At 36.8% G+C, this 235,000-nt stretch overlaps 5 protein-coding genes across 12 annotated transcripts in view; 2 read left to right on the top strand and 3 right to left on the bottom strand.

Moving 5' to 3' along the window:
* Positions 1-17,648: 17,648 nt before the first annotated feature.
* On the top strand, positions 17,649-18,539 carry foxb1b (forkhead box B1b). Its single transcript, XM_067401102.1, has one exon. The coding sequence runs from the start codon at positions 17,649-17,651 to the stop codon at positions 18,537-18,539; it is 891 nt and encodes a 296-aa protein (XP_067257203.1).
* A 56,295-nt stretch (positions 18,540-74,834) lies between these two features.
* On the bottom strand, positions 74,835-81,533 carry anxa2b (annexin A2b). Its single transcript, XM_067400826.1, has 13 exons — positions 81,436-81,533; positions 80,217-80,271; positions 79,962-80,055; positions 79,138-79,232; positions 78,866-78,979; positions 77,905-77,995; positions 77,753-77,832; positions 77,522-77,581; positions 77,260-77,353; positions 77,080-77,175; positions 76,737-76,795; positions 76,508-76,630; positions 74,835-75,089 (listed from the first exon to the last, which is right to left on the bottom strand). The coding sequence occupies exons 2-13, from the start codon at positions 80,265-80,267 to the stop codon at positions 75,030-75,032; spliced, it is 1,017 nt and encodes a 338-aa protein (XP_067256927.1). The 5' UTR covers positions 80,268-80,271; positions 81,436-81,533; the 3' UTR covers positions 74,835-75,029.
* Positions 81,534-85,163: 3,630 nt separating this feature from the next.
* Positions 85,164-149,034, bottom strand: rorab (RAR-related orphan receptor A, paralog b). 3 transcript variants are annotated; one of them, XM_067399557.1, is made up of 11 exons: positions 148,753-149,034; positions 109,384-109,413; positions 97,654-97,739; positions 96,574-96,715; positions 95,078-95,494; positions 93,289-93,410; positions 92,388-92,520; positions 92,161-92,268; positions 91,957-92,067; positions 89,875-89,987; positions 85,164-88,041 (listed from the first exon to the last, which is right to left on the bottom strand). In XM_067399557.1, exons 1-11 carry the CDS (start codon positions 148,910-148,912, stop codon positions 87,877-87,879), a joined length of 1,587 nt encoding a protein of 528 aa, XP_067255658.1. In that variant the 5' UTR covers positions 148,913-149,034; the 3' UTR covers positions 85,164-87,876. The 3 variants fall into 3 exon arrangements, with proteins under 3 accessions (XP_067255658.1, XP_067255659.1, XP_067255660.1); XM_067399558.1 differs by having other exon boundaries at positions 85,164-87,569; XM_067399559.1 differs by lacking the exons at positions 109,384-109,413; positions 148,753-149,034 and adding an exon at positions 102,018-102,177.
* Positions 149,035-149,903: 869 nt separating this feature from the next.
* On the bottom strand, positions 149,904-218,363 carry vps13c (vacuolar protein sorting 13 homolog C). Of its 5 annotated transcripts, XM_067399551.1 has the most exons (84): positions 218,149-218,363; positions 215,165-215,208; positions 214,765-214,807; positions 213,093-213,188; positions 212,377-212,409; positions 211,287-211,388; positions 208,618-208,727; positions 208,412-208,471; positions 208,227-208,286; positions 208,043-208,123; positions 203,323-203,380; positions 202,421-202,548; positions 201,636-201,742; positions 201,382-201,553; positions 201,186-201,248; positions 200,964-201,099; positions 200,773-200,867; positions 200,398-200,540; positions 200,066-200,258; positions 198,523-198,637; positions 198,284-198,420; positions 198,073-198,205; positions 197,869-197,986; positions 197,662-197,797; positions 195,265-195,349; positions 194,964-195,058; positions 194,583-194,736; positions 194,400-194,479; positions 194,226-194,285; positions 192,452-192,602; positions 192,014-192,130; positions 191,764-191,867; positions 191,511-191,678; positions 191,185-191,217; positions 189,135-189,439; positions 188,641-188,788; positions 188,424-188,526; positions 188,218-188,345; positions 187,955-188,111; positions 186,399-186,478; positions 185,756-185,815; positions 185,524-185,677; positions 185,321-185,440; positions 184,844-184,947; positions 184,574-184,741; positions 184,194-184,498; positions 183,842-183,989; positions 183,033-183,183; positions 182,812-182,939; positions 182,533-182,693; positions 181,643-181,899; positions 180,862-181,085; positions 180,645-180,737; positions 179,456-179,911; positions 179,189-179,344; positions 178,446-178,704; positions 176,526-176,686; positions 176,258-176,379; positions 175,271-175,568; positions 174,313-174,702; positions 174,003-174,107; positions 164,341-164,502; positions 164,126-164,251; positions 163,902-164,035; positions 162,597-162,723; positions 162,280-162,515; positions 161,991-162,135; positions 161,739-161,879; positions 161,564-161,645; positions 161,388-161,457; positions 159,949-160,060; positions 159,650-159,763; positions 158,672-158,805; positions 158,494-158,575; positions 158,259-158,372; positions 157,887-157,962; positions 157,621-157,784; positions 157,436-157,481; positions 157,110-157,233; positions 154,235-154,349; positions 152,465-152,556; positions 152,255-152,378; positions 152,039-152,122; positions 149,904-151,682 (listed from the first exon to the last, which is right to left on the bottom strand). In XM_067399551.1, the coding sequence occupies exons 1-84, from the start codon at positions 218,246-218,248 to the stop codon at positions 151,584-151,586; spliced, it is 11,154 nt and encodes a 3,717-aa protein (XP_067255652.1). In that variant the 5' UTR covers positions 218,249-218,363; the 3' UTR covers positions 149,904-151,583. The 5 variants fall into 5 exon arrangements, with proteins under 5 accessions (XP_067255652.1, XP_067255654.1, XP_067255653.1 ...); XM_067399553.1 differs by lacking the exon at positions 191,185-191,217; XM_067399552.1 differs by lacking the exon at positions 212,377-212,409.
* Positions 218,364-223,359: 4,996 nt separating this feature from the next.
* tln2a (talin 2a) overlaps positions 223,360-235,000 on the top strand; it is a 69,674-nt gene continuing 58,033 nt past the window's right edge. For both annotated transcript variants that reach the window (XM_067399550.1, XM_067399549.1), the window contains exon 1: positions 223,360-223,450. The gene's annotated coding sequence lies outside the window, so the exon portion shown is untranslated. The remainder of the gene's footprint in view (positions 223,451-235,000) is intronic.

The raw sequence follows: 235,000 nt of genomic DNA, 5'->3' as shown, positions 1-235,000 counted from the left end.
GTATTGTTTATAAAGTTATATAGTTTCTGGGACGTAAACAAAGACCAACATGGTTCTATTTCATACTTCTCCAACAAACACCTACAAACACCAACAAACTTCTATGTAATCACTCCAGCGAACTTCTCTTGGTGTTTTATCAGTGTACAGCATTGTTTCATTATGGCTTTTATGTTGTGTTTACCCACATGCATCATGCTATAAATAACAATACTTTTATAAAAATGCTCAGTCATGTGTTCAGCTACAGTAAAGCTTTAATCAGGATAACACCGTATATCGAAAGCTAACATAAACAGCTGTACCATTTACAAGTGACAGCATATCTAAACACTTTGACACATATACAAACAAAAATACTTACCATTCAGAAATGCCCTTTAAAAACCGTGCTTGCAGAGGTTCTGCTTGACCCTCTTCATTACTGCTATCTGGGTCTGATTCGGGCTCAGATTGATACGGCAATATTGACGCCATTATTTACATTTCTACTGAAGCCTAGTGACGTTTGCCCATAATGGTAAGGGGCATGGCGTTTCCGGACAACGTGAATTGTGACAACGTATTCTGGACAGCGAATCACAATACACTGGGCCAGCTAAGAACTTAACAGAGCGTTTTTAAGGAGAAGGGAAACAGCGGTGTAGAATTAAGGTAAAATATATGAAAAATACGGCATTTAAAAAAAACCCAAAAAACTAAGCATTAAGACATGTTAAACTACACCCCATAAACACAATCAATGAACCACCCCTTTAATATTTTTTGTGGAAACAGTGGCACAGATCTTTTAGGATTTTTATGAATAGAAAGTTCAAAAGAACAGAATTTATTTGAAATGGAAATCTTTTTCTAAAAACATTTTACTTTTGATCAAATGATCAAAAGTCCTTGCTGAAAAAAGTAATTTCTTTTTAAAAAAATGTACTGACCCCAAACTTTTATAAAGTAACGTATACATTTTATACAATATATAATAATACATTTTATCATTACGGACATTGAATTCAGTGTTATTCAGGACTAGCTGCACATATCTTGATAAATTATTTTCAGCAATGATTTTATTTTGCAGCAGTACATATATCATATATATTTCCCAGACAAGGCTTAAGCCTAGTCCCAGACTAAAATGCATGTTAGATATCTTAAAATATGTCAGTTTCATTGTTTTTTTGTCTCAAGATGCGCACCAGCAAAGTTTTTTTCTAAGGCACGTTTATAAAAGCTACTTAAATGTCCTAATTGAACTAAGGCCTAATCCTGGCTTAATCTAAACCCAGTCTGTGAAACCAAGCCATAGATAACTAAACCTGAGAGATCATTTCTGCATATGAAAAATAACTCCCGATAGTCAATCCGTACTGTTCTTTATGCAAATTGCAGGTCATGAAATGTACTAGAAATCCTGGTTGCGTTGAGCTCAAACTGATCAACCGGTTAGTGTTTATATGCATGGTACAATAGATGTGAAGACCCTGTCATCAAAGAAGAAGGCCACCACCCACCAATAAAGCAGCTGTCAACTCATACAGGAAATGAAATACTATCTACGCATGTTCATTTACGCTTACACACCCTTAATCTGGAGGGAGGAGCAAAAATAATAATTTCCTGTGGGAATACTGCCTCCCAAATTAATTACTGCGATTCAGCATTTTTAAATGGACCACTTAATAAAGTGGCAGTATAATTAAATTTCCAGCCCTGTGACCTTGAGAGCACTTCCTAGATAATTAATGACACACACAGATAATCAATGCAGATAATCCATGTATGCGGCAACTACACATACCCATATATACACCACACAATGTAACACTGGCCTGTATATAAAAAATAAATATGACATGTAAACAAACTAACACAAACAAAAGTCACATCAGAACACAAGTACTCACATTCAAGGTCATGAAAGTGCACTGACTGATAAACAGTATCCTTATGATTGATTTGACTAAACATACAACATAATCAAACAGGCCTGCTACAACATATATGAAAAAAAAAGAAAAAGAAAAAAAAAATTCCAGAGGCCATTTCCAGATTAAATTGATGAACAATCCAAAACCAATTTAAACCCAGAACCAAGAGAAACATTATTTATATATAAAAAAGTTAAAGTTCTGAAGCCATGACAGTAAAAAAAAAAAAAAACTCCACTACTTGTGCATTTTATCCCTTTAACATCACATTCGTTTTTTTAATTCCCATATATGCTGTCCAAAAATATGTGAACAAAGTTACTGATATCCATTTAATTTAGAGTGTGCAGTGAGCAGATCTTATTTTCATAAAGCATTCTGATTATCTCTTGATTCATGACTTGTTCAACCTCTGCTGAACAGAGAACACATTCCATTAGTGTCATCTAGATTATCATTCATCCTAACCCTGCAGAAACTACATTAATGTTTTAATTCACACTGATTATGAGATTAAGCAGAGCATAGACAAATGAAATCCAATATTTTTACAGAACTACACATCGTATGAAGTTGGAGGTACAGTTAAATCATGAGAAGTGGTGTTATTTTACTCATGAGAGATTTCAAATTAAGATTCAGCCTTGCACTTTCTCTACTTTAAAACATGAAATGAATTTAAACGCTGTACAAATTTGACATGTTTGACATCTTAATGACTTTTGGTACTACAGAACTGGCCTTTCTACCATTGTAAAGAAATAACTTGAAAGAGAGCAACCTAAACCTTGTATGTGTGTGCGTATAAGTGCTGCTACCTGATTTATGGTGGGCACAATGGCAAACAATCCATTTACTACACATTTATCTGCTTAATCTTTAAGCTTAACCAGAATGCCAATATTGTATTGACAAAATGTCAACACATTCACACCAACAACACCGAATCTAACACAGTCTCATTCATCTCTCCTCAAACACACAGACAAGATTACACACACACACACACACACACTTGCATGTGCAAGCAGAGTATGAGAATACAGAAGACTGCAGCGCTCTGCCGTTACAAAACACAGATGCCTGGAGGAAACAAGGCTGAGGAAAAATGAGTGCTGTCAGGAGTGACTCATGATAAACCTTATCTGTACACTATAGAAGAGTTATCGATCTCATATGAAGATTCAAGTCATAACCTACCTACTCTACCATACACAAGCACACAATGAACATAGAAAACTCATACAACTTAAATGTCAGCAAACACACACACACACACACACACACACACACACACACACACACACACACACACACACACACACACACACACACACACACCAGTCCAGGGCTTTTATTTATTTATTTTTTAATGGCAGGGACTCCCAAATCTGAGGATCCACTTACTAATTCATAAAAGCTATTTACATAGCTATAGCTAAATATAAGCTCTATATATTCATGTATACAGATAAATTTATACTGTGGGAGACAAACAGCACCTGTCATATTAGACAACATGTTGTTCCTAAAATTAAATGATCTGCTTTTATGTGTCACAGTGATAAATCCATTTTTTTTAAATCAAAATATTGCTTTATTGTTGAATTATTATTTTTATGATTTCTTCGTTTGAAATGAATGTATTTTTCTTACTCAATATTAGAATATAAGATAAACATTTCCAGTTAAAATTAATTTGTATATTATCATATATTTGCATTACAAACATATACAAATGTTGTAATATTTTCAAAACATTTCAAACATTTTTACTTACTTTACAGTAAGAAAAAAGCAAATATGCATAAAGTTTTGTGAAAAACTTAATTAAATATGTAATGTTTTATGTAAATAAGATTGTGCTTTTGAAAGAAATTTATTCAATTTTAACAACTCTTTTGCTATTTTCATATATTTTAAAATCTAATTCATTTCTGTGATGGTCAAGCTGAATTTTCAGCATCATTGTTTCAGTTTTCAGTGTCACATGACCCTTCAGAAATCATTCTAATATGCCAATTTGCTGCTCAAGAAACATTACTTTTCATTCGCAATGTTGAAAACATTTGTGCTGCTTTTATATTTTTGTGGATACATTTTTTTCTGAATTCTTTAAAAGATTAAAAGAATAGCATTTATTAGTAATAGAAATCTTTTGTGCCACTATAAATGTATTTCTGTCACTTTTATCAATTTAATGCATTATTGCTAAATAAAAGTTAATTTTGTTGCAATGTTGACATGCATTCTCTGTAAAGCTGCTTTAAAATGATATGTATCGTGAAAAGTGCTATACAAATAAATTTGAATCGAACTGCATTGTTCTGTTAAAATGTAAAAAAAATGTTTTACTTTTTTCCCCTCTCATATGTTACCACATTGTGGCGCCCTGAGGGTCCCCAGATGCCAGTCTGAACACCCCTGCACTATAAGTTACAAATGCCTGGATGCCTTTAGGTGTATCAGGTAGGAAAGTGGCCCAGATAAGCCCCTCTGATTCAGTGTTGACCCTGATTCATCATCTGACTGATTGGACTCTTCATGAGTGGACATAAGGGTTCAGATATTCTCCTGAAGGCCTGATGACTCCTCTATCTAGACTGAGCCCTCTGAGACCTTTAGGCCAGAGAATCACACACACCACAAAACTACTGTCTGACTACCTCCACTCGACTCTGACAGTAGCGGAGGTGATAAATGGGCACGATTATTAAAAGAAGGTTACTTTTAAACACTGTTCCCTGGCAATGAGAGAGAATAGCAGCAGCTAAATCACTGTCAGGGGAACTAATGATAAGATATCATAAGACACGCAAGACACAAGACAAGATGGAGTGGAGCTTCTCCCTCCTTTAATCAGCTTCAGTCTCCACCTCTCGCCACTCTCACGTCTTTATCAAGCACACAAACACACTTATTCCTGTTCACAGTGGCGTATCCATCACCTTGGCTCTGTGCCTCTCTCTCTATGGCTCGACTAGACTGGTTCTGTCGCTCAAGCGATTTCATGCAGACAGCATGATTATGATAAAGAATGTCTGTTATGTGCTTATTCCTGCTTTTAGCACATACAATGCGGTTACAGTTATTTCTGATGAATGTGAAGTTCTAGGACGTATTTTTCTATGCTTAAAGTTGTTCTGCTCTGCAAATAAGTGAGATATACAGGGTTAAATAAAAGAGTTATCATGATATTTTCTTTCAAATCACTTATATGTCATGATATTTTCGTTCAAATTCTAACCCTATAAAAGATCCAGGTTTGCATAATAAACAGGAAGGATATAGAGGTCATGTCAAAGCCTTAGCAAGGGGACAGATATGTTTCTCTGAGGCATGCAGGGTTAATCGCACTCTGAGTAAGGGCCTCTAGATTAATCTAATTAATAAAAGTCATGGTCTGTCCCTGCATATCTAATACTTTAAGCTAATGATGTCATAAATCCACCCTGCTAATATGGCAGGTGAAGAGAGGGTGGTGGTAAGAGTATGTGTGTGTGTGTTGTGATGATGGAGAGACAGCACAATGTATTTACGTGTGTACATAAGAAAGCCTGGGTCATCAGCGGAGGGATAAGAATACACAACATCTTGTATTATCCACTCATGGATACTTGATAACATTAGGTGGTATTGGATCATTTCATTTAGATCAAAATATTTATAATATGTCCTTTCTGGCAGTTTACTTCTACAATTTTATTTTATGACAGTGTCCTGACAAAAAAAAAAAAAAAAAAAAAAAGGAAAAAAAAGATTCCATCTTGAGGGGGATGAGTAATAATAATAATTATTGATGTTACATTTTATTTATTAATGAATACATATATAAATGATTCCTTTATATTCATTTATTTATTAAGGAATAAATACATTATAACCTCTAACTTAAGTCATTAAAAATCAAACATGATTTGTATAATTGTGAGATTTGAACAAAGAAAAAAAAAATCTTATTCAGTATGCCCATGATTACAAAAAGGAACAAATACTCATTTCGTCATATGCAAGCATTGAGATTTATATTATCATACTGAGCATGACATTTACAGTGTAAACAATTATTTTCATGATTTGTTAACACAACATTTTTTCTTGTGTCAAATCAACTTAGATAATAAATGTAGTTCAGATAACATAATATTGTGAGCTTCTGTTGATTAAACCAATCTCCTTCATTGTATTAACTCAAATTTTTTATTTCAATTAACTCAAAATTTTAAGGCAACCAGATAACTTAGTTTAACTTAAACCAGCAATTCTTTTTTTACAGTGTACTATTGAACTAAGCCAAAAACTGCATAAGCTTCCGACTCTGACAATGACACAAATGCACATCAAGATAAATGGTCTAGCTGAGACAGCCCCATAATTAGAGTGGTCCATTTTACAAGTGTTCTAATAAATCTGAAATCTGCTCTGATAAATTTGAATAAATTAACTGGGCATTACCACACCACCACATTTGATTTGCATAGTGCATGCATTTACTGAAATGAATATGCAAGTGTAAGTGAAAGGGTTGCTACTCTGAATCCTCTTAATTAGAATAGCTCCTCCCAGTATGTTTTCTGAAAGAGACATCTCATTAGCATATTATTGAGCGAGCTGTAGCCTTCTGATTAAGGCTCTTTGATCAGAGAGATACAGCTTTAACTCTTCTGACATCACAGAATATGGGTACCACCCATAATGTTGCTCATCATTTAATTCACAATGCAATTAGAGTTGTGATGACTCCTGAGGAAAAATTATGTTGCTAATTATTTATTAAATATTCATTATGCCCTCTGAGTGGAAGGGAGGGTGACAATTAATAAACTTAGAGAGTCTGCTGCATTACTTTACTGCATTCACACTATGTGTCTGTATGTGTCTGTATAATTTTGTAATTCCATTAGGCTATATAAATTACACAAAAAACTGTTTTTCAGTTAAAGGTCCCGTTTTTCGTGTTTTTTTGAAGCTTTGATTGTGTTTATAGTGTGCAATATAACATGTGTTCATGTTTCGCGTGTAAAAAAACACAGTATTTTTCACATAATTTACTTATCTGTATACCGCTGTTTCCACTGTCATAAAAACGGGCTGATGACTTCCTTGTTCTATGAAGTCCCTCCTTCAGAAATACGTAACGAGTTCTGATTGTGCCAGCGGTTCCTGTGTTGTGATTCGACAGCAGCTTAGCGCTCCTTGCCCGGAAAGGTCACGCCTCTTACCATAACGTGGAGATGCACGCGCTCAGTGTTACTGTAAACATGTCTTTAATTTTACCATATCAATCAGACCCGGTGATTGGACTGCGGGATGAAAATAACAGCGTTTCGACGACATGTTGACATACACACTCTACAAACGTAACTCTTGATGACTTAGCTTTAAAATTTTACAGATTTTATTTATACTCTAACAACAACATTACACACTAACTAAAGTTTGAAACATGGGATCACGAAGAACGGGACCTTTAAAGGATTAGTTCACATTCAAATGAAAATTAGCCCAAGCTTTACTCACCCTCAAGCCATCCTAGGTGTATATGGCGTTCTTCTTTCTGATGAACACAGTCGGAGGTATATTAATAAATATCCTGACGCATCCAAGCTTTATAATGGCAGTGAGCAGGATCAACAAGTCTGAGCTGTAGAAAGTGTCTCCATCCACATCCATCCATCATAAAAGTACTCCACACATCTCCGGGGGGTTAATAAAGGTCTTCTGAAGTGAAGCGATGCATTTGTGTAAAAAAAAAAAAATCTATATTTAACAAGATATGAAGTAAAATATCTATCTTCTGCCAGACTGCTTTCCGTATTCACATTACGAAAAAAATGGAACTTGTGTTGCGTCATTTTCGTAAGTTGAATAGGGAAGGCACAGGACATAGCGTAGGCTTTTTGAACTGCTAGAGTTTTACACTTGTTAAATATGGATATTTTTTTACACAAACACAACGCTTCGCTTCAGAAAGCCTTTATTGACCCCCCGGAGCCATGTGCAATATGTTTATGATGGATGGAGGCACTTTATTCAGCTCATACTCGTTTGGTAACGCGTACTGCCATTATAAAGCTTGGATGCATCAGGATATTTATTAATATTTCTCCGATTGTGTTCATCAGAAAGAAGAAAGTCATATACACCTAGGATGGCTTGAGGATGAGTACTTGGGGTAATTTTCATTTGAGAGTGAACTAATCCTTTAATGTCAAATGGTTAACAAGTTTGAAAGTATAGCCTACTTTAAACCTAAGAAGATGAATTACAGAAAATTTAAAGTAGGCTACTAAAATTTATGAATATGGACGACAACCTCACGGTTGTTTCAGTTACTGAAATAAAGTTTTGGGAACTCAATAGAGACCAATATCAATACTATTCAACATATTGAATGAAACAATCACACCATTTCATCATAACATTCCAAAATATTCTCAAAGAAAATAATCTTGCCGAATGATTGTTGCTTGGGCACTTTCCAATTGAAAAAATACAATACATTGCTATCTGGATAATTTAGATCGGTCGTGGGCCCTGTGTCTCATCTGGTTGACCGTTTATGGCATTGCTCAAAAAGTTGCCCTGTGTATCATCACATTTACTCTTTATTGATAAACACAGAGCTGCGCTGTTGTCTTGCAGCCATTGTCTGGTAAACAACCTGCTAGTGTTTCGGAAAGCTATGTGCTCATGTCTTCCCCCCTTCTGTCTGCAGAATCCGGACTGGAGACCTGCCAAACTGCTGTGTGTGTATGTGTGCGTGTGTGTGTTTTTTTTTTTTTTTTTTTTTTTTTTTTTTTGAGTTCTTTTAAGAACTTGATGGCTTTATCCAGTTTGTTATTAAATTTGTTATGAATTTTAAACTTTATATCCACACACAAAATAGCCATTTTTAGTTGTCAAGCATATTGTTTTAGAATTGTATTACCATCAAATCGCATGGATAGTGACATTGCTGTCTTATGTTGATAAGCATCTTAAACCTCTCTGGTGCAATCTAGTCCATATTTGAGGGCTTTTGCCATAGTGGTTTTTGATCAGGTTTATCGAATTAAAGTCAATTGGTGGGTGGAGCTGATGGTTGGTGTGAGAGGCAACAGACCTGAGCAGACGGGGCTCAGGTGGCTATCCGGTTGTTAAGTCTGACGTCACGAGGCAGCACTTCCGGGTCCAAACGCTCTATCTCATACCACAAGAAAACAACAAATGGTGCTAATATACACACGAAATACTACAAAAACATATATAATTATAACCTTTATCTCCATACCAATATTCCAGATGGCCAGACAATGATTCATCTTTTATAAATCGTTAAAATATTAATAACTTTGACGCTGTGAGCACGGAGACTGTTGTGTAGACTGTAAGTATTTAAAATGTTTAACTTTTTAAAATGATTGATGTTTAATTTGAATAAATATCACTCATAAACGGCCGGCGATGGCATTTGCCAGTGAAACGAGTTGAGGCTTGGACCCGGAAATGGCGTTCCTTACGTCACGACTTAACAAGCGGATAAAGGAGCCTGCTTGATGATTTGACTCTCTTCTCCTGGTCTTCCAACTGATTCTGTTCTGTTTGTTTCTTTGTGTTTTACACCCATACACTCCACTCACACATACACTGCATACATTCTGATCTGACAGACAACTACAATTGTATATTTTGCTTAATTTACTTATTAAAATATCTAGTATTATTTTCAGACCTGTGTGGTTTCCCTCTTTTGTCACGTACTGTTGAGCCAGGTTGTGACGAGTTAAAAATCTGTGAGAGCAGCATACGGCAAATGTTAATTTCCTTTGTCATGATATGACAAGGTAACTTGATTTAGAAGTGGACTGTGGCATCTCCCACTCGCTATTTTTTCTTTGCAGGTGTGTTTATGGATGTATTGCACATGGTCAACTGCGAATAGAGTAGTGCACAATGAAGTAAAATTTTCCTGTCAGTGTTTCATTATTATATCTGATATTTTTGTGTGAATATTACTGATATGTTAAAGTGTACCTTGCATTTTACTGTGATGTACAACTTTGGTAAAATATATATATATATTTTTTTTCTTTCTGGAAAGTCTGTATAACCACAGGCCGGTGCAGACTTGTTCTCCATCTATCCAATGTGTCCTGGTCGACTACTTCTGTAGGGAATTTTTGTTTTAGAGTGATGGAAATAGTATTCACTTTCTCCAGACAACCTCAGTAAAAGTAGTACGACCAGACTGTGAAAACACTATATGACAAGCAAAAGTCCTGCATTGAAAACCTTACTAAAGTGAAAGTAGTAGTGACATTCACCTAAACTATGAACCGTAAAAAGTCAAAATGCAGTATAACAATCCATCAGTGTTTCATAACCATGATGTTCCTGTGTTAATGTTAAGCTGAATTAATGTGCATGTTGGATTTCAATGCTGCATTTTATATGCTTCCATCTATAGAGAGATGGTTACATATCGATCTATACAGTGTGTAGGTAGTTGCCAGTGTGTAATGAGCATCCGTGGCACAACAATGGGCAGCAACACAGTGACAGCTGAGGGAAAAGACCGTTTTGCCTGAAACTACTAACTGTAGTTTCTAGATTTCTGTAGATTTGTAAAACCTTTATTCTGTTAGTGAAAATACTATAGAGGGGAATATATATCCGATAAACCTGATCTAAAACCACTATGGCAAAAGCCCTCAAATATGGACTAGATTGCACCAGAGAGGTTTAAGATGCTGAATCAACATAAGACAGCAATGTCACTATCCATGCGATTTGATGGTAATACAATTAAAAACAATATGCTTGACGACTAAAAATAGCTATTTTGTGTGTGGATATAAAGTTTAAAATTCATAACAAATTTAATAACAAACTGGATAAAGCCATCAAGTTCTTAAAAGAACTCCAGCACAGAGAAACAAACAAAAAAACAAACAAACACACACACACACGCACACACACACACACAGCAGTTTGGCAGGTCTGAAAACTTTGGACCACCTCCAGTCCGGATTCTGCAGACAGAAGGGGGGAAGACATGAGCACATAGCTTTCCGAAACACTAGCAGGTTGTTTACCAGACAATGGCTGCAAGACAACAGCGCAGCTCTGTGTTGATCAATAAAGAGTAAATGTGATGATACACAGGGCAACTTTTTGAGCAATGTTTCTGGGCAATGTTGCCATAAACGGTCAACCAGATGAGACACAGGGCCCACGACCGATCTAAATTATCCAGATAGCAATGTATTGTATTTTTTCAATGGGAAAGTGCCCAAGCAACAATCACTCGGCAAGATTGCCCAGCAACAATGCTTAAAAAGTTGCCCCATGTACCATCAGCTTCACATACAGTCAACCAGCTGAATTGTCAGGCACTGATAATAACTTAAATGACAGCATGACTATGAGGGTTTGTTCTAGTTAACGTTAATGCTATGTTCAGTGTGTCATTAACTTACATATTTGCCATAAATGCTATGGGGACAGCGGTCGTTTATTTTGTTGCTGTTGGCACAAAATGTGCAAGAACTGCTTACGTTAACTACGTTATAGCCAGCGATAGCTAAAGCTAAGTGAAGTTCCTAAACGTAATTTAGGGAGGAGCGAGCCCATCTAATCTTCCAATCAAGCAGCAGCTTACCTCTCTTCAGTGTCAGCTGTTTCAGCATCCCTCCACCTCCCCAAACTCCACCTTCATTTCAGGTACCTTGCCCTATGTAATCACATCCTATATTTATTCACTGGGGGGTGTATCAGAGCTCGAGTTGAAGATGCTTCATCGAGCCCCTCCTCAGTGGACAGCAAGCCAAATTAGCTAAACTAATACCTAAAGATTATATGGGCAAACGAACTTGTTAAATGATATTATTAGGCTAAGTTATGGGGTTAACTGGCTAACGCCAGGCTGTTGGTGAGCCGGTTTCTGGGCAGTTTTAACGACAGTGCATAACGTTAAAGGTGCCCTAGAATTAAAAATTGAATTTATCTTGGCATAGTTGAATAACAAGAGTTCAGTACATGGAAATGACATACAGTGAGTATCAAACACCATTGTTTCCTCCTTCTTATATAAATCTCATTTGTTTAAAAGACCTCAGACGAACAGGCGAAACTGTTACGTAACACTTATTTGTGGATTTTTAATCTTTTAGATCATGCTTTATATTTGTGGATCACAAAGAGTTTGTTTGAGGACTTTGTATCTATTTGTAGATCTTGTTTTACATTTGCGGATCATGAGGACTTTGTTTGCGGATTTTTTTAATCTATTTGTACATTGTGTTGTAAGTTGTAATATCTATTTGTGACTTTAGTCTTCAATGGTTTTGGCATCAATTTACCCCCATACGGATCCGCGTTTGTAGAGCATATGACTCCTTGTGCTTTTGGATCGTTCTCTCGGAGCTTTGATGTCATGCGCGATCGCTATGCGAGAAGCCGATGCATTTAGAACAAACTTGGTGTATTTGGCGCTGCAGCGCTAGCTTGCTGTGAAATATGAAACGTATACAGCATAAGGCCTGGCTCTGTGCTGGCTCTCTAACCCGTGGAAAGGCAAACCGGTTCTTAGAAGGCTCGTCAGTTGAACCAACTCCGAACTGGCACCCGGTTCGTGCTGGTGAGGTACAGCGAGGTACATTTTATTCATATATTTTCAGGTTTTCATTTTAAATTTAGTTTAAATTTTGGTAATGTCATGTGCTTTTGTAATTTATAATTTTTTGTTATTTAATTTTTTTTTATTTCAGTTTTAGTAGGCTAATTTGAGTATTTAGTTAATTGTGACGTCTTTTTTAAAAAAAAAAATTCATCTAATCTTTATATTTTATTAATAAATTAATAAAAACAAATTTGAATGTAGTTGTAGTTTGAGTTAACAAAAACAAAGGCATCTCCAACCCAATTTTTAACCTAATAACAGAATGAAATATCATCATAATGGCAAAACTCAGGACAAGACTTGCAATGAAATACCTTTGCATGGTCACACCTTACCATTGCGTTTGAGAGGGTTCACACAATGGCACAACACTTTCTCTGGTCTCATTACCATCTGAAAGATGTTTCTGCAGCAGGACCAGAGATGCACAGCCATCTTAAGAGGAGGAAGAACTGCATCCTTGCATGAAACATGCTCATCATCAACCATCGCACTTCAGAGCCACTCACACAGACTTCTATCAGACAGCCTGCGGAGAGCATAATGTATGCGCATAGACACATTCATACATAAACACACACCTCTAAGCAGACACACTTGAGCATTAATAAACAGGAGGGCAGAAATAAACATCACAAGGAGTGTGTTCTGTGACTCTTGAGAACAAAATAAGAGGCTGAGAGGTCAATAATCCACTTTACAATCTAATTACAATAACTCAGAGCTGTATTCGAAGGACTGGCCACTCAATGCTTTCAGATTAAAGACAAAACAATTCACTGACAGTGTTAGCAAATCTGAAATATAACTATTTGATCAAAAATCCCAGATTTTATTTTTGGTGTGAGCTGATTGAGGAAGTACTTTGACAAAATAGAAATAAAACACAGAGAAAAGTAATAAACATTAATGGCTTATCATTTTTATCAAGGAGGGGCTTTTTCAAATACACGACCATTAAACATTTAATGTCTGTATGTTTTTGTTTTTATAGAAATGAATATTTTATTAAATAAATTCATCAAAAAGGAGTAGTAAAGACTTTTACATAATTTCTATTTCAAACAAAATCAGCTTTGCCATCACAGGAATAAATTACATTTTAAAATATAATACATTTTTTTTTTATATTTAATTTAAAGAAAGATTTTAAAGATTTCTTTTAAGAGTGCCCTAGAATCAAAAATTTTATTTACCTCGGCATAGTTTAAAGAGTTCAGTACATGGAAATGACATACAGTGAGTCTCAAACTCCATTGTTTCCTCCTTCTTATATAAATCTCATTTGTTTAAAAGACCTCCGAAGAACAGGCGAATCTCAACATGACTGTTACGTAACAGTCAGGATCATTAATATGTACACCCCAATATTTGCATATGCCAGCTCATGTTCAAGGCATTAGACAAGGGTAGGCAGTATTAACGTCTGGATCTGTGCACAGCTGAATCATCAGACTAGGTAAGCAAGCAAGAACAATAGCGAAAAATGGCAGATGGAGCAATAATAACTGACATGATTCATGATATCATGATATTTTTAGTGATATTTATAAACTTTCTAAATGTTTCGTAAGCATGTTGCTAATGTGCTGTTAAATGTGGTTAAAGTTACCTTCGTTTATCACTGTATTCACGGGGACAAGAGCCATTGTTATTTTTCATTTTTTAAACACTTGCAGTCTGTATATTTCATAAACACAACTTAATTCTTTATAAATCTCTCCAACAGTGTGTAATGTTAGTTTTAGCCACGGAGCACCATCAAACTCATTCATAAATACCATGCTTACACGATTAGACATGCTGCATGATGAACACTTTGTAAAGATCCATTTTGAGGGTTATATTAGCTGTGTGAACTTTGTTTATGCTGTTTAAGGCAGTCACGAGATCGGGGGCGGGGAGCACGAGAATTTAAAGGGGCCGCAGCCTGAATCGGTGCATATTTAATGATGCCCCAAAATAGGCAGTTAAAAAAATTAATTAAAAAAATCAATGGGGTACTTTGAGATGAAACTTCACAGACACATTCAGGGGACACCTTAGACTTATATTACATCTTTTGAAAACACATTCTACGGCACCTTTAAGAACATTAAAAAATCTTACCGGCCGCAAATTTTTGAAATGTAGTGTACTTTTGCATAACTAATTATTACAGGATCTTTTGCCTATACAACACTAAACTGTCAACGCTTTATCAGGACTGTTATCATTCTTATACTACATATTGTTGTCCTATGCTTTAGGTGAGGCCTGGTTGCTGTAATGCTGACAGCTGCAGGCAGCAGATCCTTGGTTATCATCATGAACTCTAGGTGACTTGTCAAAGCTACCCAATCAAATTCTATGATATATAAAACTGTATTAGTAAGTTCATTTACTCTTGCATTATTATTTTAAACACTTTTTAACAGAACTTTCAGATTTAGGAATAAAAATGTATAGTAAAAGACAAGTAAATGCACTAAAGAACCCAATAAAAAAAAATTCAATACGGAACACAAAAAGCCAGGCTCTGGGCTGGCTGAGGATGAGACAACATGGTGTTGAGGGCTATTTACAGGCCAGTATCATCTATCAGACACAGATGTGTCACATGTTCTCCATTAGACTAAATATCATTCATCACAGAATACAGCATCAACCTGCTTCCAGTCTTACCCTGTGCTAGTGGTCAAGGGTTAACTGCAGCACCTACACACACACACACACACACACACACACACACACACACACACACACACACACACATATAGCCATACAGGCACTCCATCAGGATCAGTTAGGTCGGAGAATGTTGGCACATTTAGGATTGCGTCCTTCCTCTGTATATGCCTGTCCAAATGGAATGATGACAATAAAAGACAATAGCGATAATACAGATGGAATATTCACTTATCATACAATAACAGAAAGACAGCTAGAGAAAACTACAATATGTTGCTGACAAGCCTATATTAAAGCTACAGTATTTTTAATTAATGATGTTTTTAATGCTAATGTTAAAATTTATTAGAGCATATTTTAAGTTTATTGTTTCCTTTGTATAAAAATTATATAGGCTAAATGCATAAAACTATTTAATTATTGTTTTTACTTTGACTGTGCATTAATATGTCTTTTCATATTTTATGAGGTCTTCAGAAACCCCTAGTATGCCAATAGTTAAAAAAAGAACTCTGGTTTGGTCTGTGATCTGGAAGTTCATCCTCCAGTCAAATGCCTTTGACGTCCCCCTTCCTCAGACCAATTATGACAGTCCTCATGTTTACAGGATTGAGTAATAATCATTCTTCCTGCTGTAATTCCAGCACTTCTCCACAACTAGAGTCTATATCCCACATTCTTATTTATTTTCATGGTGATGCGGTTAATTATTTTAAAGTGGACAATAATACTGAAATGAACAACTCTCCATATGCATGGGCCTTGGCAATCAAACCATTTTTACATGGCATATAATGCTTATCTAAAATATAGGCTGTTCTTCGTTTTAGCTGATGATCTTAAATTGATCTCTTTGTCGTTAATACATTAATAGACCAACAATAAAAACACATTTTCATCTTTTAAACGCCATTAAATAAATTATTGTATTAATTGCAAAAAAATAATGAACGATAAAATAGTTAGATCCTCACGCTCTAAATGATAAAAAATAACTACCTCAAACCTTCACTCTGAGAATGTCAATCGTTGAGACATTAATGGATTTAATTCAAACTAATTTTGGTAAACGTCTTAAAATGTATTCTTATATAGGTATATTCCAGCATGTATCGCCATTTCGCTTATATGCACATAAATTCCCTTCTTCAGCAGTATGAATAGGAAGCTGCCTGCGTGTGGTCCTGATTGATTGTCAAGCTTTACAGGCTAGCCTAGTAAAAGAATGACTTAAACGAAGTTGTTTAGAAAGACACGCGGTTAATATAATTATATCTACAAAACATTACACTCTAAAATTTCGCTAATTAAAACTGAAATCTTAGGTTTAATTGCTGGCTTAAAGTTGAAGTAAAAACCAAGCGGTGCCAAAGTAACGAAGACGCACGTTTTAGTACACTGAATCTGATGAAGAAAATTGAGTTGAAAAGGAATGAAAATAACAAATTTAAAACACAAACATAGCCTAATTATGGAAACATTTTTGTCAGCGTAGGATAAAGTAATTGCAATTTTTAAATGTATTAATTTTTTATAGATTAATAAATAAGTTAACGAGGAACCCCATTATGGTGCCTTTAAACAAACAAACAAACAAACAAAAATATTCACGTAGCCTAATAAGAACAAAATATGAAAAGATCCGCTTCAGATGAAATTTCGGAAAACAATGTCGATAAGATTTTAATTAGGCTATAGTTAATGGTGGTGGTGCCAAAAAGTCACTAAGTCACTAACCAGCCTGAGCTTAAACGAAAAGCTAAGATTTTAAACTACTGAGAAGACATTAGGCTTCTCTTATGAGTTTTTTCCCCATGTAAATGACTGCCAGTATGCCTATATTTGCTGTTTGTTTACAAAGTTCACGTGCAAAATAGCCAGGTGCAATCATTTCACATCCAGTCGCCTCTTGCCGAGCTCTGCCCTCAGGCGGAGATGAATTTTATTGGTTCAGCGGGTCGCGTGAAAGGTGTAAATGAAAACTGTTTAGAAGACAGTGCGCGCGCCCCTCCTTTGAGGAAGATTGTCATGTGACAACACAGAGAACACTGAAGAGACAGAAATAGGAGGACAGACGCGCACACACACAGAGAACTCCGAGTGAGGCCATGAGAGACTTTGAGATTTTGATTTTATGCTGAAGTTTAGCTAGCAATTTACTAATGGACAGCATTTCACAAACTCCTAAAACAAACGAATAAAACGCACTGCATAATTTACTCAAAAGTTTTTACAAGAATGGATATTAAGTGAGTGTCACCTGAGGCACCTGTATAAGATGTCTGACTTTTCACTTCGGATCACTGTGAGATTTTCAACAAACTCGGAGTGTTTTGAAGCTCTTCATCACTGACTCTGTGAACTTAAGGTAGGCTGATTCAGTTAGGAAAATGCCTCGTCCTGGAAGAAACACGTACAGCGACCAGAAGCCGCCGTATTCGTATATTTCGCTAACCGCTATGGCCATTCAGAGTTGCCCGGAGAAGATGCTCCCGCTCAGCGAAATCTACAAGTTCATCATGGACAGGTTTCCTTATTATCGAGAAAACACGCAGCGCTGGCAGAACTCCCTGCGCCACAACCTTTCCTTCAACGACTGCTTTATTAAGATCCCGCGGAGACCGGACCAGCCGGGGAAAGGCAGCTTCTGGGCTCTCCATCCCAACTGCGGTGATATGTTTGAAAACGGGAGCTTCTTGAGGCGCCGCAAGAGATTCAAAGTGATGATAACCTCCGAACACCTGCAAAAACCCTCAGACGCGGCGCATTACCTCCAGCAACAAGCAAAACTCAGAATGACCGCTTTAGGGACACATCTACCTCAGATGACCAGCTACAATTTAAGTGTGTCACAACCTTCTACTTTCAAACATCCTTTTGCCATTGAAAATATAATTGCCAGAGATTACAAAATGCCAGGAAGTCTTGCTTTCTCTACCATGCAGTCCATGTCTACGGGTTATCAAATACACAATCAGTTGACCACGGCTTGGCCTCACATGTATAGCAGTAATGTGATAGACGCCGAGTATACTGCCTATGGAGTACCACTCAAATCCCTGAGTCATGGCGCGCAAAGTTTGCCGGCGATCCCTGTGCCAATCAAACCCACCCCAGCTCCGGTTCCGTCCATCTCGACGCTGCCGGCGCGCCTTCCAGCGTTCCTCTCCGGCTCTCCACAGTCCCTGAGCCCGACATCTCCCAGCCAGAGCAGCCCTGCCACACCGAGCCCGACTTCACTGCTCCATTCGGTCGCCGTGCACTGTCAAGAGGTCACTTAAAACTTTAAGTGGGACTTGAAACTTTTCTTACACATCCACCCGACAAAAAGGCAAGACAAGAAAACACACAAAAATTATAGAAGTTGACTTGTTTAAATTTTCTCGAAAAACAGTGTTAAGTTTGATTATAGCTCAATTTTCCTATGACATATGTCATTAGGCTACCTCATATTAGTTCAAGTTCTTATTGAAAAATGCACAATGGACAATTAAAGTGTTAGAAGAAAGCATAAAGAGTTTAGGACAGTATATGATTAAAGTTTATGCATTAAAATATACGATCATTCTCTATGTAGATAATTTTAATTGTAACTTAATTTTGGTCTGTTTGCCCATTAAGACTCATCGACATCAAGTAAAGAAACTGAAAAGTGATTGAGGATTGCATGTATAAGCACAGATGCTGCAGCTTTTCCGTGTGGCAGTGTTGGAAAAAAAAAAAAAGAGGAATTACTCCTACAATGCACTTTGGTGTGACGTTACAAATATCGCAAGAGATATTGTTCCGTGAACAATGCTCATAATTTATCAGCTTCGTTGAAAATATAGTGAAAGCTGTTGTATATAAGTTTTCTGTATAATGTTGACATGCTCTCATGTAGCTACTAGCATGCTGCTTTTCACGTATTTACCTGAAATAAATTATAAACTGTGTCATCAAACCTCATTAAAAAAGCCTGTGACTGTCGTTTTAATTTGTGTAAAGGAGTCGCCTAATGTTGTTAAAATTACAGATTAAGAGATTTGAACACTTCTTCGAACACTTTCATGAAATTAAAAGGAACTGTTCATGGGAACACTTGTTGTGCCCAGTTGGTCGGTTAAAGATGAAAGGCAGAACTTTACACAACTTTAGTCAGATCGGCGGGACATTTATGAAATTAAAGAAAGTAGGCCAATATTAATTAACGGGTCTGAATAGCTGCTTTTGCATATTTCCTCATTCGGTGACTTCGTCGCAAGGCCCTTGAATTCTATTTAGAAATGAAAATATGCACTTTATGGTTTGCTAAACTGTAGTGGGACATGTCAATAGTTGGTTGATGTAATGAAATGGTGACTTCAGACACACTACAAAAAACGCGCTAGACCAGTTGGCTACAACTAATTGCATGTTAATTCTTAGAAAATGTTTAATCGTTATTTCTTTGCAGCTTCCACTTGGTTTGGGATTTTTGTAATTAGATACTTTTTATAATTAGATTCTTTATATTTTAAAGTGTGGCTAAGTCTGAGCCCACATAAATTCAATTTATCTATGAACTAACATGTCAAGAGACTTGCATTCTTTTTTAAACTTTTACTAAACTTAAATACATTTTATGAATCAAAATAAAAAGCAGCTATTTTATATACATTTATATTATTATATTTAAAATATGCTGCAGTTTAATAAACCATTAACTTAAGCTGTCATACTGTATGTAAAAACAAAACACAAAATCAAAAACATTTGTGTATATGGAATGTAAACAGCAAATTTATAACCTATGCAAACTCTATGATCTGATGATTGTTAAACATTTTTCTTTTAAGCATTAAACTTTTCTCATTTAAATGAAGTTAAACAAACTTAAATATTTGAAAGCTTGAATTCAGTACTGAATGATCTGACTTATGAGAACAATTTAGTAGAATGATCTGTCAAGTCTCTTTGATCAGAAACATCAGACAGCAGGTACAGGTATATTGTAATTTCATGCATTGACACAGATGAAGGTTAGTCTAGGTTGTTTGTTCAATTTAGCATTTGCATGCATTTAATTAAAATAATGCATTATGGAGAAACATAGGTAATTAGCATGTGTAATTTATCCATTTCTGAATGCATGTGCCCAGTGACCTGAATAATGAACCAGCCTTATCCCAGGACACATGAGATGGAATGGACAGGAACCTGTTATTTATAATCACACAGTAGAAAAACTAATGTCATCAGGCTTGAAATCAACTCACAGAACTTATTTGGTGAGATATTTTGCCCGCAGTAGCTAAATAGCCTTATTTATTTCTTGCTGTGACATTATTAATTTGGGGCGTGCATATTTATGAGCAAAATACCTGAACATGCTCAGGCAGGGGATGGCAAGGATATTTATATGGTCGTAAATCAACAAGCTGTGGAGCCTGGAGACTGAAAATCACACACACACACACACACACACACACACACACACATACTTGTTTTTGTGAAATGTGGGGACATTCCATAGGCGTAATGGTTTTTATACTGTACAAACCGTATTTTCTATCCCCCTACACTACCCCTATCCCTAAACCTAACCCTCACAGGAAACTGTGCACACTTTTACTTTGTCACAAAAACTCATTCTGTATGATTTATAAGCCTTTTGAAAAGTGGGGACATGCTGAATGTCCTCATATTTCACCTCTTTTTGTAATACCTATGTCATACCCATGTCATTATACACATTTGTGTCCTGATATTTCACAAAAACAAGTACACACACACACACACACACACACACACACACACACACACACACACACACACACACACACACACACACTTTCCATAGATGTAATGGTTTTTATACTGTAACTGTATATTCTATCCCTAAACCTACCCATCACAGAAAACTTTCAAATGGCCAAAAATTTCAAATTTTACTATCATTGTGGGGACATTTGGTCCTCTCAGTGTACACTCTAAAAAATGCTGGGTTAAAAACAACCCAAGTTGGGTTGAAAATGGACAAACCCAGCAGTTGGGTTAAATGTTTGCCCAACATGCTGGGTAGTTTTACTTAACTCAACTATTGTTTAAAAATTACAGTATTGCTTACTTAAAATGAACCCAAAATATCTTGAAAAGTAACATTTACATCTCTCCAATAACTGATTTTAATCTTTATTCTCTTTGTAAAACATCTGAACCAAGGGTTTTTTAACCTCTGAAACTAATGATTGCAAAGTGAGTAATTGAGGTAATATCAATAAATTTACCTTGTTTATCCAATATAAATAGATTCCAAGAATCTTTTAAAAATATGAATATTTTTGAAAATATGAAAATTAATAAGTATAAAAAAGTACAGCATTTCAGTGAGAAAAAAAAAGGTTTTGAAATAAAAGTTTGATCATGTGTATCACCAAAAAATGAGATAAGACAACAATGCAGACAAGATGAGGCGTCATTGTTTGGACAGGAAAAAGTGCCTGATTTCTCTCCTGTCAAGGATTCTCTTACAGGATTCACAGTGGAAGGATATTTGAGCTAACCCGTAATAATCAGCATGGCTGTAGCTGAGAGCAGCAGCAGGTGCAAGGGAGACCCTCTGCTCGACCCAGCCAAACGCCTGTGTGTGCATGAAATCACTGTGTCAACATTTAATTCATGCTTCTAAGCAGAGACTGTGAGACAAATTACACCACTGGGTGGGACTGCAAATATTAGCTCAAGCAACAAATGTCATCCACTGACCATTGGGCTTCTGACTTAAAGTTAAATACTTCAAGTAAATATTGTCAAAATGATCTTAAAATATAATACAGATGTCTTATAAAGTTTCTTTCCTTAAATCACATTGACTGCCTTCCTTATTTCCCCTTGAACAAGATGACTGATCACAAAACGATTTAAAAGAAAGTGCTGTGAGTAAACATTCTCAAGTTTTTGGAGTAGAGCAAGAGCGACAAGGACTGTTTGGTCAGCCATAAAACATCACCCAGCAAACACTGGCCAGGACTATTGTGTCCCGTCAATGCACTTCAGGCCTTTCAACATGTTGCCAGGCAACTGAGTCCGTTGACACAGCGATGCTGGTCTGAGTGATCAATCCCCTGCGTGTCTGTGTGTTTGGTGTTGTGAGTGGGCAAATGCAGTTGCTTTGTCTCACTAAGAGACCTCCAGTGAGAAGAATAGCACGCTTTTGTGTGTCTAAGTTTTTTAGTTTACAATGCACAATGTAAAAGTGGCTGATGACCAATGCCAAAAACACTAAAAAAGTACAATAGTTTAGAGTTTCTGTCTCATTCAGAGGAACAATCAGCACTGGGCAAATGAACAATAACCTGAAACTAGATCTTCTTAGCCATCATTTTTAACATTAAATCAATTGTACTTTTTGTATCGTTCAAAAATTTGTGATCATTACGATTTTTTTTTTTTTTTTTTTTAGAAATTAATACTTTTTATTCAGTAAGGATGCGTTAAATTGAATAAATGTGACGGTAAAGACTTTAACATTGTTGCAAAGAAAATTTCTAATTCAAATAAATCTTTTCTATTTTCCTTCTTTCTATTCATCAAAGAATCCTGAAAAAAGATCATGGTTTCTACAAAAGTATTAAGCAGCACAACTGTTTTCAATATCGATAATAAAAAATGTTTAGAATGATTTCTGAAGGATCATGTGACACCAAAGACTAAAGTAATGATGCTGAAAGTTCAGCTTTGCCATCACAGGAATAAATTACATTATAAAATATATAAAAAGTGATAAATATGACAATATTGTGTTTATTGTAATATTATTCTTTTCAAAAGTATTTTAAAAAAATTTACTTACTCCAAACTTTCCTCGTTTTGTTGTAGGGCTTGAAATAAGAAGAAGCCCTGAAGGAGTTCAGTCTGACTCTGAACACTCAATATTACAAAGTCAGGTTCTGATCTGATAAGGTGGCGCCAGTGACCCTCTACCTTCATAACAGCAGATGACTGACAGTTCCCTAAAGATGACAAGGCCTTCCAGGTGCTGCTCTTGTGTAATACTGAGAACACATATGCTGAAAAGAACACACTTACAGGGCTCCAGAGGCGCCAGTATTAATTGTTGAAGACAATTAGGGAAATATTGTCCCAATTGGTCAAAAGTAAAATGGTATGAAACAATATAATATAAAGTACCAAAGTATCTGGTTTTCCCTTGAAACTCTTGCATTAGGAGAGTAAAGGAGGGTATAATGGCCCATCATCAACTATTGGCAAGTAGATAAACAGGTAGCTAAATATTTGACATGATAACTAACATTTAGGACGTCATTTTTTCTTAACAACCAATTGACACAAATAGCCATTTTCACAATAAATATGTGATGATTAACACCCCACCTTAACTGTGGTCCTTATCTGAAGCTCCAGGTCATCTGCAAGTCTCAGGTGTTGTGATGTTTTAAATGTGAGAGTGTAATGACAGGCTAAGCTTTGCCGTTTCCCCTGCAGCTGCTGACTGACAAGATGATTTAGGCCGAGCAGGAATCTTCCTTGTTTCTCATAAACTAACACCTCTATGACACTTCAAAGGGTCAGTCGCACCTGAGGTGACAGAGGGCAGCGTGTTTCTGCGCACAGAGCGAGATGGACTGATAAAGGGTTATTGCTTATTGTTATGGGGTCAGGTGCTGCTTCCAGCTTTGACTCACATTTTTAAGGGGAACTCAACCATATCTATCACAAATTATGTTTTTTTTTTTAAGTATTGAAATCCTCTTTGGTCACTGCAATCTTTAACCTATATCAGCTTCTAAACCTAAATGTAGACTCAAATGATTAAAATGCATCCTTGCAAGTAACAAACTACAGAGTTAAATGAACCAACCAAGGCAGCAAATTACTTACAGCTTTGAAACATTTCCTGCAATATCTTCTCCCAATGTTGCATGAACAGGAAGGAAGAGTACGTTTTCTGCTGGCTCATAACAATGGCCTGAGATTCTTTGATCTGTGTTAAGTCCTTCCCTATGTCAGGAACTAATAACTGACCTTTTGTAATTGGGATTAACTCCTCTGTGCTTTGTTCATGTTAACTTTGTTCTATTGTCAGTGTATTTACAAAGTCAATGAGAAGATAATTAGTAATGAGTAGTGTACTTTGAACTACCATGAAATCACTTGCCTTTCAAACCCTTTGTTTCTTTGGAACAACTCCAAGCAGAACTATATCTTCCATTTTTAACTGAGCTGTGCCGAATGTTGGTTTAAAATGATGCTTACGCTGTCTTATATAAACGTTGTGATGACTCTTAAAGGGATAGTTCACCCAAAAATCTAAATTCTGTCTTTAATTTCTCACACTGATGCCGTTACAAACCCATAAGACTTCATTTATCTTCAGAAAACAAGCAAACTTATTTTTAATGAAATCGATGAGATTTCTGTCCTTCCATTGAAAGTCTATTTACCCAAAACTTCATAAAGAGATTGTAAAAGAAATCCACATGAATCTAGGGCTTTAACCCAAATATTCTGAATAGATTAATTTAGGCTTTTATTCAAATACATACATTGATCAGTGAACATACGAGCACTCAAATTTGGTGAACGGAAACTCAAGCATGCTTTCAAATGAGCGACAGAAATCTTTATTTGTCTTTATTATCTCTTTATTTGTGTTTCGATCATGAACAAGCGTGTTATGGGTTTGGAATGACATAAGAATGAGCAGTGTTGGGGAAAGTTACTTTTAAAAGTCATGCATTACAATATTGCATTACTCCCTTAAAAAGTAACTAATTGCGTTACTTAGTTACTTTTTATGAAAAGTAATGCGTTACATTACTTTTGCGTTACTTTTTCACACTTGGACTGCTTATTTGTTTTTTAATAACAACAAAAAAAGTTCTATTTTTGGCAAATGTAAAGGCCCTTTCACACCAAAAATGAAATGAATAAGCCCCAGGCTGAAGGAAATGCATACTTACGCCTGTACAGTAGAGGGTGCAGCTCAAACAAACCATTCAGCTGTGCTGCTATTATGGATTAAAGAAGAATATGATACAGGATACTCTTATTTCTAAATCAGGCTGAAGGATGGATGAATCGGATCGTTGAAGGTCAGCAAAGATATAAAGTGAGATTAAATACATAAAGTATATTTGTGTAATTTAATATATCTAATTATTACAGGTTTGCGTAAATTCTGAGATTGAACTTCACTGTTTTTATTTGGTTTGAGTAAACTCAAAACCTTCAAGTGAGATGAGCAAATGCATGCTAACATTTAGTATTTAGAACTACAATAACCATCATGTTTACACAGCGCACAACCTCTGTACTTTATTTCTCTCAACATGGGGACAGAAGAGCTGTCAGTCAATAAATGTGACAAAGTAACTTGCATTACTTATTTGAAAAAGTAACTTAGATATTTTGTTGTAAATTGAAAAAGTAATGCATTACTTTACTAGTTAATTGAAAAAAGTAATCTGATTATGTAACTCAAGTTACATGTAATGCATTACCCCCAACACTGAGAATGAGTAACTGATGACAGAATTTTAATTTTGGAGGGAACTATCCCTTTTGTTGTAGTCTGATTTTACATCACACATGAGATGGTACATGAACACAGAACCTGTAGAGTATTATGATAGCGACGGACACCTGGATGGGCAGTGACTGGTGTCTCTATTTTCCACAGGTGCGCGGCCTCAAGAAAGAGGGTGGGCTGATTATGGTGGAAGCAGTTAGTAGTCTGTGAGAGTAAATTACTCAGGCCTCCATAAAAGCACTCTTTCTAAATAAGGGTCAGTTTGATTGCTCTCTTTTACCCTTCAGCCAATTATCACACAATGGATGGAGGAAACTGACCTGGTCTTCATTTCACTTCTCCCATCTAGAGCAAAGAAGGATACAGGACTGTAATACAACTGTAAATGTGAAATAGTCAACTTAATTTTAAAACCAGAATGTGCTTATTTCATTTAGCAGACATTATATGCTAAAGCATATCAGCAGCATATGCAAAAGTAATATAAAAATACATTACAGAGTGCCAGAAGTTTTCAGTAATATATTAAATGTGCAGATTTATTTCAATTTTATTTTAAGGTTTATTTATTGTTAGCATTTGGAATATTGCATTAAACATTTGGAGTCTGTAGAACTGATTATTTATTTAAATGCAAACAGCAGGCTTAATTTTTCCTAGAAAGTCTGAGAGGTACAGATGGACACACACAAAGGACAACTGTACCTCGATGTGAGCTGTACTATTTAGGTCAAAGCAAATCAAACAGAACAAGCTGAAGCTGAATAGAATGATTTATTCAAGCAGTGGCAGCTGATTGCCGTGACAACAGATTGCCTCCTGGTAAAGTTCCATTACAACAAACAAAGCTCTCAGGAACTCATAAACTGCGTCTGATTCATGACACAGTGTTTGAATAAAGTTCTGACTGTTTAATTATAGGATCATTATTAAAGTTTACATTTCTGATCATCAGGGGGAAGTTTGGCCATTGATCAATTCTCAGTTTAAAAGTAAAAAGTTTATAAATAAATCATTAGAATTAGAATGTCATAGAATATAGAATGTCATAAATTTCAGTGAAATATGTTGGAACTGTTTTCCCAATTCATTATCTATTTTAGGAAGAAAAATATATTTGTACAGAATATTTGCTTCAAGGAGTTACCATGATAACTATAGATTAAACATTTAAAAACTGTTGCATTAGATAAATAAATCACATGACATGCAAAAAGTGAAAGAGCTTTTCTCAGAGACATTTTTCCAATTAATTTGAACCAAATGATCTCAAAAGTAATTTTGGGTGGAAGCTGACAGAGAATAATAACAGAATAAATACAAGTGAATTTGCTTTAAAAGAGCGCTTGTGCTATTTCTATTTCTTTAAAAAAAACACCACTTGATATTTAATCTGCAAAGCATTGGTGGTTTAGGTATCTAAGTGTGACTGTACATTTAAAATCATACAATATGGGCTCCCAAAAAACCTTTTTGTCTAGTAAAAATTAAATAATGATTACCCCATTATATTGGAGGGAAGTATGTTGAATATTTCTGTATACTGTACTGTGGTCATCATCCTGAAACGATTGATTTTATAATTCTGGGTCACGGTGTCCACTCCTGACTCATTAAACACCCAGAAAGACCCCAACTCAGGACAACAAGAGACAGTTACAAGGGTAAGATAAGACTGGAGTAAAGCCTCTTACTGAAAAAGAGAAAGACTCCCACCCTAGAGCTCCACAGGACTGAAGAGGGGGCGGTGTCAACATCACATTGTTTATTGGAGTGGTAATTCAGAGCTTGGTGGTCTAATGCGCTTGTGAAGCACTTTTAATTTTCCCAAGTTTGCGTTTGAAAGGAACAACGGGTAGCTTTCATTCACAGGTACAGCTTTGAAGTATACAAGAGGTTCTGACATAGCCAGTCCCTCACTAAAAGTCTGACCACTAAATAGAAGAAATAGAGAACAAACCTCCCAGCTTTCCTTGGACTTGCCACTAAGTAGAAAATCTTTATAACTATCTGTTTCCAGCTGTATGTTGGAGTATAATAGTGGATAAAGCAGTACATTTGTCTTTGAAATTCATGATGTGTACATTTTGAATATGATAAAGTGCTTATTATTCCTTCATTACACAAGCATATTGTGTGTCTGTGAATATATTTATATTACATACTGTTTATGTGTGCGCTTTATACAAATGATCTTCTCTGGGCTCAGATTAGCACTTTTTGAGCTTGTATTCACTGAAAACTATGGTTTTCCTCTCCCTCTAGTGGTCATAATCACTGCTCTTTCAAACTTGGTCCAATGCAAAATTGACATGGTTAACTGGTCAGTGGTTTACAGATAACATGTTATACCAAAATAGGGTAACATAACAGAGAAAGTTAACTACTTATTGACAACAGAGTCACGCGACTGCTGATTCATATTTTATAAACCACTGATAAATATAAAATATTTAAATATAAAATATTCAAATACATTCTGTCATATCTGATTTTCTTAGTATCATCATTATTCAATCTTATGTTTTGATCCAGTTGATATGCAAGTAATTCTAATTAAAAAAAGGTCATTAGGATATAAATAAATTAAATAAATTAAAAATTAAATAAGACCTACTGTATTTTCTTAAATGAGCATAGCCTCAAAATCTAAAAGTATTTTATTCCTCTATTTTTGTAGTAAAGAAAACCACTTTGTACTTGCGAGAAACCATGCCTCCAATTGAGGAGAAAATAAATGGGGTGTGTTCTTTACATGCCATAATTCTTTAAAGTTAAACAACCATAAAGGCTAAGAACTCTGACCTTCACCATCTAACTAAGCAAGAAAAGCCAATGATGTGTGCAAGGCCCCACTCTCTCGTCATATACTGATTATGATAAAATATGTCTCAGCCTCACGAAAAATAATCGTATGTCATCCATGACAACACGGGGCCAGATTTCAGCGAGACCCAAATTTCTAAAGTGTTTTACTGTCTGCTGTAAAGCTCAAACTGAACCGGTCTGGGACTGTATTCATCGGACATTATTAGACCCTCCATTCTACAACATTTCAACACATTCTTTTATTTTCTAAAAATACATATTCACATACTTTTAGTTTATAGTCTGGAGTCTTGAATACTTTTACCTTACCACACTCTAAAAAATGCTGGGTTAAAAACAACCCAAGATGGGTTACATATGGACAAACCCAGCAGGTTGGGTTAAAGGGCACCTATTATGCCCTCTTTCACAAGATGTAATATAAGTCTCTGGTCTGGTCAAGTTTCAGCTTAAAATACCCCAAAAATGTGCTCCTATTTGGGGGTGAGCAAAAACATGCATTTTACTATATTAATATATTGCTGGCTAAAAAAATAAATCCAAATTTGGTTGAAAAAAATGGCTGGGTGAAAACAACAGCATTTTTTAGAGTGCACTTTTTCTTTGCCAGGTGAACTGATTGCAATAAGTCAAATGAATAATTCTATGATTTAACTTAATTCCGAATTATTATTTAATATCACAATATCAACTACATTAGGTTACATTATCTACAGTGTGGATTAAGCTAAATTACATGAATTAAAAAGAAACCGAACAGAACAACTCATGTTTAATTTCACTAATGAACTCATTTTTTAAGATAGAAAAAAGCTCAAAATCACCAATATGTTTTTGCAAGATTAAATCTAATTTATATATTAACATTTGAACATTCATCCAGCATTTCTATTTTAGCGGTTGCTTGGTTAACAAATAACCGACAGACGGACGAAGCCGATAGGTCTGTGGAGCCTCTCCGACTGCCTTTGTAGAGGAGCCATGATGCAGAGGGTGCCATGCCTGCCGAGGGCTCCCTGAGGCCATGCCTCCCTCTCCATCACTACCATATGTTTGCATACTTACACAAACATATGAGCTTTGCACCCTGTTTGGCTCCGCTAGCATGTATCATTACCCGTTTGGCAGGACAAAATATTAAGCGCATGGTGGCCTAATTTAACTGCTTGGTGGATTATGTTTAAATTTTAAGATGTTGCTTTAAAAACAAAACCAAGATTGCTTTTTACTGAGCTAACACCGGAGGTGATGGATGTTTTATTTGTCGATATGGCTTCCACAAAAGTGAAATAAGAAAAAAATCTTTTGTAATGAGAAGTCAAATTGCAATGAGCCATGCTCAAACAATAAACCTGGCTGTGAAGTGCCTGATGTTTTATTCACTCTTATTGCAGGAAACAAGAGGATCTTCTTTCATTATCAAGGGTCATTTACAATACCATAACGCATTTTGACGCTAGGGAAACCGTCCCATGATAAATTCTTTGCCGTGCCCTTCACAGTTGTCATAGCAGGACCATAAACAGCATTTATAATAATCTAGCAGGGCGGCGCACCCAGCTCGCTGATTAGCATGCAGAAGACGATGGGATGGGAGAAGTGACAGAGGCCACAGAGCTCATTGATATATCCTCATTGTTCTTCATCAGGAACACCATGAGTAGTGCAGAAAAGAAAACACACATCAGACATGAGCACTTTTGGTGGATTTCAGAGTCTTTTTGGAATTCTTCCTGTTGTTTTGTAGTGAAAAAGATAGGTTGTAACTCAATCTGAATCAAATAATTATGAAATTATACAGAAAAAACAAAACAGGACTCATGAAATTCTGTATATGACTGCTTGAAAGAATAGTTATGAACAGTTATGCTGTTAAACTGGGAATGTTTGAGGTAAAGAATGTTTGAGGTAAAATGTTTGAAGGAATGTTTAAGGTAACTTCATCATTCAGCATATAGGGTCATACCGCTCTCAAAGCGAGTTCACCCAAAAATGAATATTGTCATAATTTACCTCATGACTTTTGCTTTTCTGTGGCACACACACACACGCACGCACGCACACACACACACACACACACACACACACACACACACACACACACACACACACACACACACACACACACACACACACACACACACACACACACACACACACACACACACACACACACACACAATATATATATATTGTGAAGAACAAACATTGGACCACAATGACTTTCATCGTATTTACAAAAAACTGTATTTTTCAAAATATATTTTTCTGTGTTCCACAAAAAAGAAAAAATTATGCAGGTTTGATCAGGGTGAGAAAATGTGGAATTTTTTTTAATTTTTGGATGAACTATCATTTTAACTAAGGTTAATCATAAAAGCTTATATGATATAAGATTATGCTTATATTACAGTTTCAGCTAAAAAAAAACATACATAAAACTCATAATTATATATCAAATAATTTAAATATAATTACATCTATACAACTGAATCAATGTCTTTTCCACACTTTCTTTTGGCTTCTTAAATTTTGGCTGCTTAATTTTGATCACCCACAAAGTATTAATAAACATGCTTCACCACATTATGCAATAACATAGTTTTACATTATAATGGACTTCAAGCTCTCTCTGTTCAGACGATAATGCTGACTTGCAGAAAAGATCTGTTTCTTGCTTTAAGCATCTTAAATTAATTATTTAATTCCTTTCACGGACAGTACAATGTTCACCTAAGCATTTCCTGAGATGTTATTCTGTTTGTTGTGGCAAGACTGTTTCGTAAAGAAAACAAAGGACGAAAAAGTAATTAAGTTCAGTAATAAAATCTCAAGCATCATAACACGCAACATTAAATGCCCATCCAACTCCATCAATTACTCCAAGAGCGTGCACACACACACACACACACACACACACACACACACACACACACACACACACACACACACACACACACACACACACACACACACACACACACACACACACACTCTCTCTTTATCCAGCTCAGATCAGTGCATGCTTCTGTATGGATGACAGTTCATCTCACTCGCAGATTCAGCACTCTGAATACACAATAACATTCAATAAAATTCAGTAAGCACACAAACCTTGAATTGTCATACTGGTTTTAAACATGTATAAATATGCTGAAAGCATCAAGATATGTCTGAATCCAAAGTTTGCATAATATTCTGTCTACTGAAATGGCTCCATCTGGCCGATTTTTGAAGGAAATATGTATCCCTTGCTGCCTATGATATCCCATATTTTTGGGGTGTGGATGAGCAAAAGAATAAAAAATGTCATATGAGGTAATTGAAAGCAATAAATTGTTTCAGTACAACTTATTTTCCCAACTTATTCAATTTCACTGAAGTTATTAAATATCACTTGATTATCTAGTATCAAAAGCTCACTAGAATTTGTTTTCAGGCATGACATTATGCTTTCCTTAAAAGTCAAGGCAGTTAAGCCTTTGGTTTCAGATGCTGCCTAGAAATATACAACATCTATGATAGCTAACACTTTATGCTCCAACCTGAAATTACATGTCTACACAGAACAAAAGTTTGGGGTCAGAAACATTTTTAATACTTTCATTCAGCAAGGATGCATTATTTACAAATTAATCACATTTTCAAATAAGTGCTGTTTTTTTTTTTTGTTTTTTTTTTTTACTTTTTAGTCATCAAAGAATGTTGAAAAAACAGTTTCCACAAAAATTTGACCATCACAACTGTTTTCGACTTTGATAATAATGAGTTTCTTGAGCACCAAATCAGCATATTAGAATGATTTCTGAAGGATCATTGAAGACTGGAGTAATGATGCTAAAAAAATTCAGCTTTACCATCACAGCAATTTTAAAATAAGTTTTAGTAACACTTTACAATAATGTTTATTGGTTAAACATTAGTTAATGTATTAACTAACATGAACTAACCATGAGCAATACATTTGGTACTGTATTTATTATTAACATTATTTAAAGAAAATACAGTTGTGCATTGTTTGTTCATATTTACATTAACTAATGTTAACAAGATTTTAATAATGTATTAGTAAATGTTGAAATTAACATTAACAAAGATTAATAAATGCTGTATAAGTGCAGTTCATTGTTAATTCGTGTTAACTAATGAACCTTATATTTACAATATATATTTACATTATTTTCCTCAAACAACTATTGTTTAATACTACTTTATACTTCACCTGAAACAGCACCATTAAAATCTGCAGATCACTGATCGACTATAGAATCAGCCTCTAGGAGGTCGGCTGACACACGAGAAGGACACTGTGCATGGCCTCTGCATAAGTTTACTTTGTTTTAGTTTTGGAAGGAAGCAGGATTGTTCACTGTGGCAGGGCATTTATCTTATATTCATCAAAGGCCGCCCACATAACAAACAGCCGTACTTGTTTGATTTTATAAATAATTGAAGTCCACGGGGAGTCACATTGTTTTAGGCCTAAATCTGTTGTTTACTGATAGTGTGTATGTAACAGCACCGATGCAGTGAGTGTGTTTGGATAGAGAGAGTGAATAAGAGAGAGAAAAAAGGGAAACTCACCCAGGGCGGAAGCGCTTGGCGCGGAAATGAAAGCGTCTCTGTTTGCAGGCTGAGAGAGAGAGAGCGCTGCACTCTCTTCGTGGCCACGGGGCAAGCACAAGTCCCCAACGAGCACTCAACACAACGTCTCCTCGTGACAGAGAGGCATCAAACAACCCATCTGAAATCAGAGAGTAAATCTAAATGAAACCAGAATGTTTTTCTAAACATTCTGTATTTATATTGCATACACTGTTTTATAAATCACGGTAAGAGGGTGAAACATGATCTTAATTATTAGTAAGCAAGTAGCAAACTAATAATTAACTAATAATTTGATCACTTTTGATACATAACCACCTTTTATCATGACAGCTGTGTGAGTGACAGAGGCCCGAGGAGTTTCCTTCGTTTGACATTCTCTCATTTTCATTCTGTCATCGTGTACACCTCAGTCAAAATAAGAAATTGAGATATGACAATAAGTTGTTTCTGTATTCTTTTTGATCCATCATGTGCAAGCCTTCATAAAGCTGTAGGGCAGAAAAGGGGGAAATCATATATGGTCCAATCAGAGCTCTGTGACTGAACGTTCTTGGCAAGAACAACCTGTGCAGAAATTTCAGACTGCAAATCAATTATTAGCACTGAGGTTTTGACACGCTCAAGAGGAATCAACAACTAGCATTAAGAAAAGTACAAAGCTGATATAAACAACACCAAATGAACTCAAGGGACCCCTGTCTATAAATTATACATGCAATCTAGCAAAGGGCCGGTGTCACCAGAATAGGGGTCCATGACAGAATCACAGCATCTATATGTAAAACAGCAGAGGCCAACTCAATGTGCCGGCTGCATTGCTTTAAAGTGCACATAATGAGATGCACCTTCCCCCCAGTCTATCTGTTTTAAGCAATATATAATAGTCTTAATATAAATATAAATGCATTCTGCCTTTTATTGTTTGCTTATTAGAAAACACTATAACATCTTCATTTTCTTTTTTCCATTAAGAATGACATTTTCACTGACCCCACTATCTTTTTGTTGTTGTTGTTCACAAAAAAAAAAAATTCTTTACAAAACAAAAATTTGTAACAAGCTGGAAATTCTTTAAATAAACCTAATTCAATGCCATAAATCTGGAAACCGACGAACATTTAAGCTTGCAAGGCATTAAAAGGCATTAACGTTAGGTAATAAAAATACAGTTGTTCATTGTTTGTTCGTGTTAGTTCACAGTGCATTAACTAATGTTAACAAGATTTTTAATAATGTATTAATAAAAGTTGAAATTAACATTAAAGGGTTCGTTCACCCACAAATGAAAATAATGTCATTAATTACGCACCCTTATGTCGTTCCTCACTCGCAAGACCTTCGTTCATCTTCGGAACACAAATTAAGATATTTTTGATAAAATCCGATGGCTCAGTGAGGCCTGCATTGACAGCAAGTTCATTTACACTTTCAGTGCCCAGAAAAGTACTAAAAACATATTTAAAACAGTTCATGTGAGTTCAGTGGTTCAACTTTAATATTATAAAGCAACAAGAATAATTTTTGTGCACCAAAAAACAAAACAAAATAAGGACTATAATAATAATGACAAAAATATCTAGTGATGGCCGATTTCAAAACACTGCTTCATGAAGCTTCTGAGCTTTATGAATCTTTTGTTTCGAATCAGTGGTTCGGATCGCATGTCAAACTGCCAAACTGCTGAAATCACGTGAGTTTGGTGCTCCGAATCACTGATTCGAAACAAAAAGAAGCAGTGTTTTGAAATCGGCCATCACTAGATATTGTTGAAAAGGCATTATTTTCTTTTTAAAATGAACTTGCTGGCTATAGAGGCCTCACTGAGCCATCCGATTTCTTCAAAAATATCTTAATTTATGTTCCATAGATTAACGAAGGTCTTATGGGTGTGGAACGACATGAGGGTGAGTAATTAATGACAGAATTTTCCTTTTTGGGTGAACTAACCCTTTAACAAAATTAATAAATGCTGTAGAAGTGCAGTTCATCATTAGTTCATGTTTACTAATGTAGTTAACTAATCAACCTTTTAGTAAATTGTTACCAAAAAATACATGCACAAGAGAGAAGAAAGCTGCCTTTTGAGTCTTCAAATCTAGAGTCAACTTTCATAAAAATATAGGTACATTACGTTCAAAAGCTTGGAGATTTTTTTATGTATTTGAAAGTCTATTATGCTTATCAAAGCTGCATTTATTTGATCGAAAATACAGTAAAAATTGTAATATTGTGAAATATTATTACAAATTAAAATAACTGTTTTCTATTTGAATATATTTAAACATATTAATATTAATATAATGTAAAAATGTAATTTATTCCTGTGATGGCAAAGCGAAATTTTCAGCATCATGACTCCAGTCTTCAGTCACATGACCCTTCAGAAACGATGATTTGGTGTTTAAGAAACATTATTATCAATGTTGAAAGCATTTGATTAATATTTTTGTGAAAACTGTTTCTTTTTTTTTTTTACAGGATTCTTTGATGAATATAACACCTTTACTGTAACTTTTTCATCAAGTTAATGCATCCATGGCAAATAAAAGTATTAATTACTTACACAAAAATCTTACTGACCTCAAACTTTTGAACGGTGGTATAGATCTAAATGAATTTTTTTTGCAGTTGTGTGGTTATAGTGACTGTTTCCCTAAGGCAGAGAGGGATACCATTCACTGGCTGTCTTCAGCCTAATTACTCAGTGAAATAATTGAAATTAAAATAGCCACTGCATCCAGCATCGCAAGGATGGGATCGTTCACCTCCGATAGCACCCGCACATCAATAATCAGATTATCAGTGGGCCATGGATAAACAGAAATAGCTGGCCTTAGCATATTTAAGAGCTACTTTAGTCGGCTGCTATTAACTCATCTCCCTGGTTATTTATGTCCTCTGCTTCTTAATAAGACTCTTGGCAATATTATTCTAATTATATAAGTCCAATCAGCAGTATTGCATGTCTGGCCTCATTTACATTTGCCAGCGCTTTGTCTTTCACACTGTGATACTAATTCAATGAGACGTCTAATATTTACGTTATATGTGGCCTGCAGAGTTTGGCCTCCTCTACCCTTCCAGTCCATTAGAATCGCTGTGTATATGCGAGTGTGTTGTGCCTATATGATTGGGTTTGTCTCTGAGCGCATGACTGATTGATCAGGGTTGCTCTATGGCACAATTGAGTTTGCTTTGTAATACAAATATGTGTTTAGTTCTTTGAGGGTGTGCTGGCGGGCTTTTCTAGACGCTGGCCCATAGCAATAGCCTGTAGCTGGTGTAAACAAGTTTCATTTCATGAAAAATTCTCTTATCTTGCCTGTGAACATCTACATAAATGATCAGATGAATAAGTTTTGAGATTTATGTAGTGATTAGGTGAAACTAAGCAAATTACTAAGAAAAACTAAGATAATATATAGATGTATGAGCATATCAATTTAATTTTATAATGAAGTTTCTGATTTTTGGAGCGTTCAGAAAAAAGAGGGAGAAATGAGAGGAGAGAGGGAAACCAGAGGAGAGGAGCAATGACAACATCAACCACATTGATCACTCTTTCCTCCTTGCTTGTGAGGAATGACATTAATCTGCAAGATTAAAAACTGTCAGATCTGATGATGTACTACCATCCACCTTCAGAAAACACACAGCAGTGCACACACTCTATTATTCATGCTCTTTCAGACTGTGTTCATAGCAAAATAGTTGACCTGGAGGTCTCAATTACAATAACCGAGGGTCAGAATGTCGACACGGTGTGTGGCAGTGGACTGTAGGTCTACACAATAAGTTAAACAATGCATTATCGAGATACCAAATACCTTATGTTCAAATGACAAATATATACATCACTTTTTTTTCTGCCATTCCTATCAGCATTCTTAATTCCTCTGGTTGGAACTTGAGATTATTATGATTATGAGCTTTTAATGACATTATATATTATATAATCTATGTGTGAATTTAAATATTGAAATATTTGCTTTTAAAAAAACATAAACAGTCCAGGACATACCAGGCAGCTTCCTTTGTACTTTAAATTGCTTTAAGTTTAATATTATCTACAGTTTATTCCTATAGGAGCTGTCATAACGATTCTGTGAATGTTTAAGTTTATTATGGCTTTGTTATGAAATTAAATTTGTACTAAAATGACACAAAAACTTCCAGTTTGCCTGCTACCTGGAGGACGTAACGCAGCTTGGAAGATCTGTTCCGCACTTATAGTTGGAAGAGGCAGTTCAGCAGTTTAAGTTAATCTACTGCCTTCTAGTGGCAGTAGCCTATACGTGCAGCCAATAAAGTTTTTACAGCAGTTTATATTTACATGTACAGCAGACTTATCACCTTTTGGATTGAATGATGAAGCATTATTCAATGTGACGCTAGAGTGTTATACCTAATTTTCTTTCTTTTTAGTAATGTTATACTTTGGGCTTTATCCCTTTGTGGTATGAATGTTTTATTATTATTCAATGTGTTAAATAAAATATTTTTTTCCTTGGTATACATTTTCGAAGTGGTCCATTTGTTTGATGATTATGAGGTTGTAGTGATGCAGTTATTGGTCAGTTGATTTTATATATTTTTGTGCGTTGTATAGTTTTTCTAGATATGCATGATGAAGGTCATGGGACCGTAATGTAGCGACTAATAAAGATTTTTTTATACTTTTGCAAGCATTGAGAGTGTGCGGGACTTTCTTTTGAGTTATATTTCTGTCAGCTGGCCACCAGATTACTGCCTTGTTGACTCAACCAACATTTTGGTAATTGAGGACACTCTACTGTTTAATTTATTTACGTACATGTTTACAGATTGGGTGGGAGCCAGGAATTCACAATTATTTAGGCAGCACTTTCAGTCCACCTTTTGAACCTGTTGAACTCTTGTGTGTGACATAGAAAGGCATGACACATGGAACCCCCTCTTGCAGCAGTGACATTCAATCTGAAAAAAAAAAAAAGGATAATAATAACCTTATCAAGTTGCTCAGTAATCAGTTAGTCTCCCTCTCTCCGTTTTTAACGTTTGATGAAGTGTTTACTAAAGAGATATTTATTCTCGGATATTGTTACAATATAGCCAGACGGAGACAGCAGGTAAAAGTTAAGGTGGTTTATTAAACACAAACAGAGTGGATTCAGCAGACAGGTGAGTAAATGGCAATGGAAGTTCAGTGGAATGAATGAACGGATTGTAATACTGTCCTTTGTATTTGCAGGTAGATCGCTGGAGAACACAGAAGATGATGCTGGCGGAAGACACTCACACACAGACTTGGAGCACATGAGGGAACACGGAGACACTGGAGACAGGTAGGTATCGACTGGAGTCCTTAAGGTAAGCATTGAGGTAAGTATCCTGTAATGCGAACGAGAGCGGACAATGTGACTGTGTGTGTGAGTGTCTTAAGTAGTGATGGTGATGAGCGTGATGATGAGATGCAGGTGACGGTGGAAGGTGGGGAAGGTGCTCGCTGTGATTGGTGGGTGCTGGAGCCTGGCGTGTCTGTTACAGATATAGATACAGTCAGAAATACCGACAGAGACGCCAGCTTTTTAATTTTGTTTTAGGCTAAGCAAAAATGGCCATTTATATTAAAAGTGCCCTAGAACTTTTTTTAAAAAGATGTAATATAAGTCTAAGGTGTCCCCTGAATGTGTCTGTGAAGTTTCAGCTCAAAATACCCCATAGATTTTTTTTAATTCATTTTTTTTAACTGCCTATTTTGGGGCATCATTATAAATGAGCCGATTCAGGGCTACTGGCCCTTTAATTCTCGTGCTCTCCGCCCACGGAGCTCGCGCTTGCCTTGAACAGTGCATAAACAAAGTTTACACAGCTAATATAACCCTCAAATGGATCTTTACAAAGTGTTCGTCATGCATGCGGCATGTATGCGTCTGATTATGTGAGTATTGTACTGTTATATTGTTTACATTTGATTCTGAATGAATTTGAGGCTGTGCTCTGTGGCTAACGGCTAATGCTACACTGTTGGAGAGATTTATAAAGAATTAAGTTGTGTTTATGCATTATACAGACTGCAAGTGTTTAATAATGAAAATAGCGATGGCTCTTGTCTCTGTGAATACAGTAAGAAACGATGGTAACTTTAACCACATTTAACAGTACATTAACAACATGCTAACGGAACATTTGAAAAGACAATTTACAAATATCCCTAAAAATATCATGATATCATGGATCTTGTCAGTTATTATTGCTCCATCTGCCATTTTTTGCTATTGTTCTTGCTTGCTTACCTAGTCTGTTGATTCACCTGTGCAGATCCAGACGTTACTGGCTGCAGTTGTGTAATATGCCTTTCATAATGTTGGGAACATGGGCTGGCATATGCAAATATTGGGGGCGTACACCCCGACTGTTACGTAACAGTCTGTGTTATGTTGAGATTCGCCTGTTCTTCGGAGGTCTTTTAAACAAATGAGATTTATATAAGAAGAAGGAAACAATGGAGTTTGAGACTCACTGTATGTCATTTCCATGTACTGAACTCTTGTTATTTGACTATGCCAAGATAAATTCAATTTTTCATTCGAGGGCACCTTTAAGAAATAAGTTAGATGGGTCTCTTGATTGTGATGCAAGCATTTTGTTTGTCAGAATGATGAAAGCCAGATTGAAGGTTGATTTTGACTTTTATATGTCCATAAATAATGTTGAGGAATTCATTTTCATCTGGTGTTATAAAAGATGTGTAGTGTTCTATTGTCGACAATATGTTGTGCTTTTGAGATGTTTTGAGCTAAATCTTTATGAAATCACTCAGAACTTTTTGTAATGGTTTTTAATTTAAATTTTATTTTGTAGAGAAATCTTGTTTGTATTGTTTGTATTTTCAAATTCTCTTTCTCTTTTCATTTCAATTCAATTCAATTCAGTTCAATTCAAATGAGCTTTATTGGCATGACAAATTTGACATTGTATTGCCAAAGTATTTATATGAGCAGGAAATAAGCAATAATCCTAAACATACCGCCAACAAAGTCCCTTTCAAAGAAAGTCTGTTCACTTGGCGGCCATATTTGCAATGCCCTCGGGCATCTATTTCAGGCATCCAAGACCAAGTACTATTTATCTGAGAGGGGGAATCCAGAAATTTCCTAAAATTCTGGCCAAACTCACAATTAAATAACATATTTCAAATCAGCAACAAAATCTAACAAGAACTGTCCCATAAATGTTGTTCCCTGTTTGTCAGTCACGTTAAATGTTATGTTGAAAGACTGACAAATGGGGTCTCACTTAGGAGCCCCAGTCACCTCTGAGTTTTAGAAAAATGCCAAATGGAGTTGGCTAGTGGAATTTGCATGGCAAGCAACTCCCCATATGGGTATATAAGATGGCGGCACACATCCACTCATTAAAGATAGTACCTATGTAATGACATAAAAAAATGCAGGTGATTCTTTGTTGGTGACAATGGATGTTGAATCCTTTTACACCAATATTGATCATGCAGAAGGACTTGAAGCTGTTGAACATTTTTTGAGTGATAGATCTCCAGAAAGTGTACCACCTACAACTTTTATTTAGCAGTTGATGGAGTGGACCCTTAAAAACAATGTATTTCTATTTCAAGATAACTTGTACAAACAGATGAAAGGTAAGGCAATGGGTGCTTGTTTCACTCCCAATTATGCCATTTTTAGGACTGTGGGAAGAAAGAAGAAACATTTATTCTATTCATAATTCCTTTTTGGATAAATATGGGGAGTAGATATATTGATGGTGTCCTGATGATTTGGTTTGGATCAGAATCAGAATTGGTTTCACTAGTATATTAATGGTATAAATCAACACTTGAAATTGAGCCTTGAATATTCAGTGTCTAAAAACAATTTTCTTGATCTAGAAATAACTAAGGAGGCTAATGGTGAGCTACATACTCATACCAAAAGTCATTACCTATTTTCTGCATCTCTGCCGTTTCTATTTGTAAGTTTCTCTGACAACGTACATGACGAGTTGCTTCTTCTTCGGCTTTTGTCTTGATATTCAACATGACTGTGGACACTGCCTCCTAGTGGTCTGCATGCACATTGATGCGGACAATGACGCAGAAGTATAAATGAAAACGGACGCAAAGCCTACGGCGCAGAGGCTCCGGCGTAGGTCCGACGCAGAAGTATAAATCAGCCTTTACAAATAGAAACGGCAGAGAAGTGGCAATTAGGTAATGACTTTTGTTGCAGTTTGACTGTATGTGTTCCCTGAAACAGAGTGTTTTTTTCCTTCACATGTAAGTTAAAAGTGCTCGCTCTATTGCAATTGCTCCACGCCAGTTTTCTGACCCGTGTGAGTGGTTCTATCAGACCAATCAGAGCGCTTCCGGTCCACATAGAATTGATGCGTTGTTACATTTTTGAAGAAGTGCACTTCAGGCTTCGTAGGCTACGTGTGCTATGCCGTTGTGCACTCGATGCAGAAGTATAAATCAGCCTTTACCATTGGAGAAAGCGTAACGGCTAACTTAATCTTGTGTTGCACATTACATCATGTAATGGCAGTGACATCAGTCGCAACATTCCCTAATCTGCCTTCTCTTAAAGGTGCTCTAAGCGATGTCACGCGTTTTTAGGCCAAACATTTTTTTTAGGGTCTAGCTAGCCTCTGTTTTGTTTGACAACACTTCGAATGTCAACAGGAAGTTACTCCGCCCAGGATCGCTTAGAGCACCTTTAAAAAAATACATTTTTATCAAGCTAAAATCTACATATAGTTCCCAACGAAAGTATTGTTTAGTGTAAAACATGGTGAAGCTTGGCAAAAAGGTTGTTGATTAATTAAATGATTAGCTATTTCCCCACAAAAGCTTAGTGAAGCCTCTCATCCATTGACATCCATTCAAAAAAGAGTCTCTGGTCTCCTTCCCTGCATACCACCAGGAGCGGGGCGTTAGCGTTAGCCGCTACGCTTTTTTGACTAAAGGTTGCAGGCTTGCCTTCCAGTGGCTTTGTTTGAACCATGATACTATCATGTTTCTTTGGAAGTATGAATAAGCGTAAAGTGAAAGTAGTTGCGTGTGCGTGTATCTGCGTGTATGAAAACAAACACAAAAATAACAGATTTGAATGAGAACTCTCATGTTACCAAGCATGACCCTAACCAAAAAATGAGGATAAAACAGTTCCACATCAGATAAGTTATTGAAATTTATGTTTTCAAACGTGTCTCTATGCATTGAACAAGTGCAATCAAATGTGACGTGTTCAGTGAGGAGTACAGCCACAGGACTGCTCTGTTTGGTTGCTATATTATCTAAATACTTAATTTATAGTTTGTGAAGATCATTTACATTATTAGTTCTTTTGAACTAATATTTCTCTCTCATTTTGTGTTTTTTTTAATGAAAAAACCTTTTTATTTTCGTTGCACAAGACAATTTTCATAATTGTTTTCATTACTTGCAACACTATTTGTTTTTATTCATGTTCAAATGAAAATATATTTCTCTAATAAGTCACTTTTTCTTTATTGTTCTGTTGTATATTTTTTTCTCCCTGGTCTTTTTTGGACGTTATCAATAAATAAAGTACACCTGTTTATCCCTAAATAGTAATATTTTAGTTTTATCTAGAGTAATATTGTAACAAATTGCTATAACTTGCTTAGATATTGTTACATTTAGACAAAATTTCATCTGAAAGTTTAAAACATTCAAATATAACTTTTAAAAAGAAGTTTACAGTGAAAAACACCAGATTTTTTTTGCTGGCGTTTTTTTGAAATTTGGAAATTTGATCCAATCTCAGACAAAATAAATGTAAAATTGCGACTTTAAAGGTGCTAAAGAGGATCTTTTCGTCGACTGAGAAACCAAAGACTGTTACTGAGTTTTTGAAATGAGCGCATGCGTAAGAATTTCGAGTGAATGCCTCCCAAAACTCGTGCACAAGTATTGAAACACGAGTGTTTACCACCGGCATTCTCTGTGTCGTGTTAGTGGATTCATTATGTCGGACTCACCGCAGGTAACTCATAATCTGCAGTTGTTGCTCCTGTCTCCTGACAAAAACATTGCATGCGGCGCCTGTGGAGTGTGGAAAGTTACTGGAGCGCGCAGCCGCGCTCGTCTCTCACAAGGAACGTCATGGCAGTGATTGACAAGCCAGAGGGCCAATCGTTTATGCGATGATCGTGTAAATGATTGGCTGATGTTTTTAAGGCTCTACCTCGTGCACAGATGATGTATATTAATATTATTACTTTCAGTGCACCTAATAAATAGTCTTTTATCAGTTAGTAAAGACAGTTTCAAGTAATATTGCAAAAATGTATAAAACAAAACATCCTCTTTAGCACCTTTAAATGATCTAAACTGAAACTTCAAGTTGTCCTGTTTAAAATGATATATGACACTTGATACTGACTGCTAGAATGGGTTAGAAAACCAGAGAAAAGTGAGCGAGTCAGGAGCCCCAAAAATGCTATAGGTCTTTAAGGGTTAAAAGTCAGTAACTTTTACATTTGAAGGTGATTGTGGCCTAGTGAGTTTAAAAGAAAACTAAAAGACTGTAATTTTTTTTGTATTATTTGCTTTTATTTAGTGATTATTTAAATTAAAGTAACACTTTATAATAAAATATACACAGAAAATAAATCCTGTTTAATTTTTGTACCTACCTTCAGTGTATTATTTATTTTCTTTAGGGTTGAAAGCTGTCAGGGAGTAGGGGCGTCTTAACCACTTTATTAGATCAGGGAAGGGAGGAGTATTTTAGACTGTGTCTAACATATACATTTACTTCAGGAAGCCATCACGTGACATTATTCTAACTGAAGCCTACCCTTGTCGGCCTGTAGAGTGCATCTCAATAAAGTAGGACACAACATATACAGGTGCTGGTCATATAATTAGAATATCAACAAAAAGTAAATTGTAAATTATTTTATTGTAAATTATTTTTAAAAATGAAACTTTCATATATTCTAGATTCCCTACATGTAAAGTAAGTTTTTTTTTAAATTTTTTTTATTTTGATGATTAGAGCATACAGCTCATAAAAGTCCAAAATCCAGTATCTCAAAATATAAGAATATTTCCAAAGATCAATCAAAAAATGGATTTTCAAAACAGAAAAGTTCAAGTTCTTTAAAGTATGTTCATTTGTACACTCAATACTTGGTCGGCACCACATATTACAGCAAATTACTTGCTCCTAGCACAAATTACAGCATCAGTGAAGTGTGGCATGGAAGTGATCAGCCTGTGGCACTGCTGAGGCACTATTGAGCCTTCAGATCATCTGTATATTGTTGGATCAACTGTTTCTCATCTTTCTCTTGAAAATATCCCATAGATTCAGGGGTCAGGCATGTTGGCTGGCCAATAAAACACAGTAATATCATGGTCAGCAAACCACTTGGAAGTGGTTTTTGCACTGTGGGCACGTGCTAAAGTCCTGCTGGAAAAGGAAATCAGCATCTTCATAAAGCTTGTCAGCAGATGGAAGCATAAATTGCTCCAAAATCTCCTGGAAGATAGCTGGATTGACTTTGCACTTGATAAAACACAATGGACCAACACCAGCAGATGTCACGGCCCCCCAAATCATTACTGACTTCAGAAACTTCCCACAAGACTTCAAGCAGCCTCTCCAGTCTTCCTTCAGACTCTGGGACCATGATTTCAACATGAAATGCAAAATTTACTTTTATCTGAAAAGAGGACTTTCGACCACTGTTCACTGTCCAGTTCTTTTTCTCCTTAGCCCAGGTAAGATGCTTCTGACATTGTTTCTGTTTCAGAAGTGGCTTGCTAGTCCTTTTCCTGAAGATGTCTGAGTGTGGTGACTCTTGATGCGCTGACTCCGGCTTCATTTGACTCATTGTGAAGCTCTCCCAAGTGATGGAATCGGCTTTACTTGACAGTATTCTCAAGCTTGTGGTCATCCCTGTTGCTTGTGCACCTTTGCCTACCCAATTTCTTCCTTCTAGTCAACTTTGCATTTAATATGTTTTGATACATCACTCTGTAAACAGCCACCCCATTCAGTAATGACCTTCTGTGACTTACTCTCTTTGTGGAGGGTGTCAATGATTGTCTCCTGGACCATTGCCAAGTCAGCAGTCTTCCCCATTAGTGTGGTTTCAAAGAACAAGAGATACCCGGAATTTATACTACAGGGATGGTCCTTTAATGAAACTCAAATGTAAATATTCTAATATTTTGAGATACTGGATTTTGGACTTTCATGAGCTGTACGCTCTAATCAACAAATTAAAAAAAAAAAAAACATTTGAAATGTTTTATTTTACATGTAGGGAATCTAGAATATATGAAAGTTTCATTTTTAAAAATAATTTACAATAAAAAAATGAACTTTTTCACGATATTCTAATTATATGACCAGCACCTGTATACATTAGACTAAAAGACTAAAAGCACTGAAAAGGGGATTAAGATTGTATTGTATATTTGATTGTTAATTTCTGTGGCATATTTTGATTTAAGTGTTTGTATTTCTGTTCCTGTTTAGAGGCAACACACACACACTCATATATACCCCTACTCCTATTCATATGATGTGCTCCCTGCTCATCTTTATTCTGTCTGCTCCAATGGAACAATATAAGTGGTCATATGGAACTGTACTGTACTTTGTTCTCGCTGACATCCCTGCTGGACTCAAGCCAGCTATCCCTTAAAGCCTAAACTCCTTTACAGACACAATGACTTTACAAATCAGCAATTGGATCTTTTTTTTATAATGGAGGACAGGCTTCACTATGCGAGGACTTTTGTGAGGAAATAGCTTATCATTTAATGAAAATGAGCCCATAGGGTAATCTTCAACATGTTTGCTCTTAAACATTAGTTTTCGATTTTTCTGTTTTTAGAGTTTACACTGGGAGAAAAAAAAAATGCTGTTTTGCTGTTTTTCACAATTGCTAAGACTATGGAAGTAAATTAATACCAATTTTTTTTTTAAATAAAAAGCTTGTTGAATTGCACTAATTGAAAAAAAAAAAGCATTACATTAGCTGTGCTTGCATTTAGATGCATTGTATTTTTAAGGCTTGCATTTTTATGGGCTGAAATTCAACAAGGTCAAGAATATTTCAATTAAATATATTTCACACACATTTTCTTTCAATTCAAATTATTGAATTTTTAATTAATTTGAATAATTTGAAACTGCAGGAAAAGCAGTAGAGTGCTGATGCATGATCTCCATCTGCTGTTAGTCGACTTCACCAGCAGGTGCCACTAGCGGCTGTTTATGAAGACGAGCAATGGCTAGTAAGTCATCATTCAGAAAAACGGATTTACAGAAATGGAGCAAGCATACGTGAATGTGTGATAATTATCAGGGCCTGTATAAATGCAGAAAAGCTGATAAAGACACAAAAGCTGTATTTACTGTATGTACTGCAAGTATTGTATTGTAATGAATATTGTACAGTATTGAATGTATTGAATTTCTGCAGCACTTGCATATTGTAAAAATACAGTAGCAAGAGCTTGAAATGTCAAAGAGAAAACAAAATTAAAAGTACACTTAAAAGTATAGATTAGAAGACTAGTTAAACTGAAGTAAATTTTGACTCTGATGTCTGAACAGTATTGACAACCCATTGTTTTTATTTGAACATTATGCATTTGTATCCACTTTTGAACAGCTGAAAAAGAAACCCATGAACATTGAGCATAGAACATGAACAAGCAAAATCTCAATAAATGGCTAATCTGATTTTTTTCCCCTGTTACAATCATTAAAAACATATGTACTCTTAGATTACAGAACAATATAAAGGATATATATTTGTGTATGTAACATTCAGGTGTTAATCATTGTGGAATATCTTGGAAAAAAGGAAAAGAAGCTGTTGACATTAGATTGATCGGAGTGTCAGCGATAAAACAGAAGAACAGCTGCTTCAAGCATCTCTTTGGAAACACTCCATCCTACATTAGTACCGTAGCCTTCCCAGTCGAAACCCGCAAAGTCCCCACACTGTCTAGGAAACCCCTCTGGAAAGTGTCCACCTCCACCAATACAGAACTGCAACAATTAGAGTACATTACTAACAACAAAATATATCTATACACTTCTTCAAATGATTGGTGCAGGTCATTTATTTTCACTGCAGATGGTTTACTGGTTATATACACTGTAGCATGAATTATTGCCTGTGGTGATTAACAGCATGTCACAATTGCTGTCCATGGACAGTGATTTTAATAATCCAGAATTTTATTTTAACTTACATGTTCAGTGTGACAGCCGGCTGGTTTGACACCCGAACAAAGAGCCGAGGCTGCCCTTTCAGCATTGAAGACTCTGAATGTGATGAATCCAGGTGTAAATATTGCTGGGAAAAATGCACAGAATATATTATTGATGATGATATGTCCATGCACAAAGTGACATGGCTTTCATTCATTAAAGTGATTGGATCTCAACAATGATGATGATGCCTTGTCAATTGTACACCATCAGTTAATAATACAGATTTTCATTTTGATGTAGGTACTTTCTTTAAAAATATTTGAAAAACATTGACTCAAGAGGTATTGCTGGGCTGTTGTTGTAAATAAGAATTTGTTCTTATGTGACTTTCCTGATTAAATCTAATGCGTTTAATGAAAAAACAAACAAACATACCTCTTGAATTGGGACCATACAGAGTTTTGGTGAAATCCGCATTTCCGGTATCATACACTATTGGAACAGCAGGTCCATTATCAGTGAGGCATGCGCCTAATCCAAACCTCACAGGGAATTTCTGTGAAAATGAAAATAAAATTCAGTGTTTTTGTAATTTCACAAACTTGTAGTATTTTTTGTGAATGTTTCAAACCCAAAATTGGCATTGAAATTGATCTGACCTTGAATAAATTGAAAAGGTTTCCTCCGTAGAGAGTTAAGAAGTGATTCTCAGTGTGGTATCGCAGGAGGGAGTTAGGGTTCCAGTATTCCAAATCCATATTATTAGGAACATGCCACACAGACACATCTTTAGCAGGAATGTCAAAGTATCCAGGATTCTGTGACAGAAAGGAAACAGACCGTCAGTTTCAGATCCTACATAAAATTATTTTGATTGTTACTCTACTGTGTTAGTGTCCTGTTGCTTCTATTTAACTAGGGCTGTAAAAACATAGATGCATAAAATACATAAATACCTTATAATCATCACTTGTAGAGGCCTCTGCAGTTCCAAATGTGACTGTGTTTGCCCATGTCCCTTCACCATCAGGCCGGTTTGGTTCACTGCCCTGCTGACTAGACCAGCGATCACCAACAGTACACTTTCCAAAGATGTTATTTTCATGAACACTGGCAACCAGCGTCCAGCCTCCACCCGCAGTGGTCATATCACAGAACGTCTGGTAAAGGACCCCTCTTGATGAGTTCAGATAGTATAGGCCATCTGTTTGAACAGAAGCATTCCAGAGTCACTTAAATGCAGTTGTTGCTTAAGATAAAATATTAACATAAAATGAGCATACCATCATAAACATGATACTTTTCATGAAGCTCTTTGCAGCTTCGAGCAACATATTTAATTCTGCCCTGAAGTATTGCATCCTCAAGATTGGTGTTGGTATCAACAGTTTTCGTATGTGGTGCTTCTTGTTGATCAACTACAATGTGAGACATAAAGATTTAGTGGGATATTGTAGTGCTTCAATATATTGTGATAAAAAAAAAAAAAAAAAGATTTTCAACATTTTAGGATAAATTCATTTCAATAAAAAAAAAAAAAAAAACACTTATTACTTACGAATTATTATACTTGCAGTCTTGCAGAGCCATAAATTCAGTGAGAGACTGAAAAGGATCCCTAAAAACTTTGTTGTAAGCAACATAGTCTGCAAACAAAATGAGAAAGGTTCTTCACAATTACACTTAACACTGCAAAGCTGAAATTATGTTATTGGTTTCTGTGAAACACTGCTTACTAAAAACTTTAGGCTACTTATTTTAAAATTTCATTTATATGGTACAAGAATTCTTACGTTTTTTTTTTTCTTGTCTTGTGTTTCTGTCCTCTATGTTGGCGAGCACTGTAGAGGCTTTTGGCTTCTGGCCGAGTCAGAGAACAAAGCTCAGGCATACTTTCTCAGCATACTTATACTTGGGATTGGAATGTGGAAACAGTATGCAATTGACTCTGGCATGAGGAAAAGGGAAATGTTTTGGCTTGGGCTCTGGTTCAGGTAGCCCATACTTTACTTTTGTTATCATTTAGGTGTTTCCCGGGGGCATGCATTTTGTACATTTTAAAGTTAAACTCATCAGTCTGGTGCACTTTGAGATTAAGTTTTAAGATTAATGAGATGAATCCCATTAAATTAGATTAAATTAAGAGCCCTGTAGACGTATTGCATGGTGGCAACTGACCAGCAAATTTAAGGACTGCTTATGTGCGGTCACATGTCAGATATTGTTGGAACAATGTTGAGTGTTAAAAACATGATGCACCGTTTAGGAGGTAGTAGTTTTATTATTCAATGATTGCGTGGCCATGTGTATTTAACACATGTTTTATTGATGATGTTATTTTGTTTGTTTTTTAGTATTTTGGCTGGATGGTAGCCTGAGTGTCATAAACCAAAATAACAGATGGTAGAGGTATTATTCTTATTTTTCTTTAAAAAAAAAAGTATAATAAAGGGTTTAAAAAAGGAAACTTTAAATGTTTTAATGATTTTAATGTTTATGTTAAATGTTTTTTTTTTTATGTTTTGGGTATGTGATTTTTCCTGTGTATTGTAAATATTTCTTTTCAGTAGTGGATTATGTTTTCCCTTACAGGGATGCACAATTATTGTTGAGAATGTGGTTTTTTTTTTTTTTTTTGGTTGGATGTTGGAGCAGAGTTGGCCAAGGGAGAACTGAGGCCACACCAAAGACAAAAAGGGACTAAGTAGATCATAGTCATTTCATGGTGCTGACTTATTTGTTCTATTTGCATTACCCACAGTTTATATTACTGTTTTTTTGTTGTATATTTCTTTTTGACCTGATGGTGGCTGTGGGGTGGCCTTCACTGGTGGATAGCAGTTGTGTGGTGGTTTGGTCACTTTATTTTTCTTTCCTTCTAGGTCTGCAGTGTGATTTGACGTGAGCTTGATTGCAGTGAGAGCACGTTTGTCTGTATGCCACTTCTGTCTTCACAACCTAGGTAACCTATAATTATATTATTTTCTTTTGAATAAAAATGTTTGTTTACTAAAGCTTCACTATCGCCTTGTGCCTGATTATTTTCCCCTTTTTGGTCATAATGTCACAATTGTGACAGAAGATGCTGTTATGTTGTACTGAGCTGATGCTCGTTCAAGTTATGCTGAATAAAGCTACTGAAGAGATGAATAAGCACTGAGCAACATTTAATTTTGTTTCCATAACCGAGTGATGATGGCGAACTGCACACTCAAAGTTCAACAGGTTATGGAACGGAAACAAGTGACATATTAAGCTTTATTCAACAGCTAACCATTATACAAAATGGCAAGTAGAGTGGCAGGAGTCCTGCCACTGCAGTTTATTTTCGACGGATCCAAAGACAAATATGATCTTTGGGAAACAAGACTCCTAAGCCATTTACATACCACAGATGCTGACGCAGAACAGCTACCTGAAGACAGACGGAAGAATGATGATTGCTATGCTGAACTAGTAAGACTGATAGATGATAAAAGCCTATCACTGATAAGACATGTGTCAGGTGCCATGGTGGATAAACGCTCATGATGAAGAGGAATGCAGAAATGAAGACTTTAATGATAATCCAGGAAACAGGAGAAACACCATAACACAAACGTATACTACAGACATAAAATAAAGACGAGAACCGACAGAAACTGAGGGAGAACACAGGGAATATATATACAGGGAAAACAGAGAGGCAAACAAGGCTAATTAATAAGACACAGCTGGGACTAATGAACTCAAATCAGGTAAAGGAACAAACTAGTGACAGGAAAACTAATAACAAAGAACATGCGACACAGAACATAAACACAGAACCCTGACATTACTTCTCCCTCCCGGAAGGCATGACCTCGCACCTCAAAAGAGTCCAACCGTGGAGGAGGGGTGGGCACCCTGGCTCATCGGCAAGGGTGCCTCCAGGGTGGCCCCAGCCATGCAGGTGTCCAGGGCGGCGCCAGTAACTTAGGGGCCCAGGGTGGTGCCGGTAACTCAGGTGTCCAGGGCGGCGCCAGTTAATCAGGTGTCCAGGGCGGCGCCAGTAACTCAGGTGTCCAGGGCGGCGCCAGTAACTCAGGTGTCCAGGGCGGCACCGGTAACTCAGGTGTCCAGGGCGGCGCCAGTTAATCAGGTGTCCAGGGTGGTGCTGGTAACTCAGGGGGCCATGGCAGGTCAGGAGGTTCAGGGCACCATGGCGGGTCAGGTAGTTCAGGGCGCCATGGTGTTGCGGCCTCCATGGCTCGGCCACTATGGCCACAGGTATATGGCGCCCCCCCAGAAAATTCTTGGGAGGAGCTATGGGTCTGTTTGGTTTTTTGCATGTACCAATTGATTGCAAAATTTATATAGAACAGCCAGAAGGTTATGAGCAAAAATCTGAAACAGATGCAAAGCTAGTATGCAAGTTAGAAAAATCTATTTATGGTCTGAAACAAAACTGGAATGCTGTGTTATATGTATGTTTGACTGGGAATGGTTTCACACAAAACCCAGCTGATAACTGTGTGTATACAAAAAGAAAAACAAGATGAGAAAGTAATCCTGATATTATGGGTTGATGACCTAGCAGCTAACAGTGAAAGTGTTCTGGAAAGTGCATAGAGAATGCTCACTGAGAGATTCAAAATGAAAGACATGGGAAGGTTGAAACAATTCCTGGGCATAGATTTTGGACAAGAAGAGGGTCTAGTCAAAGGCCCAATCCCATTTCTACCCCTTACCCCTTTCCCCTACCCCTTCGTTTTGTGCATTCACGTGAAGGGCTAGGGGTGTGTTGATTCTCTTTTGGCTGGAGTAAGGGGAAGGGCCAGATAGTCCTTCAAACGAAGATTTTTCTAGACTACACTTCAAACAAAGGGGTATAAGAAATTTCCCTGCATACACAGACTACTGTGCTGCTTGAATGTGTGTAGTGATCATGGTAGTGATATTTCCACTCAGGATCGATCACTTATCTGTGAACTGGCTGCCAGTTTCTCTGTAAACGTGCGATTTGAATGATGTGAACACAAATGAGTAATACAGTTAAAAGAAATATCCTGTCATCCTTCATAGCGCAGTCGCTATTTACATCTTGTATCGTATGTAAACTCTTGCATTACCAAGGCAACAACTGACTCGTTTATATTACTTTGCAAAGAGCAGCACCACAGTAGAAAATGAAACCATATCCGTACGGGCCGGCTCGGCACGGAATGGAACGGTTAAACAAACAGCTTGGCCTGGCTTCACCAGTCTTGGGAAACTCAAAGGCTCATATGTTTTCAAACTGAAACTGAGCGCCATCCAAAATACAGCCCAAAACATCATTGAGAGTGAATCTGTTAAACGTGCTCACGCCTGATTTCGGTTGATATGCGCACTTCATTGCTGTTCATACTGGTTAAATGTTACAGGACACTAATAAAAGAAACTAGGGATGATGATGTATGCAATGGTGTAGTAGTGGTGTCCCATTTCTTTGGGAATATTTGAATATTTTCACCCCTAGACCTTGTCATTCTGTTTCAAGGGGCAAGGGGAAGGGCGAAGGGGTAGGTGAAGGGATATAAAATAGAATTGGAATTGGGCCAAAATGTCACAGGAGAGATATGTGAGTGTTTCAATGTGTTTACAATCATGTACGTGTGTTGGATGTGATTGTGTTTGCTCTCTCTCTCGTCATGAGACAGGTACTCCAATCAGCTGACTGAGTCAAAATGACTCAAAATTACGTAATTTTAGCATGCCAAAGTCAACTTTAATCATATAAAATGTAATTTCCCAACAAAAAAAAATTATGGCCAGTGAAAATGCTGAGTGGCTAGTAACTTTGGAAAACCACTAGCCACGGTGGCTGGTGAGCAAAAAAGTTAATGTCAAGCCCTGGTCTTATGTTATAGTATTTTGTTCTTTTTGATTTTAGGGAATGCAGGGGGAGGGTGCCATTTTTGTTTGTACTTCTCTCTTTTTCTCCTGGTTATGGCTAGGTAGGGAGAGGGAAGTTGTATGTATTTTATTTGTGGATTATCTTTGCATAGATAATTAATAAATACTCTTGGGTTAGTTAGTTAGTTAGTTAGTTAGTTAGGTTTTGTTTATTATTTTGGCCAAGCCCTCCCCTTAAGTCTTTGTTCCCTACTTATTTGTTTATACTTTGAGAATACTATTTTTGTTTATAAATCTTTATCTTTTAAATTAAAAAGACCTTAATTTGAATTGGTGTTTGTGTTGACTCTGGTTCTCTCTCCAAGGTTTTCTTTAGTTATTTTTATTTATTTTCTTATTTTGTTACTGGCTCCCCAGCCCTAGGAAAAAAACATAACTGACGCCACGTTCGTTCCGTAAGTTGCACAGGGAAGCGACATACAGCACAAGCTTTTTGAAGAATACGTAAAGCGGAAGCACATGCAAGGTGATCATTTGTGTTTATAAAGCATATACAGTTTTATTTTTTTTTAGAAAATGACAGATTGTTTCACTAGATAAGACCCTTATTCCTCGTCTGGTATTGTTTAAAGCCCTTTGAAGCTGCACTGAAACTGTAATTTCGACCTTCAACCATTTGGAGAGACCACTGAAGTCCACTGTAACGTGAATAATCCTGGAATGTTTTCATCTAAAACCTTAATTTCTTTTCGACGGAAGAAAGAAAGACATGAACATCTTGGATGACATGGGGAGTAAATTATCAGGATTTTTTTTTTGAAAGTGAACTAATCCTTTAAAGTACGCCAGAGCGCGTACACACCTCACGCACCGGATGCCGTGTGCAAGGCAATTAGACATAGTAGTGTATTAGAGGTAAAAAAATAATATAAATACTGTTTGGTTTCTCACACAAACTGATCGTTTCTTGTCTTAGGACATCAATGTGTCATCACAAGCCGCAGGGTTTAATTTGGATTTGTCTGTGCATGTTTTTTGGACTCTTATAGATTGTGTTGCCATTGACATGCATTATACGACTGACAGATTGCAACGGTTGGAGTTCAAAATCATCATTTGTGATCTACTGAAGAAACAAAGTCACCTACATCTTGGATGCCCTGGGGGTAGGCAAATTTTCATTTCTGGGTGAACTATCCCTTTAACCCTAAAACACAACTCAATGCATAATTCAAAATACAGGTAAAAAACTAACAGAGAAAATTCCTTCATATTTATACAATAGTATAACAAGTGCCCTATTTTTACAAACTTTTTTTTACAGTAAAGATTTATTTCCAAAAGCACAAATGTAAAATAACATTTACTGTTAGAAAATATTAAAATTAAACAGAGTTTTATTTATGTTCTCATATTTAATTTTTAGAATATGTTTTTGAAAAAAACAAAACTTTGTTATGATTAGCACACCAAAACATTCAATGAGGAATGTGGACTGGATTTATCCAGAGTCAAATCTAGTCCAGTCCAACCCAGTGTAAGACTAAGCGGAATGCGGAAAACCAGGCTATATCTGATCCAAAATCAAAATAATTTCCTTTTCGGTGTCAAGTAGCCTTCATTTTCCTTGTTCCGCTTAAGCTCGTCCCCTACCAGAAGCCAAAAGCCTTGACAGTGCTTGCAAACTCAGAGGAAAGAAGAAAAAGGCAAGAAACAAACTTAAGAACTCTTGTACCATACAAATGAAATTTGAAAATATAATTAGCCTAATGCTTTTAGTAGGCAGTCTATCACAGAAACATGGAACCAAAAACATTTCACAGCTACAACACAGCTTTCAGTGTTGAGTGTAATTGTAAAGAACTTTCTCCTTTTGTTTGCAGACGGTTTCTTACAAAATATATTTAGGGATCCTTTTCAGTCTCTTTCTGAACTTACAGCTCTGTGAGGCTACAAGTGTAATAATTTGTAAGTAATAAATGTATATATATATTTTTTTGTATTGAAATGAATTTATTTTAAAACACTGATTATATTTTCCTTATCACAATATATTCCACTAAGACTTTGTCTCACATTGTAGTTGATCAACAAGAAGCACCACATACGAAAACTGTTGATACCAACACCAATCTTGAGGATGCAATACTTCAGGGCAGAATTAAATATGTTGCTCGAAGCTGCAAAGAGCTTCATGAAAAGTATCATGTTTATGATGGTATGCTCATTTTATGTTAATATTTTATCTTAAGCAACAACTGCATTTAAGTGACTCTGGAATGCTTCTGTTCAAACAGATGGCCTATACTATCTGAACTCATCAAGAGGGGTCCTTTACCAGACGTTCTGTGATATGACCACTGCGGGTGGAGGCTGGACGCTGGTTGCCAGTGTTCATGAAAATAACATCTTTGGAAAGTGTACTGTTGGTGATCGCTGGTCTAGTCAGCAGGGCAGTGAACCAAACATTTGGAACATCATTTCACCAAAAGCCAAAGTATGGCAGACCCCGATGACATCATCCAACCTTACTCCCTCCACATGACAGTAGCACTTTCTTCACACAACTTTTTTCAGCACTCTTTTCAACCCAGTGTTCGAAGACTCACTATATCATTTAATAATGATGATAAACAGAAACATGTTATATTGCATGCAAACGTTCTCTCACATTAGGACATCGTATCATGCAAAGATAATTTTTTTACAGAAAATATATAAGGCTAGGAACTATACTCTCATTCAGGCGTAATAATCAAGAAACTTTGCTGCCATTCCATGGCTGCAGCAGTGCAATGATATTACGCAGCGCCCGTGAGCCCCTGCTTGCACAGGGAACGTGCCTTGCAACCATGGAGACGTATGTGAGAGACGCTGCGTAATATCATTGCACTGCTGCAGCCATGATACGGCAGCAAAGTTCATTGATTATTACGCTGGAATGAGAGTATAGTTCCTAGCCATATCAGCCTAGAAAATCGCAACTTTTCATTTTCCGTCGGTCTTAGTACACGATTTAACTACAGAAGAGTCAAGTTTTAAATAGGAAAAATATCAAAACTCTTTGATCATTTTTAAGCGCGATGCTAACGGTCTAATCAGATTCAATGAACTATGCTAAGCTATGCTAAAAGTGGTACCGCCAGAACCGGAGATCGGCTGAATGGATTCGAAAACGGTAAAACTCAACTGTTTAACTCTAGGGGAGTTGGAAAATGAGCCTATTTTCAAAAAAAGTGGAGTGTTCCTTTAAATATATTCTAGATTAGACATAAAGTAAAATATTTCCAGACTTTTTTTTGTTTTCATTTTGATGATTACAGCTTGCTGCTCATCAAAATAAAAAAAATCAGTATCTCAAATTTATTAGAATATTTAATTTCAAGTTCTATTAAATTACCATTCTCAGGGTATAAATGGGTTTAGGTCAGTAATCCCAACAGCAGTCATGGGGAAGTCTGCAACTTGACAGAAGATGATCATCAAGACCCTCTACAATGAGGGTAAGCCACAGAGGGTCATTGCTGAAAGAGCTGGCTGTTCGCAGAGTGCTGTGCCAAAACGTATTCATGGAAAGTTGACTGGAAGGAAAAAGTATGGTAGGAAAAGGTGTACAAGTGAAAGGAATGGCCGCAGGCTTGAGAAGATTGTCAGGTGAAGCCGATTTAAGAACTTAGGAGAGCTTCAAAAGGAGTGGAATGAAGCTGGAGTCAGTGCATCAAGAGCCACCGCACACAGACGACTTCAGGAAATGGGCTACAACTGTCAAATTCCATGTACCAAGCCACTTCTGAACCAAAAACAACGTCAGAAGCAACTTACCTGGGCTAAGGAGAAAAAGAACGGGACTGTTGCTCAGTGGTCCAAAGTCCTCTTTTCAGATGAAAGTACATTTTGATTTTCATTTGGAAATCAAGGTCCCAGAGTCTAAGAGAGTTGGTCCACTGTGTTTTCTGAAGTCCACAGTCAATGCAGCCATCTACCAGGAAATTTTAGAGCACTTCATGCTTCCTTCTGCTGACAAGCTTTATGGAGATGCTGATTTAATTTTGCAGCAGGATTTGGCACCTGCCCACACTGCCAAAGGTACCAAAAGCTGGTTCAATGACCATGGTGGTACTGTGCTTGATTGGCCAGCAAACTCGTCTGAACTGAATTCTCTATGGGGTATTGTCAAGAGGAAGATGAGAGCAGACCCAACAATGCAGATGACCAGAAGGCAATGATGATCAAAGCAACCTGGGCTTCAATTATACCTGAGCAGTGCCACAGGCTGATTGCCTCCACGCAGGGTTCGAATTACAAAGTGGCTTTCGGGGGAGCCCTATTTTCCGATCCTCCCTGACTGACTTTAATGCTTTTGGTGCATGTTAGGGCATTTAAAACAATAGGTTTACAGTAAACCTATTGTTTACTTAGTAAACCGTTTACTTTAAAACGCAAGCGTCAGTCAGTGTTGTCAGTGTTAGGGCAAACAGCTCTGTCCACGGTTCTGAATCAACCGCGCTTAGGCCTACATCATGCAAATCATGATAAAAAAAAACAGAATAACTCACATAACAATCATAAAAAAAAAATACATCAATATTAAATAGGATTAGGGCCAATCCTCACAAACGCACAGATCAAGTAAGTAATTCCATGATTCTTACCTTAAATCAGAAGTGACCACAGAGGCCTGGGGTCTTCTGTCTTTGCTTTCCGTCCTGTAACCCAGGATGTTGAGGGTCGGTGACCGGCTTTAATCCAAGATGATACAAAAGGCAGAGGGTCAAATTGCAACTTTTAGCGGCAGCGGCGGTATCACCGGCAAGCTAGTTGTAGCTGGTGCGCTGTAATCTAGTGATGGCCGATTTCGAAACACATGCTTCATGAAGCTCCGAAGCTTCATGAATCATTTGTTTCGAATCAGTGATTCGGAGCGTGTATCAAATTGCCAAAGTCACGTGATTTTAGTAAACGAGGCTTCATTACGTCCTCACTGTTTCGAAACATTTCAAAACAGTTCAAAATTTCAGGGGTTCACCGGTAGAGGGCGATGATAAAGTTAACATATGAATCATGCAGATTCACTGAGAAGCATTGAACAAGTGTCTATGGGTTTTACCTGATCTCTGATCAGTTTTATAAATTTGTAGATGTTTTAATTAGACATTAGAATAATTAAAATGAATAATGGTAGTTATTAATCCCTTATTGGCCTGTTTAGCTTGAGCCATGGAACAGAGAAACAAGCCTTGAAAAATGATAAAAGAACAGATATACAGTCACTCTATATGTAGCCTAATCTTATTAGAGAATTAGTTAATTGCATTTAATAGATTTTACTTTCAATAAAACATTTGCAATATATTTGTAAAAGGTGTTTTTACTGAATGTTTAGTTTGAGTTTTGTTGCATTTACACTCTTTTGACCACTAGGGGTCACCGTGGAGTCAAGTGTCAGATTGTTTCGAAGCCTCGAATCATCACGGCACATTTGATTCAACTGCTTCAGTGTTTCACGAAGCCTCGCTCTGCCCATCACTACTGTAATCACTCCTCTTCGTTTGTTTTGTAAATCCAAATTGACTGAGGTTTGGCTGCTTTCTTTTTGACATTCTTATCAGTATCCACAGAGTGTTCCAAAAAATGAATAAAGTATGTTTTGAACTTGAAGCTAACATTCAAATACCAACTCACTGAGAAGTTCAAGTAGTGACGTAAACGTAGTAATTTCAGTGCAGCGCCGCCACGCATGGATGGTCACAGCAGGAGACACAGCGGAAAATAGTTTTCGGAAATAGTAATGTAATGAGCGAATAAACACACAACATTGACACATTTTTAATATCATCATTTATTTCAGGAACCTTAATGTACAGAAAATCAAAATCTATATGCGACACAAAAAATGGACAGTGTTTTAGAGCTCCCCCTAAATGTCTCAAAGTAGGCTATCAGGGGAGCCCAGGTCCTTTTCAGGGGTAATTCGAACCCTGCCTCCATGCCACGCCGCATTGATGCAGTAATTCATGCAAAAGGAGGCCCAACTAAGTATTGAGTGAATAGAAATGAACATACTTTTCTGTTTAAAATATCCTTTTTTTATTTGATCTTCTAAAGTATTCTAATTTTTTGAGATTGTGGGTTTTTGTTAAATGTGAGCCAAAACAATCGCAATTAAAAGAACCAAAGACTTAAAGTACTTCAGTCTGTGTGCATTTAATTTATTTAATACACGAGTTCCACAATTTGAGTTGAATTACTGAAATAAATGAACTTTTCCACAACATTCTAATTTATTGAGATGCACCTGTATGTTTCACATATGCAAGAATAACAAGTTGTACAACGATGGAGGGCTCTGGATCCCGCTCTAGTGCAACCCCTGGTGGATGCAAGTAAAAACAACCTCATAAAATCTGTTTATCTCTAGAGAAAATCCATGATAGACAATTTAATGTTAGGGTAGGCAATTTCAGAAAGGCTAGCAATAACAAACTAGCTTTAAAAGAATAGGATTCCCTCCCTTCAGAGTGCTCTTCCCATGATGAATGCACACAACAGAGTCTGCACAGAGTCATGAGATGACAGATGGCATTAAATTAGGCTCGATTGAGATGCACCTCATGTGACATCAAATGTGCTCCCCATAACATCTCACCATCCTTAGGTTGCCAGGTATTCATTCAAAGGATAAAACGTAAAAGGATCCATTTTCATTTTCTTTGTCTACTGATAAACTTTTTGGAGGCTGAGGTACATCATAAAAGTAGCCCGCAACTGCATTTTCAAAATAGCCCAATTGGGAAAACCGCGACCCTGGGAACACTCACCCTGAATGGCAGTTAAGTGACACAACTGACGCTGGTAGGTGGTGTGACAGTAACAACATGGCAGATGTAGAACCAGAGATGGACTTATTATTGGGATATAAGAGGGTCCATGGCTCTACCATTGGAGAAAGAGTAACAGCTAATTTGGATTACATGTGCCTTGATTTCAAAGTCTCGACACGTTGAATTTCGGTCAAAGTTGTGCAACAGTCAATCAATGTTTGCGGATACCATAGATATAAATGAATCACACTTGCCACACAATTGTCCTTGACTTCTCTAAAACCCATTCTCTGGACCAGATTCTCAATGGTCAAAACCCATTTGTCAAATAAATCACTCTTTCTGCAAAACTGCAAAAACAAGTTTCAGGTAGATAGACCTGAGTGCTTTTAAGGGCTTCACACAACTTTTCCCAGCTCTTCAAAGCTTCAAAAATTACCCAAATTGAATGTTATTATTAATGTGATGACCAAAACATTATTTGTTCATCCTTCATAGGTTGTCCCATTCTTAAATTATATTTCACGATGTTGGAAAGCAAACACTTATTTAAAAATAAAAAAGACAATAAATTGCCACTATAGTAGATGGCTGCAGATGAGTACTTATTTGCTCCTTATTAGCCATTTCCACTCCCTAATATATATATTTTTAATATTTATTAATTTATATTTAGACATTATGAATGATAACAATAATAAAAGTAAATTTTATCTGCATCTCAACTCAAGCTCAGTGCTTTAATGTTATCCCCCACAGCGCTGCCAAGTCCGGGGCTGGTGTCAACTTAGAATTTGATGGCACCATTGCTATTTATTGGACTTAACCAATAAGCAAGGTAAGCAGCCGCCTTAGGGCCACAGGGAATTAGGGGGCCCCCGACGAATACCAAGAAGCCTATATAAATCATCTAATATATATTTTCTATTTTAAGTCGTAAAGTGAGCAGGATATATTAAAATGTAGCGTGTGGATTGGGTAGGCATGTATTCATGATACTAAGCGGGGCAGCTGGTCTCAGAGCCCTCCCCAGCTCTACAGCGCCACACAAACTTCTACGGTAAATCTGTGGTGAACAATGGAACTGCAGCTCCTTCTCAGAGCCATTTTGGCAGATTTCTGGCTGCCCCACTTATTTCCACGTGACGTCCTCACGTAAACCTCGCTCCAGACCTAGACGATATCAGTCCGTGTCTGTAACTAGATGGCATGTCTGTTTTATGTTTTTCTGAGAATAGACATGACTGTTTTCTTCACAGGAATTTTACATAACTTGTAATATTCTAAAACAACATTCTGACGCAATAAATACTATATTAAGTCAATGGACTATATGCACGGTTACTTCCTGGTTGATCGTTAAGCCAGCTCGGGCATTTCCGGTGAACTGTTAGCTGTTCATTCTGTAGTCGTTGTACATCAAAGGTTGACTTTTTAATGTTGTATTCATATTTTAATGCAGTTATCACATTTACCTAATTTGCCAATAAACCAGTTGTATTGATTGCAATAAAGACGAAGCTATTCAGACCGTTTATAAACGCTGTGTCTGTAATTAGAGACACACACATTTTTTCCTCAGCACTTCAAATGTTATTTTTAATGTGGTGACCACAAACATTACTTGTTCATCCTTCTGAGATTGTCCCCATTGTAAAACCGATCGTTTAAAGATGTAGTAAATTCATCATTTGATAGAAAACACTTATTTAAAAATTAAAAAAGACAATATTACCACTTTAACCAGCAGGTGGCGGCAAAGTAGCATGTATTTGCGCATTTGTGATCCATTTCCTCTAATCGTTTTTCGACTAAATATTAAACAATAAATAACTAGGTTTACAAATACATTTTGTCAATGTGAAGTATGAAATACTTGCAAAATCTTAAGAAAAACAATAACTTTTATAGTGAATTAATTAAACAGAAAATTAGTACTGCACTTTTACCTTGTAATCACAGCAGCTCAATGCAGCGCAAGATCTTATAAAAACACTAATTTTATTCAATGAATCTAACATATATAATATAATATTTAATTTTTGAAGCTTTTTTTTTTTCACATAGAAGTGTGAAAACTTATACTCGAATTGAATTTAGCCGAGGAGGAACACTGAGGTACGTCTTTATTTATTTTTTATGCGTGTTACGTTTGAATAACTAAATTAATGCTATGCCTGTCTATTTAAGTGACTATAATCTGATAATAAACTAAGTATTACATTACTGAAGCTCAACACACCAGCAGATGACATCTCACCGGAAGTTTTCGAGCTGGCTAATATTAATGCGGAAGTTCTAAAGAACGCTCCGTGCATATAGGCTGCGTTCCAGTTCAGTTTTTAAATGCCCTTCCCTCGCTAACTTCACTCGTGCTGCGTTCCAATTCGCCAACTTATACTACGCCCTAAAAGTATGTACTCTTTCTGTGAACAAAAAGTACTTACTTTTGAGTGTGTAGTAAAAGAGTAGACAAGCTTTGGTGTAAAGTTTGGAATCGGTTGGTTCAGGAATGTGCTACCAGGATGGTGTGTCCATTAAAACACAGTGGATCTAGTACTCAGTCCATGATCTTTATTTGACATTTGGAGGCATAGGAATTGAGCCATGGCAACATAAGTTTCTGACAGAGTTGTATGGTGTCTAAAAACCAAAACAATAAAGAACAAACAAGTCTTAGATACAATTAACAATATGACTCAAACAAATCATATAATCCAATTAACACAGCAAAACAGTTTAACAATCAAATGAGCACTAATGCATATGAATTAAATCACATAAAACTCAAACATACATAGCTTCAAGAAATAACATTAAATACCAAAAGAAATAAACTTACATAATCAGAAACGCATCAACTCTACTAGAGGCTCTCTTTGAGGAGAAGGACAAGGAATGTCAGGTTCAGCTGCATGCCTCACACACACCAAACAACATCAGCTAAATAATGATTCTGTGCACCTGAGGAGACTTAGCTCCACCCCTGGCTGACATTGTCATGTGACCACCTGGGAATTCTCAACAGCCGCCCCCAAATATGGCAACATATTTGCATTTAAAGAATTCTGTACAATTATTTTGAGTCATCTGAAAACTTACTAAGTTCCACCAAACGGCTGACAGGGCGTACATAGGTTTTCCCATCAATAATAACTTCCACAACCCTTATCCTGCCATCAGAACTTGGCAAGATCTTTGTAACAGTTCCTATAGGCCAGAGTCCCCGTGGAAGCTGAGGATCCACTACCATAACTACAGCATCACTTGAAATTGAATTCCCATCCTGTTTCCACTTCTGGCGACCTTGAAGAGAAGGAAGATAATCTTTAATGAAGCTTGACCAAAATCTGTCAGCCAGTACTTGGCTATGTCTCCACTTCCTACGTGAAAGAATTTCTGAGTCAGCATACATTACTTGAGGAAGGGAAGCATCTTGCCGCCCCATCAACAGTATATTTGGAGTTATAGGATCCGGGTCTGTGATATTAGAAGACACATATCCAAGGGGTTTAGAATTTAACATCTCTTCCACTTCAACAAGTACTGTATATAGAACTTCCTCTGAAAGCATCTATGAACCCAGTGTCACCCGTAAGGCTGTCTTAATGGATCTGACCTCTCTCTCCCAGCAGCCTCCAAAATGTGGAGAATATGGAGGATTAAAGTTAAATCGAATCTGATATTGAGAAAGCAAATCCTGAAGAGCAGGACTAAGTTGATCAAAGGCTTCTCTGAGCTCTCTCTCTCCTCCCCGGAAATTAGTTCCTTGATCCGATATGAGCTCATAGGGACGACCTCTACGAGCTATGAAACGTCGGAGGGCTAGTAGGAAACGGTCTGTATCCAACCCAGATAGAAGCTCGAGATGAACACATCGTGTTGTCTGACATTTGAAAAGAAGACCCCACCGTTTCTCCTGTCTACGACCCACAATGATACTGAAAGGGCCAAAACAGTCCATGCCTGTTGACCAAAAGGGGGGCTTATAAAAGGCGGAGTCTTGAGGGAGGAAGGTCTGCCATCCTAGGGACTGAAGGAGAACCTTTCCATCTCCGACATTCACAACATAATCGTTGAACTGACTTTACCGCTTGCCGTCCACGTAAAATCCAATATTTTCTTCGAAGTTGAGCGAAAATTCTTTGTGGTCCTGGATGACACAAAGTTGAGTCAAAATATGCAATCAGAAGCTTAGTAATTGGATTCTTAGGATCCAAAACTATTGGATGGAGAGCTTCTGACTCCAAGTCCTTACTCTGACGGAGGCGTCCTCCTACTCTTATAAGACCTGTCACAGGATCATACTCGGGTGCCAATTCAACAAGCCTACTCCGTGCAGAAACATCCTGACCTAATTGGAGTAACTTAAACTCCTCAGGAAAATCTTCTTCTTGTGCATGACGTAGTAGTAACAGCTCTGCTTGATTCTGACTGAGTCGGTTCTCTGGTGTAGAATCAGGAGAAAAGTTCTCGATGGTATATGAAACAAGCTGTGACCAAGTGTTGAATTGGGAAGGATTTAATTTGGAAAGACTTGATGAAACTTGTGTCTGGCCACAAAACAAAGGTTTCCGCAATTCCAGTGCCACATCATCAGAAACAATACTTGGATATTTAGGCCATTGATGGGAAGGTAAAGTGAGGAAAGGAGGTCCTCGAAACCAGCGACTAGTAGGGGATAACTCAGCCAACCTCTTTCCCCTAGTAATGTCATCTGCCGGATTGTTTCCAGTGTCCACATATCTCCATTGTTCTGCTGTAGTGTGGTCTAAGATCTCAGTGACACGATTAGCAACAAACACCTTATACCGGCAAGATTCAGAGCGAATCCATGTCAAAACTGTAGTTGAATCAGACCAAAGTGTAACTTTATGAAGGGGCACAGAGAGTTCCTTTACTAGGAGATTTGCTAGCTGAGATCCAGAAAGAGCAGCACATAGCTCCAGACGTGGGATGGATATGGTCTTCTTTGGGGCGACCCTAGATCGAGCCAAAACGAATGAGGTGATAACTTCATTCTCATTTGAAAGACGAAGATAGGCTACCGCTCCATAAGCCTGCTCCGATGCATCACAGAATATGTGCAATTCCCTCATCTCGTCATTTGATCCTGCTGATCCATACCACCATGGAACTTGAAATTTACTCAAGCAGGATAGCTCATTCTCCCAAGCTACCCAGCTCACCTTAATGCCTTCAGGAATATCTGGATCATCCCATCCTCTTCCGGGTTTGATCCACAACTGCTGGAGCATAATCTTAGCACGGGTAGTAAAAGGAATAATAAACCCTAAGGGATCATATTGCCGGGCAAGGATGCGATACAGAACTCGCAAAGTAAGGGTCTGATATCCCACTGGACGATGCTTATACCCCAAAGTATCTTGCATACAATGCCAACTCAGTCCAAGTGTACCCTCACATGGATCATTGCAATCATGGCTCAGCCATAAGTCGGTCTGCAGGGAACGAGCTTCCTCCGGTAAATGGTCAATCACAGAGGTATAATTACTGATCCACTGCCTAATCTCAAAGCCTCCTTCACTCAAAACAGAACATAATTTCATGATCATTTCCTTTGCTTCACCCATAGTAGGAAAGCTTTGCAAGCAGTTATCCACATAGAATGAGGTAAGGACTGAATCTTGAACTTCTGGATAGGTCATGGATAAACCTTGTACATGTCTTTGAAGGGTATAAATAGCACAACAGGGACTTGACGTAGTACCAAATGGTAGAACTTGCCACTCATACACATCAGGTGGAGCATCTCTGGTCATATTTCTCCACAAAAAAACGTAATAAAGGCCTATCCGAAGGCAGTAATCGAACTTGATGGAACATGGCTCGAATATCACCACTAATTGCAATTTGATGTTCTCTGAAACGAAGAAGAACTCCAAGAAGAGACGGGCCCAAGATAGGGCCAGGCAACAGAGAGGAATTCAGACTTTTGCCATTATACTGGTAGGAACAATCGAAGACTAAACGATGTTTCCCATTATGTTCAACTAAATGATGGGGTACATACCAGGATTCATCAGTGAGAACAATTTCTTCTGGAGTCAATTTCTTCACATAGCCAGAGTTCACAAGTTTTTGAATTTCCTGATCATATATTGCTGCACGCACTGGATTCTTTGCAAGTTGCCGTTCTGTGCGACGCAGTGATGGCATTACTGATTGCTGGGGAGCATTCAATTTCGGTGCATGTTTGGCTCGAAGTAAGGGAGTAGCATATCTTACAACACCATTGATCTCTAGAAATTCTGTTCTCTGCTCCAGGCATTCGAGAGCCTCTTTGTCTTGCTTTGATTGTAAAGCAGCCTTTGATGTCTGGGAATAAGGTAGTACATCAACCTGCCACAATCTTTCCACATCCCCTTGTAACTGATCTCTAGTTGAAGCAGCTAAAAAATAGCACTGAGAGGTAGAAGTAATTTCTGGTATCAAAGAAGTAGGACCTTGCAATACCCATCCTAAGGGAGTATGTAGTGCAGCTGGACTTCCGGGAGGACCAAACACTACTGGTTCAGTAGAGCATAGCAGGTGGGGATGGTCTGCTCCTACTAACAACAGAGGCTTAACCTGATTAAATTCTTCAAGCGGAATACCTCTGAGATGTTGATAACATTGTTGAAGAGTGCGGACAGGGTAAGTCTGTTCAGGTAAATCCAACATCTTGGATGTGAATGCTGCTCTGATCCGATATTTCTTTTGCTTAATGGAAGCTGGAGAGATCGAAAATGTAACATTACTACCTTCAATCTTCTCCGAACCCTGTCGAATTGTTCTCAACCTCAGGGACTCAGCCGCCCCATTCAAACCCAGCATATCCGCTGCAGGAGAAAGGAGCATAGTTCTTTCTGAACCATCATCAAGAGTGGCATAGGTCTCCACAGTCCTTCCTTGATAACTCAGAATAACTTTTGCCACCTTCAAAAGGACAGAGTTAAGACCACTTGGTCTACTCAAATAGAATATACCAGAGTCAGGTTTCCGAACATTGATTTCGTGCAGGATTCCTAGATGGCGCCCTTCACAAGAAGGACAATACTTCTTCAAATCACACTTCGATGAATGATGTGTCCGACCACATCTCCAACAACGACGATTATCCAGGATCCATTTTCTCTTAGCATCTACATCAAACTGTTGGAATTCCGGACACTGACTCAGGTGATGAGCTTGATTTCCACAGAAGGCACAGAATGGTTTGGTTTCTACTCGTGGTTTGCGATATGAACTATTAGATGGAAACCTTCCTTGTTGGTTACAGCTCTCATCTTGATTTACAACCTGCATAAAAGCAGCTGTAGAAAAAGAAGACTTCATAGGTTTCCCTTCTCTCACTCATCTTGGGTGCCCCTTTTGACTGATCAAATACTTGAACTACTAAACTTTGACATTCTGCTTCCTCTTCAAGCCATTTAGCAAAATCCACAAGATTATAAGGCACATCTGGATTGACAGTTCGAGCATGTCTAGCAAAACTGGAAACATGATGTGCTGGAAGTTTACTTAAAAGCTGGTGAACATGAGAAGCACATGCCAGTTCCTTTGCCCCTTCATCCTGACCCCATGACTGAAGCATGCCTACAAATGCCTGGACTCGTAATGCAAACTGACTGAATCCATTGGAATCCCCGGAACGAATAGATGGAAGGCTCTGAATGGAAGCAATCTCCCGCAACACCAAGTGATGAGGCTGACCATATTTCCTTTGGAGGGCTTTTAGTGCTGTAGTATAAGGCTGGGGATCATGAGCATAGGCCAAAGCTAAGTGCCGAGCAGCATCTAGCTTTAAATGATCCAAAAGTATATGATATTTATACTGCTCAGTTTCCTCTGGAGACAGCAGATTCTTCAGTGCCATATTTAGCATTGCAAATTCTTGAGGATCATTACTTTTAAAGCATGGAAATGAAGGTCTCTCAACTGGACCCAACCTTAAAGTCCCAGATGGTAGAGAGGGCTGAACATAATCTGCTGCTGCTACTGGTTGACTCATAGTTGAAGCTCTAGTAGGGATCACTGATGGACGGCCAAATGATGTCTGAGGTACAGACACAGGAACATTACTAATAGCGGTCACATCTGAGGGTCTAGTAAAAGGCCCTACTGGTCTCATCGAAACTGGAGGTATCGAAGGAACTTGACTAGTTGAGGATGTTACTGCCATTGGAAAGAGAGAGCTTGGATGAACAAATGGACCATAAGGTGGATATAATGCAGGAGTAGAAAAGGGCGCTGGATAATTTGGAAACATCCATGGGAAGAAGGCATTACCCGGCATCTGACTGGAAACAGGCCCAACACTTTGTTACATGCTGATCATTGGATGGATAGATTGGATATAATGGGTGTTGTACTGATGATGAAAACCAAGGAGGAACATTGCCAAACTGAGTTGGATTCATACTCATTACAGGAGGATTTTCTGAAGACTGAGACTGCAAATGAATATGCTGTGTAGCAACAGGTTCAGTTGACATTTGTGTATCAGGAAGCTGTAGAGAACATGGTTCTAATGACCCTCTCCCTTCTTGTGGCAATGGTGTAGGCAGCATAGATCGTGGTGGAGGAGGGAGAGTACTTTGTCTGCTGAGTTTAGGAGGAGATGTAGATGGATCAGTATCTCGTTTTGCCTCATGTTGTCTTAGGCATTCACCCAATTCAAGGACAAGAGAAGCTCTGGTTTTGCCATCCTCTTGATTAGGTTTAACAACAGGAGATGATTGATTAGAACTCTGGTCAGAACTGATTGAAAAAGAAGAACTTCTACTTCTTATATGCATTGTTCTCATTGTCTGACTCAGTTCTGACAACATTCCTTTTATTTGCTGTACATCTGCAGCAAGACTTCTCACCTCAGCTTGAGTCTCAGATATGGCAGCACCCTGTGATAATTCCAGAGGCACAGAATGCTCAGAAGTGATTTCTCCTTGTGTACAAACTGGGATACTGGGCTGAGTCAATAAATAATCCTGATGCCATCTAGGAGGTTTTGATACACGTTTAGGTCTCCTAGAATCATCATCCTTCTCCATCCTAGCAGCCTCTCCGGCTCGAAGGACCATGTAAAGTTTGGAATCGGTTGGTTCAGGAATGTGCTACCAGGATGGTGTGTCCATTAAAACACAGTGGATCTAGTACTCAGTCCATGATCTTTATTTGACATTTGGAGGCATAGGAATTGAGCCATGGCAACATAAGTTTCTGACAGAGTTGTATGGTGTCTAAAAACCAAAACAATAAAGAACAAACAAGTCTTAGATACAATTAACAATATGACTCAAACAAATCATATAATCCAATTAACACAGCAAAACAGTTTAACAATCAAATGAGCACTAATGCATATGAATTAAATCACATAAAACTCAAACATACATAGCTTCAAGAAATAACATTAAATACCAAAAGAAATAAACTTACATAATCAGAAACGCATCAACTCTACTAGAGGCTCTCTTTGAGGAGAAGGACAAGGAATGTCAGGTTCAGCTGCATGCCTCACACACACCAAACAACATCAGCTAAATAATGATTCTGTGCACCTGAGGAGACTTAGCTCCACCCCTGGCTGACATTGTCATGTGACCACCTGGGAATTCTCAACATTTGGGACATACTAACACGTCATACAATCGCGTCTTTTCTCTCTGTCGCATCCAGTCACCGTAAACTGGCCTGTCAATCATCTTACATCCTCCACATTTCATTTAGTTAATTTCCTACCGTATCAGAGTGAAATGCAGCACGTTGATCTGCAGTCGCGAGTCTTTCATGTGGAGAACTGTCCTCATATTAATGTATAATGATGCATTTAAAAGTTAATGGCCATTCGGATCTTCATAAAAGTCCACATTGGTATTTGCAGATGAAAAATAACACGGGTAACATTAAATATATATTTTCTATCAGGTTAAACTGATTATTAGTCACTCAAATCTCTCAGCGTCGATTGCATATATCCGCCATGTTTTGTAGTTTTTTAACACTTTTTACTCGTGTTTGTAGTTCTGAACTGAATCCTCGTCCAATGCGCAATGGGTTGTGGGCAATATTAGCCTCTATAGTGTGCACGGATCCACACTTCGAAAATCTACCGGAAATAGTAGACCATCCGGGGACTTTTGGCATACTCTTTTCAACATACTATGCTTTGGGACACACTTATTTTAATCTCACATACTATTTAGGATGGATAGTATGGACATTGGAACGCAGGGTTGGTCTTGTTGACTCGGATGTACGTCATTGCTTACGTTGCACGAGTGCCCACTTCTGGCGGAACCTTGCAATGGGCTGAACTGGAACGTCCTAAGCCCTTCATCACTTGGAATTCGCAATGGAGCTGATTTATTATTTATTTTGTCCCCTTAAAAATTGTTTAATACAGCATTCTATATGTATATATGTGTGTTTTAAATGTTTTAAAAAATAATTAAAATATCATAGAGTTGTTTGTGGTGGAGTAAATTAAACGTGATATGCGGTGATGTCATAATCGTGTTGCATTGTGGGTTATGAAGCTGCCTGAAGTGTACATATGAAGTAGACTCGCTCCCTCGGTCAAAATCGAGGGAGCGAGGGTCTGTCCATAAACTTCCCTCGTCCACTTCACGAAGTGGAACGCACTTCAAAATGGCGGCAGGGTTTCCCCGTAGGGGAAGTGTTTAGGGAAGTTTGCGAGTGTGTGCACGGGCGGACTGGCCATCTGGCATACCGGGCACTTTCCCGGTGGGCCGGCGTGCTTTTAGGGGCCGACGGTCGCCGACCGCAAAACAAAAAAAACAAAAATGAAAGTGAAAGTGGTAGGCCTAGATCGGCAGCCCAATACTTTTTCAATAAGTAGTAAAGCAATACAAACGCAAACGGGCGTTTTAGAAACATTTTGAGTCACCCCTCCCTTGCCTCACAGTGGTTTGGTCCACCGCGCACGTCACTCGCTTGTGTGTAGATTATGTAAAGTCCGGCGGCGCCGGAGTTCCAGTAAGTCGGCTGTCAAGGCTATTTTATTCAAAAACATCGGATGAAGTGATTATTTTCTCTTTAATGCTGACGGTGCTGAGTAATTGGTCATTACTAAAAACTTAAAAAATTCAAATACACACATAAAATAATGTCAAAATGCCTGTCTTGGCGAGTATTCATGTAAACACAGTCAGTTGTTTTAAACACACGTGTAACAATATAATGGATCAGCAGCCTAATATACCTGCTGCCAAATTATATATCAAATTATATCTACATGGCAGTTTTTCCCCATGGTATCTATGTCCAAATTGTGGCCATTGAAAATACTGAGTGGCTAGTAAGGAAAACCACTAGCCACAGTGGCTGGCGAGCACTGATGGCAATGCAATTAATCATACCATGCAACAACAACAACAAAAGATGATAATTGATGATTTTTTTCCCCAATTTTAGCGATTATAATGTTACCTAGCTTGTTTACCATAGCTTGTTGGATATGTCACCCACACCAACAACAATTAACATTGTGATAATAATATGTAAACTGTAATAAGGCTAATAGATTTACTGTTGTGTGTTGGGTTATGCTCAGTGTGTATTCATCGTATTTTGGTGTCTTGGTTGTAAACAACTTAAAAAAAAAAATTTATATATATACATATATATATAATATATATATAATGAAATTATATAATTGGTAATATATAACTATATAGTCATGAAATTATATATATATATATATATATATACCCAGCTAACACACGACGTAACAGTTACGTAATGTATTCGTACTTTTTGGTAATGTCATGACTTACTAACTGACAACGTAACTACGACGTCGCATGCCAGTAATTTCATTACCTTCAGATTACCATCTCACAACGTCGTCAGTACGTTCTCCTAACGTTATAAGATTACCAAGAACGTTCCAGATACGTCCTCTATTCGTGATATATTGGTAATTCCATGACTTACTGGCAACGTAGCAGCAACGTCATGTGCTCGTAATTTCATTACCATCATTTACACATTCTTTATATGTTATTATTACCAGAATTTGCAATATAAAACGTGTAATTAAATGTCAGACACAAGACTGAAATGTCCCCTTAAGAAAAAAAAAGGTTTCTTTTCACCAAATCAGAGTATGGATGACTGTTTTTTATATATAGTGACGTGACATACAGCGCGCGCCTCCACAAATGTAGTGCGCGCGTGCCCACAGTATGTTGATAAGAGTGTAAAGTTAATTTTTCTGAGAGAAGAATTTATTTTTCCGAGGTGACAACGAATAAATGGCTTTTATAAAAATGTATAAAGTTAACTTTGGAAAGACGCAAAACCTTTTTTTATTGTTATGTTTACGTTAGTGCAGGTGGCCGTTAGAGTTGCCATGGCAACCGGGAAAACATTCAAGCTGCTGGAGAGGATAGCGTCGACGTTTCTCCGTGTTTCTCGTCAGTTTTATAGCAATAAAGTTCAACAACTGCGTCAGATTGGTTAAGTAACATTACCCACAGTCTACTTTAAGTACTTTTGTTAATATTTTTACCTTTGTGATTTCCTTGATCGTCTGAAATATATGTTATGCAAAATGTTACATTAGCATAGCATATGTTTTTAATGATACTGAGAGCAAAACGTCTTGAATGCTTTTATTTTATGTTTCGCTGTAGGCTATATGTTTTTATTTATAGTTTGAGTGTATTTCATTATTTTTATTTGGAGTTTTATTCATGTTCTGTGTGTTTTTCAAAATAAATTAATTGAATTAATTTCGAGTCTGCATTCCTCGTTCACAGCTGTTGGAATAGCCTTTACATTAGTTTGGGCAAATGAGGACATAAATTAGGTTAAACTACTGCATGTCCGCCCATAGAAAAATAAATAAAAATAAGAATTACCAACTGATGACCAACACACAACTATTGATACACAACGTTGCCACGACGTCGCAGTTACTAACTGGCAACGTCACAAAGTTACGTTGTGGCGACGTATAGGCACCTTTCACTTTTCCGGTTGCCACGACGTAACTAGTTACGTCGCCAAGACGAAAGTTTGGTCACCAAATTACGTTGCAGTTACGTAACAGTCACGTATTTTGGTTAGCTGGGTATATATATATATATATATATATATATATATATATATATATATATATATATATATATAATAAAAAGCGGAAGGACAGGTGGTATTTGTGATCTTATGTGGTGGTGGGCCGGTCTGGGCCAAAATGCCAGGGCCGATTTTTGGTCCCAGTCCATGTGTGTCTAAAACTGGACTGGAACGCAGCCTAAGTCCATTCTGAAGATGGCATTCTAGGCGTTTGTCGTGAGTACTAGTCTGTCAATCATCAGTAGAGCGCCCCCCTTAGGCTAAATAATGCAAGGACATTAGAATTCTGCCCAAAGGTGAGTCTGTGTTCAGCGATTAGGATATAAAGTTTACAAAATGTTTATCATAGACTAGCGCTAAGACCCAGAATCTGCCCTACCTAAATTTACGGCCAGGAGCTGTCACTGGTCTACAGTGTGAAAAATGATAGTGCTGTGAATGTCACATTTTGAAAAAAATAAATAAATATATATATAAATATAAACATTATATATATATATATATATATATATATATATATATATATATATAGATATATATATAATATTAATATACATGGATCACGTGTTCCTATGTTCCAAACCGGAAGACAGAAATCGCTCTGAAAAATGCAAAAATAACTAATTTCAAATTATAAATAAAATAAATGAGTACCTTTAGTGTTTTCAATGATGTGCAGCCTATACATATCTGTTCACAGCTCAAAAAATGTGTTCTGGGGTTTCATGACCCTTTAACAACCTCTTGAATGATGTCCTGGAAGATGTGAACTTTGTTTACATGAAAAAGAAAGGGGTTTTTCTCTAGCAAGGTGAAAAATCTGTTACATTTTAATCTGGAAATTGTGTACTCGGACTACCATTGGCCTTAGGCGTGCCGAAGCAGGCGGCTTCGCAAGGGTATGAACTCTCCGACAAGGGTGAGCAAGGGTGAGTTCTCCGACGCTATAATTCCGATCGTTTCGCGGAAGAAATTAATTTTATGACCTGCCCCCTCAACCCCCTCTGGAATTCCGATGACTCGCAAATTCTGACTGTGGCTTCGGCCTTTGAGATCATTTAACTTTGTCATTAGGGCCTTGTTATCTTTCGACAATCGCATGCAGATACTCTCCAGAATCTGCACTCTCTTATCCACATCTTGCAATGAGGTTTCCACCACTTGTGTTTGAGAGGTGAATGATTCAAAAGTAGTCTTTAGAACATCAGTTGAAGTCCATGTCTTCTCTCTGAATTTCTCTAAATTGTCATTTACAGATGACAGTGAAGGACTGTCACCATGTTGCATAGTGGGCGCAGAGTGTTCAAGGTCTGTCTCTACCAATTTGCGCATGTTAGTGCGCTAATTGGCTTGCCTTGATGTGCTAGAGAGCATTGTAGACTTATATTTACAACAAATATATGCGCATTAAGCAGATTGTGCAGTAATTTCTGAATTAACTGCAGGAGCAGGTGAGGAACGCATCTATTCACTATCCCTGCTCCACAGATTTGTTGTCGTGTGTTGAAATTAAAAATATAATAAAACAGTGTGTCTGTGTCTGTCCTCTGAATGTGACCCACAATCTCTGATTACCCTCCGTAGCCATGAGGAAATATTTCACATTCAAAACCATGTGTACATACAAGTGTTTTTATTAATATCAACAACAATTAAAAAAAAAAAATCTTTATTTTGTATTAATTTGTCTGAATGAGTTTAACCAACAGTAAACATCATTCGTACTGGCACAAGAAAACACAAAGCATGCTTATAATAATACTGCATTTTAGCTAATTGTTTGGAAAGGGTTTCACTGCTAGACACCTGCAGCAGAAGATTGTAGATTTAGTCATCTCCTCCACAGAGATTCAGTAGAGCTCTCTGGTAGTCACCCTTAGTGTGCTCCTGAGGAGAAAAAGACAATAAAAAGAGTTAATTAAAATGCTTCTTGAATGAAGGCAAACTAAGAGCAGAAAGAAAAGAAGAGGGAAATTATATAAAAAACTAGAATGTACATTCCAGTTGTTAGGGTGTTCTGGGTGGTTGAAGTTTTTCTGGGTCATTACTTGTGGGTTTTTAGGGTGTTGGGTGGTTGCTACGGTATCCTGGGTGGTTTCTAAGATGTTACTAGGCGGTTGCTATAATGTTGCTAGGTGGTTTGTAGTTGCCACAGATGGTTACTATGGAGTTTTTATAGAGTTCTTAGTATGTTTTAGATTGATTTAGCATTTAGCTATTCACTGCTAGCATGTTGGAAGTGCTGTTTACTAGCATGAGTTAAAAGAGCCAACCCCCATCTCTCTACAATGTTCTGATGCAGAGATACAAGTCTTGCTAAACAGTTGCTAGGGTACTCTGTTTGGTTGCTAGGGAATGGCTTGGCAGCTGCCAGTGATGATACTCCAAGGGCTGCTTGCCAGTATGAATGATATAAACCAACCCCTATGCCTCTGACATTCAGATTAGAAGGTATCCCTCTTTGGGTTTGGGTTGCTAGGGTGCTCTTAATGGTTGCTAGGGTGTGGCTATGAAGTGTTGAAGGTGTTTCATGATTGGCTGTTTTCTGCCCCGTGTCAAACAAGCCCACCCTCATGTTTCTATGACACTTCTATGCAAAGATTTCTTTTTGAATGGAAGTCTATGGAACTTGCTGCTAGGGTGCTCTAAATGGTTGTTAGGGCGTGGCTTGATAGTTTAATTAAGATTCTGAGAGAATGATTGGTTGCCTGAGTGAAATGAGCCCACCCCCTTGTCTCTAAGACATTGTGATTCAGAGTTATGTTTAATTCAAAATCCCTATGCAAGTAGGAAAAACATGTATGTGCAATAGGCATTCCCTTCACCATTATATGTCAATAGGGCAACTTTGGGTAGCTCTTGCCCCCCAGGGGTACAACTTATAGCCCATAGCGAGGTATGTTCTTGCAGACCCTGCCAGCATCTTCAAATGTGGTAATGTTTCTACGAAATCCTTGTTCAGAGCTACAGTATGACCCGTCAAAGTTTATCCCAATGTAAAGTCTATGGGACTTTTTCGCCCCCTTTTGTGCCCATTGGGCAAAGATCGTACATCCGATCGCTAAGAAAAGTCATAGCACACCTCTCCTCAATAATCCGCACGATTTCACACCTCATGCATGGATCTATGACAAATGGTGCGGGACAAGTAGCGCACCAAATTTTGTCCAGAAGAAGAATAAGTATGCAAGAGAACAATAGTGCCAAAGGTAAGCACCAGTAATAAGTTTAAATTGTAGAACAATATGTTGGCTTTCTCAAGTCAACATAATGAATAAGAAAGATAGAGGCAATTGAATACTTACTAAAATTGTCTGTTGCAGAGATTTTCCAAAATTCCTCTTAAACTCTGTGCGGACCTTCATTAGATCAACTTCACAGCGGGAGACGATGATGCGGGTTACTACCTTCTCTTTCACACTTTTACTCTGCAAACATCAAAATCGATAGAAGAATCTGACCCACATAACTTAAATTCAGCTAATGTCAACTCATTACATGTCAAGTGACATTTAGTCAAAATTAGATACTCACCTTCATGGCGTCATTGAGTCTGCTGGCAAAATACAGATGTTTGTTCTCCAAGCACTCAACTGCAGAAAGACAGATCAATCGTAAGAAAAGGTTACAGGTTCTCAGACTCTTCAGTTCTCCTCTGGCTTCATGCCACTAATGCATTTCCAAAGGGCTTTGCACAAAATCTTCCTCTCTAAACAGCTTGCGATTATATTAATTAAGACATGATAAAGGGATTCTCAAGGTAGGAGTAAGAGTGTGAAAGAGTAATTGAGCCTTCATAAAATCTGCCAAGCACATCTCTTAAGTGTGCTGACAGTTGGACGACAGCTTGTATGTAGAACAGACAGCTGATAGATACCTAGTGTGAGGAAGGATTTTTCCAGATCTCCCTTCACCTCCTTTCGAATGCTCTCCTTAATGTCATATGGGCTGTATCTCTTGTACCTGTCAAACACTGAGAAAAAGAGGCCTTGATTAGGTTGTTGCACAAAGGATTATATTGACAGTTGACTTTAAAGCATCTCTGTTCATGTGTCACCTTTCTGCAGGTGTGGGACACTCCTCTCACAGAAGATTGAAATCCAGGTGGTCACATCAGTTCCTTTTCGCTTCACTCCAGCATCATAAAGAGCCTAAATATCACCATAATGGACACACGATTACAAACTTTTTGGTTATTCCAGCGGTCATCTGAATGCACAATGGTTTATCATAATATTATTTTAAACATGTTGAATAAATATTCTGCGACTATGACTATGAATCAGTTGAATTTCTTTGGTTAAAAGGGCTCTACTCACTCTTGCATCATTGTCAATCTTCTCATAGTCCACCACGTTACTCGGCTCATCTCTCTTGGTCTGTGGACATGAATGAACACAGGTATGAACACAGCAATACAAAATCTGCAAATTGGCTATATTGGCTGTAAAGGAATTACCTGTTGAATATTGTGAAATAAAGCTGAATTTGATCATAATTACCTCAAATAACTGTTATAGTATGAGAAATTATTGGTTAATCTATGTTACCTGTACAAGGGCCAGGAGCAGCTTAGCGAAATCACCAGATGTGTCTCCAGAAACATCTTTCTCCAAATCCTTCTTAAACACTGCAGGAGAAAAAGGGACATGAATACCATTGTAGGCTATGTGTGCTGTTTATGCTTTTTAAGGGAACTCACTTTCTTTGTAAACCTTCTTGATTTCCATCAGCTCTTCTTTATTGCGAGAGCACATTATCTCAATAAGAGTCTCCTCATCAGTGCCCAGACCCTGCAAAACACATGGGACTGTCACATGAATGCAACTCTAAAGAAGTTTTTTGTATTGTGTGGTTTTATAAAAGGCACTGCTCCGTCGTGCCTAACAACGCCCTTTAGCTGTTATAAATTCACTGTAATCCACGGCTTCTTGGGGTCTATTGCTTTTATAAAACGGTTACCACACAATACAAATATTAAAGCCAAAAAATATGTATCAATGCAACATTCATGAAGTAAAATCATTAAAAAGCTTTCTTCCGCTGGAAAAAATTGTCCCTGACCGTGAACAGCAACAGAACTTACATTTATTACGCCATTAGATGGCGGCAAAGATTGTCTTTGTGAGCAAGTCAGTGTCAGCAGGGCATGGGAAAACCCATTAAATGTTAAAAGGACAAGATCGCAGCAGACATTCAAATGGATTTTTTTATTATAAACATATGACTGACCTGAAGGAAAATGTTAAATTTGAATGCAGGTAATACACTCGGTCACTCGATATCTCTCTCACAATACTTCAGTAAACAAAATCAATAGAGAACAAACATGTTTACGTTGCTAAGAGTGGATCCTAAGACAGATCCAGCAACATACACACTGCAGCGATAATTATGTGTCTATTGTAATTTTACAACAGCTTTGAACGCAAACTATCTGTGTTATAAAATATTTTCAATTCAAATAAATGCTGTCTTTTGAACTTTCTATTTCTCAAAAAAAATTCTTGAGCACCAAATTAGCATATTAGAATGATTTAAGAAAGAATCATGTGACACTGAAAGAACATTTTAAATATGGACCAGGAGCTGAATTTTAAAACAGGGGAGAGCAGTTAGCAAACAAGAGTTTTCATAAATAATTACAGATCAATGCAACATACTTTCATTGATGATTTCAGTTCAGATGCATCATACTGTGCTATGCTCTTCATCAACCCCAGAATCAGATGCTCCAGAGAGCCTGAGAGCGCCCCCTTCAGGGCACTTACCAAATCCTACAACACAAACAGCGTCAGGAACTTTGACAGACAATATATGTAGTATATATACATGGTACATATCAATATATTAAAAATATGGTTCTCATTAAGGTTAGATGATCCAGTTTAAACAGAAAATATAATTTTTTTTATTAAATAATTATGGTGTGTACCTTCTTTGCCCGTTTTTCATACTCAAATGCAATTTCGCTCCTTTGTGCGCAACTGCGTTTTGTCAGAATGTCAATGATCGTCTGCTCATCAACACCTGCATTGATAAATGAAGGTGGGAATAAGAGGAGAAGATAGTGATTGAGAAAGAAAGCCAGAGTGCATTAAGATAAGGCCTTGAAGGACTAATTGCACCTTTTATTTCCTAGTATAAAATCATTAAACAGTCATTAGCTAATGTAACAATGACCCTACTAGCATAGGCCTAGAAAAATAGTGCACAATCCCACACACTTAGCTGGTATGCATGACTCGAATGTTATTCAGCATAAAATTTGTTAAATAGCACTGCGAAAAAAAACTGTTATGTTCTTTCTGTAATATGTAATATGTCTAACCAGGCAATGCAACACAAACCCATTTTTCTTTTTATTTCTACTGAAATTATACATATATTTCCAGATACTACCCAAACAGAAATCCATTACAAGACATTTACTCATATTTGCCCTTTAGCATTAGTTATTCTCAAGTACTATTTCAACAGAGAAGGGCTCTCCAGCCATTGTACCTAAATGAGAGTCTTAAAGGACCACACATCCTGTTTACCGTAGCCTGAAGAGAAGGCCAAAGATAATTTTGTTTGCTATAGCAAATATAAAAACAATGAAACAAATCTTTCATTGAAACAATTATGAAATGCCATTGGAGACTCCTTTTTGTGTTCCACAGGAAATACTGTGGTAAAAAATAGGCTAGTAGGCTACAGGTACCTATATGCAAATGTTTGGGGAAAATGTGAAGTATTTATCCCACTATTCCTTACCTTTGGTTTTGATGGCTGTTTCTAATTTGACTGCATCGCCCTCTGGATTAAAATCATAAGCTGCCACCACCGTAGGGCATTTAGGTTCTCTTTCCTGAAAAAAAAAAAAAATACATAAAGAAATATATAGAAAAACATAATATTCACAAAAAAAAATCAAAAATACATTTAGGCCAAAACAAATGATGAATCTTAATAGCCACTAACAACAATTTGTGATAATATTGCATTTTATGTTACAATTGGCATACTTACCCCTCCATAACTCAATGTAAGTTTCGTCAAAATTTCAGACACTAAAGCCATTTTCCTGCGGAGGACACAGAACACACAATCATCCAAGGTGAACAATGAGTAGATGAAATAAGAGATACAATCCGTGTTTTAAGCCACTGTAAAATACAAACACACCCAGAGTTTCAAAGGTCTAAGTGATGGTTGTCATAGATACAGTGATTAGTGGGCAGAGTAGATAAAGGCTTCAGTGGCATCACAGGCAATACGTCAATAAGCCATTTTACTGCCCTTAAGGTGTCAGTTAAAATGTTGTTTGTTATTAATAAAGACTAAATAGCAGCTTTTTGTGTGTTAGTGTTCTTAGAACCTGCAGTGCTAACAGGAAATCATTTTCCTTCTTAAGTATTATGAGGTGAGTTGTGAAGGAGACAAGAACGTTTACTGGAACTTTGTTCAGGCGCACCCAAACACACACCCAGGACACATTCCACAGACCAGTGAACCTCTGACCATCACACACACACACACACACACACACACACACACACACACACACACACACACACACACACACACACACACACACACACACACACACACACACACACACACACACACACACACACACACACACACACACACATGTTTGTTTTTGTGAATTGTGGGGACTTTCCATAGACTTCAATGCATTTTACACTGAACAAACTGTACATTCTATCCCCCTACCCTGCCCCTACCCCTAAACCTAACCCTCACAGGAAACTGTGCAAACTTTTACTTTTTCACAAAAACTCATTCTATATGATTTATAAACCCATTTACATTGTGGGGACCGCTGGCTGGTCCCCACGATGTAGGTGAACTCAGGTTTATATTACATCATGGGGACATTTGGTCCCCACAATGTAATATAAACAAAAGCACAAACACACACACACACACACACACACACACACACACACACACACACACACACACACACACACACACACACACACACACACACACACACACACACACACACACACACACACACACACACACACACACACACACACACACACACACACACACACACAGCAAGACCACTACAGCTCTTTCTGCAGATTGTACTGAACTAGAAAACAATTCTGAACTAGATAATATTCACAATAGTGCAGTCGTCCTGTCAAGAGATTTGGTTTATGTTTCTCAGTCTAATCAGTGGAGAACCACAATAGAGGACTTAGAGTCTTACCTTAGATGATGTGGAGTGCAAATGTGTAGCTCTGGAGTTCCAGTTGTATCTCTCTCTATGGGATTACCTTTTAAATGCACCCAGCCATTGACTCATCTCCTCCTATCAACCCACACCCACTCAAGATGCAGACCCAAACGTTGCTTATTAGTTATTCATTTACTGGGCTACACATTCTTTACAAAAATGTACCATGATATTCACACTTTGTGCCAAAATGTCATAGTTACTACGGTTAAGGTTACTACTGTATTTCCCCATCTCTGGTTGCAGGCCTGTGCATAAATTTCAGTAATTCATCATGTATGCATGTACAGTATGTCTTTATATATATATGGAAAAACTGTCAGTTTGGATGAAAATTACATCATGTTGAATGATAAGAAACAGCTGTGAAGTAACCCACCCACATGTGTTCTGGACAGAAAGGGCATGAATTAAGACCGACTTGTATGTAGTGCGTAAAATAAAGCACTATAGCAACTAATCCCAGTTAAACATTTTAAATTAACATTCTGCAAACATATTCACTCAGTAACTTACAATGAAAATAACAGAAATGACAATGCACTGTGCAGCTCATACAATCAATGAGAATGAAAACCATCAATGATTAATACAATCCTTGAGAATAAAAAAGTAAATATTTGTCTTGCTGTCAAAAATGTAGGGGATAAACCACCCAGTCTTTCCCTGATGTAATTATTTACAGATTACAGATTAATTGTAAAGAGTGAGTTAAACAGCCATTTATACATGTTTAGTAAGATCATCATGTTTATTTGGATATATGTTGCATTAAACCACTTCACACACGGTGTATGTGTAGTAATGGGATAATGAGGGTGGTTTCGGGATTCAAAGGAAGTATGTTTGCTGAAGGTGGAGAAGTATTCCCCAGTCAACAGAGTTTTTGCCAATGCCTGACTGTACTCTCAGTCAGAGCAGCAGTGATAACAGTGGGATGGGTTTTATAGTGGTTGAAGCAGGACGTCTAAACACACCTACAATCTAAAACTAAATGAGAGTGACTCTCAGTAACTCAGAATTAATGTACAGTAGTAAAAGTCCATCTTGCTTAGGGTTCATGTGTTTAGCAATCATTGTTTTAGACTTGCATCCATGGCAACATTTGTAACAAGCACTGAGTAATGAACAACCATAATGAGGTGATTCATCCCATACTCATAAATAAGGGTCAGTCAGTCTGCTCAGTGATAGCAAGTACCATCATTATCCCAATATTTGCATTTTAACCAATTTATTGTTACAACACAGATCGGAAGCACACTATTTCGTTTGACTTAAATTAAATACAACTTAATTAGAAGTGAAATAATTTTTCTGTGCATATGTAAGGCCTGTTTCTATAATAAAATTGGTAGTGACTATACACTCATAAACTGCCTGGCCAAAAAAAAGTCACTGTTTGGATTTTAATTGGCAAATACTTAAGAGTCTATCGATGGGTCATCATTACAGTGATTATTATTTTTCTAGAATGTTATATGTTTGGCCACTGTTCTTTTAACCCTAAAACATGGAGTGTGTATCTTTTCATTTCTTAAACAACCATGTATTAAGATTCCAGGATGACAATGTCAAGATTCATCAGGCTCAAATCGTGAAAGAATGGTTCAGAGAGCCTGAAGAATCATTTTCACACATGAACTGGCACTGACCATAACCTCAGTGTAAATTTTTGGGATGTGACTTTACAGAGTGCTCACCTCTTGCATTGTCAATACAAGTTCTTGGGCCTCATTTATAAAACGTGCGTACGCACAAATTTGATCTTAGAGTGTGCATACGCTAAAATCCGCGGCCAAGTTCATATTTATAAAATCGGTCTTTGACGTGGAAAAGTGTCAAAATTAAGTGTTTTTCCTTAAAACAAGCAAAATAATCTGCCAATTGTTTTCAAATCGAAAACAAGAATGCTTACCCCATTGGCAGATTATTTTGCTTGTTTTAAGGAAAAACACTTAATTTTGACATTTTTTTCTGAAAACAAGACAATATTTTTTATTTATCTAGAAAATGCTTCTTGGTTTAAGAATTTTTTGATATTTGGACTGGAAAAAAGGCAAATAATCTAAGTAAAAAAAAACAATTACTTGCATTTTTTGCAGTGTTAAAGTTAAATTATGTAGCATGTAGCACAAACCTCTACTACCACTAACAGGACCCTGATTTCGGCCTCACTAAAATTCTTTTTCTTGCCGCTCGCCATTCTCAGGTAAAGAATTGGTGTAAACTCGTTTTTCGGAATCACACGTACACACATTTGAGAAATGATCTTAGATCAAATGTAGGACAGTTTCTACGCAACATTTTATAAATGAGGCCCCTTGACCAAAAAATTATGCACCTCTCGATGGAAATAAATGATGTTATTTGAGGTGCATCAATTTTTGGTCAGGATCTTGTATTGACAATGCAAGAGGTGAGCACTCTGTAAAGTCTCCTCCAGCACATCCCAAAGATTTTCAATGAATTTAAAGTCTGGACTCAGAGGTGCCAATTTTTACCCTGGTAAATCTTTTCTTCCTACATGGTTGTTTAAGAAATGAAAAGCTACACACTCTTTAAGGGTTAAAATGACCGTTGCCAAACCTAAAACATGCTAGAAACATAATAATCACACTAATAATGATCCGTTCATAGATTAAGTATTTGCCTATTAAAATCCATACAACAACTTTTTTTTGGCCGGGCAGTGTATATCTTTAAAGTTTACATATGACCTTATATTTTAACTAATAATACTGTAAAATTAATCCAATACTAATATCAGTATGTAGATAAAAATTCTAGCTTGATGAACTTCCCAAGAAATCAAGCATAGCGTTAGTTCTGGTAGGTCACGTCAGTCAAGCTTGCATCGGCTGAACTTCACTTGATCCACGTACACCTACAGGAATATGTCTATCACAGCATCCCTATATAAGGTCCATTCGATATTATCACCTGGCCTTCTCATATTCCTCTTCGAATCAGACTGTTATCTTGATTTATAATGTTACATTAAATTATTGTCATTAAGAACATTAATGTTATCTGCAATACATTTATGTTGGTTCTGTTATGTTTATCCTAAGGGGGTTATCGCTGCACTCCTGCTCTTATCCATGCTAGGCTGAATGGATGGGCGGGGAGTTCCTGCCCAGAACAGAACCACAACACCAATCCAAAACGTATGCTAATTGTCAATTACCTTTGACGATAGTGGTCCTAACAGAAAGACTATTCCTATATCTAATCAGTGAGCCTTTAGCTGCCTTTGGTGGAAAACACAGGCAATTACAAAGCTGAGTTTAAGGGTTTTGTTATTGTATCATTTGCTAAGTCACTGACAATATTGGTCTGAGAAGTTAAATATTCAGAGAAACAAATTAAACTTTCCATAAATGATGCCCCAGGTTCATACATTCTCTGTAGAAGTGGTTCACAACTTCCAAGGTTCTTCTTATGTACATGCTCATTTTGCTTCTTCTTGGTCCTGTTGCTTTTTTGTTTATTTATTTTCCTGTTTTATATATATTTTAGGACATCTGACAAATGAGAAATCACACCCACCCAATGAACATTTCTACCCTGCCTACAAACATGAAAACTGCTTATTTTAAGTCATCAAATTTACTGAAGCTGCCTAGAATGAATAAACCAAGTGGCCAAGAAAAGAGCAAGAGAAAAATGACAACAGTAGTTTTCATCACAAGCTGTGGGATTTTTTTTATTGTCATCAGCACGTTCAACACACTATTTGTCAATGTGTGACATGCGTCTTTAATAAAAGTAATTTAGGGGGTTAAACCTCTAAATACAAAAATCACAACATTAGATGAAAACTGTATTTCAAAGAAAACAATACTTTTGCATTTTTGTACAGGTGTATATACAAAACAAAGGCAAAATACCTCGAAACGAACAAAGAGGAAGAAATAGACGTTTTCTACAGATGTACTTGAGAGTTAGTTGAAGAGTGCTTGTGGATTAAATCAAAAGCAGACCATTGGTTAATCTGTTAAAATTAAGAATGAAAAAATGTACAGAGGAAAAATCCAAGACTTCTAAACACAAAAGGAAGTTTTTCTTCAGTACAAACTGTGATCCACTCAAATGATAGCATTACTCACAAATTAGCATATTATGGTGTGTATATCATACAAAACATTTGGTCATTTGTCAGTGAAAATATGACAACCTTAAAAGGGACTGTGTTACTGTGATACTTAACATATACATAGATAGATTAAGTACTCATGCCCCAAAACCAAAGCAAGAGAGAAATACAATACTGCCTTAGTGATGGACATTTAAAGGATAATTGGCAAATTAAAGAAAGAACATTCCAGGCCTCTGGACTAGCACACAGAAAACACCACACGTTACACGTCATAATAATAAACAGCTAGAATTCATACCAAACCTGGATAAGGTCGGAAATCAAAAAGCGTTTAATTGATGAGTGTAAGAAATTAATTCGCTAACCATTTAAGTGCCATAATACTTCTTTAACAGCCAACCAAAAAGTTAGATAGAACCAGCACACAAACAGCGGGATTGAGGACTGCTAAAAAAAAGATATTCACAGAGAATACACAGGCCAAATCAGGTCTCTTTAAAAAATAGGAAAGGGGGTAAAGACACTGGGACATGGGAGAGGCCAAACCAAGCAAATTTCAAACCAAACAAAAACACATGACAAAGTTCTGCATTTAAAGCATTTGCATGCAATTTTCATTTTCAAAACATGATTATGCCATTATTATTGCTTTCTGCTCAGTATTGTTTTGGATAATTCTTCATTTACACACCTGACCCTGATGCTCGAAGAGGACAATTTCACAATATTTCACTGTGCTTTTTTACACATTATTTTTCAAAAGACTGTCTCCTTGCAGTTTCTGACACGTTCACTCTCCTCCTCAACTATAAAACAATAGTTTCCCTGAGCAGTCCCAAAATACCCTTTAATGAGGTCAGATATTGGATGGATTGTCTTTCACGGAACAGATACGAACAAGAACACTACAGGTAAAGCAGTGCCAGCCCTTACAAAAAACATTAAACAGAGATGTTAGATCGGAACATCTTTACTAAGGTTATTGCTTGTCCTTATATGTAGGCTGCGTGCTAAATGCATTCAATTTGGTGTTGTGAAGGGGCACAAAAGTGTTGACACAAAGTTATTTGAAAAAAAAACAAAAAAAAAAAACAAGCCTGTGTACACAGCTGCAAATTAAAGAAAGAAACAAAGTGACTATTTTTATTCTTTCCTCTTCCCTGATGAGCATTACTAGGTGCAAAAAATGTCTAGACATTTCTCAAAAAGGGTCAGTTAGGAACAACGCCAACCACTTCCATCCCCACAACATTTAATAAAAACTGCTAGATCCCCTGGAATGTCAACACATGCCCCTCATCTGTCAATCATCTCTCTACTCAGCTCACTTTGACAAAAATCTAATTACAGAGTCAATATGGCACAACAGGGCATCACACCACCGTCTAGACAATGCGAGCTGGCTTTAAAAGACAGAGATTTGACAAAACACAAACAAGTATTTAAGATCTCACAGATCTAAAATAACAGCATGTTCCTTCAGATTTTTTCACAAATTGAATTGAAATCGTTTATTGCTGGGAAAAACACAAAGTGCTACCTTTCGTTAGGTTCTATACATCATACATTGCATGATTTAACTAACCATATAACAAGTATATACGCACGTGTTTGCACTCACTGCCTCAGAATATGCCATTTGATCGTGAAAATTTCACTACGATAGTGATTATTTAGGTCTCATAGTTTGAGTCCCATGTCATGCCTTGTCCACCATCTTCTCCTGCGGCTGGGGCAGTGGTTTTGCCAAATGATGTCCCTGCTGAATGTCTGTATAGTGGAAGAGGTCAGTAAAGGGCAGTGCTGTGATGTTAGCACCAACATGGGCTGTTCATTGTGCCATCGGAGTAGAAAGAGAGGGATTTCAGCTCCAGACGTTCATTTCCTGTCTCCGTCTACCCCAGCCAGACACCTCCTTACTCTCTATGGCCAGTAGAGGGCGCTGCTGGGGTAGTTAAATGCAGTGGGTGTGTCCACTGAGATCCCATACAGTCGGAACAGGAGGCTGAAAGATAAAGCTGTGGCACTGAGGAACGCTCTGATGCACATTACAAGATGTCAGCTTTTTTTTTTTTTTTTTTTTTTACCCTCGCATTTATAATTTCCTCTTCTTCAGACTGTCAGCCTTCTGGTGCATGGCCAATGGGGCAAGTTTAAAGTGTAGCTGGCCTCTGAGAAGTGCTTTGTGAGAATGCAGTGTACATGAACTGAGGCTGAAGTGAGCTTAGAGTTCTTGTCAGCATGTTAGTATTATCTCTCTCTCTCTCTGTCTCTCTTTCTCTGAATCTGTGCAGTATTAGGATAAGTCTTTATCAGGCCTCCTGAGGCAGAACCTGCTCAAATTCTGAGCCAAACAGCTCCTTATAGAGTGGAGGGAAGCGTGTTTGGACCGTTTCTGGGTAAAGAGCTCTGAATGCGCTCAGTTTCTCCATGTGGCGACGGCATAACATCCGAACGGTGGACACTTTACAGACAAGCTGAAGGAAGGAGATCAAAAATACAAGCAGATTTAGAACTGGTTATTATTGACCAGATAAGACTGTTCTTATGAGAAATTTGACTTGGGTATAGAACTTAGGCAGTCAAATACATCCATACAAATAAATATGAATACAAATAAACATGCACACACATGCATGTTTAGATATGTCTGCATGTACAAACACACACACGCATACAGTGGGTACGGAAAGTATTCAGACCCCCTTACATTTTTCACTCTTTGTTATATTGCAGCCATTTGCTAAAATCATTTAAGTTCATTTTTTCCCTCATTAATGTACACACAGCACCCCATATTGACAGAAAAACACAGAATTGTTGACATTTTTGCAGATTTATTAAACAAGAAAAACTGAAATATCACATGGTCCTAAGTATTCAGACCCTTTGCTGTGACACTCATATATTTAACTCAGGTGCTGTCCATTTCTTCTGATCATCCTTGAGATGGTTCTACACCTTCACATCCAGCTGTGTTTGATTATATTGATTGGACTTGATTAGGAAAGCCACACACCTGTCTATATAAGACCTTACAGCTCACAGTGCATGTCAGAGCAAATGAGAATCATGAGGACAAAGGAACTGCCTGAAGAGCTCAGAGACAGAATTGTGGCAAGGCACAGATCTGGCCAAGGTTACAAAAAAAATTAAGGTTCCTAAGAACACAGTGTCCTTAAATGGAAGACGTTTGGGATGACCAGAACCCTTCCTAGAGCTGGCCGTCCAGCCAAACTGAGCTATCGGGGGAGAAGAGCCTTGGTGAGAGAGGTAAAGAAGAACCCAAAGATCACTGTGGCTGAGCTCCAGAGATGCAGTCGAGAGATGGGAGAAAGCTGTAGAAAGTCAACCATCACTTTAGCCCTCCACCAGTCAGGGCTTTTTGGCAGAGTGACGGAAGCCTCTCCTCAGTGCAAGATACATGAAAGCCTGCATGGAGTTTGCTAAAAAACACCTGAAGGACTCCAAGATGGTGAGAAATAAGATTCTCTGGTCTGATGAGACCAAGATAGAACTTTTTGGCCTTAATTCTAAGCGGTATGTGTGGAGAAAACCAGGTACTGCTCATCACCTGTCCAATACAGTCCCAACAGTGAAGCATGGTGGTGGCAGCATCATGCTGTGGGGGTGTTTTTCAGCTGCAGGGACAGGACGACTGGTTGCAATCGAGGGAAAGATGAATGCGGCCAAGTACAGGGATATCCTGGACGAAAACTTTCTCCAGAGTGCTCAGGACCTCAGACTGGGCCGAAGGTTTACCTTCCAACAAGACAATGACCCTAAGCACACAGCTAAAATAACGAAGGAGTGGCTTCACAACAACAGCATCTCTGGAGAGACCTAAAAATGGCTGTCCACCAACGTTTACCATCCAACCTGACAGAATTGGAGAGGATCTGCAAGGAGGAATGGCAAATCCCGGTGTGAAAAACTTGTTGCATCTTTCCCAAAAAGACTCATGAGTGTATTAGATCAAAAGGGTGCTTCTACTAAATACTGAGCAAAGGGTCTGAATACTTAGGACCATGTGATATTTCAGTTTTTCTTTTTAAATAAATCTGCAAAAATGTCAACAATTCTGTGTTTTTCTGTCAATATTGGGTGCTGTGTGTACATTACTGAGGAAAAAAATTAACTTAAATGATTTTAGCAAATGGCTGCAATATAACAAAGAGTGAAAAATGTAAGGGGGTCTGAATACTTTCTGTACCCACTGTACATACAGTTTGAGGGGATTATAGTGACCGGAGGAGTAAAAATAGTATTGTAGTTATTATAAATTTAACCGCATTCATGCGTGTATGTACCTTTGTGAGAATTCCCTCATCCCTCTGGTTCTTCTGTATGAGGTTTTGCAAGGCGATCTTGATCTTCTGCTGGAGTTTCTCTACTCTGGTCTTCTCCTGCAGCCAGGAGCGATCTACACACATAAAAAGAGTGTGATTCAGCAAGGTTGGGCAAAATTCTGATGAGTTGGAATTAGAATTGAATTGGTCACACCCCACAGAAAGTTGAATTGCAATGACAGGAAGTAGAATGGACTAAATTAAAGAAATTCAACACAAGTAATGTGTTATGGGAAATTAAGTGTTTTTCCACCCTGGTCCACAAATGTAAATTTATTTAATATGATAAATATACGCTACCTTTCAAATGTTTGTGGTTGGTAAGATTTCTTAATTGTTTTTGAAAAAAGTCTCTCTTGCTTTTTTGCATTTACTTGATCAAAAATAGAGTAAAACTAGTAATATTTTGAAATACTAGTACACTTTTAAAGAACTCTTTAATTTTAATACATTTTAAAATGTCATTTATTCCTGCGATCACAAAGCTGGATTTTCAGCAGCCATTAAGCCAGTCTTCAGTGTTACATGATCCTTCAGAAATCATTCTAATATACTAAAATTCCTTACCATTGTCAATGTTGAAAACGGCTTAATATTTTTGTGGACACTGATTAGTCTATTTCAGGATTCTTTGATGAATAGAATGTTCAAAAGAACTTTTTTCATTAGAAAACCCTCCATTTTCAAAGTCTGAATGAAGTCTATTGTACTTCAATAGGCTTTATGCCAAACATCACATGAACAAACAAGAAAAAAAGTCTCATTGCATCCTCTAGTCAGAGAAAGTGTTAAAGGCAGTATGAACTATGGACATTCAAGGTAATCAGCTAACCAAGCTAGCCATTTTTATTGTTGCCGTTTTGTTCGATTTAAATATGTAAATGTTAGCGAGATAAAAAAAAGAATACATTTTTAGATATCAATCTGCAAATGCGATGGATATCGGTTATGCATATCTTTGCTTGCGCCTTTCAAGGCATCTTGAGTAAAATGGCTCTATATAATTAAAGATGCACACACCAAAGGCCCGAACTGGAAGTGATGCAACCTGTCTTTAGAATATGAAAGTTTGTTGTGCATAACCCCCATTCATATTCAGAAAATGTTCTGGAATTTTTATTTTAATTAAGAAAAGTGCACAACCCTGATATTCAGAGGATGCAGAAATAAAGGGTTAATTCACCCAAAAATGTATTACTCACCCTCATGTCAGACCTTCGTTCATCTTTGGAACACAAATAAAGATATTTTTTATAAAATCCAATGGCTCAGTGAGGCCTCCATTGACAACAAGATAATTAACACGTTGAGATGCCCAGAAAGCTACTAAACCCAAAACAGTTCATGTGAATACAGTGGTTCAACCTTAATATTATGAAGCAACGAGAATACTTTTTGTGTGCCAAAAAAACAAAATAACGGCTTTATTCAACAATATTTAGTGATGAGCGATTTCAAAACACTGCTAAATGAAGCTTCGAAGCTTTACGAATCTTTTGTTTCGAATCAGTGGTTCGGAGTGTGTAGCAAACTGCCAAAGTCACGTGAACCATTGAAATTTATGACGTAACGAAGCCTGGTTTACTGAAACCACGCGACTTTGGCAGTTTGATACGCGCTCCGAACCATTGATTCGAAACAAAAGATTCGTAAAGCTTCGAAGCTTCATGAAGCAGTGTTTTGAAATCGCCCATCACTAGATATTGTTGAATAAAGTCGTTATTTTGTTTTTTTGGCGTCCCTTCATAACATTAAGGTTGAACCACTGTAGTCACATGAACTGTTTTGGGCATTTGAAAGTGTTAATTCTCTTGCTGTCAATGGAGGTCTCACTGAGTCATCGGATTTTATTAAAAATATCTTAATTTGTGTTCCAAAGATGAATGAAGGTCTTACAGGTGTGGAACAACATGAGGGTGAGTAATTAATGACAGAATTTTCATTTTTGGGTGAACTAACCCTTTAAAGCCTCTGCATAAATAATCCAATCCCAACTCCCATTAATGAACCTCTCTGACATTGCCTTTATTTTTCTTCCCTCACCTGCAGACATGAGCACATATGCTGAAAACAGGCCAATCTCATCTTCACTTAGCTGTAGAGAGTTCAGACTCTTAGCAAACTCAAACACAGAGCTGATGAGATCATCACAGCCTAGAAAAGCATAAAAACAGTGGTTAACGCTTTGCATTTCCATTTACTATTTCCTTTGTCTTTAAAAAAAGCACTCCAGATCTTAATGCGCACCCAGAGCTTTGAAGACCTCCGGCCCTGCATATTTGCTGTCAAAGTAGACAGTGTTGTTCTGGGAGTTATATGCCCGACACATCCTCACAAACACAACTTCTAAAGAACCTGAGGAGGAGAAAAACATGCTCATTATTCAGTGGTTCTGCCACAATTTGTCACTACACTGATGTACTTTTGCTGGTTATGTGAACTAGGATATGTTTAGAGGTTTATCTGAGGTGTACCTGCTTTGAGCAGCACGATCTGATCGTTCTGACAGAGCTCCATGAATCCATCAATGCGCTTGGCAAACTCAACCACATACTGCACAGCTTCAGTGACTTTAACCGCACACAGCTGCCACATGTCCTCCTGAGACTAGATTGTGCAGAGAGAGGGTCTGTTAGTACACACACCTGATTATTCCCCTCAGGGATCTATAAAGTGCACTCATCCATCTATCTGTCCATCCATTCATACATTCATGCAACAACAGAGACAAAATGTGGGGAAAACAAGAAAGTAACTAATTAGTACAAACTTGTCCTTAAACTTTTATCAACACGCACTAGTCATAATACATTGCATATGACGCATGCACTCGTTCCTATAGTCAACCAAATGTTAGTCGATGCGAAGAAAGTCACGTCAATTCATGACAGACTGATCACTAATACAAATGATCCATGTGGTAATTATATTGTGGAGGAAATCCAAACGTTCGCCTATCATCAACCTCAAACGTGGATTATCATTTGAAACATTTAAGTAGTATCCTGACGTTAGCCACTTGACATGGCCGCCTGCTCTAACTTCAAACTAGATAAATGTGCACTATTATTAGGTGCATATCTAAGTGTTTGTATGGAGTGTGGAAGCTAAATTAGTACCAAGCTTATTGTATGACGTTTAACGCAACGATTTAATATCATAAACGTGAGACTAGTCGATTAATGGCTTAAATGAATGACTACTAGTCGACTAGAAAAATCTTTCTAGTCGGGGACAGCCCTAGTGAAATCCAGTGGTGGTCATAAAATGAATTTGAGACATTGAAACGTTTTGTTTTGGCTGACCACTTGTGATAAGATCGCCCAAGATGTCAATACCAGGTGTGCACAGAGCCAAACAGACAAAACCAAACACCTTCTTTTGGTATGTGTCCAGGTCGGTCTGTAGAACTGTCTGCCAGTTGCTGGGCTGTAGCTCTTCTCGAAGATACTGGCACGTCTCCAGGTGAGACTTGCAGATGTTCTCTGACAGATGTTCTGTGTTAGAAACACATAAATAGAGTCAAACAGCTGGCGCTGACACACATTCCTGGGTATGTGAAATGCTCATCAGACATATTTGAAGCGGAATATTATTGCCACATTATATTTTCTAAAACAAATTCATTAAGGTTAATTTCAGTAAAAAGGGGAAAAAAGTCTTCTGCTACTCTTTGACTGGTCTGTGTTAATGAGGCACTTCTTACTAATGACATGTTAAATAGGCCATGGAGGCGAGTTCATAGACCCCTGCTGTTTCAAACCCCACAGCTGTCAATCATGCCCGTAATAGCAGCATCCTTTTGTAATTATTTAGGTTGGCACAATGTAATTTAACTTGATAATATTTCCTTTCTTTGCAATTACGTGCCAAATGATGCCAACATAACTACAGTAAAAGCTTATCTATGATAAAAATATTCTGTCTTTGTTAATGTCAGGCATAACATTATGACCACATTCCTAATATTGAGTTGGTCCCCATTTTGCTGCCAAAACAGCCCTAACACATCGAGGCATGGACTCCACTAGACCCCTAAAGGCTTGCTGTGGTATCTGGCACTAAGATGTTAGCAGCAGATCCTTTAAGTCCTGTAAGTTGTGAGGTGGGGCCTCCATGGATCGGACTTGTATGTTCAGCACATCTCACAGATGCTCGACTGGATTGAGATCTGGGGAATTTGGAGGCCAAGTCAACACCTCAAACTCGTTGTGCTCCTCAAACCATTCCTGAACCATTTTTGCTTTATGACAGGGTGCATTATTCTGCTGAAAGAGCCACAGCCACCAGGGAATACCGTTTCCATTAAAGGGTGGTTGTGACGAGCAGGGCTTAGGTAGGTGGTACATGTCAAAGTAACACTCACATAGATGGAAGGACTCAAGGTTTCCCAGCAGAACATTGCCCAAAAGCATCACACTGCCTCTGCCGGCTTGCCTTCTTCCCATAGTGCATCCTGGTGCCATGCGTTCCCAGATAAGCGACGCACAATCACCAATGAGCATCAGACCAGGCCACCTTCTTCCGTTGCTTTGTGGTCCAGTTCTGATGCTCACGTGCCCACTCTTGGCGCTTTCGGCAGTGGACAGGGGTCAGCATGGGCACCCTGACTGGTCTGCAGCTATGCAGCCCAATACACAACAAACTGTGATGCACTGTGTATTCTGGCACCTTTCTATCAGAACCAGCATCAACTTCCTGAGCAATCTGAGCTACAGTAGCTCATCTGTTGGATCGAACCACATGGGCCAGCCTTCACTTCTCATGTGCATCGATGAGACTTGGCCGCCCATGACCCTGTCGCCGGTTCACAACTGTTCCTTCCTTGGACCACTTCTGATAGATACCGACCACTGCAGACCAGGAACACCCCACAAGAGCTGCAGTTTTGGAGATGCTCTGACCCAGTCATCTAACCATCACATTTTGTCCCTTGTCAAACTCACTCAAATCCTTATGCTTGCCCATTTTTCTTGCTTCTAACACCTCAGCTTTGAGGATAAAATGTTCACTTGCTGCCTAATATATCCCGCCTACTAACAGGTGCCGTGATGAAGAGATGATCAGTGTTATTTACTTCACCTGTCAGTGGTCATAATGTTAAGCCTGATCTGTGTATAATAAATTATTAAAATAAATAAAAGAAAGAAATAATTTTTCTTACCTAGATCGCTGTCAGGAGGTGAAGAATCTCCGTTGCTGTAGCAACAATATTGATCTAGGCCAGAGTCTGAGCTAAGGTCACACACAGGTTCTAGTTTAATGCCATCCATGTCTAGACCTGACTGGTCTGGAGAGGGCTGAATGTCCAGGTAAAATCCACCAATTGCTGAATCTGCCTTTCCCTCCTCTGGGGTCTGACCGTTCACATATCCACTGAGGTCATCAGGGAGCTCTGTGACACCATTGGTGGACAGGGCATAAGAGGGTGTGAGTGGCTCTGCCTCTCCTGGAGGTTGAGGTTCCCGCCCCTTCTCTGTCTCATCACCCACTTTCTCATCCTGCTGCTGTTGGCGGTGTTTCTGAACTTCAGCGAAAAGACTGTCCCTCTGCTTCTTAGACATGCGGCCGAACTTCACAGCTGCGAGTGACCACATGAAAGCAGTTGATATATCATTAATGACATTTTTATCATACTATATGTTTTAAAGCATCTGTAACACTTTACAATAAGGTCTCTTTTGATTTTAATAATGTATTAGTAAATGTTGGAATTAGCTTTAAATAAGATTAATAAATGCTTTAGTATTAACAAATGCTTTTCCATAGTTCATGATAAATGATGTTAACAAATGGAACCTTTACTCCGCAAAAAACAAACAAAAATAATGACTTTATTCAACAATCTCTTCTCTTCAATGTCAGTCTCCTATGCAGTTGATGTAGAAGACACAGTGCAGGCTTCCGTGCTCTGTGTCATGAATGCCAGCTCAGTATTGGCCGACGCTGTTCACATGAGCACCACGACGCATGCGTGTGATGCTGATGCAGGAGCTGGCCAATAGGGAGTCGGCGTTCTGACGTAGAACATGGAAGCACTGCACTGAATCAACTGCATAGGAGAAATTGTGGAATAAAGTCGTTATTTTTGTTAGTATTTTTGCACACAAAAAGTATTCTCGTCATCAACATTATGGTTGAACCACTGTAGTCACATGGACTATTTTAAAGATGTCTTTGCTACCTTTCTGGACTTTGAAAATGGTTGTTGTGTTGCAGTCTATCGGAGGCCAGATAGCTCATTTTCATTTCATCAAAAATATCTTAATATGTGTTTTCCGAGGATTAAAGAAGGTCTTACATTTGGAGCAACATGAGGATGAGTAATTAATGACAGAATTTTCATTTTTGGGTGAACTAACCCTTTAACAAGTAACAAGATCTTTATAAGGGACTGAACTACTCATCCCTCAAAAGCACTGCAAAAGATGTAACTGAAACATGAAAATTTAACTACATAATATTTGAATAAATGCAAATGTTTTAGTATATGCCATTGCTTAATAACATCAAAGCTCATGGTAAGTTTCTCTTTGGAGAAAATGAATGGGAGTTTTACATTAAAAACCCTACTGTCACACTCTATATATCTGGGGAGAATTAGATACACCAGCAGCCATATGCACATCACTCAGACTTCTGTGAAAGTTGAGAGCCTACCATCTCTTGACATGCCCACTGCTAAGCATTTCTGCAGGCGACAGTGCTGGCAGCGGTTCCTGCTGGTACGGTCGATCAGACAGCTCTTCTGCCGAGGACATGAATATGACACAGTGCCCTGTTGACTTCTCCTGAAGAAACCCTGAAGGATAGAGAGAGAGAGAGAACACAACAATAGGTCACCTCTAGCTTCAATCTTTGAATTCAGCAGCATGATTCAGATTGATGCATTAACTTATTCATCAGTACAGTAACTAAATAATACATGTGTCTATACAGATTACTGTGGACATAACATTGCAGTTGCATTTTTCTATCAAAATCAGGGACTTCTAAAAGGAATATATGTCATGAAATGCACATTTTTATGCCTCTCTTTCCAGTGCAGTGGTGCATTATGTTTGCTCCAAATGAACTGGGATGCATGAAGAATGCATGAAGTGTAAATGCCTCTAGAGCACTCTGGTGTGCGGGTGCACCTTCTGTGGTGGTTCGTAGCACAATATGAAAGTATAAACAAGCTAGACTTAGACATAGCATTTCAGTTTCACTTTATTCTTGTTTGTGTGCGTAAATGGGTAGTAAAATTTGGGACAGAAATATATTCTAATATTTGTAACTGAAATATTATTAATAATGATAATCTGCACAACCATTAAAAAAGTTTGGGGGTGAGGATTTTTGGGGTTTGGGGATGTTTTGAAAGAAGTCTCACCAAGGCTGCATTTATTTGATGATAAATACAGTAAACAGTAATATTGTGATGGCAAAGCTGAATTTTCAGCATCATTACTTCAGTGTTCAGTGTCACATGATCTTTCAGAAATCATTCTAATATGCTGATTTGCTGCTCAAGAAACATTTCTTCTTATTATCAATGTTAAAAACAGTTGTGCTGCTTAATATATGAAGAAACCAAGGATTCTTGCCAAGTAAAAATTGTATGGGTCCTTGCTAAATTAAAGTATTTATTTAAAAAAAAAAAATCTTACTGACTCCAAGCCTTTGAATGATAGTGTATAGTAAAAAAAAAAAAAAGGATGATGAATTTAAAGAAAATGATCAACAAAGATGTCTTACCTTGCATCCCTCACAGGTGATAACACCATAGTGGATCCCTGATGATTTATCTCCACAGATTTTACAGGGAATACTCTCAATCTGAGCTATAAAGAGACAGAAAGAAACTTTCAGGAAATTGAGGAGTTTCAGCAAAAAAACAAAACACATTCGTTTTATTTTATTTTTTTTCTATGCTAAAATACCTTCTCCTGTGCCAGCTTAACATGCATAGAAAGCTATAATTAAGACATTTGCTAGCAATTTTTCCCTGGAGTAGTGTAACATAGCTCTGTTTGAGCAGCCCAACCATCCCAACATAGCGACACTGGTTCAACCAAATGGGATGGGTTTGGTCTTTTGGTCCAACCAAAAACGGGCAGTGTGTTTGGGAAACTTGTTTTTTCCTTTCTTTTTCCCGCAATTCTGTTTAGTGCTGCAGAAATTACACAGTACAATCTAGATCAGTAGTTCTCAAACCTGTCCTGAAGTACCACCAGCCCTGCACATTTTGTATGTCTCCCTCATCTGATTCAACTCATGAGCTCATTAGTAGAGACTGCAAGACCTGAAATGGGTGTGTCAGATATAGGGAGACATACAAAATGTGCAGGGCTGGTGGTACTCCAGGACAGGTTTGAGAACCACTGATCTAGACTAAAGGTCTTTGACTACAGAAGAACTATTATCAATCTCAAATCAATAGGACAAATTAATAAATACCGTTTCATAGAGCATATCTGTTTTTGTCTCTTGAAAACACTTTCTATTTAAACTGATCAGTAGAGACCATAATCACATCAAGACTAATTCCACAGCTCCTGACCTTTGAGTTGGCTAACGCAAAGAGAACAAGGCCTGAGGTTTGTAAGGAGTGTAACCTCAGGCTTTAGCTAGCAGAAGAATTTTTTTTTTAAATGAATCAAGGCAGCACCACATAAACCACTCCATTTATTCAAGCAGAAAAAATGGCTATGACTACTGAAATCACCCACAGGACTGACATCATCTGTAAGTACAATCTGCTCTCCTAACATCCAACATTAATTTGGTTAACTACAGTTTGACCGTGCCATCCTCCCTCAAGCCACGAGCTTGCTTCACGACAGCGTTGTGGTGCTTTTCAGTAAATATCAAAGTCAGAATGCATTCCTAGTTGGAGATGGCATCTGCATGCTCTGGATTGTATGCCGTAGTCGTGCATGAGCCCCTCAGCGGCTCGGCTGCGGTTGGTTGTGGAAGAGAACGCAGATATGGTGTGCAAGGCTGTTGAGAGGGGTGCTGGGGGAATAGAGCAAGAGGAGAAATCCATTTAGAGAAGAGCGATGCAGTCGTTCCGGCAGCCCTGAGGCGCATACAGTACAGGATGAAAAAGTAAAACGCATCTCATCACCAGAGTGCTCTCTTTTTCTCTCTCTTGGTCACATACGCTCAGACTTGTATGTTTTTTTTTTTTTTTTTAGCTGCGGACTCTATTTGCAAAGGCATCAGAGCAGTTTGAGAATGACTATTTTCTCATGATTACAGAAAGGGCTAATCCCCTTTGGTTCTGCATGCCGTATTCATTAAGGGCATCCTCACTCTCTCTCATTAGATATGTAAAACCAATCGGCAGTAATTAGTTACTCCAAAGCACAAGACGCTAATCTGGTCTGAATTATGGATTAATACATCAAAGGAACATTCTCCCAGAGCAGCCGCTGAAGTCTTGCAGCAGTAGGTACCGCTGTTCGTCTCTGATGCAAGGGCACGGCTTACAGAGCTGCTATTTCAGACTACAGAAAAGGAACGTACATGAAGGCCAAATACGGATGAGGATTGTGAATGCACGAACTCTGCTGCACAACAATACAAGGGTGTGTGTGAAGAGATTCGATTTTTGTTCTTAGTAGCAGATCGATATATCAGTCAGGGTGAATAATTTTATGATATATTTGATAAGTTTAAAATCTCAAAATTGTGGAAATATGTATATTTATTAAGGTGGCTGATGACCAAATTGAAATACATCTCATATATTATATATATATATAGATATATATATCAGATATTTTTGATATATTTTTACTAGTGGGTGCAGGACACTATAGTTCATTTATGTAAGTGAGGATAGCAAAATAAAGTAAACTGTGACATATTATATCCAAAAATTCTTCATACAGTGGACTACCAGTAAAATTGATAAAAATTTGGGACCAAAAATTATTCAGACACTTTGACCTGACCATGTTTTGTTTACGTGTTATCTGACATAATTAAGATTAATTTTTTTTCTGACACAGTTTAACTCTGAGATCTTGTCATATTTTATTACCATTTTTTTTATTTTTATTTTGATAAATTATGATACAGAAAGAATATTCTTTATTAATGTATATGCATTAGTAGCAAATTAGTCATCAGCCACCATAAATGTGTGGCATATATGCATCAATATCAATAGACTGACATTAATAAACCCACACCAATCCACCACTACATGTTTGATCTTGTCTAAATAATTTTTACAGACAAGCATCTACAAACCAACCAATATTTTACACGCGTGTTATCCTCAAACACAGACTCACACACACACACACACACACACACACACACACACACACACACACACACACACACACACACACACACACACACACACACACACAAAAACACTCTTTTTCTCTTTGCAAGTGTCGCTTCCTCCTTATGAGATGTTGTGGTTTAACATGTTTGGTTTCTGTCCCGGTGTGAAAGTGCTGATGTGCCGTCTAAGTAGGAAACATAAAACACAACACCCAACCAAAGTCAAAGCCTGCAGATACACACGCACAGACACACACATGCGTTCCCTCCCCCTTCCCTCCCACCCACTGGGGCTTCTGTAATCTGTTGACAACACTGACTCACATCGGGTTGAGATAAACACTCCATCATAACAAAGGGGAAAAGAACATTCTGGCACATACATTAGTCTTAAACTGAACCATCATCAAACTTAAAAGGTTTTTGCAAACACCTAGACATTATGTCATTATTTTCTTATTAGCCCAATACATATGCATCCATTATAGTTATTATCTGTAGTTAGGTTGAAAATAAACACTTATAAATGAACAAATTATCTGCTCCAAGAACAAACTGAATGGCGACCAAGCCCTTTAAATTCTAAACAATTAGCATTCATGGTTAACCTTAATCTGACACTAAATGAAGACACTGTGTTCTATATGTAAGAGAGTTTCGGTTCTGGCATGTCAGTCACTGGGTGAAACTCTTTAATCTTATTAACCTCTGGTCAGTAAATGTCAGCAGGTCAGGCAAGAAAAAAAAAGGAGTACTTTCACAACAATCTCTAGCTTTTTCTTAAACAAATAACCAAATAACTATTGATGGTAGTTACACGTTACTACATGCACTTACTATAGTAATAACAGCAAATTATGCATAATTACGAGTAACTAACCCTAAACCAAACCCTAACCCCAACTGTGACTCTATAGTAAGTACATGTAGTTAATTAATAGTACTCAGTACTTTGAGTAATTACAATGTAACTACTGCACTGTAAAATAAATTGTAACCCTATTGATAACCAAATATTTGCGTTTGATCTGAAAACAGTGTAGGAGGACACATCTGAAGTGCTAAATAATCTCTAATCTCTTTGAAAGAGAAACAGCGGAGGCTCACACAGATGTTCCACTGCCCTATACCTTATCACTAATAGATAATGACAGCTGCCAGCAAGACTTTGCATTGCCTGTGTATGTGTGTGCGAGTATATGCGCGCGGTGATTCAGAGTGGGGGTGGGGGGATTAAGTAAGACACAGCCGTTAGTCGAATAAACAGCCAAGCACTCCTATGGCAGTCCACCCCTGCCTGCCATAAATAGGTCAGTGGAACAACATTCCCCAATCATCCAGCATGGCAACATTCCCATGCTGTGCCAAACAGCCAACATGGCCGCCCATGTACGAGCTGTCAGAAAGACGCCATCGTATCGCATCACATCACACAACACCACACGCTTAGTTACTTATTAACTTATGCTCCCGGCAGTTTCAGATGGACCGAGATGTTCCCTCAAATGCACAGAATGTGCATCACTACAAATCACAAAAGATCTAATATTCACTTTGCAATTCAAAATCGAAGAAAACATGTAAATGAACATGCAAAACAGCACACAGGACAGTCCATGAGACGTTTTGGAAGCAAAACAGCCACATTATACATGCAAGAAGAGGCATTAAGAGCTCAAAACATTAAAGAAACATTAACACAACAGCTCAGAGACATTTCTCACGCACTCATTCTCTCAAGTGCACGCACACACACACACAAACACACACACACATATTTCCATGGATTTTCCCCAACTTGGAAGTCCCTCTCCTACCTTTCATGGCTGTGATCATTAAGTACATCCTGAGGCCCTGTGGCCATGCAGAGGACCGTCAACAGCTTTGCCTTAAGAGCATGTGCAGGTTCGGACGCAAGCGTTGTGCTGCTGACTGACTGTAGCGCTGCTGTGCCTCCCTCTGCCTCTCTTCTCTACCGCATGAGAATCCATGTGACCGTGACATAAGGACTAAAACCCTTTCTTCCCGCCCCCACAACCCTTGTGTGACAGCTGTGTCACCCAATGGGTGATTAGTGAGCGAGTTTTTAGTTGACTACATGGTTTAAAGGGTTAGTTTTGGCTCACCTTGCACTGCTCTGTAACGTGTTTTCATGACACTATAGTGTATGCAGGAAGTTGTCTGCAGTTAACACTTTCACATTATGAGAGCAAACTGAAACATTTTCCCTTCCTTCCTGAGAGTGTTGTATGGTGACAGACATGGCATCGCCCTTATAACACCATCTGCAATGACTGTCTTTTTTGCTGATACATCATTACTATTATTATTAAGCACATTATACATTAGCAAGGATTTAGAAATGAACTAAAGACATATATACAATGTGCTGAATAAATGTTTTGAGTGGACTTTTCACCCTGGAGGTAGTTTGTGGCACTTCTTAAATTTACATAAGTAATCAATTTATCCAGACTTGTGTTGATTTCACTAACTTAATGCAAGTAACTTAAAGGTGTCGAAGAACAGGTTTTTAAAAGATGCAATATAAGTCTAAGGTGTCCCCTGAATGTGTCTGAAGTTTCAGCTCAAAATACCCCATAGTTTTTTTTTATTCATTTTTTTAACTACCTATTTTGGGGCATCATTATAAATGCGGCGATTCAGGCTGCAGCCCCTTTAAATCTCGCGCTCCATGCCCCAAGAGCTCGCGCATAACATGAACATAAAAAAAGTTCACACAGCTAATATAACCCTCAAAATGGATCTTTACAAAGTGTTCATCATGTAGCATGTCTAATCGCGCAAGTATAGTATTTATTTGGATGTTTACATTTGATTCTGAATGAGTTTGAGGCTATATGCTCTGTGGCTAACGGCTAATGCTACACTGTTGGAGAGATTTATAAAGAATGAAGTTGTGTTTATGAATTATACAGACTGCAAGTGTTTAAAAATGAAAATAACGACAGTCTTGTCTCCGTGAATACAGTAAGAAACGATGGTAACTTTAACCACATTTAACAGTACATTAGCAACATGCTAACGAAACATTTAGAAAGACAATTCACAAATATCACTAAAAATATCATGTAATCATGGATCATGTCAGTTATTATTGCTCCATCTGCCATTTTTCGCTGTTGTTCTTGCTTGCTTACCTAGTCTGATGATTCAGCTGTGCACAGATCCAGACATTAATACTGGCTGCCCTTGTGTAATGCCTTGAACATGAGCTGGCATATGCAAATATTGGGGGCGTACATATTAATTATCCTGACGGTTACGTAACAGTCGGTGTTATGTTGAGATTCGCCTGTTCTTCGGAGGTCTTTTAAATAAATGAGATTTATATAAGAAGGAAGAAACAATGGTGTTTGAGACTCACTGTATGTAATTTCCATGTACTGAACTCTTGGTATTCAACTATGCCGAGGTAAATTCAATTTTTGAATCTAGGGCACCTTTAAAGGGATAGTTCACCAAAAAATGAAAATTTGCTGTTAATTTTCTCACCCTCAGGCCATCCAGGATGTATGTGACTTTTTTTCTTCAGTAGAACATTAAAGAAGATTTTTAGCTGAAACCGTGGTCCTCTGTGATTCATATAATGGAAGTCAATGGGTGCCATCACTTTGAGATTCAAAAAAACCCATGCAGACAAAACAAAATGAATACCCACGGCTCCTGATGATACATTGAGGTCTTAAGAAGCGAAACGATCAGTCTATGCAAGAAACTGAACAGTATTTACAACATTACTACCTGCAATCCATAGCCTCGGCAAACGAGAGTGTTTACGGCAGTCTGGAGCGCAAGCTTCCTGTCGCATAGTGACGTATGAGCTCAAACGCTGGGAATCTGTTAAAAGTCAATCTTCTCGACTGAGATTGCACAAGCAAAAGTAATCTTTTTTTTATATAAGTTGCGGCATTCAGGATAAGTACAAGTAAGTAACCCTTTCTGTTGTAAACAAACACCGCGTCAGCTTACGTAAGTTTGCTCCTGTTCATGCGTCATTATGTGACAGGAAGCTTGCATTCCAGACTGTTGTTCACGAAGGCTGTGGATTAGAGGTAAACATTTGGGGTAAAATTGATTCCATCTTCTACCGATTCGAACCGATTCACAAATTTCAAAAATTGATTTTCTAAAGGTTTGTTAATAATGCTATGTTATCGGAACAAACGAGGTGGTAGATTCAACTGCGAGAGCAGTGCAGCATCCGGACTGTTTAGAGAGTGCACAGGCTTGCATTATGAATGAAGCTTACTTGATAGCAACAGTTCGTATATCAATATCTTAAATAGAAAATAGATAATGCATAGTGAAATAATGTATAGTTACAAGCACACATCAAGCTTTTCTTGCGATCTTGATGCCTCTTTTGTGTACAGCAGTGGTGTGAAGTATTTGAGTAAATGTAATTAGTTACTGTACTTAAGTATCTTTTTGGCTACTTTGTAGTTGTACTGAGTATCAAAGATATTACCAACTTTTACTCTCTACTTTACATTTTTTTAACAAGTAAATGTACTCTTTACTCCAATACATTTGTCAGTTACACATTACATTTTGCATGGCACCTAACTTTTTCTGCAGCAGTTTGTTTCTGCTATAAAGAAGCAATAATCGCCATCTACAGGGCATTGAAGGTACTATATCTTGTGCGTTTTGCCTTTACTCACCCAAACTTGTCAACAAGGCTACTTTACATGAATGTGAGTGCATTAGCAGGCGGTTGCTGAATGGCAGGTGTTTGATTTACGAGATGAGGAAATGACTGCAGCCGGTGATGATGAGACTGAAACAAGCACAAGTAGACTTTGACTATTTAATTTAACTTAACACATTATTTTGTTCGTTATATTGACAAGACCTTTTTGAAGGTGTTGAGGACTAGTGCATCTTTGAGCCTACATTCAGTATGAGTAAAATACTTAAGTACTGTTAAAATTAGATACTCTAAGACTTTTACTCAAGTCGTATTGGAATTGGTGACTTGGTAACTTGTAATAGAGTCATTTGTGAGGTATCTGTACTTTTACTCAAGTATGTTTTTCAGGTTCTCTTTACATCTCTGGTGTACAGGTACTTTTTACACACGAGAAGCACATTGAACAAGGACGCACAAATGGTTACCATGGTAAAGAACAATACCTGCTTGTAAAAGCGAATTATCATATCCTGTATCTGAGGTTAAACCACTAAATCTTGAGAATGCAACAGCGTATATTAGATTTTTTCTAACTCTTGACCAATCGGCATTAACAGTAGCTGCTGTTCTGTTCTCATGCTGCTGCTCTCCTCCTACTCTCATCTGAACTCTTCCCTCTCTTCATTAAAGCTGCGGTGAAGTGTTCCCAGCAAAACAAGCCACTTAAAATCAATATAATAAGCAAAACTGTGCCAGGGAAACAAATATAAACAATATTACTCATATTATTTATTTAAATTTGAGTTAAAATATAATATTTATAATAAAATGCAATGTTTAAAATCAAATCTATGCATATATCTAATCGAAATTCAATTCAAAACTTAGAATCGACCACAAGAATCGATTTGAATCGATTTGTGAGATTCCAAAAGATTCCCACCACCCTAGTAAAAATGTTGTAAATAATGTTATAAATAAAGTTTCTTGCATAGACTGATCGTTTCGCTACTTAATACCTCAATGTATCGTCAGCAGTCGTGGGTATTCCATTATACAAAATCAGAGAGGACCACGGTTTCAGCTAAAAATCTTCTTTACTGTTCTACTGAAAAAAAAAAAAAAAAAAAAATCACCTACATCTTGGATGGCCTAAGGGTGAGAAAATTAACAGAAAATTTTCATTTTGGGGTGAACTATCCCTTTAAAAACGCATGCATGTTTAATGCAAAAAAATATATGTTGAATGGAAGAACATAAAGCCTACTACTGTTCAAAAGTTTGGGGTCAGTAAGATTTTTTTAATTAATACCCGTATTCAGCAAGGAAGCATTAAATTGATCAAAAGTGGAGTATCAAAAGTCAAGACATTTATAGTCTTACACAATATTTCTATTTCTATTTTTTTTTTCATTAAAGAATTCTGAACAAAAAAATGTATCATGGTTTCCACAAAGATACTAAGCAGCACATTGATTATAATAAGAAATGTTTCTTGAGCACGAAATCAACATTATAGAATGATTTCTGAAGGATCATGTGACACTGAAGACTGGAATAATGGCTGAAAATTCAGCTTTGCCATGACATATAACGTATAACGTAAAACAATTTTATTTTAAAATATATTAAAATAGAAAAAAATAGTACTGATGTTTTTACTACATTTTGATAATAAATTTAGATTTGGTGAGCATAAGAGACTTCTTTCAAAACCATTAAATAATCTTACCGACCCCTGAACACGTATATAGGTTATAACATTTTGTTCCAAATTAAAAGGTTAATATAATTTTATGTACAGAATTAAGATAATTTATTATATATAAATAAACTATAAATGATTATAATTTTTAAAAAAATGAATTTAACATATTTGTTATATCTGTATATTTCATGTATGATCTATATATTTCATATTTATTAAAATAATAGCTTAATAGCTAGAGAATTTCGCTAAGATTAATTTAATTTATTATCATAATTTATATATTATGATAACTTATAAATAAATATTATTTTAATAAATGTATTTGTATTTTATTTGTATATTCCATATATAGTAAAGCCATCAGCAGCACAGCAGTGATTTGAAATTGCATGTGTTTGCCTACAGGATAACTGGCTTATTTGAAATTCTACCCATATGTGTGTGTGGGGTACAAACACATGCGCATGCAGCCTTATACAGGTCTGGCTGAATCTGAGGGGAACGGGGCCATCTGAATGCTAATGATCTGGCCTGGACCCAACACAACACCCTCTCCAATCCACTATGGCCAAAAGGTCTGCTCAAAGAAGCTACACAGCAAACTGAAACAAGCAACGTGCAAAACCATCTCTGCGGTTGTGAAAATCACTATTACGCAACAACAGAAGCTGTAGGTAAGAGCCTGCTGGCTGACATTATCAGGTAAACATGTTTCAAAGACGCCAACTATGTGACCTTAAAGTGACAGTTCAGCCAAAATTAATGTTTGCTTTGTTTAATTATTTATTCATTCATTTTAATTCAATCACCTTACGGACCACAGTTTGAGAACCACACGAGCTTCTAAATCCTGTTCCTTCTAGAAACATCTTCCACATGCTGTTCAACTGAGGACTGAATAGTTGAAATAGAGATGCTAGAGCCGCTTCTGCAGGTCTCATGTTTCACGGGCATGACAGCAGTGTGAGGATGGGTTTCTGTTGTGTGAGACACTCTCACGGAGAAATTCATCCCTCTGCAATCCTGAACACAAGCTCTCACTGGGCTGGGTTTAACTTCAGCAGGACAGACATGCTAATACATGCTCCCAGCTGCTGCTTGTTTGCTTGGTGTCTCCAACACAAACATCAAGACACATACGCACACATACAAACACCCACAGTGACTCTCTCAGACCAAATTCTCTTATTTAAAGGTCCCGTTTTTCATGTTTTTTTGAAGCTTTGATTGTGTTTATAGTGTGCAATATAACATGTGTTCATGTTTCGCGTGTAAAAAAACACAGTATTTTCCACATAATTTACTTATCTGTATACCGCTGTTTCCACTGTCATAAAAACGGGCTGATGACTTCCTTGTTCTATGAAGTCCCTCCTTCAGAAATACGTAACGAGAATGCCAGCGGTTCCTATGTTGTGATTCGACAGCTCCGGACGCACCGTGCCCGGAAAAGTCACGCATCTTACCATAACGTGGAGATGCACGCGCTCAGTGTTATTGTAAACATGTCTTTAATTCTACCCTATCAATTTGAGCCGGAATCAGACCCGGTGATTGGACTGCGGGATGAAAATAACAGCGTTTCGACGACATGTTGACAAACACACTCTACAAACGCAACTCTTGTGTATTCCTGTGGGCGGAGGTTAGTCAAAAAACTGTTTTAGTGACGTCATTAAAGGAGGAAGTAGAGGGATGTAGTCCAAACTGGCCGTTCGATGTAGGTGACAATAAAATATCTCACTTGGCATTGAACTTTGAGCTTTAAAATTTTACAGATTTTATGTATACTCTAACAACAACATTACACACTAACTAAAGTTTGAAACATGGTATCACGAAGAACGGGACCTTTAAAAACGACCAAATACATCTAAATGCAATATGTAACTAAGCTCTAGCATAGTACAGCGCACAAACTCATTCTAGTTTCAACGAGTTTCACACTCTTATAACACTTTGCTTCCAGTATTTTCAAGTACACAAGGGACATCTCAGCCAGTAAAGGGGATTTCAAATCATTCAGTGCACAAACAGGAAGTCACTTTTGGTAAACCACAGAAGCAAATTAGTGTGCAATTATTTTCTTGAGCAGCTCCTCTCACCTTGACCAACATTTTTCTGTCATGTAGGCAAAACTTTTCAGCATGAAACCAATCTATAAGAAATGACTCTCTTCTGTTTCCTTTAACATCTATTAGTTTAGGAAGGGGCATGTAGAGCACATCAAATGAACAATTAATAAATTATAAATTGTATTTTTATTATATATACATACATAACATATATAGAAAAACATACATGCATGTGTGTGTTTGTGTGTGTTAGTTGCGTAAAAGAGAGAAATACTGTTCATGTAAACACGGTGTGGGGTGAGAGGAGGTGCGAAAGATCAGTTACACCACTGACAAACTGGTAAACACAGCTTTAAGAAGCAGCTACACGGATATCTCAACGATCTTACTGAAGGTGCAACAATTACTTACTAGGAAATGAAAACCTTACTGAAAAGTGATGGGCGTTGGTGGGAGAGCACTTTTTAAAACAGCATTTACTGTATTATCACTGTCGTCTGATCTTACTTTGTGAGAAAGTGACAATGCATGCTTTGATCTTCAATCTGATTAAAGAGATGGATGTCAAAGTGGGTGTCAACATTATTAACGTTTTTCTTGAACGTTCTAGAAGTTCTCTTGCTCTCTTTAATTACTTTAGGTAACAGCTTCCCTGAGCATTTGGTTCTTATATGCAAATGGAATAAGTTACAGAAACATCTGTGGCCACAGGAATTTACACTTACATGAACAATACTTACATGTGTGTGTTTTCTTTGCTGAGGACACATCTGAAAAAGACAAGAAATAAAATGCATATTAAACAGGGCTTGTAATGTAGCTTATACAGCAAAGCAAAGCAACAAGGCTTTTTTCAGAATATACTCTATTAAAACAGCATTTTGTTTTGTGATACTGTATATAATGTATGAATGGTTGTTTTGAGTGAATGGTTTAATTTTTTGCATTTGCACCTAATATTCGCCTATATTTTCTATCAAGTTTTAATTTGTTCTGGTGTAAATTGGTTCTGCTGTAGGCAATTTTAATTAAGAAAATATTATAATAAATTAAGAAAAAAGAAAGAAAAAAATTAAGCTTTGTTTTAGATACCAAAAATCATTTCGCCTTGAAAAGCTAAGATTTATTTATTTATTTATTTATTTTTAATGATGGATTCTAATATCTAGAGAGCAGGGTGACTAGTCACCAGCCAATAATCTTAAATGGCAAATATTAGACAATTGTCCTGGTCAACATATTGTTAAATATAATAACAAAGAAAATAATAAAACATAGTACATATATAGTGCATGAAGTACACATTCATGTTTATTTGATCGCATGGAAAAGACCTGAAGGCACTCTGTAATCCCAAGTCATCACAGGCCTTGGTTTACGCTTTTACATTCAGGGCAACTCAGGCCAGCGCAGTCAATCACCATTAATCCATCCACTCCCTTTAATCAGGGCTATTGTACCACAGCCAGCTCTATTGTGATGTAAAGTGTCCATCTGAGAGAAATACAATCTGTCATGACTAGTGATACTGCCGAAACGAGATACAAGTGGTAAATGGCAACTGCCAATCAACAAAGCATTAACCAGTAATTTGTGCCAAATGAATTTCCATCTGCTTGTAAATTAGACTCCGTAATAAAAGAGTTCATGTCCAATTCACAGCACACAGCACGAGGAAAGATACAACCATTAAATTGAATTTTCCTCGGTACCAATTTCGGTACAACAGTAAAAACTGTTGAATTTTACCTATTAAAAATAAAATATTAATTAATTTGTTTATCATTTATGATGATAATAATTATAAATAAACAATACTTGTAAACATTTGAAGGCTACATGCTGATGCTGTTTACAAGTAAACACTGTTTATAAAAAGATCAAGTGAAAAATTTGTAATAAAATGGATAAAAAACAAAACAAAAAAAAACATACTGCAGAACAAGTGACAGGTCTATTAGTTTACGTTTACACTTTTAAAGGAATGGTTCACCCAAAAATGAAAATTCTGTCATTAATTACTCACCCTCATGTCCTTCCAAACCTTCCAAACTTTCGTTCATCTTCGGAACACAAATGAAGATATTTTTTATGAAATCTGAGAGTTTTCTGTCCTCCATAGACAGCTACACAACTGACACTTTGATGCTTCAAAAAGTTCATAAAAAGAAAACAAAACTAATCAATATGAATTAAGTGATTTAGTCCAAATTTTCTGGACACTTGATCGCTTTATATGATGAACAGATTTAATTTAGGCTTTTATTCAATATAAACTTTGATCAGCGAACATATACTGAAGCTCAACCGAACCTGCTTGGCGCGCGAGAACAAACCTTTTCCGGAAGCTCAAACGTGCTGCGTAAACGAGAATGAACCTCATTGGTTCTCGCATGTCAAGCAAACAGGCTTAAGCTTCCGTTTACCACAACCGCTGTGAGAGTTGATGAATTTTTTGAATATAAGCCTAAATTCAATCTTTGGAGGGACAGCAAGCTCTCAGATTTTATTAAAAAGATCTTCATTTGTGTTGCAAAGATTAAACAAAGTATTACAGGTTTGGAATGTCAGAATTTTCATTTCTGGGTGAACTAACCCTTTAAGGTCTTCACTTAAAATTAAAAATGTATATTCACAGAATATATTTAATTGTGTTCAGGCAATCTATCATGTCTAAGTAAAAAAATCTGTGTTGGTCCTACATCCAAAAAAAACTGTATACACATGTGCAAAATGCGCCTGAGGAAAACCGTTGGTATGGAGAATTCAAATGCAGGTTCAATGGTGAATTCAAAATTCAAATGGTGCTGAAGGCCTAAAGAAAAAAAAAAATATTCCCATGAGAATACAGATATTCATCGTCACAAGTTCCAAGACGTTATGGTGAGCTTTGAGCAGTGAAATTATTTTCAGAAGTTTTGCTTTAGGACCTGGTATAATGTTTAAAAGGCATTTTATAGAATTGCGAGTTTATGCATTCATTGGTTTCATGGTCATGTTTATTAAGTATTTAAGTAATATAAGTAATCTGTGTGATATGTACGCCATGCAACCACTGAAACAAGTCAAGCTCGTGATTTTCTTATATTTTTTTATTTTTATAAATCGCTCATGTCAGTAACATTAAGCGGTCCTGAAAGGTGTATATATTTACATACCATGAAATAAAAGGTAAAGGAATAAAAGGAAGTCCTCATTATATAATTAAGTAACTTCTGTTCGGTCATGTGCCAGATGTGATGCAGGGAATCTTTGTTATTAATGTTAGTTTTTATTGTTATTTACAAGTTTTTAACAAATGCAAAGCAACTTTTGTAAGTTTTCTTCACCACATCAATACATCCTGTTATGCAGACGACTTCTTAAATGTATTCAGTGTTTTTCATTATTTAAAATAAGGTATATGTCAAACCTGTTGTCGGTGTTCTGTATTTTGCTGAATGTATTTGTTTTTCATTTGCTTTTTTCTTTTGGGACTGTGAGAAAAACAATTTCTACTACAATTTAAAATATATAATTGGACCAACGGCACAGTTTGGTAAACTAAATTTTTCCATTGGCTCAACATACACTCAACATATTGTGACTGTTGCCACAATTGATAAAATTCAATTAACAGAAATTCAATTAGGCCGATTCAAAAATTTTGATGTTACCAGACCAGAAAATTGAGCTGGAGAAGTCTGATTTTTTTTTTTACAGTGTAAAGAAACACCTCAAAGCTGAGGCATTTTTGTGTTGTCAGCGGCACTGTGGAGCTTGTGGCTGTCTAAACAATGCAATTGGCTACGATGCTCAACGTTTCAAGAACATTTTGTAAATGGAAACCTCTGACGCTCTTCATAGAGCACTTACAAAGATACACGGGTGCATTTGAGATACATTTGAAAGCAGCCGCCTATCAGTGGGTACCGAATATACCCGGTGCTTTTGACAACCCTAGAAGATATAATAAGGTGGTAAATGATGGGCACTTTCATATGTTAGACTTAAGCTTATTGTTCAAGAATTCAGTTTATCATGGATGTGAAAGTGATAATGTGGAAAACCTCAAGTAGCTGTATTAAAATGTGTATTGTACATAAAATGGATGTAGGATCTTGAGGAGATTAGAATGACTTGATGCTTAAACCAGCATATTCATTAAACTGATAAGAAGAGCTTTCTCTTTTCTTAGCTCTTTTTCATGTCTTATTTTCAGCTGGACTAGAACAAATATTCTGGCTTGCAGCTTTTGAGGAGGCACATTCATTATTCCTCTCCAGCTAAAAATCAGAATGATGAAAAGAGTGAATCTGACTGCAAACCTTTATTTATCAATCTATTTATGAAATGAAACTGAAGAGGCTTTGTATCCTTCCCATATTCACAACGCTAAGTAAGAAGGGGCTTCAGATCTGATGATAATAAGCAGTGAAATGACAGCAAATCTCCAGTCCTTGTTCTTTCCATCCATTTCTAATTGGTTTAACTCCTCTGTCTCAGTCTCAAACCGCCTCCCCCTGAGTCTCTTTGTTTCTGTCTGTTCATATTGAAATTTCCCTGTAATTCTCCTTCCATGCTGAGTTTGGCTCTTAAGAACAGAGAGCATGTTTAGGTGAATGTACATGAAAAAAATAGCTGAAGGTTTAGTGGATTAGATTGTAATAATGCTGAAACATTATGGAAAGATACATATATATATATATATTGTGTGTGTGTGGGGCTGGGCGATATATCGCATGCAAATGTCACGCGCATTTTGTCAGTAAAGCCGGTTCCCTGATTACCGCTAAATCGCCATCACCTGCTTTCAAATGGAGCGGCATTTAATAGACAGAGCCGTAGATCACTGACAAGCCACGCAATATCACGATTCATTTGCGATAATGAACGTGATATTGCGTAGCTTGTCAGTGATCTACGATTCTGTCTATTAAATGCCGCTCCATTTGAAAGCAGGTGATGGCGATTAAGCGGTAATCAGGGAACTGGCTTTATTGACGAAATGCGCGTGACAATCACATGTGATATATCGCCCAGCCCTAGTGTGTACTGTGTGTGTGCACACTGCACATATTTCACCTGAGACCTCATCATATAGCACTCACTGCATAATTAATCATACTAAAATATAACAACTGCACAAGAAACAGACTGGGAGAACACAACCCACTGGGTTTCAAAATGTGTGTCAGTTGGCAGGATGCAGGGCATATTGGGCTATTAAATTTTTTAGGATGGCTTTTAGGGGAGAACATGTGTGTTTTCAATCTTTTTGAGAGATTAGTCGGCGCTGAATGACACAGAAACTGCCTCAGGATTGAGGTAAACTACTCACTTGGTTATTTTCTTCTGTTTAAACCAGACACTGAGAGGACCGACATTCAATAATGTGCCTAATAAAGCTTCTTTACACAGTCATCTAACAATAAATCATCAATTATACCTTTACACAATTAACAAAGCGTTAGCTCTGATGATGACTGCTTTACTGATGTTGTAGTGAAACAAACATATGGTCTCTTCAGCTCAAACCCTGGGGTCGTTTACTTAATTCACTGATTTTTTTCCAAAACCAAATTTGGTACTAGTGATTTTGAGTTATGCAGAGTTGAATGGGTTCATGTAAGGTTGAAATTGCACTTTAATTTGAAACCGATATCATTACTCAGGTGAGCTGACCATGTTGGGGGTTAGTTAGGGATGGGAGTACATAAATTGAGGTTTTAACTTGGACACACTTGGGAATCTGATATGTTTTATTCATTGTTCAGGTTTAATGTTTAATCAAGTTGGGGCAGTATCTCACCATGTTTAAGAACCCCCCCCATTAGAAATTCAAAGATTTTTTGAAAACAGCTTTTGTATTTTATGAGGTAGTCCTGATGGTGTGGAGTCTTTGTTTGATGTGACTGATGAAGTATTTATAGCACTCAAAGCACAAAATCCACGATAAGAAGGATCTTCAATCAAAAACATGTTCCACAACGATTCATTCCCTGAACAAACAACACAAATCCCAAAATCTTCTCCCTCATACGATGAAATTATACATCTCTACAACCTAAGCTGCTTACCAATGAATGAATGAACTGACAAAATATTTGTATAAAATGAATACATCATATATATTATATACATTATATATATTATATATAAACTACTGCTCAAAATTATGGTGTCGGTTCATAGTGAGGGTAAAGCTGAATTGTCAGCAATGTTGTCACATTTATTATTATTATTATTATTTATCATCATTATTATCAATGTGGACAGCAGTTGTGCTGCTTAATATTTCGGTGGAAACCATGATACATTTTTTTTCAGGACTCTTTAATGAATATAAATAGAAATCTGAAAAAGTTTTACTGTCACTTTTAATTTATTTAATGTGTCCTTGCTGAATAAAAGCATTAGAAGTCTCCAAACTTTTGAACAGTAGTGTGTATATACAGTACACACACAAATGTATATTTTATAGGGGTGTGACGAGCTCTCGAGTCACGAGATCTCGCGAGACTAAACTGTGACGAGATTTCTCGTCGAGGCGAAAAGTAATCTCTTGATGTTGCCATGACAGAGTGTTAGGATGATTAGGAAAGAATTTGCCACCGCTACGTTTACATTACGCCTCCACTGTCGTTTTGCTTTATATTTAAATAAAAAACATTTAATTCAGTTGGATAACGGTCGCCGCCGCTCCATATTTACAGAGTTAGGCGCGATCGCTGATAGTGAAAGTAAACGCGAGCGCGCATTCAAACGCGATCTCAATACCCCGCATTCTGAAAGCGGCTCCCTGATGAATACAGATATCTCTCAATATGAAAGCTATTTTAGGCTGGGCAGTGTAGTTGTAACCATGTCTTAGCTCTGTATCCATGAAAACGAATAACAGTTTTCTCTTAATCTGATTAAGCACAAACAATAAGGTTTCATTTGTTAACATTAGTTAATGCACTGTAAACTATGAACTAATAATTAATTACTATTTTTATTAACTAACATAAACAAACATTAATAAATACTGTAGCAAATATATTGCTCATTGTTAGTTGATGTTGGTTAATACATTAATGTTAATAAATGAGACCTTATTGTAAACATTTTTATTTATACTGTTTTTATTTCTATGATCAGTTTGTGGAAAGGAGTTCAGTTAGGAGGTCAAAAGTTGTAGAAGCTCATAAATCATATACAGTAAGGTCTAAAGAGACTGAAATCATACAAAAGAGAAGTCAGTCAGTTGAGTTAGTAGCAAAACCTTTTACAGTGCTTGAGTTTTGTTGTCTTTTACTGCATATGATAATTCACATTCAGAAAGTAGAACTGAATGACATTCATTACAAGATGATTAGTTAAAACATTTCAAATACACCTGCAGAATATTTTTTTCTAGTCATGATTTCACCATTGAGGATTTCTTAAAAATAGTGTGTAAAAATCTTGTCTCGTCTCGTGAACTCAGTCTTGAGTCTCGTCTCGTGAGATACCCGTCTCGTCACACCCCTAATATATATATATATATATATATATATAAAAAATTATTACTATAGCAACTACATGTAACAAGGACACTGAAGTAAAGTGTTACCCAAAATTCTTCTCATTTTTGTATAATTATTAGGCAAGTAGTATTTGACAGTTATTTATTGAGAGAACATTCTCAAAAACATTCATTCCACTCCTTTCTCTCTTGCACTGTTTGACTCTTTCAGTCCTTCTTAATGGGATAGCTCATCCAAAAATTCTGTCATCACTTACTCACCCTCAAGTTGTTCCAAACCTATATGAATTTCTTTCTTCTGCTGAACACAAGATATTCTGAAAAATGTTTTTTCCCCTCCATACTATGGAAGTAAATGGGGCCCATCAGCTGTTTGGTTACCCATATTCTTCAAAATATCTTCTTTTGTGTTCAGCAGAAGAAAGAAATTCATACAGGTTTGGAACATCTTGAGGGTGAGTAAATGTCATTTTTGGGTGAAGTATATCCCCTTAAATCTCTTAACTGTGTTGGCATCAGCGACTGTCACTTAAACTGATGACAGGTATTCTCTTCAGTTTGAAGATCGCACTGATATCCATGACAGGCTTTGCACTCACACAGCTCAAGCTTTGCACAATCCCTGGAGCACAAACATAATCATAAACCCCTGAATTCATCAACATCAAACAAAATTGATGCAGTATCAAAGAAATTTTATAAAACAAGTATTATGGGCTCTAATTGGATGACCTATGTTGAAGCCTTTGATAAATGCAGAGAAACACATGTTACCAAACATTCTATATTAATGTGCCAAATTTCTACTTTGTTTGGCAAGAGTAAACAATGGCTAAGCTGATTAACTATATTTACTCGGCTTGAAGAATTATTATTATTTACTCAGATTGTTGCCAATAAATAAGTGTATCAATAAATGAAACTTGCTATTATATACAAGTTGAATTCATTATAAATTATTTAAATTATTTATATTTAATAAAATAAGATGCACACTGCACTCTTACCAATTGACAGGGCCTGAAAAAAAAACACATACAAAAAAACCCATCACAAAACTGAGCATAACTGCCATAACTGAGCTTACAGATAACTCCCTCTATGAACAAGAGCCATTTTCCAGTTATGTTCATATTTTTTGTTTGTATGATGTACATATATTTACGGTTTCTGAGACCATTTCTTTTCTTATTTACTAGGGCTGCCCTCGACCAGTGTTGGATAAGTTACTTAAAAAAAAATAATTACTAATTACATATTACATCATCAATGTTGTATTTAAAATCCTTATCTAATTACTCTGTCTGAAAAGTAATTTAATTACTAATAATTAAACTCATTACTATTTACTTCTTAAAATCCCAGAAACATTGACCGGATAGACAATAGAAAGGAAACTCTTTCAATAATTTAAATATGAGTCAAACATGAAATAGTTTAACCTATAGCTTTTTAAAACATTTTAGCTTTATTAAAACATACTATAATACTTAATGTTTTTTTTATGTAAGAAACAGGGATGTCACGGTACCAAAAAATGTAAAGATACAAATAAAACAATGATATTTAAAAAAAACAAAAAAAAAAACAGTAGTAAGTTTTAACAGTACTAAGTAAAAATACCAGAGAAATTTAATAATCAAATCTAAAATAACTCTGCATAGTCATAACTGTATAAGTTAAATATAGATTAATACTTATTAAAGCTTTTCTTTTGTTGTTTGATTATCATTTATAATACAGACAGCCAATGGTAGGCAGAAGTCTAATGGACGGAGACAATATGCTGTTACACATGCTGTTCACATTCACATAACTAACGCGAATATACGCCAATACGGACATTTTGACATAAATGTGTATTTGGACATTTATATGTAATAAACCATGAAAATCTGACACTCACGAGAGACGCCTATGTGTGTGCGCTTTGGTTAAGAGCGCACTTACTGAAGACCGTCTCTCAGAGAGTGCGTGAGTAGTTATTTTTCTCCCTAGGACATAATTTACATTTTACCGTAATGTTCTTGCCTACCTATGTAAAAAAAATTGGAATATTTCCATTCTGCAAAACAGCTACTCGCTTCTGCCAACATCTTCAGACAGCGACTACGCAGCCAACTGGTGTGTAGTTGCACTACAGCTAACGATTTCAAAGAGGCAGTGTTCACTTTTACCTTTAGATGACAAATTTAGATTTTACATTCAATATTGATTTATACAGAACTGTTGAACTAATTTACAGTATGTAATGCAAGTTCATTATAAGTAACTGTGATTAAATTACCTAAAATGAACAGTAATCCCTTACTTTACTTTTTCGGAGGACAAGTAATGTAATTACAGTAAAGGGGCGGTCACAATGCACTTTTCGTTCCATTGACTTCCATTCAAATGCACGCGAATGCGTCAAACCGGAAACGCAAGCTTGTGCAAAAAAAAATTGCATTTTGCTGCATTCCAAAGTTCAAGTTTGGTGAACTCTGACCTGCGAATTTTGCATCACATGAAGACGTGCGACCAGTACAAGATCGATTCGTCACGGCATGTTGAATTCATGTTTATAAAAAAGACGCTGTAAACCGTGACGTTATATCATGACCGTTACAGCATCCGAAGAAATTTTGCACGTTCAAAGTTTAGTGTGACCGCAGCTTAACACGTTACACCCAAGCATGCCACGCGAGTCCTAAAAAGTAAAGCCAAAGCTTCTCTATCGGCCCCAGGTGGCTGGATGCACTATAGGTCAAAAACCCCGCCCTTTCTATGTATTCCAGTGTGACTTGAGACGAACTAAATTAAATTATGCTTCAAATATTTTTTTCCAAAGACAATTTCTGTCATATTAGGCAGTTTTTATCACGCTGGTGTTAGTTCAAATGTTTGTTCTTTAAATAAGTTTGGTTTTACCTAGTTATTTGATGCTATAAAAACGGGGATGAGACGTCACGATTGACAGTGCCAACAGACTTTTTTCTGGATCTTAGCTAGGTGACTTGAGCTTTAACTTTAATTTCTACACTTTCATAACTGTTTATTTCACACCGAAATAATGAGCTGTTCTGAGTTTGGGCGGGACCTTGATATCGTGGCTCCACTTGGTGCTCACTACTGCGCAGACTCGAGTTTCAAGTTCACTATGCGCAGACTCGAGACTCAAGATGTCAGCGCCATATAGACACACTGGTGGCTTCATTTACTACAATAGAATAGAGTGAAGGTGCATTGTCCATATTTTTTACAGTCTATGGTTACACCCAACACTGCCCTCGACTAAAGATTTTTCTGGTCGTCTAGTAGTCATTCATTTTAAATGATTAGTCGACTAATCATTAATAATAAACCATATAAATCATAATAATGTGTGCGCTCAAATGCACACATAAAGCTTGCCAAAGCGCACTGGTAGAAGTAATGATTATGAATGTGTCAGTTTTCCACTTGAATTAGTTCATTTAAAAGTAGACATATCGCTTTCTATAGATATATATTTTTTATGTCTGTGAGCCAAGTTTACCTGGAGTTTCGGTTCTTTTCTTTTTAATGCGCGCGCTCAAGTTCACAAAGAGAGAGGGCAGAAATCGCACTCTGTTTGCCTTCATTATTTTACAAAAGCACAACGTTTTATTATTGTGAGTGCACACAAATAAAAAGTAGACTCTTCACAGATTCAAAAGATGTATTACCCTTATCTGTATGACCAAAAATTACAGCATTTTAAGTGCAAGTGATTGCGCTGGCGCCTCCATGTTAGCCATCATGCAGTAAGCGTGCTACTCTTCAGCTTTCACACTCCGAACAAACACTTGAATAAGCCATATTTGAGGTTGATGAATGATTTGGATGTCCTGTCTGACGTACTGTATTTACCACATAGACCAGTTGTAAACGATCTGTCCGTCACAAACTGCGTGACTTCGATACTTTCTGTGGATTTTTTTTCCTGCGACTAATAAAAATTTGGTCGACTAAGCCTCTTCTCGTTGACTAATGGTTAGTCAACTATTGGGGGCAGCCCTACTATTTACTGACTCGCAGTTCATATGACTGAAGATACATACTCATATTCACAACAGAGTTTTGTTGTAATCAATTTTCTCGAGCACTATATTAGCAAGTAACTAATGCAAAATGTGCAGTTTATATGTTAACAAAGCAACCTCTGTTGTTCAATCACATTTAGCAAATGTTGTGGTCTTTTTTATGGAATATTGCAGTTTATTATAAATGTTTTATCTGTGCACATTTTTTTTTTTTAAATCATGTGTCCTAACTTCCCCTCCTTCTTGCAGCATCATCTCTTCTCTACGCTGATGACATGCTTACAGGTGTGAGAGCAGGACAACCTGTCACTGACATGAGATTACAGTAATAGTAAATTACAATGATCCAACAATTCAATCAATTCCCCATGGACAAAATCAAGTCCCACCCAACACCCAATTTTTCTTGTTCGAGATGCCGTTTCACTTAGATGTACAGCACAATAGGGAAGAAAAAAAGACTACCACAACTGCCGTTTAATGACGACTTTAAAGACATAAGGAAATGGAGAATGTCGAACATTAGTCAGTAAAATGGTAGGTAGAGATTTACATTTTATTTAATTGCATTTCTAGTCCATTTTCCTCTTTCTCTTATTCACATCCTTCACACCACACTTTCTTTTGTATTTTTCCATCAGTCTATTTCTGGCTGACAAGCTTACAAGAGATGATGATCACATTTACGTAATAGTCACACATGAGCGCACAGACACACACCCACATAGATCCAGACAGCACTTACACAAACACTCCCACTGTGCATTACAGCACAGCACTGAGATTATGCCAAATTGGGTTAGTAGAGCAGTACTGGGTTACATAGAACAACAAACACACACTGAGGAGGTACGAGAGGGGAGGAGAAGACAAGAAAGAAGATAAAGGGAGGGAAGGGAACGAGTGGTCATGAAGTGGACTGCCAACACCAGCACAGTTGATTGCTTATGACCAGCTCTGCATGTTAATCTCTGCAAGGAAAAAGCATGTTGATGTTCCCCTGCCGTGCGTAATGAGGGGGCTATCGGCTCCTACTGCGGAGAGGAAAATAACGGTTATGCACCAAAGGGAGGGAGAGAGCAAGAGATCACATAAAGAGATCATGGAGAGTGTATGTTAGCAGTAGGATAACAGGGCTTAAACCTCCAAAAGGATTAATAAAATCTGGTTTCCAGGGACTCTGGGATATGTGAATTTAAAGGTTTAACCATGCACAACAGCCAGAGAACTGGAAAATATTTTCCAGTATATTTTTAGATTTATGTTTGTCCAAAAATCTCATACCACTAGTCAAAAATGCTACTATTTTTTTTTAATTTATATGTACTAATGTTTAACAGGTTTTGGGGTCAGTACATTTTTCTTCATTTATTTATTGATATGTTTAATCAGAAAGGAAAAATGACAGTAAAGATATTTATAATGTTACAAAAGATTTCCATTTCAAATAAATGCGGTTCTTTTTCGAGGGAACGGTTTAGTTTACTGTGCTCACAAGCTAAAGTTGCATTGCTGAAGTCGCGTTTGTTCTTGTTAGTTTTTGTTTGTTCTCATTTGTTAGCTATGGCATGGCCAAAGCCAGCTATAGTACTTAAACAGTGAAATCTAGCATTTGTTTAGGAGAAGCAGTCAGCAACAGAAGGAGAATGCATACTGTAAGTGGATTTGTGTCTTTTCTCATTTGACTGTAGAGCAGTTGTTTTTGCTAGGAAACACTGTTTTGTTTACTGTGCTCACGTGCTGACGTTGCGTTTGTTCTCGTTAGTTCTTGTTTGCTAACAGTTTCAGTCTGTTAAATACTAAGGCATGGCCTGCTGAATTTAATAACAACGTTAGGCGGGTATATAATTGTTTAGTATACCGTAGCAGCAGACACAGCAGTCCTCGTGTGAAGACCAAAAAGTGTAAAGACCAGCAACTCTACCTGCGCAACTCTACTGAGCAAGGACCAACAACGCACTTGGGTATTGCTTTTTTTTTTTTTTTTTTTCCTCTTTCAGAATCAGAAAGAGCTTTATTGCCAAGTATATTTACTAGGAGTGCAACGGTTCTTGGTAAAAAAAAAAAAAAATCGAACTGTACCGTTCAGTTTGGCACGCACTTGCACCGCGGTCCATCTCGAATGACGACGCATCTATAGGCTAATATGTTTGCTTAAAATAGCAACGTGGAAAACAGACAGACAGAGTTTAGATAATGTATGTTTCAGTCGATGGATGCGCATTCTGGCTTCCCAAAATGTTACAACGATGATAATCAAAAATTGTGGACAAAACAGTCATTCTTTGTAAACTTTGGAGTGCCGTATGCTCTAATGTCCAGTTCATTTATGCTGTCATCAACCGGGTGTTGATAGCGCGCGAGCACAGGTGAGACCTGAACAACACACGTTGCTATTTGTGTTTAGACTAAACTCATTTAAGCCTAGCTGATTTAAATATTCAAGATCAAGACGCGAAAGAACTTATTTTAAACAGCGCGCAAATACTGAGTTCTCTTTCAAGTTTTGCACTTCAGCAGACAAATTCATGTCAACATGCCCGTCTTGGCGAGTGTCCTAGCAAAAAATTTGTCGAAAAAGACAATGTATGTGTAACAGTATATGTACTGGATTGTGCATTATGTCTTAAAGGGAAAAAAAAAAAAAAAAAAAACTATTCCTACTTCCTGTGATTTTAATGTTAAATTAAACACCAAATGACAAAGAAATCACTCACTGCTCTTGACTGAATAGCTTTTGTAACTTCAATAATGATTAATCTTTATTTAATTTATACAGTGAAGATAATATGCAGTGTTATTTTATATTTGATTACTTTATCCATTTTCTGTACCTGAAAACTACTGTTAGATATCTGAAAAACCTGAAAAGCATTGTTTATTTTGTTTGAGTATTTGCTCTATTGTATTTATTTGTGATGTTGCTTGTAGTTTGATTATTTGTTCTTATTTTCTTTATTTTTATTTGACAGTAGTCCTATTTTCCCTGAACATAGCACATACCGAACCGTACCGAAACCCTAAAACCGTGATACGAACTGAACCGTGATCAGTTTGAACAGTTGCACTCCTAATGTTTACACACATAAGTAATTTGTCTTGGTGACAGGAGCTTCCAGTGCAGAAGAAAGTACAGACATAGTGCAGACACACATAGGAATTACACAGTAGAGATGAAATATAACAATAATAAATATATATATATAAAAAAAACATTTAAATAACGCAAATAAATAAAGTAGTACAAAACTACAGAATTTTTTAAATTGTTTGAAAGGAATGTACAGATGTTATTTAAAAGCGTACAGTTTATGTAATTTACAAATGTGCAATTTTTAGATGTTTTGTACAGATGTACAGTTATAGTAGACAGTGTATATTATAGGAGTTTTTAATTGTCCAGGCTGAATATAGCTTGTGGGAAAAAACTGTTCTTATGCCTGGCTGTTCTGGTGGTAGGTGCTCTGTAGCGCTGACCAGAGGGCAACAGTTCAAAGAGAAGGTTTCATACAGCTTATTCTCATTCTGTTTGTTTGTGTGATCTTCATCACTGTGTGCTTCCAAATTCCTACTATTACGAACACTCATAAATCATGTGTCACATGTTGGAGGTAGTGCAATTCAAACAACCTGCATATTTTACATATGTCCTCTAGTACATTACTTTCTATTCCTATTGGTCTCTGGAATTGCCATTCTGCTGTAAACAAAGCAAACTTCACTACATATGTCGCTACTCATTCAGGTCTCCACCTCATGGCCCTGACTGAGACCTGGATCAAACCAGAGGACAGTGCCACACCAGCAGCCCTCTGCACTAACTTCACTTTTTCCCATTACCCCTTGCCTGACTGGGAGGGGTGGTGGTACTGGTCCGCTTATCTTTATCTCTGAATGGAATTCCAATCCTTCACTATCTCAGTGTGGCAATAGCTGATTTGAATGGCATGCAAATACTATCACTCATGCCATTAAAAAGCATTTTGTAGTCATTTATCATCCCCCAGGTAACTTCTTGGAGGAGTTAGATGTGTTACTCTCATCCTACACTGAGGATGGTACACCTCTTGTATTACTTGGAGACTTCAACATTCATCTAGAAAAAACTCAGGCTGCTGACTTCTACACTCTGCTTGTCTCATTTGACCTCAAGCAAGTGTCTACTATGGCTACCCACAAATCAGGTAACAAATCAGACCTCATGCTACTGGGGTACCTCAGGGTTCAGTGCTTGGACCACTTCTCTTCTCTATCTACATGTCATCACTGGGATCTGTCATTCAGAAACAAGTTTTTTCAATTCACATTTATTTGTATAGTGCTTTTCACAAGACATATCGTTTCAAAGCAGCTTTACAGACAATGCATGTCAACATTACATTTTAGAGAATCTGGTATCAGAGGTGACTGTAGCCAATGTTTGTGGTTTCAGAAATGTACGTATAATCATGCAATTTGCTAACAATGTAATATTTTTTTTCCTGTCATTGCTTTGCTGATGAGACAACTCTACCTCTCATTCCAACCAGATAATCCAACAGTAGCTGCTCACATTGCAGCCTGCCTGACAGACATTTCTGCCTAGATGAAGGACCACCACCTTCAACACAACCTTGCAAAGACAGAATTGCTTGTGGTCTTGGCCAACCCAAAACTTCATCACAACCTCTCCATTCCACTAGGTTCGTCAACCATAACTCCTTCCAAGATAGCCAGGAACCTTAGAGTTGTGATTGAAGATTGTTTCACAGACTTCACAGACCATATTGCTACAACAGCCCAGTCCTGCAGATTTGCCTTATACAACATAAGGATGATTAGAGCCTTCCTATCAGAGCATTCTTCACAATTTCTCGTCCAAGCACTTGTTCTATCCAGACTGGATTATTGTAATGCTCTCTTGGTACCGTGCACGGCATAAATGAGTACACACCCTCTGAACAATTACAAAAGATGTATTTTCTTTATGATCGCTAATACAATTTATGAAAAGATGGCAAAACTAAAATGTATTAAACATATACATAATAAAAACTGAGAAATATATGTCATTAACCCTCTGGAGTCTGAGGCTGATTTGGGGCCCTGGAGAATATTTGACATGCCCTGACATTTGTGCTTTTTTCAGTTGTTCATAAACGTATTAATGGAGAAAGTGTCATTACACTGTATTCAGCACGAACTAGGCTAATATGTGAGCAACATGTATGTACATGTTTTTTTTTTTTTTGAAAGAATAATGTTTATGCTTGGTTATTGAAAAAACAAAAAAATTAAGTCACTGAAATAAGGCCAAAAAAATAATATTATATGTGTTCACAAGACTTCTGGGTATCAGAGATTGTAGACTAGAGTTTTTGCTTCAAAACGATGTAAACATTATCCTGCCTACTCGTTTATATAAAACAATATATTAATTTAAATTTTGTAAGACACTTTTTGTCAAGAAACACAGTATGCGTGGAGGTCTGAATCTTCATGAATAATGCTGTGATTCACACCTGAGAAGACAAAAGATCTGCATAACGACCTGTAATGACCTGCATAATAATGAGCCCAGTCAGGTAGTCTATGTGAAAAAACCCTCTGTGATTATGTCTCAAGCTCATCATGGTGTATATCAAACATACAGAAAAAACAGCAATACTGTGAAATATTATTACAATTTAAAATAATGGTATTTTATTATATACTTTAAAATATAATGTATTTCTGTGATGCAAAGTGTCTGAACATTCATGTTACCTCTATGGCATTTCATATAGGCTTTTAGCTTAAAAGTATGCACATTTGGAGAAATATTAATGGATTCCCATATGTTTATGTCAATTTTCTATACAAAGGAGTAATATTTATTCAATATTTATTGTCATCACTATGGGCGCTGGATACTGTGTTTTCAATTCATACTTGCAGCCGGAGGGCGCTCTGTCCACCTTTAGTCCACAAATGACTCTAAAGAAGAACAAGCATACAATGTGACTTTCCAGGAACTAACAGAGGCTTCCAGAGATCACTAACCATGGCTATAACATGCAGAAAAACTTTTTTAAAGATAATAAATACACGATTACGACTATGTATACATGTATTGCCTCTGAATAGTGGCAATACATGTATACATCGTATAATTTGCGTCTGAATAGTGCTCGCTCCGTGGGCATGGGCGTGGCCGCATTAGCGAATAATGAGCTGAATCTGACATGGCTGACGTCTGACATGGTACTTTTTTCATACAGATTATATAAACAGAATATTTGTTTTTGATTTGACTTACACGATTTCAAACCGGACATTTCAATGTTTCTTTAGACATAAGTCTCATTTTTGTGTCATTAGTATTCACTAAGTTACACTTCATTTTCTGAGAACTATCAGACTGGACTTCGTTCAGAGGGACATGACAGATCACGCATCATGTTAGTTTTCCTTTACGGTTCTGCCATTTAATAGACAGGAACCGTAGATCACTGACAAGCTACGCAATATCGCATTCATTATCGCAGATTAATTGCCTTCGATAATGAACGCGATATTGCGTAGCTTGTCAGTGAACTACGCTCTGTCTATTAAATGCCGCTTCATTTGAAAGCAGGTGATGGCGATTTAGCGGTAATCAGGGAACTGGCTTTACTGACGAAATGCGCGTGACAATCGCATACGATATATCGCCCAGCCCTACTGAGAGTTAATAGCCATAAAATAAGTAAATTAGCCAATTTTGTTTAAATTAAGGATTGCAGAAATAAGTACACCCTAGATTTACTTCAACAAATGTATAATATTCTAGTACTTAGTATGCCCCCCATAATTTTGAATATACTGTTCTGACCCTTCTTGGCACGGAGTGTACAAGTTCATGACAAATTGTCACATCTGTCCTGTTTAACTCCTGGATGATGAGCTCCTTAAATGCCCTGATCTTTAATGGGGAGTGTTACTCAACTCATCTCTACAGAATCCCCCACAGGTGATCAATGAGGAAAGGGTAACATCATCTGTTTCAAGTTTGTGTATTAAATTACACAGTAGTACTAATGTGGGAATTCATGACAGCATTGATATAGCACAACTCCCTCACACCTTCAGCACTCATACATACCTATATAAGAGCTTTACTACCACTGAACTTTACTGTGGGAACCAGGCACTTCTCACTCTACTCCTCCTCTAGCAACACCATAAAATTTTGGATGCTGTTAGATCCAAAATTAATGATTTGGTCTCATGAGACCAGAGTATTGATTCCCAGAATCTATATTTTGTAAATATGGGCTTTGGAAATGGCTAACTGACTTTATTGTGCTTTGGCTACAGTAGGTAGTTCCAGTGAGAACAGCAACCATGCATGTCATTTCTGCAGGCTGCATCTTACTCTGTGAGATAAACAGTCACTCTTTTCGCTTAAAATGAAGGCCTGATTATTTCAGGGGCCTTGTTACAAGTCAATTGTTTTTGAATTTCTGTGTTACTTTTGCTATTTTCACACTTAAAACAATGATTTGGTAATCTTCTTGTACCACTGTCCTCTTTTGTGCTCAGAAATAAGTCTCCTGACAGTTCTCTCCCAAGTGCTTCCATTGTTGTCAGCATTAAGTCTGAGAATGATTCAGTGAGCTATATGACACTTTTAATTGTCAAGAAATTACTTCTCTTTAAATGTTTTGGTTCAATATACTTACCTGTTGATCAAACATTGCCTTAAACTTACACCAGAAAATTTTTATTTCATTTTATTTAGTAGTTTTTAGGAGGGTGTACTCATTTTTGCTACACAAAATTATATCACCTTGATAAGAAAATCTTATTTTCCTGAATAATTTTGATATGCTTCTTTGGTAATTGATTAAGCAGACTTGCTGGCGCATTATATCTCTAAAGAACCCTTACATGTCTTCTAAGTAATTGAGTAATTGCTGACTTTCAGAAGTTTCAGAGGGGGTGTACTCATTTATACTGTGCACTGTAAGCCTTCCAGCATGTCCAGCGTGTACTCTTGTTGCTGCAACTGATCCAGAATGCAGCAACAAGAGTGGTCTTTAATGTGCCAAAGAGAGCACACATCACACCTCTCTTGATCAGTTTGCACTGGCTGCCAGTAGCTGCTCACATCAAATTCAAGGCTCTGATGTTTACCTACAAGACAACCACTGGCTCTGCACTACTATACCTAAACTCACTCCTTAAGACTTATGCGCCCTCCAGAAGTTTTTTGAGGACCAGTGATTTTGAGGACTCACCACCTCTGTACCCCGTGTATGAGGAGCTACTGGATGTTGTGACTCGTGCAGTGGCCAATCTGAGAAGAAGACTGGCCATCTGAGAAGAAGAAAGCTCACAAGAAAAGCAAGGTTCCACATTGATTTTAGACTCGTTATAGTTGTGATGTCTCTACTGCCATGTGGTTTGGTGTCTCATGTCGCAAATCCAATGGATTTCTCTTGGACCAATCAGTGATCTGCAGTGTTTACACGTCACATTTTAGTATCCATACGGCTCACTTGGAACCTCAACCGAGATGGTACTATTTAAAGTGAGCAGTACAGAGCTGTAACATGCAGTGGAAAAGTGCCATTAAAAATTGTTGTGAACCTCAAGCAGGGTCGGGTACTAGAACAAGAAATACAGTCCCTCTTGGTGAAGGAGTCCATAAAGCACATTCCTTCTCCCAACACGGAGTCCAGGTTCTACCGCCGGTACTTCATTGATCCAAAGAAGGATGGGGAGTTGCGTCATATTCTATATCTTCGGCACTTAAATCTGTCTCAAAGGAGATTCAGGTTCAAGATGTTAACAATTGTGTTGATTTTGAGTCAAATCAAGTCCAAAGACTGGTTTGTCAAGATAGAAGGACATGTACTTTCACATATTTATCCTTCCACAACCTGGCTGTGGTTCTGGAAGGTTATTCCTGGCACTCTCTGAAACCATTGACTTAGTGGAGGAGAAATTCTTGACTTTTAAGATGGCTTTCTTCTGGCCATTACGTTCTTTAAAAGAGTGGGGGACTTACAGGCTCTTTCTGTCTCTTACTCCTGTCTGGAGTTTGCTCCAGAGGGTGAAAGCCATTGTCCACCCTAGGCAGGGTTATGTGCCCTAGGTGTCATCCTCCACCTCATGTATCAGTAGACCAGTAGAAGCGGCATTTATGTTGCCTCTCAGGGCTCTGTTCATAGATCTTCTCGATGGAGGAAATCAGACTAGGAAGGTCACTTAAGAAGGGATCCCTGGCTTCAAAACAGACAATCAGTAAATGGATTGTCGAGGCAATATCTACAGCTGACGAGGCGTGCGGTTTGCCTTTGCCTCTGCTAATTAAGGCACATTCTACTTGGAGTATGGCATCTACTAAAGCCCTGTTATCGGGGGTTTCCCTACAAGAAGTAGGTGATGCTGCAGGTTGGGCCTCCCTGCACACATTTATAAAATTTTATAGTCCGGACCTTTCTTCCACACCAGGATCACAAGTGCTCTTGTCCTGAGTTGTGCTTGCTGAGTTGTTCCTCCAAAGGGAACAACTCAGGTTACGATTGTAACCCTTGTTACCTGAGAAGGGAACAAGACGCTGCATCCCTTTGCCACTGCTCCTGAGTTCCTGAGAGCGGGTTGCTTCAGCCTATCAGAAGCAAACACGGTTGAGTTCCGGTGTGCCTTTTTAGGTTCCGTGGTACACCATGACTTGCTACGTCACGATGCAGCACCAATCAAGATTGGACTAGTTTCACAGATGCTTCAGACGCTTTTTAAAGCAGAAGCGTTCCCCATAGTGTCTTCTTTGATGCATCTTTGATAAGTTGAATATGGAAAACGTAGGACGTAGCATGCGTTTTGAACTGTGAGAGGCATTACATTTTCTTCATAAATTCAATACGGGAGGCAGTCTGGCAGAAGCTAGATATTTTACTTTATAACTTGTTAAATATGGATATTTTTCTTACACAAACGCATTTCTTCGCTTCAGAAGGCCTTTATTAACCCCCCGGAACTGTGTAGAGTACATTTATGATGGATGGATGCACTTTGAGCTTCAAACTCATTGCCCCCCTTTCACTGCCATTATAAAGCTTGGATGCATCAGGATATTTATTAATATAACTCTGATTATGTTCATCAGAAAGAAGAAAGTCATATACACCTAGGATGGCTTTGGGGTGAATAAATCTTGGGGTAATTTTCATTTTAAAGTGAACTAATCCTTTAATGACGGCAACACTCATGCCTAACTCCACAGAATGTTTGTAAAAAATCTAATCAAAATTGTGTAAAAAATGTTCTCTAGTATAATTTGAGAATGATCCAAACGAATCTTGAGCTTCAATGGAGGCAAGAAAATCTGAATGTCTGCGCAAAGGAGTTCCCATGATCAGTGTCAAAAACTTTTATTATTGACTGACAAATTGTGCAGAAATATAGATAAAGATAAGAAATACATATTCTACATTTTATATCATAATGTTTCTTTTATTATAAATGTTTTGAAACACTCAAACGTCCAGTTTTTTTTTTTAGATTTAAATTAATTTTGAAATCCCATATTTTTGAACAATCTCAGACTACTGTGTATATGCTGGAACTAGGAGCAATCGCTGTTCTTTCAATAATCTGTTCATTTAAACCATCTGCTAATGTACAGATGCACAGTGGGCAGACGCCAATATAGATTCTTATGTAATATGTTGCTTTTATGAATCACCCAACGAGATGTCACACTCAAAGGCACTAAAAGATTTGATCACATTTCACAGCATGAGAAAAAGGTCATGATTTGAGCTTTATGAAGACTACCGCCCCCTCATGGCACAGAAAATAATACATGTAATCAAGTAATCTCAAGACCGCCGACTATTGAGCAGTATTACGATTAAGCAGGCAAATAAAAATACTTGTAAGTAAAACCTGTTTTATGTATTCTTTCTTATTAAGAATGTCTCTTATTCATAATGTATTTCTTATATTCAAGTAAAAAAATACAGAGCGCATGAGGAGAGGCGGTGAGACCACAAAACAGAGAGAGAGAGAGAGAGAGAATAAAATACATTTTGAATGTGGACTTTATATAATCCCAATCACTAAGGATTAGATTCATCTTACATAAGCCCACAGCTCGGCTCTCTCCTCCCTCCCATCCGGATGCTGCATCTGTCAAATTACTCATTTCAGCCACTGCCAGGTTTCCACTAACAATAATTCCACTAGCATCTCCTCTCCGGACAACCAGCGCTCATGTTTTCATTTGATATTCTGGACCAAATGAAACATTTCATCTCGGAAAAGGTAACCATCAGAATCCATTTTAAGTCCTGACGTTTGCCTAAAAAACATCAATGTATACTGCATATTATATTATTAATAGCACCCACCAGTGCACTGTGATGCTTTAGAGTGAGATACCATGTAAATAATCAGAGAGTGCCATTTCCTCTACTGAAGGGAGGTGGTGTGACTGACAGCAGCTAATGCATCTGAGTCACCAAAATCACACACACTTACAACAGCCAGCCATAACATTACAATTAAGTAGACACCAAACAGTGACAGACATGATGAATATGCATCTTTGAGAGCTGTTCTGCTCAATCGCATTTGAAAGATGTTCATTTGACAAACTAGTTGGTGAAGGTGGATTTATAACTACAGCAAGACACAGAGCCGGTAGATTTAGTTCTACTGGCTGCATGTGTTTAACAGGATGGAGGATGAGTTTAATGGAAAAATGTAATGGCTTTATTGACGTCATCTCCATTTTAAAATTCCACAGTAGTCTTACTCTGAATGCAGATTTCCCTGGGCCACAGTCATGTCTGTCTGCTTCCAACAGCGCCGCTCTCTCTCACGATCTCGAATTCATCAAAGATCCCTCATCAGCACAAAACACTTCTGATTCTTTTCATTCAAAGATAAATAAGAAGCATGACCATGCAAAAGTCGCCTGATGAAATGAGAGATTCACAAAGATAACGCCTAGTTTAAACTGATGCGTTGGTTGGGACAACTGGTTTGCCCTGTTTGGATGTGGCTAGTGTCACGCCTAAAACTTTCCCTGTGTAATGTACACAGATGTACCACTCTATTTTCACAAGTGTTAGTGTAACAGTAGAGAGAAAGAGAATGAGAGAGAAAAGTGAAAGAGAAGGGAAAACTGGTGGACACGAGAAAGACATACATTTACTAACTGGGTGTGATACAAGGGGCACAGAGGGAAGTTGTTTGTAAGGTTTTCCAATTACACATATTGTACATTTAAAAGATTTTTGTTTTTGTAAGAATTTAATATTTTTATTAAGCAACGATGCATTCAAATGATAAAGACTTAAGTTTTTTTTTATATAAAAATGTAATTTTAATACAAATATTTTAAATGCCGTTCTTTTGAACTTCTTATTCATCAAATAAACCTGAGAAACACTGTAAGCATCACAGTTTTCCAGAAAAATATAAAGCAGCACAACTCTTCTCAACATTGATAATAATAAGAAATGTTTCTTGAGGATCAAATCAGCATATTAAAATGATTTCTGAAGGATCATGTGACACTGAACACTGGAGTAATGATGCTGAAAATTCAGCTTTGCCATCACAGGTATAAATTACATTTTAAAATATATTACAATAGAAAACAGTAAGCAAAACAGACTTCTTTCAAAAACATCATTATTATTATTTTGATTGAAAAAAAAACCCCATTTGTTATAGCTCTTAGTTAAAGAGAACACAATAAAATATCACTGGGATACAGTGAAGGAAGTGTAAACTACATTATGCACGTAACTAAAAGCTGAATAGTGTGCTCAGGATAAGTTTCAGGTTCAGGATTTTTTGTAATCACCTGTTAAAATTCATGAATTGTTTTAATGTCTACATTTTTCAGTAAACTCATTATTATTATATGCTCTTTATTTACAGGTTCCCATTTGGGACAGGACCTAATGAACTATAGTGTTCAATAAAATGTATCTTTTTCTAGGCAATGACAAAACAAGAACACAAGAACTGCACATACTGAACATTTATCAAAAACTGAACTAGTACTTCTCTATGGTCACTGTGGTTACAGTATAACTTCAGCAAGAAGGTCTGTGGTAACAACCCAGTGGATGGTGTAAATAACTTCAGTTCTGCTATAAAGCACTATGAGATTTATGAAGTTACATTACTGGTTCACTAAATATTCCTGCCTGACACTGGCCTTTAAGTTTATCGAGATAAGACGCACTGTTTTAAAAGGTCTAATTACAATGTCCTTTAACAAGTGATAGATAAATTACAACACTCATCACAAGAAAAAAAAATTGCTTTATGGAAAGTTCTCTCACACTGTACTGTACCACTGCATACCAGCTCACAAATGTGCAAATGTGCTGTGTCAGGGTAGCTGAACCACCTGCCTTAACCAGTGGGAAAACTGTCACGGAAGATAAATAGCCTGGCCTCAGTGCAGTAGCTTAATGAATGAGATGTTTACTCTTACCTGGCAGAGGCCAAACATAATGGCCAAATGACCTATTTATACGCAACGGATTTAATGCATATGGAATTATAAATAATATTTAGTAGGCCTGTATGTGGACATTTTTAAAGGATGAAGTTTTCAAAATGAAGTATGAAAGGATAACTGGACAATAACTCAGTATAATGAGTTGATTCATATACTATTTTTTTAAAACTGTAGTATACTGTATAGCAGGGCTATATAGTATCAACAAAAGGGCCAAATGGAAAAAACCTTTAGGGCATGTGGGTCAATAATAGAAAAACTACTACAATGCTACAATAAAGTTTAATATTTGATCACTATATAACATTTCAGTGTTCATAGCTTTTAAAGGTTTTGGCATGAGAAATATTTTCACCTTAAAAAATAGCTAAACCAAAGACAAAAAACAGAAGTCACCTTAAAAATATCAACCGCTACTATATTTTCTAGAAAAATGACTTTTCTTGTGAAAATGTACATGCATCAAAATGATGGATTGTCTCTTGATATTTAAAAAGGCTGGATTTGGCCTGCTATACAGTATATACTGCACACTAAACTTAAGCTAGCCTGACTACGTCAGACTTCCTACTTCCGCTCAATTTCATTTAGCTTCTGTACTCAGTCTGATACAGCGTCAGAGCTTTCTGTTTGCCACCGGTCTGGAAACAGCCGGGCCAATCAATGAACAGAGGGCGGGCTGAGAGCCGTGACGTAGATGCTAAGCGCCGAGTTTTACATTGTAGGTTAGAGAAATCGAAAACCGAAACGACCGCGGAAATGGGAAACGAGACACGGGATGCAATTCGCTCTGTTATGGAGAACATTCAACTCTTTTTCAAACTGAAGCCAGAACAAGAAGAGTGTTTGATAAACATTTGTTTTATCATGTGTTTACAACAGGTTTACAGTGGAAGTTCAATCATAGATTTGAGTTCGATGCATGATGTCTGTGCTTCGATGCGGCTGTACAGGCGCATAACATACGTCATAACTAAACGTATCTGATTGGCTTACGGGTAACCAATGATTTTAAACTTCAGACAAGCGCCCCCTAGCGAGAGAGAAAACACTTCTCTATTATGCCATTCCAGACTCTGTCTACGAAGCAAAGTGAAGTAGCAGAGTCTGGTATTACCAGGCTAAACTTAAGCACCAAGCTAGTATTACATTCTGAACATAGCCTGAATGTCCTTTACAGATGTCTTTAGATGCACTGTAGTGTTCCTTTAGCTCAAACAGTAGAGCATGGCGCTTGTAACACCACAGTCATGGGTTCAATTCCCAAGGGATGCATGAACTGATTAAACGTATGCCATGTTTGTCACTTTGGACAAAAGCATCTGTAAAAGCCACTAAGTGCTGTCCTTGTGCAGGTATCGCAGGCCACATTAAAGGGAAACTTTGTGTTTGATTCACTCACTTTTCTATGTTGAATTAACAGTGTGCTATTTGAGATTATAGTTTGTCTGCCAGCTGTATTGATATCATGTGTAACTTTCTGGCAATGCCACGAATCATGCATCCATCCAGGAATGCGTGAGAGAGTGTGTGAGAGAGTATGTATTTCTCCAGCTTAGGGCTGCACGATATTGAAGAAAAAATGTGATATGAGATAACGCAGTAATGCGATATTTGATATGCAATAAGAATGCTTTAAGTATGCAAAAAAAAAAAAAAAATTATATATATTATATATTGAGAAAGAAAGCATGCATGTAACAATATATTGGATCCATGCAGATCTTAATTGCATCTTTTTATCAGCATTTAAACCATTTACAAACTAAATTAAAACCAAACAAATTGAGCCTGGCAATCACAAAATAATGGGGGAAGAAAAAAAAAAGCACAGGAGCATTAGGATATACCATATTTCAAAATATTACATTTATTAAAACTGAAAATGATTGTTTCACATTCACATTCACATTCTTGTGTTTCTTGTGTTTCACATTCTTTTTGTGAGAAGAAAGCATCCCTACAACTTCTGAAAGTGAACAGCAGTAGTACTGTAGCATACATAAAAAGAAAATGTTCAGGGTTTTAGGTAGGCCTGAATTAGTTTTTTTAACAACAGAAATTGAAAAATACAATGTAAAAATAAAACACTACTTATTCCTCACTGCATGACTTAAATATTCACCGATTCTTATTTAAGCTACAAAAGTTATTCTGTCAAGAGCAGTGAGTGATTTTATCTTTCTGTTGTTTGATTAACATTAAGCACATAAACAGAAGCAGGTTTATTAGGTTGCTGTCACTTTAAGAGCTGCATGGATCCAATATATTGTTACATGCATGCTTTCTTTCTCAATTGTTTACTTAAGACATGACTAGGTTTACGGGAATACTCACCAAGATGGGGATTTTGACATAAATGTGTTTATTTGGCCATATAAGCTGCGGAAGAGAACTGATATCGGGATTATGCGCTGTCCAAGAGGCGGCTTCCTGTGCTTATGAGCACTTCACTTATTCCAAACCCATAAGACTTTCGTTTATCTTTGGAACACATGAATATCTTTTTGATGAAATCTGAGAGCTTTCTGTCCTTTGACGCTTCAAAAAGTTCATAAAGAGATCATAAAACTAATCCATATGAATTGAGCAGTTTTATCATATAATTATTGTATATTCATCATATAAAGTCTCTTCAGAAATTTGGATTAAACCACTCAATTTATATGGATTAGTTTACAGAAAGCTCTCAGATTTTATCAAAAATATCTTAATTTGTGTTCCAAAGATGAACGAAAGTCTGATGGGTTTGGAACGACATGAGGGTGAGTTATTAATGGGTGAATTACCATTTTTAGGTGAACTAACCCTCAATGTCACACATATGTAACAGTCATGTGTCAAGTCTATTCTCTTCTGTCTGTGTTGACTTAAAACTTAGACTTTAAGTTATCTTTGAAGTAATAAAATTATTCAGTTATCATAAGCCATTTCGATATGCATATCGCAATGTCCATTTGCGATATTTTCGATATATCGTGCAGCCCTACTCCAGCTGCATTAGAGAAAGGAGGATGTTTTGTTCAGGCTACTCGACATGACACACTGACAAATGATACAGAGATTATCACACTGTTTAGACTGGAACTGCAATGGAAAATAGGATTCAACACTAACGTCTTCTCTTGGAAGGTCAGTGTGTGTATACTGACAATTTATAAAATTAAAGAGAGATTAGATCAAACTCAAACTCAATTCCTGGAAGGCCACAGCCCTGCAGAGTTTAGCTTCAACCAGCTCCAACTCACACCTGCTTGGAAGTTTCTACTAATCCTGAAGACCTTGATTAACTGGATAAGGGACCTGTTTCAGAAAGGAGGTTAAGTGAAAACTCTGAGAATGTTAACCCTGAAATGAGGGAAACTCTGGGTTTTCTGTTTCAGAATGGGAGATATGTCAAACCCGAGAAAGCAGGTTAAGTCAAGCCTGTTTCTGAAAGAGAGGTAACTTGTAGTCAGAGTCAGTTACCATGGTATCTTACTTTGTGAACCTAACCTGGTCAGGAGCAGGTTTTCTTCAGTAAACCCAGAGTTTCCTTTGGTCTCCTCCCCCTTTTTAAAGTGCAAGTGATGTTTAAATAGTTCACACATTCATTCACACTGCAAAAATGAGTATTTTTCGTCCTAATGAGTACAAATATCTAAAAATTCTTAAATCAAGATGGATTTTCTATATAAGAAAATGATATGAGATATTTAGTCGTGTTTCCTGGGGGGGATTTAAATTAAGTGCATTTTACTTAAGTAAAATTATCAATATCTGTCAGTGTGGTAATAAAAAAATAATCTTAATGCAAATGGAAAACAACATTCAGAGTGTCCATTACCAAATGCAAATTTACAGTAGCTCCACCCACCAATGTCAGACCAGGTCAAAATTGACACACATTCTTGTTGCTGCAGTGGTGTAGGCAGTAGCGTGTTGAGTGCGGAAAATTAACTTGTGATGCGATGGACTGGGTTCGAATCTGTCTGAGCCTGCTATTCTCCCTATTCCCATCACACATCACATCAGAAAGGAATTTATTTTCAATAAAAATGAAGAAAATGTTCTAAAAGTGGAAGTAAATTGCCTAACGAGTGTTTAATAATGATAAAATCATTTACACTCTTATTATTGCATCCTGTTAAATTATTATTTTTTCTTCCTTTTTTGCATGTGGGATACCATGAAAATGAATATTAGTTCAATAGCTTACCATTCTGCCAGTTTACACCTTTGATATTATAACAGTGATAAGAATTAAACTTGCATTGACTCAGAAGTATGTGGACGTCATTTTGTCATGTGCTGTTGCCATGGTGAATCGTAATATTGGAGCTCCATTGATGATGGCTTTTCAAAGTCGTGGTGCATGCATTCAACTCAGAGTCAACCTACTCCGAGTCGACTGAACCAACTCAATTCAGCTGTTCTGAAACCAAAAACTCAGAGTTTCCCATTTCAGGGTAAGTCAACTCAGAGTTCAAGTTTTAACTCAGAGTTGGTTGAACCTCCTTATTGAAACGGGCCCCAGGTGTGTTTAATTAGGGTTGGAGCAAAACTGTGCAGTGCTGTGGCCCTCCAGGAGTTTGAGACCACTGGATTAGATGATTCATCTAAACTCAAAGCTTCTGTCACAAGAATGTTATAAACAATGAAACATTCCTATAAAGAAAGGAACTTTCAAAAACAGCAGGGATGTGCAAAACTACTTCTATATGATGTTTAATTAAGCAAAACAATATGTAAAATGGGTTGGCTGACCAACTTGACTAATAAGATTTGAAGTCCTGTATAATTAGGCTGGTTTCAGGAAAAGTTTCTTTCAAGGAAAGTCAGTTCACTCGGAGGTCATATATGCAATACCTCCAGGGAGCTAATTTGGGCATGCAAGACAAACTCCTATTTACTTGAAAGGGGAAATACCAAAATCTAAAAAACTGCTAGCCACATCAACATCTAGATTATATATTTCAAATCAGCAAAAAAATCTGACATGAACTTTCTCATAAATGTTGTATCTCATGCTTAAATATCATTAAAAACTGTAAATTTCAAGTTGGTCTAGCTATGCAGTCCCAAACGCGCATTCCTTCAAGATTATCCTTTGGGGTTTTATAATGGGGTTTTCCAATATATAAGTAAAATAAAGCCTGTGGTAAACATAACTTGACTATACATTGACATTTTGTTCTACAACGTAAATTACACACACCCATAGGGTAGGGCTGGGCGATATATCGCATGCGATTGTCACGTGCATTTCGTCAGTAAAGCCGGTTCCCTGATCACCGCTAAATTGCCATCAGCATTTAATAGACCGAGCCATAGATCACTGACAAGCTATACAATATCGCGTTCATTATCGAAGGCGATTCATCTGCGATAATGAACGCGATACTGCGTAGCTTGTCAGTGAACTACGGCTCTGTCTATTAAATGGCGCTCCATTTGAAAGCAGGTGATGGTGATTTAGCGGTAATCAGGGAACCGGCTTTACTGACAAAATGCGTGTGACAATCGTATGCGATATATCGCCCAGCCTTACCCTATAGGTGTGTGTAATTTACATAGTAGAACAAAATGTCAATGTATAGTCAAGTTATGTTTACCACAGGCTTTATTTCACACATAAATTGAAAAAAACCATTATAAAACTTTATAGGAAAATTTCGAAGAAATCACTATTGCCAAATTTATTTAGAAGGCTTATTTTGTCATATTGCACTTTCTTCCATTCACAGTAATATGAGTGAACCGTCTTAGTACATAGACAGTTTTTGTTTCCGGTTCTTTTAGCATGATGATACCCTTGCAAGGGCCCCCCTTACTAAAATATAAATCCCACTTTATGTTTTCACATACTAAGACCAATTAATACTGTAAGATACTGTTCAAATAATTGGCTTTTATGTTGTCAATGTAATAAAAAAAAAAATAAAATTTTATTCGGAAAATATTTACATAATATTAAGCAGAGCATACAGCATTTTATTTTTGTATTAAATTTATTTTTTATTTTATTTTTTATTATTAGTGTTAGATGTATAAACCTGAAAGGAAACATTTTGAATTCTGTTAAAAATTAGGGGTTGTCAATAAAATAATTGACTTCACAATTAACTTTGGTTTTCGACTTCAGACAGTCTTTAGAAAGCAGGACCCCACTTTGAAATCCCCTGAGCTAGTTGACCTCACTAAAAAGCTCCACTCCTATGGAGCACATACTTTATGACCTAGACCTACTAATCAAAACACACAATATACCAGAATGATTCATGGGGAACCTGTGAGGTGGAGAGGCTCTAAATGTAAACAATCCAGTAACTCTCTGGTACATGCTGCAGGGGAAACATGAGGCATGCAATGGGACCTGATCCACGGTTACAGCCCAGCGGGGAGTACACAGAGTACAGTGCATTGTATTCAGATAAACTCAGCCTAAATGCTTGCCTTTCTTCTGGAATCTCACTGAGCAAGAAGGTAAAAAGAGAACAAAAACAAAAAACAATCCTGTGAATGTCATCTTAACACTACAAAATAATAGGGCTGATTTTTTGGTCCAATTCTCCCCTTCCAACAATCCTAGATAAAGTCCTGATTATCTTGATGGTTCTACAGATTATCTTATCAGATTTTCCTGTGGTGTGAGGTGTGTTAAACGGTTAGTTCACCCAAAAATGAAATTTCTGTCACTAAGTACTCACCCTCATGTCATTCCAATCTCATAAGACCTTCGTTCATCTTTGGAACACAAATTAAGATATTTTTATCATAGAAAGCAACGTAATTACCGTCATTCAAGGTCCAGAAAAAGTACTAAAGACATCGTTAAAATAGTCAACGTGACTATAGTGGTTCAACCATAATGATTTGAAGCGACTTTCAGTGTTCAGAGCCTATTTCAAACTGCCAAAGTCACATGATTTCAGTAAACGAGGTTTCGTTATGTCATAAGCGTTTCAAGATTTCAATGGTTCACCACTGGGGGGCAGTTTGATTCACGCTCCGAACCACTGATTTGAAACAAAAGATTCGTAAAGCTTTGAAGCTTCATTAAAGGGATAGTTCACCCAAAAATGAAAATTTGATGTTTATCTGCTTACCCCCAGGGCATCCAAGATGTAGATGACTTTTTTTCTTCAGTCGAACGCAAATTATGATTTTTAACTGCAACCGCTGCCGTCTGTCAGTCAAATAATAGCAGTGATTGGGAACTTGAACAATAAGAGTCGAAAAAACTTCCATAGACAAATCCAAATTAAACCCTGTGGCTCGTGACGGCACATTGATGTCCTAAGACACGAAACGATCGGTTTGTGCGAGAAACCGAACAGTATTTATATAATTTTTTACCTCTAATACACCACTATGTCCAACGGCTAGTGAGGTCTGATCGCGCTCTGACAACGGAAGTGATATCTTGCACTCATTGAAGTATATGGGCGAGACATCAATTCCGTCTTCAGAACGCGTTTTTTGACCTCACTAACAGGAAGCTGAACGTAGTTGGACATAGTGGTGTATTAGAGGTAAAAAACTATATAAATAATGTTCGGTTTCTCGCACAAACCGATCGTTTCGTGTCTTAGGACATTAATGTGTCGTCACGAGCCGCAGGTTTTAATTTTGATTTGTCTAAGCAAGTTTTATTTACTGTTATAGTCGAAGTTCCCATTCACTGCTATTATTTGACTGACAGACAGCAGCGGTTGCAGTTAAAAATCATAATTTGCGTTCGACTGAAGAAACAAAGTCACCTACATCTTGGATGCACTGGGGGTAAGCAGATAAACATCAAATTTTCATTTTTGGGTGAACTATCCCTTTAAGCAGTGGTTTGAAATCGGCCATCACAAGATATTGTTGAATAAAGCTGTTATTTTGTTTTTTTGGCGCACAAAAAGTATTCTTGTCGCTTCATAACATTAAGGTTGAACCACTGGATTTTATCAAAAAAATCGTAATTTGTGTTCCGAAGATGAACGAAGGACTTACAGGTGTGGAACGACATGAGGGTGAGTAATTAATGACAGAATTTTTCATTTTTGGGTGAACTAACCCTTTAAAAATCTTTTAGTGTGGGCCAGCCTTTAACTACATGTTCCTCTCTGACTTATTGTAAGACTAACATTTTGTATTTGGCATTTCGAACAAAATACTAAATATTATTAGATGGAAAGAAATTGAAGTGTTACATGACAAATGGATGGACAATTTCCTGGACCTAGTGACTTTGGTAAATGAGTGTAAAGTGAGATTCCAAACATCAGAGTGTATCATGTAATCAAATATTCCAGCAGATGGACAACGCATTTCTCCTCTACCTAAAAGAGCGGTTAATGATTTGTATCTGCTTGAGAATCGCCTCCTCAACAACCCCATTTACAATTACTTCAATGTTCTGTACTTCTGAACCGTCTAAATCCACAGCAATTCTCAGGTTACAGTGAAACCCGGTATCAAAAGTCAATTAGCCCAGAGTGAGTAGATCATTTGGAAGCATCTCTCGCTAAATGTCATTCTATGGTCATTTTGCAACTGCTTTAAAGGGTGTGTAAACTACTTTGAACCTGGCAGCATCAGATAGGGTGCACCTGTAGCCAATTACAACTGTCACCACTGCAATAACACTTCATCGCTGTCCAAAAAGGCAGGCTAGGGTGTCTCCACTCTCTGTGTGAGTATGTTTTCTAGTGTGTGTTCATTTTTCTGTCTCTCCACAATTCCAGACAAGACTTCGCCAAAGCCAATTCTAAAACACCAGTTGCATGGACTCTGGAAACTTCCCTTATTCCCCCACTCGTGTTGAAGGCAGCATGGCCTCTTTCATTTCATTCCACTGGAAACCCACACAATCCCAAGACAGTATTTTCCTCATTCACTCCTATATTCATGTTAACAATACAAGCCTTTTTTAATAGTAAAGACCTGGTCAACAGTACCTAGAGATCATGTGTACACAACTGCTGAAAATTTTACACAATATTAACTGAAAAAAAATACAATACATTGACATGGCAGTAGATGTTGGAACTAGGGCTACGTTCACAAAATGTTATAATTACCATAATTACTGGCAAACCGGGACGTCCTACTCTGAGCTGTTCATGTTCTATGGCGACACTATGAACGTCAAAATGAATCTGTATAATTTGAGTAATTTATAGGCAAAACTACAATACAACAATTAACAGCAAATACCTTATTAATAAACATTATAAATAAAAATTATTTATTTAGCAGGTCTTTAGATAGTTATTCAACTGTGTGCCAGCCAGTGTTAATTTTGACAGCAAATATTGATTTAGTTTTAGTCAGTCTTTTGACTAACATGTCATTTAGTTTTAGTCATATTTTAGTCATCGGAAATTGTTTTAGTTTTAGTCTAGTTTTAGTCGACTAAAATCTAATTTAGTTAAATTGTAATGCATTAAGTAAACATTTGTCTAACAATACACAGATCCAATACACTGATACACATCAAATATTCTCCAAACTGTTTATGTTCACTTAATGGTGCGTTCACACTTGTCATGTTTGGTTCGATTAAAATCCACCCTTGTGCGATTGCTCGGTTAGTGCGGTTCATTTGAACATATGTGAACGCTGCCATCCGAACCCTGGTGCGCGCCAAACAAGCGGACCGAGACCGCTGAAAAGATGGGTCTCGGTCCGCTTCCAAACGAACTCTGATGTGGTTCGAATGATAAATGAACGCAACACGGACCAAAGACATGTAACCGAACCAAAACAGGAAGACAAGACACTAAAAAGGACAGAATCCTCACGCATGTCGGTTTTTCTTGTCATAGTCGCGAGTTTGCCCATCACGGGCATCAGACGCGCGTCTCCACGCAGCAGATCGTTTGTGTGTGTGACGGATGGATTCCCACCGCTGTTTTGACTACTTTACACATTTTATAAGCTCTTCATGAGTTTGCAGCTGGCCAAAATACCATCACATGCAGTCTACACACACACAACGAGCGCATTAACCTCAGCACACAGCATTGTTTTTCTAAGTTTTCATTGTTCGCCAAGTCCCGTCTCAAAATACAATACGTAAAGGCAATCCGTCATAAAATCCGACCAATCAGGTTGTGAACGTATCCCTATGGCTTTAGGTTCGGTGACAAAATTGTCAATCTGAACGCTAATCGGACCAGGACTAAATGTTTTTTTCTTTGGTCTGGACCAAATGAACCAAACAAACCGAACTACAGGTGTGAACTAAGACAACCAACTGTACTTGCTAGAATGGATGTTTTTTGACCGTTAAGTGCAAAAAGACACGAAAGAGAGCTCAATTCAGTACTTGTCAGGGACTGACACACTTATCATTGAGGTACTATTATAGTTTTTGTTTAAAATTGATTAGATTAGATTTTTAGTTTTTCTGATTTCATTTTTATTTTAGATAAAAGTTTAGTAATTTTTTTGTGTGTTTGTCTTTTAGTTTTTGCTTTGAAATGTCTATATAGTTTTTTTTTTTATTTATGTTTTGGTTATTTTAGGACATCACGTTAAGCTAAAGCTTAGAAACTAGATGAAATAAAAAGTTTACATTTTTTATATATTTATTTTTCATTTCAGTTAACATTTATTTCAAGTAATGAAGATTTTTCATAGTTTTAGGTTTAGTCAACTATAATACTTGTAAAATATATAGAGTAATGTGTCAAATAATGTAAGTCTTTCCTTCCTGTGACAGAAGATACAGTACTTTACTATGAATTAAATAGAAATTCAATTAAATACAGTTTATTGTGTAAACAAAATAACAATAATGACCAGGAAAAAATAATAATTATAAACCATCCCACATACAGTACACCGTAACTCTTATTCTGAAATGTCTGCAGTCTGCACTGTAGCAGGCTGCTCATTTAAGTTCAGATGAGGGAGATAAAATATGCATTATTACAACAGTCTAAAACATACTACCATATAAACATCGTTTAGTAAACATTGTCATAATTAATCAACATCAGCTTATAAGCAATTGCTTGGCATAAATGTGCGCTATTCATTAATTGTGAAGCAGTCTGAAGTGCTGCTGCGTGAGCCTGTAGAGTTAGATCAGCATGTTACACTTCAAATTTGATCTTCCACACAGGACAGCAGTCTTGACTGGATATCTTCCCAAATCGTCCCTCTCTTTCATTTTTGTCTCATTTTTATTCACTGACGAAAATGAGTGTAGATTTTTGTCATAGTTTTAGTCATTCAAAACGCATTTTTATTTAGTCATTGTCTCATTTTCGTCCATGAAAAAATGTTGACGAAAATTGACAAAATTATTTGTCAACAAAATTAACTCTGGTGCCAGCTATGTTAAAATGTACTGTACGTTATTCTTGAATTATTAAAACATTACCAACATTCAATTATAGGAACGATTAAATTGAAATATTATGAAATAGCTGCTTCACTACACTTTACTGCTGAAGCCGCTGCCATTTTGAGTGTTTCTGCATGATGAGTTGTAATTATGACTTCTATGAGGACGTGAACATATGAACAAGTCAGAATCACATAATTTTGGTCATTCCAACATGGCCTGTGAACACACCTTACCAACATTACACAAAATAACTCCTTCCATTCAAGTGGACACTGGTATTAGCCCACACATAATTCTCTTTCAACCGAAGTGCATTTTTTTCTGCTTGGGCGTAATACAGCTGGTCTTCTCATTTATTTATTTTTTTGCATTTGAGCACTCAGTCTTGCGCCCAACTGCACAACAGCCTCAAGTGGACAGAAGATGCCAAGCGATGGCCTTGCACATTTTTGGCTGAGTGCTAGTGTGTAGCCACTTGTCCACCCAGAGGCCCACCAACTCCACTGGGGTGAAGAATTTAAGGAAACACAAGAGTTATGTAACATCAGCTTGGGTAGGTAGCCCCTGCGCTCTGTAAAACATGGAGCTTTTAGAGAGACTGCTGAAAGGAAGAGTCTCAGCTGCTGGGGCTGAAGAAGACTCCTTAAAGGGATAGTTCACCCAAAAATGACCAACACAAAAAAAGGTATTTTGAAGAATGCTTAAGAAAGTAAGTCATACAGGTTTGAGGACGAGTAAATAATGACAGAATTTCCATTGTTTGCGCCTGGGTATGAGGAATAAAATCTGAATAATCTTAAAGTCATGATGGAAGTAGCTTCTGTATTGTGGTGTACATCCAAGTGAAAATTATCAAGGCGTGGGGACTTAGTTTTAGTATCAGTTGTTGGTTGGATGGAAGCAGATCATCTAGCTTGCAGTTAATTGTAAGAAAAGGCTGAGGGGGGTTTAAGCAGACTAAATGATTGGAGAAGTCTAGTATATGTCACCCAAGAGAAGTCTATCATTTCATTGTAAGTTATGACATTTTGATTAAAAATTACAAGCTCTAAAAAATTCTTAAAAATGTAACCAGGGGCAGTTTCTTCATTAGGGCAATAGGGCAACGCATCACCAAAGTGAGAAAGGGACGGATTTTTCAATCACATTCAACCACAGAGTTACACTAGCTGTCACTGCTAGGCTGTTTGTTCTGCCTCTGGATCAGCATCGAGTCACGCTCTGTGGAGTACCGCCTCGTTTTGGCCGATTTCACTCTGGCCGAGAACTGCCCCGAGTGCTCCCATAGACTTCTATTCAAAGAACTTTTTTTTCAAACTGCAAGCACTGCAATGCAATCTCTATGGGTTAGGAGGGCTAGCACTAACTTGCCTTCATCATCATACGTAATGTTATCTTGTGCAGCGATTGGTGGAAACAAACATACCTCTATTAATATTTTTTTTTTTTAAGCTGAAGTGACATCCAATAATTTCCTCAGTCCATAATTTACATTTCACAGACATATTCTCCATCAGTAAATGTTAGAAAGCCGAGAAATATGCGCATGCGCGCCAAACAGATGGAGTTCAATCTGAGTAAAATGCATTTTGCTAAAAATATTTGTTGTTGAATTTTTAATTTTTTTTTGGCAAACATAATAATTATGCCATATGCAGAATCTCGAACCTACAACTAAGTGTATTTGTACAATAGCAGCAACTGTGTAAAGTGACTGTTAAAATAATAAAAATTAGATTTTTTTTTTACATTTATTTTCCATTTTTAGTTTAGTGTATTTAACTTCTGCTTTAAAAAAACATTTTGTTTTTAGATTGTAAAATTACAGTTTTATAATATAGCTTAGGCCTAATGTATTTTGACCCCTTTTTTTGCACATAATATAGCATATCTTGTTTTTATAGCCTTCAATATAAACATTGTTTCTAGGACAATATTGGGCAGGATGTGAAATAACAGTTTTTTTTTAGATCCCAGCCCTATGGCATGCTTTAAATACTGAATTTTCCATGTTTTAGATGAGCATACATTATTATATCACTTGTTAAATGGTTATTTAACAATTACCCTATTCATTCCTGCATTTCTAAATTGTTTTTTTTTTTGCGACCCCCCAAATTTTTTTTGCACCAGCCGCCACTGAATGTAACATATGGATGAATCGTTCACAATAAGACCAACAAGGTGCATTTACGAAATATATAGGGAGAATTTTCATTTCATGCTAACTTTATTGCTTACACTAACAACTAAAAACCAAACAAACATTTAATTCACATAACTCAATGCCTGTGAACAATTTTCATGAATCGACTATGGACAGAAGGCCAGAGGGATTACAGTGGCTGATTAATTAAATTGACCATCCAAGGATTTAATGTGGATTATTTTTTTCAATAATTGTAAGCTAAATCATTCCTATCTGCTATGGTTTAAACCTCAGCCAGTGTAAAAAAAAAAGATTACATGTTTTCCATGCGAGCACTGTGAAATTACTCTTCAATAGTGGGCAAATAATTTGGCCGAATATCAGGGGAAGTTATGTTAACCAAGAAGGAGCATTTGGGAATATAGGTTAGCGGGTTAGGAGTGTCAGACCCTTTTTTCTGAGTCCAAATGAAACTCCTCGAGCGGCCGGATCTATAACAGTACCTGCCTCCGTCCTCTAGTTACGTAACCGGGCAGCGAGACAGTGTGTCCGCAAAGAGAAACGCGGCAATCGTGTTAACACACAGGAAAAAATAATGCTCTACATTTAAAAACCGCAGTAGTCAGACATGAAACCCCATTTGTTTACACGAGCAGTAAAGACGTGAAAATATCCCTTCATATCCTCTCCTTCTGTGTATGACTTAACCTGTTACATAACAGCGCTCCACACACACGCAAGCACAGCGCAACGCCTGCCAGACACACGGGCGGCGTCTCAATACCTAATACGCTCCCTATTTAGACAGCATTTGAAGGCTACATAGTAGCATATGGTACCCAAAAATGCTGCATAGGTAGGAAGCTCAACTAGATTTTAAAGCACAGCCACAGACATGACTGCCAAAGCCAAGCGGACCTGAAATCTGCTCCGACTATAAACTGTGTCAACTACGATAGTCTACCGAATGACACATTAACCGACATTTCTTTGACTTGTATCCCCAAATCAGATACATACAAAAGGGGTGTGGCTGTCCCATGTAAAAAAACGGCTTTATGCTCATGTAGACACTATGAAATCACCACTTTGCTATGCAAAAATGGTCTCTTCTGTGCTTAGTGACCAAAAACATTCATTGGAATAGATGTTGCATTCAAGTGTGTATTGTTAGTAGTACTGAAACATATGGACACGTTGGCTACACTGCTGTCTATCGACTAAATACACAAAGACAGCAGGAATAGATGAAGCTGAGACAGTCGTGAAAAATGACAACAGTGCTCGATTAACTAGTAAACAGCATGTGAGTAATAGATCAGAAATGACAGGTAGCCAGTAATGTTTAGACTCGCTTACAAATGTGTATATTATCACATTAGTTAATTTGCACAAAGTGTGCATGTGCTAGCTAGACTACCACCACCAGGCCTCCAATATGTAAAATAACATGTTTAATCTGTTTAATCCATTGTAAATTCAGAGCTAATGTGGTCACAAGCAAGGACTGAAGTTTAAGATTAAAGTCCAATTTGATCTCCGTGAACTTGAATAAAATGGAAAACAATCCACAAGCACGCTTTGGTTCTGTTCTTCAAGCTTACCCTTGTTTGTACTTGAGCAACTCTGCCGCCGAATTGGAGCTGGTTTGTCGGTTTCAGCCTTGCTGTCCAGTTTCACCGGGCTGTCCTCCACCGAAGCGCCCGCTTCTGAAGCGCTCTTGCGCGGCACCGTGACGGACTCTGGCGGAGACTCCATGTTCATCTGCGGGTTTCAGTTACTTTTACAATGGGATCGTTTTGTAGAACAATTCGGATTCGTTTTACATCGTCTTTTGGTTCGGATTGCACTTGAGCGTGTGACAGATCTGTTAGTGTTCATGAGAGCGGGTGTGGCTCTTCTGTCCACAGACAGCGCTGTTGAGCGCGAGACATGGTCACGCCAAACATACTGACATGCTCTCTAAAACATTCCAGTAAAGCCATATGTGGCACATTTGTTTAAGTTTTTATTAACATGGGTGTTTATTGACATTTCTTGCGACCAAATACAGCCTTGCATCCACGAACCAGCTTATAAAAATGTAAATACAGGCTATAATTTCCAATTACAATAAACAATAATTTATTTTGAACAAGTAAAAATGCTAATGCTCATTAAAATAATTAACTATATGTACCTGTACTGTACCCAAGTAAAATTTAATTAAACTCATTTCGAAACGAATCGTTTAGACTGGTTTTGTGAACCAGTTCGACGGGTTCATTAAAAGATCGACAGATCTCAACAGAACGATATTCACAAATAACACAAGTTAATAAGTTCATCCATGCGCGTTAATTATCTTTGGCAGGTATATATAGCTACAACTGAATGGGAAAGGTACGTCGTCAGAATTTGTGCTCAATTTGGATTTTTTATTTTATATATTTTCTTTGTAAGAATAATTTCTCTGAGTTGTCGAAATTTGAAGTCCCAAAACGCATAAGGTTATTAGTAACTATGAGTATTTAATCAGTAATTTAACGTTGTCTCGTCTAGACTTGTATCCCTCTCACATACACACACAAACCAGGACCGTGGACACAAACAGCATGCTTGACATGTGATGAGCGAAAATGCTTCTGACGTACTTCCGCTTAACGCAGTCCAGGCGCAATACGTGGACTTCATGTTGGCTAACTAGTATCACCCTATTAGAAAGACAAACAAACAGCAGCTTCATGTCAAAGCCAAAACTTTTATTTGTTCTCCTGCTGCTGTCTTTTCAAGTTTTTTTTTTTTACTATTGAGAATTGCAACCTTTACACACCCAATTTTCCTCCCAGCATAAACAGCTAGTTTTGCTAATTACACAACTTAAATCATGAAAATAAACATTACTACATTATGTAATGCACAATAGACCATTAGGTAAAAAAGATAGTTTTTAATCAAGGCTAAACACACACACAAACGTTTGTTTTTGTGAATTGTGGGGACTTTCCATAGGCCGCAATGCATTTTATACTGTACAAACCGTACTTTCTATCCCCCTACCCTACCCCTAACCCTAAACCTAACCATCACAGGAAACTGCGCACCTTTATTTTCTCACAAAAACATCATTTAGTATTTTTATTAATTCATTTACATTGTGGGGACCGGTGGCTGGTGATTCGCCGGTGATTCTCTAAATGCACATAGTTCAACCAAGGTACAATACTGTAGTTTTCATGCACAGAGGTATTATCCTACCATAGTTTTAATAACAGAGTTCAGTCTAAGACTGATCATTGATCAGATACTAGTTTTATTGTGCTGTGTTGACTTACAAGAGAATGTGATCTCAGTTACAGCACAATGTATGTTTCTGAAAAGTGCTTTTATCTAGAAAGGCTGATGACATCAGGAAATTCTTATGTAAAGCCTGACATTCCTAATGTTTGCACTGGATTAGTTAAGATTACTTGACATTTTTGGTGTCTTTAGCCGTTACAGCTGTCTACACACTGACCTGTGGGCGTATGTCTGTCCTACTGATGCATAGGAAATAGGAGGACATGGAAAGACCCACCACAGAGGGCATGGGATAACCAACCTCTCCTTTCCTGCCCACAACAGGCCAACAGGGGCCACATCCAGGAAGCCGAGTTACTTAGCAACATGGAGAGGATCCATTGCCAGGTGCTTTGACACTACATTCACTTTACATCATTGTGGGAAAACTGTGGAATACAATGCAATATTTCCTTGCCTTATAGACACACACCCTTTAATCATGTCATAGTTACTTCCAAAGCAAACATGCAACCATGAGAGGTAGAGCTAAGCTTATATCATAGTCTCCACCTCAGATCGCATTTCAACTAACTGTGGTAAAACGGTGACACAGACACACAGTCTTAGTACTACAGTCATAGTACACCATGTGCAAAGGGACGAAAGAGGTGTATGTGTTATGTAAAGCAATACAAAAGAAAAACATAGTAATGTTACAATTTTTAAGAAAGGGAGAGTAATTTTATGCATCATTGCTGAGTAAATTCACACAACACCTGTGGAAGGATGATTAAGAAAATAAAATGAGGGTGTATTCCAGCTTTTTGTCTTCTTTTTTGGCAGGATTTGTGATCAAGGTAAGGTTAGCTAAACATGCTTCACATTACACATTACAGTTTTATATTGCAGTGATTTTTTTATAGCAAGTGCCATTAACAAAATAATCTCTTTTACTATATGTGTTTTCAAGACAACAAAAGGCAAAGTGCGTAGATGCAGTGATTAGTGCAAACTCCAAAATTTCAGAGATACATTTTAAAACTCCAGTGAGTTCAACTAATACATTTGCTAAAATATATTTCTATTCAAAACATATACATAACTGATGCTTTGAATGCTAGGCAGGATAATAATCTTAGGAGATGTGGGCACACGTTTACATGGTTCGACTGATTTAAATATTGCCCAATTTGATGAAGCGCTGAGATTTCTGTCTTGCCATCTGATGCTGCTTGCGTGCAAACTGGGCACTGTCGATTCCTTCTCGCAGTCTCTGTGAAGTGTGAAGCACAAGAGGTCAAAGAGGACACCGTTGGTTCTTGACAGAAAATGAAATGCCGTCATTTTAATAGATATTACTTAGTGTAAAGGCATGTGAGCATTAAAAGAGGTAAAACTAGTGCAACCCGTGGAACTAGCTTGATCACAGCTTAAAATCTATGAAATAGCATGCTGAATATAATGAATGAATATATGCCTAGTGCCATACTCAACACTTTGCATTGAAATGTTGCTTGTCATTCTCGCTTTAATGAAATTACATTCACTAAAAGCGAAATAACAAAATTTCAATAGCAGTTTTAACTTTGAATCCACTAAAAAAACAAAACACACGCCTGTGATGTTTACCTCAGCCATGCCAGGATGTTTCATGTGTATCACTTTCACTAGCGTCTGTCCATCCTTCCTAATGAGGTTCAGTTTGTTCTGTTCCTGCATCAACATCCAGATTGTTGACAAGCAATGTTAATTCACTCACCATACATCACAGTTAGAAAGCCTGTACAAATGTCAATCTACTACATAATACCATATCTGCTAATACTAAAAGTAGCATTTATGTACCCGGTAATATATCTTCAAATCTCCTCCCTCTGCACTTGGAGGCCTTTGGAAATTCTCAAACTGACATTCCCATTCTTTATTGAAATGTCCAATCAAATCGATCTCCTTCACACACATCACTCTCCTGGATGATAAAGAAACCAATACACACAGCATGTGGAAAAGAGAAAATTAGGAAAATGTCACATAATTTTTCTGTTGTTGCAATACCTGTTGGTGATAATGATGTTTGTTTTTTTGTGCCCTGGGTACTCGTAGTGTTCTCTGAAGATCTCTCCATCCAACTGTTTAATCTCAGACCTCTGAAAAACATACACACTCATACAGCACAATGCACAAAATACAGCATACACTGCTGTATGGCTCCGCACATATACTCTTTCAGCAGTTACAAGCTGAATCATTTTCAAATTAACAAATCATAAATCATCTGAAATGCATACAAATGATCAAGATCATGTCAAAGAGGAGTACTGATTTATTCCAGGTCACATGATTATTATGGTCAATCACAGGATTCAAGCAAGCTCTTCAGTTAACACAATTACAACACATTAAAGCCACATTAGAACAAATGATTACATGACAATTATGCATATAAGATAATATACTATAAAGTATATAGGAAAATACATCAGACATTAATTCCAACATGCACTGCCCATTTAGTGCATATAAATGAGTTTGCATATATTACTATGCACATTTTATGTATTCACAATGATTAAGAATAAACATTGTCCATACATATATTTTATATAGACTTATATTATGTTATCAGACTTCAGATGCATGAAAATGTATTTACAGACATAAGTTTAAAGAAATTAAAATGAAGTTTAGAAAAATAGACAAACTTTGTCAGTTCCATATCCTATTTCTAACAAATATAATAATTATTTAAATATTAATAATGAAAATCTATTATTGTTTGCCAGCACATGGTTCTGAAGTCTTAAAACAAAAAATTGTTTTCTTAAAATTATTTTTTTTTTATTTTTTTATTTTTTTTTGGGGGGGTGGGGGAGAAATAATGACTAATGAGGTTATGTTTGAATTTATTTGGCATTAACTGACAAAAAAGGATTAGGATATAGCAATATAAAACTGATATAATAAAAATGTCTGAGGTATAATGCAGAAATTGTTTTTGGCAAAAATAATAGTCACATTAAGAAAAATAGTAAAGCCGTAAAGGTGCACAAGACAGACAAATTCAGATGCAGACTTAGGATATTAAATAATTTCCTAAACACAACAATGTGACATTCTGTTGTAGGTGGACCAGGCTAGACTGGATCTAGCACTGATTATCCAGTTTGGTTCATTTAAGTGCAACAATATCTCTGTGTTTTCACAAGTTTTCAATAACATGGATCTTTAAGATAATAGTCCCAATTCCATCTCCCACTCCCATTTTACATTTCCTCAGGCTGCATTTGGGAAAGGACAGAAAAGAGAGAAAAATATGAAATATTAAATGAATATGACAACAGGAATTCATTTCTTCACAGCAGGGATGGAGTCAGTTCAACTGGAGTTTAAAGTCAGTTTCAATGAAGAATACAACTGGAATTTTAACAAGGGGACTTGGAATTTGGTTGAGTTTAAGGCAAGACACCACAGGTAAATAGCATAAAAAATAAGTTCTGGCTTAATGCATGAGAATTTAATGTACTGTAATCAAAACTTACAGACACAAATAGTTAAATTAAACACGTAAATGTGTACTTTTTATGTTTTCTTTCCTCAAATCTGAAAGAAGACAATGTTATGGAAGCAAAATAGCCCAAAATCCTCAAAATTGATAGTACATGAAAAAACAGTGGTTTAGCATGTAGTGTCTTGCCTGTCAAACTGACTCCAATCCTTTCAAAGCAATTTGGCTGTTAGTAGTTGTTAAATTAAAGGTCATGCTGATTAAAATCCTTCTCATTGGGGTTTAGTAGCCTGGTCAGTAGGGTTGACAGGTGACCTCACCTGAAAGAGGTCATAGCCCTCCGACTCATGATGGTCGTAGGGCCGTATGATGCCGTCCTCTTTTACGAGACGTACTGGCCTTAATTTAGTCACCTCCTCAGTCGATTCTGCCACCCTGGAAATCAAGTCAGAAACTGCATGTTAGATAACTCTGACAAAGATGACATCCTGTGATCTAGCGGTTTTATATCTATGTAAAATGTGTGGGCAACAGAGGAGTCATTCTTAGTGAACAGAATCTACTCAATTAAAGTTCATCTGAACATGCCCGAACAGCCCTGAACAAACGCAATGCATCTCAAGAGTCATTTAAAAAGCGTCAACCTTGTGCTATTGCGTGCAGTGTCTGATTCCTTAAACCCTCTCTCACCTTTGGTTACTTCTACAGTGCGAGCATGGAAAAGCAACATGATTAGTTCAAACAGACAGTGCTGATCGCTTCAGGTGTATAAGATGGAGAGCGTAACGAATGGATGGATGATTTGAACGTATATGCTAGAGAATCACTGGAGGGGTGGGGGGCATCGCTGTTCCAGCTTGTCGTGAAAGGATTGGCATAAAAAAGCCAGGGGTGGGAACACCATAAAACACAACAGATTTGCCAACTCATCTTTCCAGGGCAGAATTAATGGAATGGGTGAAATATGTGATTGGTTAGCCTAGTCATCGACTGCCTCTGAAATCATAATGCTTCTTTTGCTATTGGTTGGAGAGCGCGTGGATACACCATAGAGTCCAGTGCATCAGCAGTGCAGTTAGCTCATGCAGTAGACTTGGTCTGACAAGCAGAGCATCACCCAAAGCTCACCCAAAATATGGAAATCATTTACTCACCCTCATGCCGTTCCAAACTTGCATGACTTTCTTTCTTCCGTGGAACACAAAAGATGAAATTTTGAATGAGGTTTAAGAATTGTTTTTTTGTCCAATTAATGAAAGTCAATGGGGTCAAAAACAGCAATGGACTTTATTGAATGGAAAAAAAAAACACTAAAATATTTTTCAAAATATCTTCTTTTGTGTTCCACAGAAGAAATAAGGTCATACAGATTTGGAATGACATGAGAGTGAGTAAATGATGACAGAATTTTTATTTCTGGGTGAACTATCCCTTTAACTATGTTTGATTATTGAGACGCTATATATAAATACACCTGTCATTTTTTTTATTTAAAGGACCACTTTCCCTTAAATATAATTACAAGTGAGTATACGTGTTTATCTGTACTCCCGCTCCTCTGTATACTATCTCTGCTCCTGTCTGGGCTGTTCTGCTCATCAGACTTTCTATTGGCCCCAAAATGCACCAGTGAAAGGGGTGTGGAGATCAGAAGCAAATGTTACAATGATGGGAAAATAGGCATATGTTGATTGATCCAGATATCAGGGGATTCTTGAACTGTGTATTATGGCAGAATGCTCTGCGCTACAGCTCACATCCTTTGCTTCCCACGATGCAATACTTACGTTTCAGGAACTCACACCCTGTAAGGTTAGAAATTATTCATGCTGCCAAATTTGCTCTTATTTTTTTTGGGGGGGTGACTCAGGAAACAAGCAAACCCGACTGAGTGAATGCAGAGGGATCATTCACTGCCATCTCTCTGGGTAACATGGGCATAAATACACATACATTCACGCTTCAGTCATCCAGATCTTCATACGCACATCTGTACACATACACTCATGAGTGTCTAAATACTCACTGAACTAAAAAGAACAAACACATCCAGGAATTAACTCATGAAAAACATGAAAGAAAGAGTCACAAATTTAGTTGACACAGGAAAACAAAAAGCAACACTATGTGAGAAAAAAGAAAAAAAAAAGCAAGACAACAAAAGACAAAAGAGACACAAATTAAGACAATGACACAATTAGATACATCTTAATTGCCAGTCTATGGTATATTAGAAAATTGCCACAGGAAATGTTTAATTAAATATTAAATATGTTTCTTGTCCTTTCAGAATGGATATCATCATCAGTATGTTCCTCCTTTCCAAAAGGTTGCTTAGATAATATAATTTTTTTAAATTCAGAGTGCAATGGCATCTGTGCTTACATAATATGATGCATCAAAACATTCTCCCTGTCCTATAGCAGGAAGTAGACAAGATTTCCAAGCTATAATTGGGATGAGAGGAAGTGGCCTCATGACTTCCACTCTGCAATGAGTAAATGTGTGTCCCCTTTAAACCACTTGTGGTCTTATTATGACTACATATGAGTTTTTGGGTTCAAAATATTGCTAGATAAACATCTTCATTTGAAAGTAAGAACTATGTGAATAACTAGTTTAATTGTTTGGGGTCATTTTTTTTTTTTGTAATACTCCGATTGAATAGAAAGTTCAAAAGAAATCAGCATTTATTTGAAATAGAAATCTTTTGAAACATTATAAATATCTTTACTGTCACTTTTGATCAATTTAAAGCTGCAGTCCATAACTTTTTTTGGTTAAAATGATCTAAAATCAATTATTGAGGAAGTACATAACCAGCCAGTGTTCAAAACTATCTCCTTACCTCAGCCCGATTCACATTGTAATTTAGAAATACAGTATCCACATGGTGCTGTGACTGACAGCCTACACATACTCCTAAAACATTAGACTGATCCGATGCACAACCCACGTAAAATGATAATTCCGCAACTAACTGCAATTGCAGGTTTCAAACAGAGATGGCGACAAAGAGGCAAAACTTATGGACTGCAGCTTTAACACATCCTTGCTGAATAGATTAGAAGTATTCATTTATTTTAAAAAAAATCTTTCTAACCAGAAAACTTTTAAACAGTAGTCTATGTATGTACATGGTTCTCTGACTGTGCATGTCTGTGTTTGTATCTGTGTATATAGTGTGTGTCTCACCTCTGAATGCCCTGAAAAGTACTGCTTGCCATGTCTACGATGCCCCCTGTAGGTCTGGCCACCACTCCAACCAGGCCTTTTCCAATGCCCTTGAAGAAGCCTGCAGCCCCCTCTTTCTTTGCTCCTAAACACATGATAGATTATTAAATGACATACAGTATTACATTCTTGTCCAGGTTTTGCTGTGAGGGGTTGCCATTTTATATGTATTTTGTGTATTTTTTGTGTAACCTATTTTTAATTAAAATATTTTTGCCATAACTGAATACAAAAACAGATTCAAAAACCATTTAAGTGAGCGATGCATCAGTAGTAAACTACCATACCTTCCACCGGTTTGGTCACAATTCCTGTTACTCCACCAACCACTCCCTGAAGGAGAACAGGGACATGACAAAAGTCAATTCATGCTATACACAATGGAACTTTGTTGTATAATGCATAAAATAGAAATGGAAATGCTTGGATGTTTTCTTGGATATATTTTTATTTGTGTCAGGAACTTAAGTACCTTGAAAAAACCCATTCCTCCTTTAGCCAAACTTTCTCCAAAGTCCTTCGTGGGTCTGTTCATTTCCTCCCTCCGTTTCTGCTGATACTCTTTGTCCATAGTGATGGCAGCCAAGCCTTTACCTACAGAGCCTGTTATACGGGACACTACACCAGCTGCACCTCCTATAAAGATAATGTGGAAACAAAAAAAGCATGTGCAGTAAGAATCCTCAGTGAGTACATGTTAGTTTGAGAGAGAAAAGCAGGAAAAGCAGGGAGCCTTACCCACAGTGTGGCCAAGTAAACTTCGAACACCGATAACAAGACCTTCTGCAAATTCCTCAGGTCCTTGAACAGCCCCCTACACACACAAACAGTACAAATGTTACCTATCATAACACGCAAATCATAACTTGATATTATAAATATCAGTTCCCACTAGGCATAATACACCATTGCATGCATTACAATGGTGATTGGCATAAATATACCTCAAATGGTTTCATATTTGATATACACTTTTTTATGTGGATGTGCTGATCTAGGTTATTCAAACCTGTACTTATATCTGGCATTTAAAAGAGAACACACTCATATTTGTACTGAATTAAATGATGAGGCCTGAATGTATAGATAAATGAACAGCGTTTGTCAGACCTGTATGGGCTCATAGAAGAAAGCCTCCACTCCTTCTGATAAGCCTCGGATCAGGCCAAATGGATTTCCAAGAACATCCAGACCCAAAACCAACACGTACATCTGCGTCAAGAACTATGAGGAGATAAAATTCTTTCAGATACAATGATTTAAAGTGAAAATGTAAGCGTGTTGGAGAGTGTTTGCTCATGTAACGACCTCTGACATTGTATTAGTGTATATTTAGATCACCCACTTGTTCAGTGTAGTGTCTGATCACCGCCCACATCAGTTTCTCTCGCCTGTAGAACTGATATTTCACCTCAAAGTAAGCCAGTCTGAAAAACAGCGAGACAAAAAGACATCAGTGCCTTTATATTTTCAAAGAAGCATGTGAGTCAGTAATACAGTGCATGCACATCTGAAATCCTTACTTGAAAATCAGATCATCTACATCAGTGAGTGTGGCGCCAATGCTTTTGAGCAGGAGGTTGACGGACTGGATGGCCACCATTTCACCCTCCTCAGACTCATCTCCACTGGAGCCCAGAGACAGACTCAGATGCAGCTATACAAACACACATACACACACGCAGATGCTTAGGTCAAACATAAATAATTACATGACGTAGTTTGATGCAGCTACCCATCAAGGAAATCTATCAATCATTTCTCATTATTAAATGATTCATTGACATGTAAGTGTTTGAGATTCAGTTTAGTCTTTCATATGACAGTACAGACAAGCACGTCGTTAACCGGGGAAAACATTGAAAAAGGGTTGACGCTGGTAGATCCTGTTTTGCTCATTCAATGGTTAATAATGGAATTGTTACTGAAAGTAATAGACAATATATATATGATGTCTATTTCAAATAAATCCTGTTGTTTTGAACTGTATAGATATCAAGGAATCCTAAAAAAAAATGTATCACAGTTTCAAAAAAAAATATGAAAAACAACTATTTACAATACTGATAATAATATGAAATGTTTCTAGAGCAGCAAATCAGCATATGAGATTTCTAAAGGATCATGTGACACTGAAGACTGTTGTAATAATGCTGAAAATTCAGCTTTGCCATCATAGGAATAAATTGTGTTTTAATTAAAATAGATAAAAACAGAAAACATTTATTTGAAACTGTAATAATATTTCACAATATTACTGTTTTACTGTATATTAGGTAAATAAATGCAGCCTTGGTAAGCATAAGAGACCATAAGAGAAAAATTGTATCGATCCCAAAATATTGAACAGTAGTGTGTTTCTGTCCAATCATGCTGCAGCATGTTGATGACTGAAACTAGGGAGAAGGTCTTATTTAAAATGTTGGTGACAAGTGAACTTGAAGAGAACATGTGCTGTGTTTTGAAGTGTGTTAGTTTTGACTATGGTGCCGATTCATTACTTTAATAGGGGAGATGTGGAAATGCTCAAAGAAGCTTAGGCCCGAGGTGTCTGTCATGGAGCTCTCCATCAGCTGAGCCTGCAGCGCCTCCAGGTCCTTCTCTATCAGCTTATTCTGAAACACAGAGAAACACATAGTGACATCTCCAGCCCCCTCTTAATTCACATTTCATAAAGCCACACATGATTGAAACAAAAACAGCCAGAGGAAGTGTTTACCCCTGCAATCATTATGGATTCCTTTCATTAGTAACATTATGTGACAGTATGTGAACACCTGTCAGAGGATGCAGTCGTTACCTTCTTATTACTATCCTGGGAGTCAGTGGCTGGGGTAAAAAGGTTGATGATTGCCCCCAAGAAACCCTGATCGATCTTAACTGCCATCTCCTGCACTAATGCCATAAAGTACCTACAGAAAAACAAACACTACAAGTCAAAGTTTTGGATCTACTCATTCTAAAAATAATAATAAAGTCATCAAAACTGAAATAACACATGGTATTATGGTAATTATGTAGCAACAAAAGCAATGTTTTTTATTAAAGCTGCAGTTCACATGTTTTTCCTCTTTCTCGCCACCTCTGTTTGAAACCTGCAATTGCAGTTATTTGCAGAATTATCATCTTTATGTGGGTTGTGCATCAGCATGGCTCCTCAGCGCGGATGAATTTAACATTTTGAGGAGACTGTTTGTCTCCTCAAAATGTCACCGCACCGGTGGATACTGTACTTCAGAAAGACAGATTGTAGTCTAGGAAGTATGACCAAAATAAGAATTTTTACTGGAAAATGTCATCTGAACCAGTAAGTAACAAATCGGTCACTTTTTTTCTGCCCAACTGAGAAAAAAAAAAAGCATTACAGTAAATCGCGTTGCCAATGGTGATTATCACATCAAACCATGGAAATTATTATTATTGTTATACTTTGTTCTCAAATTATTAACGTTAACAACATCAGCATTGCGTGACTATGTGTATTTAGTGTGTATTAGAGTAAACTGTAGGTTTAAATTACTGTACAGATAAGTGAGAAAAGGCTATAAATGATCCGTCACCTGCTGCATCTTCATACGATATAGCTTACTAGCTGTAAACAGATGTGACATAATGATGCAAAGACGAACGCCGACATGCTCGAATTTCCCGTGGAAACCTACCAGTACTACTCGGATTAGAACACATTATTACAAGCTTACCATTGTGAATCGGGCTAAGGTAAGGAGATAGTTTTGAACACTAGCTGGTTATGTACTTGCTCAAAAATTTATTTTTGGACAAGTTATGGACTGCAGCGTTAAATTTTAGTTTTGTTAAAAAAATATACACTACCATTAAAAAAAAATATTTCAATGTTTTTGAAAGATGTCTATTGTGAAATATTATTACAATTTAATGTAATTGTGGAAACTGTTTTAAAAAATTTTTTGGATTCTTTGATGAACAAAAAAATTCAAAAGAATAGCAATTTTTTTGTAATAATGTACTTTAAAAATCTTTACTGTCACTTTTGATCAATTTAATGTCTTCTTGCTGAATAAAAGTATTTCTTTAAAAAAATCTTACTAACCCCAAACTTTTGAACAGTAGTGTATATTTGTCTACAAAACTAATTTAAGTAAATCATAAGCCTTTAGATGATTTTTTTAAGATCAAGAAAATTAATTTGATTTGAATTAGTACATGTGAGACTGTGACACAACAAGTAAAAAATGTAATCATTGTGCAATCACTTACTTAAACTGCATGACTTGGCTGTGCTCATTAAACCTTGTGATGATGCTCACGTCAATAAACGGCTTCGGCTCTAAAGATAAAAGGGATATGATGTGTTCATGTCCATTCACTCTAAATGTGCACTCAGAAGTGTATTAGCTTAGACACAGCCTTCATTTGCTAGCTGGTGTTTGTACCTGAGTCTTGAACAATAGATTTTGGAAGAGGAACAGGATGAAACACAGTAGGAAATATAGCTCCCGGCAGCTGATTATCCACCTGGAACAAATAAATTGTGCACATAATAACTGATCGACTGCCAAAAACGACGGAAGCGTGATATTCAACAAGTAGATTGTGTGTGGGTGCTACCTGTAGCCAGTAGAGCTGTGCACGTAGACTCCTCTGGTGAGGCGACTGTTTCAACTCAATACAAATGCCAGGCAGGAAGTTTCTCCTGATAGCGCAGGAAAATGGCTGTCTCATCAACATGGGCAATCTTCCAAAGTTCACCTGTTTTAATTAAAAAAAAGAAAAAAAAAAAAAAGAAAAAAAAATACTATAAAGTCTAAGCAACATAAATAACCTTATTAATCAAACTTTTCCTGTAAAGTCCTTTATTACCTCTAGGCCAGTTTCTAGTCTAGTCCAGCCTGGTTCACTCTTGCTGCTGATATGGTTTTGGTAGGCTTTCTCCAACAGTCCAATGTTCTTGTGGTTAAAGGACTTCCAGCGGTTCTTTGGTCTCATCTCCCAAACCACACCAGAACTTAAAAACACAATTCAATCATCGTCAAAAATCACCTTGACAGTCAAGTGGCATTTTTGTTCCCCTGTAAAAGTCTTAGAAGAATTATTATATATTATTAGTGTTACAACAACACTGCGGGATGCTGGGCATGGGTTTATTTACCTGGTGATGCCAACATATGCAATCTCCTGCCTGATGTCATTGTTGATGAGTGACAGGCCCAGGTTCTGTAATGAGATGCTGACTTCCTGCTGGAACTGCTCCAGCTCCTCAGCCTGCCGTGCTTTTGTGACTATGCCGACATCCTCAGTGAAGATCAGCACCCGCTGTCGGCCATCCAGGAAAGACACCCAGTGAATCTGAACTAAGCTGCTATAAGCAAACTGCCCACACTCGTCCTAAAGAAAACACCATGGGATTGACATGAGCAGCAACATAAGACGATCAGTAGATTCATTGACCCAGAATCCCTTTCTAACCTTGACAAGGTCCAGTTCTCCACTGTGGTCTTGACAGCTCCAGCAAAGCTTCCTCACCCCTGCTGGATCATCCCATGCAAAACGCTGAGCTTCACCTGGTCTCAGTGCCCAAGACTCCTCACAGCCTCTGCACAAGCACAAAGACACAGATACATATTCACACACTCCAAAACACTCAATAAAAGAATAAATATATTAAAAAAGTACTGGTACTTTGGTATCGCAGTCCAAAAAAGGAGCACTTATGCACAGCTCACAGCTACGCCGGTTAATCAATGAAGCTGTCTACACGGCACAATAAATCTCTTTACATCACGTCTACACTTTGTTTGTTAAAATTAGACTATTTTCAAGCTTGTATAACTCAGAAATGAGCAAAAACTCCCGCGTTTTGTGCTTTCAAGAAATCAACAGATATGTATTTGGGTACATTGCTCAACACTACAAAAGCATGTTGTAAATAGAAACATTCGCAGGCATTTTTTTCCTTCATTATATATTGAATTATTATATTTAATAGTAATAGTAAATGAAGATTGAAAACAACAAAACCAAAGTAAAAACAGTAATACTGTGAAATATTATTGCAATTTAACAAGTGCTTTTTAATTCAATATATTTTAAAACAGTTGAGCTGCTTCTTAAGGATTCTTATATATATATATATATATTATTAATCAATCTTTTCCTGTAAAGTCCTTTATTACCTCTCTCTCTCTCTCTCTCTCTCTCTCTCTCTCTCTCTCTATCTATATATATATATATATATATATATATATATATATATATATATATATATATATATATATATATATAAAATAATTGAAATTTTTTGTAACTGTCTTTTTGTAACTGTCTTTTTTTAATTTAATGCAACCTTGCTTGATAAAATTATTAATTTATTTATCTTTTTAAATCGTATAGACCAGAAACTTTTAAATGGTTATTTATTTTATTTGTTTATATTCACTTGTTTTGTTTGAAATTTGTTTATTTTGTCTTTATTTTATTTCTGACTTAATAATTCAATTAAAACAACAGAATGTAGTCTTCAAGTATTCCTCAATTAAGTAAACATTGCTCTTAAGTAATTATTTATATTAATAATTAAAACCGTGTTTTCAATAGCAATTAGTTTTTGTTGTGGTATTGCAATTACTGAAGAGATTTGTAAAATTATGGTATTGGCCTTATTGACTACTTAAACCTGGGTATTGTGACAACTCTAGTTTTCACAAAAGACTATTAGTTCATCATGGTCTTTCTCATCATCTGTCATATGAAGTAAAACACTGAAGCGCCAACCTTTGTCTGAAGTTGACAGTGGCTGCGGGTGTGTGGTTCACAACCAAAGCAGGTGCAGCTCCATCATAGTAATCAGTGAAGCTGATGACAGTGGAGTGGTCTGAGATATTCACATCCACTATCACGCCACCAAACTGATGGAAAAGAAGATTACAATTAAGTGAATTAAATCAATATCGTTTAATAAAGTATATTTAGCATGTTTACATCCAGAGCATGTTCACCTGATCCATGCGCAGCAGAGTTCCGCTGTCCTGCTTGCTGAAGAAGAACGATTTGGAGCTAGATTCAGATCCCACAACTCGTGCACACAGCTTCCCTGTTGTGGACTCAGGCCAAAAAGGCAAACACTGTAACACACACAATTGTACAGTTAACACACATACAGACCAGTGTGTGCATACTGCTGCCTTTGATAAAAGATGAATTCAGCTCTGACCTCTGTGGAGGAGATGTAGTGCCACTTGTTGCTGAAACCATTGTTATTCTGCACCTCTCCAACCTCCAGCTCAAACGAAGACTTATTGACCAGCGTGTAGAAGGGACTCATGGTAACAATTCGTGACAGATTAAAGCTGCTCATCTGGATGCTGACCCCAACCTGGTACATCAAATGAGATTTTCCATACTGTAAATAATAATGTTGTCATGTCTAAATTTATATGTACAGTAGCACTTAAAACGATGCTACTATATTTGTATTTTTAATTTATTTAGACAAAATAATATAGATTTTTATTATCAGACATCTCTATTAAGTCATAACATGAAAATATAAAGACAAATCCATTATGAAATATGAAAAGTAGAGATGGACAAATATTGAAATTCTGTGCAATACTGATAAGACTATAATTAAAATCACCATGAAATCAAAATTGACAGTTATTACTTTATGTAATATTTCAGTGTTTACTATAAATTTTAGATTTATTTGTGCACATCATTTTTTCTTTTAAAATTTATGTGCACTTGTAATCTTTAAATCAACATAACCTCCAGTGGCCGAGAGAGCTCAACACGCTGCAACTGAAGAAAACACATGCAAAGAGAAAAAACATCAGCAAATTAAGAAAACATCTTCATCAGTTTGACAGCACACATGCGGTAAAATCCTTACAATGCAACCAAATACAGAAACGCGCTGAAAATACTCACAATGTAACCAAATACAGAAAACAGGCTGCAAATACAACGCAACCAAATACAGAAACATGCTGCAAATACTCACAACACAACCAAATACCGAAACTCGCTGCAAATACTCACAATGCAACCAAATACAGAAACGTGCTGCAAATACTCACAATGCAACCAAATACAGAAACACGTTGCAAATACTCACAACGCAACCAAATACAGAAACACGTTGCAAATACTCACAACGCAACCAAATGCCGAAACTCGCTGCAAATACTCACAATGCAACCAAATACCGAAACTCGCTGCAAATACTCACAATGCAACCAAATACAGAAACGTGCTGCTAATACTCACAATGCAACCAAATACCGAAACTCGCTGCAAATACTCACAATGTAACCAAATACAGAAACGTGCTGCAAATACTCACAACGCAACCAAATACAGAAACACGTTGCAAATACTCACAACGCAACCAAATACAGAAACACGTTGCAAATACTCACAACACAACCAAATACCGAAACTCGCTGCAAATACTCACAATGCAACCAAATACCGAAACTCGCTGCAAATACTCACAATGCAACCAAATACCGAAACTCGCTGCAAATACTCACAATGCAACCAAATACAGAAACGTGCTGCAAATACTCACAATGCAACCAAATACCGAAACACGTTGCAAATACTCACAATGCAACCAAATACCGAAACTCGCTGCAAATACTCACAATGCAACCAAATACAGAAACGTGCTGCAAATACTCACAACGCAACCAAATACAGAAACACGTTGCAAATACTCACAACGCAACCAAATACAGAAACACGTTGCAAATACTCACAACACAACCAAATACCGAAACTCGCTGCAAATACTCACAATGCAACCAAATACCGAAACTCGCTGCAAATACTCACAATGCAACCAAATACCGAAACTCGCTGCAAATACTCACAATGCAACCAAATACAGAAACGCGCTGAAAATACTCACAATGTAACCAAATACAGAAAACAGGCTGCAAATACAACGCAACCAAATACAGAAACATGCTGCAAATACTCACAACACAACCAAATACCGAAACTCGCTGCAAATACTCACAATGCAACCAAATACAGAAACGTGCTGCAAATACTCACAATGCAACCAAATACAGAAACACGTTGCAAATACTCACAACGCAACCAAATACCGAAACTCGCTGCAAATACTCACAACGCAACCAAATACAGAAACACGTTGCAAATACTCACAATGCAACCAAATACCGAAACTCGCTGCAAATACTCACAATGCAACCAAATACAGAAACGTGCTGCTAATACTCACAATGCAACCAAATACCGAAACTCGCTGCAAATACTCACAATGCAACCAAATACAGAAACGTGCTGCAAATACTCACAACGCAACCAAATACCGAAACTCGCTGCAAATACTCACAATGCAACCAAATACCGAAACTCGCTGCAAATACTCACAATGCAACCAAATACCGAAACTCGCTGCAAATACTCACAACGCAACCAAATACAGAAACACGTTGCAAATACTCACAACACAACCAAATACCGAAACTCGCTGCAAATACTCACAATGCAACCAAATACCGAAACTCGCTGCAAATACTCACAATGCAACCAAATACAGAAACGTGCTGCTAATACTCACAATGCAACCAAATACCGAAACTCGCTGCAAATACTCACAATGCAACCAAATACAGAAACGCGCTGAAAATACTCACAATGTAACCAAATACAGAAAACAGGCTGCAAATACAACGCAACCAAATACAGAAACATGCTGCAAATATTCACAACACAACCAAATACCGAAACTCGCTGCAAATACTCACAATGCAACCAAATACAGAAACTCGCTGCAAATACTCACAATGCAACCAAATACAGAAACACGTTGCAAATACTCACAACGCAACCAAATACCGAAACTCGCTGCAAATACTCACAATGCAACCAAATACCGAAACTCGCTGCAAATACTCACAATGCAACCAAATACAGAAACGTGCTGCTAATACTCACAATGCAACCAAATACCGAAACTTGCTGCAAATACTCACAATGTAACCAAATACAGAAACGTGCTGCAAATACTCACAACGCAACCAAATACAGAAACACGTTGCAAATACTCACAACGCAACCAAATACAGAAACACGTTGCAAATACTCACAACACAACCAAATACCGAAACTCGCTGCAAATACTCACAATGCAACCAAATACCGAAACTCGCTGCAAATACTCACAATGCAACCAAATACCGAAACTCGCTGCAAATACTCACAATGCAACCAAATACAGAAACGTGCTGCAAATACTCACAATGCAACCAAATACCGAAACACGTTGCAAATACTCACAATGCAACCAAATACCGAAACTCGCTGCAAATACTCACAATGCAACCAAATACAGAAACGTGCTGCAAATACTCACAACGCAACCAAATACAGAAACACGTTGCAAATACTCACAACGCAACCAAATACAGAAACACGTTGCAAATACTCACAACACAACCAAATACCGAAACTCGCTGCAAATACTCACAATGCAACCAAATACCGAAACTCGCTGCAAATACTCACAATGCAACCAAATACCGAAACTCGCTGCAAATACTCACAATGCAACCAAATACAGAAACGTGCTGCAAATACTCACAATGCAACCAAATACCGAAACACGTTGCAAATACTCACAACGCAACCAAATACCGAAACTTGCTGCAAATACTCACAATGCAACCAAATACAGAAACGTGATGCAAATACTCACAACGCAACCAAATACCGAAACTCGCTGCAAATACTCACAACGCAACCAAATACAGAAACTCGCTGCAAATACTCACAATGCAACCAAATACCGAAACTCGCTGCAAATACTCACAATGCAACCAAATACAGAAACGCGCTGAAAATACTCACAATGTAACCAAATACAGAAAACAGGCTGCAAATACAACGCAACCAAATACAGAAACATGCTGCAAATATTCACAACACAACCAAATACCGAAACTCGCTGCAAATACTCACAATGCAACCAAATACAGAAACTCGCTGCAAATACTCACAATGCAACCAAATACAGAAACACGTTGCAAATACTCACAACGCAACCAAATACCGAAACTCGCTGCAAATACTCACAATGCAACCAAATACCGAAACTCGCTGCAAATACTCACAATGCAACCAAATACCGAAACGTGCTGCTAATACTCACAATGCAACCAAATACCGAAACTCGCTGCAAATACTCACAATGTAACCAAATACAGAAACGTGCTGCAAATACTCACAACGCAACCAAATACAGAAACACGTTGCAAATACTCACAACGCAACCAAATACAGAAACACGTTGCAAATACTCACAACACAACCAAATACCGAAACTCGCTGCAAATACTCACAATGCAACCAAATACCGAAACTCGCTGCAAATACTCACAATGCAACCAAATACCGAAACACGTTGCAAATACTCACAATGCAACCAAATACCGAAACTCGCTGCAAATACTCACAATGCAACCAAATACAGAAACGTGCTGCAAATACTCACAACGCAACCAAATACAGAAACGTGCTGCAAATACTCACAACGCAACCAAATACAGAAACACGTTGCAAATACTCACAACGCAACCAAATACAGAAACACGTTGCAAATACTCACAACACAACCAAATACCGAAACTCGCTGCAAATACTCACAATGCAACCAAATACCGAAACTCGCTGCAAATACTCACAATGCAACCAAATACCGAAACTCGCTGCAAATACTCACAATGCAACCAAATACAGAAACGTGCTGCAAATACTCACAATGCAACCAAATACCGAAACACGTTGCAAATACTCACAATGCAACCAAATACCGAAACTCGCTGCAAATACTCACAATGCAACCAAATACAGAAACGTGCTGCAAATACTCACAACGCAACCAAATACAGAAACACGTTGCAAATACTCACAACGCAACCAAATACAGAAACACGTTGCAAATACTCACAACACAACCAAATACCGAAACTCGCTGCAAATACTCACAATGCAACCAAATACCGAAACTCGCTGCAAATACTCACAATGCAACCAAATACCGAAACTCGCTGCAAATACTCACAATGCAACCAAATACAGAAACGTGCTGCAAATACTCACAATGCAACCAAATACCAAAACACGTTGCAAATACTCACAACGCAACCAAATACCGAAACTTGCTGCAAATACTCACAATGCAACCAAATACAGAAACGTGATGCAAATACTCACAACGCAACCAAATACCGAAACTCGCTGCAAATACTCACAACGCAACCAAATACAGAAACTCGCTGCAAATACTCACAATGCAACCAAATACAGAAACGCGCTGAAAATACTCACAATGTAACCAAATACAGAAAACAGGCTGCAAATACAACGCAACCAAATACAGAAACATGCTGCAAATATTCACAACACAACCAAATACCGAAACTCGCTGCAAATACTCACAATGCAACCAAATACAGAAACTCGCTGCAAATACTCACAATGCAACCAAATACAGAAACACGTTGCAAATACTCACAACGCAACCAAATACCGAAACTCGCTGCAAATACTCACAATGCAACCAAATACCGAAACTCGCTGCAAATACTCACAATGCAACCAAATACCGAAACGTGCTGCTAATACTCACAATGCAACCAAATACCGAAACTCGCTGCAAATACTCACAATGTAACCAAATACAGAAACGTGCTGCAAATACTCACAACGCAACCAAATACAGAAACACGTTGCAAATACTCACAACGCAACCAAATACAGAAACACGTTGCAAATACTCACAACACAACCAAATACCGAAACTCGCTGCAAATACTCACAATGCAACCAAATACCGAAACTCGCTGCAAATACTCACAATGCAACCAAATACAGAAACTCGCTGCAAATACTCACAATGCAACCAAATACAGAAACGTGCTGCAAATACTCACAATGCAACCAAATACCGAAACACGTTGCAAATACTCACAATGCAACCAAATACCGAAACTCGCTGCAAATACTCACAATGCAACCAAATACAGAAACGTGCTGCAAATACTCACAACGCAACCAAATACAGAAACGTGCTGCAAATACTCACAACGCAACCAAATACAGAAACACGTTGCAAATACTCACAACGCAACCAAATACAGAAACACGTTGCAAATACTCACAACACAACCAAATACCGAAACTCGCTGCAAATACTCACAATGCAACCAAATACCGAAACTCGCTGCAAATACTCACAATGCAACCAAATACAGAAACGTGCTGCAAATACTCACAATGCAACCAAATACCGAAACTCGCTGCAAATACTCACAATGCAACCAAATACCGAAACTCGCTGCAAATACTCACAATGCAACCAAATACCGAAACTCGCTGCAAATACTCACAACGCAACCAAATACAGAAACTCGCTGCAAATACTCACAATGCAACCAAATACCGAAACTCGCTGCAAATACTCACAATGCAACCAAATACCGAAACTCGCTGCAAATACTCACAATGCAACCAAATACAGAAACACGTTGCAAATACTCACAATGCAACCAAATACAGAAACGTGCTGCAAATACTCACAATGCAACCAAATACCGAAACTCGCTGCAAATACTCACAATGCAACCAAATACCGAAACTCGCTGCAAATACTCACAACGCAACCAAATACAGAAACTCGCTGAAAATACTCACAATGCAACCAAATACCGAAACTCGCTGCAAATACTCACAATGCAACCAAATACCGAAACTCGCTGCAAATACTCACAACACAACCAAATACAGAAACGTGCTGCAAATACTCACAATGCAACCAAATACAGAAACACGTTGCAAATACTCACAATGCAACCAAATACAGAAACATGTTGCAAATACTCACAATGCAACCAAATACCGAAACTCGCTGCAAATACTCACAATGCAACCAAATACCGAAACTCGCTGCAAATACTCACAACGCAACCAAATACAGAAACTCGCTGCAAATACTCACAATGCAACCAAATACCGAAACTCGCTGCAAATACTCACAATGCAACCAAATACCGAAACTCGCTGCAAATACTCACAATGCAACCAAATACAGAAACGTGCTGCTAATACTCACAATGCAACCAAATACAGAAACACGTTGCAAATACTCACAATGCAACCAAATACCGAAACACGTTGCAAATACTCACAACGCAACCAAATACCGAAACTTGCTGCAAATACTCACAATGCAACCAAATACAGAAACGTGATGCAAATACTCACAACGCAACCAAATACCGAAACTCGCTGCAAATACTCACAACGCAACCAAATACAGAAACTCGCTGCAAATACTCACAATGCAACCAAATACCGAAACTCGCTGCAAATACTCACAATGCAACCAAATACAGAAACGCGCTGAAAATACTCACAATGTAACCAAATACAGAAAACAGGCTGCAAATACAACGCAACCAAATACAGAAACATGCTGCAAATATTCACAACACAACCAAATACCGAAACTCGCTGCAAATACTCACAATGCAACCAAATACAGAAACTCGCTGCAAATACTCACAATGCAACCAAATACAGAAACACGTTGCAAATACTCACAACGCAACCAAATACCGAAACTCGCTGCAAATACTCACAATGCAACCAAATACCGAAACTCGCTGCAAATACTCACAATGCAACCAAATACAGAAACGTGCTGCTAATACTCACAATGCAACCAAATACCGAAACTCGCTGCAAATACTCACAATGTAACCAAATACAGAAACGTGCTGCAAATACTCACAACGCAACCAAATACAGAAACACGTTGCAAATACTCACAACGCAACCAAATACAGAAACACGTTGCAAATACTCACAACACAACCAAATACCGAAACTCGCTGCAAATACTCACAATGCAACCAAATACCGAAACTCGCTGCAAATACTCACAATGCAACCAAATACCGAAACTCGCTGCAAATACTCACAATGCAACCAAATACAGAAACGTGCTGCAAATACTCACAATGCAACCAAATACCGAAACACGTTGCAAATACTCACAATGCAACCAAATACCGAAACTCGCTGCAAATACTCACAATGCAACCAAATACGGAAACGTGCTGCAAATACTCACAACGCAACCAAATACAGAAACGTGCTGCAAATACTCACAACGCAACCAAATACAGAAACACGTTGCAAATACTCACAACGCAACCAAATACAGAAACACGTTGCAAATACTCACAACACAACCAAATACCGAAACTCGCTGCAAATACTCACAATGCAACCAAATACAGAAACGTGCTGCAAATACTCACAATGCAACCAAATACCGAAACTCGCTGCAAATACTCACAATGCAACCAAATACCGAAACTCGCTGCAAATACTCACAATGCAACCAAATACCGAAACTCGCTGCAAATACTCACAACGCAACCAAATACCGAAACTCGCTGCAAATACTCACAACGCAACCAAATACAGAAACTCGCTGCAAATACTCACAATGCAACCAAATACCGAAACTCGCTGCAAATACTCACAATGCAACCAAATACCGAAACTCGCTGCAAATACTCACAATGCAACCAAATACAGAAACACGTTGCAAATACTCACAATGCAACCAAATACAGAAACGTGCTGCAAATACTCACAATGCAACCAAATACCGAAACTCGCTGCAAATACTCACAATGCAACCAAATACCGAAACTCGCTGCAAATACTCACAACGCAACCAAATACAGAAACTCGCTGAAAATACTCACAATGCAACCAAATACCGAAACTCGCTGCAAATACTCACAATGCAACCAAATACCGAAACTCGCTGCAAATACTCACAACACAACCAAATACAGAAACGTGCAGCAAATACTCACAATGCAACCAAATACAGAAACACGTTGCAAATACTCACAATGCAACCAAATACAGAAACATGTTGCAAATACTCACAATGCAACCAAATACCGAAACTCGCTGCAAATACTCACAATGCAACCAAATACCGAAACTCGCTGCAAATACTCACAACGCAACCAAATACAGAAACTCGCTGCAAATACTCACAATGCAACCAAATACCGAAACTCGCTGCAAATACTCACAATGCAACCAAATACCGAAACTCGCTGCAAATACTCACAATGCAACCAAATACAGAAACGTGCTGCTAATACTCACAATGCAACCAAATACAGAAACACGTTGCAAATACTCACAATGCAACCAAATACAGAAACGCGTTGCAAATACTCACAATGCAATTTAAATACAGAAACGTGCTGCAAATACTCACAATGCAACCAAATACAGAAACATACTGCAAATAGCACAGACCACAACGGAAGTGTTTCAAGGGGATCCCAACAAGTGACAAACCTGGTTGGGACATGCTTATTGTTCAATGTTTACTCGTCAGTGGTGTTGACTTGAAAGATGTGGGGTTTTTTGTGTTTATTTTAACATCCTGGTGCATTGTGAGTATTTGCAGTGTGTTTCTGTATTTGGTTGCGTTGTGAGCATTTGCAGAACATGTGTTGTCAAACTGATGAAGATGTTTTCTTAATTTGCTGGTGTTGTTTCTATTTACATGTGTTTTTTTCAGTTGCAGCACACGGAGATCTCTCAGCCACCATACCTCTCTCTTGCAGCGTCATCTCTTCTTTGATGACGTGTTTACTGGTGTGAAGGCGGGACAACCCGTCACTCACATTAAAATCACAGTAATAGCAAACCACAATGATCCAACTATTCAATCAATTCCAGATGGACAAAACCAAGTCCCACCCTGACTTTTTATGTTCAAAGCATTTACTGTACCAGGTAGTCCCCGGCTTTGTCTGGACAGCGCACACATCCATAGCTGCCAACAGTGTCTAGCGAGAAGCCATCGGACCAGGAGCTGGTGGACACACAGAGTTGCAACTGAAAGGAAGAGCAGTATGTAAATTTAGAAAGGAATATCATAATATTTTGTAACAAAATCTAGAGGTAAAACATGGTTTTCTGAACATTACAGCCCAAACATATCAAGTTTAAAGTTCATGTTGGCATTCATGATTTGATTATTTTAGATATTCAGCTAATATAGCTTTACAGATTTATTAACAGCCAAAGAGCCCAATCCAACCTTATTCTTGCTGAAGAGATTCTTCTTTTTGAAGGAGAACAGAATGACATCTCTGAAGTCAGATGGGTGTTTCACACAGGTATCCTCAGCACGATATTGAAGCACGCGGGATGTCTTATTGATGATCCAGTATGGACTATAAATGGAGAGGACAATTTTGCTGTTCACGTGAGACACATGCACACCGACATCCACGGTCAGTCCCTCTGTAGTGTCGCATGTGAAGCAGACGGAGAGGAACTCAGGCATGTCTCTACTAATTCTCATACGCCCAGTCCAGTTGCGACCTTGGTATTTGATCAAAACAAGTTCCATTATTTCACCGCTAACATTTGAATTCAGCACATCCGCCGCACTGCCCTCCTGAAGCTCGTAGAAGTCAGCAGAACCCTATGAGAGTTGTGATGAGGTTTTAATAAATGACTGCTGGCTAATATTAAATAGATAATAAATCATACTGATTTGAATATGAACATGTCATACACAAAGTTTGTGGTCAGTAAGATTTCTTTTAATTATGTTTTTTATTCAGCAAGGACAAATTAAATTGATCAAGAGTGACAAAATAGACATTTATAATTCCACAAAAGATTTCAAATAAATGCTGTTCTTTTGAGCTTTCTATTTATCAAAAATGTATTACGGTTTTCGCAAAAATATTAAGCAGCATAACTGTTTTCAACATTGACAGCATTAGCAAATGTTTCATGAACATCAAATCAGCATATTAGAATGATTTCTGAAGGATTGTGTGACACTGAAAACTAGAGTAATGACACTGAAAATTCAGCAATAATATTTAACAATATTAATGTATTTTTATTTTCAAATAAATAAAATATGTCTTGGTGAGCATAAGACTTCTTTAAAAAAACTCTTACTGACCACAAACCTTTGAATGGTAGTGTATGTCAAATGGGTTGTAGCATTTGTGTATTGAAAGTGCAATATTCCGCACCTCCAGCAGGTAGCGTATTGAGTAAGGTAGCAGGTTTTTGACAGTGACAGCTGGGTGCAGGTGGATGACATAAGCAGGGTCCCAGTCCCCTTCCCCATGGCTGGCAATGTGGCTGAGGTCATCAGGCACAGCCAGGGTGTTCACCACAAGTGGTAGGAAGCTGCTGTCTATGGCGGGGCACTGCAGCACTGCTTGAACCTCTGAGCTCACATGCACCTTTTCCTTCCATGCGATGCATGTGGATGATGGGCGATACAGATCTTCTAAAGGACCAACAGGCAGCAAGAACAGCTGACTCCTGATGGAATACATATAGCGTAGAATGTTACAACATAAAGCACAAAAAATACAGGTCGTTTATTTTACAGTATAGTGCAGGGGTGCCAAACACACCATCTGCAAGGTAAAAAAAAAAGAAGATTAAATTATGAAAAAAATAAAAAAAAATGTTTGAGATCATTTTTAATTTCATATAATATATTCTATTTTGAGCTACAGAGGGATAGGGTTGCAGAACTACATACATAACATGTTAGCTTTGTATTAAATATCACTCTGAAATGATTGAATAATTAAATCTAAAGTCATCCAGAGCAGTATGTAGCTTCTACTTTTCTTGTCAAAAATGTAGTTTGATTAATATTCTGTAATTGGTGATTTTATATGTAAATGTAATCTTAATCACCCCAGGGCATTGAAATTAGCAACCTGCAAGTGTTACAGTTTAGATTAGTTGATATGAAGTTAGTTCATAAAGAAGCATAAAGTTGATTCTAGGCTATTATTGTGCATAAACTCTACATGAGTACACCAAGGCTTAAAAACAATACGTTTGACAACCCTGGTATAGTGATTGAATTGTAATTATGCATGATATGTAGTCAAAGATCTTTACAGTTGCCACTCATGATATTTAACTCTGTGAATGTAATGTGAATGCAAAACGCACTCTAGACAAAGTAGGCAATTACACTTATCAGTCCATACCTGTAAGCTTCTAGGGGAACATGACACTCCTTCTCAGGCTCAGCAACCCCTACATTCACCATCACTCCAAGTTCAGAAGAGAACTTCAGAATGGCAAAGGGCACTGAGAAATGGTTCTTTATCTGTTAACACATAATTAACATACAGTTAAAGTGCAAAAAAAAATTAATGTCACATGATTTTAGCAAGGTCATTTTCATGAATGATTATTTCTTTATTCAGACAGGTGGACAGATGTGCGGTCTCTGCAGGTAAAGAGCAGACGAACCTGTAGGGGGGACCGTACTGTGATGACCTTGTTGCCCTCGCTGGCATCGATCTGAAGCAGTACAGACACCGCTTCCAGTTGCATGGGTCCTCTGACATTATACAGTCTGCGGCCAGGCTTTCCCAACGGGATATTTGAAATCTCACTGTAACCTGAAGGAACTGCACAAAGTACATTTTTTACAGTTTAGGATTAGGTATTGTATAATATAATATAAAAGTTGTAATTGTATGATACATATTGTATACGACCAAACAAAAAGAGAAGGAAAAAAACAGCAGATAATATTATACTTAAATATTATGATAAAAATTCTAAAACCTTTTCTGGTAAAATCTAACTGAACAAGTCTTTAAGTGAGCTTACTACATAAAAATGTTGTCTACTTGCATCAAAGGTAGGACAGTTCAATAAAATATTTTTAATGGAAAGGGGGGTCTCGCAAAACATACATAGAGTTGGGTCTTCTCAAAACTTTGAGTGACCTACCAAAACAGCATTTGGTCCCATTTTATATTAGGTGGTCTTAACTACTATGCACTTACATCAAAAAATACTGTATTGAAAAACACTTTTGCTGCTATTGAGGTGGATATGGGTGAGGTTAGTGATGGGTTTGGTGGTATGGATAGGTTTAAGTGTGGGTTAAGGTGTAAGGGATGGGTCAACAATGTAATTATAAATGTAATACTACAGATGTAATTACATGCAGGTATTTTAAAAATATAAGTACAATATAAAAACATGTATGTACACAATAAGTGCCCTAGATTCAAAAATTGAATTTACCTTGGCATAGTTAAATAACAAGAGTTCAGTACATGGAAATGACATACAGTGATTTTCAAACTCCAATGCTTCCTCCTTCTTATGTAAATCTCATTTGTTTAAAAGACCTCAGAAGAACAGGTGAATCTCAACATAACACAGACTGTTACGTAACAGTCGGGGTGTACGCCCCCAATATTTGCATATGCCAGCCCATGTTCCCAACATTATGAAAGGCATTAGAAAAGGGCAGAACGTCTGGATGTGCACAGCTGAATCAACAGACTAGGTAAGCAAGCAAGAACAATAGTGAAAAATGGCAGATGGAGCAATAATAACTGACATGATCCATGATAACATGATATTTTTAGTGATATTTGTAAATTGTCTTTCTAAATGTTTCGTTAGCATGTTGCTAATGTACTGTTAAATGTGGTTAAAGTTACCATAGTTTATTACTGTATTCACGGAGACAAGAGCCATCGCTATTTTCATTTTTAAACACTTGCAGTCTGTATAATTCATAAACACAACTTCATTCTTTATAAATCTCTCCAACAGTGTAGCATTAGCCGGTTAGCCACGGAGCACTATCAAACTCATTCAGAATCAATGTAAACATCAAAATAAACACTATACTTACGCGATTAGACATGCTGCATGACGCACACTTTATAAAGATCCATTTTGAGGGTTATATTAGCTGTTTGAAATTTTTTTATGCTGTTTAAGGCAAGCGCGAGCTCTTGGGGCGTGGAGCACACGATTTAAAGGGCCACACACCCTGAATCGGCTCATTTCTAATTATGCCCAAAATACGCAGTTAAAAAAATTAATAAAAAAAAAAATCTATGGGGTATTTTGAGCTGAAACTTCACAGACACATTCAGGGGACACCTTAGACTTATATTAAATCTTTTTAAAAAAAAGTTCTAGGGCACCTTTATTTTAAATGTAAGTACATAGTAGTTAAGGCCACCTAATATAAAGTGGGACCCAGCATTTTTGGACATCATAGACATGCTTAAACTTTCTAAGATAGCATTTTTGGGCATAATATGCACTAGGTAAGCAGCTTAATAAGTTTTGAGGCACAACCCAAGGCATTTGTACAGTTTACGAGGTGTATACTGTATCTCCCATGTTACTGACCTATGCTGAGATTGAATAAGCAGCTTTCCTGCCTCTGCAGGGCGGACAGTCGTGATGAACGCTCAAAGGATGAATGGTCTAAATCCACACTTTTATCCACAGCCAATTCGTGCAGTTTACCCGGTGAGGATGAGCCAAACAAACGCAGGTTAGCGCTGTGCTGAACAATGAGAGGAATGCCTAATGCATTGCGAATGGTGAAAGGGGATTTCTCCTTGAGAGATCGGTCAAAAGTGGAGGCTGTGCTCTCGGAGAATGCCTGACAAGAGAGAAATGAATAAACAAAATTAATTTTTATATGTATAGCATACACTACTGTTCAAAAGTTTGGGGTTGGTAAGATTTTCTTTGTTTGTTTCTGAAAGAAGAAATGCTTACCAAGGCTGCATTTATTTAACAAACATACAGTAAAACAGTAATATTGTAAAATAACTGTTTTCTATTATAATCTATTTAAAATGGAACTTATTCCTGCTGAATTTTCAGCAGCCATTACTTCAGTCTTTAGTGTCACATGATCCTTCAGAAATCATTCTAATATGCTGATTTGGTTCTCAAGAAACATTTCTTATGATCAATGTTGAAAACAGATGGGCTACTTAATATTTTTGTGGAAACCATGATACTTTTTTTTTTTTCAGGATTCTTACTTGGATGAATGAAAAGTTCAAAAGAACAGCATTTATTTTAAATGGAAATCATTTGAAACATTATAAAGGAATTTAATGTCACTTTTTGTTTACCTTAGCCAGGTTGTTGAAGACACTGAGGCAGCACTTGGACACTGTGATGTTCATGGTGTCTTTGGAACATATAGTGATGGCTGTGCGAGGTTCTGGCAACATAATAAAATCCTCCCCAGGAACTGGACTTTTATCTCGAACAGGGTTATTCTTCATCTACACACAGAAACACACAAATAATCAATAACCTGCAAGATATTTAACAAGGTGGCAATCTGGATTCATGTTTATACGCAGAAGTGAAAAAAGAAGCACAATTCTACTTACGTTTAATTGGAGCTTCCACCTCTGTTTCCCGTTGTTCACTCTCTCAAGCAGTGGCTCCCATACTGCATGAGTCTCGTTGAAGTAATTCACTTCCAGCGTCATATCAGCAGAGACACTGAGCAATGATGACCAGTTCTGAGCAGTACCAGTGAATGATGATTCTGCAAGCAGCAAGGGAACAGTCCGATGCCCCAAGCCTGACTCCAACGTGACCTGGACAACCTTCACGCTCATCCTAAAACTCTCTCCATCTTTACTGCTGTCCACATCCTTGAAGCTCTCAGTGACCTCAGAGGCCATGTCCACACCAAGGAACCAGTAGTTTGCATTAGCGACTTTTATCAAAGACCAGAGACTGTTCAGGTCATCAGACGTCTGCTGTGACGGTTCTTCTTTAGGTTTGGGTGCCATGGCCGCGGTGATGGTAATGACAGTGTTAAGAATAATAGGAGAGATCTGAGATAGCAAGATGGAGAAAAAGCATGTTAGCTCAACATAGTTTAGCAAATATTCAAATGAAATGTAATGAAAACGTAATACTGTATACATTTACACAGAAAAAAAACTTAGTACTTAGTACTTGACATACAGTAACAGTAAAGGAAGCAAATACACTAGCATTCAAAGGTTTGGGTCAGTAAGATTTTTTTTAAAGAAATTAATACTTTTATTCAGCAAGGATGCATTAAATTGATTAAAAGACATTTCATTTGTTATAAAAGATTTCTAATTCAAATACTGGAAATCAAATTATTTTGAATCAAAAAACCCGAGAAAAGACCAAAAAAACGTATCACAGTTTCCACAAAGATGATAAACAGCAGAAATGTTTTTAACATTGATAAAAAGAAATGTTTCTTAATCTACAAATCAGCATATTAGAATGATTTCTAAAGGATCATGTGACACTGATTACTGGAGTAATGGCTTCTGAAAATTCAGCTTTGCCATCACAGGAATATATTACATTTTAAAATGTATTAAAATAGTAAAGAGTTATTTTAAATTGTAATACCATTTCACAATATTACTGTTTTTACTGTGTTTTTGATCAAATAAATGAAGCCTTGGTAAGAGCCTTTCAAAAACATTTAAAAAAATCTTACCAACCTCAAACTTTTGAATGGTAGTGTATATGGTCCTCTAGTTATTTTACAAGATATCAATATGGCAAACAAATAACACCCACTTTCACTATGACCTCCTCTACAGTTATTGAACCAGTTAATGGGGCATTGGCTGGCATTTTGGTATCAAGTTCAACAGAGCATGGTCTCAGCACCTGCAGTAAAAACAAATTCATAGTTTCCAAAGCATTATAGAGACAATTGCAGACATAAAACTTTATTCCTGTAGTAAAAATGGAGTTAAAACAGAAAAACATTAGTAGGAATTACTAAACATACGGTGGTCACAGCTTTGTCACCCTCCGCCCTGATGAAGGGGCAGGCGAGCACTTTGAGGCTTTTGACTTGGGCCTTCATGACCTGGCCGGCTTCTTCAGACAGCAGGTTAAAATCACACTGGAATGAGGCTACCAGTGCAGGAGCATCGGCCTTCATCAGATTAGCCACAAACACAACCTCTGGGTCAACCACAACTGCTCGCAGTTTTGTTCTTGGAGCTGGGGCTGATGATAGATAAAATATTAAATAAAAAACAACAAAAATTACTTTTCATACTTTCAAGTTTTCATTATTTTTTCCTGAACAATGAATTTCAATTAATTGTTCATGATATTCCCAGTTGTGTATGATGATCAAATAATTTTTTTTTTCTTTTTTAATTTATAGACATTGTACTCACAAGTATTTCTAGCCAAAAAACACTTTATAACTTATCAGAAAAAAAATGTATATTACTGACTATAGCTATTTTCATGACCATAAAGATTTAATATCCATAACTTTTCCAGGTCTGGAAATCACACTTTTTGAAATTTCCTGACATTTCTTGGTTTTGGTGAGACACAAACATTATTTTTGCAGTTCTGCTTGACGCTGTTTGTGGCACAAAAAATGGGAAACTTAATCTTTACAATTCCAATTACAGGTTTAGACTTCGATTGTTCTGACACCCTTTAGTGAAATGAAGTTGTTTATGGTATAAATCTACAATACACTGGCTACTCTGAACATCTTACATTTAACATGCAACAACTCATTTTTTCAGCAGTAGCATTCACACCTGCTTTAGGTTCACAATGGATTTTGGGTTCTGAGACGTATTTGAGCGGCAGCTGATTGGGGTTGTCTTGTTGTCTTGTAGGCGAACTTGTAGGCAGGGCTTGCACAAAAAAGTCGGCAACAGCCAACAGGAACTCCACGCTAGCACACAGATAGAGCTTCTGCAGCACAGCGACCACCGAGCGCTCATCCACACTCTGAGAGTATTTCACATCAATCATGGGCTCTGTTGTCTCCTCATCACGCCTTCCCAGCATCCTATAGGGAAAAATAATATTGAGTGAACAAACCAGAGGGATGAGGCCTAGAAACAGGAATGCTGAAATGCTCTCTGAATAGAATGTCAATCAGTAATATCATATTGAATGTTTTTCTTAGTTGTAATTAAAAGTGTTAAAACCTAGAAAAATTTATGTAAACAACTTCTTTTAATATTTTTTTTTTTTTGAAAGAAGCCTCTTATGCTCACCAAGGTTAGATTTATTTGATCAAAATACAGTAAAACAGTAATATTGTAAAAAAATATTGCAAAGCTCAGTTACTCTAGCCTTTGGTATCACATGATCTTTTCAAAAACATTAAAAAAAATCTTAATGATTCAAAAGTTTTGACTGGTAGTGTATATATTGTAATATATAATATATATATATATATATATATATATATATAGTAATATATATATATATATATTGTAATATATATATATATATATAGATTGTAATATATATATATATATTGTAATATATATATATATATTGTAATATTATATTATATATATATTGTAATATTATATTATATATATATATATATATATATATATATATATTTTTTTTTTTTTTTTTTTTTTTTTAATGTTTGTTATTGTATTAGGTTTTATTATGTGTAAATCACCTGGATGTGACTCTTTGAATGCCAATCCTCCTGTCATCCAGCGTGCATGTGGTGAGGATGGTGGAGACCTCCATGTTGCCATTGCTAAACATTTTGCCTGAAGTCTTCATTTTACACAGCATAAATTCACCCAAACACAACTGCTCCTGATGTAATGAGGGCTAGAGAAGGAAAGATAGAAAGAGAGAGAGGGGGATAAAATGCTCACTTTCTTTATCAATGGACTGTAACTGTAAAAAAACACCAGTGTTCACCATTTGTATGCTTAATAATACACACCTGTATAGGGTCGTTACTGTAGAGCGTGAGGCCAAGCGACTCAACATTAAAGCTGAATTTGACAGTCTCCAGAAGCTCTGTTTCCGTCAATTTGCTTTCAGGCAGCTTCTCCACGAGAATTTCAGAGCCTACGCAAAACACACGAAACAAGGCCATCCGTTGAGTTCTTTGCTAGAAGCTAGATTATTATACGAAACATCTGTGTAACAGTCTTCTCTCACCAGTGGCTGTACGTGCTCTGACAAGTACACTCTCTTGTTTGAGGGCTGCCTCTGAGCCAATCAGTGTGTCAGATTGAAGGCTGCTCGCTTCACCGATATTCTCCATCAGAATCCGCAGCAGGACAGTCAGGTCATCTTGACACAGAGCCACCTTTAACGTGAGAATCTTGATTAATATCTTAATATTATATTAATTATAACCAGATTCCAGAATATATGGACCAGCTAAAACTGTAATAATTATTATAGCTTATAAAAATAGTAATTTCCACTGATAAACTGTGACATTAGATCCATTTAAAGTGTATTTTTTTATATACTAAATGTATTTTTACATTTTCTAATTACATGTTATGCAAGTATGAACGATTCATCCATGCAAAAATGTATTCACCTTTTTTTATTTATTTATTTTTTTGATCTGGTCATTTTGAACCCCTTAGCAACCCTGTAAAATTTGCCTAAAATGCCTAAAAAAGACATACCCAAAGTAAATTGCATGCTGTTCTTGAACCATTTGGTGTATATGCATGATTTTGGTCTTTTTTGAAAGGTATGTATACTGCAGGTGGTACAGTGAAACTTACAGACTTCTCTGGTGATGCATGCATATATATACATATATATACATATACATATATATACACACATACATATACACATTCATACAGCTATGGAAAAAATTAAGAGACCATTGACTTGTCTCAATTTTTTCCATAGCTATATATATATATATATATATATATATATATATATACACACATACATTCATTCTGGCATTATACTGTATATCCAGTATGTGAACAGACCTTCATGGGCTTCAGATCTCCATCCACCTCTATGGCAGCCATCTTCTGGTACCATGATGCTGCCAGGTTACGTTTAACAGACAGAACCAGGTTGGCTGGCTCCAACAGTTTTGAACAAGGCTGATTTGAGTCCTGCTCCATGGAAATTCTGAGGATATCGAACAAAAGGATGTATAAGTGGAAACATATAGAGTTGTATAATGGACAACTAGAATGCTGGCTTTGAAAATTCATGAAATGAAGTCTGTTCAGTTAATTATCAGATTTGTAAATGGACATATGCTGCATATTATTATTATACTTTGAAAAGTAAGTCTGAGAATCCTAGATAAGCTTCATGGCAGTGGGCTACCTGGACAGTTTTAGCTGAGTGAGCTCTATATCCATATTATCTATGACAGCAGGCAGCGGACAACCTTCCACTGGGAGCAGAGAGAAGCTGTTTCCCACAGTAATGAGACCCAGGTCCGCCTCCACAGCATTATGGGATGTGGAGGACTGAGGGATTATGATAAGGGGGGCCTTCAGTCTAATGTTCATAGCAAGTCTGAAGCTCTTCTGAGCAAAATCCCTGACACTGGAAGCGGCTTTCTCCGCGGCCTGAGCCGTGGCGGCACTGAGAGCCTCTTTCGCTGCCTGGAAGTTATTACTGAAATTCTATAGAGAGAGAAAGTAAAGGTAAGTTAGTGTGCTCGAATCAGCAGAGAGGCCATGTGTGCAATTCAAACTCACCAGCAGCGACATGACGAATTTGTGAAGGTAGACCACTTGAATACAGCCCACGTTGAGTTTCACTTTGCCATCAACCTTTGAAGTATCTGTATACCCAGCCCCTTCAGTGGCTTTGGGTGTTAGACTCATGCTGAAGCTGAACACCTCATCGCCTACGATTGAAATGGCCTAGAGAACCATAAATAACCAAAAACAAATTACAGATATTGCAGTTCACTTTACTTTAATTCACTTCAATTGTACTTTGTTTACTTTGTCTGGCTAACTTGCCTTCTTGTGAATTGTTTTAGGATCCACATTGATGATGATGAAGTCACGCAGACGTGTGGACATGTGGGTCTGAGTTCCCTGCATTTTTAGAAAACCATCCAAACCTACAGGAGGAGCAGATTTATAATCAATCAGCTTTAGAATAACCAAGAAACATATATGCAGATGATACACAGAGGAAAGCAGGTTGCTTTAATATAACAATTTAAGAATTTTTGCTAAAAAAAAACTAACTATAAAAAACTAAACTATAAAATAATTAAACATACTTAGAACATTTTCTGGCAAAATACTAAAGCTAGTAATATAATATTATATGCATAATATTGTAGTTACAATAACGATGATGTACTAAAAGCTTACATTTTAAAGCCTGTATTAATTTATTATTGCTTTGCAGTAGCAGTAATGTAGTAACTTATACCAATATATAGCATATGACGTTTTTTAAAATTCAAAAAGGAAATGGATTCAAACCTTGAATCTTGATGTCTGCCATGTTGCACTTCTGGTCACACACCAACACATTAAATGCACCAAGCTGCATATTCACCATCAGGTCAATGATGTCACCATCAGAGGGAGAGCTCAGTGCAGCTGAGACAAAAACAATTCTTCATTACTTCATTCTTAAAACATGTTAAAGAATTCAGTGTTTGTCAGTTTCGGAGTGTGTTTACTGGATTTAGCTGAGGTAGTTCTCATGTCATCACTCTTTTTGCTTTCTCTCTCAGGTGAGGGCAGACTGCTGGTGGACAAGGCAGTGGACAGGAAGTCCATAGTAGAGAGGAGAGCCTCAGTATGCAACATCAAGTCCAGGGAGGAGAATACCACCTAAAGACACATTAAGGCCTGTTAAACTCCTTAATTTCCAAAACTGTATATTATTTAACATTATTTACAGATGCTTACATTCATCTTCTGCTCAGTATTCTGGTAGAGGCTAGCAAAGTTGGGCCCATTTCGATCAGCCTACAAAGACAAGAATTAAAAATTTTAAGGTATCCATTCCTGGAAGCTCTTAGCACCTACTTGTTTGTCTTCCATAATGAAGATTTCTATTGTAATTCTAGAAAAACATTAAAAAATAATTCAATTAGTATTGAAAAATCAATTAGCACTGTTTCTGGAAATATTAAATAGCCATCTATACATTTACACATCTATGCATGTAATCAAAACTTGATTATTAGAGTGACAGTCTCAATTCAGAAAAATGGCCATGAGGTGCTAAAATTAGAGGCACTCCAAAAACACTAAAGAGCATAATCACTAATGGCTGGTTCTAATTGTGCAGATGCTTTGATCAAGCTATGAATTCATTTGCTGACCTTAAATAATAGTTCAAAAGTAAGAGCTGAAATCCTGTGTAGACATGAAATGTCCTGCCACAAGTCAACTCAAGCATGGATTAAAAAAATGAAACCACTTGACAATATTGACAGGTTTTTATCAATGTCTGTATAAGAAGTTTCATAATTAAAGCTAGTGCTAATACTAATGCAATGACTGCTGAATTTATGCGCTCACATTTGTACATCAGAAAGAAAGCTACCTTAAAATATTTAACTTCAAAAAGATCTGCTCCTGACTCTGCTGAGGAACTGATTATACAGAGTGGCTCTCCATTTGAATCTGCAAATAAATAAATAAATAAATAAATAAATAAAATTATTATTTTTTATACTATATGTTTAAAATGTTTTTATAGGTTCACAAATATAAATCAATTTGGTAACACTTTATAATAAGTATACAATAATAAATTAATTACAAATAATTTCCAAACTACTAGTTTATAATTAATTCATGGTTAATATATTGTAGTCTCTCTACAATACATTGATTGTATAAATAAATAGCCTGTTAATATATTAATAGGCTATATACATATAGTGACTTCTTCATTCATTGTCATTGTAATTAAACAAATTATTTTTGTGTAATTACTTCATAAGTAAAGAGATGAAAGAATGTTTTTTTTAGAGAATGTTAACAACTTATTGACTGTAAATAGTTTTCACTTTAGATCAGTCACAGAAAATGGGAAAATGTCATTAGTTAAGTGCTTTTAACCAACCTTTATAAGACATTAATTATATTTGTACATTGGTGTTAAGTAGTAGTATTTTTAGTATTATTAAGTGTTCCTTAAAAAAAATCAATTATGTATACAGTGCACAGCATAATTGAGTACACCCCCTCTGAACGAATAAAAAAGATGTATTTTCTTTATGATCACTAATACAATTCATGGAAATCTGGCAAAACTAAAATGTGTTAAACATATACATAAACAAAACTGAGAAATATATGTCATTAATAGCCACAAAATAAGTAAATTAGCCAATTTTGTTTAAATTAAGGATTGCAGAAATGAGTACACCCTAGATTTAATAAAAAACATGTATCTTCTGTTTCAAGTTTGTGTATTAAATTACACAGTAGTGTGGGAATTCATGACAGCATTGATACAAGCACAACTCTCTCACAACTTCAGCACTCATACATCCCTATATAAGAGCTTTACTACCACTGAACTTTACTGTGGGAACCAGGCCCCTTTCACTGTACTCCTCCTCTAGCAACACCATACCATTTTGGATGATGTTAGATCAAAAAAAATTATTGATTTGGTCTCATGAGACCAGAGTACTGATTCATAAACAACATATGGCAACATGTATGTGTGTGTGTGTGTGCTTAATGTATTTGTAAATATTTTAAGGAACACTAAATATTAATGTCTAATAAAGGTTGGTTAAAAGCACTTATTTAATGACATTTTACCATTTTCCATGACCTAATCTAAAGTGAAAACTATTTACTCCTAATAACCAATTAACTATTCCTTAACTACAAGCTAATTAAACAATAATAATTGTGTTAATTACAGTGACAATGAATGAAGAACTCACTATTTGTATATACAGTAGCCTATTAATATATTAACAAATGTAGCGACTACAATATATTAACTATGAATTAACTATAAACTTATAGTTTGTAAGTACTTTATTACTGTACACTTACTATAAAGTGTTATCATTAATTCTACTAATTTATGGAATTGTGTTGCACTGTGAGGTTTTTAAACCAAGCTCTACAAACCAGGGAACTCTAGGCACTTCATGGAGATGGTTTTGATGTATGTTGTGGCCTCCATGTCATATTTTCGAACTTTGGTGTCAATTCCAAGCTGAGCTACATGGAGAACCAAAAAGGGACACTCGTTCCCATTTTTGGGCTTTTTCAACTGCAGCATAACCTACAAGAATGGGAAGATACAGGATTCTCAGTCCATACCTAGTCAACAAATCTGAAATTATGACTGCATGTCAACTGTAAATAAGAACTTAAGTGAGCTTAATTACCTCCTTGATTTCAAAATTGAGCAGCACATTGACAATATTCTCAGTAAAAGCACCAATGGTCAATGCAGGTTGACTCCCTGTTCCCAAAGGAAGTGTCTCTATCACTCCTTCATCTATAACAGCTTCATCTATGAAGGAAAATAGTAAGGTAAAATTAAGCCCTCAAAGACAAACTTTACTGACTGAAGTTTAGTGACAGATTAAACCTTTAGCAGGTGTTTTTGTTCCCTCCACAGTCCTGCTTCCTTCACCAATGTTCTCTGCTAGGATTCTCATGAGGACCCCAAAATCCTCCTGGCCAAGAGCCATCTACAGATGCCCGAAAAATGCTAATCTTTAGTCTTTGGTTCTCAGTCATCTTTTGGTGCCATTTTAGAGTTTAGGTTAAACACTTTCACTTTTGAAATGTCACAAGAAACTCACATTCATTGACATAAGTACTCCTTTGACCTCCACTCCAGGAATTTTGTTGTACCAGGTGGCAGCCAAATTACGCTTGACTAAAAGCTCGAGATTTATGGGCTCAAGAATTTCAATATCTAGATGAGCAGCATCATGCTTCAGAATAGTCCTAGAGAAAGAAGATCAAATATATAAGTCTGAGAAAGTTAGGAGCCATCTCTAAATCAACTAAATCAAACATCAAACAGGCCCAGAAGATCAGTGTTGTTATTGTTAACAAACTAAAACTATTAAAAAAAAATTATTTAATTGAAATAAAAGCTGATATACAGTATAAATATGAATGAAAAAGTAGTAGTAATACTACGGTAAATAATAATAGATTGTTAAGAATACTAAAATAAAACAGAAAATAATGACCTAAATACGATGCACTTTTCTTTGCTTGTAACTTGATTGTAAAATCAGCTTTAAATCACAAACAAATTTTGAAGATCTCCAGCTTTCTTTGTTACCTAGATAGTTTGAGCTGTGTGAGTTTTACATCCATGGTCTCCAAAACTGCAGGCAATGGGAAGCCCTCAGCTGCCAGCAGTGAGAAGCTGTTTCCCACAGTAATGAGACCAAGGTCAACCACAAATGCATTATAGGATGTGGAGGACTGAGGGATTATGATAAGGGGGGCCTTCAGTCTGATGTCCATGGCAAGTCTGAAGCTCTTCTGAGCAAAATCCCTCACACTGGAAGCGGCTTTCTCAGCGGCCTGAGCCGTGGCGGCACTGAGAGCCTCTTTTGCTGTCTGGAAGTTATCCACAAACATCTATGGAAGACAACCAACAGTTAGTTACAGCTTAGTGTGACTTGACATGGCAGTTCAGTAGAAGTGAGAGAAGGCTTTTATGTAACAGCTTGAGTTCCAAAGTAAGGAAAATTCATGCAGGGATGTTCTTTTATTTTAAAACGCCTGACAGCCAAATTTACAACAAAAAGTTGCAAATTCAACAGGGGTGGAAAAAGCAGTGCTGGAGTGAAACAGTATTTTTTTGTGAGATAAAGTAATTAAGCTGATGATTATATTTTCTGGGTATGATAGGTGAGCTGTTTCTATTATTAAGCATGTAGAGAATGAAAGTTAGAACCAGTAAAATCAAGGCATCCATATCGTGCGAAATTCCATCTCAAATTTCAGTGATTTTTACTTCAGTATGTAGCATGAGATACAAGCACACATGCAAATCCACATATTCGTGATCAATTACTGCATGTAAAGAACACTTTAGGGTGAATCTGCATAATTTAATGTCCACTTCTTTAAAAATATCTCACAGTTAGAAAAAGAATACCTTACAATTAAATCTAAGAAGTAAATGCTAATATACTCAATTACAAAAAAAAAAAAAACACAAAACAGCATTAAAGCTGCAGTATGTAATTTCTGTAACATTAGTGGGAGCAAACGGAATTATAATCAGTTACTGACTCAATACTGACTGAAGATATGGCATTTCTGACCCGTTTAAAAAAAAAATGGAAAATGGCGGGATACATAGTTTGAAAAAACGATTGGAAAGGATCCACTTGTTAGGGGGTACACAATTCTGTTTGATGCCACTAGTGGTGCAGAAAGCACAGAAGACAAACCTTTCTTCTGGTTCTTGTTTTGAAAGTTGAAGCATAACTAAAAATTCATGCCCATTTTAAAAGACTTTATTATATATCAGTGGTATATATACACTACATGTAATGTAAGCAATGTTGAAATATTAACAATATTAGTAATTGGAAACTTTAAGACTGCTTCTGTTTAGTTTAAATGTAATTACATTTTCATGACTATGCAGCAAAGCTATATATTTCTAAATAGTGTTTTCCAGCTTTCAGAATATATATTATTCTATAATATTATTCTTTATTTTTTTTACCAGTAACTTTAGTATTAACCTGCCACTAGAGCACTTGTTCTTAACCGTTTTGACTTAAAGGTCCCCAATACATTTCTGGTATTTCTGCTGCAGTTATGACAAAGCTGCTTTTTTCCAAACTTTTTTTCAAGAATATGGGAGTTTTTATATATAAAAATTAATAAACCACAATTCCTTTTGTGATCCCAGAAATTTCAAGAAATGCATGTTCTTCAATAAAAACAGCAGCATCTTGGTTTTTTGTTTTTTAGCATTTTAATTTAATTAGTTTAGATTATAGTCAAATATTTTGTTTTATATAAAGATACAAAAATATTATATATTTTATTGATTCATTTTTCTTTTATTATTTTTTTTTTATAATTTTCTTTTATGAATTGTATTTACTTTTAAGTCATCCAGACACTCCCTTGAAAGTTTGCACTGCACTAGAAACAAAACAAAGGCAGTCATAAACATTGCTGTAAATGTAGTTAACCTGGATTAACATTTCCACCTTACAATCAAATTAAAGGTTTAATGATGTGCACAACAAATCCAGTGGAGTTTAGTGGGATGTAGACATATTTCAGTGTGTGCAGAGGTGCATTTGAAGTTAAGCTGCAAAGCAAAAGACTTTAATGCAGCATGCCCAAGTCTGTACCTCATCAGCAGAGTACTGATAGCTAAAAGAGTCCTGAAAAGAGGAAGACACAGTTAACGAAAACAATGAGGGGAGAAAAAGTGTCGGAGCAACAAAAAAACAATAAAAATAAAAATAAAAAAGGGGGAGAGACATACATGTCCAGACAAAATACATAGAGAGAATACAGACACTGAGAAAGAAATACTGATTTTCAAAGTTCTTTTCCCTAGTTGTTTCAGCTATAAGGGACTTACCAATCAGTACTAACTTTAGATGACAGAGCAATACAGACGACAGCATATGAGCACATACATGAAAGGTAAGTGCATTTACAATATTCTCACCAATAAAGACATAAGGAACTTGTGTAAGTAGACGATCTGGATACAGCCAAGTCTCAAGATAACTTTTCCATCCACTTTGGAGGTGTCAGTGTAGCCTTCACCTTCAGTGGCTCCAGGAAACAAGGTCATCTTGAAGCTGAACACCTCTTCTCCAACAATTGACACCGCCTGGTGATATTCACACAAATATGACAGGAGCATAAAAACTTGGCATCTGCAAAACTGCCAAAAACAAATATGACTGATCTTTTACCTTCTTATGGACGGTCTTAGGGTCCACATCAAGAACCACAATGTCACGCAGACGGGCAAAAACATCTGTTTCTTTGGCCTGGACCACCACAGATGCATCAATGCCTGATATAAATCAAGGCTTGGTTAATTTGCAGAAAATGGAAAAGGAATTAAATATCTTATGGAAAATAAACTAAATAAATATAATATAATGCAATGTGTTAATTTTAAGATATGCTGACTTTGATGTACACTTTAGATTTTTCTACCTTGAACCCGAATGTCAGCAATGTTACTTCTGTCGTCGCAGACAGCCACTCTGAAGGAGCCGAGCACAGCGGACAACATAAAGTTCACAACACCAGAATCCTTTGAACACTTGGACACTAAGAAAACATAGACACTCCAGTTAAAACACTCAAACAGCACAGTGTGTGACAATCTGAAATCAGTGCTGTCTGCAACATGCTTTAACACAAGCAAAACAGATACTGTTTCAGACCCCTGTTAGTACATATCATGTCAAGACCAGTGCAAAGGTCAAGGGAAAAAAAAACATTAGTTACCCATGAAAAAACCTATAAAGTGGAGACAAAGACAACATGGATGCATGAGCATTATTCAAGGTCAACCTATTAATTTGACAAGCAAAATGCATTTGTTTTCACACACGTTTAGTTTCAATATGTGTGTGTGCCTGCTCCCACCTGTCTTCCCTGCTGCCACTCTATCGTCTCGTCTCTTGGTTTCTCTGTCTTTAGAGGCTGTGAGGTCTTGTGGTATTGCCGAATTCATGTAGTTGATGGTAGACAGCAAAGCTTTAGTGTGCAGCATGAAGTCTAATGAGGAAAACTCCACCTATGAAATTAAATAAATCAATAACTTAATGCAACTTTTCAATAAAAAAGGTTTTTCAAAAGAAAAATAGGTAACACTTTAGTATGGGGAACAATTCTCACCTTGCTTATTAGCTTGTATTTTGGCTGTTTATTAGTACTTATAAAGCACATATTAATGCCTTATTCTGCATGACCATATTCTACATCCTTAAATCCTACCCCATTCCTAAATTTAAAAGCGACAACAACTATCTACCTATTTACCTAGCAGTAAATCAAGAGTTTATTAAGACAAACGTTATTAGTGAATATGTGTTCCCCATACCAAAGTGTTTAAAAATAATTGAAGTATTTGTTTCTGAATATAAAAACAAAAAAAAATAAAGGCCTGTTCACACCAAAGACTATAACTATAACTATAAAAATATAGTTTGAAACACATTCAAACTACACCACAGATATAATAATAACGACACAGAGAAATTATATCGTTGGAATCACTTTCATGATTTTTTTTTAAAAACATTGACAGCCAATCAGAATCCAACCTGCTTTAAAGAGCTTGAGCATTTAAAGCGTCAGATGACAAAACTGCAGCATGCGCTTACAATAAACAGAATGATAACATTCATTGGTGTGGACGTTAATATAGTTATCATTATAGTTTTCTTTATAGTTACCGTTCTTGGTATGAATGGGCCTTAATGATGTGATTCTAACTATGTAATAAAAATGATCTGTATATGACTGTATTTGATGTGTACACATATACATACATATATATAAATACATATACATACATACATACATATATATATATATATATACACTGCCCAGACAAAAAAAAGTCGCTGTTTGGATTTTAATAGGCAAATACTTGAATGGATCATTATTACAGTGATTATTATTTTTCTAGCATGTTATATGTTTTGGCAATGGTTTTTTTAACCCTAAAACAAAGTGTGTAGCTTTTCATTTCTAAATCAACCATGTATTAAGATTTCAAGATGACAATGTCAAGATTCATCAGGCTCAAATTGTGAAAGAATTGTTGAGAGGGAGCATGAAGAATAATTTTCACACACGAAATGCCACTGACCTTAACCTCAGTGTAAGTTTTTTTTATTTATTTTATTTTTTTATGTGCTAGAGTAGACTTTACAGAGTGCTCACCTCTTGCATTGTCAATAAAAGATCTTGATCAAAAAAATATTATTATTAATTTATTTAACCAGGTGAGTCAACTGAGAACCAGTTCTCATTTACAATGACGACCTGGATCTGTATATGACTGGCTTATATGTAAAATGATGTACCTCTTGATGGAAATAAATGTTGTGATGTTATTTCCATCAAGAGGTGCATCAATTTTTGTTCAAGAGATCTTGTATTGACAATGCAAGAGGTGAGCACTCTGTAAAGTCTCCTCCAGCACATCCCAAAGACTTTCAATGAAATTAAGGTCTGGACTCAGAGGTGCCAATTCAACTGTGAAAATGATTCTTCATGCTCCCTCCCAACCATTCTTTGGCTGGGCAGTGTATTATATATATGTGTATAAGATTTACATTTTATAATTGCATATGTACTTATATGTAATATTGGCATTCAATTATTTAGAACTGTAAAACTTAAAACATACCTTTAGTGTCTGTTCTGTATGATTAAATAAGGTGTGAAAGCTGGGTCCATTCACATCAGCCTAAAGGACACAAAAAGGCCACATGGACCAGCACAAATTAAACCACTTAGCTAAAACAACCCATTTAAGAGAGTCTTTTATAGAGTGTTTGACGAGCGAGATGCTCATGCTTACTTTGATGTACTCGACTTTCAATAGATCAGAGTTCTGCTTGTCTGAAGAGGTAATTAGATGAAGTGGCTGATTTTGCGCATCTGAAATACATACACACAAGAATGAGAAAGACAGCATCCCTGAAACAACATGAAGTACTTCAAACAACAAAACATTGATCACACTTCATGTGCGTGCATGTACCTTTCGTCTCGCAATAATCCAGGCTGATCTTGCGCAGGTAAGATGTGACAGTGAGATCGAAGGTTCGTATCTTGCCCTCTGCACCCAGTTGAGACACACTGAGGGCCAATACAACATCTTCCTGAGCGGCCTGTCTCGTAAGCTCCAACAACACCTACATATACACATATATGGACACATATACATAACTTCACACTAAAACAGACAATAGTCAACACAAACATAAACAGGAATCATACACAAAATAATTGTAATCAACTGGTGGAATGCTGAATGATTTTATTATAAAAGCTTTTATGAAATGCGGGGCTCGTACTAATCGATGACTTGATATGCCTTTTTAAAAGGATGATGTGAACAAAACAATGAAGAAGAACATACCTCTTTGACTTCAAACTGAAACTGCACTTCGGTCAGCTCCTCTAAGGTTGTTTTGAGAGAGTCTTCATCAACAGACTTCTCACTGATGTCTGAGTCTGAACACACATGCACGATTAGACACACAGACAGATACAAATGCACAAATAAACAGTGAGAAAATCAGCATATTTGTATGAACAGAGTCAATTAAAAACAAAAGACTGGTGTGGCATTCATTTAAGAATTTTTTTTTGTTTTTCTAAATGAAAGAAGTGATCTGTTCTGTGTGAAAGTGCATGCGAGTATCTGGATGAATTCTGACCTGACTCAACAGTATAGGTAAGAACTGTGGGGTCTAAACCCAAGACCTTTGGCCTGGCATCAGACAGCGGCATCCCCAACATCTTCTGAAGAATATCATCAACAACAGGACATTATAAAGGGGAAAAAAATATATTTTCTCAATCTGTTTGCTTCCTGTACATTTACAGACAGCTCTCAACCAACATTAAATGTTTTCTGTGGCAACATTGGGGGAAAAACTGCATAATTGATTTAAACAGTAAAATTGTATCATTTTAAATTAAGCTGATAGCTTGCATTGTAGTCAATTGGTAACATTTATGTAAAAATGTATTTCACTGAGAAAATATTGTAAAATCTGGGGGAAAAAAGATAACCATTTTTTCTCATATTTTTCCAACAAATTTTCACTACTGTTCAAAAGTTTGGAAGTTGGTAAGATTTTTTTTATGTTTTTGAATAAAATCTATTATGTTACCCAAGCAAGGCTGCATTTATTTAATCAAAAATACAGTAAAACAGTAATATTGTGAAATATTATTACAAATTAAAATAACTTATTTATTTTAATATATTTAAAAATGTATTCTTGTGATGAATTTTCAGCATCATTACTCCAGTCTTCAGTGTCACATGATCATTCAGAAATCATTCTAATGTGCTGATTTGCTACTCAAGAAACATATATTATTATCCATGATGAAAACAATATATCTTTGCTTAATATTTTTGTGGAAACTATGATTTTTGTCCCACTATTCTTTCTTATTTCGTTTTCTCTGATCGGATATCTATCTGATTTGTTAAAACGGTTACATTTACACTTGGCCACATAAATGTGTCTCTGCAAAACGAATATAACCCCAATGTTCAATTCCAGAGCTATATGCAAATTTAACAGAGTTTACGTCAACAAAAGCAACAGATATGAGCTGCATTTTAAATATCATCAGCTAATTTCAAGATCAAAGACAGCAATAGGAGAGAGAGAGCGGCATCAGCACTGGTAAAATCATTTAGTCTCATTACTTTTAATGAAGATGATTGTGTTTTGAGCATCTGAGACTTACTTTCATTTGCGTCAGTTTGCGCGTTGGCTTGCTGAAGAGATACTCAGCTACTCATCTGCAGGAATTAGTGTTGCAGTCGCACTATCATATCTGGCTAAACTGTCAAATAGCCTATAACAAGCTCTCACACGTTTATTTTTTAACATTTTGGGAGGAGTAAAATTTACATGTGGTTTCAACCAGATACATTTACACTTGTCCAGTTTTGTCTGGAATGCGTCTCAGACCACCTCCTAAAGTTGTTTGAGTGATCAGATTTTTTTCCGTCTCGAAAGCATCTCGGTAGGCATTTATACCTGGTCATTTCACAAACGGCTAGATATCCGATCAGAGAAAACATATGAAGTGACAAAGTGTAAAAAGGCCCATTGGAAATAGAAATCTTGGTGACACTTTAGATTAAGGTCTAATATCACTATTAGCTAACTATTAACTATGACTTTTGCCTCAATAAACTCCTAATTACTGTTTATTAATAGTTAGTAAGGCAGTGGTTAAGTTTAGGTATTGGGTAGGATTAAGGGATGTAGAATATGGTCATGCAGAATAAGGCATTAATATGTTCTTTATAAGTACTAATAAACAGTAATCCTAGTAATATGCATTCAAATAAGCAATTAGTTAATAAGTGAGAATTGGACCCTAAACCATACCACAAACTTTTGTTAAAAATATTAAAAACATGAAAAATATCTTTCATTTATCAATTTAATGCATCCTTGCTAAATAAAAGTATTAATTTCTTTGAAGAATTTTAATGACCCTAAACTTTTGAATGGTTGTGTACATTTTATATTTATTATTTACATTTATTTTATATTTATCAAGATGATGATATCTAGAACATCTTTGTTCTACATCATCTCTAGAACATCCTTCAACATTTATTTTGCAAAGTAAACTAGAAAGGGCTTTTTCTTTCTTGTTGAGGCAGCAAGTCCACTAATAAGATACAGCACATGGTTCATTGGGTTGAGAGACAGTGATGCTGATTGTGGATAATGTGTTTCCTGAGTTGTGTAATCTGTGGAGACTAAAGCTGCACTGTCACGCTCACAGAGCAAATTCAGGAACTAAATATAAAAGCAAGCAACTCTTTGTTTTAGATTCAGACTTATCACATGACTCTGAAAGCAATAAGTACACTGCGATTAGATTTGGAGGCTTGAAATATTCATAGCTTACAGAAAAACAACAGCAATGACAATAGTATCAAATACCTGTGGCATCCTACCAAGAAACTACTATTCATGAGTCATGACTTATTAAGTGTCAGATGGAGCAACACATCAGCCAATACAGAGAGACTGTACTGCTGTCTCTTTTCATTTGAAGTGTTTTCTAACCTTTTCTGTGGGGGTGTTAGGAGGGGTTGAGCTAGTCTGAGGAAGAGGAATACTGTCCACCAGTTCCAGAACACCCTGGATCTTCTGGTCAGAGATCTTCACATGAAGTAACGGCAGCTCCCCTGATACTTTGAACCTGGAAAGGAAACAGCTTTTAGTGCATGTGTGAGGATTAAGAGAGACATGCGACAGAGAGCAAATGCTAACCTGGGCATACGGGAATCTTTGTCCACCATACATTTAGCAAGTTGAAGTGTGAAGTCCATTGGCTGCAGGATGTGCTGATGGGAGAAGCCTTCAAGACGAGCATTTTTCCATTTCTCTCCTTCAAAAAGAGCAGACGTTAAAAAGGGGTGAATGAAATAGCTTGTTCAGGCAGTTCAGTTCCTTGCTGTGTTGCATTGCGTTTACCTGATTTGCTGTAGAGTATCTGGACACTGCGAAGCTCCAATGAATATCTTTCATATGCTCTATCCATGATTTCCTCTAGTGATGAGAAACTTGCAGATATCTGCTGATGGCTTCCTTGATCTACGCTGTTCAACTACACACACACAAATATACAGATATTATTAGCAGAAAAGAGTTCTCTCTTAAATATGTTTTTACTTCCCTCCCTCACCTGCAGGTAACCAAAATCAACAATCATGAGGTCTGATTTGCCATCATAGAATCCAGACTTGGGCAGCAGCAAGTAGGAGGGTTTTAGATCGATCCTCAAGTCCAGCACCTTGCGTGTCTCAATTATATGAGACAAACCTGGATTCAGATAAAGGGAAAGTATTACTGATGGCTCCTGACATACCCTTTCCAGTATGACCATTTCTGTGCGGGGATGATGGGAAATGATGAGAGCATTACCGCTGGCTGTCTTCTCTTTTATCTCCTCAAGTTTGCTGAGTGTTGCTGAGGTGATGACCTCCAGGTCAACTCCTTTCCCCGTCTTAAAAAATTCTGTGATGCTGATGACAGTCAGCTACAATATAGGCAAATAGTTAGTACACTAAAAATGTAAGACTTATCACTTTCTAATTATATTTAATCTAATTATCTAAATAAATTTACAAAATATTAATTATATTATTTTATATTTCTTTAAGTACAAAATATACACATATTTATATGAATAAATAAATTATATTTAGTCAAATTATCTGAATTTCAAATTTTTTTCATTGTAATTATATTGTTTTATTTTATTCAATTTTTCTTTTTACTATATTAAGTATAAAAACACTTTATACTTAAAAGAAATTTATAACAAAATAATTACATATTTATCCAACTTATTCCTGTCAACCATTCCTGTTAACCAAATTAAAAACAAAAACAAAACAAAAAATAATGACTTTATTCAACAAATTCATCCCTCCTGTCATTTTGCTTCGCTATTTTCGATGCAGTGCTTCCGTGTTTACGTCCGAACGACAGCTCAGCATTGGTCGATGCCTCTTCACGTGAGCAGAACGAGGCATGCATGTGATGCTGACGCAGGAGCCGGCAAATAATGAGCCGGCATTTCGGACGTAAACACGGGAATGCAGCACTACGCCAACTGCATAACAGACCGACAGAAAAATTGTTGAATAAAATCGTTACTTTTGTTTTTTTTTTGCGCACAAAAAGTATTCTTGTCACTTTATAACATTAAGGTTGGACCACTGTAGTCACGTGGATTATTTTAATCGATGTTTTTACTACTTTTCTGGACAATGAATGTGATAATATTGTTGCTTTCAATGAGGAAAAACCTCTCGGATTTCATCAAAACATCTTAATTTGTGTTCCGAAGATGAATGAAGGTCTTACAGGTGTGGAACGACATGAGGGTGAGTAATAAATGACAGAAATTTAATGTTTGGGTGAACTAACCCTTTAAGGCAACATATGTTACATAATACAGATATATAATACTACAGTGATATTTAGCCCCTCCGTTATTGCTGTGGAAAGAATTGTGCTTTTGGTGTTGTTCATGGTCTGTTGAAAGTACCGTGTTGATGCGTTTATACTTTTAAATATCCTTTTAATGTTCGATGGTTAAAGGATGAGTAGAATAATGTCAGCTTAACAGAAGTTACACCTAAAATTTGTGCAAAGCGTCATGGAATAAGGGCATGAGGCATAGGAATAAGGTGGATATAGTCGAATTCATTGTACTAATGATATTATTTTACTATATTAAATTAAAGTAAAAAAAAATTATAACAAAACATATACATATTTAATACATATATAAAACCACACACATAGCATAAAATGCAACTCAATTGGACTGACCAAATTTGACATGTCTTTGTCTACTTTGTAACCAATATTTGTGCAACTAAATTAAATAAAAGAAAAATCCATTGACGGTCTGTAATCAAAGGATGACTACAGTGTGCATGCACTTGTCCCTTACGGCATCATAGATGATCTCTACAGGCTGTGAATGGACTCTGAGGAGCTGGTCAGCGGTGCTGTTCTCTGGATTAAGCTCAAAGAGCACGCTGAGCAGAGAGGAGTCGGAGCCCCCGACTGATGCTATGAGAGACGGCACTTCGCCCTGCTGCTGCAGACCAGTCACGTACCAGTGCTCCAGTTTAGCCTCCACTCTACACAGCATACACATGTCACACAATTGCACACTGAACCATATCAAGACCAAACTAAGTGTGCTCCTAAAGACAGTTTACTTTATATAAGTCCCTATGTATATTTGTTGGCCAATGCTAAGGGTTTCCCCTTACATACCTGATGGCCTGTGCTCCTGGTCTCTGTGAGATGGACGTACTGAGGTCAATCATTTGCACTTTGAGGATCTCTGGAACACCAGGCTCCTCTCTGAATGTTACTGAGGTGCTCAAAAGTTTGAAGTTGACGATCACAGCTACATACTGCACATATGCACATAAATGTACATAAACATTTTTGAGAATATGTCCAGGCTAAGGAGGATATGCAAAATGTGTGTATGGAAATCTTTCACCCTCATTCGAAAATACTGATCACATGAATTTCAATTAAAATGGTTGGATTTCGCAAATAAATTTTTTGCTGAAAAAAAAAAAAAAAAAACGTTAAATGTGACTGGAAAATACATTTACAACACTGTGAGGGTGCACTCACATGCTTTGGTAAGGCAAGGTTATGTGAGCTTCCGCTGTAGCCAATGGCTGTGTACAGTTTCGTTTTCTCTTCAGGAGTCATGATGGAATCGATACCTGATAACAAATACATGTACATAAACAGCAACGTACATCAAAAAAAGCATTTATTCAAAGGCACGTTTAGCAAGTATATCAGAGAAAAACACTCACTCTCAGCCTCTTTATCTTCCTCTTCCTCTTTTTTCTTCCCTTCTTTCTTGCCAAAAAAGCTGCCAAAGAAGCCTCCTCCACTCTGTTTTTGAGTGGTGGCCTTTTTAGCAACCAGCTTCTGTCCTGACCGCACCACCTGTGGAGAGAGAAAGCGAACTTACTACACCGGATTAAAAATGTCAAAATATCAATAGCCTTCGGTTTTGGTACATGTTGTCATACCTCCATCTGAACTTGCTGTCTGGCCAATACAATGTTGAACACATCCAGAGCTTTCTCCAGCTCCTGAGGGAAACACAATAAATAATTGTATATACAGTGTGGTCCTAAAGTCTGAGACGTTTAGTGGAAAGTTACACTGAAAAATGTACACAAATTTCTGAATTTGTTAGTACTTGGTTTCATGTGTAGTTAATACCTGGATCTGTTTCTCTGTGTCTTCTCGAACTTTGCCCTGTGTGAGTTTGACTTTGTATGCTGCTTTGTAAGCCTTAAGCTTTTGCCTGTGCTTCTTGATGTTGTTCCAGGCCCACATCTGGTTAAAGCGCCTGATATGCACTTCCAGTATGCTGTTGATGCTGTATTTCCACCTGACCAATCAGAGGAGCCATGTAAGAAACACCAAGCTTCAATCAATCAGCCAATCATCATATGAAGATCTAATGCACTTACCATTGCCTGGCATTTCTGTGGACTGGAACATCAGGCCTAAACTTTCTGTAGGGGCCGTTCTTCACCATGCAGTCTACAGACTCCAGCAGATCCACCATAGACAGGTACTAGAATCACCCCAAAACAACATTGCTGTATCTTGGCTTTGACCGAAGAAAATTCACCGGTCCCAATTAATTTATACAACAGAATAATTTATATTTTGAGTTACAATCTGCATGTATTTATGTTATATCTGTAATTATTTATCTATCTAGAGAGGTCATGTAAATGTTTCGCACAAGCACATTACCGTTCAAAAGTTTCGGGTCGGAAATATTTTTTTAAAATGTTTTTGAAAGAAGTGTTTTATGATTACAAAAGCTGCATTTATTTCATTAAAAATACAGTAAAACATATTATTATAATATTATTACACTTTAAAATAACTGTTTTCTATTTTAATATTCAGTATTAAATCATTACTTTTATCATTAGTACAGTCTTCAATATCACATGATTCTTCGGAAATTATTTGAATATACTGATTCGGTGCATTTCATATTATTATGTTAAAAACAGTTGTGTTGCCTAATATTTTTCAAAGTTCAAAAGAACAGCATTTATTTGAAATACAATTTATCTTTGTAACAATGTAAAACTCTTTACTGTCACTTTTGCTCAATTTGATCTATTCTAGTATTAATTTCTTTAAAAAAAAAAACAGAAAATAATAATACCTTACTGACCCCAAACTTTTGAATGGTAATTTGAGAGTATGCTTAAGACACAAAATATTGTTATACCTGAGGCTTGGTCATCTCAATTGCAATGTTCTGAACCTCAAGGTGCAGGTTTGCTTTGGGTGATTTTAGCTCAACTTCAGCATTAGGGTTGATGCACATCCTTGCAGAGGCAAATATGGGTTTGAAAACTGTACAAAGAAACAAATGAGTTCATCATGATGGGTGCCATGATTTATGATGCTAAAACTAAGTTGCTCATAAATCCTTTAACCATCAAAGTAATTTCATTATATCTAACTGACAAACGCTCATTCATATGCACGTTAACTGGAACTGTATTCCCATTCTTACAGACATTTGTGGTTTAACTTTAGTACTTGTAAGTAAGGGGCTGTAGCAGAAATAGTACATAATTTTGATTACAGGAGTTTGTGTGCTATAAGGAGGTGTGTCGTGTGTGCAGTTTGAGATCACGTAGCCTTGTTTAAATAGCACATCAAAAAGAAACTGTGACAGGTAAAACACACACCCAGAAAAATCAGCATAAAAAATAATAAATCAACAGGGTTTGCAACTGCGAAACATGATATAAACTTTTTTTACTATTTACTTATAAGGCTTCCAACATCCATGTTGTTCTTTTTGGTCTTGTCATGTCTATTTATATCCTTTCAGCAACTTTTCAGTTGAGCACAACACCAAAACATACTGACAAAGCTATACTAAACAGCTCAAGACCTGATAATAATACATGTGGCATGAACTTTCTGTGATAATATGGTAACAGTTTAACACTCTCATTTGTTAACATGAACTAACAATGAGCAATACATTTGATACAGTATTTATTAATCTTTCTTAATGTTAGTTCATAAAAATATATTTATTCATTGTTTGTTCATGTTATGTTAACAGACACATCTTATGAAACCTAATTGTAAAGTGCTACCAATAATACATACTGTATTGATAGTCTTGCAGTTCCTCATTTTTTGTGCTGATTCCTGATTTCAGCTTGTCCTACAAACACAAAAAAACAATATCAAGTGATTTTAGATATATTTTTCAATATGTAAAAATTTTAATACATACAGCAAAGTTCAAACGTCTGAGACAACTAGTTTAAAATGCTTTTTTAAAAGTTTCCTTTATTTTCATTAAATACTATTTCTCATTATTTGGTATGTTTACATTTGTGTGAAAAGTTTGTGTAAAACCTGTGGTGATCATGTTATTTAAGAATGACCCATAGAGCTTCAAAGAGACCTTGTGCTTGTCACAAATTTGCTACAAATGCAAATTGATAAATAAAACTAAGAAATTTGCAGAATCTATTTCCAGGATCAAACAGAAAAAAAAAATCCCAGATTTTATCAAATGCGGTCTCAGTCCTTTGGTCTCCACAACATAAACAACATGGAGATATGTAGCAGGGGGGGAAATATACATATTATACATACAATTATACAAGTAAAAAATTTTAAGCTAAAATCTAATTTTCATGCAGCACATTATTTTAGCATGTACTTAGGCCTCTTACAAAGTGAGTATATCCTCTTTACCAGTAAGCCTAGCATCCCCCACACTATACAGACCACACCCTCAAATACACCGTTACAAACCACAGTCATGATTGCTAAACACCATTTTGCTTAGTTTTCTAGATAAAATCTACAAGGTCTTGAAGCCAGTTTCATGCCTGTTTTAAGACATATAATTCTACATATCACCAAACCATAAATACACCAAAATATTAGTAATTTTTTTTTTTTTTTTTAAGACTATGTGAAATATATTTTGAGATATATAAGAAAGATCAGGGACACAGAACTGTAAATACATATAAACAGAGCTAACATTACCAAAGTTTAGATGTTCATTTAATTAAGAATGTTTTAATAACAGTTGGACAACACATTCAGGCCTGGACAGTTAGACAAAGAGCAATGTGCAGACCAGGGGCGTTTCCTCCGAGGCAGTGCCTCCTCAAAACTTAAATAATCCATATTACAAAAATAAAACAATGCAGATATTACAAAATGTGACAATAAAAAGTGTGCAAGTCACTCGTTTTTCAAAAGGAACACTGTCAAACAGCGATACCCACAGGTGAAGTTACAGAGGGAGTCCGCATCTCTCGTGCCTCCCTTCCCCTCATAGAAAACCAACAGCGCGCGGTGGGTTTTGAGAATGGGGGAAAGTCACGCCATCAAGCTATGATTGGATATGATTGGTTATAGATATGATTGGTTTGTGCGATAAATCCTGCCTTTTGTTCACGTAAGTATGTAAACAGCTCACCCACTTAGATATCACCGCTTTATGTCACGTCAAAATTAAACTTGAAAAGACCAGAAAACATGATGTCTGTGGGGGTTTTAGTGAGCAAGCAGCTTGGTGAAATTAAAGATACATCTTTGTGTCTGTGATAGATTGTCTACTATAGACTGTCTACCGAGCATGACTGATGATCCAAAATAAACTGACTATTACAAAGAACAGCTGAAAATCAATACACAAATAAAACATATTGTTTAAATTGTTACTGCCTTTAGTTATTATTCTGGAATAAATGTAAAAATGTTTAACACTAACTTGATGAGACTGAATTGGTTTTAATAAATAGAACATGAATTACATTGTTAATGTAAAAATACAAAATAGAATTGTATTTGGTTTCTTTTTTCTTTTTTGATGTAAAGTAATGTTCATTTAAGGAGGACAATGTGACAACGTTAAAAGTAACAGACATGAATTTACATTTGATTTATAAAAATAAAAAAAAGTTTAAAATAATAAAAAAAAAACCTGAGGTCATTGTTTGCCTCCTCATTTCAGAACCACTACACGCCACTGGTGCAGACTTAGTTATGTCAGCAGACTTAGAGTTATTTATGCTGTTTGAGGCAGTCTTTGTTGAGCTGATTGCAAAAACCACAGAGAGCAAGTTCAAATACTTCTTTTGCCTCTCTGAGAGACTAAGAAAGATTAAGAGATATAAAGAGAGAGATTAAAAGTGTGTGTGCGAGAGAGACTAAAAGATAAAAAAGTGCTAGGATCCAAGCAAATTCAATCTTCACTGCATTTACTGTCACAACAAGCCTTGATAAGAGATGAGTCAAATGTTAGCCAGATGCCTCCAGCTAGAGACTTCAGACTGACTCACAAACTAACCGTTCAGCTGCTAAGTAAATGTCAAAAGATCAAAGATCTTCAGCATAGACATGACAAACTACAATATATAAATTTTTCTCTTCCTGATATGATCATAAATGAATAGTGATCTCATCATGCTATAATATAGGCTCAAAAGAATTTCATATTTTATTGTGTCTTAACTCTTATCAACTTTTATTATGTTTCTTTTTTAATACCTACAGTACAGCCCCAGCTTTACAATTTAACTGCCAATCAAATTGCAAGCTTTTCAAAATACACAAATGCAAGTCATGCTTCCTGCATGTGTTCTTCTAATTTAAAGGTTTAGTTCACCCTTAAATGAAAATTTTGTCATCAATTACTCACCCTCATGTCGTTTCAAACTATAACTTTCATTCATCTTCAAAACACAAATGAAGTTTTTTTTCAATTATATTTTTGTCCCTCGACTGAAATTCCATGCAACATTTCAAAATGTTCATAAAGATGTTGTAAATACAATTATTATGAATTGAGTGGTTTAATCTAAGTCTTCTGAAACGACACAATCACTTTATATGATGAACAGATTTAGTTTAGTCTTTTACTCACATATAAACATTAATCAGCATACATACATCAAGAACATCAAATATGGTCCTTGTTTGAACTGCGAGAATAAACATAAATGGTTTTCGGAAAGTGCAAACATGCTTGCGTGAAACACAGGATCAAAATTCACTGATTGTCATGCATCACACAAGTATGGTTGAGCTTCCATTTATCATATTTGATGTGCTCAATGTATGAGCGTTAATCAATGTGAATAAAAACCTAAATTAAATCTGTTCATCAAATAAAGTTATTGTGCCTCTTCATAAGACTTGGATTAAACCACTATACATAGATTATTTTACAATGTCTTTATGAAGTGTCATTTTTGGCTGCATAACCTTTCAATGGATGGACAGAAATTAATTTTTTTATAAAATAATAAAATTTGATATTTATATATATATATATATATATATATATATATATCACTTTACACTTTATTTTTATTACCTAACATTAACAAAGTTTAATAAATACTGTAACAAAGGCATTGCTCATTGTTAGTTCATGTTACTTAATTCATTAACTAATTTCAACAAATGAGACCTTATTGTAAAAAGTCTTACCAAAATATCTTCATTTGTGTTTTTAAGATAAACGAAAGTCTTATTAGTTTGGAACAACGTGAGGGTATGACGAAATTTTTATTTGCATTTAAACTGTTTAAAGGTGCCCTAGGATTAAAAATTGAATTTACCTTGGCATAGTTGAATAACAAGAGTTCAGTACATGGGAAAGACATACACGGAGTTTCAAACTCCATTGTTTCCTCCTTCTTATATAAATCTCAGTTGTTTAAAAGACCTCCGAAGAACAGGCGAATCTCAACATAACACCGACTGCTACGTAACAGTCGGGCTCATTAATATGTATGACCTAGGGCTGCACGATATATCGCATGAGATTGTCACGCGCAATTCATCAATAAAGCCGGTTCCCTGATTACCGCTAAATCTCCATCACCTGCTTTCAAATGCAGCGGCATTTAATAGACAGAGCCGTAGTTCAATGAAAAGCCACGCAATATCGCGTTCATATCGCAGATGAATCGCCTTCGATAATGAACGCGATATTGCGTGGCTTTTCAGTGATCTACGGCTCTGTCTATTAAATGCCGCTCCATTTGAAAGCAGGTGATGGAGATTTAACGGTAATCAGGGAACCGGCTTTACTGACGAAATGCGCGTGACAATCTCATGCGATATATCGTGCAGCCCTAGTATGACCCCAATATTTGCATATGCCAGCCCATGTTCAAGGCATTACACAAGGGCAGCCAGTATTAACGTCTGGATCTGTGCACAGCCGAATCATCAGACTAGGTAAGCAAGCAAGAACAACAGCTAAAAAAGGCAGATGGAGTGATAATAACTGACATGATCCATGATTACATGATAGTTTTAGTGATATATGTAAATTGGCTTTCTAATTACTGTTAGAACTGTTGGTTAAAGTTACCATCGTTTCTTACTGTATTCACGGAGACAATAGCGTCATTTTTAAACACTTGCAGTCTGTATAATTCATAAACACAACTTCATTCTTTATAAATCTCTCCAACAGTGTGTAATGTTAGCTTTAGCCACGGAGCACTATCAAACTCATTCAGAATCAAATGTAAACATCCAAATAAATACTATACTCACAGGAATCGATGCATGCATGCAGCATACATGGCGAACATCTTGTAAAGATCCATTTGAGGGTTATATTGGCTGTGTGCACTTTGTAAATGCTCTGTATTATAGAGCCGTGAGCTCGATGGGCAGGGAGCATGAGATTTAAAGGGCCAGCAGCCCATGAATCGCTGCATAGTTAATGATGCCCCCCAAAAAAATTAACAACATAGCAGTCTTCAATACTATGAAAACTCTATATAACACTACCAGTGAGTTTGGCTGTTAGAGAAAAATATGAAAGGCACATTACCACTATCTCTTGCCAGGAGCCTCTGTAGAAGATTGGGCCTTTCACATTCCAATAAGCACAAAAACACTCCAGGCGGCCCAGCTAATGTAGAGAATATAAACAGACACACGTTAGACACACAACCACAGTTGTAACATTAAATCTTATTATTATGAAATATAAGACATGTATACTGGTGGCTTACTTTGTAGATGATCTTGGCTGCTTCATTCAGAATACAAGTCTTCCAGTTCTCATCTGCTGTCTATAAGAGAGAGAAACTGATGGCGTACTTAAAGACTTGAGTGTGCAAATAAGAACTGCTAATTTCAAATTAATTGAACCTGATTCACTTTGTGACATTTATATGATAGTATTTTGAGAGAGCACCTGTAGACTGAGTTCTGAAAGAGTCACGCCCATAGCAAGAGGTTTCTGAGGGTCTGACACCTGAAGCACAGAGAGAAAATGCCCCTCATATACTGTATGTTCAACAAACTTATACCAATTAAAAGCCACATCTTCATTAATCATCATTCACATACATATTCAAAAATACACATAACTGAAGACATGTATGCAGAGTCAACACTTACATCATCTTCATATCTGATATGAATGCTGGTGATTTTGACCTGGAGGTTTTTGATAACTTGTGTAGCCAGTTTCTCAGTGAACGTGTCTTTCTTTTCCTCCTGAGGCTTCTCTGAAATTAAAAATAACATGAATATAGGGTTTATCTTAGCTCCATCCTATTTGCTATTCTAATGCCTTAATCGAATACTTATGTAAACATATTTAATTCAACAAACAGATTAAGGCTATTGAAAATATTTTCCCATATTTGCCACGGTGAGTCGATCACATTCGCTTCGGGCCACCCACCTGCTTTATGTTCATACTTTTTAGATCTCCTAAAGGGTTTTTTATGCTTTTTAAGTTTACGTCCTTTTTCTTAGAGCGCAGCATTGGGGGAGAGAGAAAAGTTGTTGAGGTAGAAGAGGATCATAGTGCAGCAATAAACACTCACTCACCCTTGAAATAAACACACACTTGCATAAAAATGCACAAAATCACACCAAGCAGTGAGGAGGAAAAAGTATGTACACCCTCAGTAAACACTTTCAAAAAAAAAAAAGAATGCGTCTTTGAACAAGACGGGTGTATGATCGGCCTGCTATAGGAATGGGTCTGTACATACCCCGTGGTGGATTCTTATACACATAACTCTCCAGATTAAACACAAACTCTCCATCTTGAGAGCCTGCGGTCCATCAGATGCAGCACAAAGCAAACACAAACAGCTGTTAGGGATAGAGATCTGGATGGATGGATGGATGGATGGATGGATGGATGGATGGATGGATGGATGGATGGATGGATGGATGGATGGATGGATGGATGGATGGATGGATGGATGGATGGATGGATGGATGGATGGATGGATGGATGGATGGATGGATGGATGGATGGATGGATGGATGGATGGATGGATGGATGGATGGATGGATGGATGGATGGATGGATGGATGGATGGATGGATGGATGGATGTTTGGTGTGAAGTGATTGAAGGGCTGATATGATGGAATGAATGTAGAGATGCACCGATATTGAAATTCTATTGATATTCTGTCACACTGTGGCCACTGACAGATAAATGGACAATATTATAAAATCTATAATAAACTACCAAAATCTAACTTCAAAAGTCTCTTCTCATCATTTATTTGATCAAAAATACATTAAAACAGTAATATTGTAATATATTATTACAATGTAACATAATTGTTCTATTTCACATTTTAAAATGCAATTTATTACTTAAAGTCACCATGAAATCAAAATTATCAATTCTTTTTTCATGGAATATTGCAGTATTTCTTATAAATGATTGTGCACATCATATAATGATCTGTGCACATCATTATTTTTAATAATATGTGCCCTATTATTTAATCAAAATAACTTTCCCTTCCCCTTGCAGCGTCATCACTTCTCATTTCTGATGACATGTTTACTGGCGTGAGTCATTCACATGAGATCACAATAATAGCAAACCACAAAGATCCAACTATCCAATCAATTCCCGATGGACAAAAGCAAGTCCTGCCCTACACTTTTTATCATTTGAAAAGCTGTTTCACTTGGATATACATCACAACAGAGAAGAAAAGACCATTTCATGCAGAGTATTTATTTCTTTGGAAAAAAAACAACAACTTTTATTTAGACGTCATAAAACTATAATGTTCAATATGAAAAATCAATAAATATTTATTTAGAAAAAAAAGAATATACAGTTTGAATTAGGAAAAATAAGTGCTCCTAATAATAGGGACATCCAGGATGCTGGTTATGACCCAGAAAAACTATAAAAGAGTTTTTGTGGTCTGAAACCAAGTTTACTGCACATTTCAGAATAATAATTAAGTGTTGATTTTTTATTTTTTTTTTCAATTAATGAACAACCCATTTTATGCACAGACACAAAAAGCTTTGATAATGTTCCTCCACATGTGCTCTTAAAGAGAAAGTAATCTTAAAGGGTTGGTTCACCCAAAAATGAAAATTCTGTTAATTAATTAATTAATTAATTACTCAAAACACAAATTAAGATATTTTTTGATGAAATCCAAGAGCTCTATGACTCCTCCATATATAGCATAAATTATATATAGCATCCATAAATTACCACTTTCAAGGTCCATCGTCATCGTTAAAATAGCCCACGTGACTGCAGTGGTTCAACCGTCATTTTAGGAAGCGACAAGAATATTTTCTGTGCGTAATGTCTTTCGGATGTCTTCAAAGATATTTTAATTTGTGTTCCGAAGATGAAGGTCTTACGAATGTGAAGCGACATGAGGGTGAGTAATCAATGACAGAATATTCATTTTTGTGTGAACTATCCCTTTAAAGGTTTGCCATATAAGTGCAATCCCTTTAAGTTAGTGTTAGATGATGATCTAAACCTTAAAACAGCCAGAAGCAATTAATGATAAACTGACATGATGCAGATTTATTGAGCAACCTTAAATAAAAAGATGAATGAATGATGAATGAGGTTGAAAAAGAATGATTATGGTATGAATGGATGGGGATAAATGAATTGATGAACATCGATTAATAAAGTTATTTTGCGTATTTGCGTCCAACAACCGCAAATAAATTACACAAAGATCATAAGGAGAGAACTAGCAAATTTTAATGCAAAAATTGACTATCCACAAGGTCAAGAAATTAACACACCCAAGTATATCTCACCTCTCCGAGCGACCAGCTGAAGGGTCTCCTCAATGCGCTGAAGCTCCTTCTGTTTGGCTTCTTGAAGGTAACGCTCTTCTTTAACTGCATCATACTTAATCGCTTCAAACACACAACACACACACAGTTAGAGGCAAACAAACATAATTTAGACACATTTAAAATAGACACTATTAATATCATTCACACCTCAGAAATCTTTCATTTATTACTAAATAGTTTTTACAACTGCCACCTAACATTGTCTTTGGATACACACAAATGTACACGTGGAAAAAACAAATATAGGTTGACACACTGTGAGCTCGGTCAACCATGTAATTAAACAAAGCAATTTACAATGACCATCTCTCTCTCTTTGCTTACAAGTAGCTGAAGTCTAATGCTGCACATTCAAGCAGACTTAAAATTTTCATCCTCTGATTTGGCAACCACTGGTGAAGCTCATTCAGGAAGAACCAGTTCAGACCAATCCATGAGAAACAAAACCTCACTGCCTGCTATTGTACATGCTGGCATTGTTTATCTTTCTTCACTAGAGTAATGACAGAAAGTAGCCCTAAAAAATGCCATTGCTTATTTTTGTTCTATAGAGACCAAAAGGGTTTGAGAAGTTCCTGAGGCAATTCAGTCCATTAGAGATATAGTGTATTCATTCTGTCATATCCCAACAAATCGCCCAAAGAGAAAAACTTCTCTGTACATCTTAGAAAAACAAACCACTTTTGATTGGCATTAAGATCTTCATTCCCAGAGAGACAGACTTTCATGCTTTAAAAATCATTTGACTTCTGCATTTTACTAACATGCATTATACAGAACTGATCAGTTTATAATATAAAGCAGAGCACAAAAGAAATATGGAAAAAAAGTATAAAGATAATTTGTTTGAACACTTGATTGAGAGACTGTCAGTACATGCTATCAAAGGCTCTCCAAACAAACACTATTTGTATTATTAGACATCATAACCACAAGTAAAAAAATAAAGTTTGCCATAATAATCAAAGAGTCAGATACACACAAGAGCAGCTTATCGGTCCGGGTCCCAAGCCACCACCCTGCTACCCACCTTCTACACCTGGCTTACCATTGTAAGGTGAGGAAAATAACTTAGACTCAGCTGTAACATGTAAAAGAAGATGTCAGTAGAAGCAGCCCAATAGAAATAGAAGATATAAACTGCATCAAATAAATTCAGTAATTCAGTATGCTCGAATTGTTGCTATAATAGGCATAAAAATAACATCCTCACATAGTTTTAAATGAGTCTTAGATAATCAAATGGTGCATGAGTTACTGATTGTTTTTTTTAAGGGATTGTTCATTTTTAATGCATAACACCCCAAATTATTATAGGGATTTTTCAGGGATCTGTACTTTTTTTTAATAACTGTAATAAACTCAAATATCAAAAATATAGTCTAGTGCATGTTTTCATTAATACAATCTTCACTGATAATTAAAGTTTCCTTGTGCAGTTAAAAGTAGTATAATGCAAGACACATACTAGTATAATACTCCTACTTTTTCTGTCATAGAAAGATATTGTAAAAGTAGTAAGATCATTATACTAGTATGCAGTTCAGTATTCAGCAACTGTATACACCCGCTGTTAAAAGGTCTTAAGAGGAGATGTTATAACAAGAATTGAAAGCAGACAGATGCCTGCAGTAGAGTGTCATGAAATACATGGCATGATGCTTCAGGCTAGATATATAAACCATTTAAACTTCCACATTAAGAGACATTATGCATTAAGAACATTTTAAGTAAAACAAAAAAAAAAAAACTATAAGCACTCACTTGCACCAGGAACCACCAGAAGGTATAATCCATCTAATGTGGCTACCACTGCTTCATTGTAAAGGTTTTTCCAAGGGATCTTCAGAGTCAGTTTACCTAAAGAACAGACATTTTCAATTCATTGCGACTATATGGAAGATAAAAGCGCTTGAATAGCATAGGATCCTTGAAATCATTAGCATTATGTTATTCCATGTGTCTCAGCTAAAAGTAAGGGCCTGTTTACGCCTGGTCACCTAGCTAATCCAATAGTGAAAAGACCAGGTGTAAATCCCCTCCGAAGCGCTTTCGAGATGGATTTAAAACCGATCACTCAAACCACTTCAGGACAAATGTAAATACTTCTGGTTGTTGAAACCACATATGTAAATTTTACTCCTCCCAAAATGTTTAAAAATGTATGCATGAGAGCGTGTTATAGGCTATAAGACATGTTAGCCAGATATGACTGCTTCACCGCAAATGAGTGTCTCTTCAGCAGGCCGACGCGCAAACTGACGCAAATAAAAGTGAAAGGTTTCGCAGACTCAACACACAGTCATCTTCATTAAAAGTACCAGTGCTGATGCTGCTCTCTGATTGCGGTGTTTGATCTTGAAATTAGCTTTCCTTGACGTGAACTCCTTTAAATTAACATATAGCGTGTGAATTGAAGATCGCATTTATATCCGTTTTGCAGAGACACATTTATGTGACCAAGTGTAAACAATTTTCAGTTTACTTTCAGTAAAAACACATGAAGTGACCAGGTGTTAACCGGCTCTATGACACATATTATACAAATTAAACATGGTTATTAGTCATTTAGAATAATTAGCAGATAAGTTTTGTTCAGGAACAAGAGCAGACATTAAAAATTTGAACATTGTGGAACGACATAATTCCTTTTAGAAAAATGTAAAAATGTAAGTTGTTGGATTACAGATTAATCTTTATGTGGGAAACTTATAGCTAGATATATTTTGACCAAGCACATATAATATGCAGAATAAAAGTGGACCTTTTCAAATGTAGTAACTATGCAGGGAATTTCACAGAAATACTCAGACTAGCATGTCGTCCTTGTTAACCAATTACTTTTTACAATTTGACATCTTGACACACTGTCCAGCAGATGTTTAAAGTCATCTGACTGGATCATGTGATAACATGAACTGATGACCGTTTTAACAAGCTTCTTCTTATTGGCAAGGCATCCGTACTGCAGTGTTTGCTGAATTAGAAGTATCTGTTAAAACTGCTTCAATTCAACAGACAAATCTGTTGAGGAAAAATGAGGGAGTGTGAAAGCAGACCACAATCTTTAAATTACTATATTTAAAATTTATATTACAACAGAACAGAACCCTCAAGCTTTACAGCTGCTTAGCTGTCTTGATTACATTTTAAGTGTGATCTCTCCTTACAACCACCAGGAAGTGAAATAAAATCACTTTTACTTGACTGTTATTTCAAAGTTCAATCTGTCTTAAGCAGCACAATATGGGAAGTGCGATTCCTCAAACTAAACAGTGAAACTTTTTTCTACTTCAATCTCCTTGGTTACAGGTCATCAACATACAAGGCGGAATATTAGAAAAATAAAGAACACATTTCACACTTTTTCATAACACTACACAAGCTACAGTTCCCTGCAGCACAATTTGCCTGATAAAGAGAGTTGCATACTCACCAATCTGACCAGCCTTCACTTTAAAAGGGACGTCAAACTCGCTCTAAAGAACAAAGATAAAATGAACAAATGGGTTTGAAAAGCAGATTTCAAGCATATAATATTAAAAACACAATTTTGTACACATATACATATAAAAACTAGTTATGATTTAGTTGTAGAAACATCAGCAAATCTTATTGGGTTAACACTCTTCGATTCAGCAGAAGCCACAGGCGCTTAAGAGTTGACCACAGTGTTACATACACAAACACGCTCTCTCTTATCAAGACAAATATGGTTCTTTTATGTGTTCATATAAGTTTTGAGACATGACATTGTTAATAAATAAAATATAAATCTACATTAAAATGTAATTAAACTTGGTGAATGTGGTTAAGATTGTCCAGTACAAACTTACCAAAGCATTTTCTTTCACCTTCAAATTTTCCAACACCACATTTCCTATAAAAAAAGGACAAAAATGACTGTATTGTATATTTTATATATTAGGCATTCAGTGACACTGTATATAGCAGACTACATGTATTATGAGGTCTGTGTTCAATGTTGTAATTTTTAACACTGCAATTTGCCTTTTATGGAACAATTCAGTATATCCATCCATCAAAATATCAGAAACTCATCATTTTGCCAGTGTCAAAGATAAGAAATACAACCATGAAACACATAAACAAATGAATCCAGATACGACTGGCTACTTTTGACACTGACGATAATTGGATTGGCATCACAGAAAAGAAATAAATGTCAACCAGAGCAGCTTATCTGATGCTGGGATAAAGATGTCACCATATCAAAAGGCATGCTGACAAAATAACAGGGCGTCCATGCTGATCTGGCCAAGGATTGTCTAAACCCCTGTGAAGTCTCTCACAACTATGAAAGCTGACGGTTTAATATAGTAAAACAGTTCCCTCCTCTCCTCTCATTTTAACAACAGCTGACCATTTTAAACTCACAATAAAATTAAAGTAACTAAAGATCTACTTCTACTGCTTCCATGTTGGGATGTAATTCCGATTCTAACGGATTATAGGAAAGGTAAAAAAATGTAGGATGGGGACTTGGTTCTCTATGCATCGGTTGTTGGTTGAATTTTTTTGCACTCAAAAACTGCAGCAGATGAACGTGAGCTTGCAGGTACAGCAGTTTAAGGAGACTAAATGACTAAATGATTGGAGAAGTCCTGCATACATCACCAGAGAGAAGTCTTCCATTTTTGCCAGAAGATACAGTAATGACATCTTGATTATAAAATGAGGAGGTGAATATATATATGTATACATATACACACACACACACACACACGTAGATTAATCATTCACAATACAATCTATAATATGCATTGATATGCAGAATATGCAGAAGACTGGTGAACTTTCTTTTCCACACCAACAAATGTTCCTTAAGATTCTAATGAACATGGCTTCAAACTATTCTTGGAATTTAACTGAGAGAATCTAGTTGGAGTTGTTCTGGCCAGTAACGTGACTATAATAACACAGCAGAATGACAGTAATCTGATATATGACTTATTTCAAAGCATATACTAAAAGATTAACTGAACTGAATGAACACACATATTTGCCAAACCTAACAGTAAATATTAACAATACATTGTCCACAAAAAGAAAGATTAAAGGGTTAGTTCAGCCAAAAATGAAAATTCTGTCATTAATTACTCACCCTCATGGTGTTCCACACCCATAAGACATTCGTTCATCTTCGGAACACAAATTAAGATATTTTTGTTGAAATCCGATGATTCATTGAGGCCTCCATAGCCAGCAATGACATTTTCTTTTTCAAGTTCCATTAATGTACTTAAAACATATTTAAATCAGTTCATGTGAGTACAGTGGTTCAATATCAATATTATAAAGTGACGAGAATAACGACTTATTTAGTGATGGCCGATTTCAAAACACTGCTTCAGGAAGCTTCGGAGCACAAATGAATCAGTGTATCGAATCATGATTCAGATCACGTGTCAAACGAAATCTCGTGACTTTGGCTTTTCATGTGACTTTTTGGTGCTCCGAACAGCAGATTCGACACGCTGATTCATAACGCTCCGAAGCTTCCTGAAGCAGTGTTTTGAAAACAGCCATCACTATATAAGTCGTTATTTAGTTTTTTTTGGCGCACCAAAAATATTCTCGTCACTTTATAATATTAATATTGAACCACTGTACTCACATGAACTGATTTAGATATGTTTTTAGTACCTTTATGGATCTTGAGAGTGTCATTGCTCCCTATGACGGCCTCACTGAGTCATCGGATTTCATCAAAAATATCTTAATTTGTGTTCTGAAGATGAACGAAGGTCTTACGGGTGTGGAACGGCATGAAGGTGAGTAATTAATGACAGAATTTTCATTTTTGGGTGAACTAACCCTTTAAGCACAGATGGGAATTTCATGGGAACTGAGAGGTTCATGTTTCCATCAGTGATAATGGCAATTATGGACTGACCTCAATCCACCAATAATGTTAACTATTATTTTGGATAATTATAGTAAATTAATTTGATTAATTATAGCAAATATTACACTTAAACCACAGCTGCAACATTTGAAAATTTGAATAAAACATTCATATGCATTACATTCATGTTTTTATTTTCAAAAAGATATACAACCAGTTTTACAGTAGATTGTTTACATAAGGTACAAACATTTACATACTAACTAGGCTATAACTCTAAGATGGAGTCATTAGTATTGTGTTGATAGGAGTGATATGGGTCATAAAGCTATTGACAATTAAACTCTTTTAAAATAAGGCGCTCCATGTTTTTCCAATTATTTGGAATTAGGAATTTAACTTTTCCAAGATATTTTTAATCTGTTTCTACAACAATGGGACACTTTGAATTCCCAGTATGACAAAGAGGAGGATAAGTGTAAAGCAGTCCCTTCAAAATGAAAACAACAAAAGTTTTCAGGAAAATTAATTACGTTTAAACTTATTATTATTAACAATGAAGGTGTGGTCCACTTCACACCATTTTCTGTGTCTTATCTATAAGACAACTGTGTGTGTATATCCACACACACACGCATGCATAATGTGAGAATTAATAGGCTTGAATAATGTTTATTACTGAGATAAATAATACATAACAGGGCGGAAACTCTATAAATAATGAAAGTAAACGGTATAAATAATGTTTTTTTTATCGCCTCCGTGCAAGCAAATTGACAGGCTGCCAATGTAACAGGACCAAAACCAATCAAACACGAGAGACATTAATGGACACTGCAGTACATTTACACCTAACCTTGCACTGCATATCGGCATAGGACGTTTTGCAACAGAGGATAAGACAAGCGTCTCTGTTGTTGACGGGCTGTTTGACGAATACAGTACGCTTACCTCCCCATATGCCAATCTTAAGCTGCGACTTGTCCAGGTTTTCCACATAATCTCCAATGAACCTGTTTAAGAGATCACTGACTAAAGACTCGAACACCATGGTGAGTCGAAAACGACAGCGACACTGTCGCAGGTAGCGCTAAAATGCCACAATACGCATTTGATAAGGTTACTTCCCTCCCTGTGTGACAGGCGTTCACACCAAGATCGACTCATTCGGCGATCCACTCACGCTGTCTGCATAAGGGGTCGCGAGATTACCTTATAAACAGGCTGGACTGCGTTTCCCAAACGCTTAATGGTCTCTATGATCAGATGCATGATCAGATGCTTTTGGGAAACGCAGCCCTGGCTAGTTGATTCAAGAGCAATGATTGCAAAGTGAAAGTGTACTGAGGTGGCTGATGTTCATTTGTATACCACATGAGAGAGGGCTATCGCTTATTTAAAATTACTGTTTACTTTAATTTGTCTCTGTATGATAATCACATGTTACAATGTACACAAATGTAAATATATTCTGATATATGAAAATATGTATTAATCATTAACAATTTTCATTTGCTGAGACATAGGCCTACTGTATACTTTGATACAGCCTGCATAGATGCACACTGTTAATTTGTTAGCTGAAATAAAGATGTAGGGGCCTGAGTCTGACTGTGATGGCATTTTCCCACCTCACATGCATCTATCAAACTCTCTTTGTCCCCTGGCTGTGGTTTTCCTTCAGGGACAAGTTTACAGGCTCTTCAGACAGATTGGTCCACGTGATCCTCTGGGAATTTGGTTGTGAGTTGATCTTATGATGTTTGCACACATAAAGGCTTTTTGTCTTTGCGCTGAATGTTTTACATCCTCGGATCTCAAACCTGTAATCAGATACTGAAAGAGTCAAGACATACTGTAAGCTGCTGTTGTCTAACACTTCCAGACTGGAATGCGCAGATGTTCAGTGACAAAATATAATTTAGGCATACATTTTGATAATTAATCATCCAATTAATAAATACACAAATAACTATTCCTATTGTAAGATAAAAAAAAATTGTCATGGTTATATGTATAATGTTGGCAAGCAGTGCATGAAGAACTACTAATGAAGAGTTTCTCACACATTTTATACAGCCTATTAGCAAAAGTATTTCATAATCAGGTAATAAAGTCAAATGTGAGTTATAGAAAAGTTCTACCTGATGATGAAAAACTTTCTCATGCTTATGTAATGTCACTGTGCCTGTTCTCTTCTGCTCCACTGTTTTGTTTTGTTTTGTTTTCCACAAGCCACATGTAGCCTATGTTTCAAAAGAGAAGAATCTGGGAGGGGCTTTGAATGACAAATAACAAACCAACCCCTTAAATTAAATGAATTCTCCCCCACCACTATAGGTTAATTGTGATGGAAATAACAGCTGGCGTGAGCAACAGCCCCATCTGGTGAATGGATGTAAGAGCTTTTTCTGTCTAGAAAATAAAAACAATAACCAGAGGTTTAGTCTTTCTGCACATTTTCAGAGACTTACATTTTTCAATTTTAAAGGCACAATATGTAAGATTTTTGGATTAAAATATCCAAAAACCAGGAGAGTGTTATATATTTTGTTGACTTGTGTAGGCTCACATGATCCCAAATGTTTTCAAGAAAGAGAAATAAGCAATTTTAACCAGGACACAGACCATGTCCGTGCATTGCCTGTCAATAACATCATACCTGCGTTATCCTTGATTTCCGGCTTTATTTTGTAGAAACCATGGAAACACCAAAGATGCTTTAATATATTATGTGTTTTATTAGACAGATGAGCAGCTGTTTGGATACATTCATCGACAGAAAACTAATCATGTTATATAGCTCAACACAGTAAGTCTTATTGTTTAAATCTTGTTTTCTTGATTTACGGCGAGAACCATGTTTTACCATGCCTAATATCGATCTAGCTTACTGCAGTGTGCATTAAGTGTCACATAGTAGCCGCCGAGCGAACGCACAGAGTAGCATTTTAACAACTTTTAACACAGAAATATATCTAATATGATAAAACGGCGTTGCTTTACTCCGCATACGTTTGACCGGAGGAAGCGGAAGTGCTCGTCTGCAGCATAATAAATGCTGTGTATCACGTTTGTCTCTCATTAGCAATAACTCCAGCAGTCTTGTTCCGCTCCAATGGTTTTCAGCCACACCCTGCTTCATACTAAATAATGTTAATAAATCTTTAATACATTAGCTCATCCATGAATATGATTTCTCGTCGGATTATTTTGCACCAGCTGTAGACGTAAAGACAACACCTCCCATGATTCCCTGAAATCAAGGCATCATCTAGCTACGCCTTTGTTTTGAATAGGCAACCTCTAGTGGTGAAAAATTACATATTGTACCTTTAAAGGGCACCTATTATGCAAAATTCACTTTTACATGGTGTTTGACCATAAATGTGTGTTGGCAGTGTGTGAGCAAAACCACCCTAGAATGAGAAAAATCCACCCAGTGTTTTTTTTACAATCTCAATAATTCATAAGCACTGTCTCAGAACGCCCTGTTCTAAGATTGCTCTCACTGTGACGTAGAATTGGTTTGATTGACAATCTGGTTTTGGCATAGACCCCGCCGTCGGTGATCTGGCAACCATCCTCCATTGTTTCAACGACAGCCGGTAATGTCTCCTAAGAAACATAAGTGTTCTGTTGTGGGATGTAATAATGAACATAGTAGTTTTCACTTACTTCCGACATCAGAGCCACTGCAAACGCAGTGGATGGATTTTATTTACGAAGGAAAGGCGCCACTCAAAATTCCAAAATACGTTTATGTTTGCACGAATCATTTTTTGACTGACTGTTCAAAGTTAATCCTCAAGTGTGGGTCGTTGCCTAACTTACTGTTCGCGATCCAACGTCACCTCCAGAAGAAGTAAGTGTATTTAATGTTTTTTGAGCAAATAGTCATTTCAGTCGATGTCTGCCAATTCAATAACAAATGCGTCTAAAGTTGTTGTCGTCGTCGTAGAATGTCTGTGTATATAATTTAAACCTTGTTTGTATAGTGTGTATCTAACGTACTTAGCAAACGTTATCACAGTATTTGTGTTTGTAGTTTCAAAAAATTGCGCGAACGTTATCACAGAGTGTGTGTGTGTGTGTTGCACATCCATAATTGCAAAGGGGACGCGATTAAAACTCTATAAGTACATAAATGTATCAAATAACCATTCAGAGACGTCCTGCTCCATTCTCAATTGTGTTTCTTCTGCCGGAGTCTCTTCATCATCTGGGTCTGATTCCGGTTCAAACATGTACGGCTGAATGCCATGCAAAACCGGTCTCTCATTCTCAGCCATTCTGCTTCTACAGACGGTTTACGCCCTCATCCAAAGGCAGGGCGGGGATATGCAGCTCATTTACATTTAAGGTGGTACACACCAAAACAGCTCTTTTTAAAACAGGCCCCAAAAATGACATTTTCAAATGGTTATAATAAATTAACTGTGGGGTATTTTGTGCTGAAACTTCAAAAATACATTCTGGGGACACCCAAGACCAATATTACATCTTGTAAAAAGGGGCATAATAGGTGCCCTTTAAGTTTTGATTTTACAATATCTCTGTCATTAAGTAAGAGAATGAGTTACAACAGGTTTGGACATTAATTTCTTAATGACTAGAGAATTACTTAAAGTTGTCTTTAAATCACATTTCATATACTGTACATTACATATATAATCCTTATCTTTTTTTAACTGGCTACACAATTTTTGACAGTCGTATTAATCAAAGTCACCTTAAAGTTGCTCCATGTGCTGGAATGTGAAGTCAGTTGATGTACCTGTTTCCTACAAAACAGTGATTAAATTTATCTAAAACATCTCCCCCTAAATATTCTTAAATGTGAATTATTGATTATTAAGAAATGACATTCTTTCATATGTTAAACCCCTACATAGTCATAATTTCAGAATTGTTTTTTAGAAAGAGCATGAAGCAGCCTGACTCAATGGTGTAACATCATAAGAAAACAAACCCCAGACACCTTGGTTAGGACCATGTTGTAATACAACCTTTTAATCCATAGAGGGCAGCACTTAAGCACCTTACAGACACAACCTAAAGTGGTCTAATGGTCTGGGATTCAAAGTACATTTGATAGCAATAAAGATTAGCAGAATTTCCTACAAAGTAGTCAGTATTGTTCTGAAAGCCACATATTTCATGAGGGTGATAGAGAGGAATTCCATTTTTGAGTTTTTCGACAGGATATGTGTTCTCCATAGAATGTGTGGAATGCTGCTGTGGGCTCACCCCTGTTTGAGCTTTGTTGGGTCATCACCTCTGTAACACATGCCATGTGCCTGACCACACAATCCATGACTTCAGTCAAGCTTGAGGCAAGATCCCCTAAAACTGGGCAGATGATTTACAACTGCACATCAAAAATAGAGAGTAATACAGTGAGAAAAAGAAGACAAGATGTTTTTCTTTGTGATGCTGGATATTTGTAATTTTTTTTAACCCTAGAATCCAAAAAGGGGGGTCAAATTGGCCTGGCATGCTATTATTTATTAAATATTTTATAATTTAAACATTTATTTATTTGATATTCCATAATTTTTTCAAAAACTGTTGCTGACCCTCATTGTCATTTTAATATTTCTTGGTCATAGGATGGAGGAAAAAAAAAAAAAATTTTGTATCACTACCCCAAGAATGCATAAAGGCAGTGACTCAACACATATGGATATCTCTACTTACTATAGTAGGTGAAAAGCTGTAGGCCTATGTGAAATGAGTATGGTTTTCATAAAACAATAGGCAAAAAAGTACCCGGATGACCTACTGCTTCTGCCTTTATGTTTTTGGCTCATGCATTCTATGTTTACCGAGAAATAAACTGACGAGCAGAAAAATAACTATTTAAAAATAATATATAATATCATTTACAATATAATTGTTATGTCAATATGGGTTGGTAGTTTATGTGAATAAATATTATTTGTTTCTGTTTCATTTAATTAATCTATTCCTATATTAAATTCATATTATAAATTAAAATACTGCAATACTAATTTACCATAAAAACAGACTAAAGCGCAAAAGTAGACCGACTACACATCAGGACTACATTCCCCATAATTCCGGTCTGCATGACGCATTTCCTCTAGTCCCACCTTTAGTACTCGGCTGGGCTCGGTAAATTCCGTAAATCGAAAAGGGATTTACTCCAAAGAGGCAGGACAAGACCGTAGTTTACTCTGCATCGAGCGCCTGAGAGCTTGCAATGAAACTGCGGTAAACAAACTCACCGGTAAGACCCAGTGTGCTCAGATTTCAGTGTTCGGCCAATTGTGCTAAGAAAGATCCGCGCGAGCTGTGTGTTTTAATGTGTTATGTATTAATACGGCAAGAGCGATCGCACATGCAGTGTTGAATGGATTGGGATTTGGAGGTGCGTGAGTGTGTGCTGGACAGAGACGTGCATAGAGTCCTTATCTCATCTGACATGATACACATGCTTCACCAGTTGCTAATGAGGAGAGTTAATTCACGCGCACATTAATCGATGGGAACATTGTGGGTATCTGCATTGTAATTGGTGAGTTTAATTATTTAAACGTCTATAATACACAAGACGGATGATGACTGGATTTGCATTAAGGCAAATGTTCGCTCTCGTTTTTCACCAGACAAGAGGGAGAATGTGGATGAATCAAAACGCCTGTAGGATATATATTATTTTTTTTTTTTTTTTTTTTTTTTTCAAACTTTGAAAGACTTGCATGTTTTTTTTTTTGCCTGAATAAGTAATGCTTAACTTTTGTAGATTGCAACTATATACCGTCACGTTCAGCACATGATGTGTTTGGAAAAATTCTAATTAAAAATAGTGGTCGCTTTTAAAGTAGTAATCAGTTTAACATTTTACATGCTTTATCAGGGCAGAAGTGAACTTATTTAAAAGAATTAATTTACACTGTGCTTATATCACAAGCATAGGCTCGAGGACTGAATCCTAATTGAACGTATTACTTCTAGACATTTCTCTCTCATTTCTGCGTTACTATAACCCTTCCCGCAAATTGAAATACTATTTGAACACTATTTAAACAACTACCAGTGGGGTAAAAAGCTTTTGTGATTGTCCAGACACATGCTGCCCATGCTGACGCCACACCCCTCTGTGTCATCACATTTAAACGTCCCCTCAGACGTTTGTAAACGTATACTTGTGGATTCCTCATTGTTTTTAAGGATGTATTGTTTAGCTTTCATTGCATTACTCACTCTCCTTTTGCTCTAATTAACTGTTATTTGCCAAATTGCATATTCACTACAACAAGTTAAGCAAATATATGTTTATTGGTTTTGAGAACAAAATAAAGTAGTAGGGGAGACTTATGGGAAGTTGTCACAAAGGTTATGTTAGGTTTTGATCACACACAGTATTTGCCAATCTCATGTTAAACTTAAGTACCTATAGAGTAGTATAGCATCCTTCATATAGCCGAAAACTCTTTATTTTAATCATATTTATAAAAGATACATCAGTGCTTCCCACAGGTTTGAAATATACTCTATATAATCCTCCTATTACCCACGGCACAAAAATGGTCTACTACATGTGACAAACAAACAGTGTGTGATTTTTAACAGTATTTTTGATTTATTGAAATTAACTTTAATTAAATAACATATTAGATTTAATTACATACTAATATTATGCATTATTATGCATTGTAAATTATGCAAAATTACAGCATTTGGGTCATATTTTCCAATGTTCTCCTTGCTGTCATATAGTGTGTCTCTCTCAGTGAATGGGACACAGATTTTACTAGTAACATTTATAAAATGAATAATATATGTGTCAAATTGTTTTCTTAGTCTTTTCTTTCTGTGGGGGAGACTACAATAATTTACTATGAATTAAATGGAAATCAAATTAAATACAATTTATAGTGTAACCATAATACCAATAATGCCCAAAGGAAAAAGAAAAAACTTAGCGTGTGACTTTTAATTATATACAAGCCCGAAATACACAGGTACTCTTATTTTGAAATGTATGTACTATTGCAGGCTGATCCTTCAGATTCTTACAATCGTCTAAAACATTTTATAAAAAAGCCCATAAAGTAGACATTGTAATAATTCATCAACTTGAGTTCATTAGCAATCGCTCTGCATAAATCTGCGCTTTTCATTGATTGAGAATCACTATGAAGCAGTCTGAAGCGCTGTTGTGCGAGCTTGTAGAACGCGCAACAGCGCCGCCTTGTGACTTTGCAAAATGCAGCGCCCGTTTGAATGTTAGGGGGAGTAAACCGTTCTGACGCACACATAAGGAGCAGGTACAAAACGATTAGTTATTCGATTGTGGATGGTTTCATTATCTTGCGTCGATATAAACGTATAGGAGGATAAAAATAATAAAAGCAAAAATGTGTCTCTGAATATACTTGGGCGGCCGTTATTATACGTGGGCGGCCCGCCCAAGTAAAGTCTATGTGTGGGAAGCACTGTACATACGCTGTACCGAGTCTTTCCGACAACAGCCGAGCACCTGGAGGCGTGTCATGTGAGTGGAGCTAGAGTGACGAGCTTTCACAAGCACGCGCAGCTTTTGTGCAGAGATCGTCTGCAAGCTATCAATGGTCAGCTAAATTTAAACACACACAATATACATCGCACTATCCCTGGATATCTTTTGAATCACTATATAGCGTATAGTGAATGATGAATAATGAATTTATGAATTCACTATGTTTGTATTGTTTACATTATATGCACCTAGGCGCCTATTGCCAACAAAACAGACGTTTAAAGCAGTTTTACTCACCACCTGCGGTTCTGACTCATGACCGGGATCATTATCGCGCCATCTTTCATTTTCAAACGATCTGTAAATCCAGCGTAGAACTGGGCCTTGTTTATGAAACCATAAGCGCCGATCCTGAGGGCTCGAGCAGCCATGGAAAACATGAGATATTCTCTATTCATTTTAACCAATAAAAAAGTCATTGAAACTATAAATTTTATGGTTATTTTAATAACAAATATCGAGAGCGCATCAATATAATGCTTGAGAACAAATCTCTCAGCTCCACTTAAGGCTGGGTTCTTTAGGAAGCAAGGTTATCTTTCCCTCACAACCAAAAACACACTTCTTTGGTGACATTGTTGATTTCGTGGTCTAAAAACAAAGTGACAAATCTTTCTCGAGCAAGTCCTGTGCAGAGCTGCTGATGACTTCCGTAAAGCTGAACGAAGTGCGTTGATGGGCGTGCTCTTGCTCTCTCGCTCTCTCGCTCTGGTCAACGTATACTCTTCCTTGACCGTACAAGGAATTCCGACCATTCTGATGTCTCACAGGCATATAATAGAAAAAAAAGACCCCAAAGTTCGTGAGCATTTGGAAGAGTATTTTTGGCACAGAAATACTCCATCATACGTCCAACTCATGTTTTGAAACTTTGGCCATGTTTAGCATGAGAATCCAACTCTTTAACAGTGTAAATAAGTCAGAATGCATGAAATAGCCCCCCCTTTAATCATCTGTTTTGTACCTATGTGAAGGTATGCAACTACATTGTTCTTTTTGCATTGGTACTTCTCTTTAGCTTCATATTGTTTGTCAAGAACTATGCTTTTTTTAGTGACGCAGTCAGGTAACGAAGGTTTCTGTTACATCATGAGCAGGACTCTTGTATCCAGCACATTCCTGAGGTTTTTAAGCACTTTTATGAGTTCATGTAACTCATCCTCCTGGCTCTCTCCTTCTAAGAGCTTGTAATCTCTCTTTGAGACGCATGGTATTGCAGGACTCTGTGCTTCATTTTTGTTTTTACCTTTTATCAGCACTGTAGACCTACTTTGCTTTTAAAGTCTTAAGTTCATCCAACAGTATTCAATGTCTGACATGAAGACTGACAGGTCTGCTTACTGTGTATGTGGTGATGGACGGCTAATGCTGATGAATCCAGTTGCTTAGGAAAAGGCATCAAGCAAAGTACTGTCTGCTGTCCTTTTGATAAACTGCAGCTGCTTTTTATCACCACTGTCACTTTTATTGGTAGCTTGCCCATGGGTCATACCTCATTGGCAAGGCTCGTGTTATTCAGCATGAGAGTACACTGTATAGATGAACAAGCTCATTGACTTGTGCTAGCGACTAATAAATAAAGAAAAGACTTCGCTTAATGCCACAGATCAGTTGGTTTCTATAGGGAGAATTAGGCATATGTCAAATGGGACCAATGAGGAAAACGTGCTATTTTATAATGGAACCTCAAACAGTCCATTTGTTTGTTCTCTTTTCTTTTAAATGATGAATTGTCACTTATCACAAAATGTCGTTTTTGTTTATTTTGCTAGTCACTTGTGGTTCAGATAAGCCTGCTGCTTCTATGAACAATACTGCATGAGAAATGAGGTGTGTCTGCTAATCGTACCCTTCATTATATTGATTTTTTTTTTTTTACCCAGCTATATGCCAGCTAGCACAGGTTATGAATGTGCTTGTTTAGAAAAGTATTTTTCATTGCTAATTGCTGTTTATTGTCAACACTTACACTACCATTAAAAGTTTGGTGTTGGTAAGATTTGTTTTCATGTTTTTGAAATAAGTCTATATAATAAACGTACAGTAAAAACGGTAATATTGACAGTTATTATTATTATTATTTCAATTTAAAATACATGGTTTCGATTTTAAAATATTTTAAAATGTAATTTATTCCTGTGATGGTAAAGCTGAATTTTCTGCATCATTGCTCCAGTCTTCAGTGTCACATGATCCTTCAAAAAAGCATTCAATTCTAATATGCTGATTTGGTGCTCAAGAAACATTTATTATTGTTATCAATGTTAAAAATAGTTGTGCTGCTTAATATTTTGTGGAAACCACTTTTTTTTTTTTCTCAGGATTCTTGATGATTAATAAAAAGTTCAAAAGAACAGCATTTATTTGAATTATAAATCTTTTGTAACATTTTAAATGTCACTTTTGGTGTAATTCATCCTTGTTGAATAAAAGTATTCATTCTTAAAAAAATCTTATTGACCCTAACCTTTTCACTTTTTTAACTTTGGACTAGTGTTGTCAAAAGTAGCGACCGCGATACCAGGTCAGTACTGATATTTAAAAAATATGACGCTTTAGCCCTATTCGGACGGGATTAGCTTACATTGGGATACCACGCAATATCGCGTTCATATCGCAGATGAATCGCCTTCGATAATGAACGCGATATTGTGTGGCTTATCAGTGAACTACGGCTCTGTTTATTAAATGCCGCTCCAATTGAAAGCTGGTGATGGCGATTTAGCGGTAATCAGGGAACCGGCTTTACTGACGAAATGCGCGTGACAATCGCATGCGATATATCGCCCAGCCCTACATTGGGGGGTGGGGTAAAGTAATTATTACCAGAGCTTCTCAGTGATTTTAGTCCCTTCCGAATGTGCCATCTCGGTAATCATTACGGACAATGTTAGTAAAGATAATGGCGACTTTTACCTTCTGTAAAAAGGTCCAGAAAAATTATCTAAGGTAATACTAATCCCGTTTGAATAGACCCGCTGTAAATATGTACGGTAAAATTCAGTCATTTCCTGTTTAAAAGTAGTTTTCTGTGCATTTTTCAAGCATGGAAACACTTGAAGAAACATTCATTTGTGTTGTAGGTGGTGGGACAAGTCTGTGGCAAACCTCAAGTATTTTCTACATGCCATTCAGAGCAAAAAGAAGATCGAACCAATTGACAGAGGCACAAAACTAATTTTATCTTTAGCTAAGTGCCTATTACCATCATAATCCAATCAGAATTTAATTAATAAATCAGACCTAACTGTTATTTATAGTTCATATATTTAGATTATATGTTTTCGCACATTGTATCAGGAAGCAACGTATACCCACATGAAGACAGGGAGGTGACGGCGGTGCATAAATCGAGTTACCTCTCCCACTTCTGCCAGTTTTACTGAGATGTCTTGTCCCGTGCGAATTGGCCAATTAATATTACAGACATCCTGAGGTAAAATTACTTTACTCCACCTCCCCATGTAAAACTTATCACGTCTGAATAGGGCTTTTGAGTGCTGTTGAGCGGATTCGTAAACGCCTCTGATTGGCAATTGTGTTTACGCGCTTATCAGATATGTTTGTGATTGGCTACAATGATCAATGCTTTAAAAACATGTTGTAAATACACAGATACACATGGGAGCGTGCTCATAGACACCTGCTTTCAAACGCTTCCGCTTTCAAAATGCTTTCAAATTCAGACGCTCCCATGCGTTGATCATTGTAGCCAATCACAGACATATCTGATGAGCGCATGAACACAAAGGCCAATCAGAGGTGTTTACGAGTCTGCTCAACAACGCTCAAAGTGTCACATTTTTTAAATTTCAGTACCGACTTAGTATCGCAGTCAGTATTTATTTTTGACAAAACTACTTTGGACCACCTGCAGTCTTGGTATTTTGAATGGCATTTTTATTTGTTTATTTATTGCTGAACAGGAATAGTAAAACAGATGTATGTGAATGCATTGATATGCATTTGAATGAGCACACCTGCCACGTTCTGCCCAAATCTAGTTTCACCTTGGACGAGTGCAGCATTTTCCATTCTACATTCCTGAGAACCACTAGAAACCTTTTTAAGTTAGAATAAAGGTTTTCACAAATTTTGAAATTCCTGGTGTTCTGAATGGCACATTATCACACAACTTTATTATGATTAGATCTTTTACATGCAATTCCAAACCTGTATGATTGTTTTTTTGTTTTTTTTACATTGAACACAAAATAAGAAGCTTAGCACAATGTTCACACTAAGTGAATGAGCAGCTGCTGTCAAGATCCAAATATGATAAAAATCACTATTATATGACAAGTCTTGTGAATACAGTGTAATTTTGTAAATTTAGGTCATATTTCACTGAAAATCCACCCATCCGCAATAGTTGTAAAAAGTTTGAACAATCTGTTAAACTCTATTTGTAGGTTTGGAGCAACATTTCAGAATTTTAATTTGTGAACTATTCCCTGAACACTTTGTATTCACACAGAAAGTTGAGGTGGCTGTCTGACTGAACCTTCTCCTCAAATACAGTGGTTATAATTAGCAGGGGTGCCGTTGGATATGCGGGTGTCACATCCTTTAGCTCCAATGAGTTCTGAGCACGACTGCCAATAGCAACTGATAAAACACTACACCTCCACACACTTCACTGTCATCATTCTCTCTTTTTGAACTCTACTTTTCTTGTTTTGCCACTCGCTTTTGTCTGCACCTTCATCTGGAGCTTCAGAAGTTTTAGTAAAGCTTTAGATTGGAGTTGTGATACACCTCAAAAAACACTCTAATTTAATTAAATGATTGTTGATTGGTTCTTTTAAGAGGTAACAATTACAATCGACAAATTTGTCTAGCTCATATTTGTGTTCATATAGTCAGCTTTTATGAGGGATAGTTCACCCAAAAATGAAAATTGTCATTTACTTACCCTAAATCAAAATATCATCTTTTATGTTCCACTTATTAAAGTAATTCTTCATAAGACGTTTTATTAGTTCTTGGCTTTTGAAATGTACTACCGTTCAAAAGTTTGGTGTATGATTAACAAAAAAATGTATGCTTTTATTTTTAAATTCATTAAGAAGTGACAGTAAAGACTTTTACATTACAAAATATTTATTTTTCAAAGAAATGGTATTTTGAACTTTATCAAAGAATCCTAAAAAAAAAAAAAGTATCATGTTTCCTTTCCACAACAGTACAACCATTTTTTTAACATTGATAATAATAAGAAATGTTTTTTTAAGGATTAAATCAGCATATAATAATGATTTCTGAAGGATCATGTGACACTGAAGACTGGAATAATGGTTGCTGAAAATTCAGATTTGCCATCACAGGAATAATTACATTTTAAAATAGAAAACTGTTATTATAAATTGTAATAATGTTTCAGAATATTACTGTTTTTAGTTTGTCTTTGATTAAATGTTTTTGAGAGAAATCTTACCAACCTTAATCATTAATCATAAACTGATTACCAACTTTTAATCAGTAGTGTACCTGGTGAATAAGTCATATTTTAGTTGTATGAAAGTGTTTATAATGTCAGGCTCCATACAGGCAGACACAGGACACCTATTGGAGACTTGGAGTTTGAGTTTGACTCTGGAGGCCTGAGGCTGTTTCTACCCCCACATTCTCTGTGCCGAAAAAGGATCCAGGTCAGTCTGTTATATTAGGAACTTCTGCTATTGCTGCCTCCTCTTCAGCAGAATGGCTAACTGGCTCGTCTTGATCTTTTGTGCTCACTAAGAGTTGATTGCCAGGAAGGGCAGGACAGGTACAATTCCTATTCGAACTGCTGAGGGTTCAAGCGAGCTGCTCTCATGTGAACACATTCCACTGGAGCAGTAGATGAGTGATCTAAGAAAGGTGTTGAAAGAAAAATACAGCGGTCTGATGGATTGTTGGACAATGAATTGGGTAAAGAAATGTCTCAGGTGCTCATTTGAATGAATAGTTCTGAAGGTAAAACATTGCATGGGTACCATCACTTTGAATAGTGCTTTTTCTGTCAAGGTATTTTTGGGAATTTCTGGGTATTTTTTGCCCTTTGACATGAAGCTCAATATGGTTACATGAAATCAGAGAGACGAGAGGGGCTTTTCTGAGCCTGTGTACAGCTGGCTGGGTGGCATATACTGCAGAGATCTGGCATTCCCGGATTCCCTCTATTGTAGAGCTGATTAGTCTGTATAAATAAATTATTTATATATATTATACAGTGCTCAGCGTAAATTGGTACACCCCTTTGAAATTTTAAACAATATCTCAATGAACACAAAAACAATTTCCAAAATGTTGACAAGACTAAGTTTAATATAACTTCTGTTTAACTAATAACATGAAAGTAAGGTTAATAATATAACTTAGATTACATATTTTTCAGTTTGACTCAAATTAGGGTGATGCAAAAATTGGTACACCCCACAACAAAAACTACATCTAGTACTTTGTATGGCCTCCATGATTTTTAATGACAGCACCAAGACTTCTAGGTATGGAATGAACAAGTTGGCAACATTTTGCAACATCTGTCTTTTTTCCATTCTTCAAGAATGATCTCTTTTAGATGCTGAATGGAGAGTGATGCTCAACTTGTCTCTTCAGAATTCCCTATAGGTGTTCGATTGGGTTCAGATCAGGAGACATAATTGGTCAATGAATCACTTTCACCCTTCAGAAATCCAACAGTGGCCTTAGATGGCCTTAGGAGAGGCTTCTTTCGTGGACGGCACCCATGCATGCCATTCCTCTGCAGTGTACGCCGTATTGTGTCATGGGAAATAGTCACCCCAGTTTGGCTTTCTACTTCTTTAGATAAATGCAGTGAACTTGCATACTGATTTTCTTCAACCCTTCTCATCAGAAGACGCTCCTGTCGAGGTGTAAACTTCCGTGGATGACCTGGACATCTCTGTGAGGTGGTTGCAGTTCCATCTTTTTTAAACTTTTTTGTACCACTTTTGCTATAGTATTCTGACTGATAAGTAAAGCTTTGCTGATCTTCTTGTAGCCTTCACCTTTCTGTTGTAAAGAAATTATTTTCTTTCTCATGTCTTGTGACATTTCTCTTCCATGTGGTGCCATTGCTGACAGCATGAATTGGGAAGGGTTTTTAACAGTCTTTTATAGTCAGCTGTCATGCTGGACACCTGTGTAATGAATAATTTGACTCACCTGTGGTTGAATTCTTGTTCAATTAGACATTTGTAGTCTAAAATTTTGCTTTTCTCCAGAGACTTTCAGTGGGGTGTACTCAGTTTTGCATCACCCTAATTTGAGTAAAACTGAATTTTGTTCTATAAGTTATATTATTAACCTTACTTTCATGTTATAAGTTAAACAGATGTTATATAAACTTAGTCTTGTCAACGTTTTGGAAATTGTTTTTGTGTTCATTGAGATATTGTTTAAAATGTTACTAATTGGTTATTTGTTTATCTGTTTATTTCAGTTTTTTGGAAAAAAAAAAGTTTCCTCTATTTTAAAGGGTTAGTTCACCCAAAAATGAAAATTCTGTCATTAATTACTCAGCATGTCGTTTCACACCTGTAAGATCTTCGTTCAAAATTTCAATGGTTCACCTTACTTTGGCAGTTTGAAGTCATTATTTATTTATTTTTTTTGCCGCACACAAAAAGTATTCTCGTCACTTCATAGCATTAAGGTTGAACCGCTGTAGTTGCATGAACTGTTTAAAATATATCTTTAGTAGCTTTCTGGGCATTTGGAAGGGTAAATTAACTTGCTCTCAATGCAGGCCTCACTGAGCCATTGGATTTTATCAAAAATATCTTAATTTGTGTTCCAAAAATGAACGAAGGTCTTACGGGTTTGGGACGAGGGTGAGTAATTACTGACAATGGATAATTGTTTCTATTTTGAGATTTTGATCATACTTTTGCCATCCACTAGCACAAACTTTTAGGGATAGCTCACCAAAAATGTGTATAACTAACTTTCTTTGCTGGAACATAAAAGATATTAAAGATAAAGATATTAAATATAGATAAAGATATGTAGAAAAAAATCTGGTTGTTGTTTTTTTTTTTAACACAATGAAAGTCAGTCAAAAAATTATTTTAATCCACAAAAAAAGTCATAAATGTCAGCTTATCATATTGGCCAGAATTTCAATATAAATATAATATATATTCAGATTTTTTCTTATATATTTCACAAACAGTCTAAGGGCCTAAAGCATACACGAAAGAAGTTCTAAAGAATCATGTGATACAATTTAGTAAACTGAACTTACAGAAATGATCTGTCTTCACTCACCTGGGTTATTTTGGTACACCATCAACTCATCTCAAGTATTATAAACATGCAAGTTAAGTTACATTTATATAGCTATATATATATATATAGCTTGGCAACACTGTTCTTTAAATGGACCCCACTAGTCCTAAATGGCAGATGGATCTATAGAGTGAAAATAGCATGGATTCAACTCAAGACCATTTGGTTCATATGTGTAGAGTTAATATTTTATGATAAATGTGTTTGTGTTTTGTCATAACCTTGTAAATTCTTATTTACTGTATATGAGTATGTTGATATTGTGGGTAAAACACATTTACAAAATAATGTGTTGTTGTCATGTATTTGACACATATTTGTACATGCAGGTAAATGTTAGGTTTTAACGACATTGTTTGTCTTGTCCAAGAAGTCAAGATGCTGACATTGTTTCAGCATTCAAGTTTCAGCATTTAAAGTACTTTTAATAAACATTGGTAGTGTTTTATTGCATGAAGATGGGTCGGGTGGTGTTTTATTCTAGTGTGTCCAATTTTATCTGTCTCTGTCTGTCTAACACTCTCAATCTCAGTTTACTACTTTCTTGGCCCCCCTCTGTCCTTCTAAAGTTGGAATCTGCCTTGACGAAGAGATGCTAATATTTGTCAACCATCCGTTTAACCTTCACAGGGCTCCGTGTTGACAGCATCTGTCTAAATTGTAAAGTGTGGATGTGTGCCTTTATCAAAGGTCAGGGATTGATAAATCATAAAATATATAATATTGATATAAAAAATCTGGTAATATAGTGGGTGTATGATGTATAACGATACGTTATCATGAGCTATATGTCTTTCTCCACTGACGTTCTGAGGTGTTCAAAGTGTTTCCAAGAATATTGATTGTTTGAAGGCAGCTGTCTGACTTGCGAGCGGAAACGTGGTTTGTGTAACATTAGCAACACATTATTAGCTGTTTGATAATGTAGTCAAGCAAAAAGCTAGTCATATTAATTACCAT

This window comes from Chanodichthys erythropterus, chromosome 11 (genome assembly GCF_024489055.1).
Source record: "Chanodichthys erythropterus isolate Z2021 chromosome 11, ASM2448905v1, whole genome shotgun sequence".
Classification (NCBI taxonomy): Eukaryota; Metazoa; Chordata; class Actinopteri; order Cypriniformes; family Xenocyprididae; genus Chanodichthys; species Chanodichthys erythropterus.
Note: the sequence above shows the minus strand (reverse complement) of the source record. Positions and strands in the feature narration are given on the sequence as shown.

What these genes read in the sequence shown, in the direction of transcription:
- foxb1b (XM_067401102.1), top strand. Translation starts at nt 17,649, where the DNA reads ATGCCTCGTCCTGGAAGAAACACGTACAGCGACCAGAAGCCGCCGTAT.
- anxa2b (XM_067400826.1), bottom strand. Translation starts at nt 80,267, where the DNA reads ATGGCTTTAGTGTCTGAAATTTTGACGAAACTTACATTGAGTTATGGA. An exon ending in TTACATTGAGTTATGGAGGG is followed by an intron (nt 80,056 to 80,216) that starts GTAAGTATGCCA and finishes TTTTTTTTTCAG; the next exon opens with GAAAGAGAACCTAAATGCCC. An exon ending in CTCTGCAACAGACAATTTTA is followed by an intron (nt 75,090 to 76,507) that starts GTAAGTATTCAA and finishes TTTTCTCCTCAG; the next exon opens with GAGCACACTAAGGGTGACTA.
- rorab (XM_067399557.1), bottom strand. Translation starts at nt 148,912, where the DNA reads ATGAACATGGAGTCTCCGCCAGAGTCCGTCACGGTGCCGCGCAAGAGC. An exon ending in AGTGGGCATGTCAAGAGATG is followed by an intron (nt 95,495 to 96,573) that starts GTAGGCTCTCAA and finishes GGTCACTCGCAG; the next exon opens with CTGTGAAGTTCGGCCGCATG. An exon ending in ACCTCCTGACAGCGATCTAG is followed by an intron (nt 93,411 to 95,077) that starts GTAAGAAAAATT and finishes TTTCTAACACAG; the next exon opens with AACATCTGTCAGAGAACATC.
- vps13c (XM_067399551.1), bottom strand. Translation starts at nt 218,248, where the DNA reads ATGGTGTTCGAGTCTTTAGTCAGTGATCTCTTAAACAGGTTCATTGGA. An exon ending in GGAAGATAAAGAGGCTGAGA is followed by an intron (nt 200,868 to 200,963) that starts GTGAGTGTTTTT and finishes ATTTGTTATCAG; the next exon opens with GTATCGATTCCATCATGACT. An exon ending in CAGAGCACGTACAGCCACTG is followed by an intron (nt 182,940 to 183,032) that starts GTGAGAGAAGAC and finishes TGTTTTGCGTAG; the next exon opens with GCTCTGAAATTCTCGTGGAG.